Genomic DNA, 272165 nt, shown 5'->3' with positions numbered 1-272165 from the left:
CAGCCGCCCCCCCAGCCTCCTGGGACAGGAAAACACCGAGGACCCCACATGGGAACCAAGGAAGTCGTAGCCGCTGCGCAGGCCCCGCCCGGTGACCCGAGCACTGTGCCTGAGAGCTCTCGTCCCCCGAAACTTCATGCGCTGGAAACTCAATCCCCCGCAGCCGACTAGAGAGCGTTGGGGTCCTTGGGGCTCCCCTCGTGTGCGTGGGTCAACAGCATCGTATAAAGGACCAGCAGGGTCCACCCCCTTCTGCCCCACGTCCTCCCAGGACCCATGCAGCAGGCAGCCCTTACAGACCGCGGACCCCCCGGCCTCCAGGACCCCGAGGAACAGACTTCCACTCCACTTGCTGATGGCACAGATGACAGTGAGTCAGGGCCCCAGGGAGGTCAGGACAGTGGCCGGCAGTGTCCCCCGGGGATGGCCCTCAGCCCGCTGCAGATTCCTGCCCTCCTCGGGCCCACTGAGTCGAATTCCCTGGCCCAGGCTCCGTGGCCACCTTCTTACTGGTGTCCCAGGGCGTCCTGACGCCCCACATTCAGGAGCCAGGTGGGAGGGAACCTGCTTCGAGCATGTATCTACATGTTTTATTGAGCACCTACTGGGTGCCGGGCCACACAGGCACGAAGACACTTGAGAACAGACCGGGGCCATGGGATCAGGGAAGCCTGTTGGAAGAGGTGACACTCGAGCTGAGCCCTCAAGGATTCCAAGGCGGGTCCGACTGTCCTCATCCTTCCCACCTTTGTCCTGGGGGCCCCCGCAACCCCAGCTCTGAGGGACCAGGGCGGAGACCAGGGCAGGCCTCCTCCCAGGGAGAAAACCCTTCCGGAACCCAGTGAGGACGGAAGTGGTGACGAGGACCCGCCACATGTAAATAGGCCTGTCCGCTCCCGAGTCGCCCTGGAAACCTGCGGTCAGCTTGGACTTTGCTGAAGGCTGAGCTCCCGGCCACCAGGAGCCCAGAACGGCTGAACAAACTTCGAGCTTCACATGGGGCCGGCCCTCGAGGAGTTCAAGGCCGGAGAATTTCTCCAAAGTCAAAACCGCAACAGGAAGGCCCAGAAACAGGCTCCGGAGGCGGGCGGCCTGGCACAGGACTCCGGCCAGCCTTCCCGAGGGAGCAGGGCTGGAGGGAAGCCAGGAGTGTCCCCTGGCTCCCAAGTCTCTAGGGGCCACGGCGCCCAAAACCTCACCATGAGAACTGGGGTCCAGTGGAGCATCGCCCTGCCCCTCGCCCCGGGGGGAGCAGGGCACTCAGTCCCAACACAAGCCAGGGAGGGAAGAGGGGAGCCTGCGTCTCAGAGCTGTGCTGACCGGGCACCTCGGAGTTTCCTGGACAGTTCTGATTTCAGATCACCTGAACCCATTCCCCAGGGAACCAACTGGTGTCTGAGAGGGAAATGAGAGCATCCCAGCCAGGCATGGTGGCACACGCCTGGATGGGGTCGGAGGCCAGCCTCAGCAACTCAGTGAGACCCTGGCTCAAGATTTAAAAATGAAATAAAATGATGATGTAGCTCAGTGGTACAGTGGCCCTGGGTTCAGTCCCTAGCATCCCACAGCTGGCTAGAGAAGAGCCACACAGGTGTCTGGAGTCCTCGGTTCTGGCTCTGCCACTTGGAACAGTTGACCAGTTTCCCTCCCATCCTGGGGCCTCAGGTACAGGGGAGCGCCCCAGGTGCCCCCCAGGCTCTCCCTGGTGCAGGATGCAGAGTGAAGGTGGTGGAAGAGGCAGGCACTGGGGAAGAGGGAGGCCCTGGGCCACATCTGCCTGCTTCCTCCCCCCGCGGGCCCTCAGGGAGCTACACCCAGGTGTCCCTGAGCAGACCTGAGCCCACACTCAGGCTGGGTGACAGCCAAAGCCAGGACCCCCAACAAGGATGTTGGGACGGTCAGTCTGGACCTCAGCGGTCAGTAGAGGCCGTGACCAGCACAGAGGCCCCAGCACTGTCCAAACAGGTGAGAGCGGGGTTGGGGCGGCAGGGACGTGGGCTGGAATCTGCCATCCACCCTTCACCCACTGTGTGACGGGACCAGGCCGTCCCTGGAGAGCGGGGCTGGTGACCCCGAGAGCCCGCGCCAGGCTCCGAGAGGCCCCTGCTCTGCACAGCAGCCCCCGGCATCAGCGGGGGGTTTCAGAAAAGAGGCCTCCCCTCCCCCAATCCAGCTGCACTCTGCCCTGGACCTTGTCCTCCACTTCACCCAGGAGCCCGGCCTCCTCCACCAGAGGAACAGGGTCTGCTCAGTCCCGACGTGCAATCCCGCCACCACCCCAAGTCCTGCCACCAAATCTCTGTCACAACCAGTGGTCGTCACCGCGATGGGGAGCATGCCTGCCACACGCTGGCACTTTGAATGCTCACCGTCCGGCCCCTTCCCACCAGACCCTCCAACCAAGGAAACCCCCATCTGACAGACGTGAAAACTGAGGCTGGAAAGGGACACGGTCCCATCGTCGGCAGTGCCCGTGTGCTGACCACTGGGTCACCCGCCTCTCAAGGCTGATTCTCCAGGGAGGGCTGCTGGGGAGACACGAGGGGACAGCAGAGGCCCAAGTGGCTCCCCTGACCCCCGGCATTGGGCAATTTCACTAACACCCCATTTCCTCACATCGAGGGCTCCCCCTGCTTTCCAAAACAAGACCCAGGCTTCAGGGTGGACCCCAAAGCTGCTCTGAATTCTGGAGGGGCCAAGAGGGGTGTTGTGATGCTGGGATACGTTTCTAGGGTGATGCGGCCAAACATACGTGCGTGAGGTCTTCAGAGGACGTCTCAGACATGGGTTTAAATTCTTGGATGGACGGATGGATGGTGGATGGACGGATGGATGGTGGGTGGATGGATGGATGGTGGATGGACGGATGGATGGTGGGTGGGTGGATGGATGGATGGTGGATGGATGGACGGATGGTGGATGGATGGATGGATGGTGGATGGACGGATGGATGGTGGGTGGGTGGATGGATGGATGGATGGTGGATGGATGGATGGATGGTGGATGGACGGATGGATGGTGGGTGGGTGGATGGGTGGATGGATGGATGGATGGTGGGTGGGTGGATGGATGGACGGATGGATGGTGGATGGATGGATGGATGGTGGGTGGGTGGATGGTGGATGGATGGATGGATGGTGGGAGGGTGGATGGATGGACGGATGGATGGTGGATGGATGGATGGATGGTGGGTGGGTGGATGGGTGGATGGATGGATGGATGGTGGATGGATGGATGGATGGTGGATGGATGGATGGATGGTGGGTGGATGGATGGTGGGTGGGTGGATGGATGGATGGTGGATGGATGGATGGATGGATGGTGGGTGGGTGGATGGATGGATGGTGGATGGATGGATGGATGGTGGATGGACGGATGGATGGTGGATGGATGGATGGATGGTGGGTGGGTGGATGGATGGATGGTGGATAGATGGATGGATGGTGGGTGGGTGGATGGATGGTGGATGGATGGATGGATGGTGGGTGGGTGGATGGATGGATGGTGGATGGATGGATGGATGGTGGGTGGGTGGATGGATGGATGGTGATGGAGGATGCCAGATGGAGGGTGGGTGGATGGATGGATGGTGGATAGATGGATGGATGGTGGGTGGGTGGATGGATGGGATGGTGGATGGATGGATGGTGGGTGGGTGGATGGATGGATGGATGATGGATGGATGGTGGATGGTGGATGGATGGATGGTGGATGGGTGGATGGATGGATGGTGGATGGATGGATGGAGGAGGGTGGGTGGATGGATGGATGGATGGTGGGGTGGGATGGATGGATGGATGGATGGATGGTGGATGGATGGATGGATGGTGGGTGGGGATGGGTGGATGGTGGATGGATGGATGGTGGGTGGGTGGTGGATGGATGGTGGGATGGATGGATGGATGGATGGATGGATGGTGGGTGGGTGGATGGGGTGGGCTGATGGATGGATGGTGGATGGATGGATGGATGGATGGTGGATGGATGGGATGGATGGTGGGGATGGAGGGATGGTGGGTGGGTGGATGGAGTGGATGGATGGAATGGATGATGGTGGGAGGGTGGATGGATGGGTTGGATGGATGGATGGATGGTGGATGGATGGATGGAGGGTGGATGGAGGATGGATGGATGGATGGATGGAGGGATGGATGGGTGGGTGGATGGATGGATGGTGGATGGATGGATGGGTGGAGGGTGGGTGGGTGGAGGATGGTGGATGGATGGATGGATGGATGGTGGGTGGGTGGATGGGAGAGGATGGATGGATGGATTGGATGGTGGGTGGATGGATGGATGGTGGATGGATGGATGGATGGTGGGTGGGTGGATGGTGGATGGTGGAGGTGGGAGGATGGATGGGGATGGTGGATTGGATGGATGGATGGATGGTGGATGGTGGGTGGGTGGATGGATGGTGGATGGATGGATGGATGGTGGGGTGGTGGATGGATGGATGGAGGTTGGGATGGATGGTGGGGTGGGTGGGTGGTGGATGGATGGATTGGTGGATGGATGGATGGAAGGATGGGTGGGTGGTGGATGGATGGTGGATGATGGATGGATGGTGGGTGGAGGATGGATGGTGAGGGTGGGTGGGGTGGGTGGATGGTGGTGGTGGATGGATGGATGGATGGTGGGTGGGTGGATGGATGGATGGTGGATGGATGGATGGATGGTGGATGGGTGGATGGATGGTGGGGTGGTGGATGGTGGATGGATGGATGGATGGTGGGTGGGTGGATGGGGTGGATGGTGGAGGTGGATGGATGGATGGTGGGTGGGTGGATGGATGGATGGGGGTGGATGGATGGATGGTGGGTGGGTGGATGGATGGATGGTGGATGGATGGATGGATGGGTGGGTGGGTGGATGGTGGATGGATGGTGGATGGGGATAAATGGGTGATGGAGAGCTGATGGGCAGATGGATGGATGGATAGGTAGATGGACAGATGATGGATGGATGGAAGGATGGAGGATGGTGGATGGTGGATAGTGGATGGGTGGACAGGTGGATGGAGGGTAACTATTTGAGAGCATGAAGAGAGGGAGGGAGGGAGGCTGATTGGCCCCGGGCTCCCGTGTCTCTGCTGCTCCCATCTGCCCCCCACCCAGCACCCACAGTGACACTCTGGGCCATGCCACAGGGGATCAAGACAGGGAGGGTCTGGCCCTCGTCACACTACATCCTTGTGGTCAGCAAGGGCCCTGCTCCGTGTTATGCTCACTCAGGACCAAGTGGCCACCATCCTGCTAGGTGCTAGTTGTCCCCTTTCTCTGGCCAAAGCTAGTCCAATGGCCACTCCAAACTTGACGGGGAGCTAAGCCGAGCCCCCAGTGGGTCTGGAAGAGGAACACTTGGACTTCTGAGAACAGCCCTGATACTGCCACCCAGGCCATGTCCCAGGAGCACTGTCCCCAAGTCAGGAGGTCGAGGACAGGCAGGGAGGGGAAACAGAGTGAAGACCCCGGTCCCTTCTCCTCAGTCCGGCCATCCCCGGGACTCGGGGAGGCGTGAGGGGGCTGGAGAGACTTGGCGGCCAGCCACGGGCCACATCTCCAGGGCTGGAGCGAAAATCTGTCCTTGAACAGTCAGATGGGCCTTGGTTCATGACCATGCCTCAGGAGCCAGGGGACACCTGGAGGGAGAACACGGGCATCCACGCCGAGATGTTCCCTCGGATCACCAAGACAGACGCTTCATTCAGAGAGAAACCGAGGCGCAGAGAGAGGGGCTGGACTCCCCAGGCCCAGCTTGGACAGGGCAGGCTCAGGCCCCTTCCACCCTCCAACGCAGGCAGGAACCTTTGCCACAGGACACAAGGGACGAGGACAAAACCTCTGCCTTCACCAGGTGGGTCTTCTTGCTGAGCAAGGCTTGCAAATGTGGTCCTGGGCGGCAGTGCCACCCCACTGGCCAGGGTCCCCATCTGCCAGGATGGAGCACTGGACTTGAAGTCAAACAGGCTTCTGTGCCCAGCACCCCCCTGCCACGCCACCCCCAGGTGTCCTTGGGCAGGTCTCACAGTGGGCCTCTCCTGACCTCGGCTTCCTCATCGGCAACACTGGGACAGTGACATGGCCCTGCCTGGTTCACTGGGCTCTTGGAAAGTGTGCAGATGGCTTCTCCCATGGTGAGCCCCACAGAGGTGCCCGAGGGAGGCCCCATCCGCTTCTCTCAGCCAGCCCTCCCAGCCCCAGGTCCCGAGGCTGTCCCAAGTCCTGCCCAGAGGAGCACCCTGGACACGTCCTGATGAAGCGGATTGTCACGCTGAGCTCATTTCAGCAGGTACTAAACCGACCTCAGGGCTGGCTGTGGGCGACTGGATGGCAACATTTCTCAGTCCCAGGAGGAGCTCACTTTTGTTGTTGTTTGTTTGTTTTTGGTTTTTTATGGGGCTGGGGATTGAACCCAGGGCCTTGTGCACGTGAGGCCAACTGAGCTATGTCCCAGCCCAGGAACACATTTATTTCTTCAAGAGGCAGAATGAAGGCTCCCTGGGCCACACTGCATGCTAGATGCTTGTCTATGGATTTCTCTGGGCACTGGTTCACAGTCTCTCTCCCACCAGGTCCTGAGCTCCAGGGACAAAGGGACCGGTCTGCCTGGTCAGGTCTCCGGCGCACCGCCAGGGGCGAGCAGGCCGCTGATCCTGGGTGAATCCTTATGGACTGAGAAGAGGCTCTGAGCCGCAGCATCGTTATCTGTACTTGGGGAGGTTGGGCAAACCAACTGACATCAGAGGGACAGGGAAGACTTAATCTGCAAAGCCCCAGGATCACCAAAGGCCAGCAGTGGGTGTGGCTGTGTCACCCTGGACATTATTAAGCACTGTAGAGATGAGAGGGGTCCTTGGGGGCTGCTGGCCGGCCATGTGCCCCCAATCCATTCAGCCCACGGCCACGCCCACCATTCCAGTCCCGCCCCTGGACCGTGGGTTTGCTCCCCGCGTTTCAGGTGAGAAAGATCAAGATGAACAGAGAGGCCAGCTCTCCCGCTCACACAGCCCTGGGACTGGACCATGAGGGAGCACTTCCTGGGTGTCCCCATACCTGAGCAATGCCCATCCCACAGACGAGGCCTCCAGGCTCACGCAGGGGACGGGACTGGCCGGAGATCCACCGCACCTCCTCCCCCACCCAGGACCTGTCCCCCGTGCCCCCTCCACCCTGGAGGCTGGGATGGCGGCCGCGGCCTGGCCACCCTCCGCTGCTCCGGAAGTGCCCTGGGTCTGCACCTTGATCTCCACACCCACGGTGCCAGGAAAGCCCGCAGGGGCGGAGAGCCGCGAGGTATTTATAGCGGACATGCCGAAAAACTGCCACCCCATCTGTTTACCCAAGACGCTGCTCCCCTGGACGCCGAGAGCCCCGCCGGCCACAGACAGACCCTCGAGGCCGCCTCATCTATTTTTTCCTCCCCACTTAATTTTGCATCATCGCGGCTTCCAAAATAAACTTCCCCACACCAGCCAAGCTCCTTCTGGCCCAGAATGCCTGCGCCAGAGCCCCCTCCAGCCCCTGCCCCCACGTCAGCCCGGGCAGAGCCACCAAGCCCAGCCTGGCCCCTGGGCTGCTTTTGGCCTTGATTTAGAAGCAGCTGCTCCTGCCCCGGCGGGTTTCTGACACCCCAGTGCCGGGGTGTCTGCAGCTCTGGGGACGCCAGCTGGCATCTGTGCACACGGCTGCTGGCTGCAGGCTAGGATGCTGGTCCCGAACTCCCCACCTGACCACACGCCTCCTCTCTCAGCTCCTGTGTGGCACCTGCCACCCTCTTCCAGCTTCATCACGTGACCCACTCACACGTTGGCCACCCAGCACCCCCAGGCTTCCTACGCTCCCCAGACACCTCGCCGGCACCCCGCTGCACGTGCCATCCCAGTAGCCCAGCGCTTGCCAAGCTGCCCTTACTAATCCCTGGGGACTCAGATGTCACCTCTTCCAGGAAGTCCTCCTGACCAGCGGAGGGGAGCAGGTGTTCTGAGCCATCCCGCCCGGCACTTCCAAGGCTGTGACCAGTGGCAGCCAGGACAGGGTGGAATGGAGGCATCTAGCTCTCTGGGGATCCCTCCTGTGAGGTGCAAACCAGCCTCCCACCCACAGGAGAAAGGACTCCTCCTCCTCAGGACCTCAGAGGGCCACTTTACAGAACCCGAGGACGCTTCCATCCTTCCAGAGTGACAACTCCACCTTGTGTTTGATGTCTTCAGACGAGGGAGTCAAGAGACCATTCATCTTCTTCTGCGTTTTTTTGCAAGCCATGAGAAGGCGGCACCAGCCTCTGTCGGGAATATCTATTCCCCTTCACGAGGAAATGCTCATAGGCCCATTTTTTTGTTGTTTTTGTCTTTTAGATGAAGAAACTGTGGTGAGGAGAACAGCACCCACCGGCTCATCCAGCACTTACCCAGCTCCACTCTGGGCCAGGCGCATGGTGACACCAGCGTCACGGCAGTGAGCCAGGCAGGCATCTTCTCTGCCCCCTCAGAGATCAGAGTCCACCAGATGGGACACATTCAACAGGTTATTTTATGAACCTTTTCTGTGAGGTGGATAGTGTTTCAAAGAAAAAGTTCAGGAGGCACCGAGAGAATAGGTGACCAGGGGACCGAGGACCCTCCCCACAGCTGGGGTGTCAGCGGAGACCTGCAGGGAAGGAGCACAGTGACCGGAAGTCGTTGGGCATTCTGGGCAGAATGGAGGGCAGAGGAGGGACAGAATCCACTATTTACCAACCACACCGCCAAAGGGCAGCAGGCCAGGGCCCGCACATGAGGGCACCCTGAGCGTGCCCTGTGACCGCCTCCTTGTCCAGAAAGTTGGATCCCAGACAGAAGCCTGACAAGCAACGGCCTCACGAACTCCAGCTGGGAATGGCAAGACAACGAAGACCTCCACCCAAACACCCAGGAACCCATTTTTTTTAAGCTTCTAATAAAAACAAGTCAAGAAAATAAATGTCCAAGAGCAACCTGGCACCTTCTGCAGTCATCCCAGGCTGTCAGTGACATTCCCTTTCACCGTGAACTCGACAGAACGCCTCCTCTAACCTACCCTGAATTTTTCTTTACAAGACACACCTTTTCCTGAGGCTGCAGGATTCCTGAGCTGTCTGCTTGCCTCTTTGTGGTGACGCCAGGCCTGGCTTTGGGTCCTCTGATTTCTCCCCTTGAAGGTGAAACGAATCAGCTGTGAGAAACAGTGGCGTTCACTGGGCCCTCTGGCAGCGAGGGTTCCAGCCTTCTGGGGTGGGCGAGATGGAGGCTAGTTCCTGCTGGACGCAGAGATTCTCACGGGCAGCAGCTTCAACCCAGGCTCCGATTCAACTTCCGATGAAAGGCCAGGCGCCCACCTGACCTCCATGTTCCCTGGACACTGTGCGGCTTCCCCAAGGGCCAGCAGCCTCTGGCATAAGCCATGTTCAAGGCCAGGCAGAGGGCCCACGAGTGCTTCCCCGAGGCGCTCTGCTTCCCCAGGGAAAGTGTAGGCTCACAGCTGACTTGAAGGAGCTGGGAGGAACCCGCCTCCAGGAGCGCATCCGGTTTGTGTCCAGGCAGGGACAGGAGCCTTATCGGGGAGTCAGAATCACAACTTGAGGCTGGGCCTGTGGACAAGACCCCAAATCGCCCAGCCAGGGTACCCAGGGAGCCACCAGGCAAAGGCAAAATCCCCTTGTTCTGATCTCTGGGAAGCCCCTTTCTTCAGGTGGATGGAAGAGTTATGCCCCATTCCTGGGCAGGGGCTGGGGACACTGCAAAATTACAAACATGATCATCAGTTCAGGTGTAGGACTTAAGGTCCTGGAATCACTGCATATTTGAGATAGTTTCTCTCCTCAACTCTCAAAGAGACCTCAAAGAGGTTGAGAAATTCCAACATTCCAGGTAGAGAAAATGGACTTTGCTTAAAGCAGGAAAGACTGCAGTTAGACATGAGGTAGGAATACCTGCCAGTCCAAGTGACAGCATCCTGGTATGAACTTCAGGAGGCAGCTGCAGTTTCTTCATCCCCCAAGAGACCGGAATGCAGAAAGACCTGCCCTGACTAGTGAGGTCCAATCAGAGAGGCCCGGTCTCCCTGAGTCTGTCGACCCCTCCTGAACAGCAAAAGGCTCTGTGATGGGAACACTTAGACTGTATGTTGAGAGTTTAAAAAAAAAAAAAAAGACTGAAATTTGAAAACACTTTTCCATGAGTTGATATTTCATATATCACAAAATCATCTACAAGCATTGAAATAACTACAAATCATCCGAAAAAGTTAAGCTGAGCCGACTCAGACTTCAGAGCCCACGTAGGACGCACAGGGACCGAGGGACACATTGACTGTACAACAGGCACGGTGGACGGGGACCTCAGATCAACCTGCTCTCTGTCTGCCAAGATGAAGGGCCTTTATAAACGCTTCAGGGTACACTGCTCCAGATCAGGAGAAATGAAGATCCATAATAAGACAATGTCACGCGTGGACCTTGATCCAGTCCTGACTCCACAGCCTGTTTGTAAACAGACCTGCTTTTCAAGTCACTGGGGACATTTGATGAGGATGTTGGTGATCTTCGGTTTTAGGTAAGAGACTGTGACTCAGGCCGTGGGGAGGGCTCTCTGGAGTGTCGAGGTGGAGGAGGGGTGCAGCCCTGGTTTGTCTCCTCTGCCAATTTTCGTGGTGTAAACACCCCACTGTGGTCCATTCCAAGCTACCAGCACGCTGTCACCAGCATGGAGTTGGAAAGAGACATGCACAAGCCAGAGCCAGCTGGTTATCACCTACCCTGGTCCTGCAGATGCACACCAAAGTCTGGGGGGAGAGGGAACAGCAAGATACGTTTCGAAATAATTCAGTCAGGATCTTTTTAAGTCAAGGAAGCAAAGAGGTAAAAATACCAATCGTCATTGACTTCAGGTGATTCACACGGGGGGTTATTGTACGGTTCCTCCTTCTACTGGGTATATTTGAACATGTTCCTGATAAAACCTTTAAAGGTAGGATCATCTCATATATATAGGAGAGAAACTTTTATTCTGGGAAGTCTAGGTATGCACATTGGCTGCTGGACCCCCTGCCCTCACGGCACAACCTCCAGGGCTCAGAAAGCCAAAGAACCACAGGCATTGACATCCGGGGCCTCAGTTCGTCTGGCCAGTCCCCCACAGATCACACCACAGTTTCTCCAGAGATACTGTGCTGGGTGTGTCTGGAGAAACTGAGGGTGGAAAGAGAGGCTCCAAAAGCAGCAGGGACATGGTTCCTGAACGGAGGTCTGGCTGTGCCATCTGCTCACGGTGTGACCTTGGGCAGCCTCTTCCAGCTCTCTGAGCCTCTACTTCCCGATTGGCCACTAGTGATTTCTGAAGAGGACTGAACACAGTATGTCGGTGCAGCTCCTTCCCCGGTCTCTGAAGCACAGTAGGAAAGAGGGCCCCTGTCCTCCCCAGTCAGGGGCCGAAGGCACAGGAGTGAGCCATTTGAGACGTGGTCGCTGTCCCAGGGCCGGTGGCTCTTCACCAGAGAAGGTGGGCCCCGGGGTGCTCATCTCCACACTCTTCAAGAGAAACAGGGGTTCTTAGGTGGAGTCTCCCAATCCCGAACTGTCATCAACAAATCCATATATTTAAAAACCCGGAGCAGGCCAAGCCAAGCAGCTGCGGATCAGCCGTGGCCACTTCTGTTCGTGGCCACAGAACAAGCTGCCTCGCCCAGACTGCAGCCGCCCCACCTCAGGCCTTGGGGACTTGAAGTGACTTCCAGAAGCAGCCTGGAGAAAGCCCACAAGCCTTCCCCCTCTGGACCTAGACATCACTCCTCACCCGTGGAGAGTCCTTGTCAGGAGAGTGAGGCCCAGGGCTGCGTCCGTACCTGGCCGGGCCACTGACCAGCTGTGTGACTTGAAGCACCCACTCAGCCCTCGGTGCCTCAGTTTCTCCATATGCAAAGTGGAAAGAGCAATCAATAGCATCTGAGTCACAGGGTTGTGGGTACATTTAGAGCACTTTAGAACAGCATCCGGGATTCGACACTCCTAAATGGGACTCGTTCAATATCTACTTCCCAGGGCTGTGGCCAGGATTAAGTAGAGGGTAGAGGACAGGGGAGAGGGGTCCGTGATAGAACACCTGCCTGGCATGCGCACGGCCCCGGCCTTGGTCCCCAGCACAACAGAGAGAAAGCCAGAATCGATAGAAGCAGAGCACTTGGCACAAAGGAGGCCCCGGTACACCTCCCTGCTGATACAAGGGCTGGTGGCGATTGAACTTTTTAATTAATTTGTTCTTATCTTCACGGGCTGTCCTTGGAAGTCAGAAGAGCACTTTCCTCAAAGAGGCTTTCCTATTAAGACTTTCCACTGACTCAAACCAAGGCCCCTCCTGTCCCTTATCATACATCAGGGCGAGCCTTTCTGGCCAGGGCTCCGGTGCCCCCCCTCCGCAGCTCAGCCTGTCCCCGCTCACAGGGCTCACACACACAGCTTCCTATGGGCCACCACGCACCCCAGGAGGAGGAGCCGAGTCAGTGAACGTTGTCCCCTGATGCACAGAGACACAGAAGTTCCTGCAGCTTCCCAAAGGTCAAGGGCACATGCTTTGGGACAGGAAGTCAAGTAAACTCCAGACCCATATACCCCACTTTTGGCAAATCACAAATTTCTCTCATTTCTTTACCTGCAAAATGGGGGAAACGATTCGACCTACTTCCTAGATTTATTGCACAGCTTGCCGGAGGGAAGACACGCCCCGACCCACGGGTTTGATATGCCGGTTTAGTCCTGGTTTATGCCTGACCCCCCCCCCCGAAAACCTTCCAGTTAAGGTCTCTTATCACTCTTAAAAATGTCCTAATTTTGAAGAAAACTATATGACCACCCTAAAGTAATTGCTTGCTGCTGTTTAATAATAATGATGATGGTGATTTCCCACCCTAGCACACGGAGTCTCCAGGAAGTGCATGGATTGGCTAAAAAAGTGCTCAGTAACTCAGCACCCCCCCTAGACCCAGGTGAAAGTGATCCCTAGCCTGGGGGCCACACTCGGGCCCTTCTCCAGCTACCTTCCCGTCACAGGGAATGGAGACCATGGGCCTAAGGGAAGGGGTTCCCTCCGCCGGGTCAAGGCTGGGATCCAAACCCCAGGATTCTCAATAGATGATTCTCAGCGCACTTACACGACACATAGTTTCTTTCCCAGGTCCAGATCCCGAGGACTGACTGGACCAGTTCTAAGGCTGAGGAGTGGCCAAGGGGCAGCTCTTGGGGGGGGGGTGAGTAGAGGGTTGAGAGGGTGGACAGATCTTGCATATGGAGGCTGAGATGTTCGCATGTATTCACAAAATCTCTTGGAGGACAGGATGGAGGCAGGGGTGGGAAAGGGTAGGGGACACAGGCCAGGCACCAGGGCCTCCTCTCTCTGCACACCCATGCTCCACTGCAGGGTCCAAAGAGCCCGAGGAGTCTACATTCAAAGCAGACCTTCCATGAAAGTGTATTTGTTAAGGTAGAAGACTAGAACATATTTTATTTCACATTTTGTTAGCTTGATTTATAACCTGCAAATATTTAGACATATGGTACGTGAACTTCCATCTGTGCTCTTGCTGGGCTCCACAAATCCCTGCCACCTTCTGCCCAGCCTCAGTGCCAAATGTTTACAGAGCCCCTCCTCTGTGCTGAGCCCAGGCCGCTCCACAGAATGAAGAACACCATCTCAGCACCCCAACGTGACCCGTGGCCTCACTGCTCAGAAAACAGTGAGGAGCACCAGGCGGGAGCTGAGGGCCTGATCCTTGCCTCTGTCTCCAGCCCCTAGTGAGGTGAGGTGAGCCCCTGCCCCTCTCAGGACTTTAGTTTCCCCATTTGGACAAGAGGTTCCTCTAGCACTGAGTGGCTGTGGCAGGCAGGTGAAGGCAAGGGTGAGAAGGAACTGGAATAGTTTCGGTGACCTGGAGAGGGTGTGACCTGGCCATGGGCAGATAATTATTATGGGTTATTACTGGGTGAACTGAGCTCTCTGGGCCAGCCAGGCAGTCTATTCCATGTCATTCATTCATTCCACAAACATGGCAGACCCGCAAGAGCTCGGGGCTGAGAGTCCGCAAACCAACAAGGGGCTGGCTCTGCCATGTATGGGTGGAAAATAAAACCAGCCCACGGAAAACCAAAACGCAAAGCCAGCCTCGGTGAGTGTGCTGAAAGGAGATCTTCCCTCAGCTCTTCCATCCCCAGGTTGGTGCGTCTAGTTCTCTGACGCGAAGGCGAAGGCTCGGGTAGGTAAGGGACTTGGTCAAGACCGTGCTGCTTCGGGCGCGCCCAGAGCTTGCGGCTAGCCAGAAGCGAGGTTTCAGATTCCCGAAGTCTCAGGCCACTGTCCCAAGCTGCCCGAAGCTGGGAGGCCCCGTCCAGCTCCCGGAAGGCTGGAGGGAGGTGAGCGCCAGGGAGGGGCTGGGCCGCAGGACGCGCGGGCCGGGAGGCTGGGAGGGGCCTGGCGGGGGCGGCCGGGCGGCACCCAGAGCCCGGGTGTGCAGTCCGGGGCGTCCGGAGCGAAAGCTCCTGGGTGCGCGCGAGCGGCAGGCGCTCTCGGGTTGGTCCGCCTCGGTCGGGCCGGGATCTAGGCTCCTTCAGCGCCGGCTGGGGGCGGGGGGCGCGGCGAAGGCGGCGCTGCAGTGCCCGCCGCGGCGGGCTGGGGGAGCTGTGCCCGCCTGTCCCTAAGGCCCGGGTGGGGACCAGGCAGCTGGGTCGCCGCGCCTCTAGCGAGGCCGGACTAGGCGGCGCGCAGCCAGGCGTGCCCTGAGCGAGCTTGGGCCCCAAGTCTTCCTGGGCGCCCGGCCGGGGAGGCCCCGGGAGGAGCCCAGTCCCGCGGGTTAGGGTGGCCGCGGCCGCTGCCGCCGCGTCCCGCCCCCGGGGGGTGTCCCGGGCCGCTGGGCCCGCCCAGGTAACCCCATCCTCGGCCCGCCCCCGGCCCGCCCCCCCGGCAGCCCGCCCGCCTCCGCCGCCGCCGCCGCTGCCGCCGCGGCATCCCGGCTCTGGGGCGGCGCTGACAGTCTGGTCCGCGCCGGGCAGCGGGCGCAGCAGCGGGCAGGGCGGCCGGCAGGCACGGAGGCAGAGCCCCGGCGCCGCGCCCCAGCCCACCCGCGGAGCGCCCACCTGCCGCCCGGACGGGAGGCCCCCCGCGGCCGCAGCGCTGCCCGGGGCCGGGCGCCCGCGGCGGCACCATGAGTCCCCGCTCGTGCCTGCGTTCGCTGCGCCTCCTCGTCTTCGCCGTCTTCTCGGCCGCCGCGAGCAACTGGCTGTAAGTCGGGCCGGGACCGGCAGCGCCGGGCCGGGCGGGGCGGGGCTGGGCAGGCCCCGGGGGCAGCGGCCGGTGCCAGGCGGCGCGGGGCAGCGGGCGCGGGGGCGCCCGGCAGGTGTCTCGGCCGCCGGACAGAGGCTCGCTCGCTCGCTCTCTCTGCCGCCGCCGCCACTGCCGGGCCTCCATCTGAAGACCCTGGGTCCCGTGCTCCCCACGTCCCGCTTCCTGCCCAAAGGCGCCGGGGATGGCGGCGTAGTCCGCACCCACAGGCGGCCCTGGGCGCCCCAGGGCGCAAGGGGTGCGAACACGGGGCGGCGGCCCAGATGGGGGTACCCTGCTCAGGGCGCAGCCCAGCGGGACTGACAGGTCACTGAGGAAGCCCATTACAGGGAAGGGCTCCGGGACATAATAGCAGGTTAATCCCGAGAAGTCTGGGAGCGAGCTCCCCGCGCGAAGCTGCGCCGCGCTGCGGGCTGGGCTGGAGGCGTGCAGGGACCTGTTTCTGCTGGGAGGGAGGGAGCCAGGCTTAGAAGGAGGAAAGGGACCGGGACACCGAGCCTCTGAGAACCCGCTGCCGGCTCTGGTTGGACCTTGGTTTTCCCTGGAGCAAGAAGAAACTCCTTGCAGCCCTTAAAGAGGACAACAGCCCCCACCTCCACGCGTCTTGCCTAAGGAAGAAATGGGTGGTAACCACTGGTGACCTGTCTCTTTCTCCTTGACTGGGTCTGCTCAGAGGGTTTCCTGGGAAGGGGCAGGATGTTTGCTGGGGGAAAGAGAGCTAAAGGGATGAGCTGCTCTGAGCCAGTGAACGGGAAGCAAGAAGAGGACGCTGGACTCCTTCATCCCTCCCAAGTGACACTTCCCCATGCCCCAGGCTTAACCCTGGCCCCAACTCCTCCTGCCCAGTACTCTTCCCCCATCCGCTGTGGGCAGCCAGTGGGGAGCCAAGCTCCAGTATTGATCTGAAAAGCATGAGGTGGGAAGGGGGATCGCCAACAGTGTAGCTGGGGTTACCATGGAGACAGCAGGAGAGGAAAAAATTCTCTCTGCATCAAGACCAAAGAACAAATATCTCCCATGAAATTGCCCCGAGTGTCCAATGGCTGTTGCTATGAGGTCATTGTGGCCAGCCGGGCCCCTGCAGGCTGGAAGGAGTGTGTTTGTTGGGGTCAGAGCCACCCAGGGCTTTGGGGGACGGAGGTGATGTGGAATTCTCCCAGCTGTTCCGAGAGTGAGCTACTCCAAGACAGCCCAAAGTGGCTGTGGCGCTTTTGTTTTTCTTGGAGCCTTAATTTGATTAACACTTCAGGAGCAGTGGCAGTATGTACAGAAACCAGGGCACCACCACCTCGTCCCTCTGGCCCCCTGCAGACCACCCCCCTCAGTGGAGCCTGGATCAGAGAGCTGAGGAGGGGAGCTGGTTTGGATGTGGGGGCTCTGGAGCTGGCTCTTAAATGCATGGGCTCAGAGCTGAGGTCCCCAAACAGGTCTGAGTATCAGGAAGAACAAGAACTGGGTTCGACCTGCCCGGCACGGAGGGAAGCAAAAAAGCAGAGGACAAAAGTGGCAATTTGAGTGCGTGACCCAGGCCTTCAGGGAATACGGGGATATCGGCAGTGGAAAGACAGGCCTGTAGAGCATTGTGGCCTTTTGGCTCCCTTTACAGATGAGGAAACTGAGACCAGGGAGCAGAAGTTACTTGCCAAACTCAAGTTGAGAATGGAACCCAGGCACTCAGACTCCCAGCCCCTCCCATGAGACTGTCCCAAACTGAGCCAGTGTGGCCCAGGTGATATTACCACCCACCTTCAGCCACATCCACGCCCAGGATCTCAGGCAGAGACACAGCCCTGGCTTTAGGTCACACAAACCCCTGGGGAATTCCAGCTCCCTTCTTGAGCCTGTGCTGCCATGAGGGGTGGGTGAGGAGGGGGGCCTGGAGGGAGAAGGGAGTTGGCAAACCTGTTCTCGGTGACTGTGATGGTTCAGGTTGCCATGCAGCAGGCTCTGGGTGTCCCAGCTCTCTCCTGCTCCACCAGGGCTCCGAGCCAAGGGTCTCTCTGCTCAGCCCAAGGTGAGAGGAAGAGGGCCTTCCCAGGACCCTGTGGAACCGGGGGTTCTGAAGGAGAAGAGACCCAGGGCTCTGTCCCCCCAAGCCAGTGTCACTACCTAATGTTTATCACCTCCGTCCCCAGGCCAGAGACCGGACCAGCCCTGGGGAAAATAGATGTCACAGCCAGGCTTCCTAGGAGCTTGGGGTCCAAATAGAAGGACACATAAAACAAAGCCACAAATGGGTGGGACAGTGCATGCCACATGGCTGTCGGGGGAGAGAAATGAACAGGAGCAATCAACAGGGGAGTGGGGGGGGACACACCACTTGGCCTGCAGGCCCTGGGATCCTGACAGCAATTCCAGGATAATAACTCCCTAGTCCAGAGAATATTCAAATCCCAATTTACAGATGAGAACGGTTGGGATCCCAGAGGTAGTGCTCCAAAGCCACCTAGCTGGTAAGTGCAGAGGTGTCTGGCCCGGAGCTGCCTCTAGGAGAAAAAGCTGCAGTCAGGCAGCTGTCCATTCAGCGAGGTGGTGACACTATCTTTTCAAGGGCGAGCCAAGCTAGAGGCCTGACCCCGAAAGGATGGCTGGCAGCACCCACCAAGGGATGAGACCTGGGTGTCCCCTCCCGTCCCAGCAGAGACATCCATCCAGGGATGGTCAACTGGCCAGTAGCAGAGCTGGTACTGTCTGTTGTCTCAGAAGGGCAGGTGGCCCGGGGTGGGGGGAGGCCAGGTGTCCTGCTGTGTGCAGCTGTTGGGCAGGACAGAGCCTGGAGCTGGGAGGACTCTGCAGCCTGAGGCCTGGGCAAGCCCAGAGAAGCTGGGAGCTGCAGACTGGGCTTGCATCTGGCACCCAAAGCAGGCTGACAGCTTGCGGCAGCTCCTGCTCAGAGGGAGGGATGTGCACAGTCCTCTGCCCTCAAGGGGGCTGCCCTACCACGGTCCTAGGGTCAGAAATGATTCTGAATGGTCCCTCTGGCCCTGAGACTTCACCAGGAGACAGGTGCCACTCCCAGCTCTGTGCCAAGTGCTGGGCGGCCTTGGTGGGCCTCTTTTCTTCCCTCTGGGCCACTGTCCTCTGCAGCTTATTCTCAAACCCAAATGGAAGAACTGGCAAGAGCAAGGGAATAGATAAGCCAAGGCTTCATCACTGTGGGTTTCTGGGGGAGGTCAGTGGTGTGCTGGGCAGGAGCCCTACCAGGAACCCAGCAGGCCAGGGCAAGGAGTCCCTGCTGTACTCAAGAGATGGGCCAGCAGAGTGGCCAAGTAAGTCTTGGGGACAGATACCTGGAGTTCCACCCCAGCTCTGCTACTACGGCCCAGTCCAGTGACCTTAGACAGGTTACTTAACATCTTGGAGCCTCCGGTGCCGCATCTGTAAAATGGTACCCATTGGTGCAGATGGGACATACACAGTGGTGTTGGGAGGAAAGAGCGAGCCCGTGCATGTATTGTGCTGGGCACAGTGCCAGCACACCAAGAGAAATGGTAGCCACGGGGGCTGGTGTCAGTGGGCTAGAGTCCTGTCTGTCTATGGGAGGATGGAGGGACTGGCCTTCAGGTGGCCCTCGAGCCCATGATTGTACACAAACAGGAAACTAGACTGCCACCCGCTCCTCCTCAACAAGGGTCTCCACAGGAGCCTCAGAGAGCCAGGGAGACCCCGCCTGGCTCAGAGGCATCCTGCTGGCCAGGGGGACTGGTGCTGGAAACACCCTTCAGTGCCCACAGGGGAGGCGGAGGAGGCCCCACCTGCCCTGCTGGTCCAGGTCCCACAGGAGTGTGTCTCAAGGCTGATCTCCTAGGTGCCTGCTTGCCCAGGGAGGATGTGTGACTCTTGGCATGGCAGAGTGAGGCCCAGCTCTCAGGTGGCGCCTCCCCAGTCCAGGTGTGGGGGAAAGCCAGCCCCACCAGGAAAGAGGTAGCCCATCTCCCCCAGGAATATCTCATGGCTCCCCAGCTAAAAAGAAGCTCTCCCTTTCCTCTAAAGAGTAAGAGCCCATCTCCTTGGAGCACCTCCCATGGTTCTGGGCAATGAATTACCATCACTACACCCAGAACTTTACAGTTTAAACCAGGATTTCCCTCAACCTTGGTACCATTAATATTTGAGGCCAGATAATTTTTTGGTGCGGGGCTGTCCTGTGTCCTGCAAGGTGTTTAGCAGTATCCCAAGCCCCAACCTGCTGGAAGCCAGGAGCACACACACTACCCACCCCACACCAGGTGACAACCAAAAATGTCTGCAGACATTGCCAAATGTCCCCTAGGGGCAAAAGCACACCCCCACACTTCGAATGCATGGTTCACAAAGCACTTTCACGCCACCCACCCTGAGCCACTCTACCTTCCTCCCCCACTTCAGAGGACAGGAGTGTCTTACTCTCAGCCCCACTCCAGAGGCCAGAGGTGCAGCAACTTCCCCAAAGAAGCAGCTTGGCTGGCTCTCACATGTCCAGGCCTCACGGTTTCCGTCCCCTGCCTGCAGAACCATCTCACGTTATACATAAGCTCGGCAGCGTGGCTTCTGCTTCGGAAGGCCAAGGCAGTGCGAGTACAGCCCTGAGGACCCCCAGGCTGGCACCCCCAGCCTGCAGAAGGTGCTCAGCTCACACTCAGTGGACAAGGAAGGAAGGACTCCTTCACCCCAGAACATTCCTGTCCAATGGCGGCCCATCTTCAAAGCCCTTGAGTAGGAGGAAGGCTTCCCTCCACTGCCCCAAGGTTCGGTGATACTAAAATGCGCCCAGTGAGTGTCAGGAAGGGTGGCTGACCCCAGCAGATCTGCAGCCCTGCCGCTCTCCTCAGCCAAGGCAGACCCTCGAGTCAGACGGGGCTGCTTCTCCCCTCCTCGGTGGGGCCCTGGGACCGGGCCTGCCGGAGGGGCTTGCTCAGCAGCAGGAGCCCCAGCTGTCTGCCGTGGTTGACTTTCTTCCCTCAACCCTGGATTAGCAGTTGAGCAACTCAGCAAGCTCCTGACAAGACAGCGCTCCCCAAACCTGTTGAAACTCGCCCAACTCTGGCCCTGTGGGTGCTCTTGGAAAAGCCAGTGTTTGCAGCAATCCTCCTCCAGTTCCTCCCTCTGAGAGGAAGGGCTCAGGCGGGGCACAGGCAGGCCAGGAGCTGGGGGTGACAGAGCCTGCCATTGGCCCCTGCAGTCACCCTCTGCTCCCAGGGAGCTTGCAGCAGCCAGGGCTGGTTTGTTCTGTAAACCCAGCTGGGAGGTGGAGCAGGACCCAGGGTTGCTTTCCAGATTTCCACAGGAGTTGCCAGGTTTTATCTCTGAGACCTGAACTGCATCTTCTGTGAATGAGCCAGACCCCGGAGAAGGCTCTCTCCCCACCCTGACCCCAGCAGCTCCCCCTTCCCCACGCAGTCCCTCTCCGCCTCCCCCACTCCTGGCAAACTGAAACCAAACTGCGTTTTAAGTTCCCGCCAAGTCAGGGCCAGGGCAACCCCTGTGGTGGAGGGGACCGGTCTTCAGAGAGGGATGAAGGCAGGTGGGAGGGAGGGACGCACCCTCAGGGATGTCTCCTTCGGGGGCCCATTTTGCACAGCAGGGGATTGCCTAGTGGGGCCTCTTTCCCTCTGGGACTCTGAGCCCTTCCCACCCCATTTCTCATTCTGTGATCTCATGATGAGGTTCCAGGAGTTTTCCCCAAAGCGGGAGACGGCAGTGTTCCCTCCTGAGTCAGGGGTGCCCTGCTTCAGGGTTTCAAGAACAAAGCAGACGTCAGAATTGGCCGCGGACAGTCCTCAGGGTCACAGCTTCCTGCATGGGGGTGCTCTGTCTGCCCCCTTCAAACACATCGAGTACTTCCTGGCATCAGGCATGGTGCGAGGCTCAGGGCCACGCAGCACACTTGTGGGAAAGCTGGAGTCCGCCCCCGGTCTTCTCCTGCAGTCCACAAATCAGATCTGCAGCCCCAGAGCCCCAGCCGGTCACTGCACAGGAGGGGAGAACAACCAAGGTCTGCCCACCCGGCCAGCAGGGGGTAGGGGACATTCGGCCACAGGTTTTCCCAAGTGTGGGCCTTTAGAAGGTACCTGCCATAGCCCAGGAACTCGCTGGAAACTGGGAGCCACCCCAGCCTCACTCCAGGAAGCCAATTCTGGCTGCAAACAGCTCAGCTGGGGTTTCCAATGTCCCTTCATGCCCCACCGCAGCCTCCCTCAGTTGGGGAGGACACTTCAGTGGTCCAGTGGCCACAGGGCACAAAAGGCTTTCTAGCCTTCTGCTAGGGTAGGGGCAAGGCAGGTCAGGAAATGCCTTCGCCTTGACACCGCTCCCCCCACAGCATTCCCTGCCAGGGCAGAGGAGGAAAGTTCTCACCAGCTGGCACAGCACCGGGCCTGCAGACCCAGGACCAAGTGGCTCCTCCTTGGCCCTGGGTCAGCCACCAGCTCTCCTGGGGACAAACACAGAGAGATGGGAAATGGGAGGGGAGCTCCCAATAGGAAGTGGGGTATCTGGAGCTTCAGGAGTGCCAGGAGGCTGCAGGTCGTGGCCACGGGCGGCCAGAGGAGTGCGAGTGCTGAGGCTTCTGAGGGTAAAGGAGCCAGGGATCCCAGGGACAGCATGCAGGAAGGAGGGGGAGGCACTCCAGAAGAGGCCATCGTGCCCTCCAACTGAGGGAGGCTGGAGCCCTGGGAAGTTGGCTGAGGCAGGGAAGGAGGGAGAGCCGAGGCAGCCCGCTGCCCACCCGCTACCATGAGGGTCTCCACTGCCAGCCTCCCCACTCCTACGGCTGTCCTCCAGGGTTCAGACCAGCAGCAGCACCTCCTTCACAACCCAAAAAACATGACCCCTGAGACACCTCCCTCCCCAACACGCCCCTCTCCTGTTCAGAAAACACGGGGCTCTAGAAAGATCCCTCCACAGCAGCATCAGGTCACCTCACCCAGCTCAGTGTCTGGGGACCTCAGAACCACAGGCCATCTTTGGAGCGTGAGCATCTGACCCCCAGGCTCAGGAGCCAGAATGACCTGTTTTGAACTTCTGACCACCCTGACCGGCTCACGACCTTGAACACGTGCCTTTTGAGTCTCAGTTTCCGCATCTATGAAATGGAGACCAGCCTTCCCGACCCGCTCTGCATTGTTGTAACAGGACATGCTGAAGCATGTAACTGCTGATTAAGGGCACAGGTGACAAGGGAAGGGAAGGTCCCTGCTTCCAGTCACCTCTCATTCCTAAAATGATTCCCATGTCCCCTCAGCACCCTGACTTGTAGCCCTTGCACCCCAGGGTCCTAGCTTTTGGTCTCCTGACACCAGTACCATCCCCCCCACCTTCCCTGTCCTAGGGCCCACCACATGGGTCACAATCACCAGGAAGCCCATTCTCCAATTCTGCAAACTCTGGAGATTCTGCCAAAAATCTGCAGTTGGGGGCTGGGGGTGTGGATCCATGGGAGAGTCCCTGCCTAGGATGTGGAAGGCTCTGGGTTCCATCTCCAGCACCACAGTAACAACAAACAAACAACAAAAAGAAACCCTCCAGTTGGGATCCTGTCTGAAGTAATCCACATTCCCACTGGGAGTGTGCGTCTCTCCCTGGGTGTGCTCAGCTGAAGGCTGGGGCCCAGGCCTAACAGGGTCCAGAGAGCCCAGCATCTCCACTGAGATGGCCACAGGCTATGTGGGAGGCAGTGAGAGGGCCCCTGGAGTCCATCTGGATAAGGATGGTGACCCAGTAGTGCTGCAGCGAGGAGCAGCACCCGCCACGCGCACATTTCATTTAGTTTCAGGGGTTGAGCATCAGTCTCCCCATTTTATAGAACACACTGAGGCTCTGAGATGTTGCTAACTTGCCTCCAGTGACACAGAGATGCAATTCTGACCAGGCTGCTCCCTACAGCCCTTACTACACTGCTTATCATAAAGGACAGGGTCTCTGGACCTGGGACAGCGTGGAGAGGAGGCCAGCCAGCCACTCGACAGTGGTTATAGGAGCACTGGGAGATCTGACATGATTGGGGGTGTGGCAAGGATCTGGTGGAACCAGGTACCCCTTAAGATCGTGGTCCTGGGTGGGGTCTATGGTCCTCTTGCTTCCACCCAGCCGTGTCCCCAAGGCAGCTCTCTGCTCAGCAGACACTCCATTTCCTTCCGGCTCCCCCTCCTGCCCGCCTGGCCTCCTTCCTCCCTGGTATTGCAGGCACAACCACTCCTGAGGAGGCTCTAAATGTGGCCAGGGCAGGCAGGGAGGCCAAAGGGAGGGGCAGAGAAGCCTGGGCTGGCGTCCCAGCCCCCACCTGGACACCCTCCGGCTGGGACCTGCAACACTGACCTGCTTGGCCTCCCCAAGGCTCCAGTTCTTTCCCTTCCCCTCTCCTCTCCATGTGCAGAGTGAGAGCCTGGGAGGAGTCACGGAGGTGCAGATTCTCCTCTAGGAATTTGTATATTTTGTTTAAAAAAGCAAGCAAACCTGGAAAAGCTTGGGACAAGCCCAGCTAATTTTAGTTTCTAATGAAAACAGCAGGTGGCCGAGAGGATCTGATCTCCCTGGCAGGGCCAGGGCCCTCCAGCCTTGCAGGCTGCGTGCACGGGCCTTGCGGGGAGGGCCTCCTGGGAGGAGCCTCAAGGACCCATAGCCCCCATTTGAGAAGACCAGGGCACGAGCTGGTTGGCAGCGCAGCCGGCAGGGGCAGTCTAGGCTGGTGGGGTAACCTGATCGATGGCAGGGCAGTGGCTGGAGTCCTGGGTGGCCAGGGCAGCAGGTGGCAGATTGCTAAGCCTGGACTCAGAAGCAGCAGGAAGAAGCCTACACGGGGACACCGCACCAGGGCGGGAGAAGCAGGGATGGTCCGGGCCTCCACACACAGGCAGCCGGCACCAGCCAACACCCATCAGGCCCTGTCTCCCTGTGGCTTGGCCGTCAATATTCAAGCCCAACCCTGCTCCAGGGTCAGCAAGTAGCACATGTGTCTCTGGGGAAAAGGTTGAGCCACCTTAGGGCACCAGGAGGGACCCTGGAGGCCCTTGGGACCAACTGGGCCCAGCTCCTAGGGTCCCCAAAGCCCGCAGCAGCCCCGCCTTCCTTCCTCAGCCCTGCCCCTCCCTGCCCTGAGCACTCTGCCAGTAGGTGAGCACAGGGGACCCACCAAGACAAGCCCTATGTAAGGCCAGACATGATGCAGAGCGAGTTGGCAGCCCCCAACCATCCAGCGGGGGCAGGTCCATAGCCAGGAACACAGGGAAGAGAGGGGACTCAGGGCTGCAGCTGCTGACTGGCTGTGGGGCTTTGGAAGTCATCTCACTTCTGTGGGCCTCAGTTTGCTCTTCTGTAAAACCAGACGCTGGGATAGATACGCAGAGACTGTGCAGACCGAGGCCCCCGATGGGCTCCTCTCTCCAGCCCCAGCCTTGCCTGTGTTCAGCTCTGGTGCCCAATTCCCACCACCACCACTCAGACAAGCTCCTAGGTTCTGGGAGTGCAGGGCTGGGGGAGGCTGGGCCTCACGTGCTTGCAAGGGGCAAGGGTTGTGCTGGGGAGGAAGGGGCTGGGCAGTGGGCATTGGTGCCCACCGAAGAGGTTTCTTCCTGGACACTACCCCAGTGACCCACAGCCATGGCAGGCCAGCAGCGCTCCCTAAATCCCTGATGCTGTCATTTCAGCCTATCTTCCTGTTGCATTTCCTGCCTAGAGGAGGATGGTGCTGCCCTCTGGTCCATCTCTCCCCTGGTAACAGGAGGGGCTCCATCTATCAGCCTGGCATGGGACTAGGGGTCTTTGAGGCCTGGAAACCTCTCCATACTTCTGCCAGTAGGAGGAAGACCACCGACTCTGACAGGGGGAAAGGCCCTAGGGACTTACTCATTTATCATGCCCATGAACAGAAGCTCTGAGTGGGGAGGTGACTTGCCCCAGGTCACAGCTGGTGGTTCAGCCAGGCCTCCAAAGCCTACTTCTCCTGCCCAGGGACCCCCTGCCCTTGAATGACTTTCCTAACCAGAGGCTAGGGCCTGGCACAGCCAGACGTGGTCCCCTTGCTGAATACAGAAGGAGTGGCCTAGCTGGGGACAGGCCAGTTCTGTGCCCCTGTGTCAAAAGGCAATAGGGACCTCACCCTTTATCTGAGAGCCAAGTCTGGGTGGGAGCAGGAAAAGATCCAATGCTAGGTGCAACTCCTTATCCCCTCACAGAAGGACACCTGTGGCCTCCCCAAAGCGTGACCTGGCCCATCGCCAGTAGGTGCTGAGCTTTTGGCGCCCCCTGCAGGCCAAGCACGATAGGTGGGCCTGGCCCAGTAGGAGACCCCCAATTCCTTCAGCTATGAGAGTGGGGAGCACCCAGGCAGCATTGAGATGCCAGTTGGCCCCCGTTCAAGATGCATCCTCCTCCCACTTCTCAGTCTTCTTCCTACTGTCCTCCCCTCCAAGAGACTCGGGCTCCTGCCTGGGCCTCATCAGGACCGTATCAGTCTCTTCACATCCCCTGAGTAGGACCTGGTAGAAAGGAAAGGGACAGGAGTGGGGCCCTGGGAGACAGGAGTGCAGGAGGGAGGGGAGGTTGGGCACCTGAGCCCACCCACCTCACACTCGCCCACTAGGCTGCAGGGAAGAGATTGTTACGACACCCCCCTCCTAGGATGTGCCCAGCTGACACCCAGAGGCGTTGCCAATTATGTTCATCCCTCACAACTGCCCTCTGGGATAGGAACTGTCACTCCATTACAAACAGGGAAAGCCAGACTCCAGCCCACACAGGGGATGAGGAAGCTGCCCCTGGGGCTAACACTGCAGAGAGGAGGACAGTGGCACCCAGACTGAAGAAACATCACTGGTACTTACCCAGGCAAGTGGCTTCCCAGCTGTGCCTGGGGACATGTCCAAAACTGAGATGCACGCCAAGCCCTGCCTGAAGCAGGGCTCAGGAACCTGAGTGTTCCTCAAGCCCCATAAATGTTTCCGGTGCACAGCCAGATTGGAGAGCCCTCCCACATGCCCAGCCCACATGCCCGGCCAATAGAACCTGGCTGCTGCCTGCACACCTCCACAGCCAGGGGCAGCCGACTGCATCTTGGCCTGATCCCTAGGTTGAGCAAGCCCAGCTCCCAGCAGCTTCTGTCCACACTGTCGATTCTAGCCTTTGAGTCACATAAAGGAATTGTCATTACTGAAGGCTGTGAAGTCAGGCAAACCAGGTTCAAGTCCTGCTCCACCTCTCACTGGCTGGGTAACTTTGCATATACACATATGCACCTAAGTGTCCCTCTCTTTAAAATGGGGGTTCACTGGCTTGCTGAGAGGATTAAATGCAATAAAGTACTTAGCCCAGTTGTGACTAGGTTCCATAAAAGTTGGCTATGCTAATTATCATCGTCATAAAATTTCCCACATTTTAATAGGACTTTCTATGTACCTTTCGATTCGGTGGCCATTCATTCATTCCCTTTGCTCAGCAAACAATGACCGGTTCCTGTCTCATTGCCTCAGTCCCCATGTCAAACTGCACATATAGATCCCCAGCCTGAGACCAGGAGGGGCAGGCCTGTCACTGGATCCAGAGAGAAGGACCAGTCCCTGGGACAAGTCGGCCCCCAGAGACAGTGGCAGGGTGCTGGGGCAGGCTCTGCAGACCTCTCCTCCTCTTCCCAGGTACCTGGCCAAGCTGTCTTCAGTGGGGAGCATCTCTGAGGAGGAGACATGTGAGAAGCTCAAGGGCCTGATTCAGAGGCAGGTGCAGATGTGCAAGCGGAACCTGGAGGTGATGGACTCAGTGCGCCGCGGCGCCCAGCTGGCCATTGAGGAATGCCAGTACCAGTTCCGGAACCGGCGCTGGAACTGCTCCACGCTCGACTCTCTGCCCGTCTTTGGCAAGGTGGTAACGCAAGGTGAGGGTGTGTGTGTGCGGTGGCAGCCAGGGACCAGCGTGTGAGACCCAGTGGGGAAATGACACACTGGAGGGGCTGGACTAGTCAAAGTCATTTCTGAAGCTAAACCAGCAGGAGGCCTCAGGGAGGGGCACCAGGTAAGGGGAGGACCCAGGCTGAGGCAAGCTGGGGATGGCTGTAGGAGGAGGCCGATGCAGTGCTGTTCCCCCCACCCCGACCCATGCAGAATTCAGTAGTACGCGGCAGTTTCAGTGCTAGTCTCAAGGGAGTGTGAACTGGGATCCTCCTTGTTTTAAGGAGGAAAAACTGAGGTTCAGGCAGGGGACAGGACTGCCCTGCCCAAGGCTTTTCAGAGGGTGAATAGCAGAATCAGGCTTGAGACCTGGGCTCCCGGCCCTCAGCCAGTGCTTCACCCCCTTGGCTCAGCCAAGGAGCTTGTTTCATGGATTTCTACACCTGACAAACCCCATGGAGCACCCCCAGTATGGCCTTCCCTGATACAGCCAGTTCCGGTCCCCCCCCTCCTCGAAGCCCAGCGGGGGGCAGACCACAGCATAGGAAGAGCAGCTCACCCGGCCGCAGCATTAACACGGGCAGATGTTGTTGTAATATTAACTCGGCAGCCATATTGCAGATGAAGAAAATAAAATACAAAGTAACTTGTCCAAGGTCCCAGAGCTAGAAAGTCACAGAGCCAGGACCAACCCACTGCAGGGTCTGTGCTCTTCCCCACGATAGAAAAGTCACCGTGATGGACAGGATAGGAGGTTGACATTTCCCCTGGCAGGGCTGGGGTGCTCAGGGAAGGATTTCTCAAAGACAAAGGTTCTCAGCTTAGTCCAGAAACATGAGAATGCGCTCAACCAAAGGGAGGTGGGCTAGAGCCCAGAGAAAGTTCTAGGGAACAGGAAGGCTCCTTGAGAGGCTCTGAGAAGCACTGTAACCCAGCTGCCTCTTTTTCTACTTCCTGAGCACAAAACTGACACTTCTAAGCCACCAGTCACCGGGGCCCTCTGTGACTTGCTCAGGCAGCAGGAAAAGGTTGCTTGGGCCAACCTTTGTCTTGGCACTTGTGGACTGGATGGCCAGGGCTGCCCAGCTCACTGCAAACCATTTAGATGTTGCTGGAAACCAACTGTGATAGAAATTTGGAAGCCATTCTCCTGGGAGCTGGCAGAGGCCAAGAAAGCACGATCATGCTTGGTGTTGCTGCTCTCGAAAAGAAGCAAGACCCGGGGAGCAGCCTGACAGCAGCCAATCTCCCGGGATGAGGAGGCGCTGCCTGGCTGGGGGGCCTCGCACACGGTGGGTACTCAGAGAGTGTTTTGGGTGGATTGTTGGATAGATCAGCAGGGTTTCATACACCATGTCTGCCAAAACCCCTCACACATGCCATGTCCTGCACCCTAAACACCAAACCCCTTCTCCTTGGGCTCAGTAGTCCCCTCTCTAAGCCCTCTCAGTCCTTTCCTCTGGGCTCTAAGTCTCTTTGTTCTTAGTGGGGATAGGGATTCTCCTCTTATTTTGTAACTTTTTGTTTTGATATAATTTCAACTTATAGAAAAGGTGCAAAAAATAATAGAGGGTATTCCTATGGACCCATTACTGGATCCACCAAATGTTTGTACTTTATAAATAGAGGAGAGTAAGGCAAATGGTCAGACACACACACACACACACACACACACACACACCTTTGTGTAAAGCACCTGTGTTCACACTGCAACATGACGCTTCCAGCCTACAGTGCGAAGCCTCCACCAACCCATCACTAAGGCTTAGCTCCCCCCAGGCAAGGGGATGGCTCAGCTGCCCATTTCCCCACACGTGACCCAGCCTGCCATTGAGGAGAGTCTGTGGATGTAATCTAATGACAGCAGGTTGGGGACCACAGGTTGAAGGTACATAAAAAGAGGGGAGGCAGGGTCAGTGTTGGCCTAAAGATAGTGTGTCCACAGGACTCTGCCATTAAGTGCCTTCCTCACCTAGGGACAGAAACCTAGGAGGGGACCTAACCCTGCTAGAATCTACCAGGCCTGGTGAAAGCTGGTGACAGAGTAGCTTGGTCAAATGTCCTGTCCTCTTGGAGTGGAGTGGAGGCACCCGGAGATTGTCTTGGTCAGAGCAGGCAGAGACCAGCCATGTTCAGAGAACTCTTCTGAGCTCTTCCCATTCACCCAACTCCTTTTCCTATTTTTGGGACATTCTTAAATGCTCTTCACAAACAAAAAGAAAAGGGACTTTTCTCCAGGGGCCTGAGAGCAAGGCACTGGCTCTCAGGAAATCCAGGGATTACTGATGAGGCAGATGGAGGGTGAGCATGGGCAAGCAGATCTTAGGCAGGTGACTTCACTCCTCTGAGCCTCAGTGGTCTCGCTGAGCACATGTGTCCCTCTTAGGGCTGTCACCAAGATTCAGTGAGAAAGCCTGGGAAGTACTTCATGTGGGCCCTGACCCCAGAGGAGCTGAGGCTGTTGCCTTTAGCAGCAACGCTAGCCTGGGCAGACCACTCATCCCCCAGCTCCCAGGATGGGGGACTTGGCAGGGGCCCACATGCATAAGCAGCTTGGCTGAGGTAGTGGCCTCAGATGTGAAAGGACAGAGCCAACAGATCCCACCCTGGGTAGCCAAGGAGCCCCATCTGTTACAGGACTCTCACATGCTTGTGCTGTCTTGCCTTAAAATCATCCTCTCAACAGCTCTGAGCTTGTGACATTGTTCCTATGTCACAGATGAGGAAGAAGGCTCAAGGAGCCGAAGGGTGGCAATGCACCCAGGTCCTGGACCAGCCTGCCTGCTCTTGACTAAGATCATGGGTTAGGCCCATGCCCTCTCAAAGAGTGTTCTCTTTCCTGTAACATGGGAATAAACCCAGAACCAACCTTCTAGGACTCCTGGGGGAGGATTCATACAGAAGGTGCTTAAATAGGGCTAACTGATGCCCAGAGGGCCAGGGCAGGGGTTCACATATTGCCAATACTACCCAAACTTTCATAGCCCCCAATTCCATACTTCCCCACTCCCAAGCTGTGGAGGCCTCTAGAGGCCGGACACGCAGAGAAATAATGATAATGAGGCCAGTGTGTGGTTTAGGGTCAAGCTACGTGTTCTAGCACAAAAAAATCTATCAGGAATTTGGTAAAGATGGTGTCTGGGGCAGCCAGGAATGTGGAATGTGGCAGTTCTTGCCTGAGCAGACATTAAGGGCCAAGACCTGTGTTTAGTCATGGCCCAATCCCTATCCCTGCTCAGCACTGTGCATAATGGTAAACCGTAATGAGTGAATGGAAAGGTCCAGGGCAGGGAGAGAAGCCATGGAGCTGGCACAGGTGTCCTGGGCCTCAAGGTGGGCTGGCCCTAGCAGGGTGGGATGACCAAAAACATTCTGCTTTCTTCCATCTGTGGACAGTGATGGGCCTCCTGCCTCATCACCTCTCTCTGTGACCTCAATCAAGTCCCTGTCCATAGAGGGGACTCAAAGAGCCCTGAGGCCCCTACAGGCTCTGCCATGGTTGGGAGGCACCGTGATGTGTTGGCCATAGCAAAATGAGATGCAAACCTGGGCATGTCTTCCCACTGCCCACGTCTGCACTGTTTAGGACACCTCACTGACTGTCCCCTCTACCCTGGGCTGGATTTGAAATGCTCTGCAGCCCTAGGTACTCTTGCCTTTGTCCTCAGGGCCATATCAGGTGGACCCAGTGAAGGGGGAACATTCTTTCCTTCTGGGTGACCTTTTGGGCCACTTTCTGATGCCATCAGATATATTACAAGAGCTCTGGGAGAGCCAGGCATGGTGGTGCTCGCCTGTGATTCCCAGCAATTCAGGAGGCTGAGGCAGGAGAGTGGCAAGTTCAAGGCCAGCCTCAGCAACTTAGCAAGACCCTGTTTCAAAATTTAAAATAATAATAACAAAAGATGACAAAAACCCTTCTGCTGTTATTTTTTTAAATAACAAAAGGTTATGGATGTAGCTCAGTGACTAAATGCTCCTGGGCTTAATCCCCAGTACACCCCTCGCCCAAAATCAGCTCTGGGGAGGATGTGCTCCAGACACCTCCAGGCTGGAAGCCCCTGAAGGCTTCAGAGGGCAAACACACAAGGTGATTGAGGGGGAAGAACTGTCTGTGGCCTGATTCTGACAGAGGAGGGCAGGCAGGTCAGAGGGAGCATCTGGAGTCCCAGGAAGACAGTGGGAAGGGATGTGCAAGGGTCTGTTTGAGTTGTGGAAAAGGTCACTCTGCAAACCAGTCTAACAGTTTTGTCTGGCCCCAAATGCTCTACACTTTCCCTGGTCACATAATTTTTCACAGGGCTGTCACCAAGATTCAGTGACAGAATGCATGGGAAATACTTCTTATAGGCCATGACCCCAGGAGAGCCACCTGTTATCACCATCCCCTTAAATTCAGAGACTTCCTGGAGGGAGTTTTTCTGGGAGCCCAGGAGCCCGGGGCCGGGTCTGGCCTCACTTGCCTACAACTCCCCCAGGTCAACAGGAAATGCTGGCAGTGTAGGTATTCCCTGGCCTCAACCACAACACCTACCCCGGTGCCCAGGGCATCACCGGGCCCATGGCTCTCTTGCCAGCCCAACTCAACCTCAGACAGTTCCCCGAATACTCCTTCCTGCTGAAATGTCTTTCCTTTCAATATTTGGAGAGACGGCACGTATGATGTGCTCTGCAGAGCCCAGGTCTTGTGTCACACAACCCTCCTTGGTTCCAGTTCCCATTCAGCCATTTGCTGAGGACTCCTCCAGAGTCTGACTGCTGAGATTGTTGTGACCCTAGAGAGCATATGGAAAGGCCCCAGAACACAGTGGGGCCCTCAGAAAAAAATAACTATTGGATCTGCAGAATCTCTCTGAATCCACAGCCCCTTGGAAAAGATGTACTGAGGCCAGACCCAGAGGACACACAAGACAGACTGGTAGAGCCAGAAGACAGGGTACTCTGGGAAGGAAAATGGCAGGAAGGAGCTGAGTGTGAGAAGCAGCAAATGGCTTATAGAAAATAAGGCCAGAGTATCCTTGGCACTTGAGAGTCCTGCCTTACCCTAGTCCAGTGAGCACAAAGCGAGGATCTACCCCTCCTGCAGCCGAACAGGCAAACCCCTGACCCAGAAGCAGTATCTACCATCTTGCTGGGGAAGTCCCTGCTGCTACAATTCCCAAGAGTACCAGGATGCTTTTTCCATGCCTGGGTGGCCTCTGGGGAAAACAGGCCCTGCTAGATCTTCAACTAATGAGCAAAACTTCAGCCTGGGACCTGGGTAGGGTGAGGAGCCCCCCAGGGCCATAGTGATGGAGTTGAAGAGCTCAAACCCAGGGCTAGCTAGAGAAGGCTAAAGGAAGCCAGGCATGGTAGTGCACACCTGTAATCCTAGCGGCTCAGGAGGCTGAGGCAGGAAGATTGCAAGTTCAAAGCCAGCCTCAGCAACTTAGCAAGGCCTTGTCTCAAAATAAAATATATTTTTTTTAATATTTATTTTTTAGTTCTCGGCGGACACAACATCTTTGTTGGTATGTGGTGCTGAGGATCGAACCCGGGCCGCACGCATTCCAGGAGAGCGCGCTACTGCTTGAGCCACATCCCCAGCCCTCAAAATAAAATATTTTAAAAAGGCTAGGGGTGCTGGGATTGTGGCTCAGTGGTAGAGCGCTTGCATAGCATGTGTGAGGCACTGGGTTCAATTCTCAGCACCACATATAAATAAACAAAATAAAGGTCCATCACCCCCCCCAAAAAAAAAAAAAACTTTTCTTTGTGACTCCCTATTAAAAAAAAATGGGGCTGGGAATGTGGCTTGGTGATTAAGCGCCCCTGGGAAGGAAGGAAGGAAGGGAGGGAGGGGAGGAGAGGGGAGGGGAGGGGGGAAAGGAAGAAAGGAAATAAATGGGGTTGGCAGGACTGGAGGAGCCACTGCCTTTGGCTTTGCCTTTGGGGACACAGCAGCATGCCCCTGTCCTCCAGGCCTTCTGGGGTCTCCTGTGCTGAGTAGAGATTGACTGCTCATCACCTCTTAGAAAACCCCCCACAGAGAGAGCTGATCCTGCAGCACATGAAACTTAAGGTACAGCTTTCTTGCCTTCATCCTTGGGAGGTAGGAGATGGACTGCGTGTGTATTCCCAGACACTTAAGGCCTCTGTGAGGCAGAGAATGTCAAGATGGAAGCTCTGGAGCCAAGATTCTGGCCCCACCACTTCCTGGCTGGATGCTTCACCACTCAGCACCTGTTCTCTCATCTATAAAATGAAGTGGGGGGAGGGGGGGTAGGTGTGTACGTGGTTCTGGAGGTTGAACCCAGAAGTGCTCTACCATTGAGCTATGTCCCCAGCCCTTTTTATTTTGAGACAGGATCTCACTAAATTGCTGAGACTGGCCTCAAACTTGTGATCCTCCTGCCTCAGGCTCCCAATTTGCTGGGATTACAGGTATGTACCACCATTCCCAGCTAACAAGGTTAAAAGTACTGATTTCATAGGGTTGTGAAGAGTATGCAAATTAACATATACCCACAGTGCCCAGACACCGCCCAGCAGTGTATTAAGCTCTAAGCTTTAGCTTTTGTTTTATCTTCTTTTCAGAGTCTCTTCCTTCAGGGCCACTCCCAAGCTGAGAATATTATGGTGTCCTTGTTCCCCTGTGGCCAAGGCAAAAGGGACTCTGAATCCCAGGACATGGATATTGATTCAGGGAATGAGGCAGTGGTCTCCCTGGCCACCTCAGAGGAAAGCCTGCACCCCAGGGGCCATTGGCTCTCAGGAGCAGAGGTCAGCCCAGAGCTGGGGCTGGGCCAGAGACTTCCTAAAAACCAAGAAAAGGAGAGGAGAAAGGACCAAGCAAGGTCAGGAGCTGAGGCCACCTGCCAGTTCCATCACCCCTATCTCCTACTCGGACATCCCTTCCCCCTTAGTCTTTGGGGTAAAGATTTGTGCTGGTTCAGGCCTGGAAATACCAGAAATACCAGAAACTGAAATCGGCTGTCTTTGGGCGGCCACAGCATAAAACCAACCAACATGATCCTGCTATTAACCTCGATTAACTTGGAGAAGATTCCACCTCCAGCCATCGAGGCTCCATTGCTCCAGCCAAGCCCCCCAGTACTGGCCCAAAGTGGCCAAGCCAGGGCAGAGAGTGGGCAGTGAAGAGGGTGGGGCAGTATCCCCAGCTCAAGGGCCACACCAAGAACAGGGCGTCCTGAGTGGTTGGGGGCCGAGCTGCCTCCCACCCTAGAACTCAGCTTCTGCTGCCTCTGTCCACAGACATGGGTACAGAGACAGTGATTGTTTCTGTCTGACCACGGTGACTGCTCCCTGGGGCAGCTGGGAGCACAGGCCTGGGTGTCACAGAGGTAATTGCCAACCACGAGGCCAAAGCCTGCCCCCGCCACTCTTGCGGACACAGACCCTCCAGCAAGAGACAGAAGGACAGTCACGACACACAGAGGCCCTCACAGGACCCAAGAGAGGAGCAAGGCCTGCTGTCTGGTCACACACCCAGCCAGCCACGCACACTCTACTCACCCCCAGAAAGAGACTCCACAACAGCTACACCCCCAGGCACAGTTCCTAGGAGGATAAAAACACCCATTCAGGCAGGGGAGGAGGGCCGGCACCAAAATAGAATCACTGAGCAGTCATGGGCAGAAGGAAAGAACCAGAACAGAGGAGAGGCCCAGACCTGTGCTGGAGCACTGGTTCTGTCTCCTCCTAGTAGCGAGACTGCGACCAAGTCCTTCCGTCTCTGAATCTGCATTTCACTGTAATTGAGGATGTAATTTAGGTACCTGGCTCATCAGTAAGAGGGATGAAGTATTAGGAGCTGATGTCATCTGGCTTAAAGGCATCAGAAGGCAAGACATCTTGAGCAATGGGCCCAGCCTAGGAAGGGCCAGGGCAGAGTCAGGGGGAGGAACCCCTCAGAGCTGGAGGGGAGCAGCTGGGGAACAGGTCAAGAAAGTCAGGAAGGCTGGGGCTGCAGCGCCACTCGGCGGCCTCACAGCTGTGGCACGGAACCAGCTCACCTCACCCAGCCTGCCTGGTCTCCTTTACACGTCATATCACTCGACTCCTGGAAAGGCAGTGAGGACAGTGAGGCACAGGAGCCACAGCATGGCCCTGAAGCCAGACCCTCTGCCGGCTCAGCCACGTACTGTGACAACCTAAGTAACCCCTCCGTAAGAAGTTGCCTCCTGCTGCTGAGAGGATGAGCTGGTCCACAGAGTGGTTGAGGTGGTCCCCGCTGTTGGTGCCCACTCAACCCTGGCACGCAGCACTCTGCCCACCTTGCTCGCTCCTTGGCCCACAGCTCCCAGCAGGTCCCACGTACTAAGGAGGGTGCTGAGAAGGAGCCCTGGGACCTAGCCCTGTCCTCCCTCTGTCTCCCCAGGGACTCGGGAGGCGGCCTTTGTGTACGCCATCTCTTCAGCAGGTGTGGCCTTTGCGGTGACACGGGCCTGCAGCAGCGGGGAGCTGGAAAAGTGCGGCTGTGATCGGACGGTGCATGGGGTCAGTCCTCAGGGTAAGCTCAGGATGGAGTTAGGGGGAGGCAGGGCTCTGGGAACCTGGCCCACCCTCACTGGGACCTTCTTCCACGTCCTCTGCACCCCAGGCTTCCAGTGGTCGGGATGCTCAGACAACATCGCCTACGGCGTCGCCTTCTCCCAGTCATTTGTTGACGTGCGCGAGAGAAGCAAGGGGGCCTCGTCCAGCAGGGCCCTCATGAACCTCCACAACAACGAGGCCGGCAGGAAGGTAGTGTGGCACTACCCCCACCAGCACCAGAGTAGGGATGGCACGGGCAGGGTCCCCAAATACTCACCACATGGCCACTCGGGAAATGCTCAGGCTCTCACGGACACAGGCACCTCAGTAGGCCCACGCCCATGGGGTGTGTGGAGCAGGCCCGGGAAGGAGTGGGTGCCACACAGAGTGTGCGCGGCCCTGGCCCTGTACATATGCACCTGTGTACTGAGCACATATGCTCATCCAGCCCTGTCACCCCAGACATCACAAGCTCAACTATGACCCCATCAACGCCTACTCCCAAGGTGCCCTTCCCATCATATCACTTGTCACTGTTTCATGTGGCACTGCCCTTTAGCATCTCTGAGTGCCCACATGTGGGGACAGCACCTTGTTCATCTGTCCCCAGTTGCTTACCAGCCCAGCATGGCAATTAGCAGGTCCTTATACAGAGAAAGCATGACAAGAACCCTCTGACTCTACAGAATCAATCCCCAGGGGCTGGATTCTGGGGTGTCCCACATCCATGTGCCCCTATTAGCCCCCAGCCCCCCCCCAACCTCCACTACCATCTCCTGATGGCCCCTTTCCCCCACCCCTCCCCCACAGGCCATCCTGTCACACATGCGGGTGGAGTGCAAGTGCCACGGGGTATCAGGCTCCTGCGAAGTGAAAACGTGCTGGCGAGCCGTGCCACCATTCCGTCAGGTGGGCCATGCACTGAAGGAGAAGTTTGATGGCGCCACCGAGGTGGAGCCCCGCCGTGTGGGCTCCTCCAGGGCGTTGGTACCACGCAACGCACAGTTCAAGCCGCACACAGATGAGGACCTGGTGTACTTGGAGCCCAGCCCAGACTTCTGCGAACAGGACATGCGCAGTGGCGTGCTGGGCACGAGGGGCCGGACATGCAACAAGACGTCCAAGGCCATCGATGGCTGTGAGCTGCTGTGCTGCGGCCGCGGCTTCCACACGGCACAGGTGGAGCTGGCCGAGCGCTGCAGCTGCAAGTTCCACTGGTGCTGCTTCGTCAAGTGCCGACAGTGCCAGCGGCTCGTAGAGCTGCACACGTGCCGGTGACTGCACCGCCTGTGTTCAGCAACCACCCGAGCGGCCCAGGGAAGGCCAGTAATTTAAAGAGTCTCCCACCACCTCCCCGAGAGATCCTGGTTGTATTTTTTGTTCTGGTTTGGTTTTTGGGTCCTCATATTATTTATTGCCGAAACCAGGCAGGCGACCCTAAGAGTACCAACCGTGGCCTCCCACGAAGCCCAAGGCTTTGTGGCTGCCACTGACCAAAGGGACCTTGCTCATGGCTCTGGTTGTCCACAGAAGGCTGCTGCTGACCACTCAGTTGTTATCTGTGTCCATTTTCCTACTTGCAGACTTAAGATAGGTAACAAGGAGTGTTACAGCCACATGGCTACTGACCCCGCCATCTAGGGAAACAGGTGGCCCTATGGCAGAGGAAATAGGTGCCATCTTGATGGAATTCACATCACCTGGAAAAAGAGCTGACAACTCTCCACCCCACACATACACAAGGCCCTCTGGCAACTTGGCCCTGGTAGCCTTGCCTCTGGAACTCCCTGGAAAGAGCCTGGGCAGGTACCAGGTCAAAGGCAAAGAGCTCACTTCAGCTCTTACAAGGGCAGCTGGAAGGTCAGCCTCTGTGGGACCTTCCAGGTAGGAAGCACAGGTGAGGTGAGGGCAAGAGAAGGCTACAGTCCCACCCTGGAGCCCAGCCTGCCCCAGCACACCCTTTAGCGGAGCCCTCTCGGTACTCCCCAGCCCCTCCTAGCCAGGCCCCATGTGAGTCACCTCTCAGGGTGCTGTTCTCTTGTGAAACTGAGAATGGAAATCTCACACTCAGAGACAGGAAAGGACTGTGCAGAGAGTCCTCCTCCATTATCTTACTCACTTAACTAAATTTACTGAGTAAATACTGTCCAAGGCCTTGTATTGGGACACCTCCCTTGATTATTACACCAGTCCTGGGACAGACAGGCACATGCCATTTCACAGCCGAGGGCAATGCTTACCAGCTCCATAGCAAGCTGAGCAGAGGCAGAGCCACAAGAGTTCTCCAGCCAGGCTCCTCCATGGCCCCTGCACCCAAAGGCACAGACACAGAAGGTGTCTTGGACCTGAGCCTTGAGAGGGGTTCTGGCTGCAAGAAAAGGAATGGAAGCAGCAGGGGCCAGAGACCACAGGCTAGGCTAGAGCCCACGTGGCTGCACAGAGAAAACAGGCTGTGAGAAAAGAGGCGAGTAACTGAAAGGCTCACCAGTGAAGTCTCGGCAGTGGAGACCCCTCCACCCCCAGACCTCCAGGTTTCCAAGGCCTTGGGTGCATGGGGACTTAAGATCCCCAAAAGAGCACCAGCAGTCCAGACTTCTGTCAACAGGTGTGCACAGACACAGCTACTTCTCAGTTGGGCTCCCAACCACCAGAGGACCTTGCTATCGACCCAAAGAGTGCCCCCCAACCCTGTTTGAGGTCTTGAGTTCTAGGATCCCCATTTGGGGTTCCAAGACCCCAAGCTCTTGATTTTAGGGTTCAGTGTCTGAAAGCCAAGTCCAAGATTCAGAATCTGAACTCGAGCCTGCAGAAACTCTCTTTTTGGTTTGTGCCGCCTGATGTTGGCACCCCCTGCAAAGAAGGTCAACACCCTTGGCCCCCAACCAAGCTCTCTGCTTAATGCCTAACCAAGTAAGAGGCCAAAACCAAGTGACATGCTGGAGCCACATTCAAATACAGAGATAATCTCGGGGCCGTCTGGTTCTGATGTGGATGAAAGCTAAGCTGACTAAGGGTCCCCACAGCTGCCCAGCTGGGCCCACTGCCACTTTAGTGGACTCCATTCAGCTGCCTGCTCAGCGCCAGGGAAAACACTATGCCTCACTGGCAGAGCCAGATCCAGACAAAAGGGAGAGTGGGGACCACCCGGCTCCAGGGAGCTGAGCTACTTTCCCCCACCCCGGGGAACCGCGGGCCCAGGCTGCTTGCTGATTGGATGGGCAATGCCCCAAGAAGCAGCGAGAAGGTGTGTGCCCCATCACAGGCTTCAGCCACCTTTCCACCTGCCAGGGAGCACCTCAGAGCTGATCCTCCTGGGGTTATGAAGGCTGTGCCCTAGGTCAATCAGACCACATTCTAGGAACCTCTGAAGAGCCCTACTGCCACTGCCACCTTCACTGCCACCAAGGCCAAAGAAATTCACAACCACAGAAAAAAGCAGCTTCCTTGGACCCGCTCAGCTCCAAACTGTCCCAAATGAAAAAAGAGGAGGACTGACACAGGCCTGTCATAGCTACATGGGGGCTTGGAAAGTGGTCAGTAGACTCACATCCTGCCCGAACCCTTCTCCACCATTCTTATACCAAGGCAAAAGTAATGGCCTCTGAGGCCTAGGGCTGGATAAACCCCAGCTCTGGATGCTGCTTGCCCACTCTGCTGCCCACCCATCCTTCAATTTTTATACTAGGCTCCTTGCCATTGTGACATCCCCATGACATAGTCTGATGCACGATAAAATGATTATTTCTTTATCTGGCAATTGTGGCAGTGAGTCTTTCTTTAACATAACAGGAGAAGACCTGGCAAAGGCCATGGACAAAGCAATAAGTAGTAGCAGATTCTAGATATGGGGACCACATTGATAATTTCTTCTGAAGAACTGGTTTGGGGAACCTCCTACATACTGTCTGCAACTTTTCCACTAACACACAGTGGCTCTATACACATTTCACCAAGCCATGACCAGCTATTTAAACTTTGGCCTTTCGTGATATAGACACGGGGAGGAGGGTCTGGTGAAGAGGGTGCTGACACAGGACACAGGAGACAATGCAACGAAACTTAGTTCCTGTTGAGGGACAAAGGAATCTGAAGTCTGAGGCTAGAGGTAAACTCCAGGGTTGGGACCAGAGAACAGCAGGGTGGAGAACCTGTAACTCTAAGCCTCAGCCCCAGGGATTCCCTGCTGCTCGCAGACCCAGGGTGGCTCCTCAGGACCCAGCCCCTACTCCAGCTGGCGAGGTCCTCATCCTTACCGAAAGAGCTTGTCCCTCACATCCATGGAAGTAAATCCACACCAGCCTGGAAATAGCTAGGCTGTGTGCCGGGCTTTTACTGAGGTCAAGCTCTGGCTGAGGGAAAGTGTTCTCAGGACAGCGGGTACACATGATTTGTGAAGGACTGGGAGGTTAAGAATGGATAGAAAAGGACATTCCAGGGCTGGGGCTGGGACTCAATGGTAGAGCGCTTGCCTAGCATGTGTGGGGCACTGGGTTTGATTCTTAGCAACGCATATAAAGGTCCATTGACAACTAAAAAAAAAATTAAAAAATAAAAGGACTTTCTGTCCTCACAATCAAAGAGTCAAAGGTGGGAAGAAGGACTAGAGATGCAGAGGGTCTAGGATAGTGGAATAAAGTAACGGTATCCATGCCCTAGCATTTTCTAGAACTATGGAAAGGTTACAGCTTTGGAGTCAGACAGGCCCAGGTTTATATCACAGAAATATAAGTTCTTTACTATTTGAACCCTTAGAAAATTCACTGTTTCCTTTGGACTTGCTTTCTCGTCTGTAATATGGAGCTTCCCCCCAAACGCACACTGTAAATGGGGCTAAATAACAGAACCTGTTTCTTGAGGATTATGTTGCCTTAGCTAACAGACATGAAGCTCCACAAATGGCAATTCTTACTATAAATGCCATTATCCTCCCTGCCAGAACATAGGAGGTAGTTATAAGATGAAGGGGGCTGGCCAAGGGAGGAAGCAGGGACAATGTGGAATGGTTAGGAGCCGAGGCAGGCACCCTGACTTTGGCCCCATCCCAGAGATTAGAAGCAGGCTGGTCTCCCTGGGTAGAAAGCCACAGAGAGGAGAGCAGGGACTCCCAGGGGCCAGGATACCCAAACGGCAGTGAGAAAGGTCAGGGCAAAGGGGCTGCAGACACCAGCTGTGCAAGTTGAGCTGAGGTCCCACTGTGAGCAGCAAGAGGGCGAGGCCAAGGAGCACCCTCAGAAGTGGAGGTGGGAGGGACAGAGCTCCCAAGCTCTGGTGTGTGGCGGCCCAGAGGGATCCCCCATGGGCGTGGAAGGCCTTCAGTCCTCAGGCTAGGCAGGCTGGCAGAGGCTGTGTCCAGGCTCCATCCTGGGCAGCTGTGCTCAGAGCTCAGACCTGAAGGTGTCTGGGAGAGCTGTCGGAACAGTGACAAAGAGGACCTCCAACTCCACCTCTTCCTGAAAACCAGTGGTCCACAAAGTTTGGGGCACCACAGCAGGTTTAAGGTCGACCAGTGCCAAGCAAAGGCAAGAACATAGGACCACAGGGTTGAACAGAAGGGAGGGAACAGAGCAACCAAAGGGGGCAAAGAAGGGCTAGAAACTGGGGGGCAGACAAGAGGAACAGAAAAGCCCAAGAAAGAGAAGGCACTGAGGGACCTAACAGCAGTGGCTGAGGTGAAGAGCCCAGCAGCTTCCTACTAAGACAAAGTGCTGGGCTGTAGGAGAAGGCATCTGAGGCAGAGTGGGGTGGGGGTGTCTAAGGATGTGGGGGAGGCTGTGGAGCGTGCCTGGCCCAGCCCAGGCGATGACTTCATAGACATCTCCCCCCATTCCTTCCTGAGCTGCCAGTCCTGGTAACCCCCTGCCCGCATCTCAAGGGTCTAGGCCAAGCAGGCGCTGACAGGGGAGAGAAGGGGCCCTTCTGGGCCAGGCCCCCAAGGCTGGCCCAGTGCCTGCTGGGGGAGGAGGGGACTAGAGGCCCAGCCCTTGTCAGCATCCCGGGCAGGCACTTTGGAGGCAATTAGCAGCCCAGCTGAGCTAATCCCCCGCCTTTGAGGCCAACACAAACAGGCCCAGGCCGGGTGCACACTCGCCTCCCTGTTTGCTGAGGGGCCCAGTGGTCCGCCAAGAACAACACCAATAACCCAGGGCCTTCTCTAGGTTAAGAGCAGGACCAGGGCTCACTGAAGAGCTGACAGGGCCGATAGAGCATACTCTGGCCAGGGGCCCTGGCTGCCCCAGAAAGAAAGCCACTGTTCCCAAGCCCTGGGCCAGGCGGGAAGAGGAAGCTGGACACAAGGAGCCATGTATTCTGATTCGGCACACACTCCCATCCCTGCCCATGCCACCTGTGAGGGAGAAGGCCCAACTCAGGCCTGCTCCTCCTTGGCCAGCCCAATAACTGAGGCCACAAGCAACTGGACCCTCTGGTCAGGGGCCAAGGATGTAGGCTCCATGCTGGACATGGGAGCCAAGAGGCAATTCAGACCTGGCCCCTGCCCTCAAGGAGCTCACAATCTAATGAGGAAATCGACTATGCAGCACCCTGGAACAAGGCCAGCATCTAGCCCCATCAGCACCTTCTAGTATTGGCAAGGATAAGGCAGAACCCCCAAAACAGAGAAGGCAAGAGGCACCCAGGAGAAGAAAAAATGAAAGTGACTGTGCCAAGGGAGGCAGGGGGGACCCAGGACAAGCTCTACCAAACTGCTCCTAGACCAGGAAGTGGCTCTCTCAGGCTTAATTAGTTCAACTCAGCAATGAGTTGAACTAATTAAGCCTCAGGGGCACACTAGCCTCAGGGGCACACAAGGCCTTAACTCCAGGCCAGCGCCACTTTCATCATCCCTAGGATTGGGGATGCCTTCTTATTAAGCCAAACCCTCTACTCTCAATTCGGTTCCTAACCTACTGAGACCCCACTTCTCCTCCTCCTCATAGGCCTCCTGCCAGGGACAAAGGCCATAAATGGACTTAAAAGAACTACTGCACCCTGGGAGCTTCTACTTGGGAAAGCAACAGCTACAGCCTCCCCGGTGGGCAGGTCCCCTCAGGACACGGTGCTGGATCATCAGTACTCAACACCACCACTTCTTCAGAGTACTACATCAACTGTGGGTGAGGCCACAATAAAACTGCTTACCAGCATCATTTCCTGTCATGGCACGAGGAAATAGATGAACATAAATATTTCCCACTAGATAAGCCAACTTCAAGGCAGGTGCATGCTTCATCTAACCTTTAGGGATGAGACTGAAGCCCACAGAAAAGAAACTTGCCTAAGGACACAGCCCAGGGCTTCAGGCTGCTGGTCACGGTACAGTGTGTCATGTCACCAGGGTCCCTCCCCAGTCCCTTAAGCCTTTCCATTTTCCTCACCCACTGCTGGCCTAAACCTGCCTTTGATGCTTCCTGATTGGAGGGCCACAGAGCATTAAGCCCACACCCTCCCCTTGAAGAGGCATCCCCCGTCCCTGGCTGGGCCAGGCTGGATCCTGTCACTCTGCTGGGAATCTACACACTGTTCTGCAGACATCTTTCTCTTTAGAGCAAAGAGGGAGGGAGGCTGGAGTCTCACTGCTGAGCTAATAAAGCCATAGCAGGAAACAGCAGCCTTCCCCATCCCCCTGCCCAGCTCTGTGGCAGATGACTTCAAGCCCAGCTCCAAGGCTGCCAGATGGGCTGACAGGTTCCTGCCCACAACCAGAAGGGGCTGACAACCCACAGTCCCAACCCCTTTTGGGCTGTTGCACACCTGGCTCTAGAACATCTAGACCAAGGTATAGAGGAGATGAGTCCTTCCTCCTCCAGTTCAGCCAAATAGGGGGATATTTTTCAAAAATATCTTTTACTAGGAAACTGAAGGAAAACAAACAGATCATAAGCACACAAAAACAAGCAAATTCCTAAGCAGGACTTTAACCAACTCCTAACCAGAGCCTCTAGATGCCGCTCTCCCTTCCTTCTCAGGAAGCCTCATTTTAGCCTCCACTGCTGGCAGCCCATGTAACCTGAAGCAAGTCAGTAAACTCCCCACTCATCTGTAAGGCAGAGATGGAGACAACACAGGCCAGGACTGGACGTGGTCTGATCTCCAGGTCTAATCTAAAGTCCCTGCTTTACACAGCATTCCTGCCCCAGCTCTATACCATTCTGGTTGTGGGAAGACCCAGTGAGACACTGATGGGGAAGTGCTCTGCAGACTGGGAAGGGGAAGGGCTGTCAGATACTGATGGTAATCACAGGCCTGTGCCTGACTTGCTCTTTAAAAGTGAGGGGCCAGGGGCTAGGGTTAAAGCTCAGTGGTAGAGCGCTTGCCTCACACATGTGAGGCCCTGGGTTCAATCCTCAGCATCACATAAAAATAAATAAAATATATTTAAAAAAAAATAAAAGTGAGGAGCCAGGCATGGCAGCACACACCTATAATCCCAGAGACTCCAGAGGTGGAGGCAGGAGGATGTTAAGTTCAAGGCCAGAAGTTGGTCTACATAGTAAGACCTTCGGCAACTTAGCAAGACTGTATCAAAAGTAAAAATATTTAAGCTATGCACAGTGGCACACACCTGTAATCCCAGCAGCTCAAAAGGCTGAGGCAGGAGAATCGCAAGTTCAAAGCCAGACTCAGCAAAAGTGAGGCGCTAAGCAAATTTGTGTGTATGGTGCTGGGGATCCAACCCTGTCTCTAAATAAAATACAAAAAAGCACTGGGGATGTAGCTCAGTGGTTGAGTGCCCCTGAGTTCAATCCCCAGTACCAAAAAAAAAAAAAAAAAAAAATTAGAAAGAGTTGGCAATGTACATCAGTAGTAAAGTACCCCTCAGTTTAATCCCCAGTACGAAAAACATTTAAAAATTTAAAGTGAGGCGTGGCACAGTGGTGCAGGTCCGTAATCCCAGCGGCTCGGGAGGCTGAGACAGAAGAGTTCAAAGCCAGCCTCAGCAACAGTGAGGCCCTAAGCAACTCAGCAAGATTCTGTCTCTAAATAAAATACAACACAGAGCTGGGATTGTGGCTCAGCAGTAGAGCACTCGCCTAGTACACATGAGGTCCTGGGTTCAATCCTCAGCACCACATAAAAATGAATAAATAAGTAAAATAAAGGTATAAAAATAAAATACAACATAAGGCTGGGGGTGTGGCTCAATGGTTGAGTGTCCCTGAGTTCAATCCGTGGTACCTAAATAAATAGACAAAGGGAAGTGTGTGTTGAGACGTGGGGGATGACATTGTAGGTTCCTGGGGCAGCAGGTTTAGCTGACACCAGGATTTGCTGGGTCTCTCTTCTCCTTGGAATCTTCCAATCCCTCCTTCTCCCTCCTTCCAGCAACCCTTGTGGCCTGGGCCTCCTCCCCCATCCCTTCTTGGACAGCGCCTGGAGCCACCTGGGAAGCTTCAGGAATGGCTGATGGTTATCACAGCCAGGACAGGGCGAGTGGCTGCCCCTCTGATTCATCATGGTCCTGGAGTGGATCCAGAAAAGTGACCAAGAGGATATGTGGCTGCTGCTATGAATTCAGGCCACTTCAATCCGGGAAGAGGGAGGCTGAGATGGGGGCAGCTCAGCCATTCAAATCAGATGTGAAAGAGGAGAGGGGGCTTTAGAATTGCTCTTCAAAAGAACAGTCATCGAAAGGCAGAAGCCGGAGAGCTGAAGTTGCACAGATCTAGGTGTGAACCCCTTTCTAGCCCCTCCGTGGCTGGTGGTCTCAGATAAGTTAACCCTTATGAGTATCAGCCTCCCCTCTACACCATCTCAAAGGACTAATATGAGAATCAGACCATAATGGAGGGAGAAACCAGAGCTCCCTCTCCTGTTCCCTGCACTGCAGACCTAGGCCATGCACTCCCCACCCCTGAGCAGTTACCAAGATTTTCAATACAGCACTCCACACACATGAACCTCAACCTTCTCCTCCAAGGACCTAGGGTATTCTCAACATGGCATGTGATTCCTGGTCCTCAAGCTACTCAGAAGCCCATCTTCAACTACAGTAGGCCTCAGTTTGATAGGAAGAACCCAGCAAAGAGAGGGAAATAAGTGACTCTCCTCCAGTAGTCCTCAAAAGAACCGCATACAGTTCACTCAGCAGAAGCATTGTTTAAGGCTCCCAACCTTTAACCTACCTCCCCTCCTCTAGACACAAAACCCTCACCTTGTGTATTCTGACATTTCAGAATAACTCTGTGACTAAAACCAAATCAACAGTGTTTTGTTGTTGAAGTTTTGTGTGTGTGGTGCTGGAGATCCAACCCAGGGCCTTGCTCATGGGAGACAAGTGGTCTACCACAGAGCCAACTCCCCTGCCCAAAGCAATAGTGATTTTAAAATAAGCATTTTGAACAGTACTCACTTTCTCTCCCTTGGCTATGCTATTACTCTCCCAAGGTAAGTTCAGTGGCTAAAAGCTCATGAGTCAAATAATCTAGACTTCACCACCTCCTCGCTGTGTGTACCTTGGGCAAGTCAATTAACCTATTTTCTCAACCATACACTGGGAAAGAAAAGAGCAGCCATCTCAGAGCCATGTGAAGATAAAGTGTACGAAGCACTTAACACACTGCCTGTCATGTTCTAGAGCTTGGTCATCAGCTATGACAATGCTGAACGGGAACGTTCCTGCTTCTCCCCAGATCCCAAGAACCCTGTGCCCGCAGGTGCTTGAAGTGAGGTCCCCAGACTTGAGTGGGGCAGAGCACATACTTCACAACAAAAAGGGCTAGTAGTATCCTTTTAAAGACTTGTGCTTCCCCAAGTTACATGTCACATTGTCACATGCTATTGCTTACATGTTCAAATCTCTCCCAAATTGTGAGCTCCTTCAGTTTGAACTGAAGTTTTGAACTTCTACTTCACATTGTGCAGGGTAGGGGTGTGTGTGTGTGGGGGGGGGGTGCTACATAAAGGACAAATGAACTGAGGCATGCATGGACAGGTACAAGATAGACTGACTCCCTGATGGGAGGCAGCACAAGAAGGGACTCTGATCCTTTATAAAGTTCCGAAAATGCTACATTCTATATCCATTCTTCTGGGCCCCTCCTCCAGAACAAAGGAGTCTGGGGAATGGATGAGGCCATCCCCCCTGGCTACCCCCAGGTGTCAGGACTGAAAATACCCCTTTCAGGGCCCCAGAGAAGAGCCTTGGCCTGGGTGTTTGACCCCTGGCCCCTGCACAAGGCCTCCCTGGAGGGCCAGCTCACACAGCTTTGTTATAATTGATGCCCTGGACGGCCATCTGACCCACTGTCTCCTGGTCTCATCTCCAAGTTCCTGAAGTCTCAGCCAAAGACAACAGTGTGGGCTCGTTTCTTTGGGGCCCAGAGTGGAAGGCTCCCCAGCACCTGGGAGCAGCTGGACACTGGAACTCAAGGACTCATCGCGGCTGGTCTCCCTGTCTTGTGCCAAGTGCATCTATAAACAAGCCCTCTCAGTGGCTCCCTACAGCTGCTCCCTAAGGGTGGAACCAGGCTAGAATCAGGGCAGCCCACAGCCAGTGGAGCGTGGCCTGAAAGGTGGTCCCTGGGTAGAGCTAGACTCTGCACTGCTGGCTTTGTGCCCAGAGTCTTGGATGGATCCACCAATGCCCAGGGCTGCTGCCTTGTACCAAGCTGCTGGAACCCCAAGAGCCATGGGATGAGTGTCACACTGCTGTAGGTCCCACTGTGTTACAAGCTGGTGGGGAGCATAAGCCTGCTGGAGATGCCTGGATGCTGGGCTGCTGTGCGTGATCCTGTTTGCTATAAAACAGCCAGACATTCCTAGGACCTGGAATCACGCCGAGGCCAGGGAACTAGCCTTCCCGGCCATATATCTCCAGGCGGGGGACAGGCCTGAGACATCTGAGATAATAAAGACATGATTGTCTCAGTCCTGGGGCTTGTCTCCCCTTTGTCTCAGGACTCAACAGCCAGCAAGAAGTTGAAAGACATCCTCCCCCTTCTCCTGGGAAAGTACAAATTCATCAGCTCCTATAGCCCCTGGGGTGAGTGTCTCAAGAACCATGCCCAGGCTGAGCCTTCTGCTCTCAGTTCATCAGAGCAAAAGGTAGTCCAGGGCCCACCCATTGGCAGCAAATGGATTCACAGACAGAGGCAGTGCACACTCACAACACACCATTTTCTGCACACACCTCTAGTTCTCACCACCCCTACTACACAGGAACTATTTAATTTTAGGGATGCAGAAATTTAGGAAAGTTAATGGACTTTCCCCAAGTCACACCTATTATTAGATGGCATAGATGGGTCAGAAACCTAGATCTGTTTTACTCCAAAACCTGTAATTTCTGAGGTATTTTCAACATTTTTCAAAATTCCTTCCTCCACCTTCAGTTTCTCATCCCTTTAACATCTGAAAGGAAAAATGCATGTGAGGGAGGTAAAACCCAGACTCCTTAATCTGGAAGCCAAAGCAGCAGCTGCCAGCCTGGTCCTCCCTGAGTTATTTCTACCTCTCTCTGACCAGGCAATAACAGAGCCTGCCACTAGGGTGTGTGGCTCCATGGAGGGAACACAGGGACATGAGAGGGGCTAAGGATGGACCTGGTCCACACTTTGTGAAGTAGTGGAAAGTTGGTCCTGGCCTTAGCCTCAGAACCCACTGGCTTGAAACAGGGCACCCCCCCCCCCACCAAAGCAGAGGGAGCACCGACTCAATCAGACTTGGTCTACCTGGAGAGATCTTGTGCAAGCTCAATTCCAAATCAGTTTTTTCATTTATAAAATAAACCACCTGTTCTACTGGCCTCGTGGGTCTTTATGAAAATGAACATGAACGCATTTCATCACAGCTTTATAAATAGATGGTATTCTGGCCCACGTGTGCTTTCCCCTGTTGGTTTCTTTGGCATTCCTGACACCTCCTTCTCCCTGCCTTTCTTCTCTTTAAACATGTGAAAGTACTCCGTGCTCAACACCATGCTGGATACAGAAAAAGGCTCCAACACTGGTGAAGAAAAGACAATAGACATATAATCATCAGGCAGTGGAAGCCTGGAGTTGGCTGCAGGGCCAGATCTGCAGGGCACGGACACGGCAGGCCCATGCACTTTTGCCTGAACTTCAGGCTGGCAGCAGAGTCCAGTGTGTTGGCTTCCCCAGCTCAGGTTGTTCATTACAGGACCTCAAGCTCTTTCCAAGCTACTTCCTTCCCAGCCCAGGATCCTACCAGACCTCTCCTAACTCACCGGACCTGCTTTTTCCATCCTCTACTCACTTGCCTTTGCAAACTAGGGTGCTTCCACTCTTGGATCCACAACTGTTCTTGGGAGCAAGAGAAAGTTGAGAGAAACCAAGCTGTAGGAAATCTTCCTAAACGGCCCAAAAAAAAGCAAACATTCCCCTTTCTGGCCATCTTGGCTCAGAACCATGAGAGAATGTGAAGGTCATCTGGTCTAATGGTCCCAGCACGTGCCCTGGGACCATTCCAACCAACCCCAACTTCTTCACAGCCTGGAAACAAACCACTTACCTCTAAACCCCAACCCTCATGTGGCCATTTCACTATTCCATAACAACACAAATTTGATGCTTCTTATAGGGGCAGAACACACCTGTCTGTACCAGACAACGTCTTGGTCTGCAAGCTTCCCAAAGACAGAGTCTGCACCAAGTCTTAATCATGACCCAATTCTTTAAAGTTAAAAAATCTGAGCCAGGCATGGTGATGCACCCCTGTAATCTAAGCTACCCAAGAAGCTGGGCCAGTCTGGGAGATTTGGCAAGATATTGTCTCAAAATAAAATAAACAGGGCTGGGAGTATAACTCAGTGGTAGAGGGCTTGCCTAGCATGGGCTAGACCATGGGTTCCACCCCCAACTCCGCATATACATATATATAGAAACAGTTAAAAAAAAAGATAATAAAGACTGATCTTGGCTGAAGGTAATCTGAAAGGCAATTTCATGAGAATTAAGAAGACTGGGGTCTAAGGAATTGGCAGCAATTATTTGAGAAACGGAAAGCAAGATGATTGGTTTTGCAATATAGTGGGCTTCTCAGAAATGGAAGTACAGGCTGCAGGTCGAGGATGATGAGACTCTGTGGGCTCCTTTTTCAGCTGTTTTGGAGTCTGTACTTTCCTTTCAGGGGCAATAAAAAAAGACTCAGAAATCTTGCTAAGAGTAGCCAGACTTTTCTTGCTATTTCTCTGCCACCCAGTGGCTGCTTTCGGTCATTACATGTCCACCTTAAGGCCTTCAGTATCTCCGAAATGATGGCACCATTTAGACAGCCAGCAGGCTGGTGGGTGCTTGACCTATATGATTGCTACTGTTCAGAACACCACAAGATAGGCATGAATTCCTTTTTTAAAAAAAGGAAAAACTAAGGCTTACACAAGTCACTTATCCCAGGCTTCAGGGTCAGTAGACATGTGACATCAAAGTGCATCCTCAAGTCACTGTGCACTCTTGAGCAAAAGAAGGTGACCCCAAAACTAAGGCAACTTCAGTCCTTTCACAAACCCCTACATGCCTTGAGTTCCTCACAGCTAGCTACCAACCTGGTCAAGCAGATGGCACCACAGCCTTCCTGGCAATACACGTTTCTCCGTTCTGTTCCCCTTTCTGAAAACTGCAAGGCCACACAAAATGGGTACTTGAATGTTCGTTGGAACATTACCAATCATCAAAGAGTGGCTGGGGTGTGGCTCAGTGGTAGAGTGCTTGCCTAGCATGAATGAGGCCCTGGGTTTACTTCTCAGCAGCACAAAATAATTATAATAATAATAAATGTGACAGATCCACACAACAGAATGCCAGTTAGCCACAAAAAGGAATGAAGTAATGACACATGATACAATAAGGATGACCCTTGAAAACATATGCTAAGTGAAACAAGTCAGACACAAAAGACTATATAATATACAATTCCATTTAAATGAAATGACCAGCAAGGGCAAAGCCAGAGACAAAATGTAAATCAGCAATTGTTTAGGTCTGAAGGGTTGTGGAGGCTTTAGGGGCGACAGCTGAAGAATACAGGGTTTCTTTCTGAAGTTAAAAAAAATATTCTAAAGTTTTTTTTGTGGTGATAGTTTCACAACTCTGAATAGAATGCATACTACATGGGTCATATCTCAATGAAGCTATTATACCCACCCAGCCCTTCCAGCTGCCTTTTTAGCTGACAGAGTCACCTATCATGTCATTCCCAGCATCAATATCTTAGTCTGAATGGACACAAACTGATACCAACACCAGTCCCATCAAGGTTAATTTAATTGTTCCAATGCCTCCCTTCACCTGTCTACCCACAAGAGGCGCATGCCCTCTCTTCTTACCTTAAGGAACCCAAATCTCAGACACGTACCCACGGTCTCCGGGAAAGAAAAGCAGGGCACATCTCTAAATCTAAATTTCCTGTAAAATGGTTATAAACAAGCTTCCATCACTGTTACGGACACACCATGCCTCACTCTGAGGTAATGGCCAATAGGCCAGGCCCACTGAGACAGACATTAGAAACACAGTCTCTGCTCTGAGCCTGCTGAAGAGCTCTCTTCTTAATTTCTACCCTACAGTCCCAAATCACTAGTTGTTAACCTCACATTCAGTCTTCCAGGCACTTGGGGTATAGTCTAATGGCCCATAAGCTCAGGAGGGAAACTCCCCTATGTCTGCTCAGTTCCTGTTTTCCTATTATGTGTTACAGACTAAGTTCAGCTACTCTTCATCTGATACAAAACAGCAAGCACCTGCCAGGCATAGTGGCACACGACTATAATCCTGCAATTTGGGAGGCTTAGGTAGGAGGATCACAAGTTCAAGGCCAGCCTCAGCAACTTAGTGAGACCCTGTCTCAAAATAAAAAAATGGTTGGGGATGTAGCTCAGTGGTTAAGTGCCCCTGGGTTCAATCCCCAGTACAAAATGGGGAGAGGGGGGCTTCTGTTGCATAGAAGCCCCCCTCTGTGTATAGGATCCAGGTTGGTTCTGCCACTAAATGAGCTTTGTGTATAGGAACTGTGTATAGTATCCAGGTTGGTTCTGCCACCAAATGAGCTTTGTATGCCTTTGAGCAAGTAGCTTCCTTTCTCCTTGTGTAAAATAAGGGACTGAAGATAATCCTGACTCTCCTCAACATATAAAACCTTCCGCTAAAACTTGTTTGTCACTAATACTGATTTGTTTAAAAAACAAACTTAAACAGGCAGGAAAGACACCTGAATAAGAAAGTAGGGGGTCAGACTGGGCACCTGCCAAACTCTGAGCCACATCAGGTTTCCTCTTTCTACAGGACTGAGCAGGGATTTGTTGCCCTGGCTTGGGCAGGGAGAGAGGTAGAGAGGGGTGACACATGCCCCGACTTCTTGAGGACTTTAAGTATGTCTCAGACTGTAAATATTCTAGCTCTTCAAAATACTTACAGTTCTATGATACATATAAAACCTAGACTTTTGAAGACTTCCAAGGACATCCTTTCTCAAATCCCAGAAGTCTAAGGATTCAGAGATAAACAGTGGAGTCCCTACTCTGATTTCTCCTCAGCACTTAACACAATCTCTAACATGCCTTACACTTCACTCACGTGCCTGACACCCTCAACAAGAATACAAACTCCAAAAGAGGGAAGAGTGTTGTCTTGTCACCTACCTCACAGTGAATACAGTATTCTAAAAACTCTACTGACAATCAGAGGTATTCCCAAAGTCAGCTTGAGCCACCCTTGATGGGGTAGGCCACACTTTGTTTTTTCTTTTTATTATCATTATTCCCAGAGGGGCATCAGATCTACTATGGCACCAGGGACCAATACCATTAGCTCCTCTGAGAGCTCCATGAGCCAGAAGGGCATTGGTTACCATTCTTCCACCCCACAGATGGTAACCCTTGATTACCCCACATTTTAGAGCCCCCATTGAAACAGAGTAGATTCAAGCTGCCATAAAGATCATAGGTGTAAACACAAAAGAGGCCTGGTGTTTAATCACCAAACAGCTGTGCTAACCTAAGCGAATTGTTTTCCGTCCTAGAGCCCACACCTTTCGTTATTTTAAAACGTAATGGATTCCGAGCCCTAGCTTGCCCACCTCAGAGACTGTGGGGACACATTAAAAGGAAGTCAAACACTGTACAAATAGAAAATCTTGGTTGCTGTTTTTAGGGAAGAAATGGGCAACAGCACATCTTAGCACGAGCTGGGTCTTACCCAGAGGGACTTGAGGGTCCAGAAATGCTACTGGGACTGCTCCGCAGATTTTTACACTGCATTCCCCACCCGAAGACACTGCTAAGTGTGATCTCCAGGGAGGGTTCGGTTCAAATTAATCTGCCATTCAGAGCATCTTTAAAGTCCCTCAACTCTTCAGAAGCAAGTTTCCCTCAAGGTAATCACATTATTTGGCTAGTGGTAATGGCCAAATATGGCTCTAAGCACCTTACAAATGTGAACTCACTGAATCCTCATAAAAGCCCTATGACGTAGGTATTGTGACAAGGAAGACATCAAATTTCATATAGCTGGAACAATCTGGGCAGTGTGGCTCTAAGCCCATGTTCCCACTCACTCCTCTATATTGCCTCCTGTCAAATGGACTCAATACAGACCAGCCACCCTGTGACGCCACAGTCAATCCCAGTAAGTGACTGACCAACTAATGTTATAAAAGTGGACATTCGGGGCTGGGATTGCAGCTCAGTGGTAGAGTGCTCGCCTCGCATGCATGAGGCACTGGGTTCAATCCTCAGTACCACATAAATGTAAAATAAAGTGGATGTTCTTCTATGTGAAAAAGTCTTTCACAAAGTTTTGATTGTCTGCCCTTTCATCTGAGTGTTCACTGAAGCGGAGTAAGAGGAGAGAACACCACATTACCCTAATCTTCATGACAATTCTGCAAAAGGTCAGCAGGTATTACTGGTTCAGTTTTGAGACAGGCAAATCAAGCCTCAGAAGCCGAAGTACTTTGCTCAAACCTCAGTTAGTTTAAAAGAAGCTAAAGCCGGGCACAGTGGCGCACACTGTAATCTCGGCAGATTGGGAGACTGACAGGAGAATTGCAAGTTCAAAGCCAACCTCAGCAACTGTGAGACACTAAGCAACTCAATGAGACCCTGTCTCTAAATAAAATACAAAATAGAGCTGGAGATGCGGTTCAGTGGTCAAGTACCCCTGAGTTCAATCCCTGGTACCCTTAAAAAAAAGCCAAGTTCAAATTCAGGTCTCCTACTCTGAAATGTGTATATTACTATTTCATTTTAAAATTAAAAAGTTCTACACAAAATCTACACTAGAACGATTCCTGAAACAGAAACAAAAGCAGCAAATTTGCTACCTAATTTTGCAAGAATTATAAAAGTATCTAACTTTACCAATGAGTTGTATTTATGCTTGGATCCTACTAGTACTCCCAGAAGACAAAGTAATCCATAAGATAGGGAAATATCATGTCCACCACTGTTAAGAAGCCATATTGTACCTCCCAGCAAAACCTAAGTCAGCTTTTAGTGGACACTGCAAAAATTAAGCACTACACAATAAACCAAACCTAGAATCTCTCAAGTGTATCCATAAAAATCTAAACTCAGGACTGGGGATGTAGTTCAGTGCTAGAGCACATACTTAGCATGCATGAGGTACTGGGTTCAAATCCAAGGCCAAAAACAACCTCCCTAAATTCACTGAAGAAGATCCTAAAGTGGATAATAATCAAGATTCCTAAGGACAGTCTGGTGTGGTAGCACATGCCTATAATCCTCACAACTTGGGAGGCTGAGGCAGAAGGATCACAAGTTTGAGGCCAGCCTTAGCAACTTAGCAAAGCCCTTAGCAACTTAGCAAGATCCTGTCTCAAGATAAATAATTAAAATGGGGGAAGGGGGCCTAAGAATGTGGCTCAATGGTAAAGCACTCCCGGGTTCCATCTCTGGTACAAAAAAAAAAAAAAACGGAGGGCTGGGGTTGTAGTTCAGTGGCAGAGCACCTGCCTCACACGTGTTGAGGCACTGGGTTCGATCCTCAACACCACATAAATAAATAGACTAAGTCTTCTAAAAACTCAAAAGTCTACTTGTATATTTACTACACCAATACCAACTGTATATATTTTTTATTAGCTACCTATCATTAGCTGGCAAAAAATATTCTTATAGCTATAAGAAGCTAGAGAAGCAACTGATCCTGTATAGGTGGTGTTCGACGATTCTCCTGGCAGTGCCTCAGAGGCCCCCAAAGGAAGTATACATGCATGCCCAGCACTTGAACCCAGGAGGCAGTGGTAGGAGCAAACCCGCTGGACCCAAATCAACACAGCAGCTATTCATGACACCTTCTGTTTCTATAACAGGGTTTATGTAAGATTTGTTGGGGTGGTGGATGAGGGGTCTACTGCTAAAATACATATACCAAACAAGAACAGAAAACATAGGGCCCAAAGGAGTACAGCAACTTGCCCAAGGAAATTCTAATGCCCCAATTAGAACCTGTGTCTCTAACTCCCAATCCAGGGCTTTTTCAAGTAGTTTTATAACTACCATGGGGAAAATGAAGAAATAACATCAAACATCTTAATACAAGTTAACAGCAAAAATAGGCTCAACTAGTCACATATTAATTTACCAGGGTTCAAGGTCCCTAGGGGCCAAGGAAAGAGTGGTCTTGGAATAAACTGGCAACCAAGACAAAGAAGTTTTATAACAGCAACAGAGATAAATGCAAACACAGCCTCCTTCGGTGAGAATGGATGAGGTCATTCACACGAGAGGCCAATGAAGAACTCACAGGTGCTGCCCACCCTCCACAAGTTGCCAAAGGATGCATCTAACTCCCTAACACCTCAATACCAACAGGACTGTGAAGTTCTAAAGTAACAGAAAAAAAAAAAAAAGGGCAGTCCTTTCAGAAGTACAAACTTCAGAATCAAGCCCACAATCCCTCTCCATCAAACCAGGCAGACCTTGTGACACTTCACAAAGGGATAAGATACAGGCATCAGGGCCCATGATAGGTCTAAAGCTCCAGACATATTTCCTGTGGTTAGAGTTGAGACATAATATAAAGCAAGGGAGGACGACATACTCTCACATTCTCACATGAAGACTTTAAGCAACAGGCTAGGGGTCCCCTTACTCCCCCAGCAGCCCAAGAACCCAAAGTTAACCGGGTTTTCTGATCCTGGTTTGCCATGAGTCAAAAATGATGATGGAAGTAATGACAACTACTGTTGATCCCATTTACAGATGATACCTACAACTCTCAAAGTATAGCTATTTCCATCTCAAAGAAGGCAAGCCTCTAAATGTGTAAGTTACTCACCTAAAGGCAGAGGTCAAATGACAGAGCTACTCAAATTCAAAGCCTACATGAGCACTTTGTAAAGCATCACAATGCCAGTTGTCTAACTTCAGTTTTGCCATCTGACAAAGAATGGCAAAAAGAACACCATCTATTCCTGTCTCCCTTACAGGCTGTGTTTATGAGTTTACTATCCAAACTCAAAACTGCCCGAGGTCCCCTCACTGTTGAGCAGCAGATGCAGCTAGAGCCCCAGCACAGCATTAGAGGTACTAGGTTTAAATCGAAGCCAACAGAAGGGAGACACATTTTAGAGGCAGCTTCCCATCCCCTGGCCTACGGTACTCAGCCATGTCCAGTTTTCTCACCAAAAACCTGCTCTGTCAACTCACAGGGCTGCTATAATGAAACCAAGGGCATCGAGGCACAGACTCCAGAGGCAGACTACCCAAATTCAACTTCCAGATCCCTCGCTCAGCTCTGAAGCCACATCTGAAAAAATGGAGTTGCTATGAGGATTAATTCACAAAAGAGCTTAGGAGCACAGAATAAACACTCCAATGTTCTTATTCTAAAAGACCAAATGACACAATGGACAAGGTGCCTCAAGATCCTCTAAAGTCCTGCAAGGGAAAAGGATGTCATTCTCTCACGCTATAACTGATCTCAAAGCCTGTTTCTCCAAAACGCTGCTTCCCAATCAACCTACCCTTGTACTGGAAGCCTTTTCTAGGATTTTACTTGCCCCAGCTACCATGAGATACTTGAGCTATAATTTCAGCTTTGTAATTATTCACAAACACTTCATTTCCTCACAATAAGTAATAGTGAAGCCCATGGGGTTTCAGAATAAGAAAGATCTGCATTCTAACTTGACTGGAGACAGTAAGTACACAGTTGGTCTGACCTTCAGAGATTTATTCCCCTGACACCCAGGAGTCCCAAAAAGACATGAGCATTTTTGAAGGGGAAGCATATAGAACTCTTGGGAAGTAATGCATTGTGCACATGAAGGCACCACCTATGAACCAAGAAGCACCCTCGACAGACACCAAATCTGCCACACCTTGACCATGAAATTAGAGAGCTTGAGAGAAATGTCATCTCTGTGTCTTCTTTATATATATATTAGTTGTAGTGGTCACAATACCTTTATTTTATTTATTTTTATGTGGTGTTGAGGATCAAACCCAGGGCCTCGCACGTGCTAAGCGAGCACTCTACTGCTGAGCCACAACCCCAGCCCCATCTCTGTCTTCTTAAAGAGAAGGTAAACTGCCTTGAGCTGAGACAGTCTACCTCTCAAAAACGCTAAATCTGCACTCCTATAGCAAATCAGAGAAAACACAAAACCCCTTACACACTCCCATGTGCACATCCAAATGCCATCAGTCCATACTTTACCCATGACCTAAACTCCTCCTACCACAATGCAAATCTGGTAACTGCTAATATTTGCAGATCACCTCTGTGTTCACAAAAAAACTTTCACAGATATGATCTCATTTCACCCTTTCAGCCTTGAGATGTAGATATTGCCATTATTCCTGATTTACTGATGTAGCTTAGGGACATTCAGAGACTTTTCCAAAATTACACAGTAAAGGCAGAGTCAAGGCTTTGGGCAGTTATTTCCCTAGGGTAGACACTACCTTGAATTTTAGATTTGGATTACCTATGAATTCCCAGGCTGACTCCTAACAGCCTCTCTTGAATAATTCAGTAGTCTCTCCAGTTCACCGAGGTACTGTACCAATCTCTATTATTTTATGCCATAAATCAAGACTCCATAAGTAAATGGTTTAGGTAGAGGGTGCCATGGATCCAACCACCAAAGTTTTAACAAATTCACCACTAGGTGGAGCTAATCTCAACCACGCAAAATGCTCACAGGTTAGCTCATGGGAAAAACGACAAAAAAGGCCAGAGTTAAAATTAGCTGGATAAAAGAAGCAAGAAACAGCCTGGTACTGGGACAAGCTTTCCCACTCTCATGAGGCTATGCTACAAAACCCATGATCAGAGAGTTAGAATTTTCAGTTCAAGGCTCACAGCTCAAACACTGAGTATTTAGAAACCCACACAGGCACACCCTCTCCAGTTCCTGCCTCTGAGAAGACGTTTTCATGTGACTGCCTCAATTTACAAATAAGCCATAAACCAAGACACAGAAACTAAGACTTTATGCAGTCAAATGTTAATCCATTACTATCAAACTAATCCACGAATGCAGCAGCTACTTGTTTATAATCATTTATAAAAATTCAAACCATCTGAAACTAGATATGCACTGATACAAATGAGAGCCATATTAACACTGTCCTGCCCAAAGGTCTCACAAATAATGGGGGTAGGGGTGGCATCTGTAGAAAGGAATAAAGTAAACTCTGTTTTTAAGTTAGCAAGAAATTTCCTTTCCCAAAAAATCCAATTTAGTTTGCCAGATAGTTTCAATTTCATTCATTTCTAGCACTAACTTATACTATTTGGAATTTGAAATCCTCTATACACTCTGTGGACGAATTAAAATGTTTCTGAGTATAAAGAAAATCCATTGCCAGTAAAATTTGTCCAGTACACATGTCTTGAAATTAGTGGGGAAATATAGCCCTCTTCTACATTTTAGCTTTGAGTTGAAAACCTTAGCTGATCTTTACAGTTCAAATGCCTGCCCTCTCTCAAATGGCTGCTTAAGTAATTTAATTACTTTGGAGTCTACCCCAAGTATCTTCAGTGCTATTTAGCCAATAAGATTATATGAGTGCCAGGTGCAGCAGTACACACACCTGTAACCCTAGATACTCAGGAAGCTGAGGCAGATGGATCCCAGCCCAGGGAACTTAGCAAGAATCCTATCTCTAAATATAAAGGACCAGGGATATAGCTCTCAGTGGTAGAACACTTGTCTATTATGTGCAAGGCCCTGGGTTCAATCCCTAGTATCACCAATTAAAAAATAAGAAGAATTTATATGACTATGAACCCACTTTCCAATTAAGGAATCAAGAACCAAATGCTGGTTTGGGACAAGTGTGGAAAACCTTACTCCTCAAATAAAGAGTAGCTCAGTGAAAGAGTGCTTAACTAGCATGAGATAGGCCCTGGATTCAATCCCAACACTGGGAAAAGAAAAGATAAACCTTTAAAGAATAATGTCCCCAAAATAATTTTTATAAAAATGTGATAACCAGACCCTATGTCCAGAAATGACTAAAATAGGTCCAAGCATTATTTTCCTTTTTAAAGCAGGGCACAGTGGCAGCACAGGAAGCTGAAGCAGGAAGATGGCGAGTTCAAAGCCAGCCTCAGCAACTTAGCAAGACGCTGTCTCTAGATAAAATATTTAAAAAGGGTTAGTAGAGTGCTCACCTAGCATGTGTGACACACTGGGTTCGATCCTTAGGACCACATAAAAGTAAATAAACAAAATAAAAGTGTTGTGTCCATCTACAACTAAAAAAATTTTAAAAGGGGAGGGTGGGGCTAGGGATATGGCTCCATGGTTAAGTGCCCCTGGGTTCAATCCTTAGTACCTAAATAAATAAGTCATTGAAAAAAAAGTCTGTAGGTGATATTCACCAAAACTGTTTTGTCACCAAAGTGTGCACTGGTCCCCAAACATAGCTAGCCAAAATTGTTATGTAAGAAACTTTTAAAACCTTGACTGATCCCCAAGTTCCACCCCATACCTATAAATTCAGCATCTCAAGGAAGTTTTTTAACCTTCTGGTGTAACTGCTGACCAACCAGACACCTGACTTACCTTTGAGAGCTGAACACTGACCAAGTGCAGTTATTTTACAGAACCAAGGACAGCAGAGAAGGTACCTGCCAAAGGGAGTACTGTGAGCATAGCCCCCACCAACTTCATAGAAGTGGAGGGAGGCCTGTTTAAACTGAAAGCGCCTCATCTCTACCCTCAAAGATTCACATTCACTGAGTTTTGCCGGATCCAGGAAGCCTGGTGACTGAGAGGTGTCCACAGCTCACACTGAGAAAAACACTGCCACGGAGCAGAGAGCTGATTATGAGCCTGTATTCTATTTTAATAGGTTAGAAAATACTTACCTTTTTTAAAAAAAAATGTTTTTTAGCTGTAGATGGACACAATACATTTATTTATTTATGTTTATGTGGTGCTGAAGATCAAACTCAGGGCCTCACAATGCTAGGTGAGCGCTCTACCACTGAGCCACAACCCCAGCCCTTAGCTTACCTTTTATCTTGAAATATCTGTCACTTCTACTTCATGGTTGTCCATTTACAATTATGACACCACACTAAATTTAAGGCTTTCTTTACATTTTAACCCCACTAAATCTGCAAAATGACCTTAAAACTCCTAATATACTCCTTTATTATACTTTTTCTGCAATATAAGGCTTCAATGACTCACTGGACATGCCTCTAAGTTTAATAGTTCTGTGAAAAATCTAAATCTAATGCTAAAATTACCTGAAGGCAGCCAGACAAGAAGTACAGAAAGATTCTAGGAGAAACTAAGTAAAGCAGGAAGGCAGTGCTCACATTTGAGTAGGACACAAAGATGCAGACCTAAGATGCAAACCTAGATCTAGCAAGACAGCACCGAAATGGGAAGCCAGGAATGTAGGTTTTAAGCCACTATACAGCTATGCAGTGACAAGCAAGTCACCTATATTTCCTCAACTTTCCTCCCATGTGTAAGATTAAGGGCTTATACTACCTATTTCCAATTCTGTGAATGTAGCATATAAACCAAAAAGCATTATAAAATTGTTCCACCACCCAGCTGTTCTTAGTGTATTCTAAATCCCACCACTTAAGTCCATTATAGAGTAACAACACCAAATATAAACTGTGCAAGGTATATACAAGGTATATAGAGTTGGTGCACAGGGCACCAAATCTAAGGCAGTACTCTTAGCCTCACAAAGTTAATCTGTGTATTTACTATGACAATTGTAATACCAAATGGCAGCCAAATGTCTTGTTCTTTAAAAAAAAAAAAAAAATCAGAATATTATCACAACATTTTCATAGAGACTTGGGACTTTTCCAATTGGCACAAAGTTTCCATGTGGGCTGGCAATGGCCCAGAATACCCATGGGGGCTCCAGCTGACCACCACACTGCAGCACATGGAACACAATGCTCAGAGTGCCCTATGGGATGGTAGGTGGAAGTCCTTATCTCTGCCTGCTTACATCTACACTGCTTGAAACTACCATTCTCCAAAGTCTCCAGTGGCCAATACAAAAAGTGCAATAAATAATGACAAATGAGTGTGTCATGGGTATGCACACACAAACAAGGCTTTGACTCTCTTGGAAGCAGTTTGAAGTGGGATGAAACCACATGGTTATTAAAGAAGATGCAGCTATCAACACCACAAGGGAAAGAAAATTCCAACCAAAAGTCAGGAGACATTTATTTTATTCTCTCCTATATTCTCAATGCCTTAAGCCCTTAAAATAAAACTATTTACTGAATTTACAAATGACTGTAGGAATAAGTGAGTGGCACTAACTTTAGCTTGGCTATGTGACACCTTCTAGACAACAGAATATAAGAAACTGTAAATGTGTTTGACTTGGCCCTCTTTTGCCCACCATGAAGGTCCACTCAGGTAGACATTGCTCTCTGAAGATAGTCTCCATAATGAGAAACAGAGAGTCCAGCTGAGCCCAATCTGAAGCCTAGAGGCAAATATGACTGTCCCAGAAGTGAGAAAAACAAGTGCTTACTGCAGTAAGCTTCTGTCCTGATGATTAATAATGCAGTATTATGGCAGCACCAGCTAATAAAATGGGGCTTTAAAAAAAAAGGTGGGGGAAGGAAGAAAGGTGGGAAAGGATAAGTACTGGGGACTAAAATGAAGCAAACTGTTATATACATTTATAAGTATGTCAAAATGAACCCCACTATTATGTATAACTATAACGCACTAAGAAAAACATTTTTAAATGTAAAAGAAAAAAAGCAAGATAACTATATTCAGATTCTGAAGTCTCTTTAGTGTGGGTATTCATTAAAAAAAAAAAAAAGGTGGGACCACTTTAGGTAAAAAGAGTCAAAGCAATACTTAGGAAATTACATGTTGGTGAGGTCTTCAGTTGTTCTATGCAATTAAATCACCATTCTCTGAAGTTCGGTGAACATAGGGTAAGACTCACAGAGAACAAGGAAAGCTACAGTAAAGAGTGATTTAAAGCCACTTTCCTGATAAAATTATCAAGATACCCTAATCATGAAGAATCCAGCCCTTCCTTAAAGACAATGGAGCTGCTACTTCTAGGTGAGATGCTATCCCTTCCCTGTTACATAATTAACTCTGAATGTGGGTCAGCTGTGTCCAGCAGGGACTAAGTTCCAATCTTTCTTCAACATACTATGTTTCTCAGCACCCAAAACACAAATAACCATTAATAACCTCAAAACTGGAGAAAGAAAAGGGGAAAATAATCCAAACTCAACAATGAAGAAAAGGGACATAGCACTATTATACTCATTCTATAGATAACAACTATAAGACACCACTGATTTAATATCAGTTCTTCAAAGCAAAAGGGGGCAGGATGCACAATTTTAGACATACACAAATTGGAGGTCTTCTGACTATACTGTGCAAAAATGTCACTTCAGAATAAAAGACACACTGCAATGGTTCCACAATCCTTTCTTCCCCTTTAACAAACTACAGAGCCTACTTCCAAGATCTTCAGTAAAACACATTTTAGAACACCAGTGATATATATTCATGTTGTATCAGACTAAATACTGTAAATTTTGCTTCAAGCTAAGTCTGCAATAATCCTGTTCACAATAATCCTTTTCCAACCTCTAAACCACACTCCCTGGGCAACATCACTTATCTACTATAAACAATTTGAACAATTTATTGAGTCAATGAGAAAACAATATTTAAATAGAAAACCATGCTCTTTATCTGCTCGCTACCCATGTTCTTTTGATATGCAGAAGTCAAATTATTCTTCATTACCCTTGTTCTGATGCATGCATAATTCATCAACCCAGCCATGTGACCTATGTACTTTACTTGACTCATTCATTCTTAAAATCATGTATCCATCCAAAGACTACTTTCAGAGCCATATCTTAGGTCCAAGACTGCCCTAAATCAGGGGTACAGTAATAATTAAGGACCTACAAGTAAGGATACACATCTCTGCTCTCCAGGGTATCAAGTAAGATCCAGATACCTTTGTCTCATATAGTCAACAATAAATATGATACATTGGTTTAAAACTGGTAAAGTTGGATGCCTCTTCCTAACCCCTTCCCAGACAACCCTGCTTAATTCTAGCACAGTATGAAATCGTGGGAATTATGGCAAACATAACTCCCTACGGAGAACTATCAAACCGAACTATCAACCTTAGATGAATTAAGGTTTTAAGATTCTCATACAGGTCCATATAGAGCCCTTAGAGTAAATATACTATTCTTGCCATCTAAAGAAAATGCTTCAGAAGGATGAGATGTACTTGCCTGGCATGAGTAAAGCCCTGGGTTTGATACCTAACACTGGGGAGAAGGGAGATAGAAGGAAGAATCAGTGATTCAGATTCACAATAATCTAAAATAAAATCTGAGAGTCACAGTTTGGGACAACAACCTAGGAGCACTGGTTCTCAAACTTAGCTGTACTTCAGAAATATCTGGAAAATTTTTTAAATTCTAATGCTCAAGCTGCACTCTAGTTAAGTTACTAGTCAAATTTGAGAACTACTAATGCAGATAACCTAGGGCAAACTGGCTGCTTTCCAATTAATGATTAGAGATGTGCTAACATTTCCTTCCAACAACACAACAGTGAGCTTCCTGAACAGTTCTGCACTAAGAACTGATGCTTACCTATTCAGTGTAAGGAAAGTAGTTTCTGGGCTGCCTGTCAAACTTAGGGAAAAGGCACAAACCTAAACATACAGAGGGGAAAATATCTCAAAGTGAATTCCAGTAAGAAACAAAAATAATAAAGCTTTAAAATCTTACTTCAAAATTTGTTAGAATTTGGTGCTATGAAAGAGTCAAGTTCCCACTCCTAAATACCTGAAAAATAAGAGGCGGAGGGAAAATAACAACCCTCAGGCTGGCTTGTGAAGGGTTTTTGTTTGTTTAATACATCTGAAAAGAATGCATATACAAAGAATTGAGACAGGAAAAAGCATTGGTTCAACACTAATGAATCTACAAGTTTTAGGATTTGGGGAAGGTGGAAAAAGATTATCTAAACATTTTTAAAAACTGGAAACTGCAACCAAATAAGCTGGAAAAAAATCCCTATTAACACTTATGAAGAGTCTCCACAATCAAGACTCTCGCCACGATTTTCATTAAAGAATATCAGTGGGCTAGGGGGGCCTCATATGCAAAACAGAAATAAGGAGATTCCCAACTGGTCAATCCCCTTGTTGGTAAATGTTCTCCCACCCCATCCACCACCAGCTTCTTCATGAAGCATCAAACCTGAAAGGATGCCAATCATCCTGCAGGTATCTGTCTTCTAGCACCACCCCTCATAGTTCTTCTGTGTGTCAGGTCTTCAGCTGGGTTCTAGGACCACCACACAGTGAGTTGCAAATCTATGCTAAGTATATAAAACAATGACTGACAGGGGAAAAAATGTTTTTTAATTACAAACCAAATTCATTTGGTGTATTTCAAAAGGTGCAATACTTTTCTTCATTTATCAATGAAAGAAGTTAGAAATGAACCCTCCCCCCCCTCAAAAAAAAAACAGCAAATGGCAAACAAATTTCCTTGAAAGTCACAGTCACATATAGAGTGCATCCTAGAAAAGAGGAGGGGCAAGACAGCTGCCACCCATTTTCATGAATTTCATCAAATACTGGATCTACTCAAGGGTGGAGAGAAAAGGCAACTTTCAAAAAGGAGTATATTATTAAACGAGGCATTTACTATACTCCTTCCTAAGAGCACCAGGTGGGGAACACATTTTCTAAACTAGATCTAGGAAGTGGAATGTGGAATCAATTTGTCCTCCTCTCCTAAGGGCTGTCCATCAGTTAATTTAAAAAAAAAAAAAAAGACTAAAAAATAAACCCCACACACACTGCCCCCCCCAACCAAAAGGGGGGAGGGGCAAAAGTGTCCCAGATTACTCATTACTCTCCAGGTTGGAACCAGGGAACGGCTTTAACAAATTAGTCTGTTACAAAGTCATCACAAGCATGCCTTGCTCTTAAACAAACAAACAACAAAAAAAAAAAAGTGGTTTGGTTTTTTTTGTTTTTTGTTTTTTTTTAAACAACAAAAACTAGTACTTATCACTTTCTGACAATACACAATTACTCAAAATTAACTAGTATGGCGGGGTGGGGGGGGCATACCTATGGGCCTTGTCTCACATGAGTGCATGTGGGTAGGTGCAGGGCATTTGTCATTATTGCAGAAACGAATTTTAATTTTTAATCTTTAGTTTGATTTAAACATTGCTTTTAGTATGATGCCGACACCAGCTGTGCAGAAAGGACTCTGAAGAGATGTTCATAGCAGCACACACCTGCGGCTCTTCTTCGGTTCTGGAGGCTCCAGGGCAGCCAATATTGCTTCATCAAACACATTCTTTAGGCCTTTCTGAAAAGGGGTAGAAAGAAGAAATCGGCAGTCTGATTTTCAGTATAATAGAGTTGGAGTTCAAGTTTTCAAAACAGTCAAACCTTCAAGAGTGGGCAAATGAAGAAACATTAAGAACAACCCTGAATATCAACATCAAAGTCTCACTTCACCAAGTTTTGTCCAGGCAGGGCACTGGAAGGATTCAGCAATGCCAGAGCAGAGGAACAGATACTCATGTGTAAGACAATGGTCCCTTCATACAAGTTTTTACAGACCAATGTATATCACAAAAAGCAAACAAGCACATTTGCTCATTCAATGAGTTTTGTTAACGTGCCACTGAAACACTTCACATAGAAACAGGGCAGCATCTCTGCATTCAAATGAAACAGCTGGATGTGAAAAAGGACTGAGAGGCCACCCAGGCAGTGGCATCCTTACTGTATGGAAGGCACAAGCAAAGAGCACAGTTATGGCAGCTGCGTAGATATTCACTTTGAACTCCCTTTATCCCACCAATTAGAACCAAGGGGATACATCTGTAGTTAGAGCCAGTCAATGCAACAGGAATAAAGCTTCATCAGCCATTTATACAAACAATTGTATATTTTTAATTTCAAAATTTAAAGGTAACCACAATTGTATGTTTCCCTCACAACAATAAATCAGAAGCAAGAAAATATAAAGGTGGTAGCTTTACATCTCAATGTTAACAAACCTTAAGTCAACTATTAAAATGGAAGCTATTCTTAAAAGATAATGTAACAAATGAACTCATAAAGCAGTAGCAGATACATCAATATCTTCCCCACCCCACACTGACAAATACTCCACTACAGCACAGACAGCCAAAGCAACAGCAACACAAAGTTTCACTACACAAAGGAAAACCAGAAAAGAATCCTCCCTTCCCCATTACACTCTACTAGCAAGTCACCCTTTTTCCATAAAGTTCATCATGCAATTACAATTAACAATTGATCATAAGAGTAAAAAGATGTTTGTGTTGCTTTCTCCATCTAGAACTAAGATCTAGAAGTGTTAAAAACTCTTCTTATTTTCTCCAAGAGGACATTCTTAATGCCAGACCACATTCCCTTTTGCAACAGTAATTTCAAACCAAAAAGCTCTGAGCATCAGGCAACTCAAGCAGCAGAAAGTTAAACAAGCCCAACTTGACTACTGATCACAAAAAATAGTCTATTAAGATATTGCATTGTTGATCAAAAACTAATACAGAGATTGCTCTAAGGTGGTGAGTAAAAAGACGCAGAGGCTTTCAAACAGGATGATTTTATTCCTTTGTTTTTAAATTAATTTTCTACAGTAGTGGGACAGAAAGCAGCAGCAAAGAGGGGAAGGAGAAAACAGTTTAGAATATACAGCACTTCCTTTTGGGTTGAGTTTCCGGAGGCTCGAGGGCAGCTAGGATAGCCTCATCAAACACATTCTTCAGACCTCTCTATAAGACAGAGGGGAGGAGAGAGAATAGCAGCCAGGTTAGAGGATTAGAAAGACTAGCAGATACAATAGCAGTCTGGATTAAATGAGCTGAATTCACAGAAGCAATGTGCTTTTAGAAAAATAAATGCCACAATGTTAGATCTTGAACTCAATATTGGGAAAGTATATAACTGAACAGGAACTTCACCTCAAAAAAAGGTTAACTGAGCACTCAAGACAACAATTTTTACGAAAGTGCACTATTTTGATTTCTAAAATGATCATACAATGAAATCTAATATTACAACATTTTAATGTAAATAATGCCCAGGAAGAAGAATGGATATGTAAACACAAGATACTTGTGTTGGAAAATTAAGCCTCGTAAAATCTCCTAGTATTTCTATGGAAAGAATGGTACACATACTTTGGAAATAAATCTATTGCAATTTCAGGCTTATGTGAATTCAGCCCCTGAATAACTGAAGGACACAAATAGCGACTAACAGGCATGCTTCATGTTTCTAGATTCAGTGATATATCTGGATAGGATTAATCAGACTTTCAGAGTAAATCAATTTCTTAGAACAAAAAAGTTAATTTAGAAGTGTTCACTGTGCAACAGTAGCAACTGAGAGGAGTCTTAATGAATGGACTCTAGAAACAGCATACACTTCAGTTATTCAGCAATGTTATTAGAGCAAGTAACCACCACCCGAATCATAAGAAAACAAAGAATGGGGTCCTAGAATGAGTTTTAGCAAGCAGTCGGTGCTTTAAGATGTCTGCATGGTATCAGGGCATAAAGCATGGAGTGAAAACAAATAATATTCTCAGATCTACAGCGATTAAGATGTAGAAATACACTTACACCTCAGCCAGAAACTCCACCATGACAGTGTGACTTGGTAGTAGTGGTACCTGGGCCCAGATCTATAGATTCATCTAAACTCACCTAAATCTGAAGCCACAAATTTACCACCCAAAGCAGTTTCACATGTTCTTTAGGTCAATTTGATCCCAGGTAAAAATGTCCCCAAAAGTCCCAGAACACAGCTCCAATGGTTGTGAGCCCCAAAAGGTGTTTTCCTTCTCACACCCTTACCCCACAATGGTGTCTCAGAGGAATGGTACTCACACATTCCATTAGATTAAAAAAAAAAAAAATAGCAAGACAGTAATCAGTACTTTAAAAGAGGGAAAGAGACTAAAAAGTTATCTTCTTTCTACCTTATTTTCATAGAAGAAATGCTATACAAAACTTAAAAAGTTCCTCTACAATTCTTTCTATACATCTAGAAACAAATCCTCACAGTCAAATATAAAAGTGAGAGGTAGAAAAGGAAATAAACTTTATTAAAAAAAAAAAAAAGAGGAGGAAGATCATTAGAAATTAGGGTATAATCCATAACAAGAAGGAAATCCTTTCTTATTATGGACAAAGCATAAATACATTAGAAACCAAACTAATCTTGACTTTACCCACTATCTGTTTACATAGAGTTTACTTTTAGTGAATCTGCAGTCCTGAAAGTTCTCATTCATATACACAATCACAGAACCCATTTTCTATCTTCTCTTGCTTCAATGTCTAGCTTCAGAATCTATTTAAAAAAAAAAAAGTACCTCCTATACCCTTCTAAACTTATTCTCTGCAAAGTGATTCACTATGTACACCTGTTCACAATGTACAAATCTGAAGTGAAGCATCTAATTATCTAAAATAAGCTTCATCAGTGATCTAAAACTAGGTCCATGTGGCCTATTGCCTCCATTTTCCCAAAAACAGCCCATATCTAGCAACATAGGACATGAAACAGAGTCTGTGGTGTCCAACTCTGAGGTGGATGTTCCACACACATCCCTCTCGCCTCACCCAATAATACATACTGGGACACTTTTCTAGGAAATGCAATGAGGCTTTTTTTTTTTTAATTGTCATCTGTGTTGTATAAGAAATATAAATTCTTCTGGACATCTAAATATTTGCTTTTACAATAGCATTAAATAGCTTGGGAAAACTGGGTTTAGGAAAATGTGTTCAAATCGTCTGATAGTAGGACTTAAAGTTATTCTGGGTAATATCCAGTTAAGCATAAAAGGGCAGGTACTGAGGACTGAATGCAATGATGCTTTATCACTGAGCTACATCCCCAGATCTTTTCTTAAGACAGGGTCTTATTAAGTTGCTGAGGCTAGCCTCAAACTTGCAATCCTCCTGCCTCAGCCTCCTCAGTCATTTGGGATTACAGGTGGGTGCCACCACACCCAGCATAAAAGTATTATCTTTAAATATCCAACCAAGCAAAAATGGGAAACACTAAATTATGTGTTAGGTTCTATATATTAAATACCTAATGCAAATATAATATACATAATTATATATGCCACTTACCCTTATAATCAAGAATCCAATAGTGTTTTTTAAAAACTTAATAAAAACAATTACCTAAAAAGCATGATAATAAATATAAGTGGGTTTAATACAATTATTAGTAACTTCTACATTATCAGGCATGTCTTCTCATTGTTCAAATTTCAAAGCACAAGTACCAGTAGACGATAGAGCTCTGTGCTCATTATTTCCATAATTCTTTCCTTTGCCAGAAAAACAACACTCCAAGGAGGGGATCAGCAATAACAAAAAGGTAAAGATACTGAAGTATATAAATGGTTTACAACTCTCCCACTCATTGCTTCCTGTCCTCAGAACCTGAGTTCCCATTAACTATTAGGAGAAATCCAAAGCACTCAGAAATGGCCAGAAGAGATCAGCATGAGGAAGGAATGCCTCCAAAAAGACAGGAATAGTGACACTACATGAAGCATGCTTGAGGACTATGGCAGAAATAGCCAAGGGAGCCTCTTCTGACCCGAAAAGTCTCAAAATATTTTAACTGATTCTCTGCCCCAATTGAACTGCCCCAAAAACAATGTAGCATCAATTTTGTCAAAATTGGCCCAAAAAAACCCAGATATATTTAAATGAAAATTTAAGCCTCTAAAGAGGAAAAAAGTCATTTGTATTCTCTCCCATAAGTCTGGACCTCTCCTGAAAGTTTTTTGTTCTTATTTTGTTTGTTTGTTTGTTTTTAAACAGACTTGACCACTTCAAATCATTCAGTAAAACAACATGGGAACCCACCAATGCAAGAGCTTTAGAGACTAATAATGTTCTCCATAAACCCAGAGGCCTCCAGCAAAACAACATACAATGTATGAAGCCAATCGTATTCTTCCTGGGAAGCTTTGAGGACTGTTGACCACTGTTAGAAATTATCTCTGCATCTCAATGCTACAAGCAACTCTCAACCATAAAGAAACATAGGTTCACCACAGTCCTTACCTGTGTGAGTGCAGAACACTCCACATACTTGACAGCCTTCAGATCACGGGCCAGCTTTTCAGCAGTTTCTGGAGTGATAGGCTTCTGTTTGTTCTTGGCAAGTTTCTCAATAGTAGATGGGTCATCTCTGAGATCAATTTGGGTCCCGACAAGCAAGAAAGGAGTCTTTGGACAGTGGTGAGTTATCTCAGGCACCCACTAAAGAAAAGGTATTTTAAACAGACCTTTGTTAATCTGAAAGCCTCCAAAGTTTGTTTATGACAGATCAACACAAATTGTGAAGACCTTTTTTAGGAGAAGAGTATCTTACCAACTTACCTTTTCTTTCACATTTTCAAATGAGGACGGAGAGACCACTGAAAAACAGACTAGAAATACATCTGTTTGTGGATAACTCAGCGGTCGTAATCTGTCATAATCCTCTTGCCCTAAAGCAAAAAATTGGAGAGAATTCGGCAACTGAATTTTGGTGTTCTTATGTTAAAAAGTCAGTCAACAGATAAAGCATGCAGCTTAACAACACACTAATCATTAGCCAGAAAGCAAATTATCTAATGAAAAGTCATATTTTTTTTTTTTTTTACTTATAGAATGGTTTAGTAATAAAATACTTGGGGGCAATATTCTCACTTAACTAATTCCATTTATATATGTCAAGAATTATATTATATTAATTACTTATTATTATATTAATTACTAATTATATTAATTACTTGCTTTTATTTCCAGTTTATAGTTTTCAATCACTGTGTCCATTAATAGTAATTTAACAATAATGCAATAACAATAAACTGTTGCTACAGATGTGGTTAAAAACCAGTCCTAGTCATATCTAAGAAGCAATCATAGTGAAACCACTTGAGGGAACAAAAATCTCAAACTCTGCTGATAAAATCCATTACTTCTCATGACTATCAAAGTAAATAATATGTATAGTTAATGTGTTCATAGAAGACCAGTATCTGAAACTGAGAAGACCTGGGGGGAAAATGGCAAGAATCAATGGATACTCAAAAAGAATAAAATACTTAGGAATTAACCAAAAGAGAAGAAAGATTAGTAGAGTGAAAATTACAAAACTGCTAAAAGAAAAAAAAGAAGACATAAATAAGTGGGAACACATTCCACACTCATGGATCAGAAGACTTAATATTGGGGTTTTTTGTTTGTTTGTTTTTTTATATTTATTTTTTAGTTGTAGTTGGACACAATATCTTTATTTTAGGGATCGAACCCTGGGGCCTCGCAAACACTAGGCCAGCGCTCTACCACTGAGCCACAACCCCAGCCCCAGACAATATTAAGATGTCAACGCTACCCAAAGGAACCTACAGATTCAATACAATCCCTTCAAATATCCCAAAGAATTATTTGGGAGCTGGGGGTTATGGCTCAGTGGTAGCGCACTTGCCTGGCATGCATGAGGCACTGGGTTCGAGTCTCGGCGCCACATAAATAAATAAATAAATAAATAAATAAATAAATAAATAAATGTCAATTATCGAATTTTTTTTAAAAGAATTATTTGGAAGGAATAGAAAAAATTTATAATTTTATAAATAATAAAAATTAAAAGCTTCATAGCATTGGACATGGCAATAATTTTTTTTATTTTTTTAGTTGTAGTTGGACACAATACCTTTATTTATTTATTTGTTTATTTTTATTTATTTATTTATATATATTTATTTATATGTGGTACTGAGGATCGAACCCAGAGCCTCACAAGCACTAGGTGAGCACTCTACCGCTGAGCCACAACCCAGCCCCATGGCAATGATTTTTTTATAAATAACAAAGGCACAGGCAACCAAACAACAAACTGGACTTCATGACAATTTAAAATGTTTATGTATCAACGACAACATCAAGGGTCAGGGTTGCAGCTCAGCAGTGGAGCACTTACCTAGAACATGTGAGGCCCTGGGTTTGATCCCCAGCATCACACAAAACTAAACAAACAAAATAAGGGTATTGTGTCCATCTACAATTAAAAATATATTTAAAAAAAAAAAAAAAAAAGACAATACCAAGGTTGGGAGTAGAGCTCAGTGGTATATCCCCTGGACTTAATCCCTAGCTTGGAAAAGGGTGGTGGAGGGGAGGCCAGTATCCCCTGGAGTAAAAGTTTCCACAAAAATATATGCAAATCACACATAACTGATAAAGAATTAACATCCAGAATCTACGGAGACATCCCGAAACTCAAAACCAAAAAAAAAAAAAAAAAAATTTTTCAAAAAAGGGCAAAGAGGGGTGGGGTTGTAGCTCAGTGGCAGAATGTTTGCCTGCATGTGTGAGGCACTGAGTTTTATCCTCAGCACATTATTAAAAAAAAAAAAAAAAAAAAAAAAAAAAAAACCTTTTTTTTTTTAGAGGGCAAAGAACTAAAATAAACATTTCTCCAAAGACGACGTGTAAATAGTTAATGAATGTATGAAAAGATGCTCAAGATCACAAATCATTAGTGATCAAGTCAAAACTATAATGAAGTCAGATGTGGCAGCATGTGCCTAGAGTTCCAGCTATTTAGAAGGCTGAGACAGCAAGTTCTATTGAACCCAGAAGTTCATGACCAGGCTGTGCAACATAAAAAGACCCCATCTCAAAACAAACAAACAAACAAAAAAAACCCTACACTATAATATCTTATACACATTAGGATGACTAGTATCAAAAAAAACAAAACAGTAAGTGTTGGTAAGGATGTGGAGAAACTGAATCCTTGTGCATAGTTGGCAGGAACATAAAATGGCACTGCGCTGTGGAAAACAGGTTGCTCAAAAAATTAAAAATAGAATTATCACATGATCTAACAACTCCATTTCTGGGTATATACCCAAAAGAATTGAAAGCAAGGTCTCAAGGAGGTATTCAAACACTCGTATTTATAGCAGCTAAAATATGGAAGCAGTTCACAGCACAGCACAGCTTAAACCTGGAACCCAGACATCCATCAACTTGTAAATGGAATACCAGTAGAATGGAAAACTACTCAGCAATAAAGAGAAACTATTGATACACACAACATTGATGGCTCTCACAAACATGCCAAATGAAAGTAGTCAAACACAAAAAAACTATACATTATTTGATTCCAGATACATGAAATACTAGAAAAGCAAACTATAGAAACCAAAAAGAAGATCTATGGCTGTCTGAGGTCAGTTCAAAGAAGGAAAAAATGGACTGTAAAAGGGCACAAGAAAACTTTTTAGGATGATAAAAAAAAGTTATGTATCTTGATTATGTGAATGTAAAACTCAAACTGAATACTTAAAATGAGTAAATTTTATTGCATTATACATCCACAAAACTTTTTAAAGTGGTATTAAAATGTAAAGGCTTACAAAAATAAGCTTGGAAATCTGGAAGCAAAATTTAATTTTCAATCACAAGTAGCCATAAATTGTCTTTTTTCAGCATACCAATTCCTCCAAAGGCACACAGAAAACGTCCTTCGCCTATCATGAGATTATAGGTCACTGTTTTCTCTATTTTCCAAGTTGCCTCTAATATGCCATTACTTTTACTACTTACAAGTCATTAAAATTTTCTCTAAACTGTTTTCTATTATCTTTCCTTTTCACCCTCCCAATTAAATCCAGACAGTTCCTCAAAGTGGGCGTAAACACACTCCATGAGAGCTGACAGACAATGGCAGAATTAACTCATAAAAAGAAGACAGTTTAGAATTCCTATAAACTGAAAGATCACTTTTTTAAGATTTCTTTTAGGTTGAGTTCATAAGAGACTAGAGAGAGAAGTCAGAAATTAAGACATGTAGCCACTGTTGTAAAAACAAGTAGAAAATAAAACTGAGGACACTGAAGAGTAAGGTACATTCAAGGAAGCAGATAGTTTGTTCTTATAATCTTGACAGCTGAAAACAAATGTAAATACTGTAAGGTAAATATTGGTTCACCTGTAAAACTATTTTCAGATACAGTATAAAATAACAAGCTACTTACTATAATCAGCTTTCTAAACACATACTACACTACATACTACATAAGCCTTCAAATGAAAGCAATCATAATGGTTTACAAAATTACAACCTTGGGCATATTTAGGAAACTCTAGGCACTAAAAAAGGGGAAGGTAGGAATGCAGTGAGACAATCAATAGTCATTTTTCCTCTGAATTCATTCCCTTAGTTACTCCCCAACCATCAACATAGTTCCCAAATCTCTGCAAGGTGTTAGTTCAATTAGAGCTTCTCTAATGCGGTCTGCTCTATTTGATCTCCTACCACACCATCCATCAGCATACTCTAAACTCCTAGTAGTCCTCCCAGGTCTGGGACTGCTCTTTGGTCATTATATTCAATCCTGCTAACTATTAACATAAGGTAAATGATTTGCTATGTATAAATTTCCCAAATGTCAAAAAAAATCAATAACTATTACATTATAAAATTTATAATAGCTTAAACTATTACATTATAAAAGACAGTAAGTTTTCACCTGCAGTATCAAAAAGTCCAAGAGTATATGGCTCTCCACCAATCATAACTGTGACTGCATAGTTGTCAAAAACCTAAAAACAAAACAATACATCATTGTTAGTGTGTGAAGGGTGAATCAAAATGGAACAGGACTGTTCCTAAGGCAACATTTCCTTCCTAAAATTTATCATTCATATATATATATTTTTTTTTAAAGTTGTCAATGGACCTTTATTTATTTATATGTAGTGCTGAGAATCGAACCCAGTGCCTCACACGATAGGCAAGGGCTCTACCACTGAGCTACAACCCCAGCCTCCTTCCTAAGACTTAATCCTCCTTTAGTCAATCTTCCTTATATAACCAACCTTGTCAACCAAACCCTTGCATGAACTAAATGGTTCTAGGAAAAAGAACCAACCTGGGATGGCTGCTCTACCCCAGCAGACTAGATAAAGAGCCACAAAAGGGTTATAGGTATCATGGGAGGAGCCCCTACTTAAGCAAAATGATCCTATTCAAGTCAGAAACATTTAAGATAACAGTTTACTTCAAGGTTCAATCTGCTTTCTAAGGAAGTTTTTCTTCCTAGACCATTTCCTTTTAAACTAGAATTAAAATCTCCTAGAACCATGATAATCTTTTTTTCTTTCAGGGTCTCAGAGAAGAAGAGCCTTGTGGCAAAAAAGCCCACAAGAGAGACATAGTAAAGTACTCCAGGAAAGTGTGAAAGAAAAAGCTGACAGATTATTTATTTAGAATTTCATAGTGAAATTCATGTTGGGCTGGGAGTATAGGACAATGACAGAGCATTTGTCAGCATGTGGGAAGCCCTGCATTTGATACCTGGCACCAGAAAATATAGTAAAAATTCATGTTATTGGGTACAAGCTACATGACCTAAGATATCATCTTTGACTAGATATATATTAGGTATATATAATTGGTTGTACTAAGTTATTTGTGAAAATGGGAGGTAATGGTAAGTGGGCAAAGACCCAATATTAATCCATGGATTCCTCTAAATTTGTTTACAACCAAAAAGCAATGTTTGGGGGCTAAGGTTGTGGCTCAGTGGTAGAGCGATTGCCTACACATGTGAGGCACTAGGTTTGATCCCCTGCACCACATAAAAATAAATAAATAAATAACAATTTTTTTTAAAAAAGCAATGTTTTAATATGTAACTGTAATTTTGTCAAAGTACAATAAAAATGTCTAAATTAAATGATTTTAATCAATTTTTTGAAAAAAGAAAAGCTATGCTTCTAAAATGGAAAGTGTGCCACATTTGAAGACTAGCCCTGCTTAACCTTTTAGCTCCCTACTCAAATTTTCTGGTTCATGTTTTAATAAGTTGTTTGGGAGCTTGTTAAAATGTAAAGGTTGGAAGCAAGGACAGCAGTGAAATGGTAAAGAAGTCAATTCTGGCTCACATGGAAATGGAATGAATTGTACTTCAAGTCTCAAACCACATAGGTTATTTTCTTAAGTTACATGTAAGAAGAGCCTAAAAAATAACCCTCAGCAACTTGATGATACCCTGCCTCAAAATAAAAAGTAAGAATGCAGCTCAGTGTCAAGAGCATACCTGGGTTCAATTCCCAATATCAAAAAAAAGTAAAAAGCCCTCATATACAAGACTAGAATAAGAATCAGAAAAGTGTTGCACATGGCAGCATGCAGCTATAGTCCCAGCTTCTCTGGAAGCTAAGACAGGAGAGAATCACTCAAACCCAGAAGTTGAAGATTAGCCTACGCAACATAGTGAAACAAAACAAAAAAAAAAAAGGGAATCATAAATCTTTAAAAAAAAAAAAAAAAAAACAGGGAATCATAAAAGCTTGTCATCCATTCCAGACTCATAACTAGTGTTTGATTACTTAAGACATCTAAGTTTCATCCCCAGGTTGGGCCTGAATTCCTCATCAATAGAAGATAAGTAAGGTGATAGATATATTTGATGCTTTCAGTTCTAAATTTCTATTATCTTATGTTATCTCAGTTCATAGGTGAACACAAATATGCATTTTATAACAAATATAATTTTATAACAACTTAAACAGGAACTATGGGTACATTATATGTGCTTCACAGATCTATTTTTACCTAAATAATAAATAGGTTCATTTAAAACTTTATTTTACTATTCCTCTCCCTTCTTTATCCTTTTCTCAGAGATCCATATATACACATATAAAAACCCATAAGCCCACTTTTGATATTACACCAAATATTAAAAGTCTTATAATACAGACTCAGAAATGTTTACAAGTAAAACAAACACTGTATCCCCAAAAGTATGTTTCCACAAGTGTGTGTCACTCTAAATACGTTTCATCTTATTATCCTCATTATCTCCATTTTACCTCTACTCTTACAAGGAGTTTAATTTAAAAAAAAAATATATATATATGGGGGAAGACAACCAAAGGCTTCTGTCTGTACTCTCATAACCAAACAGGTTTTCTCTAGAACTTCATTACTGCTAAGAAAACAGCTCCATAAGATACATACTACTTTCTCTGAAGTTACACCACTCTGAAGAGCACCCCAGAAGACCTCCAAGCATTGATCAATCACTGGCCAAGATATCAAAAAAAGTCACCTCATTCAAGATATAGGGCATACTTCTCCAAGACCACTCTTTAGAATCTTATCTACTGGAGTTTTGCCTCCCTTTGCAAACTCTTGTGTCACCCTTTCTGGCTTTCCCACTGTTTTTTTAACTGTTTAATTAAAGTGTATATAATTTACCCATGAGAAATTAAGATTTTTAAAAACAGAAAATTTCAGTACATAAAGAAATTTCTAAGGATATCAAGTTATAATATATTTCACTAACAGACAAAAGTCTTTATACTTACAGTTGGTACATATTCGGATGGAAATTTGTTTGTTGTGTAGGATATCAGGAGGCATGTTTTACCAACAGCACCATCGCCCACAACAACGCACTTAATTGTCTGCATTGCGGAAATAGTTTTGTATCCACTTTAAATATTTCAAATTAGATGATCTACAAAAGATTAAAGATATTTGTTTTATTGATTTGTACTTTTATATTTATATGTATTTACATATATATTTTCCCTCAAATAGCAACAAGTTTATTCATAGAAACAGCACAATTACTACAGCTGAAAGATCCTAAAAAGAAAAATGGTTACTTGCTGAAAATCACAATAACAAATAAGAGTCAATTTTCTGTTTCCATCCCTGGTAGTTTCAACTACTTAAGTGTTATTTTTTAAGAGTCCAATGTAAAAATGAGCAGTATGTTTCTTTTTATAATGAAGGAGAAGAGGCTTCTATCAGAATCAGAACCCTGCAGTGTATCAGCTATTATTTTGTGAAACCTTTCCTTCAGTTGTATGCACACACATGTGCATTACGCATACCCCTATGCAAACTACACTGCCACACAAAGACCATTGCTTTAATGAACAGCTCATCTACTCAGCCTTAGATCTATAGTTACTCAGGCTATAACCAACAAACAGCAGAGCACCACCACTAACACCAGAATATGTGAACAGCATGAACTAAACAAATATCCAAGTGATCCCTAGTCTCAGCAGCTACTGTATCACCAGGTTGCATAGTTACTAGTTCAACATTCATGGCATGAAGAATTCAAAATCTGCATTTCTAAGATTGCTCTAAAACACACTGATAGAATTTCTTCAGCTTCTTACTAATAGTCCTCCATTCTAAGAAGCTATCAATGTCAGATTTGCCAAAGATTTATTGTATTTCATCAATACTGATACTTTCTGTCACATTTGTATCTCTAAAATCAGAATGTATCTTTATTGAGGACATCTTACAATTAATATCAGCCATTTTCCCCTCATATTTTGACATCTATGAAACTGGGATAAATGGAATCTTAGATTCAATGAAATACTTTAATTGTTTTCCTGGGAGAATTTTTAAAAAGAAAACACACTATACACACCTAGATTTCAACATTTTTTTTTTTTTTTGAGAGAGAGAGAGAGAGAGAGAGAGAGAGAGAGAGAATTTTTTTTAATATTTATTTTTCAGTTCTCGGCGGACACAACATCTTTGTTGGTATGTGGTGCTGGGGATCGAACCCGGGCCGCACGCATGCCAGGCGAGCGCGCTACCGCTGAGCCACATCTCCAGCCCCTAGATTTCAACATTAAAACCTATTTCAATTACAACCCTGAAGGGGTTACAATTTTTGGCTAGAACTGCGACCCTATGGAATGAAAATAAAGAACCACCTAACTTTGAGTTCGAAATCAGGGCTATTTGCTTACAGAGCTCCCTTCATAATACTTAATCATGATGATTTACAAATGCCTATTAATATTTTTGAATATAGGTATATAATACTTCACACATCATGTATGAATATGGCATAATGAATCCACTATTAAGTATAAATATAATGCACCAATCAAAAAATTTTAAAGATCCTGATCCCTAGCCTAAATCAGTAACTGGTTCAACTTAAAATTGTTATCAAATAACAACAGTTATGGGTCTGGGGTTGTGGCTCAGTGGTACAGTGTCTGCCTAAGACAAGTGAGGCCCTAGGTTCCATCCTCAACACCACATAAAAATAAATAAAACAATAAGTAAAGGTTAAATTTCTTTATTTTTTTTAAAAAACAGTGATAATGAAAACACTTACATAGCACTTACTAGATGCCATGCATGCATTCTTCTAAACACACTACACATACTCACACATTTCATCCTCCCAACATTCATATGCAATATGATACTGTATTACCCTACCCTACAGGTAAAAAGATGAGACATAGTTAAGTAATCAGGCCAAGGTTACTCAGCCAATAAGTGGTAGAATTGGGATTTAAACCCAAGAAGTCTGGCTCTAAAGTCTTTGCTCTTAAACATCATACCATACTTCCTCTCCTGAAAAGTAACATTAATAAAAACAAATATGATCACAGCAAGTGGAGTGGCAATTATATGGCTATGAGAGTTGCCAGCAATGCAAAGAAGGTGGCAAAAATAAAGAGGAAGTAAGAAGTAGGATCTAAGTTCACTTCCCCCATTTCTTCACCCTACAGACAACTAGTGAATTTTTAATAGAAGTGTGTCAAACAAGAATAGAGAGTAAGAAAGATAGAGTAACCCACAAATCTTTATATTGACCCACAAATCTCTCATTTCTTAGGCTTCCCAACCTGACAGCTTAGCAATTTGTTAGAAACTAATGTTATCTGTTAGGAACAGCCTGGGTTCTAGAGTCAGACTGGCTCTACCATACTCTAGCTATGGAAGCTTGGGGTTTTTTGTTGTTTCTGTTGTTTATTGTTGTTGTAGTACTGGGAAATGAACCCAGAGTTTTATAAGTACTAGGCAAGCATTTGACCACTGAGCTACGTCCCCAGCCCTTTTTTATTTTGAGACAGGGTCCCGCTAAGTTGTTACGGCTGACTTCAAACTTGAATCCTTCAGCCTCGGCCTTCCGAGTAGTTGGGATCACAGGTGTGTACCACTGTGCCTAGCTTACACAAATTATTTAACTTTTCTGTGGCTTAGCTTCCCCTTCTCTAAAAATGAAGACAGCAATACACACCATCTTCATAGGGTAAACTGAATACATAATACATGCAAATTTAAAACAGTGTCTACATACACTAAGAGTTTAGTAAATGTTAGTTATTAGTATTGACTGAGTAAAGGCAACCTTAAGTCAATGTAAGGAGTTATAAGAACTCCTTAGAAAGGAATACAATTTTTCTTTCTTTTTTTTTTTTTTTTTTGGTGCCAAGAATTGAACTTAGGGGCAAGTAACCACTGAGCCACATTCCCAGCATTTTTTTGTATTTATTTAGAGACAGAGTCTCACCGAATTGATTAGGGCCTTGCTAAATTGCTGAGGCTGGCTTTGAACGCGTGATCCTTCTGCCTCAGCCGCCCAAGATGCTGGGATTACAGGCGTGTATTATGGCACCCTGCACATTTTTTTTTTTATTTCCAGAATAATTATAGTACTCATGGTTCTATTTTTGTTATTATTTTTATACCTTTATTTATTTTTATGTGGTGCTAAGAAATCAAACCCAGTGCCTCACATGCTAGGTGAGACACGTGCTCTACCACTGAGCCACAACCCCAGCCCAGTACTCATACTACTCACCAAATATATAATTGAATTTTGAGCTACCTACCATTACAAAGGGGGTCATTTCAGAATCAAACTCGAATATAATTAAGACTATTCTGCAAAGCCCCTAGCAGGTATTAATAGTTATTTCATATACTAAAATGAGCACTTGTCTCACATAGGTGAGGCAATGTATACGATTCTCAACACTACATATAAATAAATGAATAAAATAAAGGTCCAGGGCTGGGGTTGTGGCTCAATGGTAGAGCATGTGTCTCATACATGTGAAGCACTGGGTTCAGTTCTCAGCACCACATATATGTAAATGAATAAAATAAAAGTCCAACAACAACTAAAAAGATATTTTAAAAAATTATAAAAATCCTTCAACAACTGAGAAATATTAAAAAACAAAACAAAACCCTTTAAAAAAATGATACCAGATGACCCAAAATTGTGGCCAGAAAAGACACTTTGCTTTTGCAATATATATATAATGACAGCTTCAACCGCTTCAGGGGAAACTAGGCCAGATATGTTAGTATATCCCATGTTAACCTGTTAAAATAAGGTCAAATCACTATAGCAGGAAAGAACCGATTACCATTTTGCTATCCAATGTTCTAGTGACTTGGCTAGAACAGTTATTTTGCACCAATAATTAAACACTATACCTCTTTGATAATGATGTTCAATTGTACCATAACTTACAACTCGAATTGGGCAATTTACAGTACAAAAAATGATTCTGCTGATCATAAAAGGAAAAACATTGTGAAAGAGCATGTGTCTTCCACTTTCTTTGCCAGTATTTATTCCTCCATCAGACAGCCATACCAATATCCATATCTTCTAGGTTTTTTTTTTTTTAAAGAGAGAGTGAGAGAGGAGAGAAAGAGATAGAGAGAATTTTTTTTTTAATATTTATTTTTTAGTTCTCGGCGGAGAACTATGTTGGTATGTGGTGCTGAGGATTGAACCCGGGCCGCACGCATGCCAGGCGAGCGCGCTACCGCTTGAGCCACATCCCCAGCCCTCTTCTAGGCGTTTTAAGAGTCTAATCACCCTTGAGAATCTCAAAGTTAAATCCCAAGAAGTTTTGTGGAGTCCATGCACTACACATTTAAAAAGGCTATGAATTCTCTCTTTACTTCATTATTACTGGCGAACACCCAAATAAACTCCACAATCAACAATTCCTGGGAAAAGGATTTGTATGGAAGAATGGGAGGATCCCAGCAACACATCCCAAAGTTCTCCTGGAACAAGGCACATACAATATATTGAAAGATTTGAGATTAAGTACTTACTAACAAGTGTTTTTTGAAAATTTTATATTCTCTATCATTATATCCCTTTTAAAACTATGTTAAGTATTAATAATAAGATCTCCCCAAGTAGCCCAGACTGGTCCTGAACTTTTATTCTTCTTGCCTCAGTTTCTGTGCCCAGCTATGGGTTTTGTTTTGGTACTGAGGACTGAACCTAAGGGCACACTACCACTGAGCTACATCCCCAACTCTTTTTATTTTATTTGAGACTGGGTCTCATAAAATTGCAAATAGAATTCAAATTGGCTACAAATTTGCAATACTCTGCCTCAGTATCCCAATAGCTAGAATCATAAACATGTGCTACCACCCTGATAAAGTGTACTTTTTTAAAACATCTACTATATGATTCTTAAGAAACCACAAATGGGACGGGATTGTGGCTCAATGGTAGAGCACTTGGCTAGCATGAGTGAGGCACTGGGTTAAATCCCCAGCACCACGTACAAATAAGCAAATAAAACTATCTATAACTAAAAAAAAATATTAAAAAAAAGAAACCACAAGTATCCAAACTAAAGATATATACCATGCACTCACATGTATGCAGATGTTGAATATTGTTGTTTAGTCTACATCACAGAATATATATAAAAAAATTAAATTAATATAGCTGACCTTATTTGTTTAACCAAGAATACGATATTGCTTAGAAAGTCCTAATGAAAGTCCTTAATGAACTAACTTTACCCCCAACATCTTTTTTTTTTTAATATTTATTTATTTAGTTAGTTTTAGTTTTCAGCGGACACAACATCTTTGTTTGTATGTGGTGCTGAGGATCGAACCCGGGCTGGATGCATGCCAGGCGAGCACGCTACCACTTGAGCCACATCCCCAGCCCTACCCCCAACATCTTACAGATAAGAAAATTCTGGCCAAAACACAAGGATTTGTTGCAAAGCTAGACAGCACCCAAATATCTTTTTTTTTCTTAATATTTATTTTTTAGTTGTAGTGGACACAATACCTTTATTTTATTTATTTATTTTTATGTGGTGCTGAGAATCAAACCCAGGGCCTCACATATGCTAGGCGAGCGCTCTATTGCTGAGCCATAGCCTCAGCCCAGCACCCAAGTATCTTGACATTCTTTTCCAACATTTTTAGACTGCAAACAAATACAGAACAGACCTCGGAAAGATAGTTATTTATTTTCAGAATACACGATAAACAATCTTAGAAAACTCTGGCATCCCTTCAAAAAGTCAAAGAAAAAAAATCCCTGCTCAAAGCATCTGTCCTAATAAAAACCCAAAAGAAACTTTTCAATAATAAATATATCCATTTCAACTTGAAAACTCAACTAAAATTGGAACTCTATAAGATATTTTTTAGTAAAAAGTAGATAATTTAGAAAGCTAAAGCAGGAGGACTACAAGTTCAAAGCCTCAACAACTTAGCGAGACCCTGTTTCAAAAATAAAATAAAATAAAAAGGACTAAGAATGAAGCTCAGTGGTAAAGCACTCCTGGGTTCAATCCCCCCCTCCAAAAAAAAAAAAAAAAAAAAAGAAAAGTAGATAACGTTGTGCTAGAAAATATAGTCCTGATGGGTCTCTTGTACCCCTATAGGTACATCTTGCTGGTAAGCCAAAAATTTAAGTCCCCATTTTACCCAGGGAATGCCACAGACCTGTGTCTTGGGACTAAGAGAAGTAACACAGAGACTAACATCATGCTACATACTATGCCTTAAGTAATAAACTTCTTTGTCTATGACCCACAAGTCTCCTTTCTCATGCAAACATCCATAAAACAGTACACAGCTAATGAATGCATTAACTCCTAAGTAGGGTTAAAAAAAAAAAATTCCAGACTATGTTCAAGTGTTGACTAAGATTTGTGAGAAATAATTTGTTAAAAGAGTTTATGTTTTCAAAATATATATATATATATATATCAATAATATAGCAATTAGATAGTTTCTTAGCATAATTATTAAAAATAATGGAATGTAATAATGTCCAGTCTTACATATTTTATTCATTACCCTAACTTTTCTTTATAAAATATGTTCCTTAAAATTTTTTTTAATTATTTTCTATCATCTTCTCTCATTCCTAGGCCAGTCAGCACATCTCTAAGAATTAAATAGTTTTCATTTGTTTATGTTTCATCTATTCTAACAAGGAAGAAATTAATAAAGACCCAATCCTGCCATCAAGAAAGGTAGGAGCCAGGCACAGTGACACATGCCTATAATCCCAACAGCTCAGGAGGCTGAGGAAGGAGGATGGAAAGTTCAAAGCCAGCCTCAGCAACTTAGCAAGGCCCTCAGCAACTAGTGAGACCCTGTCTCTAAATAAGGTATTAAAGAAGGCTGGATGTGGCTCAGTTGTTACGCCAAAGTCCAAAGTCAGCCTCAACTATTTAGAAAGCCCCTGTCTCAAAATAAAAAATAAAAGAGAGATGTGGATGTGGTTTAGTGCCCTGGGTTCAAGCCCCAGTGCTCCCACCACCAAAAAAAAAAACAAAAAAACCCAGCTAGGTTTAACCTGATTTAAACATTACACAATACAAAAACAAGGCACCACATAAACATGTACAAGTTTTATGTTTTAACATATCAGTTAACAACAAATTTAGTTTTGGGGGCTGGGGTTATGGCTTAGTGGTAGAGTGCTTGCCTAGCACACATGAGGCCCTGGGTTCGATCCTCACCACATAAATATAAAATGAAGATATTGTGTCCACCTAAATAAAACTAAATAATAAATATTTTTTTAAAAAAATTTAGTCGGGGCTGTGGCTCAAGCGGTAGCGCGCTCGCCTGGCATGCATGCGGCCCGGATTCGATCCTCAGCACCACATACAAAGATGTTGTGTCCGCCGAAAACTAAAAAAATAAATAAATATTAAAATTCTCTCTCTCTCTCTCTTTAAAAAAATAAAAATAAAAAAAATAAAAAATTTTTTTTTTTAATTTAGTTTTAGGGCTGGGGATGTGGCTCAAGCGGTAGCGCGCTCCCCTGGCATGCTGCGTGCGGCCCGGATCCTCAGCACCACATACAAACAAAGATGTTGTGTCCGATGAAAACTAAAAACTAAATTAAAATTCTCTCTCTCTCTCTCTTTAAAAAAAAAATTTAGTTTTAACTTTTAAACAGTTGTAAGCAAAGTGGCTTCTCACAGTGAACATATAAAAAGAATTGATACAATTACAAACATTAAATAAAACAATATTTAACTTGTTTTACTTTAAATTAGCAAGACTAGCCAAACAAGTAGCACACACCTGTAATCTCAGCAACTCAGGAAGCTAAAGCAGGAAGAACCCAAATTCAAGGCCAGTCTCAGAAACTTAGCAAGGACCTACGCAAATTTGCAAGACCCTGCCTCAAAAGATAAAAAGGGATGGGAATGTGATTCAGTAATTAAGCGCCTCTGGATTCAATCCCCAGCACCAAAATAACAACAACAACAATAATAAATTAACATTAATCAACTTAATTTTTTAAAATAATCAAATCTCATTTTGATTTCTATCCTTAAATAATTATAACTTCATTTTTCCCCCAAACACTCCATTTATTCACTCTTAATTTTGAATCATTATAGAAATTTAATGGACAAGGTCTCCATGGCACAGAGTCCTACTGTTGTCTTTTTTTTCTTGCTTTGGACGTGAGACTGGTGAATGTGAAAAATTGGTAGATATTTTACCAATAGTCAAATCTGAGGTAGACTGGAACAGAAATATTAGTAACGTGGGCTATATCATCTTTTGATTGTTGGAACAGATACTGGGATTTATTCCCCCTCCTCTCTAACCCATTTTGTCCCACTGTCCAAGATATCATATTTGCCCACTGTCCCCTTTTACTGGGCAGTTTATATATGTAAAAGATAATAATGTCCCACTGTCTTTTTATAGGACAATGTCTTTTTAAGATAGGATTTTGTAAATCGCCCACGCTGGGATCTTCCTGCCTTGGCCTCTCAAATAGCTGGCTGGCATTATTGGCATGCACCATTGCGCACAACTCATCTTACTTTATACTATCTTTCTACCCAAAAATCTCACCTTCCGTCCCAATTGTCTGACCTCCTGGTATGATCGAAATGTTTTGGGTCCCTTTAAAATTAATGAAATCTATCCCTGTGGTGATAGTTATTAGGAAACAGGGTCTTTTGGAAGGCAATTAAGTCTTAATTGGTGAATGGGATCAGTGAAAAGGCACCATCTAAGTACGAGAAAGCCAGCAACCACCAGAAATGAAATCTGTTGGTGCCTTGATCTTGGACATCCCAGCCTCCAGACTTGTGAGATAAATTTCAGTTGTTTACCCAGTCCATGGTATTTTGCTATAGCAGCCAGAGCAGATTAAGACAGCTCTCAAGACAAGACCCTTCTTAACTTTCAAAACTCCTATCACATCCTCATCTCCCCATCTTTACTCTCCATGTTCTCGCCAGTTAGGTTTTTGTTTTATTTTGTTTTCTTATGTACTCAAACATGCCAGTCTCTGTCCTGCCTTTGGTCTTTAACAATACTCCTTCCCATTGTTCCTGAAGCTCTTGACTTCCAACCTTTCAGATCTCAGCTCAAATCACCACTTGTCCTCACAAAGTCCTCCCCTGAATATACTATGTGAGTAACAACTCCCTCCCTCCTTATACTCTATCATATTACCCTGTTTATTTCCTCTACAGTTTGGTCATAATCTATAATTATCTTGTTTATTTATAATATTGCAGTAAAGGAGACAGATCTTTAAAGTAAGGACATTTCCAAAAAGGCAAAAAGACTTGTTTTATGCCCAGAAAAACCAGCCACATAGTAGTCACTCCAGTGAATAAATTAATCACATGAGTACTATCATGTTATTTCTTATTCATATGTGATTGCCTTTATTCTAACAGATTTTAAGCTCTCTGGGGGTAGTACTAGGCTTATATTTCTTTATCTCCCTCCCAAGGCTTCTAACATAATATTGAGCCATATATTAAAAGGAAAAAATTAAATTTTAAAATTTTATTTAAAACATTGTTGGCTGGGGATATGGCTCAAGCGGTAGCGCGCTCGCCTGGCATGTGTGGGGCCCGGGTTCCATCCTCAGCACCACATACCAACAAAGACGTTGTGTCCGCCGAGAACTAAAAAATAAATATTAAAAATTCTCTCTCTCTCTCCTCTCTCACTCTCTCTTTAAAAAAATAAAAATAAAAAAATACAATAAAATAAAACATTGTTGACTAAATAATAATATGGGAGGGAAGCATGAGTTTTTCAAACTTTTATTGGGGGGGGGGGCACCGGGGATTGAACTCAGGGGCATTTGACCACTGAGCCACATCCCCAGTCCTACTTTTATTTTATTTAGAGACAGGGTCTTACTGAGTTGTTAAGCACCTCACCATTGCTGAGGATGGCTTTGAACTTGTGATCCTCCTGTCTCAGCCTCCCAAGCCACTGGGATTACAGGCATGTGCCACTGTGCCCAGCCTCAAACATAATTTTGAAAAGCAAACAAACCTAAGTTCAATCTCAGCTCCACTTTACATGTATGATCCTGGCAAGTTACTTCACTTCTATACCTTAATTTTCTCATCTACAAAATAAATCTGATTCACAAAACTACTATGAGGCAACTAAAATGAAGTAATTAATACACCACCCAGCAGTGAGTAAATAATTAATATGGCACCTTACTATTATTCCCAATTAAAACAAATAAACCAAATGGCCCTACTGTAAAGATCAGAACTACTGCTGTTAAGTCAGGTGCAGTGGTACACACCTGTAATCCCAGCAACTTGGGGCACTGAGGCAGAAGGATCACAATTCTGAGGCCAGTATCAGCAAATTAGGGTGACCCTGTCTCAAAATAAAAAAATTTAAAAAGGGCTGTGGACATAGCTCAGTAATAAAGTGCTCCTGGTTTCAATTCCCAGTACCTCCCCACACCAAAAAAAAAAGAAAGAAAAAACTACTTAAGCAAAAGCATCCAAACACTATAAATAAGAGGGAGCTCAAGTATCCTTGCTTCCACTTGAAAGGGTATTTTGCTAATTTGATCAATCCTTTCAGAAATCTCATTCTAATCTCAAAGAACAGTTTTAACTAAATGTAACATTTGTAGCCATAGGATCAAAATGTTACAGAATAGAACCCACCTCTATTTTAAGAAGAGACAATATCACTTAATCAAATTAAAGTCAGCATATTATAGCAATGCATATCCACATTTATAGCAGCACAATTCACAATAGTATAAACACAGAAACAGCCTAAGTGTCCATCAACAGATGAATGGATAAAGAAAATGTGGTATATATAAACATGGAGTTTTATTTAGTCATAAAGAAATAAAATTGTGTCATTTGCAGGAAATGGATAAAACTTGAGAACATAACATTAAGCAAAATAAGTCAAACTCAAAAAGTCAAAGGTCATATGTATTCTCTCTTATGTGGAAGCTAGACAGGAAAAACAAAAAGAAAGGTAAAGGTAGATCTCATGAAAATCAAAGGGAGATCAACAGAGTAGAAGTAAGGAACAGAGACAGGGAAGAAGAGAGAGAAAGGGGAAATACTGGGGAATGACACTGGACAAAATATGTTGTTATACTGCAAGTATATACGAATATGTAACAATGAGCCCACCATTACTTATAATTTAGCAACAAAAATTTTACAAAAAATTAATATCAATCATACAACAAATATTTAACAAGCCTATAATATACCAATGGCCCTACTGTAAAGATCAGAACTATAATAAGGCAATAATTAGAATAGCAGCAAACAGCATAAGCTTTCAGACCAGTCAGCCCTGCAGCTCGTATTCCCATTCTTGTGTGACTCTGGGCAATCTTCATCTCTCCATTTATGAAAAGAAACAGTAATACTAACATCATAGGTTGTTTTAAGAATCAACTAGCTTACTCCATATACACTAGCATATGAGTTCCTATTATCCTTATATAATAATCCAGATAAGCAGCCAATTTAGAATCTTGTCTAGGGAATCAACTATAGCAGGCTATATTCTATATTGCATTAAAGTCAAAGCCTATTGTGCAACCCTGAAAATAAAATAAAAGCACTATCAAAGTATGTGACTTTGAGAGAGATTAAGGTAAGATTTTTCCCTAAAATATGGCCTAGGGGCTGGGGATGTGGCTCAGTGGTGTAGTGCTTACCTAGCATACATGAGGCCCTGGGTTCAATTCTTAGCATCACAAAAAAAAAAAGCCCACCAGGAAGAGAAGATTAGGACAGACAGGCAGAAGACCATGTAAAAACATTCAAAGTTAGCAATGTTTAGGCCAAGGAGAGAGGCACTCATTCTTAACCCTACCAACACCTTCATCTCAGACTTCTAGCCTCCAGAACCATAAGGAAACAAATGTGTATGTTTAAATCATCCAGTCTGTGGTATTCTGTCAAGATAGCTCCAGAAACTAATAAAGTACCAATATGGAAGATCTCTAAATATTAAGTTTTTAAAAACAGGTACAAGGGCTGGGGTTGTGGCTCAGTTGGTACAGAGTTTGCCTAGCACATGTGAGGCACTAGGTTCAATCCTCAGCACCACATTAAAAAATAAAATAAAGGTACTGTGACCATCTACTATAAAAAATATTAAAAAAAAAAACAGGTATAGAACAATGTGTGTAACATGCCAGTTTATTTGTGTTTTTTCTTTAATGTAAAGGATATACACATACTTACAGATGTAGGGACCACCTGAAAAGACATGAAAGAAACTGGTAAGAAGGGCTGCTTCTAGGGAAGGGATATAGGTGTCTGGAATAAGTAGTCTCATTTTCTATCATGTTCTCATTAGTACTGAAGTTTTCACCATCTGCATGTAGTAGCTAATTTTAAAAAACAAAACTATGGGGGCTGGGGTTATGGTTCAGCGGTAGAGCACTCACCTAGCACCTGCAAGACCCTAAGTTCAATCCTCAGCACCACATAAAAATAAATAAATAAAATAAAGGCATTGTGTCCAACTACACCTAAAAAATAAATATTTTTTAAAAAAATCTACGTACTAAAATTAAAGGATCTACAAAACATATTCAACAATTAAGAAAAAAAAAACCCACCAGCAAATCTGAGATCTAACAACTAACAAGTACTGAAAAACCAAAATCCTTCATCTATTCATTATCTCAGGCAACTTTTTAAAAATGGCCTGCATGTATATTCAAAGAGTCATAAAAAAATATTCACATCATTTGTCTAAGTCCATTTCAAACCATGTATCCAAAAGGAAGAAAACACTTCATCAACAATGTGAAGGCATGGCTGTACAGGTCTGTAATCCCAGCAATTTGGGAGGCTGAAGCAGGAGGACTGCAAATTCCAGGCTAGCCTAGGCAACTTAGCAAGACTCTTCCTCAAAATAAAAATAAATTTTAAAAAGGGATGGGGGTCTGGGGTGGTGGCTCAGTGGTAGAGCTCTCACCTAGCACATGCGAGACGCTGGGTTTGATCCTCAGCACCACATAAAAATAAATAAAAATAAAGGTATTGTGTCCAACTACAACTAAAAAAATATTTTTTAAAAAAAGGAAGGGGATGGGAACGTAGCTCAATGGGAGAGTGTCCCTGGGTTCAATCCCCAATGGGGAGAGGGGTGTAAAAACAAATTAACAGTAGGTAAGTCTATTAGTTAAAAAAAAAAAAAAACCAAGACCCTCAAGCACCTAAAAGACCTTCTCCAATCAGTATATAAGTTAGGACCTATAGGCTTCTGTTCTTCTATTAACCAAAAAAAAAAAAAAAGTCAGCAAAACATCTTAGGTGCCCATTATAGTGATATACTGGGTAAGATAGAAACTATGCCTTCAAAAGCCTTCAAACATTTCAATAATTTACTGAATGCTTACACTGTGCCAAACACTATGCTAGGATATTGAACATACATCATCTTATATACTTTTCTAGTTATAAATATAAAATGCTAACAACTGTAGTCTCCAACTGCTACAAATTTACACTATAAGTAAGTGCCATAAGTGTTCACAGGAGTAGTAAATATGGGGCCACATGCAGTGGCACATGCCTATAATCCCCCCTGCAGCTCAGGAAGCTGAGGCAGGAGGATCACCAGTTTGAAGCCAGCCTCAGAAACTTGGCCAGATCCTAAGCAACTTAGCCAAGACCCTTTCTCAAAACAAAACATTGAAAGGGCTGGGGATGTGGCTCTGTGGTTAAGCACGCCGGGGTTCAACCCCTGCCCCCTCTCCCAAAAAATGATAGCAGCAAATGTGGGGAGCCAGCAGGCATGGTGGCACACACCTGTAATCCCAGCAATTCAAGGACAGCAATTTAGTAAGGCCCTAAGCAATTAATTTAGTGAGACCATGTCTCAAAATTAAAAAGAAAAGTGGGGGGTGTAGTTCAGTGGTAAAGCACCTCTGGGTTCAATCCCCAGTTAAAAATATTTTTTTAAAAGTAGCAAATACATAACAGTGGTCTACAAAGTAAGAATAAGTCTCTTGGGCTGGGGATGTGGCTCAAGTGGTAGTGCGCTTGCCTGGTATGCGTGCGGCCCGGGTTCGATCCTCAGCACCACATACCAACAAAAGATGTTGTGTCCGCCGAAAACTAAAAAATAAATATTACAAAAATTCTCTCTCTCTCTCTCTCTCTCTCTCTCTCTCTGTCCTCTCTCACTCTTAAAAAAAAAAAAAAAAAGAATAAGTCTCTAATTAGATGAAATATCAGGAGATAGGATTCCATAGTGAGAAACAACAACAAAAATATCACACCTGAATGAGTCCAAATCACAAAGAGGCTGAAAGCCAGGCAAGAAGAGATTTAACCTGGGTGAGGTACAGTGAGCTACCATTTCTTTTATATCCATCAACAACAGGGTTTTTTGTTTGTTTTTAAGGAGTACCAATACCGTATTTGTATCCCCAGGTGAACTATCAAAGAAAATCAGATAAAGTCAGAAAACTTAGTTAAAGTACTGTAATATTACACAAGAGGCTAAAGTAGGAGTATCTCAAGCTCAAAGTTAACCTGGACAACTTAGCAAGACCTCATCTCAAAAAAAAATAAAAAAGCACTGAGTATGTGGCTCAGTGGTAAAGGGCCCTGGGTTCAATCCCCAGTACCACAAAAAAAATTTTTAATTTTTAAATTTTGATCAGGTTGTGGAGGCTTTGTATAAAGGGAGGCAAATTTGAAGAAGTCTTGTTTTTGTTTCTTGCTGTACTGGGGATCAAACTCAAAAAATAAAATATAAAAAGGGCTAGGGATGTAGGTCATTAGGAGACCACCCCTGGGTTCCATCCCCAGTACCACCAAAAAGAAAAATGAAGACCACTTGGCAGGGACTAGAGATGCAGCTTGGTGATAAACTGACTGCCTACCATGCATGAGACCCTGGTTTCAATCCGCAACACTGCAAAATCTTAATAATATATACATATCATTCAAAAAAGAATAACAAGAAATACTGTAACATTTGCTTTGAAGGCTGCATCAGTAGGCACAGGTATTTCAGCTTGATGACACAGAAAATTAACAATATGTTTCACCTAAAAACTTTAAAAACTCAAGAGAAACAAAGAGTGGCAAAGAGTGAAAAATAACCAATACATGTTGGCAACAAACTGGGCTTTTCAAGCATACTTTGAAACTAAGAACACCACCATGTAGATTTCTACCTTGACTATCAACTGTTTCTTCAAATATTAAACACATTTGGTAACTAAGTTCCTATAATGGTTCTATAAATAGATTACGGAATACAATTGCTTAAAGTCTATTTTTAAGGAACATCTTACAAAATTAAGTTTAATACTGTCATTGATTGAAAGTGATTACAGCTGTTCCTGCTTCCTGTCATGTTCTTGCCTGAACGGCTGTCACATCCTCTACGGATCTTTGCTGGTATGACATTTTTAGAGTGAGAACTCCTCTGCCTACCCTATTTTAAAATGCAACCCAAGTTCTACCAGACCCTCAACACTTTACAACACTTTACTCCATGAGCATCTCTATACTGTTTAGTGAATACACAATTCTACTGCTTTTTTTTTTTTTTTTTTTTTTTTGTGGTGGTGGTGGTATGGGGGATTGAACCCAAAGGCACTGAAATCTACCACTGATCTATATGCCCAGCCCCTTTTTATTTATTTACTTATTTTATATTTTTAGTTATAGATAGCACAATACCTTTATTTGATTTACTTATTTTTATGGTACTGAGGATAGAACCAGTGCCTGAAGCAAGCACTCTACCACTGAATCATAACCCCAGCTCCTAGCCCTTTTAAGACAGGGTCACTCTCAGTTGCCCAAGCTGGCCTCAAATCTGCAATCTTCTTGCCTCAGCCTCCAGGTAGCTGAAAATACAGGTGTGCACCACCCACCATACCCAGATCTACTGACTTTTTTTTTTTTTTTTTTTTTTTTGTACCAGGGATTGAACTCAGGGGTTCTGGACAACTGAGCCACATTCTCAGCCCTATTTTATGTTTTATTTGGAAACAGTATCTCACTGAGTTGCTTAGAGCCTCCACATTGCTGAAGCTAACTTTGAACTCCTGTCTCAGCCTCCCCAGCTGCTAGGATTACAGGAGTGTGCCACAGATCCACTTTTTTTTTTTTAATATTTTTTTTTAGTTGTTGATAGACCTTTATTTTATTTATTTATTTATATGAGGAGCTGAGAACCGAACCCAGTGTCTCACACATGCCAGGCAAATGCACTAACTCTGAGCCCCAGCCCCCGCCCAATACAATTCTACTTTTAAATGGGCAAAAACAGAACAAAAACCTTTCCATAGAAAAGCAGCATTCCAAAAAAGTACACATGCACCACACTGTGCCTGCAACTGTATCAGAGTCAAATCCTTAATGTAAACAATCCTATACTCCTTGGTTTTGGATTAAAATATGCCTCTAATTCTGAACAACTCATTTAGATTTTTTTTACTCTGGTACTGACAATTGAACCCAGGGAGCACTCAACCACTGAACTACATTCTCAGTTTTTTTTTAAATTAGTTATTGATGGACCTTTATTCATTTATTCGTTTATATGTGGTGTTGAGACTCAAACTCAGTGCCTCACACATGCTAGGCAAGCGTACTACCACTGAGCCGCAACCCCAGCACATTCTCAGTTCTTTTTAATTTTTTATTTTGAGACATGGTCTTGCTAAACTGCCAAGGTTAAACTTGCCATCTTCCTGCCTCACTCTCCTGAGTTCTTGGAATTACAAATGTGCACCACCACACCAAGTTCTTTTAGATTTAAAATCAATTAAAGGGGGCTGGGGATGTGGCTCAAGCGGTAGCGCGCTCACCTGGCACACATGCGGCCCGGGGTTCAATCCTCAGCACCACATATAAACAAAGATGCTGTGTCCACTGAAAACTAAAAAATAAATATTAAAAAATTCTCTCTCTCCCTCTCTCTCTCAAAAATAAAATTTAAAAAAATAATAAAATAAGATCAATTAAAGTACATAATGTTAAGGAATCACATAACTGCAAATAATTATCTCCAGAATTTAAAAGTTGCTTCCACCAGGCACAGTGGCATATATGTAATCCCAGTGATTCAGGAGACTAAGGCAGGAAGATCACAAATTTAAGCCTGGCCTCAGCAACTTAGCAATACCCTGTCTCAAAATAAGAAATAAAGAAAGACTGGGGATGTAACTCAGTGGCAGAGTGCCCCCTGGGTTCGATCCTCAGAACGGCAAAAGGAAAATTCAAAAAACAAAGGTAAACTTTTAAAGAAATAGGATAAGGGATAGGGATGTGGCTCAGTGGTAGAGCACTTGCCTAGCGTGGGCAAGACCCCAGGGTCAATCTCTAGCATCATAAAAATCAAATAAAAATAAAGAAATAGAGTAACCCAAACCAAGTTCCTAGTCCCAACCCTTATAAAGTTCCCCATTCCATCTCTCTTGAATAACTGGTAACAGCAATATGTGAAATAACTGTTCTGTTCATGGTTGTGATTTAACTAGAACCAAGGACACCTGTTAAGGATAATATATCATCACTTCCATGTAATATTTACTAGGGAGGGAGGTCAATCTAAAAGATGAGGACTTGAGTTTTTCAGGATGGAATAAGGGGATTTAGGGCAGTATGTTACAAGGAAAAACAGCAAAACTATATACCACATTATAAAATACAAAGAAAGGGCTGGGGATGTGGCTCAAGCAGTAGCGTGCTCGCCTGGCATGCGTGTGGCCCAGGTTCGATCCTCAGCACCGCATACAAACAAAGATGTTGTGTCTGCCAAAAACTAAAAAATAAATATTAAAAAAATTCTCTTTCTTTAAATAAATAAATAAATAAATAATAAAATAAAATAAAATACAAAGAAATATGTCATACCACAAGTTCCTTAAAAAATTACATATGTGAACAATTACTAGGAAAAATTTTATAGCAAAAACATAAAACAAATTATTTGAATCACAAATGGAACAGCTAATTATAGAACTTTCAGAATGTTAAAATATTGGCTTTGAAGTACTGTAAACTTTGCAGAATACTAGAAAACAAATTACTCAAACTAGGACCAATGACCCAAGAAGAGAAGAAATTGGAGACAATGACTCCATTTCAAAATTTCCTTTGCAGCCAGTGGACAATCAATTAATTCTTCAGTCCCTTCTAACACACCTTGCCTAATTTTAACTTGAGATGAAGCTACACCCCAAAGATCTCTTTCATATATATCAGGTTCGGTTCCATCTCAAGAAAGTCCAAACTAAAGTACTTGTACAATTCTTCTGTGAGGTTTAAGCCAAAGCAATAATAAATCCTATGTGGCTCTACCATTCACCTGTATTAGAAACTTAAGGGAAATTTTTTTTCTACTTTTCTACTCATAGCAAACATTAATTGACACCCCAACAGCCTTGGACCTAATGGAGATTACTAATCCACCATTTTCTCAAAACTTTAAATTTTTCCACGGTAGGGGCTCGAGATGTGGCTCAAGCAGTAGCTCGCTTGCCTGGCATTCGCGGGGCGCTGGGTTCGAACCTCAGCACCATATAAAAATAAAATAAAGATGTTGTGTCCACTGAAAACTAAAAAAATAAATATTAAAAAAAAATTCTATCGGGCTGGGGATGTGGCTCAAGCGGTAGTGCGCTCGCCTGGCATGTGTGCGGCCCAGGTTCGAACCTCAGCACCACATACAAACAAAGATGTTGTATCGGCCGAAAAACTAAAAAATAAATATTAAAAAGTTCTCTCTTTAAAAAAAAAAAAAATTCTCTCTCTTTAAAAAAATTAAAAATAAAAAAAAATTCCATGGGAAAGAAAAAAAACTTCATCAAACAAGCATAAGAAATACCAAGCTAAACAGATTCTCTGATGATCTAACTTCTCTGAATTTTTAATAAACTTACATACATTATGAATTCCAAGATCAGGATATAATAAGTAGAATTTCCAATTTATTTGACACCCAAACCCATAGAAACATCTTTTAGGTATTCTGAAATACACTAAACACAGGCACTATTCTAACAATTAAAATTATCCCCTACCTCCATATTTAATAATTTACAAACTATTACAATGATTGAACATTCCCTTTTGCCCTATAATGAACAGAGCAAATAAATAACATAGGGCTGGGGATGTGGCTCAAGCGGTAGCGCGCTCGCCTGGCACGCATGCGGCCCGGGTTCGATCCTCAGCACCACATACAAAGATGTTGAGTCTGCCGAAAACGAACAAACAAATAAATAAATAGATAGATAGATAGATAGATAGATAGCCCAAAATAATTCATACATTTCCTAGCTTAAATTTTAGGAATATATTTGTATACTTTGTGAAACAAAGGAAGATATTTGACATTGTTTAAATCCTAGCCCTGATATTAACAGAAAATATCCATTTATTTCAAGTTATCTGATAAATAAAAATTTACATTTTAAAATATAATAATTTATTTTAAAATCTTACTTTTGGGGTTGGGGATATGGATCATTGTGTTTGCCTACCATGCACACAGCCCTGGGTTCAATCCCCAGCACCACAAAATATAAAAATAATCTGTTAATCTTAAACCCTACAATAAAAGTATGTTTTTTCCTGGAAAAAAAAAAATGATACATAGATGGTTCAATTTCAGAAGAGCTCTAAAACAGAGCTCCTCTCAAAGCATTCATCTAGTAAAACAAGTACTAGTAGTTATAGTAATTATATTATGATGAAAGTGTATGAAACAGGGTTGGGGCGGTTGGGGCGGTTGGGGGGGGCGGGGGGGCGAGGGGGGGTAGTTTACCAGAGATTGAACCCAGGGGTGTTCAACCAACGACCTACATCCCCAGCCCTTTTTATACTTTATTTAGAGAAAAGTTCTCACTAAGTTGCTGAGGCTGGCTTTGAACTCAAAATCCTTCTGATCCTGATGAGATTATAGGCATGTGCTACCACACCAAGTCCAGATATTATTCTTAAAAAAAAAAAAAAAAGTATTCTTTTAATTTTCCTACTCTTCTTCATCTGCTTTTAAACAGATTAAAAAACAAACCAAAAATATTACAAATAAACTGCCTACTAAGAGAACAAATTCGGGGGGGCCGGGGTTCAGCGGTAGAGTACTCCCCTAGCATGTGTGTGCCCTGGGTTTGATCCTCAGCATTGCATAAAAATAAATAAAGGTATTGTGTCCAACTACAACTAAAAAATAAATACTTTTAAAAAATTCTTTAAAAAAAAGAGAACAAATGGACTGAGCTTAAATATTGCTTATTCTTTTTTCTAAATTTATATTCTTCTCACACTCATTTTAGCACTAATACAGTATTCCTTTATTCCACCACAACTTCATCCTCTGATTTCACTTGTTCTTCCTTTGAACTGTTCTCTGACAGCTTTTCTCTTTTCAGTAACAAATACTGATAATCTCTTCACTGAAAGGATAGCTTTATAGCTAACAATATAATAGATGGCTTCAGACTGCCACCTGGGAAGAAGAGGATGGACACAGGTGTGCCTGAGATATTGATCCCCCAGCTCTTCTGGCATACTGAGTCTCCACTGGCCATCAAGAAACAGCCTCTCCATTTACCCTAGGGTGGCATACAGATACCTTTCTATGGCTACTTTGATTTGAAAAGGGTTGGGAAGCATTACTCTAGAGCATATACTGCACAAAAATAATGCTGGTGAATTTCTCCTACACCCAATAGTTTAAGAAAAAGGAAACATATTAGGGAAATAAATTCAATGTACTCCTTGAAGAATAGCAATAATTTTTCAGGATGGCAGCTTAAGTATTAGTTATTAACATTTCTCCCCTGAGATTAGAGATGTGGCTTATTTTTACTTCATTTATTTATTTTGGTACTGGAGATTGAACCCAGGGGTGCTCTCCCATTGCACTGAACTACATCCTACCTTTTTTTATTTTGAGACAAGGTCTTGAACACTAACCAAACTTTCGATCTTCCTGCCTCAGTCTCCCAAGCAGCTGGAGTGGGCTTAGGGCATAGCACCACTATGCACAGCTAGTTATGATTTATTTTAACAAAGAAACCAGAAAATACTTTTCAAGTTGGACCACCTAAATGCCAACTTTGTATTTCACCTCTAAGCTTTCATAACCAATATGAATTATCCTGATCATAAACTTAGATCATTCCTCAACCAGAACAACTGGTTTTCAATAAAATGTCATTTAGGTTCAAAAGTAAATTCATATGCTAAACTAGAACTTATGATTATTACTAAGGGAAGCAATAGCACTTTAATAACTTCAAACAATTCACTAGTTCCTCATAAGGAACAGACAAGGAGGTGATTCTACACCTTAAGCAAGAAAGCATAATTCCTTTAAAAGCCAAACAGAGCTGGGTACAAAGGTGCATGCCTATGATCCCAGAGGCTCAGGAGGCTGAGGCAGGAAGATTTCAAATTCAAAGCCAGCCTCAGCAATTTAGCAAGGCCCTAAGCAACTCAGTGAGACCCTGTCTCTAAACAAAATACAAAAAAGGGCTGGGGATATAGCTCAGTTAAAGCACCCCTGGGTTCAACACCCAGTACCAAAAAAAAAAAAAGGCAAGCATAATTCTTTTTTTTTTAAATATTTTTTTTTTTAGTTTTCGGTGGATACAACATCTTTGTTTGTATGTGGTGCTGAGGATCGAACCCGGGCCGCACGTATGCCAGGTGAGTGTGCTACCGCCTGAGCCACATCCCCAGCCCAAGCATAATTCTTTTAAAAGCCAAACAGGCTTCAGATTCATTTTCAAATTAAAATCCTTGCAATTCTTACATGGCCTAAAAGAAACCTGGCTATCCTTCAGTAGAGGGGGAAAAAAATAATGCACCCATCATTGTTTCTGAAATACCTTACATCACCATAGCAGTTCCAGTTTCAAAAAGAATGCTTCAAAACAATACACAGGGACTAGGGATCAGCGGTAGTGCACTTGCCTGGCATGTGTGAGGTTCAATTCTCAGCATCATATATAAATAAATAAATGAAATAAAGGTCTATTAACAACTAAAAAAAGAGATGAAATTTAAAAAAAAAAAAAAAAACATGCTGGAGCTGGGGTTCAGTGGTAGAGTGCTTGCCTGGCATGTATGAGGCACTGGGTTCAATCCCCAGCACCACATAAAAAAAACTAAATAAACAAAATAAAGGTATTGTGTCCATCTACAACTAAAAATATTTTAAAAAAAAAAAAACAATACAAGGGCTGGGGTTGTGACTCATTGATAGAGAGCTCGCCTACCCTGGGTTCAATTCTCAGCACCACATAAAAAAATAAAGGTAATGACAACTACAACTAAAAAATAAATATTTTTTAAAATTTCAAACTATAAAAATAAATAAAAATTTTAAGAATACAAATAAAAATAACGCAAGGATTGCTAAAATACAGTCTGACTCAGAAAATTTTGCCTGATTCCTCACACTCTTACTTCTACCATATCGGTAAAGATAACTTATAAAAATGTTTATTAAAAAAAAAAAGGCAGGTATGATGGAACATGCCTATAATCTCAGCTACTGGGAAGGCAGAAGCAGAAGAACCACAAGTTCAAGATCAGTCAGTCTGGGCAACTGAAAAAGGCCCTGTCTCGAAACAAAAAATAAAATGGGCTGGGAATGTAGCTCAGTGGTACAGCATCCTTGGATTCAATCCCTAGTACCACACATTTAAAAAAAAAAAAAAAAAAAAGTGAAAAGGCAACATACCCACTTCATTTTTTAAAATTTTATGGATTTAGTCTAGGGGAGGGATGGTTATTAAAATGTTTATGTTTAGGGTAAACACAATTTCTCAAAGGTGGGAGGGGGTCTAAAAAGTTGGAATAGTGAGAGCCAACACCTATATAGCACTGTGTCACTTAAGTACTTCACATATCAACTGATTTAATCTTCAACACTGTAAGATAGATATTATTGCCAGCTCTATTTTATAGGAGGAAAACCAGAGTCACAAAGATGTTACTTAGACTGTGTTTAACTAATAAATGGTAAGGCTAGAATTTGGACCCAGGAAATACAGAATGAAAATCTACACTTTGAATCACTATAATAGCAGTATATCTCCCAAGGACACACAGCAGCAGAATTAAAATGGCAAATGGAAATAAATGGCTTACTTTGAGAAATGGTGTTAAAGTGTATAGTGTTAAAGAACAAAAGCAAGGCTAAATGTGGTGGTGCACACCTGTAATCCCAGCCACCCAGGAACCTGAGGCAGAAGGATCCAAAAATTTTAGGTCAATTGGGTAACTTAGCAAGACCCTATCTCAAAATAAAAAGGGCTAGCAATGTAGGGATGGTAGAGTGCCCCTGGATTCAATCCCAGTATGGGGTTGGGGGTGACATACACAAGTGAGCAACACAGCTTAAATCAGAGGTTTTATTCAGGTGACAAAGCACTTACACTTTCTGAATCCATAATTTAACAATACATCTTTTGCTGTATTAGAAACCATTCTGGCGAGGTGTGATAGCACATGCCTGGAAATCCAGCTATCTGAGATACTGAGGGAGGATTACTAGAGCCCAAGAGTTGCCAACCTGGGCAACATAGCAGTTGTTGTTTTTTTTTTTTTTTTTTAAAGTTGTACATGGACACAATATCTTTATTTTATTTTAATATGGTGCCGAAGATTAAATGCAGTGCCTCTTCCATGCAAGGCAAGAGCTCAACCACTGAGCCACAAACCCAGCCCACCATAGCAGTTACAAAAGGAAAGGAGAGAGGGAAAAGAAATTGTTTTGGAATTTTGCATAATCATAAAGCCAATAATAGGTTAAAATAATTTTTTTTCTAAAATTGCAAGGAGGAATACCATTTTGGTGGCAAGAGATTTGATTTCACTTCATCTAATTAAGCAGTGAAAACAATGTTCTGAGCAACTAGTGAAGTATTCTGACATCTGGGATTTACAATAGCAGCAATGGCAGACACAGCTGAGATGGCATTAATAAAAATTGTTTTAGTAAAAATCCTTTGGACTAAAGACATGAGCAACTAAAAGTAGAAACTCCTAAGAGACAAAGCATAACAGAACCAAGAATGTGATAGTGTAGAGAAGCAGCAAAACTAAGCTGTTGTTTGGAAATAAAGAAATAGAGGAAGATAAGGAAACAGATGTTAAATCAGAATAATTTTTAGGAGAATAAGAGAGCTAATCATCAAGAGTTTCTAAATGGTGGCAAATTCCAGATAGTGCAGCTGCAGAAGATATAGGACTTAACAGATGGAGAAGGTAAAGCAGAGATTAGTAATCACCACTTCAATGGGCCCAAATATGGATATAGCTGACCAAGTACAAAACTTGTCTCAGAAAAAATAGCACGAGGGCCTAGGAAATATTCAGAAAGAGAAAATGTTAACACTCTGACATCACCAAATTCATTCATTTGATAAATATTTCTTGATATCTATTATGTGTCTGGCAGTATTCTAGGTGCTAGAAATCTGGGATGCCATACCAAGATAAAGCCAAAGTTTCTTGGAATTCACATTCTAACAGGGGAAATTACCAAATATATTTGGAAGAAAACACTGAATAGGCATTATCATAAAACAATGGAGACCTTTAATATATAGGTATATAAAGAGCTGGTTATGGGAGATAAGTGAACACAATATTAATCCTCCCTCCCTATCAGACACAGTCTTATAGCCTAAAGTGATTATTGTCTTCCTTATCCTCTAGGGATAATCAATAGAGAAATGCATTTAAAATGTATCTACAAAGAAAAGTACAATTTGATTTTTACTTTCAAGAAAGCCTGTCAATATTACAATCCAGGGGCTGAGGCTATGGCTCAGTGGTGGAGCACTTGCCAGAATGTGTGAGGCACTAGGTTTGATCCTTAGCACCACACAGAAATAGAATAGAGGCATGCTGTCCATGTACAACTATAAAATTTAAAAATATATATATACATATATTACAATCCAGACCAGGCAAATAATGGTACTTCAAAGTTTCCCAAATTTGACAGCTATTGGATCAAAACATTTTATTAGTATAACTTTGTAATATAAAAATAACTACAAATGCTTCCCTAATATACCATAAAATTGTAAGTGGAAAAAGTATCCCAAAAAAGCAATATGAATTTTTTTTTTAAAGAAAGAGTGAGAGAGAGAGAGAGAGAGAGAGAGAGAGAGAGAATTTTAATATTTATTTTTTTTTTAGTATTTGGCGGACACAACATCTTTTGTTTGTATGTGGTGCTGAGGATCGAACCTGGGCCACACGCATGCCAGGCGAGCGCTCTACCGCTTGAGCCACATCCCCAGCCCCAGCAATATGAATCTTGAAGCAAAAACTTCAATATTTGGTCTTGATGGGCTTTAAAATCACACTAATTCACACCCACATATTACTCTAGGCTGCAACATTTGGTTTAGATTCCTAAAAAATAATTTGGTTTACTAAGCATGGGTGTTGGCCATAATATGAAAACATATTTTAGGGGTAAGTAGAGGATTTGATCTTTCAGGCCTTAAAGAAATTAATGGGGGGCTGGGATGTGGCTCAAGCGGTAGAGCGCTCGCCTGGCATGCGTGCGGCCCGGGTTCGATCCTCAGCACCACATACCAACAAAGATGTTGTGTCCGCCGAGAACTAAAAAAATAAATATTAAAAAATTCTCTCTCTCTCTCTCTCTCTCTCTCTCTCTCTCCTCTCTCACTCTCTCACTCTCTCTTTAAAAAAAAAAAAAAAGAAATTAATGGGGGCTGGTATTGTGGCTCAGCGGTAGAGCGGTTGCCTGGCATGCCCGGTGCCCTGGGTTTGACCCTCAGCACCACATAAAAATAAATAAATAAAATAAAGGTATCATGTCTAACCAAAAAAAAAATAAATCTTAAAAAAAAGATTAATGGAAAGCAGCTCATTTCCCATCCCACCACTGCCCCTGTGTCCTGGAGATTGAACCCAGGAGCACTGAGTCTTTTCTATTTTGAGACAGCATTTTACAAAGTTGCCAAGACTGCCCTTAAACGTGTGATATTCCTGCCTCAGCCTCCAGAGTAGGACATGAGCCACCACACCTGGCTAGGAGCTCATTTTTAATATTTGATTACCAATCTCTTATCTTCTTGTTCAGTCTAAGTATTGTAAATCCAAAATATTATTATATTTTTTAAAAGACAAATGTGTGTATATATAAATCTGTTACAGAAGACTCAAGAAATAGATAAGTGTTCCAATTTTGTGCTTCTAAAATATGATACCATGTTAAGGTTAACAAATGTATTTCAAAAGATCCAAGCTCCATACCTATCCAATCTTCTGTAACACCTACGTACTACAGAAAGCTGATTTCAACCTACCACTCCTTTTAAGTGTTTCTTAACAAGTAATCTGTTGTCTATATACAAATGAGTAACAATGGGAAAGCACTTGTTCCAATAGGAGCTATCCTTGATTATAAAAATGCATAATATAATTGGATCTCACTTGCTTAAAAATGTTAATATTACTTGGGGTTTCTTTGATTAAAAATTCAAAATTCATTTTTAGTAACAACACTAAAATCCCCACCAAACAAAGATTAGGCATAAAAATAACTGGTTCTCTTTTCAACATATCCTTGCCACAAAGAGGGAGCTTGAGTAGACTTGGGCATATTCTCGTCATCAAATAAGTCATTGAGAAGTCAAACAGTCTAGGAAAGCCATTTTGGATCGAGGAATTGCTCCCTCATATAAGTTGACTGGGGACCTTAAAGTTAACACCTACAGATGGTGTGTCTTACGTTTTATTCCCTGGCACAAACTAATTCTGAGATTTTTAACCTTCCTGGCTTTTAGACACATTTGAAGCAGCCACGAACGCAGATACCAGAATTTCAAAACCTCTTGTCTGAATACGATGTGTTTGGGAAGCCGGCAGAACGGGCCCCTGGGTGATGGCCGGACCAAGTCCGCAGGAAGCTGTCTTAACTTGGTGAGCCCCTGACTTGTAGGAGTTAAAACTCTCACCCCTTATATACTGCGATGACGTAATCTTCCACACTGCATTTCTCTTGGACTTAAAGGGGAGGGGGGGAACGAACAAAGAAAATTTCCCCCTAGCAAGGGGAATTAAGGAAGCGGCCGACGAGGGTTTCGGGTGGTGGTTAGGTAACTCCCTGAAAGCGAAGCCTGAGCTGAACAAGAGCAGAGTCGGAGAAGCAAACGGCAAGACCAGGAACTCAACCCAAGGTAGGAGTCGGTGCAACTGGGGGCGCCGGGCAGAGACCCGCCCTGCCCAGCCAAGCACCGGGCTGGAGGCCGCGGATCCGCGCCCGGCGGAGGCCCAGCCGGCAGCCGGGCGGACCCTCCCCGCCGCCACTTCCCCGCCGCGGTCGCAATTCCGCTCCCCTCCCCCGCCCGCCGCAAAATGTCCGCGGCGGTGCCCCGCGAAGCAGGAAGTCCACGCCGGAGCGCAGCGGGTAGGACCCAGCCCCCGAGCACCGAGAACAGGCCCCAGCCCGCCCCGGCGCCCAAGGGCCCGCAGGCGGTCCTGCGGCCCTGAGCCCGGCATCCGGCCCGCAGGACCTCGGGAGCCCGAGGGCCGAAGGGAGGGGGAGGGGAGCCGGCGGCTGGATGGGTGTGACCCCTTCCTTCCGCCGCTGCCGGTGACAGCCCAGCCCGGCCCGGCCGCGCCCTCAGTCCGGCACCCCCGGCCCGGCCGCGCACCTCTCGCGGGCGAGCGCCCCGCCGCGACCCCTCCCCTCAGTTCCCGCAGAATCCGGACCCGCGCGAGCCCGCGGGCGCACGCGAGCCCGGCGCTGCCCAGCGCTCTATGCCCCCTGGCCCCCTGGGGCCCCAGACACCCGAGGCCCTCGAGGACCGAAGAGGGCTGGGGGGACCGCGCGGGGTGACCGGACGGTGGGGGAGCCGCTCTCGCTGGGAGCCTCAGGCCCCGCACTCACCTCAGCTTCTCCGCCGGGGCGTTGGCAGCGCTGCGCGGGGTCTCCTCGGCTGCCGGACAGGGGCACGCACCTGACGTCAGCACGCAGGAGACGCACGGTTGGGTGCCCGCGGAAGTGGGTGGGACGAGGAGGTAAAAGAGGCGGGAGCGGTCCGGGTAGGGGCGGTCCGGGGCGGGGCGGGGCGGGGCCTGAGTCTCCTCCCACCAGCCGGGATTGCTGCGGTTTGCCCGCCTCCCACCTTCTCAGCTGTGCTCCGCACCTCTTGCCTTATGATTGAGTGTAAAGCGCTGACACTAACGTTTATTTTGAAACTTGCAACCTCTTGAAGCAAAGAATTATTCCCTTTTGCTTCTGAGAGAGTAGTGACTTGTCCGAGATCACTGCAAGTGGATGACTTCCTGATAACCCCGGGCGTACGTTCAATCCGCTCGGCTTGAGAGGTGAACACCGCTCTTCTTATCTCTGCCCAGACCTCGGTGTCCCTGGCTGCAGCCACATGAGTTTGCTGTTGGGTTGGAGACTTCCTCCCTTCCCAAGGCCTTGCATTTGTTGCTCTGCCTTCCTCTTTTTCCCTGCACCTCATATGTCCCTGCCCTCCCTGATCATCCTATCTTGGTTTTTGTTTTTGTTTTCCTGGTACCAGGAATTGAACTCAGGGTCGCTCAACCACGGAGCCACATCCCCAGCCCTATGTTGTATTTTATTTAGAGACAGGGTCTCACTGAGTTGCTGAGTGCCTCACCGTTGCTGAGGCTGGCTTTGAACTTCTGATCCTCCTGCCTCAGCCTCCCCAGCCACTGGAATTACAGGCGGGCTCCACCCGGTTATTTATTTTATATATATATATATATTTTTTTTTTTTAAGAGAGAGAGAATTTTAAAATTTATTTTTTAGTTTTCGGCGGACACAACATCTTTGTTTGTATGTGGTGCTGAGGATCCAACCAGGGCCACGCACATGCCAGGTGACTCGCTACCACTTGAGCCACATCCCCAGCCCCTATATTTTTTTTATTATGTTTATTCACCTGTCTTCCCTGACACTGTGCAAGCTGCGGGAAAACAGAGATCTTCCCTTTTTCATTCACAGATGCATTCTAATGATGGAGAAAATAACTTATTTTAATAATATTTCACATATTTGGCCAAGAAAGTCTCCTAACTCCAATATAGCTGATCTAATAGTCGTGTGGTTTTTTTAGTTGTACATGGACACAATATCTTTATTTTATTTGTTTATTTTTATGTGATGGCAGGGATCGAACCCAGTGCCTCACACATGCTAGGCAATCTTTCTACCACTAAGCCACAATCCCAGTCCTAATAGTCATGTTTTCTTTTGTATTTTTTAATTACAAGAGCAACTACATTTTTTAGTGTTTACTACAGGCCTGATGCTAACAGTTTTGCATGTGGTAATAGATTATTTATTTCTTTGTGTACTGAGGATTGAACCCAGGGATGCTTTACCACTGAACTACATCTCCAGTCTTTTATTTATTTTGAGAGAGGGTCTCACCAAATTGCTTAGACTGATGAACTTGAAAAATCCTCCTGCCTCAACCTCCCAAGTAACTGGGATTACAAGTGTGCAAACACCAAGCCCAGTAGTAGTTACTAATTTAATACAACCAACCTGTGAGTTAGGAAGTATCACCCTCATTTTGTGGATGCATGAATTGATTCTCAGAGGCATTAAGAGACTTGCCTAAGGTCATCATAGCAGGCAGTGGCAGAGCAGGGACTTGCTCTCCAGAGGCTGGCTCTAGTTAACAACTATGATATCACACCACCCAGCATATATAATTTTTTTAAGTTTTTTTTTAGTTGTAGTTGGACACAATACTTTTATTGTATTTATTTTATTTTTATGTGGTGCTGAGAATTGAACCTGCATCCCACACATGCTGGGCGAGTACTCTACCGCTGAGCCACAATCCAAGCCCACAACATATTTATTCTAAAGAAATCATAAGCCTGGGCTGGGGATGTGGCTCAAGTGGTAGCACACTCACCTGGCATGCGTGCGGCCTGGGTTCGATCCTCAGCACCACCTACAAACAAAGATGCTGTGTCAGCCGAAAACTGAAAAATAAACATTAAAAAAAAATTCTCTCTCTCTCTCACTCTCTCTTTAAAAAAAAAAAAAAGAAAGAAAGAAAGAAAGAAAAAAATCATAAGCCAGTCTGGGATTGTGGCTCAGCGGTAGAGCTCTTGCCTAGAGCGTGCAAGGCCCTGGGTTCCATCCTCAGTATCACATAAATAAATAAATAAATAAATAAATAAATAAATAAATAAATGTATTGACAACTACAACTAAAAAATAAATATTAAAAAATATATTTAAGGGACTGGGGTTGTGGCTCAGTGGTAACGTGCTTGACTAGCATGCGTGAGGCACTGGGTTCAATTCTCAGCACCACATACGAGTAAATAAAATAAAGGTCCATCAACAATTAAAAAATACTTTTAAAATATATATATTTTAAAATAAATCATAAGCCTCTGTGTAGTACCACACCTAATGATACCAACTGTGAACATGTTGGTATACATGTTTCCACAGTATGCATTTTTCTATGGATATACATTTATTGCAGAAAAATAAAACTGTAAGCTCCTTCTCTCACTCAAAACTACACTATGGACGTCTTTCCAAGTCAAATAAAGCATCATTTGTAATTCTACTCATTCCACTATGTGGGCATTACAATATTTACTCAATCTCCTACTGTTGGAATTTAGTTTGGGCTATTGTAAAATTCTTTTTCATTGCTGGTAATCAAACCCAAGTCCTTCTCCATGCTAAGCAAATGCTCTGCCCCTGAGCTGCACCACCTCTAGCCCAGGCTACTGTAATTTTTGACTATCATAAATGTATAAGCTTAGTTTCTTAAACTGCAGGGGGATATGGTGTTTCTCTCCTTCCACAAGGCACTGCCCTTTCCTTCATCCCATGTCACAAAATCCCATGAATGTTCCCAAACAAAATCTGCCCTTTCCCTAGTATCAGTATCGACTATTAGGCTTTTTCTGCCTTTATTCTGAGGACAGGAACTCACTTAGCACTTCGTTAGGTTTTTGTCAGTCTCTCCTTGACGTTTCACTGACCCCAATTAGAAAGGTGTTACTAGTTGACCCCAACCTCTGCTGTGCTGCCAGCCCAGACTCCAGCTTCTCTCTCCTAGTAACTGGGGAGCCGCCCTTGAGCCTCCAGCTCCCCTTTGCCTGTGGTACGCATTCCAATATCCACCATCTCTCCTGGAGGAACCCCTGCCTCCATTCTCACTCCAAGTACCACTAGAAGAGAAGACCCTGTCCCTATATGCAGGGACAAACATGTGACCCAGGCTTGGCCAATCAGAGCACTGTAGAAAGACCCTTTACCGCTGCATTTCAACAACTGGCATGTGATCCAATAAGCTCCAATTATGGAACTTGGACAGGACTGTCCATTTCAATGGATCTATTTGCTGGGAGCTGTGTATGATGGTGGCACTACTGGCAGCCAGCTTCCCACAGGGAGGAGAGAGTCTGCCTGAGAATGAGACCAAGGCAGAGGGGGGAAGCAGAGCAGAGAGACGGAGATGAGATGTAAAACCAAGTCCCAGTAACCTTGCATGAGCCACTGGGTCCAGTCTTGCTTCAGTTTTTGGTCACATGAGCCTACAAATTCCCTCTGCTGCCTGAACCAGGTGGAGTTACGTTTCTCTTACAATCCAAGATTCTGCAATCCCTGTCCCCCAGGGGCCCTGTGTAATATGTCACTACCCTCTATGCAGAGGGCTCCCAGATCTCTACCTCCTCCAGCCCCTGTTCTCACCCCCATTTCCAAATCCCCAGCTTCTCCGAGGTCCCAAGAGCATCGTCAAGTCTGTCCTCCATTCCTATCTTCTACAGGTGCTACAGGACCTCTATCTGTACTTGGCTCCTGTACCCTTGACATCCAAGGGAACCCAACCTTTTCTGCCTTGTAGACTCTATGTCCATGAAACTCACGTCCAGTCTCTAGAGGCTTCCTTTAAGAATCTGTGCTTTAATTCATTTTACTCAGGGAAACATTCACCTTCACAGATCTCAGCTCCAATGAGTCATTCCTTGGTTTTCTCTTTTGTCTTCAGAAGAAGATTCAAAGTTCTTTAGTTGGGCATATATACTGGGCCTCCACAGTCTGGCATCAACTTGCTATTCTAAGTTCTTGCTATTTCCCTTTGGTATTAGCCAGGGTTCTCCAGAGAAACCAACCAATAGGATGTAAACAGATATAAAGATCCATCGACAGGCAGAGAACTGGCCTATGTAATTACAGAGGCTGGCAAGTCCCAAGGTCTGCAGGATGGGTGGGCAAGCTGGGGATCCAGGACAGTCAAGGGTTGTCATTCCAGTCCACATTGAAAGGCCTGAGACCCAGGAGGGCTGATGCTTAGACTCATTGTTTCAGCAGGGCACAGTGGTGCGCACCCATAATCCAGCAGCTCTGGGTGGCGGAAGCAGGAAGATTGCAAGTCCAAGGCCAGCCTCAGCAACTTAGTGAGACCCTGGCTCAAAATAAAAAATAAAAAGGGCTGTGGATGTAGCTCAGTGGCAAAGCACCCCTGGATTCAATCCCCAGTACCAGAAGGGGAAAAAAAGAAAGAATTCATGTTTTAGCTTGAGTCTGAAAATGAGAAAGATTTTTGCCTTACTTGGGGGAGGGTCAGCCTTCATGTTTTACGCAAGCCTTCAACTGATCAGATGAGGCTCGCCCACATAAGGAACAGCAACCTGCCTTGCACACTCTCTTCTAGAAACATGCTCATAGACACTCCCAACACAATGTTTGATCAAACATCTAGGCACAGATCAAGTTGACATAAAAGTAACCATCACACCTTCCCTCACACAGCTAGGCTGGATTTCTTAGCATTATACATACAGGCACCATGATTTCTTAGCTCTCTGCCCCTGCTCCTGCTATCTAAAACACCTTTCCTGCTCACCCATCCTATCCGTCAAGTCCCACTCTCCTTCCCAAATGGACCATACCTTTCACCAACACTGACCCTGTGTCCCCACTCCGCCAAACTCCAATTCTTCTTTCCTTCACTGAGTAACCTGGGTCTCAGCTCAGAAGCCTCCTGGACACCCCTGGCAATCAGTCGTTTCAAGATTTTGTATTTAAAGCATACCATACTGGAATCATTCACTGGTGTCTACACCAGTGGCTGCTTGAGAGAAGCCTGGAGCTGCATTCTGTGCCAAATGGCAAAGACCACAAGGCCGCTGCCGTCTATCTCCTGGAACCTGCCAAGGCTCACTAAAGGGGAGGAGGATCTACCTCAAAGACGCAGTTCTCTGTGGTCTGCAGTTTTAGAATTTGTGTGAGAAAATCCTAATTTAAGGCTTTCAATGTGATTCATAGGCAGCAAAACTAGAAAGAAAAAAGGATGAAGAGATTATCCTAAAAACTGAGCTACTGGCCACATCTAAAGGGGGTTATAATCCAGAAGGGAGGGGGAGGGGGCGGTGTTGGCAACATCCGTGACCTGGGTGATGCATGGGTACTTGCTTCATAATTATTTGTTATACTTGGGCATTTTATGTGCTTTTCTCATGTGTAGTAATTCATAAAAATGAAAGTTAAAAATAATAGCATTGTGAGCTGGGGCTGTAGCTCAGGGGCAGAGCACTTGCCTAGCATGGTGTGAGGCACTGAGTTCAATTCTTAGTACCATATAAAAATAAACAAATAAAGGCATTCTGTCCATACACAACTATAAATTTTTTTAAAAAATAATAACAATAGCATTAAGACAAAATCTCTCAGCTGGGAACTGTGGTGAACCCCTATAATCCCAGCAACTCAGAAGGCTGAAGTAGGAGGATCACAAGTTCAAGGCCAGCCTCAGCATCTTAGTGAGGCCCTAAGCAACTTAGGGAGACCCTGACTTAAAATAAAAAATAGGGGCTGGAGATGTGGCTCAAGTGGTAGCGCGCTCACCTGGCATGCGTGAGGCACTGGGTTCGATCCTCAGCACCACATAAAAATAAAATAAAGATATTGTGTCCACCTAAAACTAAAAAATAAATATTTTTAAAAAATTAAAAATAAAGGGCTGGGGGCTAGGGATGTGGCTCAAGCGGTAGCGCACTTGCCTGGCATGCGCGCGGCCCGGGTTCGATCCTCAGCACCACATACAAAGATGTTGTGCCTGCCGAAAACTAAAAAAAAATAAATAAATATTTAAATAAATAAATAAAGGGCTGGGGTTGTGGCTTAGTGGTAGAGTGCTTGCCTGGCACATGTGAGGCACTGGGTTTGATCCTCAGTACCACATAAAAATAAATTTAAAAAGGTATGTGTCCATCTGCAACTAAAAAAATTAATAAAAATAATGTCTTTCTTGTTAAAAGGCTAATATCCTTGCATGAAATCTGTATCAATAAGTCCCGAGCTGCACCTTCATCCTGACTGCTCTGGTTGCTCATGGGCCAGGCCTTGCAGCGATCCCCAGTCTGCTGCTGGGACTCCAGAAATGTTCCTGCTTAGTGGCCATACTTTAAGGGGCTCTCACTGAGGGTCTCCTTCTTGTGCAGCCCCCTGCTATGTCCGTATTCCATATCACTGTGCTTGCTCAGAGACCTGAACCCTTGTTGGAGTTGAAGAAAGGAGAGGAACTGACCAAACCTGTTTCATTCATGACTTTTCTCTAACTGGTCCAGGCTTGCCTCCCTCATCTCAGTTACACCTCTCCAGTGCAAGTGATCTGGGTCACTGCAGATAGGTGGATGAGTTGGGACAGGGGAGGGAAGAAAGACTACCAGTAACAGAACTCCATCGCCATCCCTGCAAGGTTTGGTAAGAATCCACAGCCAGGTGTGGTGGTACATACCCGTAGACTCAGAAACTCAGGAGGCTGAGGCAGGAGGATCCCAAGTTTGAGGCCAGCCTCAGCAACCTAGTGAGGCCCTAAGCAAGACCCTGTCTCAAAAAAAAAAAAAAAAAAAATTAAAGGGCTGTAGATGTAACTCAATGGTAGAGTACCCCTGGGCTCAATAAATTAAAAAAAAAAAAAAACACCAGAGTATCACATGTCACAACTTCAGCTTAAAAACAATCTAGAATTGCTCACATTGGCTGGTTGGTCAGGAGCATATTGTAGTCTATATTCAATAGTTAGCGTCTCTTTCGTGCTCAGTGCCTTGGATACAAAGATGACATTCCCCTCTTATTAATGCCTTCAATGGATTAATGGATTTTCCCCTCCCTTGGGATAAAATCCAAAGCTATGACCTACAAGGCCCTCGGCAGCTGGCCCTTGACCATCACTCCATCCTCAAGTGGACCAGGCACTCTCTGGGCTCCAGCCACACTGCTCTCTTCAACGTCCTTAGACATCCTGGGTTTATTATGCCTGCCTCGGTGCCTCTGCACATCCCTGCTGCTTTCTACCTGCAGATCTTTGCTCAATGCCATCTCTTCAAGAAAAGCTTTTCCAACCACTATCACCTCATGCTGCCTTATTTCCTTCTTCAAGTTTATCACTACCTTCATATTGTCTCACTTCTTTATTTTTCTTAGCATCTCTCTCCTCCCACTAAAAAGTCGATTCAGGGGTTTCCTTCACCACTGGACCCTCAGTGCCAGAACATAGTGCACACTGAATATGTCTCTGTTGTGGAAATATAAGGAAATGAAAATCCATGAGCTACTCAAGGAATTAAGATCTCACAGTGAGGCAAACAAGATTTAAATCTTTGGACAGATATAGGGGAATGAGGAAAGCAGAGCACTCACAATAGTCACAGCTGCCGCTTATTAAGTACTTCCTCTGCTTCAGGCACTGCTCTAAGTATTTAATATGTATCAGCTCACTTGAAATTCACCAGAACTCTGAAATAGGAAAACCGATCAACCAAAATCAGGCATGGAGAGGTTGGTAACATTTGCCATTATACAGCTAAAAGGTGGAGGAGCTGGGATTCAGACTCACAGGTGACCAAGGAAGGTTTTCCCAAAGGGGGAAGGTTTGATCTGGGTCTCAAGAAGGTGCCCAGACTGGGTGGGCCAGGAGAGGGCACGCCACATCCTGGCAGAAAGAACTGGCATGTCCAGGTGCCCAGGCATGGAAAACAGGATGCTCGACGTCTGTCGTCTACCCAGCACAAGAAGCCACATACGAAATGATCCCACTGGTTCAGAAACAGGAAACTCTACTCTAGGGCAGTTAGAAATGCAGAAATCATATTAAAGAGCAGTTATCTCTCAGGGGATCAATGGCTGGAGGAGGACATGAGGAAATATCCAGATTTTTGTTATTGTTGTTGTTTTTATTTTGGAGACTTGGTCTCACCATGTTGCCCGGGCTGGCATGGAACTCACAAACTCAAGCAATCCTCCTGCCTCGGCCTCCCAAGTGGTTGGGACTACAGGCATGTGCCCCTATGTCTGGGTCAACCTTCTATCTTTCGATCTGGAAGGCAGCTATACCAATATGCCCACTTCTACAAATTCATTGAGCTGTTAAGATTTGTGTAATTTACAAGAGGCATGCTATATTTAAATTGTTAAAAAATGAAAGATCACTACAGCAATAGTAATGACCAAAAAAACAAAACGCCTGTGATCTGCCAAGATGTAGACATTTGGGCGTCTTGATGAGATCTGACTGTGCAAAAGATGACCCTAGGGGAAAGGCAGGCAGCGGGAGTGGGAGGGCAGCACAGGATCTGTAGAAATCAGGACTGAGAAGATGAGGCTGGCTTGGCAGAGGGGCTCAGAGGAAAGGGCAAGATCCGACAGACGGGAAGAACGACTCAGTCCTCCCCTCACCAAGCAGACTCAGGTACGAGAGTACTTATGGAGGTCTTCTGTTCCTCCAGTGCTGTGCGAGGATGGCCTTACCTGGGAACGAGACAGGGACAAAGCCAATATAGGAACTGAAGCTCAGAGAGGTGACACAACTTGTCTGAGATCATACACCTCATAAGTGGAGAAGTGACCACTGCTAGGGACTTCTCATTTGTGCTGCTAAGACAGGGCTCCAAAACACTGTGGGCCCAGCCGGGGGTGGAGTTTGGAGGGAGGAAGTGCAGGAGGCCCAGGCTGTTTTGGTGGTGGTGGTGGCTTCCTGCCCAGGAGCCACACCCAGCTTCAAAATCACCATTCTAGGCACTCAAGGTTGTTGCTAAGCACCAAAGGGGCCCTTGAGCTTTTAAGCAGAGCCAGCCAAGGGCAGTTAACCTCACCTCATTGCAAGGTCAGGTGCTGACAGAGCAGGAAGCAGCCTCCTGAGTGAAGCCTCCCCCACCTATTTTTGTTTTATTTTTACCTCCATCCTCAACCCACCCACAGGAATTAGTGGTCCCATTCTTTGTTCCCTCCCCAACATAACATTTAATGGTCACCCATTTACTACAGTTAATTACGTTCACTAGAAAGAAAAGCCATAAGTCAGGCAGCAGCCACATGTCCCACAAATGTCAGGCTGTGTGCTGAGACCAGCCCTGCGCAGGCCCTATGTCAGATGACAGAAATGCAGATTCCCTCTTGGAGGAGCTCACAACCCGCCAGGGGACAGAAAGGAGAGGGTGTGCTTAGTGTAATACCCAGAACAGGGATGGCACATCAGGTACATAATGCATACGTGCTGAATGAACAGGGACTGAGAGAGAACGACAACTAAGGTGTTACTGGAACGCATGGGAGGACCTCAAATGTGGGTTCAAAGCAGAAACCAAAGAAGGCTTCATTAAGGTCACCAGGTCCATATCATAAAGAATGAGGGGCCCGGGTACAGTCCAGGGTAGAGCAGTTTCTCAAGATGTGCGACACCCTGGGTTCAACTCCTAGCACTGAAAAATAAAGACAGGCAGGCTGGCCAGCATGGTGGGCTGTGCTGTAGTCCAAGCTACTCAGGAGGCTGGGCAAGAAGATCACTGAGCCCAGGACCATAATCAATCCCAGGAGTTGAATGCCAGCCTGGCATCATAGTGAGATCACAACTCAAAAAAAAAAAGAAAGAAAGAAAGAAGGAAAAGAAAAAAGGAATAGGAGTAGGCTGGCAAAGAAGGGGGAGGTAAAGTGGAGGGACATTCTGGGCCAAGGGAAAATGCCCAATAAATGCACAGCAGTGGGTGGGAAGAAAATGTTTAGAAGAACAGTCAGGCCATTGTCAAGTGACTTGCACTGAGCTGCCTATGGAAACTGACCACACATGATATTCCTGGGAAGGCCAGCTGCACCAGAGCCCTCCAGCTACCACCCCCATCGTGGTGGACTCCTTGTGGCCTCCATGTCCCCTGGAGCTGGCTTCCTCCCAGCAGCCAGGGCCTGGCACCCACTCACTGCTCAGGGAGTAGCTGCCCAACAGATGACATGTTTTTCCATGGCACCAGTAGGTCACTAGGAATCTCAGGTTACCTGTCCTCCCAGCACTGGCTTTCACTGCAGCCACCTGGTAGGGACATTTCTTCATCACCCTCCTCCTTCCACATCACTCACACATCTATAAGTTCTCAATTCTTTAGAGTCAGGGTCTGGATTGACTTAAGAACACACAATCAACTGGCTACACAGACACCAGAGCCACTCAGGGAGGGGCACTAGGTATGGGGAATTTCTCTACTCCTGAATTCCAAAGGTCTCGAGCCATTGGAGCTGGTCCACTCTGACATTCAGATAGTGTGGCCTATAGCAAAGGCATGAGGGGCTAGGGCCAGAAGAAATGCAGATGAACTCCAGCCTCCCCACTTCTTGTTTATGTGGGAAAAGAAATCTCATCTGGAAATTCACTTCCTTGGAAAAGAACTGGTATCCCGGGGCTATTGGGAGAAACTTGTGATGGTTTCAAAACATGGAAACTGAGTCCTGGCTCTGTCACTCACCTCTCTACACCTCCCCTGTGCTTCAAAGGTGTGACTCCATGCCTAAATCCTGACCTTGCACTTCCTATTGGAAAGCGGAACAAGGCGACATTAAACAGCTGCAAAGTAAAGAAAGCAAATCTCTCTATATTGGTAAGCAAAAGGCCTCTAAGTCTCACTGGGCAATAAAGAAATTTATGGCACAGGAAGTACTGAATGAACATCACCAAGGACTGGGTTATAGCCCAATGGTACAGTGCTTGCCTAGCATGTGTGTCACTGGGTTTGATTCTTAGCACCACATATAAATAAAAGTCCACTGACAACTAAAAAGATTTTTAAAAAATAAATATATACCAAACATGCTTATGAATTTTGTGTAAATAAAAAAACAGTTATATAATGTGTATGTTTCTGCTCACATATGATTTTCTGGAAGAAATTAATAAAAAATTAATATAACAAGCTAATTAATTTTTACTTTTATGCCATACTCGTATATTATTGAACTTTTTTATCCACAGGTAAATATTTCTTTCACCTTTAAAAAATGTCAGTAGGGCCAGGCGCAGTGGTGCACACTTGTAATTCCAGCATCTCAGGAGGCTGAGGCAGGAGGATCACAAGTTTGAGACCAGCCTCAGTAACTTAGTGAGACCTGTCTCCAAATAAAAATAAAAAGGGCTGGGGATGTGGCTCAATGTAAAGTTCCCCTGTGTTCAATCCCCAGTACCAAAAAAAAAAAAAAAAATAGTACATAGCTCAGTGGTAGAACAGTTAACAAGCATGTGTGAGGTCCTGGGTTCACACCTCAGGACAGAAGAAGAGAAGACGGGGGCTGGGGATGTGGCTCAAGCGGTAGCGCGCTCGCCTGGCATGCGTGCGGCCCGGGTTCGATCCTCAGCACCACATACCAACAAAGATGTTGTGTCCGCCAAGAACTAAAAAATAAATATTAAAAATTCTCTCTCTCTCTCTCTCTCTCTCTCCTCTCTCACTCTCTCTTAAAAAAAAAAAAAAAAGAAGAGAAGACGGGAGGGAAAGGAAAAGAAAGAAAAAAGTCAGTGATTAAGGGTCATTTTTGATTTGGGGGTTCCCCCCATTCTCTGTGTCAATAAATGTTATTTTTCTGGAATATAGCTCAGCGGTACAGCACATGCCTACCATGCATCAGACCCTGGGCTCAATCCCTAACATGGCCAAATAAATAAATAATCTAACTAAAGAGCTTAGAAATATGTTATTTTAAATTGTAAAATAATAATTGATTGATTGATTGATTGATTGTACTGAGGATTGAACCCAGGGGTGCTAAACCACTGAGCCACATCCCCAGCCCTTTTTATGTTTTATTTGGAGACAAGGTGCCACTTAATTGCTCTGGGTGGCCTTGAAGTTGTAATCCCCCTTCCTCAGCCTCCAGAGCCCCTGGGATTACAGGCATGTGCCACCATCCCCTGCTCCTAAGAGCTTCTTAAGACTTACCAGAGCCAGGCATGGTGATGCATGCCTGTAATCCCAGTGGCTCGGGACGCTGAGGCAGGAGGATCACAACTTCAAGGACAGTTGAGCAACTTTGTGAGACCCTGTCTCTAAAGAAAAAATAAAAAGATTTTTAAGCGCTGCTTCTAGAAAACTACACACTTCCATAAAACTGGGTTTTGTATTTGTATTCTAGCACCTAGAACACTCCTGGAGGCAAAGGAAGTACTGAATGAGCATCAGCAGAAGACATAAAAGTGCCACACCGAGCAATCAGCCTCAAAAGCCATTTCTGAATTGGCACCAAGCTTGTCACAGGAGCAGATCTACAAGCCCAAGAACCAAGACAGAGGCAGAAAGGTTCCTCCAGACTGGGTTGAGCTGGGGAAGCAGCTGCTGTTTACTCAGTCACCACCACAGCCACTGCTCTGTTTCGGTTGTCAGTCAAAACACAGGTCTCAGAACACAGAAAAGCAAGCGTGACCTCTGTTGCAGGCAGAGCAGAATGGAACAGTGTCTCAGCGTCACAGGGAGGTGTCTGCCCAAGGACAAGCAGCAGCACAGAGGGAATGGAAATGGAGAAGGAGCAAGTGGGACAGCTCTGCCTAAGTGCAACTCACCTCTTGTGACCCTGTTTATCCCTTTCTTAGTTTTGTCCCCAATTTAAATCCTGTTTTGAAAACAAAGGCCTCAACTGTTCCTGTCTCCGCTCAGTGAACACGGCCATAGTTCTTACCTCCAAGTCACACCTACTCCTGAGAATCTTACCTTACCCAAACACTGACCGTGGTGATTACCACAGGACATATTATTACCAAGAACCAAAATTTAATACTTCAAGAGCGTCCCCAACAAGTTACGGTGGGGTTTCAGAAACTTTCATGTCATGTCATCAAAGTGAGAATCATGAACTCTGAAAATTAAAGCTGATTACCTCTTTGGATACAAAAAACAAAAAACATTAAACATATTACAAAGTACAAAAGGAGGAGGCATCTCTAGAAGAAAAACAAACTCTTGTTCCAAGTAGCAGGACACTTGTCCTAACAAGAGGGCAAAGCAATTCCTTCTGGAATTTATAGTCCCAGGAACTAAAGCTGCTCCAGCCAAAAGGAGGTCCAGTCACGGGCTTTGAAGGGCTTTGAGCTTCAAAAACAAGCTCCAAGATGGAGGTTCAGATTTCTCAAAGCCAAAGTTGGATTCTACAACAAAGAGAAGCTCTGCTTTACTTCTCACAAGCAGGCAGAGAGCCAGTGATTCTGACTCCAGGTTGACCCCTCAGCACTTGAGCTCTGAGCTTCTTAGGCTGCACAGCCTGGAACTGCTCCTCACCAGCATCTCTCCTTCATGTGACTATCAAAATCTCAACCGCTGTTCAGCAAGCTCCTGAGATGTCCTAGGATGTCCCCGGGCCCAGCTGCAACTTCATAACAGGACTTCCTCAAACTCTCCCTGGAGGTTGAAGGGTGGAGGGAACTGCTTTGTGGCACAGCAGTGAGGTCCTCAACAGTGTTCAGTGAGGGTCTCTGGAGGGAGTCCAGCAGGTTCCCATGGAACCTGAACCCAGGAAGCAAATACTAGGATGGCTTCTGGCTCCCCGGCTACCGTCTCAGTTGGTGGTGAGCTCATTTGACCACTCTGTACTTCTTTATCTGCAGCCCTAGGGAAACTTCAGTCTCCATCCTGGAACTCTGCACATATTTCAGACTCCCAGGCACAATTACAAAAGTCAAGGTCAGCTAAAACAGACCAAAAAGATCCACCCTGATCTCGTGGATCTTGTCCAGACCCAGGTTGTGTAAGCTTTCCAAATTTAACAAGGTTTTCTTAAAAAGCTACTAGAAATTTTATTTTTGTTTTCTTTTTGCTGGATCAATTGACACAATTGAGAAAATGTGCGAATGGTTTGCCAAAATGAGAAACAGTTTTGTTTTATCGTTGAGGAGGCGCTGTACCAGCGATGGAACCCAGAGGCGCTTAATCATTGAGCCACATCCCCAGCCTTTTTTAAATTTTGAGACAGGGTCTCACTAAGTTGCTTAGGGCCATGACAAGTGGCTGAGGCTGACCTTGAACTTGGGTTCCTCCTACCTCAGTCTCCCAAGTCCATGGGATTAGCAGCACTTGCCACCAATCCCAACAAAGAGAAACATGGATTCTTTTTTTGTTGTTCTTTTTAGTTATATATTATAGTAAAATCTGTTTTGGTATATTTATATAAGCACGGAATATATCTTATTCTAATTAGGATCCCAGTATTGTGAATGTATACAATGTTGAGATTCACTATGGTGTATTCACATATGTACACAGGAAAGTATAATAAATCTGACAAAACTATCTTTCCTATTGAGAAACGTAGATTTTTTAGTTGTTAAGTATTTGTAGTTGTAGATGGATACTTTATTTTTATGAGGATCGAACCCAGTGCCTCACATATGCTAGGCAAGCACTCTGCCACTGAGCTACAGCCCCAGCCCCAAGAAGAAACGTAGATTCTTAACAGCAGAAAGAATGAAGGACCTTGCATGTACTTCCTGGCATTCTATCTGACATTAGGCTACAACAGTGAGAATCGTATACACAAACAGGAGTGGGACTTTAAAATCATGGGTGCTTGCTTCTTCCAGCCGTCTTTACAAAACATTTTCCAGATCCATAAAACAATTGATAAAGATGTACCAAAACAGAGAAAAACTCCCCATCTACTCTACAATCTGTTCTACCTCCCTACAACTCTCAGAGCTGCTTAGAAGAGCAGGGGCTAAGGCTAAAAAAAACAACAAAACATCCCTCTGCTTTAGGATCATCCTCCTCCTCCAGTACCAGTAAAAGGGAGCATGTCAGAATCCTAGCAGTTCAGAACTCCCACCCTTTGGGTGTATGACAGCCCCAGGACTTTCAAACAGCTGAAACGGAAAGGGAGTATAGCACACAGTAATCCCAGCTACTAGGGTGGCTCAGGCAGGAGGATCACAAGTTCAAGCTCAAGGCCAGGCTGGGCAACTCAGTGAGACTCTGTCTCTAAGTATAAAAAATGAAGGCCTAGGGATGTGGCTCAGTAGTAGACCATTTGCCTAGCATACATGCCATTCAATCCCCTGCCTCAGTCTCCCAAGTCGATGGGAAAAAAAAGTGTTCAAATGACAGAAATTTCTGAATTCTCACATCGGGGTATATCCAATAACACCATTACAATGACCCTTCTTAAAAAATATTTTTTAGTTGGTGACAGACCTTTATTTCATTTATATGTGATGCTGAGACTCAAACCCAGTGCTTCACACATGCTAGGCAAGCGCTCTACCACTAAGCTACAGCTATAGCCCTACAATGATCCTTTCTAAGGTTCATCTTTTTCATGAACATCCCTCCCAGAGTTCCATAGCAGGAGTGTTGATATTTAGGATCCCTCTCACCTCAGTCTCTCAAATCTGTTTCCTGGACAACTAACAGAGGTAAGCACTAATCAGTTGCCCTGCATTTACTAGTTCTCAGCGCCTAGTTACCTCTTCTCTAAAAAGTTTCCCTGACCTATTTTCTAATGGCCTTAAACTAACCTTAAGGTTATCAAATAGTTTACTTGTGAAAAGACCTTGTAGGTTGGATATTCTGGGGAGTGTACCAGCCCTCATATTATCTGGGGTTTCTGCTCAGTCAATAGGGTACTCATGCCCAAATGTAAGTTGTTACCAACCTAAATGATGAAAAGGGCGGTGCTGCTGCAGTTTGGATGTGGTTTACCTCTGAGGGTTCACGGTTAGAAGCAAGGACCCCAGTGTGATATTAAGAGGTGGTGGGGCTGGGCACCATGGTTCACACCTATAATCCCAATGACTCCAGAGGTTGAGGCAGGAGGATCATAAGTTTGAGTCCAGCCCCAGCAATTTAGCAAGGCCGTGTCTCCAAAATAAAGAACTGGGGATATGGAAGTCATCAGGCTACCGAAGTGATGCCTTGGGAAAAAATGGATATTGACCTTCTGGTGTGAAATGGTTGTTCTGGAGAGTGAGCTGTTGTGAGAGAGAGACTGTTTCCTGTCTCAACACATTATCAATGGATCCTGCACAATCTTCTGCAGCTGTAATGCCATCCACCAAGAGGTCCTCAGCAGAGGCAGGGCCATGCCCTTGAGCCTCCAAAACTGAACTGAATAAGCCTCTTTCTTTATAAATGACCCAGGCTCACAAATTTTGCTATGGCCACAGAAAACAAACAGGTACCTTGACTAAAAAAGAAATATCCAGTCAAGGAAAGCAAAAAATTGGGTACAACTGAAGCGATCAACAGGTAAATGATTAAAAGTATTGGCAAGCAGTCCGTGGAATATTATACAGCCTTGTAAACAATGAAGCAGGCCTGAATACCTAAGTGAAGTCATCCATAATATATCACATGTAATCAAGTAACAGATGAATAGTTATATGATCCCATTTGAGGAAATTAAAAATATATACACATAAGCATATGTAACCTGACCTATTCAAAAACAATATCTGAAGGTTATCAAATAGTTTACTTCTGAACGGCAGGAACACTAGAAGAAATGGGGAACATTCCTCACTGTTTCTCTGCATTTTATTTATTTATTTATTTATTTTTAATATTTATTTTTTAGTTCTCAGCGGACACAACATCTCTGTTGGTATGTGGTGCTGAGGATCGAACCCGGGCCGCACGCACGCCAGGCGGCGCGCTACCGCTTGAGCCACATCCCCAGCCCTGTATTTTTTTTCTTAACTACAAGTATGTGTCACTTTCACATCAAGACGGAGAAAAACTTTTCTGGTTTCCCCTCCCACCCCAGACCTTTCTGAGTGGAAATCCCTAAACCACTCAGAAAACACCTTTTTTTTAAAAAAAAATTGTTCTAGTTCCCAGCACCAGGCCTTCACAAACCTGGCTTCTAGAAATAGTCTCAATGGTTAGTAAGACCATTTTCAAGGTCAGATCTAAAAGATGGACTAGCTCCACAGGTGACCTATCCTATAAACCCGACCAGTTCTGCCCCAGCTCTCTTCATTATCAGGAGCAGCTGCTAACGCTGTTGCATTTGAGGGACAGACACCCAGAACCTTTCCTTCACCCAACCCTCGGGATAACCCACGGGGCAGACACTGTCATCGCCATTTACAGAGAAGCACACTGAGACATGGAGTAAGGGGCCCCCTCAAGGTCACAAAACTAGAAGGCAATGCAACGGCTCAGTCCAATAACAAAAGGCCTGGACTCCTCCCGTCGCACTGCCCGGACTCAGGGGCCCAGGGTGGAGGCCGAAATGGGCTTCCGGGGTTCCACTTCCGGCGGAGGGGAAGCGAAATGCAAGGTCACGCCAGACCGAGGGGGCCACAGGTCGCAAGGGCAGGGCCTCCCCACTCCTAGAGCTGCCACCCCCAGGCCGCCGGCTCGCAGCTACCAGGAGCGAGGGAGGATGAAGAAGGAAGGAGGGGGGAAGCGTTCACCCGCGCAGGTGCCACGCCGGAGGGCGGGGAACCGGGCGGAGAGGACCACAACAACACCCAAACCAACGACGGCATCCAGGAAAGGAACACCACCTCAGGCCCCGAGCTCGATGGCGCACCGCCGGAACCGGAAGCCGCACCCCCGGAAGTTGGGGAGACTAGGTTAGAGGGACTAGGCCTCTCTAGGCCTCGGCGGTGTTCGCCAACTTTATGATTTTAACCCTTGCTGGTCTCTGGGCGTCTTGGGTCCTCATGCCTCCCGACCGCGCGGGTACAGCCGAGGCCGCTTTCTTGCAGGGGAGAAGTTCTTCGTATTTCGGAGCCGCAGTTTGCCCAGTTACAAAATGGGAAGAAAGGAGCGGGAATTGAGATCCTCTGCGAGCCCGCCTGCCGCTGAGTCAGCGCGCCCCACCCTGAGGTTCCACCCTTGGGCCTTTGTACCACCCAAAGGAAAGAAACCAAAAAGAGAGGCTGCAGGCTGCTATTTGGAGACTGTGGTCCAGTGCGGCGCACCTGGTGGAGTCAGTCCAGACGACGCAGGGCCCAGTCTATAAAATAGGCCCTGCCTCTTTGTACCCAGACAGCAGTGGGCGTATGCTCGGGAGGTTTGACCGTCTGTCCAGGAAGGGACCCTCTGTGTATAGGACGCTAAATCTTAGCCCTATGTGTCTCTGCCCGAGGTCTTTCCAGTTGCTACCAGGGTAGGCACGCTAGCCTCATGTTTAAGAAATAAAGCTTTACGTGGGTTCAGTGGCATGCGCCTGTGATCCCAGCGATTTTTCAGGAGGCTGAGGAAGGAGGATTGCAAGTTTGAGGCCAGCTTCAGCAACTTAGTAAGACCTTGTCTCAAGACTTAAAAAATAAAATGTACTGGGAATGTAGCTCAGTGGAATACCATCCTGGGTTCAATGCCCAGTACAAAGTACAAATGTGTGTGTGTGTGTGTGTGTGTGTGTGTGTGTGTGTGTGTGTATGATCATCTAGAGACATCGTAGCCATCTTAGTAAGCAGAATATACTTCAGGATATTTGAGCAACAACATCACCCGATGCATTCCTGTTCATATCTCTCTGGTTAAGAGTTTATTTTCTATCTTAGGCTGAGGTTGTGGCTCAGTGGTAGAGTGCTCACCTAGCACATGTGAGGCCCAGGGTTCAATCCTCAGCACCATATAAAAAAAATAAACAAATTTAAAAAAATAAAAATGAATCATGCAACTTTAAAAAAAAAAGAGTTTATTTTCTGTCTTACTGCTGGAAGTAGATCAACAGGACCAGGGACCATCAAGTCCCCAGCACTTAAAACTGAGCATAGACAGTAAGCATTGGTTGAATTAATGAAGGAAAAGAGATACAGAGAAGAGTTTTATGATAAAGCCAATCTGATACAGATCACCAGCAACCTAGCTGTGATTTCACATAATTAGGTTTCTGAACTTGATGTAGCAAGGGAAACAGCACACCAAAGAAACTGGAGTGTCTCCCCAAAAGAAAGGGAAGGGTGGGCTGGTGTGATGGCCCACACCTGTCATCCCAGCGGTTTGGGAGGCTGAAGCAGGAGGATCGCAAGTTCAAAGCTAGCCTCAGCAATGGCAAGGCGCTAAGCAAGTCAGTGAGACCCTGTCTCTAAATAAAACACAGAATAGGGCTGGGGATGTGGCTCAGTGGCTGAGTGCCCCTAATTTCTTTTTATTTATTTATTTATTTATTTATTTTTTAGTTTTCGGCAGACACAACATCTTTGTTTGTACGTGGTGCTGAGGATCCAACCCGGGCCCCACACATGCCAGGTGAGCCCCACGCATGCCAGGCCATGGGAGCGCTCTACCGCTTGAGCCACATCCCCAGCCCCCTAATTTCAATTTCAATGCCTGGTACCCGCCTCCCCCCACCAAGAAAAAAAAAAAAAGAAAAAGAAAGGGAAGGGTGGAGTTGAGGTAAAATTAAAATGAGTCGGGTGGATGGGCGCAGAGCAACCCTGGCAGTGAGTAAAGGGTCTAACATCTGGCTTGGACTAAAAATCAGACTAACAGTTCTGTTTCCTTGGACACCACCAAGTTAAAATAAATATAGACTGTAGTTCAGAAGCCTCTTTTCTGAAGCTCTGCACCTGGGCTGGAAATCTAGGCTGCTTCTCTTATGTTGAATCCGGCTCCAACCAACGAGGCAAGAGTGGGGTGTTCTGTTCTCAGGGATGTGATTCTAAACAGCAGAGTTTCCAACAGTCTCTGACTTTAGACAAGGTTTCTCAGCACTGTGTCTTTGAGACTGATTAACAAAAGAAAGTTTGTCAGAGTCACATTTGATGGGCATCCCTGTCTGCCTCTGTCATCTGGTGAACGGGCCATTGAGACTTCCAGTCTTCTGGCCCCAATGTGACCCATCTCCCGGGGCCCCTCATCGTCATAGGTCTCCATTAGAACGTGGAGCCAAGTCATGACCCTTGCTTGGGGGGATCCAGCATCCTAGCTCGGGTCATCTTCCTGTGTCTCCCAAACCCGACACAGAAAACCGGTAGGTATGCAGCCCGTGTCCAGTAAATCTGGTTGCTGGTGGGTTTTCTAAATGCAAAGAAAAAGAAGTGGAAGCAATAAGCAAATGGGTGAAAGCTGTAAGAGAAGTGGGAAAGGGGGTGACTTGGGAGGGGGATACCAGAAATTGAACCCAGAGGTGCTTTACTGCTGAGCTACATCCCCAGCCCTTTTTATTTTTTTAATTTGAGAAATTTCACTAAATTGCTGAAGCTGGCCCTCCTGCATCAGCCTCCCAAATTGCTGGGATTACAGGCATGTGCCACAGTACCCCATAACAGAGTTAATTATTTATTTGTTTATTGGTACTGGGGATTGAACTCGGGGGCACTCGACCACTGAGCCACACCCCCAGCCCTATTTTAGAGACAGGGTCTCACTGAGTTGGTTAGCACTTCCCTTTTGCTGAGGCTGGCTTTGATCCTCCAGTCTCAGCCTCCCATGCCACCGGGATTACTTACAGGCGTGCACCACCATGCTCAGCTGGAGTAACTTTTTGAGAGCTCTATTTTCCAAAGTCAACGTGTCTAAACTATGGCCAATATTAATGTTCCAGGAAAGGAAAAAGAAACAAATAAAATGGAATCGTTGACTTTTACGATTAAACGAATGGCTCCTTTGACACTTTGATGATTTTTAACAGGAGAATGAAATTGTTAGCATCAGGCATTAAAGAGAAAGCATCCCAGTGCTGACCCTTTACCATCTTTAAAAGATGCCTTTTTTAATGGAGATTGTTGATTTTTCATGATTTAGAAAGCAAAGTGAGAATTGTTGTTGTTGATGACTCCAATTGTTACCCCAAAACTTAAATTATTGACTAGATGGTCTTTAAAAGATTTAAATTGTTGAGATTTGGAGATTTAAGGATAGGAAGACTGGATGGTCCAATTGTTGAGTTTTAGGAAAGATTCCTTGACTCTCTGCCGCCCTTGTGTGGCCCTTAGAGGGTCATAGCAGGCCCTAGCCTCCCCCAGTGGCTGGGTGGAGGCCCCTGGGCCCGCAGCTTGGTCACAGTGTGGGATCACACAGGACTCACTTCCCTTCATTCTGAAACTGTTTTGGAAAATTATCCAAGGGCCCCTCCCTGGGCTGTGGGGAGGAGAGGACTCGGGCTTTGCAGCCCGCCTGCAGTCGACCACACCTGCTTGGCTCTGTGGTCGGACTCAGTAAAAATGATTCATGTGTGTGTGGTTCCAGAACTTCCTCTCGCCCTCCCCCACACCCCCACGATGCAGAAGTCTCCTTCCTTGCCTGCCCTCACTCTGGCCTTGCCAGACCAGTTCTTGGGTTTTGTAAGAGCCAGAGTAGAGCTGAGGGCTGGAGGAAAGTTTTGTGGAGACGGTTGAAATCCCACGAGTGGCCTTAGGAGAAAAATGTGGGCAGTTTGTCATGTGTGGGGGCAGTGTTAGAGAAAAGGGAAAAGAGGGGATTTTAGGAAGTATTGTTGATACAATCATTTTGAAGAACCATTTGGTAATTGGTAAAGTTGAAAATGAGTACACCCTCCCACTCAGCAATCCCATTTCTTGGAATATTCCCTAGAGAAATCTCGCACATGTGCATCTGGAGGTAAGTCCAAGGACATCCACTGAAGCACTGGTTGTAATCACAAAGACATTGGCTCTGTGTAAATGTCCACTGTTGGGGGGAAAAGCATAAATAATTGGTGGTGTTATGTAATGAGGTACCCTACAAGCTCTCAACAGTGAACTAGAGATAGATAAAGCAGCACAATTGCAGCTCAAAAAAGTAAACATTAAATGGAGAAGTGAGTTGCATGTCAGATCACATAACATGTCTGTATTTAAAAAAAAAAACAATGTCATATATTGTTTATGGATATTTATATGTGCAGTACAGCATGGAGCAGAAGGATAATCACCAAACTCATTTTGTCAGCCAGAATAAGTTAAGTCCATGCTGCTGTGACAAACATTACCCCAAAGCTTAGTGTTATGACAAACAGAATTTATTTCTTGGTTGTGTGACATGTTCATCAGGGTTTTGGTGGAGTTTCTGCTCCACAACAGCTCACTCTGGGACCAGGTTGACCAGCAGCCACCAGATGCCATGGCAGAGGGAACAAGAGCTTGGCAAACAGCCCCCGGATGCCCGTGTGGACATCTCCTTCCCTGTGCCCCTAGGGCTAACTGTGAGGTTGGCCGACTTACCTGTACTCCCAGCCCTCAACCTGCTCTAGGCAGGTAGCTAGTAAATGTTTAATGACTCTGATTTACTCATTTCTCTTTAAATAATGAGCCATATCAGCGCAGGAACTGTATCTTCCTCCCCCTCTGAGCCTTCTTCAGGAACAAGGAAGGAATGTTTGATGAGTGAATGAACAACCATGGCCCTCCTTCTCCAGCCCCAGAATAGGAAACCCACCGTCCTCCCCGCTGTACCGTGAGCCTTCCAGGAGGCTGACAAGGTCAGTTTTCCTGCAGGTTTTTATTCTATTTTTAACACCTTTATTAAAAGCCCCTGGTTCGTGTGTGACTGTACACTAGGGTGAACACCTTGTCCCAGTTTTCCAGGGACTTTCTGCACTAAAAGTCCTTGGAAACCCTCAGGCAACCAGGACGGCTGGGTGCCTCTTCTTCTCTACGGGCCTCGTGTTTTTCTCATCTTCATCTGAGCGGGTCGGTCTGGCCTCCCCTGAGCATTTCAGATCTAAGATTTTAAGAGCCAGTCAGAGGGGAAACGGTGGGTCAATGAAGGCAGGCAGACTCGGGCTTTCTGAGATCTTTATTCTTTATCCTCTAGGAAGGGGGTGAGGTCCACACTGCCGGCTGGGCCGTGGAGCTAGTGGCTTGCTATGGTCTGTAAAAACACAAGACAGAGTCTCCTAGTTAGGAGGACAGATTCTGGAATGGGATGGGACTGGGCTCCACTCCCAGCCCTGCCACTCCCCACCCAGTAGGGTGACCCTGGAAGAGCGACTGCACCTCTCTGAGCCCTGGCTTCCTCCTCTCTGTAGCCGGAGGAGGAGGAGGACTGGCCAGGGGCTTCTGGATCCAGCTCTTGGCCAGGTTCCGTTCTCACCCTGGGCCTGGCACTCCTATCCGCGGGCCGCTACTGTTACCATGAACAATAGTCGTCCTGGCTGACCTCCTGTCCCCACACGAGGGCTGTGCTCTCCCTGGGGCCTGGAGTGTCGCCCGTCCCATGGTGCTCACCACCTTCTTTTTTATTTTATTTATCCATTTGGTATTTGGGGTTGGACCCAGAGGCACTGAGCCGCATCCCCAGCCCTTTCTATTTTATTATTTTTATTTTGAGACAAGGTCTCACTGAGTTGCTGAGGCTGGTCTTGAACTTGCGATCCTCCTGCCTCAGCCTTGCCAGGTGCTGGGATTAGAGGTGTGCACCTCGGCACCCAGCCAGCCTCCCTCATTCTTGTCATTTTCCCATCTGTCCCCTCTCAGGCAGCCCTTTGTCGGGCATCTCTCTCTGTCCTCCAGAATAAGAAAGGTCGGGATCCAGAGAAAACGCCTCATGAACACCCCAACGCTCCCCAGAAAACCCAGAGGCCCTTGGGGCCCCATTACAGCAGACAACACCCCCAAGGCCCCCTGGAAGTTCTTCACGGCGCTGGCCTCAGGAGCCTCCCAGGCCCCTCCAGGCTGTGGCTCCTCTCCAGAGCCCCCCCAGGCCTCCTCACCTCCTCTATCCACTCATTGAAGGCCGAGACGCGGGTGAACACCGTGGGCTTCTTCAGGGTGTTGCAGCCAAGGGCAGACACAAAGCTGGTCACCCCGTGGACCTGCCAGGAGCCATCCTCCGCGGGGCAGTTGAGGGGTCCCCCAGAGTCACCCTGGAACATCAGGGAGGGGTGAGTTGATTCTGAACTTTAGAGCTTTTGAGCAACCCTCCTAGGAGTTGAATTCTCTGGGAAGTGGTTTGCTTATCTTTTTGTTTGTCTGTTTTTTATTTTTGGTACCAGGGATTGAACCCAGGGCCCTTAACTGCTGAGTCACCGCCAAGCCCTTTTTATGTTTTATTTTGAGACAGGGTCTCCCTGAGTTGCTTAGGGCCTCACTAAACTGCTGAGGCTGGCTTTGAACTCATGATCCTCCTGCCTCGGCCTCCTGACCCACTGGGATTACAGGTGTGGGCCACTGCGCCCATCTCCATGTGCTTATTTGTGAAGGGAAAAATAATATCTGCCTTATACAATTTTGTGTGGATTAAATAAGATGATACAGGGCTGGGGATGTGGCTCAAGCGGTAGCATGCTCGCCTGGCGTGCGTGCGGCCCAGGTTCGATCCTCAGCACCACATACCAACAAAGATGTTGTGACCGCCGAGAACTAAAAAATAAATATTAAAATTCTCTCTCTCTTTAAAAAAAAAAAAGAGCACTCAATCTCCCTTGGACTGTGTGTTTTAAAAAAAAAAAAAAAAAAAAAAGATGATACAGGATCTTAGCACGGCACCTAGTAGGGACAAAGTACTCGAGAAAAACAGTAGTTTCCGTTCGTGCCCCCAGAACAAAGAGAACTTTTTTTTTTCCTTAATGGTGCTGGGGATTGAACCCAGGGCCTTGAGCTTGCAAGACTAGCACCCTACCCACTGAGCTATATGCCCAGCCCTGAGAACGTTCTTAATGTTGGTTATAACCTCAGAGCCATCGCTGACAGGGCTTTGGGAGTGATGGGGAAGCCTGAGGCCCCGGGGGAACGGTGGCTTCTGCGGGTCGAGTCTGCCTGCGAGCCGGGCCCAGGGGCCAGGGCTCCTCGCTCCCAGGCCCGGCTCTGTCTGGGCTCCACTCTTGCCTAGTCGGGGGTGGAAGGAGCAAGTGGGCAAGATACCCCCTCCACCTTCAGGCAGGTGGCAGTGGGACTGCAGGGAGCTGCACACCCCAGGCCACGGGGGCAGGTGAGAGCTGACTCACGTTGCAGCCGGAGCGGGTGTCCCCACCGGCGCACACCATGGTCCTCTTGACGGAGAAGCCCCACCAGTCCCACTGGGAGCAGTGCTGGTAGTCCACCACGGGCAGCAGCGCCTGCTGCAGCTTGTCCGGCAGCGGCCCGTTGGCTGTGGGGACAGAGAGCGCTGAGAGGGAGGCCTGGGGGTGGGGCGAGGAGCCCGACAGTGGGGGGCATTCAAGGCACACAGCTCTTCTGATCTGAGGGGGCCCTGGTCGTCCTGCATCCGATGGACACCACGCCATCCTTGGCACCTGGCACCCGGCAGATACCCCAGAATGTTTGATTGGACACCTTCACGTCTGGGAGGGTGGGGGACAGGTTGCAGCTGGAAAGGGACGGGAGTAAGGTGCAAGGACCCATCCTGGTGTGGCCTTTGACCCCCCAGCCCTTGCCCTTCTGCCACTGTCCCTGGGGCTGGCTAGAGGGGTCAGCACTTACTGTAAAGGCGGCCCCAGCCGCTGATGTAGCAGGGGGTCCCATTGGGCAGGATGTCACCCGCTGGAGGGAGGCTGGCGAGCTGGACAGTGTCCCCCAGCTGGGCGCTGCGTGAGAGCTTCACAAGGGCGATGTCATTGCTGGGGAGCAGGGGGAGAGTCACCCGGAGCAGGGGCCTCCAGGGGATCAGCTCCCACCGGTGGCCCCTGGTGCGGGCATTTGGGGCTCCAGGGGCCCCTCTTCTGCCCTGCTCTTAAATCTGTCAAGCGGTTGAGAAAAGCCCCCAGAGCCCCTTCAGCCTTGCTGGCCTGGGCCTTCACGGTGGTCCTGGCCATGTTCCCCACGGCCCTCTCACTTTAGCTGCCTGGGAGACACCTGGAGGGCTGGCAAACACAGGTTGCTGGGGCCCGGCCTGTATCTCCAAGGCAGTGGGTCTGGGCCCAGAGGACTAAGAATCAGGGCTGCCCCAGGGCCACAGCGGCTGCTGCCCCAGGACGGCACTGGAAGAAATCCCGCCCTCTGTCTTCCTGTGCCTGCCTGTCCCTCAAGCCCTTTCTCCAGGGTCTGAGTTGTCTCTCTGCTCACCCCAGGAGCCCTGCGAGGATGGGGAGGATGGGTGGGGTCTCGTCGTTGTGGCCCCAGACGCCCACGCGGCACTTTCCAGGGCTCTGCTTAGGAGAAAGCTGAGCTTGAAGGGCTTAAGGTGGTCTCCTGGGCCGAGGCTGCTGGCAGACCCCTCTCCCTGCGGTTCTCCTCAGGTTCATCTGGGGTCGTGGAGGGACAGGTGGAAGAGCCCGGTCCCCACCTGGCTCACTCACCCACAGGCCACGCAGTTGGAGTTCCACTTTGGATGTACGAAGAGGTCCCCTGGGTTGATGGGGATCACCTGCTCGGGGCCTTCCTGCACACCCTGGTCGTACTCGCCCAACACCACCCGGTAGGTCCGGGAGCTCCTGCAGGAGGAGGCTGGGTGAGTCTAGGCCTCGGCCAGCCCAGTGTCCCAGGCTGCCTGAGTCACACAGGGGCAGCAGCTGGGGAGGGCCAGGGCAAGTGAGAGAACTCACGAGATGCAGTGGCCTGCAGTCAGAACCCAGTCGGGGGCGATGAGGCTGCCGCCACAGGTGTGGTAGAAGACGCCGTTCTTCTCATACTGCAGGGAGACCTGGTGGCCCAGGAGGAAAGAACCTGAGTGGTCTGGGCCCCACTGTTTGGGTCATCAGCAATGACTTTATTGGTTGTACACTGTACAATTCTAGAGGGCGCTGTCCACACAGAAAGAAGTGTGCAGTGCACAACCTACACAGCTGCTCAAGGCGGACCTATCACTTTCCCTCTGGGATCATATTCTGATATTGCTAAAGCTTTATGTCCCCAGGCTCTGTGACTTCTCTGGGAACCCCAGCATTCTCTGATCTGTAGGGCATCCCCAGACCTTCCGTACCTTGAGAGTTTCCCAAGGCCCTCTGTTCTGTCACCACCCCCTCCCACTCCTCTGACCCTCAGATCTCTCAAGGACTCTGGGATCTGTTGGCGCACAGCTCACCCAGAATCCTTTGCCTCATCTCTCATTCTCTACACATTCCTGATTTTAGAAATTCCCTCTAGACCAACGGTTGGCAAGCTACGGTCCATGGGCCAAACCAGGCTCACACTCACTCATTTATGTGTTGTCTGTGGCTGCTCTCGTGCTAGAGTGGCAGAGTTAAGTTGCTGATGCAGACACCATAAGGCCAGTAAGGCCTTCCATATTGACTCTGTGGCCCTTCACAGAACAAGCATGCTGACCCCATCAGCTGGACTTTCTGTGATAACAGGAATGTCTTTGCTGTCCAATATGGCAGCCACCATGTCTTGATCCCCAATATGGAAGCCACCATGTCCCATTAACTTTGGTTCCCAAGATGGCAACCACTAGCCTCGTGTGGTGAATGAGTATTTGGAAAGTGGCTAGCAAGGAAGAACTGAATTTTTAACATCGTTTATTTTTAATTAAATTTAAATAGCCCCACATGGCTGGTTTCTACTATGGCTGACAGTACAGTGGCTCTGACTCTCTGGGCTTCCCTCCACTGGCTTCTAGAAAGTTCCTATCTTTTTGCTGCTCTCAGACTGTACAACCCTGTTGTGGGATTCAAGGAATCTAGAAAGGATTCCCCCAAAATCTTCCCTAAACACAGTGCCTGAAGTTCTACCCTGAGTGTGCCACATCCTTAAACATTGCCCTCACTCCAGGTTCCATATATATTTAGTTGTAGATGAACATAATACCTTTAGTTTATTTATGTATTTTTATATGGTGCTGAGAATCGAACCCAATGCCTCACACGTGCTAGGCAAGTGCTCTACCACTGAGCTACAGTCCCAGCCCCCAGATTCTATTTTTAAACAGCAAACAGCCTGGTGAGATGTTACACATGGGCAAAACCTCTGTGAGAAGCAGATTGTTCAAGGGGTTTGGAAGCTGAAGCAGATATTGGAAAGGAAGCAACACAGCTGGGACTGGATGCTATGTGACCAGAGGCTGGGGTCCAGAGCCCACAGTGGGGACTGCCATTACTCTTACCTGCCAGGGCCAGCTGTAAGGAACCGCGTCCTCACCGTTGACAACACGGCCGATGGACTTGTAGGAAGGTCGGCCACAGACTGAGGCTAGAGTGAGGAGGAGATGTGTCAGTCCTCCGGAGGGCTCAGGGTCCCGGTCCTATTTGTGCCACAGATTGGCTATGTGACTCTATCCAAGCCCCTCTCCCTCTCTGGACCTCAGTAGCCACATTGGAACTAGCATCTGGACTAGAGCAGGGCTCCCTAGCATCCCCAGAGTGTAGGTCCCCTTTAGTGAGAGGATTGAATGGTACCTGGCCAATGAGCCCTTCAGAATGATAGCTATTGTCACACAGAGAGGAAGGAAGACTGCCGGGGTTCAAGGTGCAACTAGGTCACTTGTTTTAGGATGAGCTACTTTACTTCTCTGAGGGTCAGTTTCCCCATCTATAAAACGGGGACAGCAGTACTGTCCTCACGGGACCCTGATGATGCTATGAGGTCATCTACAAAAAAGCCCTGAGCATTCTGCCAGGTACACAGTAAGCACTCAGTAAATGTTATCCTTTACCATTATGGTCAGTCAAGGGAGACCGCTTGGAGGAGGTGGCCCTGAGATGGACAGTCATATGGCAGAGAGATGAGGAAGAGGATGTGAGCTGGGTGGAGGGAGAGGAAGAGGAGAGTTGGAGTGTTCAGCCCGGGAGTGGAAATTCCAACCCAGCCATCCAAGTGCAGGTCCACACTCTCGACCCTGAGACATTGTTCAAGGACTCCCACAGCCTTTGGGGGCATCTGGTTTCTGCTGACCTACTCTGGCCACAGCTTCCTTCCAGCCCCCAGCTGAAGGCCCCACAGTCATGCCCTGGGTCCACCAAGACTCCCTCCTATGGAACCAGAGATGGATGCAGAGTTCAAGGGCTCCCCAGGCCAGCGCAACTCAGGGACAGAGGTACAGGTCGGGGTCTTACCAAGGGCCACACATAGGAGGGAACCCAGCAGCCGCAGCATGGTGAGTTTTGAGATGAATAGAAAGAATCAGGGAGCCGGGGCTCTAATATAATGCAGAAGGCAGGCGGAAGGGGCCGACATGGCCCCAGAACAGGTGGTAGAAGACCAAGTTTCCCACGGTCAAGGCCATGGCTTTTCCCACGGCAGATAGAGGACCAACAGCCAATAGAAGGGCCCAGGGTTCCCTCCAACATGTGACTGCACAGGTGGCCCGGAAGAGCCGACTGATAACAAGGGACTGGGGAAAAGGGTTCCATCAGAAGGGCCAGTCTCTTCCAGGAAAGAAGGTGGGGCCAGGAGCGGGGCAGACCTGGCCAATCAGATCCCGGCTCTGTCACGTCCAAACTCTGTGACCTTGAGCTCATGGTTCAACCTTTCTGAGTCTCAGATTGATATCGGTCTCTACCTCAATTAAAGTGATTTTGTGGGCAGGCGCAGTAGCACCCACCTGGTAATCTCAGCTACTCTAGAGGCTTGAGGCAGGGGGATCCCAGGTTCAAGGCCAGCCCCAGCAACTTAACCAGAGACTGTGTCTCCAGAGAAAAAGCGTTAGGATGTAGCTTGGTGGTAGAGCATCCCTGGGTTAAATCCTCGGTACCTTATTAAAAAAAAAAAAAAAAAAGTATTTCACGGGGCACTTTCTGTCCAAGGCCATGAGCTCCAGTCTAGTGGGGTGAGCAATGAGGAATCAGCACAAATGAGTGAAGCCTATTTCCAGGGGAAAGAGGTGCTGGGTGCTATGACGGGAAGCATCGTGGCTGGGATGGGAACGGGAGGAACCCCTCCTTTAGGTGGGAACGAGGGAAAGGGGCATTGGGGCTGGGAGTAGCCATTGGATTGAGTCCTAAAGGATAAGTAAAAGCCAGTCATGGGAAGTCCTGCTGGTAAAGCGCTCTGGGTGGAGGGGACAGCAAGCGTGGAGCTCTGGAGGCAAAAATGGACTTGGTTTGTTCGAGAAAAGGGAGCCGGTGTGGCTGGAGCTCAGAAATCTGCGTGGAGAGATGGGGGAGATCCTGCCGGCCAAGAGGCAGCTTCTGGAGCGGAAGTCACATGTGACCCAGCAGTTCCACCCCAGGGGACGTGGACATTCATCTGTAGGAAAGACCGAGCCCCTCCTGGTCATTTGTTGGGAGCAGCCTCCCAGCCCAGGGCCTGGCACTTTGGGGCGCTCCACACGATGTTTGCTCAATAAGGCCGGCGGCTCCGGCTCCCCCGGGGACTCCCCCTGTCCATCCTGGGCACCCTAGGGCAGCGCATGGCTCCCTCTGGGGCACCCACAGTTTGGAAGCCTGGGGAAGGGCAAAGCTTAGCTGTGCTAAGTGGACCTCTTCCGGTGGCAGGTGGAGCACCTGGCTAGAGCAGACCCCCTGCAGTCACACCCACAGGGACACCTGCCACTCCAGTAGCCTGGGTCTGTGGCAAATGTGTGGAGGAACTGAAGCAGCTGGGAAAGTCCTTCACACCGTGATTCCAGCAGCCCGCCCTCCCCCACCGTTGCTGGGCCTGGGCGTGCTTGTTTGCCCAGCTTTGACACAGGAGGACGGAGGGAGGCAGGTCAGCCCTCCCAGATGCCACCACAGAGGGCCTGACGCCCACGGAGCCAAAACACCGCCTAGTGCAACCTCTGCTATCTCAGAGAGGGGGACGTCGTTCCAGAGAAAAGCTGGGACTGGCTCAAGGTCCCCCGCCTTGTCACTGTTTGGCCTGGCAGAGACTCTCCCAAGGGCACAGGGGAGGGTTCAAACCCTCCCCCAACTTCAAACAAGAAACCTCCTCAGCCCTTATCCAGGTGGCCTTGAGCAAGTCCTAGTCACACTGTCCGCTCCACACAGACACGCGGCCACCTGGCCTCTGCTTGGTCCCGAGAGAGAGAGACGGCCCTCTGAGGCCAGCTGTCCATCACCATCCCTGCCAGGTGGGTCTCATCCTTCAGGCATGTATGTGGGCGGACACTGTCACTGCACTGCTGATTAACCTGGGGAGGAGGGGGCTGGCCTGGGAGACACCTGAGCAAACCACGGAGGACGGGTGCCCAGCCAGGAGAGGGGGTTCCCTCCCGTGATCCTAGGCAGGAAGCAGGGCGAGCCACCCCGGGAGAGGGACGTGTTAGTGAAGGTCTGGTGGGAGAGCGTGAGGGGTTAGGAGGTAGGTCTGGAAAGCCGGGGAGACTTTATCTTGGAGCGTGGTCCATTATTTCCACCCAGTAGGAAGATCCATGGGGACCACAAGTTCATTCATCTTCAAATCCTCAGTGCCTAGAAGGCAGCTCAGCACATAGTAGGTATTCAACAACACTTACTAAAGGAGGCGACAAAGAAGCAGCTGAAGGGACTGTTTGTTTGTTTTGCAGTGTTAGGGATTGAACTCAGGGGCACTCAACTCCTGAGCCACATCCCCAGCCCATTTTTTTATTTTAAGAGAAGGTCTCACTGAGTTGCTTATGCCTCAATAAGTTGCTGAGGCTAGCCTCAAACTTGTGATCCTCCTGCCTCAGCCTCCTGAGTGGCTGGGATTACGGGGGTGCGCCCCTGAAGGACTCTAAATGCCATCCTCTTCCTACTCTGAAGGCGCAGTTGACCCTGACATTCATACTGGACACATCTGGAGGCCACCCCTGTGTGTCCCCAAAAAGCCTAGTAGCAGCTCTTGGATGGGGACCCGGAAGAGCAGTGTCTAGAGGAGGTGAAGAGAGTTTCTGGATCGACAAACCCACCAGCGCAGAACCCCACGGAGCCAGGGGCTTTGTCTGCTTGGTTCACTGCCATGGCATCACCTCTCAGAGCAGAACCCAGGGGGCATTCAGTAACGCACCAATAACCTGATGAGATTGGGCACCATGGCACACACCTGTAATCCCAGCTGCTCAGAAGCCTGAGGCAGGAGGATCGTGAGTTCAAAGCCAGCCTCAGCAATTTAGCAAGGTGCTAAGCAACTCAGTGAGACCCTGTCTCTAAATAAAGCACAGAATAGGGTTGGGGATGGGGCTCAGTGGTCGAGTGCCCCTGAGTTCAATCCCTGGTACTGCCCCCCAGAAAAAGATTGGGAAATATGAGGTCAAACAAAATCCAAACGGCTGTTTCCTACCGCACTTCCCTGAGCCTTTAATGTGGGGGTGAACTGTGAGTCACGCCCAATGGTGTAAGCCCAGGCCCCTCTGGAGCCCCACTGCCCTGAAGCTCCCCGCTACCAGCCCATCTCTCTCAGATGGCAGCCCAGCCCTGGGGAGGAGAAAGAGGCCCACGGTCAGACAGGTGCCCCGTCTGTGGCCCAAAAAAAGCCACTGAGAGGACCCAGGCTGGGACAGGCACAGGTGGCTCTTGTCTCAGGGAAGGTGCCACCTCACCTGGAACCCAAGGAGCTGCTGGGCAACGGGCACAGCCTCATTCCCACGGCAGGTGCCACGCGGTTTCCGGGGCGAGTGGGGGGCCGGGGGGGAGAAGCCCTCCAGCTGCCCTGTGGGGAGGGACAGAGGCACCAGGACCCCTCCTGGCACATACGCACTCAACAACAGGGCACCTTCCAGAGCCTGGGTACTCTTCAGCCACCAGGGAACCCTCTGTGCACCTGCAGAGGTACCTCACGGAGCTTATAGATGCAGTGGGGGCCTCCGGGATTAGGGGTGGCCCCACTGAGCAGCCCCCGGCTGGCTGACCCTGTGGGTAGCCTCTGGGGGCTCCTATGTGCCCTGGCCTTGATTCGGCCAATGGGAGGTGCCTGCAGGAGACTGGGGGACAGAGAGCAATTGGGGAATTTGTCCCCCGGCTCCCCACTCATAGGCCTCAGGTGTGTAATGGCCGCAGTCTTCCCCAGAGACCCTCGCTCATGGCCAGTGGCCTTCTCTTTTCCCCATCCCTGGGCTCCGTTAACTGCTCCCTCCCTTTGCCCCTTCAGGCCTGGGCGGGGGGACCTGTTCCTCACTGTAGCTGGCCTCTGGACACTTCCCTGGCCCTGGGTAAGTTACCCAACCCTGTCCCAGCTTCTGTGAAATAGTCCTCAGTGACCCTTGGGGGTTGACGTCTGTTCCCTTCAAGACTCTTACTGTGATGAGGGTTTGGTTGAATAAAACCAAAGTCACGAATAACACAGAAGAAGAGAGCCGTTTACTGCCCTCCACTTCAAGGCCCATGCTAACTTGGCACCTCTGCTCTGTGGCCTTATCTGCTCCCTCTCCGGCTCTTCCGTCCCCAAGATGGGCCCTCTTTACCAAGGCGTGTATTACGGGTCAAGGCGTGTTCCCCCAGAATTCCTCCACGGAAGCCTCACCCCTTGTGTCAGTCAGCTTTGTTTTCACTATGATGAACGCCTGAGACCATCACCTTATAAAGACAAAAGGTTCACAGCTCTAGAGGTTTCAGTCTGTGGTTGGTGGCTCCTGTTGCTTTGGGCCTGTGGCAAGGCAGCCCATCCTGGTGGAGTGCATGGGGAGCAGAACCCCTCACCCATGGCAGGGAGCAGAAGAGGAGGAGACCTTCGGTATCCCACAATCCCCTTCCTCGGCACCCCCACCCCAGTGACCTGAAGACCTTTCCCAGGCCCTTCACCCCCTCCCCGGACTGCCACGAGCACCTGGTTCTTTAAGGGCCATCTGACATCCAGACTATAGCTAGGTACCCTATCTTGGAAATAGGGTCATTGTCAATGTAGTTAATGAAGACGAGGTCCTTAGGGTTGGCCCTCATCTAGTAAAACTCATGTTTTGATAAAAAGGGGAAATTGGGACACAGAGAGACCCAAAGAGAGGAGAGATTGCCTTCGACAAGCCACGGAGAGAAGCCTGGAACCGCTTCGTTCTTCATGGCCCTCCGAAGGGATCAGCCTGCCGGCGTCTCGATTTCAGATTTCTGGCCTCTAAAACAGTGAGAGAATGATTTCTGCTGTTTAAGCTCAAGTTTATGGTCACTCTGTGGAGGCCGCCCTAACAGTCCAGCATGTGACAGCTGTGATCACACCGCAGCCCAGACTGAAAGAGGGCCAGGGCCGGCCTCATCTGTATTTATTTATTTATTTTCAGTCCTGGGAATTGAACCCAGGAGCACTTTACCACTGAGCCACATCCCAGCCCTTTTATTTATTTATTTATTTATTTATAGTCAGGGCCTTAGTAAGTCACCCAGGCTGGCCTCAAGTGTACAGTTCTCCTGGGATCACAGGCAGGTGCCAGCTCACCGAGGGGCAGGCCTTATCTTTAAGCTCTCAACCTGGAATTTGCAGGAATCAGCCCCCGGCCTCCTCTGTCTGCCTGGGAGGCAGGAGAACGTGGCTTTCCTTCTGCACAGCCCTGCACACAGTGAAAATCCTCTTAGTGGGGAGGAGGGGGAGAATGGATGGCAGAGGCAACTACCAGGTCTCTGCTACGAAGTTACAAATATTCTCAGACGCCAGTGACAGAATCACAATTAGGAGATTTATAATCTCACAGGACTGGATTGGGGTTGAGGGGGGGGGGCAGTCAGAGTGAGGCTACCAGGGCCCAGCTGCAGTTCTCTGCAGTTCTCTTGGCTCTGCCTGGTATAAGCCACCAGCCTCTTCCTCAGGCTGGAAGTAAGAGGGCCACCGGGCCAGCCAGGTCACAGCAAAAGACAGAACTCTCAAGTATGGAGTTTAGTCCAGGGAACTGGCTACCTCGGCAGGGGAAGTGCTGAGAGGGAAGGTCAGAGAGCCCAGGGATCAGACCCTGCCCCTTCCCAGGATTACCCAGCAGAAGCTGGGCCCAAGCCATGCCTGTCCTGGGGGCCATGCGGGAGGCAGAGGGAGAGAGACACCTCGGTTTCTCTTTTCCTTCCACCCTTCAGTTCCCACCAGGAGCCTGCAGACACAGTTGGCTCCTGCCCGCCAGGTGCAGTCATGGGGGCCAGAGCTTCCATGGTGGCAGGGTGGGGCGGAGGGAAGCTGCTCTGCTCACGGCAGCTAGGAAGTGGGGGGAGGCGTGTCCCCAGTGACCTACTTCCTCCCACTAGGTCCCTTCTCCCCGCAGCCCATTCAGCCATCAGCAGATTAATCCACTGGTGAGACCAGAGCCCTCGTGATCCAACCCCTACCCCAAAGCCCCACCTCTGAACACATGAGGCTTTGCGGGACATTTCAGATTCTGTAACAGCCACTTCCCAGGGCCCTGTACACTGCAGGCGTCAATGCACACAGGGTACACACACACACACACACACACACACACACACACACACACTCAGCAGTGCGCTGCATCCTCCGGGACAAGGCCACACCTGGCTGCTGACCTGCCTCCCACAGGGCGTGCACCTGGAGAGTGCTGAATTCTTAGAGTCTTCGGCCACAAGTTACAAGTTCCCATTAAAACAGCCTTAAATGCTAAGGGTGTTCTCGCCTCACCGGAAGGCAGGGGTGAGTCAGTCAGGGTTGGCTAACACAGCAGCACAGTGATGTCACCATGGACCCAGGCTAGTGCCATCTTTGCACTCTGATGACCTCTGTGGGCTGTCATCTCCCCTTGGGCTGCCTCCTTCCTGCGCCAAGAGCAGACTCCAAGACAGAATTGGAGAGCAGGCAGTTTACTTAGAAGGTAACCCCCTGAAAAGCACGCCCAGGGGAGGAAGAAGCAGGGGACGGGAGGGAAGCCCATGCAGGTACATTAATGGACAACTGGAGCCCATCCCACGAGAGAACCTGGGGACACTGGCTCAGAGGGGACCTGTCTGACTAGGAGGCAGCTGCTCTCACAACCTCCACGTACACTCAGAACACCCAGGGTGCACAGGGAAGGCACCCCTATCGTGGCCAGAGCTGGACAAGCACACACTCCAAATTTGCACCCCGGCACCCCCGTGTACACACAACACAGGAGCACGCATACACGCAACGTGCAAACGCACCACAAAGCCCCCACACTCTCCCCCATCAAGCACATCTCTCTCTCTCTCTCTCTCTCTCTCTCTCTCTCTCTCTCTCTCTCTCTCTCCCTCCCCTAACTGCTTCTTACTCTGGCGTTTGGTTTGGGAAAAGCCTGGATCATCAAATATTTCTAACTAGAACCCCACTGTTAGAAACCCCTAAAATGGAATTGCTCAGGGATTGGAAAAACAAAAAACCAAACCCTCTGGCAGCAGTTGCCGCTCGCACTCTCCAACCTGGGTGTCATATCCAAGTGAGCAGCAGGGGGTGCCCAAGAGCCATGACTGCCTCCAGGATTTTTCTGGTAAGTTTATGTAAGGGTGTTTGTCCCTGGGTGTGTCTGAGGCCGAGGACTGGTGGCAGGGGCTCCTGTAAGGGTTTAATTCAGTTTGACAGATGCCCTCACCCCCGGCTCTAGGACTTGTCTCTCAGGCTCCATGGCCCTGGGACCGAGTTGGAGCTCCGTTCACTCAGATGGATGGATGGATCAACAGAGGGGGTGGAGGGGTGGCTAGATGCATGTATGAATAGATGAATAAGGAGAGGGGACTGGAAGAGCTAGCCCAAGAGAAAGACGGTAGGAAAAGAGGAATCAGACAGAAGGACAAATAGCAGACGGGGGAGAGGCCGAAGAAAACGTGAAATGTAAGAAAGTCCTGGGGCGGGGAGGAGCCTGGGAGTGGGTGAGTGGAGTGGAGAGGCCTGGCTCGGCCTGCCTTCGCCCACAGGGTCTCCTCCTCCTGATGCCTTCTGGGGCTGCCCCCTCAGAGCTCCCCGTCTTCCTGGGCTGCTTGGCACTGGCACCTCCTGCAGGGAGCCCCCCCTGCACCCCCTGCTCGGATCAGTGCTTCCTGCCTGGTGCTCCCAGCTCAGGGCTCCTCTGCTCTGGTGAGAATGTGGGCAGTTGGTCTGAATTTCAGCCCAACCACTGGTATGTGGCTTTGCCAAGACACCTCTCTGTGCCTCAGTTTCCTCAGCTAAAGTAGCAGCACTAACTCCTTCACCTGGGAATCCGGGCAGGTAAAGCGCTTAGCACAAGGCTTAGTCCGAGGGAAGCACTGGACAGAGTGGCAAATCATTGATGGTCCCTTCCAGGGAGTCCCGACCTCCGTCGGCCTCATTGTCAAGTCATTTGTCTCAATTTGGGTATAGAACATGCTGTCCTCAAAGTAAATAGTGATCTAGCTGCTGTGGTGCATGCCTGTAATCCCAGTGGCTGGGGAGACCAAGGCAGGAGGATCAGGAGTTCAAAGCCAGCCTCAGCAACAGCAAGGTGCTAAGCAACTCAGTGAGACTAAATAAAACAGAAAATTGGGTTGGGGATGTGACATAGTGGTTGAGTGCCCCTGAATTCAATCCCTGGTACCAAAACAAATAAACAAACAAACAAAATAATTCAAAAGGCCTAGGGATCTAGCTCGGTGGTAGAGTGCTTGCCCAGCATGTATGAGGCGCTGGGTTCAATCCCCAGTACTGAGAAAAAAAAAAAAAAAGATGAATACCACTGATAAGTGAATGTGAGCTCCCTGAGAGAGCTCATCTTTTTATATTTATTTTTTGGTTGTAGTTGGACACAATCCCCTGATTTCATTTATTTATTTATTCGTGGTGCTGAGGATCGAACCCAGGGCCTTGCACAGGCTAGGCAAGCGCCCTACCGCTGAGCCACAACCCCAGCCCCTAGAGCTCATCTTTACCTAAAACATTTTAGGATTTTTAAGTGTTGTTTGACATAATGAAACGTAACTGGACCCAACTTCAGTGTGTTCCAGGAGAATGGATGAATGATGGTATATCATTAAAATGCAATACTAACCCGCACAAATGACTGAACCACAGCTGCACATGTCAGCCTGGCTGGATCTCCAAAGCATTTCACGGACCAGAAAAGAAAGCCATAGACGAACATATCCAGTATAATGCCATAGTCTATGTAGCGCTTGAATACAGGCAGATGAGTGCCACACTGGGTGTGGCAGCAGGTGGCCTGGGACAGACATGCCAGCAAAGAAGTGGGGGATCAGATGATGTCAACCAAGGAGGGAGAGAGCGGAGCTGGGCGGGCTGCAGGAGCTGCAGCTGTATCTCCAGGCTTGTTTTTGAGTCCTTGACTGTGGAAAAGGAGGGGACTTGAGATGAGACCTTGTCTATCTCAGTCCTCACGGTGACCGTAAGCATGAAACAGGGTGTAGTGATGGAGGCTCAGGCTGGAGGGGGAAGTGCCACTTACCTGGCCCTTGGGATGCAGAGGTAGGAGCAGAACCCAGGTCTCCTGGCCCCCGCGGCCCTCCCTGCCCAGGAGGCTGCTTGGCACTGGCTGAGCTGCTAGTGGTGGTTCCAGGGGTGAAGGTGACTGGGTGCAGGCAGAGCGGTGAGCTCTGTTAGGCTGGGCAAGGAGGGCAAGCTTGGTCCTCCGGCTGCAGGACTCAGCCCGCCCGCCTGGTGGGCACGTGGACCCAGGTCAAGGAAGGCTTCCTGCCCTCAGGTGGTGACCTGGACTCTCCTGGTGGTGAGGCAGAGGTCTAGTTCTGGAGCCAGGCCTTGAGCCTCCGGGCCTCTGGGCCTCCAATTCAGCTCCCTCCTGCTCCTGCATCAGTTCCTGGGCCTAGGGGATCTGGGGGCCCAGGCAGGAGGAAGTGTGTAGAGGGAGCCCCAGCTTCAAGGAGACCCCAGGCTAAACCACAGACTCAATGCCTTCAGGGGAGCCCGGCATGGTGGTGCGGGCCTCTAATCCCAGAGGCTCAGGAGGCCAAAGCAGGAGGATCACTAGTTCAAAGCCAGCCTTAGCATCTTAGTGAGGCCCTGAACAAGTTGTGAGACCCTGTCTCAAAATAAAGAATAAATAAAGCAGGCTGAGGATGTGACTCTGTGGTTAGGTGCTGCTGGGTTCAACTCTACCCTCCCTTCCTTCCTCCCTCCCTTCCTTCCTTCCTTCCTTTCTTTCTTTTCTTTCTGTCTCTTTCTTCCTTCTGGGGATTGAAACCAAGGGTGCTTTACCACTGAACTACATCCCCGGACCTTCTCTTATTTTTTTATTTTGAGACAGGGTCTTACTAAATTGCTGAGGCTGGTCTCTCCAACTTGCAATCTTCTTGCCTCAGCCTCCCTAGTTACTGGGATTATAGGTGTATGCCACTATGCTGGGCATTCTATCCTTCTTCTTTTCCTCCCTTCACTCATCTTGCTAAGTGCCAGGTCCTGTGTTATGCACGGGGGAGACCAGGGTGAGGAGACAGCTCCTACTCTCCAGGGGCTCTGTGGCTGGAGTGGGAATTAGGCACATAAATAAGCAGGCGCCCAACAGATGCTCACTACCTGGGTGGGTTGAGGAAAATGAAAACTCTCTGCCTTAGTTCAACGTGTCCCTCAAAAGTTCAAGTGTTGGAAGCTTCATCCCCAGATTTCTATGTTGATGGTATTAGGAGGTGGGGCCTTTGGGGAAGTAATCAGGATCAGATGTCCCTGTGATGGCAATAGTGGCTTTACAAGAAGAGGAAGAGAGTCCCAAGCTCACACCCTGGCCCTTGTACTCCGTGATGCTTCCCACCACGCAGCAGGCAGCCCCCACCCCTGCAGATGCCAGCGCCTTGATCTCAGACTTGCCAATGTCCAGAACCCTAAGGAATGCATCTCTGTTCTTTTTAAATTACCTTTATTATAGTGGCAGAAACGGACTCAGACGCTAGCCAACACAAGGTTAGCACGGGAAAGGCTGCTAGAGACTGGCCCCTGTGGCCCAGGGAAGGGCTGTGACTTGCTCAAGGTCATAGGGTGGGTCAAGGGCATGACTAAAAATAGAATTGAGACTTCTCATCTCAACCAGGCTTTTCCTACAGCATCCAACCCTCCCTCCCTCCTTCCCTTCTTTCCTTCCTTTCTTCCTCTTTCAAGTTGACCACCGGGAAAGATTTCAAGGGTCCAGAAAAGTTGGTAGAGCAGTACCATGGCTCTTGGGAACCCCCACCAAATCCTCCCCGTGGTCGCTGGGGCCTCCTTCCCAGCCTGAGCCAGCTGCTGTCCTTACTCCTGGGACAAGTTTCTTTATGGGCAGGAGCAGGTTTCAAAGGAAACTTCAAGGTGCATTTTGACACCAAACAATTCTGCGATTCTTTAACGCCAACTCCCTGTCCAACAGTTGGATTTGTTTCTGCCACAATCCACCTGATGTTAGCCTACATCTCGCAAGACAAAGGACTCAGGCTCAGTCCCACAAGACTGGCCCCACTTCAGACACTTGGTCACAAGTCCTGTCCTGTACCACCAGCTAAGGATTGGAGGTTCTCATAACCTCCCCCTCAGAGGAGGAACTGCTAGAACTCGGGAAAATTCTTCTGTTTACCAGCTCATTATAAAAGATACAAATGATCAACCAGCCAGGCACAGGTGGCACACACCTGTGACCCCAGGGCTCAGGAGGCCGAGGCAGGAGGAGCGTGTGTTCAAAGCCAGCCTCAGCCATTTAGCCAGGCCCTGAACAACCTAGGGAGACCCTGACTCACAATAAAAAATAAAAAGGCCTGGGAATGTGGCTCAGTGGTAGAGCACTCCTGGGTTCAATCCCCGGTACCAAAAAATAAAAATAAAAAATAACTACTTGACATACTTAGGACAAGGTCTAGAAGGGTCCCCAGGGCACAATGTAGAGATTCCTGGGGGCCACTCTAGAGGATGACCTGGCATGGGCCTTAGAGACCATTCTGTGCCTCCTTCTCCTTTTCCCGTGGGGTAAACTGAGGCCCAGCTCACTCGGCTCGTTAATACTGGAGTTGGGCCTAGACCTCGGTCTCTCTGGGAACGAGGTGGCAAGAGCCAGTGTGTAGGTTCTTAATTGAGAGCCTGTTCCGTGCCAGGGGTCAGCCTGTGGGCAGGTGTTCTTATCATCCTCGGTTTCCAGAGGAGGGATTGGAGGCTCAGGGTAGAACTTGCCCCAGATCCTGGGGTGAAGCAGAACTCAGTGCTCAATTCCTTCCTGGGAAAAACAAAAGCTTTTACCTCAGGAAGTGACTGGAAGGATCCCGTCACCCAAAGCACATTCACAGGAAGGACATCAGCTGAGGCATCTCGGTGGGGGTGGCCGCAGGAAGCTGGCTCCTCAGTAAGCCCGACAGCTTCCTTTCTAGGTGGGAAGGAAAGCCTTCCCGCCCGGGTCAGAATCAGGGAGTCGGGAACCACTTTTCTGGGTCCAACAGATAACTGGAAAGGTCAGTTCTCATCAACCTGCAGGAAATGGCCCGCTTTTCAGGCTCAGTGGCCTGAGCGGGGGAGGCCTGTGGGGGGGAAGAGCTAACAGGGAGAAGGGTCCCCAGTGCCCTGGACGGTGGAGGCCTGGGTCTGAGGAGAAAGGAGGCCAGGAGGCATGGAGAGCGGAGTGACTGTCACGTCTGTGGGGTCAGCTGCTTTCCACTCTGTGCTGTTTCCTCCTCTGAGTGAAGTCTGTGCTGCTCAGGGGCCCGCTCCAGGGGGACACAGTGGGCACACTTGGGGCAGGGGTGTAACTTGGTGCAGTGGGGCAGCAACAGGGGGCTGAGAACGGGTCCAGAAGCAGATATTCCGAGCGAGGTGGACGAGAGGCCATGAGAATCCCCCCCCCCCCCGCCGCCGGCTTCCTCTGAAATGCTGGGGAGGGCTCAGGATTCCCCACGGCCCCCCCGGGTGGAGATTTGAGCTGTTGTATTTGACTATTCAAGAAAAGGTTGGTCATCCTAGTGCCTGGGGAGGCTGAGGCAGGAGGATCACAAGTTCAAGGTCAGCTTCAGCAACTCAGCAAGAAAAATTAAAAAAAAAAAAAAAAGTAAAAAGGATGTGGCTCCGTGATAAAGTGCCCCTGAGTTCAATCTCCAGAAAAATAGAATTAAATAAATAAATAAAGGGAAGACCGCCCTCGGAGGTGGGAGGGCCCGGGGAGCATCTGTTAGACGCCAAAAGCGCAATGGCAACCGCGATTGTGTCAGGGAGGCAGTAGAGCGCCGAGGGTAAGGGCAGACCTGAGCCAAAGTGTTTGGCTCAGAACTTGGGTTCTGTTCTTCCTTTAGGCAAGTTACTGCACCTCTGCCCTTCCCGTCTCTCACCAGCAAAAATGGGAGATGCTGTGACCATTTAGCACGTACGTTTGCCACGGGGAATAAATGAGTCAATGCACGCAAGGCGAAGGCTGAGCGTAGCACCGGGTCACAGCGAGCATCTGTGGTTTTATGGATGAGGAAACGGAGTTCCAAGAGGTGAACTTTGGGCCAGGGGCCCAAGGCTTCAGTGGTGAGCTGGCGAACCAGGTCTCCAACCAAGGTGTCCTGATTTGTCCCCGAATGAGGATTCCTGGCTGTAAATGCTCCTGCTGTGCCTGGTTTCAAACCACCAACGGTTACATCACCCGTTCACTCAATTCCAGAATATTGAACAATTGAGTGCAGAGGACTCCAGCCGAGCTCAGTGGCAGTGTGGACGGTGGTGGAGCGTGTAGAGCCAAACGTGGAACATGGAGCATTTTGCAAACATTTGTTCTCGTAGACAGTCATCAAGTCAGCAATCAAGTCCCCTGAGCACCCTCCTGGCCCCCATCTTACCCAACAGGGGATCAAGGTTTGGAGAAACCTGGCTGCCTAACCCCCGGGGTACAGCACAGGCCGGTCCCTTGCTGTCCCACCTCTTGTGGCCCTGTCTGCTCTTGACAAGGCCACACAGACACCATCCTTCCATGCACCCTTGGAGGGAATTTCCCAGAGCAGGGGAGCCCTGCGCCCTCCCAGGTTGGCGCTCTACCTCAGAAGGCCAGGGTGGCTTGACAGGAGGGCTGGGGCTCCTGCCAAGCCACCCCTGCCCAGTGCTCAGATCTGCCCCAGCTTTTTCTTGCCATCCAAGGGCCTGGGGAAGCACTGTTCTCCGCAGCACGTGAGTGGAGGGTCTTTATCCTTGAGGGTTTGGGGGACACAGGCAGAAGCTGCGAGTTGGGGAGGGTCAGAAACTTGGCCCAGGGGAGATTCTCGGCCCTGCAGGCAGGCTGGCTCAGTGCCAGGGGGGTTCAGGTGAGCCAGACTGCCAGTCGTCCGTCACCTGGGGCTGGGCACAGATGCCCTTTCAAACAGAGCAGGGGCCAAAATTTTTATGGTTTTTGGTTCCAGTTGTCCCTGGACTGAGCTGGGGGTCACTCGCCTGTGGCGGCTGAGCTGGGGTTGCTTCTGCATGCTTCCAAAGAGCCCCGCCGCTGAAGGGACTAGGAGCCGGCTCTCCCCTCATCTCAGGGGGAGGGGAGAGACTTCTGAGTGGCAGGTAAGGAATTGCTGAGTCCCATAGGTGCTAATGGGACAGGATCCTGATGTCTCTGGGGAAGGGGGCTGCTCTCCACCCTGCACTCTGGGGAAACCGGAGAAATGGCATGCCCTTGAAGGCTTTGTGCCGGGAAACTGGGAAGGGACCCCTGCTGGTCTTGGTGGGGAGGAGGATGTTGGTAGCACAGGGAGAGGGAGGGTCAGGTGAGAAAGGGGGTTGGGGCAGGATGAGGGACAACCTCCCCAAAGTTGGTTTGGCAATGAGCTAAGAAACCAAAGTTGTAGGTGGTCCAAGTGGGGCAGGGGGTGGGGGCTGTGGCTGGAGATGGTGCAGGGCAGGGCACCACACCCACCCAGGACATGCTGAGAGCCTGGCCCCCATCCTGCAGTTCTAGGGAGGGAGCGGCAGCTGAGTCTGGCCTGGGTGGGGAGGTAGGGGGCTCAGTGGGAGGAAGTGGGCTGGGAGGTGACAGCTGCCCACTTTGTCCTATGTCCCCCCTCCCATGCGGCTCCCATGTGGCTCCATTCACAGGGTCATTCACTGATCCCTTGCTGAATGAGAAGGGTGAGCCACCCTCTCCCTAGCTCAAGTGCTTAAGCCCATTCTGGGTTGCTGGGTGGGCGCAGCAAGCCTCTGGCCCTTCCTGAGCCTCCTCTGACCTTCTCAGGAAAACAACACCTACCTCTCGGGGGTGCTAGGAGGGTTAAAGACGAGGGAGTAGATAAGAAGGACCCAGAGGCAACAATGTCAGCTTCTAGGCACATGACAGTGTCGGCTTCTTGGGGTGGGCCTGGGCAGATGGCTCACTCTGTTTTCCCCCATTGTGTGTCCCCAGGCTGAGAGTCAGCTGGACCTCCACAGGACCAACATGGAGTGGGATCCAGAAGGAGCCAACCCTCTCTCCACCAGGGAAGGGAGCTTTTAGTCTTCGTCCTGACTCTTGGCTCCCCTCTCTTCTAACTCTGAAAGGCTCTGTGCCCCCAACAGGCCTGCAGGCCCCTTGGAGCAGGAGATAAAGAGGGACTTTCCTCTGTGTCACAGGGACTCCGTTTGGCTTTCTGGGAAGACAGAGAAATAGTACATTCCTCCAGAAATAATTGTCCTCAAGCTATTTCCAGCAGCTCTTTAGTGCCCAGGCCAGAAATGGCTAGTGATCTCGATGCCTGGGTACTGTCAGGACAAACAGCCCAGAAGCCCAGCCCTCTCGGCGCTGGCTGCCCGCCTGCCCGACCAGTCCCCAGCCCTGAGCTGAACCAGGCCTGGCTCAGGCCCCGTCTGTCCGTGGACTGTGGACACCGTCTCCCTGTTCTTCCCCCAAGTTGCTCTTCCTCCGCTCGGGGATGCCCCCAGATCCCTCCCGCTGTTCTCTCTTTGGCCACCGTAACTCAGCCGGCCCAGGGCTAAAGGCCTTTCCCTTCAGTGACTCTGCGCTGATGCCATCCTGCCCGGGGCAGGGAGATCCTATACTAAGTGCTTTGTAATCCTGAATCTGGTCCATAAGAAAGATCATGGGCTGAGGCTGGGGCTCAGCGGTAGAGCCTAGCACGTGTGAGGCCCTGGGTTCGATCCTCAGCACCACATAAAAATAAAGAAAATAAAGGTATTGTGTCCAACTACAACTAAGAAAGAAAGAAAGAAAGAAATATGAGATAGGCCATGTGCGGTGGCACACACCTGTAATCCCAGTGGCTCAGGAGGCAGAGGCAGGAGGATTGCGAGTTCAAAGCCAGCCTCAGCAATTTCGCGAGGCGCTAAGCAACTCAGTGAGAACCTGTCTCTAAATAAAATACACACACACACACACACACACACACAAAACAAAACAACAACTGTATTTCTATTTTTTCTTTCTTTCCCTTCCTGCCCTCCTTCCTTTCTTTCTTCCTCTTTCTCTCTCTCTCTCTCTCTTTCCTGCAGTGCTGGGGATCAAACCCAGGATCTGATACACACAAAGCAACTACCTTACCACTGAGCTATGATCCCAAAACTGTATTTTCAAAATTCAGGGGAAGAATATGAGAGAAGCTTTTTCTGGCAAACACACTGAGACATCAACGGAGAATGGAGTTCCTTCATTCAACACAAATGTCCGGGGTGAACGAGGGACGCTGGTTCCTGAGAGGATTTGCTCTCTGAAGAGTCTTCAGGCCGGGCGTGAGGGTGCACCTCTATAACCCCAGTGGCTCGGGAGGCTGAGGCAGGAGGATCATGAGTTCAAACCCAGCCTCAGCAATTAATGAGGCCCCCAAGCAACCTAGTGAGACCCTGTCTGAAAATAAAAAATAAAAAGGCTGAGGATGTAGCCCAGTAGTTAAGTTCAATACATAGTACCCCCCATAGTACCCCCCCCAAAAAAAACCCAAAACCCCAAAATCCCCCAAACCCCCAGGGTCCTCGGGCTTTCACTGGAACCTGTCACAAAGTAGGTGTTAGCATGGGACTGTTGGCCACGTGGGGAGAGGTGAGAAGGGAGAAAAGAAGTCGCCTTCATGCCCTTAAATGGGTCGCCTAAAGGGACAGCATTTGAAGGACACTGGGTAAATGCTGGCCGACCCAATGAGAGAAGAAGCCGGTGCTGACCGCAGCAAACCCGAGTTCTATTTGAACCAGCAGAAAACCTCCTGCCTCTCAGCACAATTAAGACGAGAAAAACAACAAGGAACCCTGGAAAACAGCCACCCCAGCCTCCTCTCAAAAATAGGCCCCATCTGTCCTGGCAGGCTTAAAGTGGCTCCTGGCCCTTGGGCAGGGGCCTGGCCAGGATGACCCCTGGAGGCCCCTCCCAGCTCCAGGATTCCATGATTCTATGACATGGCCAGCAGTCTGGAGTGGCAGCATGAGGGTATCCCCAGTGGAGAGCCAGAGGAGGTCTATGTCATCTACCTCCTAAGAGACAGAGTGAGAGGGGAGCGGGCCCTGGTCACATTTGGGGCCCGGCCGGCCAGGGGGAAGGGCCAGTCCTGCGGGAGTCAACCCTCAATCCTCTCCATTTTTTTTTTTTTTTTTTTAAGAAGCAGATGGGGTGGGGCTGGGCCGGGCAGGGAGGAGGCCTGAGTCTGGACATTCCACTCAGTACAGACTCGAAGGACAAGAGCAGCTGAGGCCGGACCCGGGCAGGCAGCTGCTTTCTGAATGGGGTGGGCTCCGAGACAGCTGTGCTGGCGCTAGGCGCCTGGACGCTCCGCTCGAGCAGCGGTCATGGGCGAGAGGGGCCGGAGCTCTCCTTCTGGCTGGGGTGTGGGTGGCAGTTAGTACTGAGGAGCCAAGGGACAATGGGGACAACAGGTTCTACACTGCCCTTGTTAGGCCCAAGCTGAGCGCAGGGACAGGAGGTGGTGAAATGGACTGGGCATCTCTTGGGCCTGGCCAGGTCTTATCCTCCATGAATGGCCTATTTTGGGGCCAGGAGGAGTAGGAACCCCAATGTCCCTTCCTCTGGTAGGTCAAGTGAGGAAATCCTATATGGTCAGAGAGCGGCAAGACCCAACAAACTGGCAGGTTCTGATCTCGCAAGCCCAGCCCCATGAGCAAACCTGCTCCACTGGACCCTCAACCCCACTTGAGTTTCCTGTAGTCAGGACAAACTTGGTTCCAGGATTAGCTAGTACCCTTCTCCGCCCCCTCCCCCAGGGTCTCCCTGCCAGGGCTCCTGCGCAGGCCCGCAGAGTTGGTGTGGTGAAAACTCACGCTTAACAGATCGTCAGGGAGACCAAGGTCACCCTGGCAACACACCATTGTCTGTGGGGAGGCCATCAGACATTCCCTGGATGCTACCTTGGCCTTTACAAGCTGTGTGATCGCAGGCTAGTCACATTACCTCTCTGAGCTTCAGTTTCTCCCATCTGTCAACTGGAACTAGAACACGGATGTGTAGTCGGAATTAAATGAGTTGATCCGCGTAGGGCACAGGGTGAAGGGCCGGGTACACAGAGAATCTCTGAGTGTAGAACTGCATCAAGGCTGAGACAGTTTTTTTTTTTTTTTTTCCAGTATTAGGGGGCATTTCATGGTTGATGGTAAGCTACTTGAATAACACCGAAGGCCTGTCTCTGCTTGCAATTTCACTCATTAGAGATTCTGTCCTTGGCCTTTGCGGTATCCTGGAGTTCCTGCTTCAAAGGTGGACGGAAATTTCAGAACGGGGATCTAGAGCTAGAGAAAAGAGAAGATCCCGCCTCTGCTTTTCCTAGGAGGCCCTCGGGTCTCGGTCTTTCTGAGGATCTTGCCTTCCTCCCTCTCTCTCGCCCTTCTCTTGCACTTTCTGAGGAAAAGGGTATTGGTCTTCCAGTTTGAAGAAATCCCTGAGCCTGTGGGGAGGAGAAGGAGAGGGATCAGGGCAGTGCTGGACGTCTGGGGACAGAGAGAACCCCTAGAGAGAGAGTCTGGAGGGAGGTGGGAGGGAATCCCGGTGAGCCGACCCAACTCTCTCTTTTCCAGGTCCAGGTAAGCAACCTCCAGGTGCGGCCACAGCTCAGTCACCGATTTGATCCCCCCCCCCAGCCAAAGTGATGTCTGGCCGCCCAGAGAGCAGATCCAACTCTTGCAGTAGCCGCTCAAATAATCCCAACAACCCGTCCTTGTCGGCTCGAACTCCAGGCTGGACCCAAGGCTCCAAGGACACCCACGAGGTCAAGGGCTCCCGCCTCCGCACCCCCAGTAGCTCAGACTTCAGCTCCTGCAGCAGCCACTCAGAGCCTTCGTTGAGTGTCATCTCCCCCAAACTCCTCAAGGGGGGAGTGTGCATGGGCCGGCCCTACAACTCCAAGTGCGTGGAGTCAAGTCAATTGGAGAAAGGCTCCAAGGTGGCCAGGAAGACCTCTTACCAGCCCTCTGAGGGCAGCCCCAGCTGCTTGCTCTGCTCAGAACGGCCTTTGGGCCCCACCGGCTCCAGCTTCTTGGACCAGCTCATCAAAGGCATCAACTACCTGGACCGATCTACCAACGCCTTCTACAGCAACTGCCCCAAAACGCTGAGCCTGCCGCGGCTTGCTGCCAGCTACCTGGAACGAGCTGCCAACTCCCTCTACCTGGACCACATGGAACGCACTTCAGCCCGAAGTTACTCCGCCCCCAGCGGCAGCCTGCACGCCAGGGATGGCTCCAAAAACAGCACCTGCATGGTGTCATCCACTAGGGGCGCCAACGAGCTGCAGTGTCTGGCCGGCTCCACCAACCAGAGCTGTCCCCACCAGCATCATGGCCACAACTTGACTTCCATGCGGCAGAGGCCAGGCATCAAGTTGACGGAGCTCCCCTTGTTTGGCAATGGGCTTTTCTCCTTAGATCGTCTGCCCAAGTTCTGGGAAGCCATCCGCTCTGGCTGGAGTGCCCCTGAGCCCGCCTCCAAACCTTCCAACTGGTGGTAAGGTTGACATCAGCCAGCGACGGGCACACTTCCGTCGCGCTGCAGTTGTGGAAAATAAATTGTCTGTGGCAAAGTGCTCCTTCCAAGGCTCTGTTGGGGGAAATGACCATTTAGACGGGGGCTCTGAATTCAAGGGTGGGTCTCTCGGCACAGTCAAGTAAAAATGAGTGAATTGGGCCGGCAGTGGCAGGGAGTGGCAGAGACTAGTGGCTGAGTGGGCAAGGACCACTTGGTCCCTATACCTGGCTCTGACATGGGCCGTTGCCTTCACAAGAAAAGCTGGAATGTGATTTTCATTCTTATTTATTTTTTGACAGAGTCTTGCTGGGTTGCCCAGACGGACCTCCAACTCCAGGGCTGAAGGGATTCTCCTTTCTTGGCCTCCCAAGTAGCTGGGATCACAGGGGTGCACCCCACACCTGGCTCTGGGATCTGATTTTACGTTATTCAATTTGGGGTCATTTCTTCACGTTGGCTGAGGGCCTTGAATCCAGTAGGAGCCCAGCAATGCCAACTGCTGTTATCCTGAGGATGATGACAGTCCTTCACTCAATGAATGCTCCGTCAGTAGCTAATAATTTAATGACACCGTATTAAGCTCTTTATGTGTGCCAGGCATGGTTTTAAGTGCTTTGTATGTAAGGGAGATTCGGAAGCCTCCCTTAGCCTCAGTTTCCCCATGAGAGGAAACGGGCCAGCTAGCTGTTCATTACCAATTCCTATTCATTCTCCTGTCTTGTCAGGCTGGCTGATTTTGAGCACTGTCCCACGTGAGCAGAAATGTAGACAGTGATTTTGTGAGAGGCGCTGAAGAGGAGCCTGGGGTGGCCATGGGAGGGAGGATAGGCCTTGCTGGGAACTCTCGGGAGACAGTGGTTCTGTCTGAGCCTGGAGGGTCAGGAGAAGGTGGTCCCCTTCTCTCACTTCTGCGGGTTTCTTGCTCTCTTCCCTGGGCCACTGAGAATTCAGAGACCTGAGTAGTTCAGGAGTTGGGAAACCAGGCCCACAAGGTCCCCAGCTGCCCAGTCCTGCTAACTGAGGGACTCAGGAGACAAGGATTGCAGCCCAGCTCTCTGCTGGTCTGCCCTGAGACCCTGACCACCTGGCTCCCTCTCCACTCCCTTTCCCCTCTGAGCCTGGGTGCAGTAGCTTTGAGGCTCCCAGAGCGCCCTCTGGAGACTCCCAAGCTGAGACTGAGAGTGTCCACACAAGAACCCGAGCTCCCAAGCCACCTTCCAGTTTGCCCCTGTCGTTTCAGGCCTTGGAGACCGTTTCTGGGTGGTTAACTTCAGACCCAGGCCCTGCTCAGGAGCCCTTCTGTCTCCTTGGCAACAGGAAGGCCAACGGCCGCTCAGGGTGGAAGGGCCCTGAGATAATGCAGAACCTGGAGGCCCACAAGGTTCTTTGGTGCTTGAAGGCAGTGGCCTGCCGTGGCCCAGCCCCTATGGCCAAGCAGAGGAGGGGACAGACCTGAGTATCTCCCCAGGGCAGGAGGAAGGAAGAGGGCAGCGAACCCCTGGTCCATTGAATCCCCCTCCACTTCTATGCCATCTCTGGAGGGCAAGGGAGATCCTTCTGTGGGGCCAAAGCTCAGCACTGAGCAAACCCCTCCTCTGTCTCCTGCTTTAACTTTTCTCCCCAGGAAAAGGCTGCAGCTTAGTCTGATGGAACTCTATTAGTCTCAACTCCCAAGGAGAATATTCATATGGAGTGTTAGAATCCACTTTGAACTGACCATGGTGGCACACACCTGTGACCCCAGCAACTTGGGAGAATGAGGCAGGAGGATCTGGAGCTCAAGGCTGGCTTGGGCAGCTTCATGAGATCCTGTCTCAGCAATAAGAAGAACTGGAGATGAGCCCAGTGGCAGAGTGCTCTTGGGCTCCATAACCAATACACCCTCTGCATCCCCCCCACCTCCCAAAAAATCCATATGGTCTAACTTTGAGATACTTCAGGACACTAAAGTGTCCTGATTCTCAAACCCTCTGGCTGCTTGAAACATCTCCTTCCTGCTCCAGGTCTGTTGGCTTGGCTTCCAGGCATGAGAGCCAACTCTCTGTGACTCTCCCACCAAGACACTTCTTATTTCCAAAATGGTTCTATTTCTCCAAGTTTTAGAGTGTAAGACTCCGCACTTGGACACTGCTCTTGAGGTGACCAGCATCTAGTTCCCTTCTGGCTTTCAATAGAGGTCACTTTTTATATCAACATTGGCTCAGGGCCTTGTATCCAATAGGTGCCCAGTAATGTTAACTGCTGTTATCCTGAGGATGATTATAGGACAATGAACACTAATAATGTCAACAATGCCCCACTTACGAAGCTCTTAACTGTGTGCCAGGCATTGTTTTAAGTGCTTTGTATCTATTCACTCATTTAATCCTCACAACTATTGTCCTTTTTTTACAGATGAGGGAGCAGGCACAGAGAGGTCAGGTATACCTGATTATGAGAAAGTCCACAGAACATGGTGGCTTTAAACAATATGGTTGGATCAGGTGTGGTCCCCCCCCATCCCATCGGCTTGGGAGGCTGAGATAGGAGGATAGCAAGTTCGAGACCAGCCTCAGCAACTTAGTGAGGCCCTAGGCAACTCAGTGAGACCTTGCTTCTACATAAAATATAAAAAGGGGGTAGGGATGTGGCTCCATAGTTAAGCATCCTAGGTTCAATTCTGGGGACAAAATAATTCATTTTAAAAAATGATAAATAGGGTCCGCATTGTCATTATAGAGGACTGCATGCAGACTGGGTACTCAACAATGATCGATCATAAGATCACAAGAAACTATGTCTTTTTTTAATGCTTTTATGGGTGCATTACAGTTACACATAATAGCGGGGTTCATTTTGACATCATCAGACGTGCATGGAATATCTTGTTTCATTTCAGTCTAAGGATTTCCTTTTTCCCTCCCCTCTTCCCTCTGACTGTTCCCCTTTCTCTTCTCTACTGGTCTTCTTTCTATTTATTCATTTATCTGTTTAAGTGGGTGCTTTGTAGATGTACATAAAGGCGGGACACACTGGGGCATATTCATATTCGCACACAGCGTGATTTTCTCCATTTCAGTCCGCAGTTCTGCCCTTTCCTGTCCCTCCTCCCTCCCAGATCATGACATCTGGAAACTAGTGGGTGCTCCACAGGGGCACAGGTGAGAGCTCAACCTTTCTAGGACCTGCTGCTCAGTAGATGCTCCCATGGGATTCACCCATTGGTTGGGCATTGGATCATGCCCAGTAGGGACCACACAGTCTCTGCCCTGGCCCCAAGCTGCTATGGGGGAAGGGTACTCGCCGTTCATTCTCAAATCCTTACTGAGCCCAAGTCCAGAGAAGATAAGCCTGGGAGCTAAAGAAGTGCTGCTGCTCCACGTGGCCAGGCAGAGGCCCCCAGGTCCTCCCTCATGTGCAGGGGCTGTGTAAACAGGATGCAGCACGCTGGCTAGGAACAATGGGGCAGCCTGCTCTGCGGGGTCCCTTGTGTATAGAGGTGGCCTAGGTGTCCTGTGAGCAGAGGTGGCAGGAAAGTCCTCTGGCGTCTGCAGAGGCACACCATGGCACTCACCCTGTGCCCTGCTTAAACATAGGCTCCCGACCCCCCCACCCTCCCAGGCTGTCTTATTAGCCCATTTTGCTCTGGGGAGAGGGCATCTGGCCCCAACCCCTGCCATCCACAAGCGGCAGAGCTGGGATCCAAGCCAAGGCCTGACCCGCAGTCAACGCCCTTTCCATCTGAAGTGCGGTTTCTTAATATTTATTGAATGAATTTCAAGAGAAAGGAGTAAATCTTAGCCTCCAAAATGATCAGTAAATTAGACAAAGCAAGGGTGGTGTTTCACTCTGGGGTTTGGATTGTTCCTCAATACCAGTGCTCTCAGCAGGCAGGTAAACCCAGGACAGCACTTAAAGGTCACGGGGGTCTCTATCGCCTGATCCATTGGCCCAACTGCCCAACTGCCCAGTCATTTCGTGTCACTTGGCACGGTGCCATAATATTGAAATTTCTTTATGTATTAAAAAAGAAAGAAAATCACCACCACCACCACTTGTGGCCCTTTCTAAAGGATAACTTGATATCACTGTTTTAGAATTCTAGAAAAACAAAGGTAGCTTTTTTTGTGGCAGTGGAGACAGAACCCAGGACCACTGTCGCTACATCCCCCGATTCTTTTATTTATTTATATTTTGAGACAAGGTCTCAATGAATTGCTGAGGCTAAGCCTCAAAATTATGATCCTCCTGCCTCAGCCTCCTGAGTAGCTGGGATCACAGGTGAGCATCATCACCACACCCATCCAGCTTTTTGAACCACCCCAGGTGTTGTGTGTGCAAGAGACACACTCATCCTTCTCCTGACCCTCACCCCATCCCCAACCTTCCCTCTGAGCCTCAGCCCACTCCATCCCTCACCCATCCCATCCCTGATGGTCTGCACGGTTGCGGGTCCTGCTTATTCTACAGAGGAAGCAGAGACCTAGGAGTGGGCAGCCCCCCAAGCTGCATCCACACTGCCTTCTTTTGAGTTGAAATCTGCACAGCAGCCGAAAAAGCCTCAGTGTGTGCTGGGCTGAGCGGGTCCCACCATTTTTGGCAATCTCCTCCACCCACTCCTAGGCCCCTCCCGATGGGGCAGGAATTTCTGCTGAACAATTGAACAAAGCCGGGAACTTGGAGGGAGAAGGCACAGGACATTCCAAAAGGATTTCTCTCAGCTCCAAAAGTCAACAGGCGGGAACAGCACAGAGGGCTCACGGGCTGGTAAAGAAAATCACGAGAAAGACGGAAAGTCTGCCCAGGAGGAAGGGCAGAGCAGCTGGAGGAAGGAACAGGGGGCCCGGGGTCAAGAGGCCCAGGGGGAGGGCCACTCGTGTCCCTGCAGAGGCCTCTCCACCTCCGCAGCCTCAAAAACTGAGGGAGCTACAAAAATAAACACATGCCGCACTGTTCCCAGCCCAGCAACCGCTGGTTGATAACAAAGACCTGGAAACAGCCCAGTGGCCACCAGCAGGAGATGGGTAATGAAGTATGGTGTGTCAAGGACATAATACCAAATAATTATTAGAAGTATGAAGTGCGAGGGCAGTGAGAACGGGAATCGACGTGGCCGGTCACCAGCGGTCACCCTCTGCAACGCAGGGCAGGAGTTGCCGAGAAAGAAGAATGTCAACTGGGTCAAACTGCTCGCTCGGGGACACCGCTGATGGACACCTACTGGGGGCGAGCTCCGTATCTCAGACTGGCACTGGGCCAGGAATCCCTGATTAATTAGCCCTGGTCTTGACCCAGAGCTGGGTTTAGGGAAACCGTGTTAAGTGAGGCAAGCAGGAGGCGACATCACCCGAGTTCCCTGATGGGGTAGAAGGCACATGTCCGCCTGGAGGGAGGGAGAGAGAGGAATGTTCTGGAGCTCCAACTGCAGCCCTGCTCAGAGCTCCTCCCGGCTGGAGCAGGGGCTTCTGGGCAGGACCGCGGGGGGCCTGGGTGGAGCCACAGAATTCCAGCCTGGCTGGGGCCGGGTGGGGGTGGGGTGGCACTAGTGACAAGTTCAAATTATAAGGACCATTTATGGTCAGCTCAGGATCCAGTCTCTGGGGCAGCATCTGCCGAGTGTGTTAGGAGAAACGCCAGTTCTGCGAGAAGTTCAAGGGCTTCCCCTCCACACTGGGGGCCTGGCCTCAGACACGGAGGGAGCCATGGATGGGTGATCCCGCTGGAGGCCTGGTCAGACACCTTCGTGTAGAAGAGACCCCTGAGATGGGCCAAGTGTGGGAAGAAGAGCAGGGTTCCCAAACTCCTTTGACCAGAGAACCCCCGTTCCAAGGAGCCCTTCGGGGGGAAGGCGAGGTGCCGTGTGGGGGCCCTGGGTCTCAGGATAGGAGCTCCGTAGGAAAGCCGTTGGGACAACATCAGGAAGGGGCCAGGTCTAGGGCCACGTTCAGAAGTCCCACACTGCTGCCCAAGCGGCCGGGGGGCGGGGGGGACACCAAGGTCAACACGGGGATTGAGCTTGAGAATGTAGGTTCTACAATCGGGGGGGGGGGGAACCCTGGTTCTTCTACCTCTTACTGACTGCATGACCCCCCCAGAGGCCCCTCACCCTCGGGCCTCAGTGTGGTCACCTGGGAAAGGGGGACAGTAAACATACACACTTGCTTACCACCAGGACTGCGGTGGGATCAAATGAGTCGACGTCCACGGAACAGTAAAGGGGCTCATCTTGGCCTCAAGCGCAACCCAGAAGGGGAACGCGGGGAGCCAGGCTTGGACCAACTTGTTCTTTCAGCCAAGTGAAAATGACCCGAGTGCCAGCTCTGTGCCAGGCGTGCTGCTCTTCCCCAGGGATGTGACTGGCACTGAGACACGCATGTCCTCTGCCTTCAGTAGGCCTTGTCTGGTGAGCGCCTTCCAGGTGGTCAGGACTGTTTATATATATATATATATATATATATATATATATATATATATATATATATATATATATTTATTCTAATTTGTTACCCATGACAGCAGAGTGCTTTACAATTCACATTACACACGTAGAGCACAAGTGTTCATCTCGCTGCTTGTGTACAAAGTGTACCCACACCATCCTGTCTTCTTCATACATGTACTTAGGGTACGGATGTCCATCTCATTCCTCCGTCTTTTTTACCCCTTGCCCTCTCCCTCCCGCTCCTTCCCCTTTGCCCTATCTACAGTTTATCTAATCTTCCCACGCTTCCCCTCCCAACCCCACTGTGCATCAGCCTCCTTGTAATGGAAGAGACACTTCCCAGAAGGTGATATGCAATCCATCAACAAATATATGAAAAATGTTCAGCATCTCTAGCAACTAGAGAAATGCAGATCAAAACCACTCTTAAGATTTCATCTCACTCCAGTCAGAATTGGCAGCTGTTATGAAAACAAACAACATTAAGTGATAGTGAGGGTGTGGGGGGAAAGGCACACTCATACACTGCTGGTGGGACTGCAAAATGGTGCAGCCAATATGGAAAGCAGTATGGAGATTCCTTGGAAAACTGGGAATGGAACCACCATTTGACCCAGCCATCTGATTCCTCTGTCTATACACAAAGGACTTAAAAACAGCATACTCCAGGGACACAGCCACATCAATGTTTATTGCAGCCCAATACACAATAGCGAAACTATTGGACCAAACTAGATGCCCTTCAGTAGATGAATGGATAAAGAAAATGTGATATCTGGGCTGGGGATGTGGCTCAAGCGGTAGCGCGCCCACCTGGCATGCGTGTGGCCCGGGTTCGATCCTCAGCACCACATACAAACAAAGATGTTGTGTCCACCCAAAACTAAAAAATAAAATATTAAAGGTTCTCTCTTTCTCTCTCTAAAAAAAAAAAGAGAAAAAAGAAAATGTGATATATATAGACAATAGAATATTACTCAGCAATGAAAGAGAATGAAATCACGGCATTTGCAGGTAAATGGATGAAGTTGGAGAATATAATGCTAAGTGAAGTAAGCCAATCCCCAAAAAACAAATGCCTAATGTTTTCTCTAAGATTGTCAATGTTGAGAAAGAGGTCAACCATGGTGGCACACGCCTGTAATCCCAGCAACTAGGGAGGCTGAGGCAGGAAGATCCCAATTCGAGGCCAGCCTTAGCAATTTGGCAAGACCCTCAGCAATATAGAAACCCTGTCTGAACTGAATCCTACAGGAAAGTAGAGAAGGGAGGCGGGTGTTGGGGAAAAGCTCTATAGGACAAGGAACTGCAGCTGGGGAAGGGAGGAGGGGGAGAAATGGGCGGGTCCCTTCCTTCCCTCTTCTCCCAACACTCACCCGAGTCCTCCTCTCCTCCAGCCCCATCTCCTTGTTTCCTCTCCCTGATTCCAACTGTCTTTTTTCACGTCAATTTCTGGTTCCCTAACAAACCCAAGGACCTACTTTGCCAACATCTGCTTTTCTCCCACAGGCATGGGACCCCTTTTGCTGGTAGCTGTTTACTTTTTTTTTTTTTTGTACTGGGGATTAAATCCAGGGGTGCTTTACCACTGAGCTACATCTCCGGTCCTTTTATTTTCTGAGACAGGAATTCGCTAAATTGTTTAGGGCCCCCCTAAGTGCTCAGACTGGCCCGGGTTGCTGGGATTACAGATGTGCACCACAGCGCCTGGCAGGAGCTGTTTACTTCCATTATCTAGAGAGTGTAGGGCCACAGGTAGCCCATACCGTGCCTTTGCTCACATTATCGAAAGGTACCCTTGTGGGAAGATATAGCCTCCCAGCAGGCATGACACCACTCCTATTTACACGTTTGGATGCATACCTTTGTCTAGTGAACAACCTGCCCAACTGTCCCCTGAAGCCTTGAATGAATGAACAAAGGAATGTAAGACAAGTGAGAAGCCCTGAGGCAACAAAAAGAGCTGGAGTAGGAATGAAAGCCAGGAGAAGCTGGGTCCTGTGAATTTTGGAGTGGCAGACAGACAGGTGAGCCACAAACTCTGGCTGCTGATTCCAAAAGGCCCCAGTTCCTAATTCTCTGAAGGCGGGTTGTTTATCTGAACTCCTGTGGTCCCTCCTTACTAAGGAACCCTGTGAGACTTTTGTTGTTTCAATTCCCCAGAGTGCGACAAATACCCTGAGCTTTAAGCACATCCAGTAGTGGTCATGTGTGCGCCCTGGAGGCTCAGCAGAGCCTAGAGGCTCAGCCCCTGCTGCTCTTCTAAGTCCTGAGAGGAGACAGGCCCTAGACAGCAACCGAGAGCATTTACCAAAGATGCCCAAGATTGCAAAATAAAAGCCAGCCAAATCCCTCAGTGGGAAACACAGGCTGCAGGATACACAGGGGGATGAGGATCCTCGGGGCGGGGTCTCTGGAAGACTCGTGGACAGCCCATATCTTCCTTCTCCCTGGGTCAGCCCAGCTCCTTCCAGGCCCTGGTCAGCTTTCCCACCTCTTCCCCACACTCTTAGGAAGTAAGACTTTCAGCGCTGGGCTGGTCTTCACCACACATCTACAAAGGGTTGCTTGTTCCCCCTTCCCCTTGGCTCATGAGCGAATCATGCAAGAAGCCAACTCTGGAACCTAAAGAGCCTGAGGTAGGGAACAGACACGGAGGCAGCTCATGAGATGGGATTTGTTACGGAGGCTGACCCTTCCCACACAGGCGAAGCCCTGGAAAAATCCTGCCACCAGGTTGGCCACCTGCCAACGCTGAAGTCAGTGGAGTTTGGAAGCCTTCCTCATCCATCAGGGAGTTCCCGAGACCAACAAGGCTGTACTGCCCATCAGACTGGAGATCCCTGGGGTGGGGGCCACATCTCACCACCAGACTGGGGGCAGAGGCTGCTCCGCTGCCACCAGCCTGGAGCTGCCGAGGGCAGCGTTGCCAGTCTCTCATCAGGTTGGGCAGACACCTAGAAATAATAAGTATGGATACTGCCTATTAGGTGCCTAAAACTTTTTTAAAATTAGAAATTAATTCATCTTAAGCCTCACAACACATGTATTTTAAAATGGACCATTAAGATGTCAAACTTTTTTTTTTTATATTTTTATTTTTTTTTTTTTTTAGTTCTCGGCGGACACAACATCTTTTGTTGGTATGTGGTGCTGAGGATCGAACCCGGGCCGCACGCATGCCAGGGGAGCGCGCTACCGCTTGAGCCACATCCCCAGCCCAGAAGTCAAACTTTTTTAAAAAATATTTTTAGTTGTAGATGTTCATAATACCTTTATTTGGTTAATTTAGTTTTTTGTTTTTTGTTTTTTTTGGTACCGGGGATGATTGAACTCAGGGGCACTTACTGAGCCACATCCTAAGCACTCTCTCTATTTTATTTAGAGACAGAGTCTCAGGGAGTTGCTTTAGCACCTTGCTACTGCTGAGGCTGGCTTTGAACTCACAATCCTCCAGTCTCAGCCTCCAGACCCGCTGGGTAATTTCATTTTTTTTTTTTAATGCGGTGCTAGGGATTTAACCCAGTGCCTCCTGCATGCTAGGCAAGCGCTCTACCACTGAGCTACAGCCCCAGCCCAAGAAGTCAACCTTATCCTCACTTTCTACATGAGGAAACTGACTTGGGGGCAGAACTATGAGCTCAGGATTAGACAGGTGGACGGTGGAGGCAGGGGGCTCCATCAGGCTGAGAACAACATGAGGAGGGGCTGTGTCTGGCTCACCCTCTCCATCAAATTAGGGTCCGCCGAGGGCCAGGATCAGGCATTCCTTCCCTGCCTGTCTCATCTTCTGGTCTGGAGCAGAGGCAGACCTTATTCGGTGCTCTGCTCCGAGTCTGGGCCGGGGCCAGGGTTGACCAAACACTCTGGATGTGGTTTTTGCTCTTCACAGTTCTAAGCTGATCTCACAGAAATGTGCCCACAAGGCAGAGAAGAGCCCCCCCTTTTTTGGAGATGGGGCATCTATTTGGGATGGGTGTCAGAACACCACCATTTTTTTCAATCCCCTAAGTGTCTAGACGGGAGTCCCCAGAATGCCTGGGAGCCTGCAGGTCCCTATCACAGGGAACATGCCTTCCGGAGCCCGCCTGGTGCCACCCACTTAACAGGGCATTTCCTTCTGTCCACAGTGCACCTCAGTCCTGGCTGCAAACCCTGCCAGGAGTCTCTGGAACCTAGCAACTCATAGGAAACAATGGAAACTTCAGTTTTTATTCTCCTCCCTCTATCATTACTCAAAAGGTTTTCCTGAAAGCCACACCTACCCCACCCCGCCCCCACACACCGTGTTCTCTGTAGGCATCACTCTGGTGCTGTCTGGAAAGTTGCAGGCAGAAGGGGCCTGAGCTAGGCCGTGGACAGGCCCTCTGGCTGGTGGTGGGCTGTCTGTGGGGCCGGCAGAGGTGGATCACCCGCGGTGATTTACAGCCCGAGCATCTGCGATGGGGGCTTTGGCTGGGTCCTCGGTGTCTGGGCCCTGGGGTGTGAGCTGGTGTCTTTGGCACTGGGCTGTGATTTATGTGAATCAAACTTGGTCTGTGAGTGATTCCTGTGGAAAAAATGGTGCGAGGATAGGAAGGTGATTCAATTCAGTATTAAGCGCCCACTGTGAGTCACCGCAGTGTTTAGTGTGAGAAAGTGAAAAAAAAAAAACAACCAAAAAATACACCTACAGGCTGGTGGTAAGCGTGCGACAAGTGACATGGGCCTGCGTGTGAAATGTGTGAGAGGAATCTGTGTGTGCAGATGCATCCATGTGCTTCACGGCTTGTTGGGTGAACGTGAACGTGAGTGCCAGCGGCCGTGTGCAGGTCGCCTGCCTCTGCAGCAGCACCTGCGGGGCCGCGGGCCAGTTTGCAGCGCCAACAGTGAGGACTGTGGGTAGGTGAGCGCGGGGCGCAGCAGCTTCGACGGCTCGCGGGGAACGCGTGAGCGTGTTAGTGCACAAATGCAGAGCGAGGCGGTGTCCGTGTGGGTCCAAGTGGGTGTGAACGTGCGACGCGGGTGTGAAAGCGGCGTGCGTGTGAGCAGGGGACGCAGATCCCGGGGTCCTGGAGCGCCGCCCGCGTGCGGCCGCGACGTGCGGGATGTGCCCGCCTGCGGGGAGCGGCCTCGGGAGCCGGGCGGCCGGCGGAGGCCCCAGCGCCGTCCCATACCACACTCCAGGCCGAGTTTGGCCGGGAGCCGGCGGGGCCGCGGGCGGCTGGGGGCCAGACAAAGGCCCGGCCTGCTGCGCGGCCCACTCAGGCGAGCCCAGCCCGCAGCCGGGGGCGGGCCGGGGGCGTGGCCTGGCGCCGGGCCGGGGCGGGGCCTGGCGGCGCGGGGGCGGGGCGGACGGCCGGGGGGCGGGGCGGGGCGGGGGCGGCGGGAGCGGGCGCGCTGTCCCGAGGACTCGCAGGACAGCGAGCGGCTGCTGCGGGCGGCGCCGAGCGAGCCAGCGAGCGAGGCCGGGCCATGGGGCGGCGGGCGGCGGGCGCGCTGCTTCTGGCGCTGCTGCTGCACGGGCGGCTGCTCGCGGTGAGTGTGCGGGGCGGGGACCCGGGAGCGCCCGCCAACTTGGCGGGGGCCCTCGAGGCTGCGCGGCCGGGACTCTGGCCCGGGACCGCGGCGCCCGCCGAGGACCCCGGGCCGGCACTGATCGGCGCCACCCCTCGGCGTGGGGCCACCCCAGGGGACACCCGGGGACGCAGCGTGGGTCCGGGGGCGGGGTCGGCCCGCGTGGAATTCCTGGGTTTCGCGGCCACTTTGCCGAGGTTCAGAGTCACGCTGGGCATGGCCCAGCCTGCCATTCCTGGGGACCAGGAGGAGAAACTTCCAGCGGGGTGGGAACTTGGCAGGATGAGGGTGCCCCTTTTTGCGCCAACTTGGCAGAGGGACGCGCGGTGATGGGACCCTGTCAGTCCTCGCTGCTGAAACTTTACTACGCTGCCTGTCCCCGTGGGTAGCATGTAACCAGGCAGGCACCAGTAAAGAACTTTTGGAACAAATCTAAGGCTTGTGTGGAACACCCAGGACTCTGGAGTCATGAGGCTGACTCCATGAGGAGCTGGATCAATCCCTGCCCTTCACTGAGTAACTGTGTGATCTCAAGTGAGCTGTTAACCTCTCTGAGGCCAGCCCTGCCTGGGTAAAGCAACTGCCTGGCCTCAAAATGTGTAACAGCAGGGTGTCTGTCCGCAGGGGTGGAACAAATGTGGGTGTGCGTGGTGCAGGGCCTGTTAGGGGTGGGCCCCCATGGCATCCGAGTTTCCTCAGCTTGCCCCTTCCCCATAGGCCAGGTCCAGGGCCCGATTGCTCTGACAGCCCAGTCCCCTGCTCTGAGCTTAGATGGATGGATCCATGTGGAGGAAGAGAATCCTCAGGTCCAGTCAGGAATCCTGAGGCCTAGGAGGCACTTGGCCAGGAGAGGCCCAGAGGACCTGAGTGAACTCCAGGAGGGCTGGGCGGGGTCGGTGGCCGGGAGCTGGTGGTAGAAGTGGGTGGGGGCACATCTGGGCCTGCTGTGTTGAGCCACAGAGCTACCCCCACCCCTCTGAGGTGCTCCTAGACAGTCCCTATCCCTGCCTCCTGTTCTCAGAGCCAGGAGAGTGACTTTTCCAACCGGGGCCAGTGTTTGCCCAGTGACTGATTCCCTTTCCTTGCCTTGCTGGCTCCCTCGCCTTGCCTTCCTGAGTCACTTGTTAAACCTCTTTCCAGACCTGACCCCCCAACACTTCTGCCCACCCACCCAGCACCTCTCCTGCTTTCCCCAGCCCTGCAGCCTCTGTCTTCTGTCTTGGCTTGTCACCCAGCACATCCAGTGGCGTCCTCTAGGTGCTCCCGGTTGGCCTGAACTTGCAGCTAGCTCCCTACACTGCCTTTACCTTCCCAAGGCACCCATCCAGACCTGGAGTGTCTTCCCAGCCAACAGTCTCTCCTGACCTTCTCCCACCTCTGCCCCTGCAAGGGGCTCCTGCACGCTTGGGGTGTACAAAGGCAGGAATGGTGGGTGGAGCTGTTTGCTGTGCGCCTGAGGAATTCCACAGAAGTTCCCGGCCTCCCGCCCATCATCTCATTCACTTGTTCATTCAACAGATCTTCATTGAGCAACGTGCCATGACAGTCACTGGGAATCCAGGGGTTCATTCACAGGGCGGATATTTGCCAAGCACCTACTGTGTCCCAATACCCAGGCACATGGTAGGGGGCTGCGGTGGCCAGAGGGAGCCAGGTTGGTCCCTGTCTGTGCCTTCCTGGAACTCAGAGACAGTGGGCCATTTATAATTGGGACTTGCATACAGCCACGTGGAGGTCTGTACCGTCCCACCCAGGTTGATGGTGGGGGCTGGAAGGAGCTCGGCCTCAGGAATCTTCCAGGCCCAGGTTCGAATACCAGCCTTGCTGTTGGCCAGCTGCGTGATCTGACCTTTAGTTTTCACATCTGTTAAATGTGAGGGAGAAGTTTGCTGTGAGTCTTAAAAGAGCAGGTTCCTCAAAGCCTTGGGCTCCTCCTTGCCTGCTGCTCTTGATCTCTTCTGCCCTTGGGTTCAGAGTCACAAGGCAGGAGCAAGTGGGGAGGTAGGACACGGAGCAGGGTAAGCTGGGCTGCAGGGCGCTCTGGCCTCACTGGGGCAGGAGACAGGACCACGGGAACAGTGGTCTGTGATTAAATGTGGGAGTAATTTCAGTTCTGAGGGGTGGAGAGGGTGCTGGGAATGGGGGCGGGGCCTGGGCGGCTCAGGGCCTGTCCTGGCCTCCTGACCCTTTTCTTCTTTTGGGGGGCCTTGGCCCTTCCTTTCTTGGGGCCAGTGCTGCAGGAGCCCGGAGACTTGAGGGGGCCGTGGTGATCAGGGTGTTTTCCAGGGCTGAGGAGGGAAGTTAGCTGAGATACCTGCTTCCTGCCTCCGCTGCATTTCCTCACAGGGGAGGCTGCTGGCTAGAGTGGGGTGGGGGTGGGGGAGCCGCCCCTTCCTGGCAGAACCTCAGCCCTCCCCTCCACAAGCTGGCTGGCTTGACCCCCTGCCCCAGACTTGCAAGGGCTGCACAGTAAAGTGCCTGGGGGATTCCAGAGGGAAGCTGCAGGTCCATTCGCAGAGATGCCCCCCACTCTCAGCTCTCAGGCTGAGCGCCCTGTGTCTGAGGAGCCCTGGCCCCGCCTGGCTTGGCCCGGGCCTGTTCCCAGGCTGAGTGCAGGCAAGTTGGGATCCGCGGGCCTGGGGCCCTGCCTGGAGATGGTGAAGGAGGGTGGCAGAAGGTGACTGGATTCAGACTCCGAAGACTGTGAGCACGGAGGTCGTGGGCCCCCAGGCCAGATGACGACAAGAGCTGTGGATGGTTCCCACTTATCCAGGGCACACTGTCTGTTGGACGCTTGGTTTGTCTGCGAATCCTCACATTACCTCTGTCGCTCCGTCGATCCCTGCTTCCCACTGTCTCTTGTTGCTGGGAATCAGATCCAAGCCCCTGACTTCATCCAGCCCACGAGGCCTGGGAGGGAGATGTGGCCTCCAGACTCTGTCTCGGCTTCTCCTGCTGCCAGCGTTCCCCTCTCGCCCTGGCCAGCGACCCCAGTCTTTGTTTCTGAGCATGCTAAGCTCACTCCTACGTCAGCGCCTTTGCGTCTGCTGTTCCTCTGCCTGGAACAGTTGTCCCTGAAGCCTCAGGACCTGCCTGGTTCCTTCAGGTCCTGGCTGCTCTGTTCATTGTTCTGATTTCTCTTTCTTGTTTGGTCCTCGGGAGCAAACCCACATGCCAATCGTGTTCTCTACGCCGACCTGTGTCCCCGGCCCTACAGTTTTATTTCTCTTTTCATCTGACATGCATGTATTTGCCCACTTCATTACCTGTCTCCTCTGTCCATGTTAGGCAGGGAAGGACCTCACCTGTTTTTATTCACCATCGCATCTTTAGCGCCTGACAGGTAGTCAGTGCTCAGTGGAGGTACTTGTCCAGTGTCTGAAACCACAGCTCCTCGTGTGGTCCCCAACCTCTGAGCAGAGGAAATGGAGGCTCAGAGAGATTAGAGAACTTGCCGGGTGACTGTGTACCACACACTCAGGCAAGTATTTTTTTTTTCTTTTTGCAGTATTGGGAATTCAACCCAGGGGTGCTCTACCACAGAGCTCCTTTGTATTTTGAGACAGGGTCTTGCAAAGTCGCCAAGGCTGGCCTTGCACTTGCAGTTCTCCTGCCTCAACATCCCCGAGTAGCTGGAATCACATGCATGTGCCACTGTAGCTGGCAGGAGCCAAGTTGGGAAGGCAGACGAAGTTCTCTGGACCCTATCTGCTGTCCCATCTGCCGGCAGCCACAGTCAGGAGATGGTGATAAAACTTGTCACTGATGTTGATGTAACCAAGAACTCTGGCCCCGGGTAGCACAAAGCCTAGTTCAGAAAAGGAATGGTGGGCACAGGGGCTCAGGAGGGCTGTGCCTGGGTGTCCGTGGGGCCTCCTGGGGATGCCCGTGCTGGCGGGAGCAGAACAACCTCAGGACGCTCTGCATGGAGCCCTCCCTGGTTGCCTGGGCTGTTTCCTGGGGGTTTAGGCGGATCTTTAGAGGCTTCAGAACTGCCTGACTTTGGGGTGAGTCTCAGGGCAGAGGGCAGGAGGGGCTGCCCAGATGTGGCGAGATCTGGAGTAATCAGTGAGAGGTGCCTGGGGGCTAGACCTGTGGGTTGTGGCCTCGGACCACCGGGGTATAAGGGAGCCTTCCAGCCCTGACCCGTTGCCCCCTCCCCAGTTCAGTGCCAGCCCTGAGAGGTCCTGCTAGAAGAGGAGTGGGGAGTGTCCGGCTCCCCAACAGATCCCCAAGGGTCCGAGGCGCCCACCGGCCTTCTCCCTTCTGCTCCTGCTTCTGCCAGGAAGGGGGAGGCTGGGCGAGGGTCCTGGCCTTGCTGGAATGTTGCCCCAGCCCAGGCCTTGGCCTCCTGGGCCCTCCACCCCCTCCTGCTCCCAGGGCCTGGCCGGGGCCAATTGCCCCAGTGCCCAGAGCCGGCTGACGGAAACCCAGAAGTATGTGTGGAACTCGCTTCGCGGGGAGCCGCCAGCCCGCTGCCCAGCCTGGTGGCGTCGGGGCCATGTCAATAGCCGCCTTGAGAGGGGAGTGGCTCGTGGCGGCCGGAGGTGGCTGTGCTGGGGGCACCGTCATGAAAGCCTTGAGAACAAGGTGGCTCTTTGAGGCCTGGGAATGTGGGGCCTTCAAGTCTCCGCCACCACACTCCCCTGCCCATGCTGCTCCTGTGCGTGGACAGCGCTGCAGAGACCTCACGGCATCCCTGGGGCATCCTGACATGTCCTTGGGACCAGCTCTCAGCTTCCTACCAGAGCACTTCCCTGGGGTGCAGAGGAGGGCACCCTGTTGCTGTGGCTTTGGGGAGGTGTCTGGCACCCCACTTGCGATGTGCGTTGAATGAATGAATGAACCAGTGACGTACGTCACTAAATATTCTGTAAACCAAAGTCCCCTGTAGGTGTGCATTAGCCTTTAAATTCACTTAATAAGCATTGGTGGAGAATCGTCTCCGCATCTGACCCTGTTCTGGATGTTGAGTTTATAGCGGGGAACAAAAGAGTCAGATTCCCTTCTCCTGTGTGACTTGCATTGTGGCTAGGGCAAGAAGACTGACAGTAAATCTGTCAGGTGCCATAAGTGCTTGGAAGGAAAAATAAAGCAGGGAAGAGGAGGGTAAGGAGGTGGGGTGGGGTAGCAGGGTCAGGAAAAGCCCCATAGAGATCTGAGGGAAGTGAGGATGGGAGCCTGAGGGTATCTAGGAAAGGGCATTCCAGGCAGAGTGGACAGCCAGTGCAAAGGCCCAGGGGTGGGACCGGGCTTGGCATATTTGTGGAAAAGCAGGGAGGCCTATTGTCATGGGCTGAATGAGAGACAGGGAGCACATGGTGTTGGTGCAGGGTTGGGGTGGGGGTAGATTGGCACAGCCAGGCCTAGGATTTGCTTCCCAGTGAGATGAGAACTTGTCGAGAACTCTGGTGTTTAACAGGATCGCCCCGGTTGCTGTGTGGAGGGGTCAAGGGCAAAGGCAAGGCGGCCCTAAGCCAGGAAAGAGACCGCTGGGGCTGGTACCCGGCAGTGGAGATGCGGGGAGGTGTTGACCCTGAGTATATCTTGAAGGCAGGGCTGACAGGAGTGGGTGCCGGTGGGTGAAGGGTGGGATGGGAGGAGGGGACCCCACATCGCCCTCCCTTGCATTTCCTCCCAGGCGTGACCACCGGGGACACCAGGGACAGCTCTGGGGAGCAGGCTCGGGGGAGCCGGAGGAGGGCGAGTGGTGGAGGACCGTGCGGGTGGGGCTGTCGGCCCCTGGCCTTCTCCACCTGGGCCTCTGCATGGACCTGGGGGTAGGAGAGGAAGGGGTTCCTGTCGAGTGGCCTTTGCAGAGCCCGCGGCCCGAGCCCCTGGCTTATATATTTGTGCATTTAATGGGAAGCGCCACAAGTTCTGTGCCTGTCACTTTCCCAGCGCTAAGCAGGTGACTGATGGTCCAGTGAGGAAGTCAGTGTCCTCAAGAAATTTGACGGCTCCTGGCCCGAAGGTGGGGAGGGGCTTCCTGTGGCCCTGGACTCAGGGGAGCGACCGTCCCAGTCACGCTCTCTACTGGGTCCCAGGGGATGCGGGCGAGCTGGGATGCCCATGGTGCCAGCTTTCTTCTTCTGTGTCCTTGTTGGACTCGCAGGTATTTCCCTTGAGTGACTCAGTGGAGTGGGCGGGGCTAGAGGACCCCGCCTTCCACCCTTGGCTCCGCCCTGGCTGGCTGTGTGACTTTGATCAAGTTGCTTTACCTTTCTGAGCCTCAGATCAGTTGTGAAATAGGTGTCTCAGTGCCTATCTCTTGGTGGCTTTGAGGTGGCCAGGTGGCTACGCCTGGAATGCGGTAGGTGCACCGTAGCTGCTGGTGGCTGTACTAGTCTTGTTCCTGCTGAGGGCAGGGCCAGCCTGGTATTTGATTTAGGGTTTCCAGAGCCCGCAGGGCACACCTTCCTTCTTGCTGGCCCGTGCCCTGCCCCAGGCTTGCTGAATGAATGGCCTTGTGGAGGGACTGTCCCCTCCTGCTGCCTTGCTTTCATAGCTCAGAGTCCCGGATGCATGCGACTGCCTCTGGTCCGTCACTGCCCCCTTCCCCCACTGAGGCCACAGCTGCAGGACAGAGTCCACCCCTCCACCCTGATGGCTCCTTCCTGGAGGGGGAAGGAGGGGGGCACACCCCAGGGTGTGGCCTGGGAAAGGCTGGAGTCTGCAGGCGCACTGTCCCTAGCCCAGATGTGTGCAGTTGGTGGGCTGTGAGCGGCAGGAGGTGTGGCCAAGTGCTCCCCTGGGTGCAGAAAGGATGTTCATGCAACTGGAGGGGAGTGGCCCAGGGGCGTCCTAGGACCCCTTCCCAGCCCTGTCCTCCCTCAGGCCCAGGCTGGAGGCTGTAGGACGTTGCCCAGGGATCTCTGGGCAAGCCAGAGGTGGCCCTCCTTTGCCGGGGTCGGTGGGCTGCGCGGCTCTCAGAGAAGCAGCAGGACTAGGGACAAGGAGGGACGCGCCAGGACCAGGCAGCCTTGCCCACCCACCCTGAGCTTTGGGCTCTGGCTGTTGGGGAGCCGCCTCTCTGGCCCTCTTGGTGGGTCACGTCCAGGTGCCTCCAGTTTTAACTTTCTCCAGTCCCAGTTGGTGGGAAGGGGAGGCAGCTGGGACTTCAGGGTGGCCTCGGGTGACCCCACAGATGCTCCTCCTGGGGTGGGGCAGGGATTCCCAGCTGCCTCTGGCCCCTTCCCAGCCCACCTCGGCCCCTGCCCCCACCTCCCCGCGGGTCCAGCCCCTCCTCCCGCTGACTCACGCTCTCCTTGTTTGGCGTTCCCAGTGTTCACATAGCTGGGAACTGGGATCATGCCTCTTCTTGGATCGCTCCGGGGCTGGATGGGTCGAAATTCTGGCCTCATAAATCCCAGCCCCAGTGGCCCCTGTCACTTCAGCAGTCTCCCTGCCTTGCCTTTTGCCTTCCTGTGACCCTTGGGCTGGAGGAACAGGGACCTGGGAATTTCCTGAGCACAGGCCAGTCCCTTCTCTGCCCAGGGACATGCAGGGTCTCCTCCTGAGTGACCTTGGTCACCTGGGCCATCGACCCGTGTTGAGTGAGCACTTGCGCCTCCTCTTCATCAAAACTGCCACCCGCTCTGGGCCAGCCCGGCCTGGGGCTCTTCCCTCGTGCAAATCATCTCTAGTCTCCACTTCCCCCACTCAGTACTGGGGCCTTGGTGACATACAAGGACCAGAGGACCAGCTGGGAGTCTGTAGAATCTATGGACAAGTCCCAAACTGTCACCTGAACAGGGAGAGGCAGAAGAATGCGTCCATCTCTCCACCTGCCCATTCATTTGTTGGCTTTTTTGCTGGCACTGCCTGAGGACCTACTGTGTGCTGATGGTGGGCCGAGGGTTTTCTCTGCATTGACAACAACCCTTGGGGGCTGAGCTTATACTTCCAGTTCCAGGAGAGAAGTGGCTCAGAGGGTAGTGACTAGCCCCAGACCCCAGAGCCACCTGCAGAGGAAGGTGGGCTGGAAGGAGCCTGAGGCAGGCCCCCAGGTCTCCCTGCAGCTGGAAGCTGTGGGTCTGGCTGGAGAGACCAGACTTGGGAACCCAGCATGACTCAGCCCACAGGGTGCAGATCATCAGGGAAGGCACAGATCCGTTTGGCTGAGTGATCTGGAAAGACTTTCTGGAGGAAGTGGGCCTAAAGGGCCAGGAGGAAGTCATGGGCAGGGGTCCAGGAATCTCTCCCTGGTCCCTGGGCTCCTGTTGTCCTGTTGTCTGCATTGTTGGCTGCGCAGGCGGGCCTCCTGCTGGGGTCGTTAAAACTGGGGAAAGAATGAGAGGAAGTCCCCAAGATAGCAGAGGTGACATCCATCCAGCTCCCCCACCCTGTACCTGGCCAGCCCAGTAGGCAAGAGGTCAAGGCCTGGGCCTTCCTAGGCCCTCTTTCCTGGGCCTTTTCCTACTTAAAAAAAATGGGCCAGGGGCTGGGGATGTGGCTCAAGCGATAACGCGCCCGCCTGGCAGGTGCGGGGCGCTGGGTTCGATCCTCAGCACACATAAAATAAAGATGTTGTGTCCACCGAAAACTGAAAAATAAATATTAAAGAAATTCTCTCTCTCTCTTTCTTCTTCTTCTCTCTCTCTCTCTCTCTCTTAAAAAAAAAAATGGGCCAGGTCTTGCTCTTCTGGCCACGTCCCAGGAAAGGAACTTGAAGTTCCCCAGGAGAACTTGGTGGTGGTCTACTCTGTGGGGCCTGGCATAGCCACCTGGAAGGGTCCACGCTATATCCCCAGGCCACATCCTCTGCTGATACCACTGTCCCACCGGTGCCAAGACCTGAAACAGATGAGGGGGGCCATTCCCTGTGCCCGTAGACCTCTTTGAAGCCTGTCTGACTCGAGCGTGTGTCCTACAGTGATCTGCCCACCTGGGGTCCTCCTCTGGGCCCCTTGAGTACCAGAGGAGTGAACATTCAGGGGCATCACCAGTGTCCTTTTAGCCAGGGACCTCTACACCAGGAGCCACAGGGTCCTCAGACAGGTGATCCAGGGCCAGCCCAGGAATTCTCTGTGACGTCTCAGCTCCAATTTATTATTGTAGGTCCTGAAGGTCCTCTCCCTGGCAGTGGGAAGAAGGGGCAGAGAAGACCCACGGGGTCGGAGCAGGAGGAGGGCAGTCTCAGGAGAGCTCTGAGGGCAGATTTGCCTGCAGCCTGGATTTGACTTGAGGACAGGGAGGAAAGGGTTAAGTGGGCCTGGTTCCCACCTGGCTGGTGGGGTGGGGGAGAGGGGACAGGGACTGCTGCAGGGGCAGGAATGTGTGATAAGATCAAAGCTCTCAGCCTGCCTGGGCCTCACCTGGGTTTCACCTGAGCAGCTGAGGGGAATTCTCTGGGTGGGAACCCGGGATGGGAAGGGCTCCTTCCTCCTGCCCCTCTCCCAGGGGCTCCCTGGCCTCCCACCGGCCCCTCCTACCCTCTCCCCCTGCAGTCTCCCAGAAGGCCCACTTCTTGCCCTGACAGTTGCTAGGAGCCCCAGGAGCCACCTTTGGGAGACACCCTTTCTAACACGCCCCTCTCCCGGGCCCTCCCCAGTTCTCTCGACACTTTTGGGTTTTAGGAAGACCAGGACTCTGGCTAGGGAATGGGAGGGCTTCATACAGCCTAGAGGCTCCTTTATGCGACTTTGCCTCCGGTTTATTCTGCTCCATTTAATTCTGCAGGTTGTACTTTGGGACAATATCATCGAAAGCACAGGGCTGTGTCCTCCTATAGCTCTATCACTTAGTGCTGTGTGACCTTAGGCTGGTGGGTTAACCTCTCTCAGCCTCATCTGTCAGGTGGAAAATGGCTTTTGGTAAAGAGTAGAGATCCGTATAAATAACCTGTAGCCAGAGCAGACATCTATAAATAACAGGAACTTTGTGATTTCCCCTTTCTTTCTTCTGTCCCTAGGCAGCTCAGGGGCCTCAGTTTTGTGTGCCTCCCCCCCTGCTTTGGGAAGGCCTCAAGCCCTGGTCCGTGCAGCCATGCAGCCTTTCACCATGAGACCTTCATAACAGCAGTAGGAGCAAGGCAGGAAGCCTGTGAGGGACGGCCACACACTTTGTAATGCCCTCTAGGACCCTGCTGGGCCAGCTGCCGCAGTGGCACAGCCTTCCCCTCTAGCTCACCAGCCCAGCTGTGTGGCTGCCCAATGGCCCCAGGATGCATTGGGTGGGGAGGAGCTGGCCCTGGGGGTGCTGCTGCCTGGGCCCTGCTGGGCCCTGCTCTCCACCCTGGCTCCGCCCTGGCTAATGATTACCCTGGGCAGTGGGAGAGCCTGCCCTCCCAGCTCCTTAACCACTGGTTGCACCCCAGGTATGTCAGCAGCCTGGGTGTTCCCTGCTTTAATGTGGCAGCCTGCTCTGCGCACATGAGCTGGGGCAGCAGGGCTTGGATCCCAGGGTGACAGGCAGCTTGTGCTCTGGGGCCCACTGGGTCGAAGTGAGATAAGAACTGGGATCCACCAGGCCCCTGTGGTTCGACGTCAGCCTGTGAACAGACTCTAGACCCACACACCAGGCAGCAGGCCCCTGGCAGCACCGAGTGCCCCGCTCTCCTCTCCAGCCTCACTCCTTGGATGAGCCCCAGCGGAAGGCATGTGGTGGTCAGGGCTTTGGGGCTGCAGGGCTTGGCTTTCCACCCCAATTCTGCCTGTTCTGGGCTGTGTGACCTTGGGCAAGTCGCTCTGCCTTTTTGAGCACCTGCTTCCTTATCAGCAAGCCTGGAAGCTAATCTCCACCTGGCGGCTCCAGCTAGCCGAGGTATAGGAAGCGTTTAGCCCATAATTAATACCCAGAGAATGGCGGCGATTATTATCATATTACTGTTACAGTTTTAGCTATTAGGAGAAAGTGAAAGTTGAATCCAGTCTTGGGTAACAATGGCCCAGGGGGATTTGGGGGCAGAGCCCAGGGATGTGTGTGGAGAGGACACGGAGCTGCTGCGACGTTGGACGACAGCCCAGCGAGTCCCAGGGTTCTTGCAGCTGGCCCACCTCTGTCCTTTGGGCCTAGGTTCCTCCTAGGCTGGGTCCTGAGGCTGGTGCAGGCCCAGAGCGGGGAGGAGGAGGAGGACTATTTATTTTGATAGCATTAGGGCATTTCCCCCACTGGCAACTGCTATTTTGAGAGCCCTGGAGAGCAGGGCGATGGTTAAATTAGGTAATGTTGCTCCACAAGGAATGTGTGAAGCCGCTGGGAGGCTGTGGGAGAGATGGGCACTTCAGGCCCCGTGAAATGAAACTGCAGCTTGGAGAAGAGCCGCTCGGGCCACTTTATAAGGTGATGGAGAGAAGGCGCTGGAAGCCGGTGCTGGGGAGCAGGCGTGGTGGCCCCAAACCTCTTTTTTATTTTTATTTTTTTAATTGTAGGTGGACACCATACCTTTATTTCATTTATTGATTTTTATGTGGTGCTGAGGATCGAACCCAGGGCCTCACGCATGCCAGGCGAGTGCTCTGCCCCTGAGCCCCAGCCCCAGCCCCCCAGACCTCTTTTTGGCTGTCTTGGCGAGGGGCCTGGTGGAGGGCAGGGCTGGGACTGTGTCCCCAGCTCCATGGTGGCTGCTGCTCCAGGTGGGTGGGGCTTGGGGTGGCGTGATGCATGGGCAGCGCGGATGGGCAGCCTTGGCCTTGCGTCCTGCTGCTTCTGCCTCGTCCTGCTGCTTTCTAGCCTTCTGCGCTCGCTCGGGCAGGCCACTGGACCTCCCTGTCAACAGCAGTGAGCGGCGGTTCCAGTCCCCTTGGAGGGACTGGCCTCCGCAGTCAGAGTTCATCCTGAAAACCACCGATTACTGTCATCCTCGCCTGACCCTGGGAGGGGTGTCGGAAGCACAGGTGTTCACATGCTGGCGGGACGGGGTGTTGCAGGCCCTGGCAGGTAACAGCTGCCCTAGCGACTTCTTCAGGCCCCTCCATTCCTGCCCAGCAGAGCTGGACAGTCTTCCCTCCAGGTGATGGCGAGGAGAGGGGCCCTCAGCTGGCGTGGCCTGCGGTGTAGACACCGCCCTGCCCCACAGGTCCCAGTGGGGGAGAGGAGCAGTGCCCTGGCCTGTCCCCTTCCATGGCTGGGGGACTGGAACTGAGTTGATGAGAAATAGCTACTCTGTGTCCGACTCTGGGGAAGCTCCTAACTTTGCCCCAGTTCTGCAGACCTTTGATTACACAGGAAAAAACAGAACCGACCGCAGTTTACTTAGGACCTCAAGTGATCCACACACACAGCGCTAAGCTCTTGACTTACGTTCTCTCTTTGATCCACTTAATTGTAACATCCTCTGCAAACGGGAAAGTTGCTATAATGGTGCAGCCTGTCTCCTGGGGCTGTTAGGAAGGTGACTTAGGATCTGACAGGTGTCTGTTAAATAAATATAGTAAGTACCAATGATGTCCCAAGAGGGCAGGGGCTATTATTGGCCCCCTTCTACGGAGGTGCAATTCCAGATCCACAGCAGGGAAGGACTTGCTTACTGGGATCCCGGGGGCTTGGAGCGGAGCCATAAGAAATTGAGTCCCCAAACTTGTAAGCCAGGATTATAATTCAGTTTGATTTAGTAAATCCTTGTTTATGATCCACAGGCTGCTGGGCCTTGGGCAGTATTTGAAGGTTAGATGTGTCCATTAATAAGGTAAATAAAAACCACCTGGGGACTGTCCCCGATGGTTCCTGTGGGAGGGGAGAGACATCAACCCAAATGACTATAATTGGGACTGAATCTCTAGTGCTTTAAAGTGGGAGTGAAGGTCTTTAGCTGTGGAAGAAGGTGTCTTGGTGGGAGGTCTCAGGGAGGTGGCCTTGGGGGCTGGGAGCAGACCCAGCAGGAGTGGAGGCACAGCATCCAGAGGCAGGAACAGCATCCATGAAGGCCCAGAGGCTGCCGGCGACCCTGTGTTCCCTGTGCAGGTGTTGTCCAGTTCTTAGGCCCGCGTGGTGTGGGGGTGACAAGGTGGGGAGGGCCCAGCCCAGCGTCCTTGCCATTGAAGATTCTGGGTGTTGGCAACGACTTGGCTTCCTAACCAACTGGGATTATTCCGTCATTGTTCTGCCCGTTCATGACCAAAAAAAAAAAAAAAAAAAAAAATCAAAGGCCTTTATAAATGGCCCGTCACCTTCTGGCCGGCGTGATAACCCAGGCAGCTGACAGGCTTGAGGTCTTGATTGACGGGTGGCCTTGTCACCACACACGAAAGGCTTCCTTTAACAGCGTTGACAATGACCCGGGTGGGGAGCGCAGTGCAGGGGCCAGGCCTGGTGCCAGTGTCCTCTTTGGCTGGGCAGCCATGTGGCCTCAGGCGGGCCTGTCCCCTCCTCTGTAGCCGGAGGCAGTGGCACCTGCAGGCTGGGCCTGGGGGTCCGTGATGGCGTGACCGACGTGGTCCAGGACCCGCCGCTGGTCCCGTGTGACTGTTTCAACGTGAAACGCAATGAAATAAGATCACGTAAAACATTGTAGAAAGTCACTTCTCGCTTTGTGAGTCCTGAGTGTCACCTGTGGCCAGTGGCTTCCTGATTGCAGGGAGGACGTTTCTGTCTGGGCCCAGGGTTCCGTGTGTCAAGTTCGGTGTGCCCCCACGGGACCTGATGGGGCTTCTTACTGGACGCTGTCCAGTCTCTGGGACCCCCCACGGTGGCCACCCTGCTTCCTGCCTAGCACCTGGCTCTTCTCTGTCTCCCCCTGCCTGATGTCACCACAGATGTTAAAATACCCATACCTGGCTCCCGCCAGTCCCCCTTATTTTCCCTCCCACTTCCCTCAGCCTGGTCCATGTGCATCCCCGCTCCGCTGCTGGTGCCTGCATGGTCCCTGTCCAGCTCTGACAGAGTCCCACTGCCCATTCCTCGTCGGGAGGGAGAGAGGCCTCCCTGGCATCCCCAGCCCCCGGCTGTAGCCCTCCACCTGGGCCCCTGGGCAGGGCAGAGATGATGGTTTGTTGTGACGGGGCAGCGGGCAGCCTGCCCGCTCCAACGCGCCTGTATCTGGGCGCCAAGCGTGCTGTTTGCACTTGGCTGGGCCTCAGGGTCTGGCCGGCTGCCCACGAGGGCTGGCCCGCTCTGGCACCCTGGTAACAGCGCCTGCTCATGGGCCTCTGCCTGCTCAGGAGCGCAGGGGTCTGCCTGGTCCCAGTCCCCGGGCTCAAGGGCACATCTGCCGCCTGGAGCCCAAGTGTGACCCGGGTGTCCTGGCTCTGGCTGAGCCGTGGGTGCTGAGTGGGGCAAGGCCCAGAGGACACAGGCAGGAAGCGGACTCCTGGAGGCCAGGCAGGAGGCCGCCCTGGTTCAGGTGGGGAGGCTCTGCGCCTCCCGCCTGTCTGAGGAGGAGCTGCTGGTCTCAGCTGCCCAGAGGCCCCAGGCCGTGCGGCACCCAGGCCTCCTCCTTGACAGGCGGATGGGATGGGCCTGTGGTCCATGAAGGGAGGACCTGGAGGCCCAGCGAGGATGGTCTCGTGGCCAGTTTGGGAGGAAGGAGAGTCTGCACTTGAACCCTGCTGTGCTTCTCTCCCCTTCGGCCCTCCCTAGGGAGCTCTGAGGACAGTGGTCCCTGGACACTCGGCCAGGGCGAGCGTTGGGTCCTGGCCTCCCTGTTGTGGCCTCGGGCAAGCCTGTCTCACCAGGGACTGTGGTCCAGTTGCCTGGCCCCAGGGTAGTCGCGATGCTTGGGTAGGGGCTCCTGCCTGGTCCCCAGCACTGAGGACCCCTCGCAGCTGCTGGCCTGAGTGCTGAGTGGCCTCCACCCTCGCCTGACCTGCCTCCATTCCTTGTGCCTCTAAGCGTCGCCGTCCTTGGCCCTCCCAGGCAGCACCCCTGCCCGCCGCTCCCGTCCCCTCACTCTCTCCCGTGACATGTGACTTAGGGTCCACCTGTCTCCTACGTGAATGGCAGCCGCACGAGGGGAGAGCGTTGTGTGGCCCGTGGGGACCCCTGGCTCTCTCCCCTTCCCCTTGCTGGAGCTTGCCAGGCCGTGCTTAGTGACGCAGGGTCCCCAGCAGGGCCTCCAGCAGGGCCTGTTGTCACCTGGGTCAGAGATGAGGGCTGGAGGGTTGCCCAGCACCGCGCACCTTGGCCATGGCGGGGCCAGGCTGCCCCCCCTCCGGTCCTGCTCCGGAGCTCACCCTGTGCCTCCTCCAGCGTGAGGTTCACGAGGTCAGAGCCTTCATGTGGTGCACAGGTGACAGGGCCCAGGGGGTCAGGTTTCAAGGTGGTCCCCCATCTCTCTGCCCCTCCCCCAGCCCTCCCCCTTCTGTGGTTGGTCGGTTACTGCAGCGCTTCCTGCCCCAGAATCACAGGTGCCCCCTACCTGGGGGACCCAGGGCCCCCAGCAGCCCCCGGGGGCAGGGCAGGGAGCAGAGGGCTGTCCCAGGTCCCTGGCTGTCCCCGGCTGTCGGGCAGGTGAACAGGATGTCCCCCTGGGCAGCAGACATTCCTGGTCCGAGGTGACAGGCAGCAGGGAGATTTACCGTTTCCGGTAACCCGAGTCCCCGGGACGGGGCATTCTCCCTGCCAAGAGCAGGCACCCGCCACTTGCCAGCCCTTGCCGCCCACTCCTAGGCCACCTGCCTGTCTAGGGCTGGAGGACAGGCTGGAGGGGCCACTGTCCGCCCAGAGCTTGAGACGGGGTCTCAGGCCCTCAGTACCCCCACCCAGACCCAGACGCCTGCCGCCCTCCCAGAACCCTCGTCTGTGGGGCCCTGCCCTGGCCTGGGGAAGGAGGTGACCCTGGAGGGTGAAAGGCCCTGTCAGGAGGCTGGGCCTGCCTCCTCCACTGAGTGGCCGAGGGCTCTTCTTCCTGTCCTCTGGGGCGGCTGCCACGTCCTTGCTGTGTCCTTGCTTACAGGATGCCGCTCATCCCTGTCACCGTGGGGGCTGGGCTCAGGTGTACGGTGGCCCAGCAGATGGGGGTGTCAGAGGCTGGTGTAGTTGTTGGTTGGTTTCTTGGGGCCTGGGGCCTCCTGCAGACCAGCCGAGTGCTTCACCACGGAGCCACATCCCCAGCCCCAGAGACGGGATTGGAACCTCGGCCCTCCACCTCCGGCTGGTCTCCCCTGGAGTCCTTACTTCCCCTCTCTGGGCCTCCGTTTCCCCTTCTGATGAGTGAGGGTACTGGTGCAGGTCGTCCCTTCCAGCTGGGAGCTCAGGATCTAGGAATGTGACGGAACCTTCCGTGGGCGTGAGTCTTGTGCCTCATCAAGCCAGGGAGGGGGCAGAGCAGGAACTGTTTTCTCTGGGGGGTTCTAGTGAGCTCACTGTCCTGGTGATGAGCTGGGGATGGGAAAGAGTGGAAGAGGTGACGCTCATCTCTAGTATGTACGGGACATCAAGCCTCTGTTTTCAGTCAGTCTTCTGTCGTTTTTATTCCCATTTTACGGTTGAGGGAAAGAGAGGCTCAGAGAGGTCAAGTGATTTGCCCAGGTTCACACAGCTAGAAGTTGCCCAGGTCCCCGCAGTGTGGAATGGCACGTATTTCCTACAATGATGTTGATTTACTAGTAAAATACAATAAATAGTAGTGTTCTCCCAGAAAGAATTAACATGCCCCAGAAATTTGAAAACCTCCACATCCAAACTACATCTCCCAGGCTGCCTGACACAGGAAGTAGCCCAGAAACCTCTGGTTCACGGATTTCTTGAGTTTTGCTTTGGAAAATATGGTCAGCCGTAATTACGGGTGTGCAAGAGTTCAGGGGAGAGCGAGCCTGTGGGCTGAAGCGGCTGGGACCCGAGAGTGGCCGGGCAGGCCAAGTTCACAGCCTCCAGCAAGGCCCCCGAGTCAGCCACAGGGCTCCCCTGGGACTCAGTCCTGCTGTCCCCCTCCTGCTGCGATCCCGAGGTCCAGCTTGAGTCGGGCACGTTTGGTCCACAGACCTTTGCTCCAGCCTCCACCCCGCCCAGGCTCCCAGGGAACTGGGTGAAGGGCTGTGGAGGGGCCCAGGCTGCTTCCTGGGCTTGAGTGGTGGCTGCAGCCGGGGGACTGAGATGACCCAGCGAGTCCCTGCCCCTGGCTGCCCGGGGCCCTTGGCCTGAGGCCCCAGCAGCTGTCAGCAGGGCAGGGTGCCTGAGGAGGGCCAGAGGTGACTTCCAGCCACCCCTTCTCCCCCTCCTTGGGCCAGGCCCAGAACTGTCACCGGCAGCTGCCGAGCTTTGTTCCAGAGTGGCTCGGGGTCCCCTCCTCCTCCCTGCGCCTTTTCCCACCATCGTTCCCAGCCTCTGCCTCTGGGGAGGAGTTGGGGCTAATAGGGGGGACGTGGTCACATCCTTTGGCTCCTTTGATCCTATGAAAGATCTGAAGGACTAGGACTGAACGCTGTGTTTTTTTAGGAGAGAAAACAGATTCAGAGAGGCCAAGGGACTTGCTTAAAGTCACACAGCTAAACTCAGGCTCCTGGCTCCCAGCCCAGAGTTATCCCTGGTCTTTTTCAGGGTTTCATACAGGACAAGAGAAGCCTCTGGGTCCCTGAGTCTGATTCCTAGCTTGACCATTGAGGAGTTTAGGACCTCGGGCAAGCTCCTGAATCATGGGGAATAGAACTTGCGTTTTCTTGCTTATAAAATAATAACGCTACCTGCCTCTTGGGGATGTTGGGCCATGAAGTGAAGTGATCAACTCTCCATCCTCAGAGGGAGAGGGGGACCCGCTGTGTGCCGAGCCCGGGGCGGTTCCATGGGGGTTCGGGACACATTCCACAAATACTTAGATCAATCAGTAAATATTTATTTGGCACCTACTGTGTGCCAGGTGCTGGAAAAAGAGCAGTGGTGAGACAAAACGCCGGTCCCGCTCACCAGCGTCGCAGGCGGTGGCTGGGGCCACCTCCTCTCCCGCCACGGAAGCCTCGGAAGCGCCTCGCGCACCCTGGGGTCCTGACACACGCGCTGCAGCCGAGAACGCTGGACCCGGGGGACCCTGGTGCCCGCTCTCCGGAGGGTCTGCGGGTGCTGCTGGACCTGGAGGTGGCCTGTGGGCTTCCTGGAGGAGGAGGCAGCCCTGGGCTTCTTGGGGGAGGGCTGCCAGGAGAGGCTGGGAACAGCCAGGGGCGCAGCCGCCCGAGTCTGGGGAGCAACAATTTCAGGAAGGTCTTGCAGAGGGCAAGGCCTCTCGTTCCCCAGGGACCAGGCCAGTCGGAGCTTTAAATACCCCACAGCCCAGAATAGCCCCTATTGTCTTGGCCGGGGCTGCAGGAGCCACTCGGGGCCTGAGGAGGGGCCTGGAGCGGGGAGCCGGGTCTGGGCTCTTCCCTATATGGCATGGGTGGCCTTCTGGGAAGGCTTTGCTTTCTGGCTCCTGAGGAGGCCGCCTGGCGGGGCCTGCGGGCGGCAGCCTGGCTCTGCCCTGCGTGAGCAACGTGCGCTGCGGGGAGCGGGTGGGTGGGGGACTCCCCTGGAGGGCTGTGTGCCCGGCGGTGGCGCCCCTTTGTGCGTGCGTTGGCCCAGTGGGCCCTCCTGTGGACAGGCCTGGCCAGGCCCTGCCTGGGGCCTCCTGGCACCGTCCCCTGCCCTGGCTATTTTGGGCACTGGCTGCATTTGTGGGTAATCCCGCCCAGACCCAGGATGCTGGGGTGTGGCCGGGAGGCTCTCCCGGGACGGTTCCAGCCTCCAGGACTGGGTCCCATGGTGATCACCGCTGTCTCTGCCCCTGGCCTCCGCCCCCCTGGCAAGGCAGAGGAGGCCAGAGCCACCTGGGCGTGCCCTGCTCCCCGTCAGGAGCAGCTGTGCAGCTTCTCAGCAAGGCCACGAGCAGCCGAGAGCAGGTTCGGTTGCCTTCTTCCCACGGGCCACTGGAAAGCTCCGCGCCTGACCCAGGTCCCCAGGCCTCGCACGTGCTCCCTGTGCCGTCAGCTCACCGCTGCAGGGAGGCCGTGTCTACCCGAGCACGTCCGTCCGTCCGCGTGTGCTTAGCTCACGTTCTCCCGCTCCCTGGCTCCCTGGCCTGCCTCTTGTCACCTGCCTGATGTCTGGAGCAAGGAGGGAGGAGGTGACGCTGATAACGATGGTGATGATAAGAACCCTGGCTGGCTCTGTCCTGAAGCCTGGCTCCTGGCTCTGGGTTATTCTGACTTTGTCATTCCCTCCTTTAGCCAGCCTCCCAGCCTCCCAGCCTCCCAGCCTCCCAGCCTCTCAGCCTCTCTCCCCCCCTCCCCTTTGCAGTGCTGGGGATCAAGTTCAGGGCCTCGTGCACTCTAGGCAAGCGCACTCTGTCACCCGGCCACATCCCAGCCTCAGCCAGGCTCCTTTGACTGGTGGGAGTCACAGCCTAGATTTTTTAAATATTTATTTATTTATGTGTCTTTAGTTTCAGGTGGATACATTAGCATCGAACCCAGTGCCTCCGGCATGCTCGGCAAGCGCTCTGCCGCTGAGCCACAGCCTCGGCCGCCCAGCCTAGAATTTTAGAATCTTAACGTTTCAGGGTTTGGGACGGTGAAATGCCAAAGCCAGAGGGACTTTTTAAGCTCCAGAGCGTTCCGATTTACGAAGAGGAAAGCTTTATTCCAAAGAAGAGGGTAGTGATGAGCACGGGGCTGGGTGACTCGGTGGCAGGGCGCTGGCCTAGCACCCCCAGGCCCCATCCCCTGCACCACCTAAAGAAACACAGAGCCATGCACTGTGCTGTGGGTATCGGTTCACATTTCAGTCCCATCCTCACAACAACCCTGGGAGGGGAGAATGTGGACAGTTGTCCCTCGGGGTCAGTGGGGCCTTGATCCTGGGAACCCCCAAGCCCTGAGGACACGCGCGTCCCTTAGGAGAAGTGGCATCTCTCCTACGTGCACCTCCTGTAAACGTGAAATTATCTCCAGGTGCTTCGACACCCCAGCCAGCATGATCGCCCTGTGGACGGCGACTCGGCCGTGTGCGGATCAGGGAGGGACATGGAGGAGAGGGGTGGGCCTGCCCAGCGCAGGGGCGGTTTCTTCTGGGTTATTTTCAGTCTGGTTGGTTGAAGCCACAGGTGTGGAGGGTCCTCTGTTCTGAGTGGTGGTGCCCGTTTCACAGGTGAGGAAACAGAGGCCTGGAGGTGGGAGGCTTGCTCACGGCCTCACAGCTCACCAGGGGCTGAGCCAGGCGGAATAAAGTGGCAAAGGTGGATGGGTTTTGATGGAAACGAGCATTTGGGGGAGGGGACTCCAACCCTGGCTGTGTCCCCTCGTTCCCCTCACCTCTTCTCCAGAGGGACCACAAGGCTGCTAGGACAGGTTGGACACTTGGGATCTGGGTCTGCTATGTCACCTGCCAGGGACGGAGTCTGAGGCTCAGGGAAGGGAAGGGACTAGCCCCAGAGGGTGGCTGAGCTGGGAAGCCCTCTGCTGGGGCAGGGGGAGCCGGTCTCCTGGCCACAGCTGTGGCAGCCTGTTTTTTCCTGTGGCTGGAGCCCACGGGAGCAAGCGCAGAGCCGGTCACCAGGGCCTGCTGCCTGGCGATCTCACACAGGGCCCTGGATCTGGAGCTCAGCCCTGCTCGCCTCTGAGGCCCCCACCCACTCCTCGGGATGCCCTTCAGTGGCCACATGGCCTCCTGTCCTCCCAGGATGGTCTCCCAACAGGAAGACCCAGGCATCAGTGGCCACAGAGATGGCAGGAGGAGGCACCTGGGAGTCCAGAGTCCTTCCAGGTTGAGGACGGGGGCTTGCTACTCTGTGACTACTGACAAGTCAGCCACACAGGCTCATTTATAAACCCCGTTCATTCATTAATTAGTAAATATTGCTGAGCATCTCTATGTGGATGGGGAAATAGCAGTAAGCAGAGTGGGCACAGCCCCCGCCTTACCGCCACTCCCTTCCTCCTGGGGGAGACCAGGGAAATACATGAACACAGAAAAACCTTCCGCGTGGGAGGGCAGGGAAAAGCAGAGCAGGCCATGGGGGGAGGGGAGAGAACCACAGGAGGCTCCAGTCCTCCATGTGGTCTCTGAAAGGTGACATCTGAGCAGAAATTGGAGGAAGAGAAGGAGCGACTGATGGAATACCTGGAGGCAGTGTCCCAGGCAGGGGCACAGCAAGTGCAAAGGCCCTGAGGTGGGAAGGAGTCTGCTGGGCTTGAGCACTGTTGAGACAAATGTGGCCAGAAGGGAAGGAGCAGGGAGAATGAGCAAAAGAGGTTGGCAAGAGTGTGTGTGTGTGTGTGTGTGTGTGTGTGTGTGTGTGTGTGTGCGTGTATGAGTGTTTGTGTGTTGTGGGGGATCATGTAGAGCCTGCCTGGTCCTAATGAGGGCTTTTCTTCTCACTCATTGGAGAGTGAGTGCATGAGCAAGGCCCAAGCTGCAGGTCCAGGAAGTGGCCTTCTTCTCGTGGGGTCTCATGTCAACAAAAGTTTGTGGATCATTTTTTGATTCACAAATCAAACCCCAGCCCCCCACGGAGGCTTCATTCATGAGGGCCATGTGTTGGGAACGCCCAGCAGGCTGGAGTGGCCTTGAAGCCCACAGACGTGCTGGTGCCCAGAGCAGCAGGGCACCGGAGCCAGAGGACCCGAGAACCACAGGACTCAGCAGGGAGGTGACAAGTGAGTGCCGCTGCACTGTTGGCACCCGCCTTGGCACCCGCTGTGCCTGGCGGCTGACTCTGACCCCAGGGACCTCCTCGCTGGGCAGCTCCTACCCCTGCTGCCTCGGCCACCCCGGCCCACGGGGGAGGCAGGGCATCTCCTGGTGGCTTCTGCACCTTCGCTGGCAGCTGGGCAGCTCATTCAGCTGCGGGGGGGGGGGGGGCTGTTCTTGGAGGGTCCTGGGTGGAGGAGAGTGCAGGGACCCAGGGCTGGGGAGAGCTGGTCACCGTACCTGGCACGGGGTCAGCCGTACAGCTGGGTGCGGTGCTCCTCGGTGGAAAAGCCCGCGCAGGCCCCTGCCTGGATTCCTGTCACCTCACCGCGTCCCACTGAACGCTCCTTCCCGTCCCTCCCACAGGCCCCAGTGTGTGCCCTCCCCTCGGCCTGGCTTACCCTCCGACTGCCCCCGCACCCCCCGACTGCCCCCTGCACCCCCTCTGCCTGCCCCCTGCACCCCTCCGCCTGCCCTCGCACCCCCCTCCGCCTGCACCCCCTCTGCCTGCCCCCTGCACCCCTCCGCCTGCCCTCGCACCCCCCTCCGCCTGCCCCCTGCACCCCCTCTGCCTGCCCCCTGCACCCCCTCTGCCTGCCCCCTGCACCCCTCCGCCTGCCCTCGCACCCCCCTCCGCCTGCCCCCTGCACCCCCTCTGCCTGCCCCCTGCACCCCTCCGCCTGCCCCCGAACCGCACTCAAGCGAAGCCGTCTTCCGGCCTCAGGGTCATCATTTCCTCTGGGAGGGAGGCCTTCTCCAGCCTCTCACTAAGTGGGGGCATCCATGCCCTCTCCCAGCCCACCCCACCTCTTCAGATCCCTCCTCACAGTGTTGTCACCATGTGGTTTAGTGGCATGTGACTCCCCCTCCCTTCCTCTGCAGGAACACAGAACTCCTTTTCTGTCCGCTTCATGATTTTATCCCCAGGACCCAGCACATAGTAGGTGCTCAGTAAATCGAGGTCAAAATGACTTGAAGGGAACCTTACGATCCAGGGCGGGTCTGAGTGACGGTCTTTCTTAGTGGGTGGGGAAGCTGAGGCTGCCCAGCTAGAAGGTGGCCATTGTGGCCTGGAATCCCGGCGTCCCGCTGAGCATGGGGCTGGCCCTCCCTGTCTCACTGCCCCACTCCCCTGAGACCCGGAGACCCAGGGTTCTTGCTGGGCCTAGGTTTGGTCAGTAGCTGGCCAGTTGGGCTGCCCACTCCACCTATGCTGAGGAGCCCCCAAGGCAGTGACCACCTCAAGGCCACCTGGGGACAGGCCGGGCACTTTCGGGGTTCGCTGGCCATGCTTCTCTAAGGAGTCGCCCTCGTTCTGCTTGTCTCTGGGAAGAGCCATGGCCGGCAGGGAGTTCAAGGCCGCAGGGAGGCCCCGAGGGCAGGGGGCACCTCAGGTGGATTTCCAGGACCCTGTGCCAGCCTCCTCCCTCCTGTGCCACGTGATCCCTGGCTCAGACCGGGTTTTGTCAATGGAGTGGCCCCCCGCCTCCGGGACCGTCCTGCTTCCTGTTTCTGCACTCGGTTTCTTCTGTCCAGCGGCTCGTTCCTGCCTCGGGGTTGTTGGACAAGTTCATTCAGCAATCTGACAGTGAGTCACAAATACGGAGGGCCTACTGTGTGCCTCTGTGGTGGGATGCCGAGGGCCGCAGACCAACCCTGCTGGTGTCTCTGGGCACTTCCACTGAGGGGGCTGGTGTGGACGCCTCCCACAGAGAGGCCCCCCTACCCAGGGGCTGGATGTAATTTTTGCTAAAAGGGAGAAACCAGGGGCCTGTCCAGAGCCACAGGTGAGTTCGGGGCAGAGCTAGAAACTTGAAGCCCTTGTTCCTGCTCCCTGGGTCTCTGTTGAAGGCCCTGATCCTCCTCAGCCACCTCAGTGCTGGCCTTTCCAGGCCCCGGTAAGAGCAGAGGACAGAAGCAAGGGCCTGGGGTAGAGAACAGAGTGTGAGCCTGAGTCGGACACGGTGCTCATGGCTTTCGCTGTGTGTCCGAGGGCTGGTGAGGTTCCCTCTCTGAGCCTAGCTTCCCTACGTGTGAGACAGGGCTGCCACCGCTGTCTGCTCAGGAGGTTTGTGGATTTGAGTGACACCAGCCTTTTGAAGACTTAGCTTGGCACCTGGGGTGGCGCCCTCCCTCTGGGAATCAGTGTTCTTCCTGGCTGACTGGCTGGCAGAGGTCCTGCTGTCGTGGGGGCCCAAGTGTGAGAAGCTGGCTGTCCCCGAGAGGCACGGTGCGCAGGCATGCCCGAGGAGGCCGCAGCCACCTCCTTTCCGGCCAGGCGCCCCCTCAGACGGCCTGGGGATTAAAGGCCTTGGGGCCTTTGTGTCGGGCTCCCCCGCCCCTGGCAGTTCGCACAGCAAAGTGCTGTCCTGACAGATTCCTGCCCCGCCGCCAGCCGCCTGCCATGGACAGGACCCTGCGGCCTGGGGGTGGGGCAGAGCACCTTGACCTTGTGTCTGGGTTGGGCAGGAGGGGGAAGCGCTTGTGCTGCCCGGGAACCTGCATCTTGCTGTGGGGGGGTGGCGTCTGTGTCCCTCCCTAGAGATTTGGGGGCCTTGGGTTTGTCCCCACCCCCACACTGCCTCTGGATTTCCACGAGGTGAGCTCACTCCAGCCCCAGAGGCCTGGAGCCTTGCCCTGGGCAGCTGCAGCCGCCCTGGGGGACTGTGCGGGCTCAGACCTTCCTGCCCAGCTGCGGGGGCGGTGGGGGGCTCAGACGGAGGCCGAGCCAGGAGGCAGGAGGAGGGAGGCTGTGAGCCCCAGGCATGTGAAGAATGTTTTGGAGAAGCCCAAACCCCCACCCCTGGGGTGTCCCAGATCCAGCCTCAGAGCAGGCAGACAACTGCAGCCCTGGAACCCAGCTCTGTGGCCCAGCCCCCACTTCACCTCGCACCTGGCGCGACCCAGGCCGGAGCCCACACCCTGCACTCCCACGCATCACCCCTCATCCACCCACCCCTCCTCTCCCTCTGCACCCTGCATGGTGCTCGTGTGAGCACTAACTGAGCACTTACTCTATGTGAGGTGCTAGGGGCCTCACACACAGGGTCCCGTTTCGTGGCCGGCCCTCCCTGAGCCCCTGTTTCCTCATCCATAAAGTGGAAGTAAGCAGTGGAGTCTCCTGCCCGAAACCCCGGGTCCAGCGTGTTCTGGAATCCGGAAGGTTCTTGGAGAAAGGTGCTGAGACATGCGCCGGCTGCCTGCCACGGCCTCAGTGGGGCCTGGCTGCCTGCCACGGCCTCGGTGGGGCTGTGGCCCCTGCCCAGAGGCCCCGGGCTCCATCCCCAGCCCCGCAAGTCAAAACCCAAAACCAACACTTCTGGTTCCCAGAGCTCTTTGGATCTCTCTCCTTGCAGATTGGGGGGGGGGGGGACAGTGTCCCCGTAGCACCAGCCCTGTCCTGGGGTGCAGTGAGGGTGCATGGAGACGTTCCGCAGGGACCTGGCTTGGAGGAAGCCCTCTTGCTGTCCTGTCCCTGTGCTGCCATCTGCCACCAACTTTGATTTTAGCAGAACCCGAAAACTCTTATCTTTGAAAAGTCCACACTTCAGAACACTCTTGGGAGCCTCAAACCCTGTGTCCTGTCTCTGCCTGGGCCTCCCTGCCCACACCTTCTCTGCCTGCTGCCCAGGGCCTCTGAGGGTGTGGCCTGACTGCGGTGCCAGGAGCTGTCCTGCCCAGCAGAGGGTCCAGCCTCTGTCCTGGTGCTCTTGAGCCTCGGCAGGACTTGAACCTGGAGCCCCCCCCCCCCCCCCCCCCCCCCCCCGCGTGCACCCTCATCCTGACTGGGAGGGCCTGGATATCCTGCCCGAGGGAGCAGGTGTCTCCCAGAAGCCCTGGGTCCGAGGGTCCCTGCCCCTGGGGGCCACCCCACCCATATCCCTGCCCCGAGCAGTTGTTCCCAGGGTGGAAGAACAAACTTCCGGCCTTGACCAGTGAGTCAGCACCCTCTTCCCCCCAGGACCTGCAGGGCTGGAAAATCCCCCCTCAGCTGGGTTCCTTCCCCTCTGGCCCAGGTCTCCCTCCAGACCCCTCCTCTCAGCTGCCATCCGCCCCACTGAAGTACCGGGTTCCTCTGGGAGGAAGCGGGGCTCCCTCAGGGCCAGAGGGGGCTGGAGGGCAGGAAGCCTGGGTTCTATTTCTGCCTCTGACCTTGGAGCCACTCCTGGCCTTTCTGGGGACCGAGGCATGCGCCACACGGCCCAGGCTGCTGCCAGCTCGGGCCTCCCTGGGGCCTCCCTGTGAGTGGGTCAGGTTGGGGCAGGTCCTGGCCAAATCCGGCTTCCTGGTTGTGCCTTGGGCTCAGGCCTTGGGGACAGCCCCAGCCCCCCTCCTTTCCAGGTAGCAGAGGGCTTGGGGGTGGGGAGCTGGGCTCGCTTGTGATCTGCACAAGGTGCCTCTCCCTGGGCCTCAGTTCCCTCAGTGAATGGGGATCATTCGTGGCTGCTGGGCCACCTCAGGGGTCCTTGTCATCTCAGATGACTCGGAGGCTGAGGAGGTGCTCTGTGAAAGGCAGCGATGAGTTGAGGGGTTCTGGAGAGGGGCTCCCAGTGAGCCCAGCGCCAGGTTTACTGGAGCCAGACCTCTGGGTCCACACCCAGCTCCTGCACAGGTGGGCTCCAGCCGTGACCTGGCTGTCTCCGCCCTGCCTCCTGCGGCCCAGCGTCGCACACCTAGTGTATGGAGGGCGCCAGTGAATGCAGCTCTCATTACTCCCCAAGCAGATCCCAACTTCCAGGTCCTGATCCGAGGCCCGTCCCTGGCCCAGCCTCAGCTGCTCTGTGCTCCTTTCCGTCTGGCCCCATCTCCCCTCCCAGATGTGAAAAGCAGCTGCTGGGCCTTTTGATCTTCAGCCTTTAACCAGAGAAGTCTCTGCTCAGGCCGACTTGGCCCTTGACGGGGGCCCTGAGCTGACCTGGGACCTCTGACCTGGGGAGGGGACTGGAGCAAGGTCAGGGTGGCATCTACACGGGTCCACAACCTGGGGCCCCTGGGACTCGGGAGACTCCTGTCCAGGCCCTGGCATGCTCCGAGTCCTCTTTCCCCTCTCGCTGCAGATGTGTGTCCCTGGCATTTTTTCCCTGTTGAATCTCACTTTGCTATTTCCTGTCTGGTCCCAAGCACCCCCCCCCCACACACACACACTAGCTGCTCTTTCCCGGGGAAAAAACACTGGACCTTGCTCACCACCGAGGTTTCCCTTTCCAGAGAGCATTGTCTAGGGGTGCCATGGACCTCTGGGCCCTGTGCTTGGTCTCTGCAGCCTTGTGGCATGGGAAGGGAAAGGGCAACATAAAGAAGCTTCCGGTGGGAGGACCCCGAGCCTGTCTGCTCAAACCTCCTGTGCCCAAAGGCTGTGCTCCTGCACTAGCCTTAGCCTCGTACTCCCCTCTAGTCAACCTGGGCCTGCTTGGGACCCACTCTCCAGCCGGTGGAAACCGTGCCCTCAACCCCTAGCCAGGGAAGGAAGCTGAGCCTAGGCCTTGTCGTACCGTGGCAGTCAGAGTCCCCTGGACTGGACAGCTGTGCGTTCAACCTGGGATGAGAACCCAGTGCAGGGGCTCCGAGCTGGGGCCCAGGAGTCAGTCGTTGCCACCAGCTCTGGAGATTCTAAAGAGCCATGGACGTGGCCCAGAGGGCTTGGGGCACCACTCGGAACAGAGACAGGCACTCGTGCGGTGGAAAGAGCAGGAGCAGGAGGTGGCGGTGCCCAAGGACCATGGGGAAGGGGCCGCAGGCTGTGAAATGGTAAGGTGTGGCAGAGCCTGTCCTAACCAAGGCCTCTAAACACCACGTGACCAGTGGCGCCCAGCCCTTCCCCCAGGGAGCTCCAAGCCTAGGAAGGGGCTGCAGATAGACTGCGTGGGGGTGGGCGCTCCTCCAAAGCCAGTCTCGGGGAGGCAGCTGGGGCAGCTGGAATTAGTAGGTGCTGACGTCCATTCATTCGAGTCTCCTTTTCTTCTTTGAGGTGCTGGGCCCTGGAGCCAGGGTGCTCTCCCACTGAGCTCCATCCCCAGCCTTTTTAGTTTTTATTTAGAAACAGGGTCTCCCTGAGTTGCCCAGGCTGGCCTGGGACTTGCTATCCTCCTGCTTTGGCCTCCCGAGTAGCTGGGATTGCAGGCTTGTGCCACCGCGCCCGGCTTCATTCAAGTCTTTTTACTTTATTTTGTTCATTCAAGTCTTGACGGAGCTCGGTGCGAGAAGGTGGAGACCGTCCACCGCAGCCCCTGCCCTCCAGGCGCGTCCATCCCCGTGGGATGCGCACAGTAGCAGTGGGAGCCCAGCTGGGACTGTCCCTGCCCCTGGGGGGTTTTCTCAGCCTCCTCCTTGTTGAGACGGCAGTGACCCACACAGGTACACCTGCTTCACTGGTACAGGTCAGCAATGAGAATAAGATGGACACAGAGGTACTAAAGAGCACCCAAAACCTCCCTCGTGTGCCATCCCCACCACCCCCAGCCTAGCCCTGGGCCCAGGCCACTGCCGCCCTTCCTGTCGCTGCCTGAGACGCCCAGAGTCTCCTGCACATGGACTGGTGGCGCTTGAGTCTGAAGCTCATCCCTGCAGCCGAGCCTGTCACCTGTGCCTCAGTGTTGCTGGGCCCTCAAGAGGGGCTGTCCAAGCTGAGTGGGAGCAGGAGGGAGAGCGGCCCCATAAACCAGAGGAGGAAGGACGGTCCAGCAGCTAAACAGGGTTGGGGGGATGTGGCCCTGGGGACGGAGCCGGGTGTCACTGGCTCTTGAGTTTTTCTCCTGCTTGGGCTTCACCCCCTTGTTTAGCGGTGGATTTGGCTTTCACCATGCCAGGGGCCCTCGTACCAGGACGTTTGGACATGGCTTAAGGGGCCAGAGTGACGATGTGTGTTATTGCTTGTGGGCTCGTGTGACCTTGGGCTCCCCTGGGTTTTTCTTCCTCGGAGTTCCCTGGAAAACTGTGGAGACATCCAAGGGGAAAGCAGCGTCCATTGCCCACACCACACCCGTGAGCCCGGGTGCAGGGCCTCGCGCCCTCTGCAGAACCGGAGCCTCAGGGGAGCTGGTGCTGGGCTCAGCGTTAGCCCCAGGTCACCCGGAGCTGACACCGCGCTTGTGCTGCCCCCATTCAGCCCAACAGCTGGGCCTCACCCCGGGCACGGAGGAGCCTATCAGTGTGGCGGAAAGTGCCCGAGCTCAGGGCAACGGCGAGCGTCCTGCAGCCTGGGGCCCTGGACCCAGCTGAAACAGAGAGGGGTGGCCAGCGTGGGTGTGGGGAGCTGCTATTGGAGGAGCAGCCTGGATCCGCCTCTCCCCTCTGTGCTGATCTGGCTACCCTTCCACTTGTCCATGTCCCCTATCCTTGCTGGTCCAAGTCACCCTTTAACTGCTGGTATCCCCCACCCCCACCCGTCCCTTCACTCACATCCCGGTTGTCCCTGGCCTTCTCCAAAGAAAAAGGAGACATCGTTTACTAAGTGATCTTCATTTTATTGGCTGCTTTGTTTGAAAATTCTTTCAGAATTTGCAGGGTTGGGCACTGAGGCCTCCAGAGGCCAATATCTGGGGAAGCTGAGTCAAAAACAGTGTTTCAGCCGGGCGCCGTGGCGCACGCCTGCCATCCCAGAGGCTTCGGAGGCTGAGGCAGGAGGATCGCGAGTTCAAAGGCAGCCTCAGCAAAAGCGAGATGCTAAGCAACTCAGTGAGACCCTGTCTCTAAATAAAATACAAAATAGGGCTGGGGGTGTGGCTCCATGATCAAGTGCCCCCGAGTTCAATCCCCAGTACCAAAAAAACCAAAACCAGTGGTCAGCCCAGCCCGGCTCTCTTTGCCAAGCTGCGTCTAATTTTACCGCTGGACAGCTGTGGGGTAGACTCTGGGTCCTCCCCGAGGTGAGGGGAAGGCCCCAGGGCTTGGCAGTAGCCAGGAAATATGACTCAGTTGACTGTCATCTGTCACAGGTGACCCGCGGGCTCAGGGCATATGATGGCTTGTCTCTGCCTGAGGACACAGAGACTGTCACCGTGGGCCGGGCTGGCTGGAGCTACGCATACCTTTCTGACGATGAGGACCTGCTGGCTGACGATGCGTCTGGAGGTGCCAGGGGCCCCAGCTGGGACAGTGGGCTGCGGGGCGGGGTCGCGGTTCTTCCCACTGGCCCCTCGGGAGTCCACGTGAATCCCACCCCAGGCAGGGCCTCGGGAGGTGGGCCACGTGCGTCCCGAGTCCTGGCCCTGAGGACCTCAGCAGCCTCCACTTACAATCTCTGTGACCTGGTCACCACTCCTCCTTGTGGCCTGGGAACATCGGGACCGCTGGGGAAAGCACTGGCAGTGCGCAGTGCGGGGTGATCACCCAGCCTCTGCCCTGTGTCCTCCTCGTCCTCCTTGGAGGCCAGTCTGCCCCAGCCATCAGACAAGTCACGGAGTCCCTGGAGTTTGGGACTCGGTCCACACCCTCTCTGGTGGAGTCCCCTAAGCTGACTTCACAGGCCAGCTCCCTTGGGCAGGTGGAGGAGGGCAGCCATGACCCTTCCCTGCACGCGCCAGGGCCCACAGCCACACCCGACAGCTGGGAGGTGCTCTGGGAACGCATGAACGTTGCTGAGTGTGTCTCTCTTTTGTTTACAGATGACCTGGGCAGTGGGGATCTGGGCAGCGGGGACTTCCAGATGGGTAAGTGGCTGTAGGTCCCCAATCTGCCCCCTCAGAAGCTCCAGAGCAGGCCTCCTAAGCAGAGGACCCCCCTTCTGGGCTGATGGCCTGGAGGGCTCCCTGGGCCTGCCCTGGGGAAGGAGAGGCAGGTGCACTCTGACCTGTAGACAGTCCGGGCGCTGGTTGGCCAGTCCCTGTGAGGTTGGGGTTAGCAGGCTATGTGACAGTCACAGGAAAGAGCCACTCAGGGCAGTGGGCACCCAAACCTAGTTTTGATGGGGACTGAGAACCAACCAGCCACAGGCCTCTGAAGCAGCCTGGGCCTCCCCAGGAGTGGGGGCACTTGCCCAGCTGGTAGGCAGGGTCGTCCAGGAGGGCCAGTGCAGGGGGAGGGTTGGGCCCAGCTTGGCCTGGTCCTGACTGTGACCTCCCTCACCTGGACTTGCCTCCGCCTCGAGTGCAGGTCCCTATGGGATGACAGGACCTGGGGGCCAGGTGTGGCCTGGGAATGGGAGTGTCAGGCGAGCCCCAGGGACATGCCACATCCCAGGGTGGTGGGTACTGAGGCCCCCGGCCTCTGCCAAGCCAGCCGGCCAGCTGAGGCCCCGTCTGGTGCTCCCTGCTATTCAGAAACACCTGTCTCCCTGCTCGCCTCCTGCCTTGGGCTCTTTTCTGCGCTGCAGTGTTTGCCTGCCCGGCTTCCGCCACTCTGCATTTCCGGCTCCCCTCTGCCTTTGCTCCCCACCCGCTTCCTCTGTCTCTGTCTCTGGGTTGCTCCATCTCCCATGTCTGTCCCTTCTCACCTCCCCCTCTCTGTGCTGGCATGATGGTCGAGGAGTCTGATAAGGGCTCTCGTCTCCGTCAGCCCTGGGCCCCTCCCCGTCCTCCCTCCGGCCCCTCCCTTGCTCTCCTGTTCTCCTTTCCCAGCTGACAGGAGGCCTGTGTCCACTCAGGACAGGCCGACCCCAGGCTCACTAGAGGACCCAGGGTGCCCAGGGAGCTCTGCTGGGCCTGGGGGGCACTGGGAATTGGTGGGGCTCAGGCCTGGGGTGGACAGAGCGTGTCCTAGTCCACCTCAGCACAGGGCTGCTCTGGCCTCCGCTCTTGCCTCTGCTTCAGGTAGGGTGGGAAGGAGGCAGGAGGGAGAGGCCTGGCCGAGCCTGCTCACCCCCGGGCCTCCGCCTCTAGCTGCTCCGACACTTCAGCTCCGGGGCTGCCTCCTGAGCCCTGCAGGCCTCACCTCTGCCTGATGCTCAGGCACAGTGGCAGGACAGCAGCTCAGGCTGGAGACCCAGGGCTTGCCCTGACCTGCCCCGGGCCTGGGAGAAGGGAGGGAAGGGGTCAGGCTGGAGAGTCGGGGCCCTTCCCAGGCCCCAGTAGAAAGGGGCTTTGTGGAGCTCTGGCCCCCTCCCCTGGGAGTGGGTGCATTCCTGGGCAGAGGCCCGGCCTCCTCGCCTGCGCTGGGCTGTGGGCTGAGGCCAGGGGCCGGGGTGGGGGACTCTCAATGGGCCTCTGTGCCGGCTCACAAGAGGCCTCTGTGGCTGAGCTCGCGGCCCCCACGCTCTGGCCCACAGAGCCCCACCCACCCAGCACCCAAGAGCCCAGCCCTGCCGGCCGGTGGCTGTGGTTCCGAGCCGACCTTCGAGAGCGTCCTGGCTCAGGGTGGACGTCCACCCCTGACCTGCTCAGCGAACCAGCCCAGGGCGCTCACCTGGGCAGCACAGGGAGAGAGTCCTGGCTCCGGGCTGCGCACCACTGGGCCTGGGGACCAGGGGGAGGTGGAAGGCCCCTGCTGCTCCCTGTGCCGCCCGCCCGCACGCCTCTGCCCGCTCTGCCCATGTCTGCGGCCTCTCTGAGCCCACTGCCCGCTTGGCCTTTTGCACTTGGGCTTGTTCTGCCTCGGCCTCCCTAGCCCCCCTCCCCCGCCCTCCTCGTCTGCTCCTGTGGTGCCCGTCCCTGCTCTTCTCCTGGGTTTCCTTTCTGTCCCTGCTGGAGAGTGGTCTCCACGGGGACAGAAGGCTGCCTCTCCTGCCCTGACATCTCCTGGGCGCACAGTGGGCCCTCCAGTGGACTTGTTAAGGGGATGGATATCTTTCTTGGATGGGAAGAAATAAAGCCAGATCTACGTCCTGGGTTTGTCCTGAAGTCAGGGTTATAATTACAGCCACGCCCCGATGCTGTTGGCACCAGCGTGTTCATCACCCGTTAATCCTCACCGTGCCCTCATGTGGGCACTGCTCTTACCTAAGGTTCCAGCTGGGGGCTGAGAGCATGGAGGGGCGAGTGCTTGCCTAGGGTCACAGGGCTGTCGGGGGCAGCTGAGCTCCAGAGGCTTCCTGAGCCGCACGGCCTCCCGTGCAGCGTACCCACTCGGTGCCAGGCTGTGTTCTGAGCCCTCCATACCCACTGAAGAGTCCTTGGTGACTCACAGCTACTTGGTATTTATAATTTATACCTTCATTCACAAGCAGTATTAGATGTAATGCATAAAAATATTTTGTACATAGTAGGTGCTCAAGAAACGATTTTGTGTGTGTGTGTGTGTGCACGTACACATAGACCCATCTGTGTGTACCGCAGGCCTAGGGTATGAATTGAGTCAGCCGGTATTTATCCAGCATTGACTGTGGACTAGTCTGTGTGTGTGACTCATTTGCCACTGAATTTCATTTGTCTTTGTAACACATCGGAACTCAAGAGCATTATAAAATGCAGTGATTAGCAAGTGTCTTAGGTGTAGTAAGTGCTGAAGGAAGAATGGTTGTGTGTGTTCACACCAGGATGACGTGACTTTTCTCAGCGGTCACTTAGAAGCCCCTGCCATGTGCTCACACTGTGCACATGCCGGGGCTCGGGGGTGGGAGAGAGCCGAGGGTCCCCTCATGGAGCCGTCAGGTGGTAGGGAGAGAAAGTGGCCTGGGTTTCTGATGCCCGAGAGATCGCTCTGTTCCAGAGACTGCGCGTGAGCCCAGGAAGGGGTGTGGTGAGCGCAGCACCATTTAGCTTCTTGTGGCACCCAGTGGTACATGCGGCTGACATCCCCACTTTACCGGAACAGAAGCCCAGAGATGGAGTCGGTGCCGAGATGTGGCTGACCCCGAACAGTGATTTCCACTGGGCACAGCGGGTCGTGCCTGTAATCCCAGCTGCTCAGGAAGCCTCAGCAGGAGCACCTGGAGTTCAAGGCCAGCCTGGCCAACAGAGCAAGAGACTTTGTCTCAAAAAATCAAAACAAAAGAACCAGGATTGTTACTGTCCACGTGTAACCCAGCAGGGCCTGAGCAGCACAAGGGAAGGGTGCTGTGGGAGTCCCGAAGAGGGTCCCCGGCCAACCAGTGCAGCTCGGGCAGTCTTCCTGGAGGAGGCGATAGCTGAGCCACACTGGACAGATGAGGGGACCAGCCAGGCTGGAGAGGCACATCCCTGTCACACACGGGGAATCCGTGTCGGGCCGGCCTTGTGTGCAAGCCACGTGCCTGGTTCAGCCTTCCTCTGAGCCCCGGGGTCTCTGCACTGTCACTTGGGTTCTGGGTCAGCCCGTTTGCCCTCTTAGTTGAAGCCCCTCTGTCGGGCTGGGGCCTCTGCGCTGAGCCCTGGGTAGGCCGCAGGCCGTCGCAGCCTGGGTTCCATGGGCGAGCTGGGCCGGGCTCACAGGCTTCCGTCAGCCTGTGGGGGGCCTCCCGGGCTCCCCCTTCTGCCATCCGTCCAGCAGCCGGAGGCCCCCCGTGCCAGGCCAGGCCCTCACGTTGGCAGGCCTCCCCTCTTTTCCAGTTTACTTCCGGGCCCTGGTGAACTTCACCCACTCCATCGAGTACAGCCCTCGGCTAGAGGATGCAGGCTCTAGGGAGTTCCGGGAGGTGTCCGAGGCTGTGGTGGACAAGGCAAGTGGAGGGTCGGGGAGCCCCCTGAGGATGGCGGGTGGGCAGGGGAGGGCGCCGGGGGCTGACGGTGCCGTGTCCCTCCGCAGCTGGAGTCGGAGTACTTGAAGATCCCGGGAGACCAGGTCGTCAGTGTGGTCTTCATCAAGTGAGAAGGGTCCCTGGGGAGGGGCCAAGGGGATGGCAGAGGAGCCTGGGCACGAAAGGCCTGATGGGAGAATCACTGGGGTGAAAGGTCAGGAATTGGAGGGGGGGAATTTGGACACTGAATGGCCCTGCTTTGGGCCCAGGCTGTGCTGGATGGGGCCTGGGCCTGGCAGGGCTGAATGGAGAAGCCGAGAACACAGGCCTCTCTCTCTCCCCCTGCCCCTGCCCCTTCCCACCCCAGGGAGCTGGACGGCTGGGTCTTTGTGGAGCTGGACGTGGGCTCAGAAGGGAATGCGGACGGGGCTCAGATTCAGGAAGTGCTGCATACAGTCATCTCCAGGGGCTCCATCGACTCCTATGTCACCTCCCCCCAGGGATTCCAGTTCCGACGCCTGGGCACAGGTGAGCCTATTCTGGGACTTGGGGTCACCTGCTCTGGTTTCTTAGACTTGAGTGGGTCCCCTCTTGGTGTCTCCACTGTGGGCTTTCCTGGTTTGGGCTTGTCCTCCACTAGGCACAGAGAGCTCACTACCTCCTGAGCCTGCCCCATGGGCCCTGTGGGGTGTCGGCTGGGGCGGAACTCTACGTGCTCAACGTGCACCCACCAGACCCCATTCCTGCCCACCCCGTGCAGACATTTGTCCACTGACCACACCACCACAAACTTGCATCCAGCCTCGGTTGTTTCCCAAGCACCGAGGCTATGCCGGGCCCCTGCATCCAGGCTGGTTAGCAGTCCCTGGGAAACAGCGTCCTCATATTTTGGAGGCTGAGGCGCAGGAAGGAGGGGGCTCGACCACACCGTGCAGGCAGACAGTGGAGGGGCGAGAATGGAAACCAAACCCTGTGGCCATAGCATGTGACCAGGTGAGAATAGGCTTGGAGAGAACAGGAAACTGGCCAAAGTGGCACAGGTGTTGGACACAGAAGCCTGGCCCTCCTGCTCAGGGTCACGACTCGGACTCCCATTTTGACCACAGTCTAGTCTTCCGTATGCGAGTTCAGTTCCTTCCTCTCAGCTCTGACTCCCAGCCATCTCCGCTCTGGAGAGGCTCCAACATGTCGCCTCCCTCTGACAAACTCTGTTCCTGCCATGGCTTAGCCCAACCAGGAGAAGAACAGTGAACTATGACCCTCTGCACTGCCCCCAGGACCAAGCTCGCTTGGTTGGCATCCCCTGACCCTGGCCTGAAGATGGCTGGGCCGCCCTCCTCACCCAGCTTCAACCAGTCCTGGCTGGAGGCCGAGGGTGGGATGGCCGGGCCCTCAGCGCCAGGCCCCTGGGGGGCTGGCTGCTGACCACACCTTCCTTTCCAGCACAGACCCCCCCACCCCCGCTGGCCGCTGTGGGGGTTGCAGTGACACCAGGTGAGAGTGTGAGCCCGCCTGGGGTCCAGCGGGACACCTAGAGAATGTCACGGGCAGAGGGGAGGAGGGCCGGAGCCTGCGGCTGCCTTCGCCCTCCCTGTCCCTGCTGGCCAGGCTGTGGCCCGCCGTGTGCGTGCAGTGCCCGCATGTGGGTGGCATGTCAGTGTGTGTAGGTCTACGTGGGGGTGGGCGAGGCCACTGCCACTGTCCCGTGCCTGTGCGTGCTGTGGGTGTGTCCACCGCGTGCTCCTGTCCCCGCCGTGTCTGCCACAGTGGCCTGATGCTGGGCGCCCAAGCCCACTCACAGCCACGCGGTGCCCGTGCCGTCTGCCGCACGCCCCGCAGCCTCCCGCCTGCGCCCTGACTCCCTGCACCCCCACAGTGCCCCAGCTCCCCAGGGTCTGCACCGAGGCCGAGTTTGCCTGCCACAGCTACAATGAGTGTGTGGCCCTGGAGTATCGTTGTGACCGGCGACCTGACTGCAGGGACATGTCCGATGAGCTCAATTGTGGTGAGCGACTGTCTGGGGACACAGGTGGCTGTGGAGGGTCCGGTGCCTATGACCGGGTCCCAGAGTCGATGTGGGGCTGTGAGAGTTGGTGCTGGCCCAGGGAGACAGGGAAGGGGGTTGGCCGTCGGGGATGGGGTGCTAAGCGTGGCAGGGAGTGGGCTGGAGGGACGAGGGAGGGTCTGAGGGACGTGGGGCTCAACACCAAGGGCCCTGTCCACAGAGGAGCCTGTCCCGGAGCTGGGCCCCGGGCCACCAGTGGTGGAGGCGACACCTCAACTGCACTGGCCGGAGGCGGCCCCCACACGGCGGCCACCAGAGACCCTGGCTCCCCATCCTCTGCTGCCCGGTCCAGACAGCCCCGTGCCCTGTGGGCCTCAGGAGGCCATGTGCCACAGTGGGCACTGCGTCCCCGAGGACTACCTCTGTGACGGGCAGGAGGACTGCCAGGATGGCAGCGACGAGCTGGGCTGCGGTGAGCGAGGGCTGCGGGGTCTGGGGTGGGGCGCGGGGGGCCATTGCTGAACCCCGCCTGCCGCCCACAGAGCCCCCGCCGCCCTGTGAGCCCAACGAGTTCGCCTGTGGGAATGGGCACTGTGCCCTCAAGCTGTGGCGCTGCGACGGTGACTTTGACTGCGAGGATCACACGGACGAGGCCGACTGCCGTGAGTGTCCCAGGGTCTGGGTGGCACCCCTGCTCCCACCCACCCCAGCCCAGTCCTGCCGCACCTCTGCCTCGCAGGGTGCCACCTTCCCTGATGCTGGGCAGGCCCCAGCGTAGGCATCAAGCAGTGAGATCGCCTGCTCTGGGCACCTACCTTTAGTCTTTGTGGTCTTTAGTCTCTTTTTTGCTCCTGGCTTTCACGGGGGTCAGATGAATGACTGAGGGATGATGCGCAAGGTCCCCTTGATGATGGGGACCTTGATGTGTGTGTGCATCAGAGTCTTCCCCTATGGGCTGGCTTTGCCCGTTCTCCGCTGCTGTAACAGATCACCTGAGACTCAGTGCTTTATAAGCAAAAACAGTTTAGAGAACTCACAGCACTGAAAGCTGGGAAATCCAGGACTGAGGGACCACAGCCTGTGAGGGCCTCCTCGCTGCAGCCTAACATGGAGGAAGGCATCAGAGTGACAATGAGAGGGGACCAGCCATCCTTTTTAATAGCAGCCCATGCCTGGGATGGTAGCAGTAGCCCATGCTTGAGTGCAGAGCTCTTGGGACCCAGTCACCTCTTCAGGGTCCCCCCCCTCGGGCTGTGGGCTGGGATTCAGTTTCTAACACGTGAATGTCGGACACAGTCGGACCATGGTACAGGCCCAGAGGTTTCTCACCTAAGGCTGGTTCTGTTATTTGATCCCCCATCATCCGGCTCTTGGCCCATCTGGTCATTCGTTCAACCATCTACCCCCTGATTCACCCAGCCTCCTGCCTGTCATCTGCCACCCAGAGCCACAGCCAGTTATTTACCAGCTACCCAGCATCCTCCCTCCCATGCAGGCCACTGTCCACTCCTCCGTCCTCTCTCCATCTTCCATCCCTCCATCCATTTGTCTCCCATCCTCCATCTACCCACCACCTATTCCTCTTGCCAATGCTTTGGACACTGCTGATATCTGACAGTCACCCAGGTGGGGAGGCTCATAGAGAGAGCAGTATGGGTTACCTATATTTGCAGGTGCCAGCCTCTTTGAGGGTCTTGATTATTCAAGGTGGCACTTCTGTAACGGAGGGTGACTGAATATATGAGGTCTGTGTGCTGGTCTGTATTTCATCACTGTAATGAAGTACATGAGGCAGGCTAGCTATAAAGAAAAGAGGTTTATTTAGCTCACAGTTTGGGAGGCTGAAAGTCCAGCCAGCATCATGTGGGCTCTGGAGAGGACCCCCCTTGGCTGCATTGTCTCCTAGCAGATGTAGGAGCATGTGTGGGAGGAAGAGGTGACATCTTGAAACAGGAGAGAGAGAGAGACTGGGCTCCCGCAGTCCCTCCCAGGGTACCCCCACGAGGGCCCAAGGACCCCCAGTAGGCCCCACCTCTTTTTTTAATATTTATTCTTTAGTTGTAGTTGGACACAGTAACTTTATTATATATATTTATGTGTTGCTGGGGATGAGCCCAGGCCCTCCACTTGCTACGCGAGCGCTCTGCCGCTGAGCCCCAGCCCCAGCCCCTAGGCCCCAGCTCTTCAAGGTCCACCTCACCACACGGGGACCAGACTCCCAACCCATGAGCCTTTGCAGGACAAACGTCCACGCCTCAGCAGCCTGGGTGACACTGCTGGGCTCTGCCGTGCAGGCTAGGGTCCGTTTTGGGGAATGCAGTGGATTAAGTGGTGGAGGCGGGTGTGTAAGGAGCTGTTTGGTGGCAGACTTGTGACTGTGTCCTGCTGGACGTGACACTGTTAGCCATGACGTGGCAGCAGTGGCCGGGCCTGGTGAGGGCAGCTCACCAAGAGGTGAGATGACATAGTGACCTTGGGGACCTCTGAGGAAGGTGGCAAGGAGGGTGTTGAGGTGGGTAGGGGACGGGGAGCTGCCTGTGGGCAGTGCCCTGGTGCCCACACCACCACCCACTCTTTCCCCCAGCTGCCGGTCACTCTGAGGATGTGTGCAAGCCCACGGAGTTCCGCTGTGTCTCCACCAACGCCTGCATCCCCGCCAGCTTCCACTGTGACGAGGAGAGCGACTGTCCCGACCGCAGCGACGAGTTTGGCTGCAGTGAGCAGGGACCTGGGGGCGAGATGCGGGCCTGGCCCTGGCCAGGGTTCTGCTGGCCCCTCTCCAGGCCCAGCCACTGCCCCTCCCCCTCTGGGCTCCGCGGGGACCCTTCCTCTCCGTGTCACCCCTCCGACCCCTCACTCCTGCTCCTGTCTCCCCAGTGCCTCCCCAGGTGGTGACCCCTCCCCAGGAGTTGATCCAGGCTTCCCGGGGCCAGACAGTGACCTTCACCTGTGTGGCCATTGGTGTCCCCACCCCCATCATCAACTGGAGACTCAACTGGGGCCACATCCCCTCTCATCCCAGGTGTGACTCTGGGCCCGAGTGGGGGTGCCAAGGGTATAGAAGCAGTGCCACCAGTGGCCCAGGCCTGACCCACGACTGTCTTGGGCCCACCAGGGTGACAATGACCACCGAGGGTGGCCGTGGCACACTGACCATCCACGACGTGAAGGAAGCAGACCAGGGCGCCTACACCTGTGAGGCCATGAACGCGAGAGGCATGGTGTTCGGCATCCCCGACGGAGTCCTGGAGCTCATCCCCCAGCGAGGTGCCGCTTCCGGGGCGGGGGTAGGGGTGGGGTGGGAAGGGGCACCAGCGCCCGGTGGTGTAGGGTCACCTGCCCCCTGCCCGTGGCTCACTGCCACCCTGCCCTGCCGCCCCACAGGCCCTTGCCCCGACGGACACTTCTACCTGGAGCCCAGCGCCTCCTGCCTGCCCTGCTTCTGCTTTGGGGTCACCAGTGTGTGCCAGAGCAGCAGCCGCTTCCGGGACCAGATCCAGCTGCGGTTTGACCAGCCCCACGACTTCAAGGGTGCGTGTGTGGGCGGGTGCTGTGGGACTCGGCTCCAGACCCCGGTGGACACAGAGAGGGCAAATGGGGGCCAGTATGTGTTGGACAGACCAGGACCAGCGGGCAGGAAGGGACACGGGGTTGCTGAAGAAATACTGGGCCCTGCAAGGGAAGCGTCTCAGGAAAAGCAAACACTCAGGAAAAGCCACACCACACCTGGCCCGGGACGCTCCCGGCCATGGAGAAGATGGGGGCCAGTCTCCTGCTGCATGTCGTGCTGCCTGCGCGCCCTCGGTCTCCTTACCAGCTGTGTCTCAGTCTGTCCATCTACAAAGTGGGTGTGTGAGCCCGCACCACCACGCCTGTATCCCAGCTACCCAGGAGACGAGGCAGGAGGATTGCAAGTTTGAGACCAACCTGGGCAACTTGTGGAGACCCTGTGTCAAAATAATAAGTAGACACATCATTAGGTTATAAATAGGGGAGCATCAGTCACTCCTAGGTTTTTCTAAGGCCTGACGGTCGGTCATGTAGGTCACGTAGGACAGTACTTGGTCCCAGGCAGGTAGGTAGTCGATACTTGGGAAATTTTGTCATCTCAGTTCTCAACAACCTTGTTCTGAGTCTGAGAGGGGCCGGGGGTCACTGGAGTATGACAGCCCAGGCTTTGGCCTCTTCCCAGCCCAGGGCTGCCCTGCTCCACTGCCTGGGTGACAGTGCGCCAGTCATTTTCCTCCTCTGGGACTTTTCCCCCAAATATAAAGGCCAGGGTTGGACTTGATCCTCTGTCACTCTGACAGCAGGTTGGCTGGGCAGCTAAGAGGACACCGGACATCAGACTGACCCGGGTTCTGGTCTCAGTGGTGCCACCTGCCCCCCCCCCCCCAGTCAGGCAGCCCCTCCTTGCCGAGCCTTGTTCCCTTCCTGCAGCGTGGAGAATTGCGCGCAGGTCTAGGGGTCGCTCCTTGTGCACTGAGCCCCCAACGCATCTTGCCTGAGGTGCTACTTCTTCAGTTGGGGACCACAGAGGGTCGAGTGGAGCCTCCCACAGCTGCCCTCCATTGTGTTTAGACCACTAACGGCCCCCCTTGCTGAGCACGCACTTGGCACCTTGGCTTCACGTGGCCAATCAGAGAACCCAGTAGTGTTTGCTCGCTCAGGGCTGTTGGGGATTTCAAATGGAAAGCTGGAGGCCAGAGGAGGCGGGGAGGCAGGCAGGCTGTCGGGCTTCACGGGGTCACACACTATTTACAGGCAGAGCAGGAAACCAGGGCTCTCTGGTTGGAATGTGGATGGTCAGGGCAGTGAGGATTCCAAACCAAGCAGGTGGCCTGTGTGTGGGGGTTGAGAAGGAGGAGGGGCCCTGAAAGCATCCCCAGGAAGGAGAAGAAGGGCCTGGGTGGTGGAGCCTGGATCAGGGGCTGTGTGGTCATTCTGCACAAGGGGCTGGATTTCTCCATGTTCAGGATCAAGTGTTGATGCTTTTGACAGACAGATGTGGATTCAGTGTAAGGAAGAACTTTCTAAGAGTCAAAACTGTCCAGGTAGTGAGGCATGGTGGTGCTTACCTATAATCCCAGCGGCCCAGGGAGGCTGAGGCAGGAGGTTTGAGAGTTCAAAGCCAGCCTCTGCAAAAGCGAGTTGCTAAGCAACTCAGTGAGACCCTGTCTCTAAATAAAATACAAAATAGGGCTGGGGGTGTGGCTCAGTGGTCGAGTGCCCCTGAATTCAATCCCTGGTACAAAAAAAAAAAAAAAAAAAAAATCTGTCCAGAGCCAGCCAGGACGGCCTTGGGGAGCAACGGGCTCCCCATTTGCTAGAGGTCCACCAACCAGCGTGGTACGTCTCCAGCCCTTTATTTTTATTTATTTTTTATTTTTTGTATTTGTGTATATTTTATTTTTTTATGTGGTGCTGAGGATCGAACCCAGTGCCTCTCACGTGCTAGGTGAGCACTCTGCCACTGAGCTACAACCTCAGACCTTTTTATTTTTTATTTGGAGATAAGATCTTGCTAAGTCACTGAGGCTGAACTCAAATTTGCTATCCTCTTGCCTCAGCCTCCCGAGTGGCTGGGATGACAGGGCGTGCCAGTTTTTGATCACCCCTTTAGTGCACCTGTTTTTAGGCATTTGAAATCGATTTAAATTTGCTCATTTTATCTTCATAATAATTCTAAGAGATGGGCCACTGTTAGCAGCATTTTACAGGCAGGGAAACTGAGGCCTCTGCCCAGACTCATGCATTTGGAGCGCGGTGCAGCCAGGGTTGGTCTTTGGTCCTTCGTGGCTCTCTACTGCCCCCGCTGGGCTGCCCCAAGCCTGACAGTCCATGAATCTCTTACCAAGCAAAAGGTTCTGAGAAGTCCCGCTGCAAAGAATCCCCCTGACCTTTCATTGATCTTGCAGAGCCCAAAATGGCTCTGCCCTCCCGGAGTGTGCGTGGGGAACACTACCCGAATCTTCGGGAGGAAGTCAAGACTGGAAGGGGAACTGTCATGCTTTTTTTTAACTTGGGAGAGAGACCACAGTTTTCTCTAAGTCAGGTTTCCCCTAGAACTTGCCCACCCTTCTAGACTCCTGCCCCTCGAGGTGAATGTTCTCAGGCACATGCTGCGGCCCTCAGCCTGCCCTCGCCCCTGCAGGTGTGAACGTGACCATGCCCTCCCAGCCCGGCATGCCGCCGCTGTCCTCCACGCAGCTGCAGATCGACCCCGCCCTGCAGGAGTTCCAGCTGGTGGACCTGTCGCGCCGCTTCCTCATCCACGACTCCTTCTGGTCTCTGCCCCAGCAGTTCCTGGGCAACAAGGTGCGGCCGGGCTGCCCCGGGCGGGAGAGGCCGAGCGCTCCTCCCGTCCTCCGAACCCACTTGTGCTCTGCTGGTGTAGCGCCTGCTGCCAGGGGAAGGTGGCTCGGGCCCTGGCACAGCCCCGGGCGGCAGCTCCTCATGCAGGGCAGGGTCTCTGCCCACCACTCTCCTCAGCCTCGGGAGAGGGCTGGCATCCTCTCATCCAGAGAGCCTCCCCTGACCACCGTCAAACCCAGGCTGCGTGAGCGTCCGCACCTCGGCCTCCTGGGGCACAGCGTCACGGAGCTGCTGCCATGGACTGAGCACCCCAGAGGCAGAGCTGGACTCTTGCCTCCTTGCTCAGCACCAAGCCCTCTGGGAGCAACAGGGAGGCAGAAGTGGGGGGGAGCCAGAGGCCGGGCAGGCTGCTCATGGAGGGGCACCGGGCACCACATGCCCACAGCTGCCCTGCCCTGATCTGCCCTGTGTCCACCAGGTGGACTCCTATGGTGGCTCCCTGCGCTACAAGGTGCGCTATGAGCTGGCACGTGGCCTCTTGGAGCCAGTGCAGCGGCCAGACGTGGTCCTGGTGGGTGCCGGGCATCGCCTGCTCTCCCGAGGCCACAAGCCCACCCAGCCCGGAGCCGTGAACCAGCGCCAAGTCCAGCTCTCTGAGGTGAGGGGCACCTGAGCCAAGGGCAGGTGGGGTGCACTGGGAGGTGCTGGCGTGTCATTCTGCCACTCTGCTGCCACCAGGAGCACTGGGTGCACGAGTCCGGCCGGCCGGTGCAGCGGGCCGAGATGCTGCAGGTGCTGCGGAGCCTGGAGGCCGTGCTTCTGCAGACGGTTTACAACGCCAAGATGGCCAGCGCGGGGCTCAGCGACGTCACCATGGACACTACCGTCACCCATCCCACCAGCCACGGCCGTGCCCACAGCGTAGAGGAGTGCAGGTGCCTGACCTGGCCTGGCGGGGACCCCAGGACCCTGACAAGGGTGGAGGAGAGACAGCCGGGCCTGGACGTTTCCACAGCCCCTCTCTCAATCCTGCCCCCACAGGTGCCCCGTTGGCTATTCTGGCTTGTCTTGCGAGAGCTGTGATGCCCACTTCACCCGGGTGCCTGGTGGGCCCTACCTGGGCACCTGCTCTGGCTGCAATTGCAATGGCCATGCCAGCTCCTGTGATCCTGTATATGGCCACTGTCTGGTGAGTAGGGCCAGCTGGCACTTGGCGCTGGAGGGGGAAGGGGGCAGGGGCAAGGGCAGGTGTGAGGCTCCCTGTGCCCACATCGATGCCAGACAAACTACCATGGCCTTTAGATGCATGGACAGAGGTACAGTGTCCAGACAAGGGACATGAAGCTCTCATTCCCTTCCCAGAGAGAGTTGTGTGGGGCGTGGGTCTTCCAGGGGCGTCCCCAAGGAAAAGGGTAGATGTCAATTTTATTTCTTAAGAATAGTGGAGCAGGGGCTGGGTGGTGGCTTAGAGGCAGAGCACTTGCCTGGCATGTGTGAGGCCCTGGGTTCGATCCTCAGCAACCATTGACAACTAAAAAATTTTTAAGAAAAAGAACAGAGAGGAACTTCGATGGTTGGTGCTGACAGAAGAGAAGGCTCGAGGCGGGCGGAACTGCTCTCTTCAAATCCCTAAGCACCCTCCAGGGGCAAAGGACTGTGCGCCCCCAGGGGCAGATCTGGCCTGTGGGTGCAGAGTGGAAGCGGGTGGCGGTTAGGTCCTTATAAAGTAGGCCTTTGGAACCACCTATGAGACTGGCTGCCCTGGGGGGCGAGCCTGTCACCCGTGAGAGGACGTCGCTAGATACTCCGCAAAGCTGTGGGCTAACTACTTCCAGCCCGATGGGGGAGGCTGAGCCGGGCGGCCTCCGAGGCCCACCCAGCCCCCTGGCCAGTTCTGCCGCAGACCCTGAGCCCCCCTTCTCCCTGCCCTCCTAGAATTGCCAGCACAACACGGAGGGACCCCAGTGCAACAAGTGCAAAGCTGGCTTCTTTGGGGATGCCACCAAGGCCACGGCCACCGCCTGCCGGCCCTGCCCTTGCCCGTACATCGATGCCTCCCGCAGGTCAGACTCGGCTCGTGTATGGGCTGGGGCCGCGCTCTGGGCAGGGAGGCGGGAGACTGGTCCCTGAGTTGTCCTGTGCTCATGCCCTGAGGCCTCTCTGGCTCTCACTCTCTCTTTCTGGCTTCCTGCGGTCACTGCAGATCAGGAACAGGTGGGCCAGGGGCCACATCGTGCCCACCGCGTACCATGTCCATGGGACCGTGGTCCTTTCCCCAGGGGAGTGCAGGGCCTGGTCCCCAGCCTGCCCCATGCGCTGCCCCCTTGACACCCACAGATTCTCTGACACGTGCTTTCTGGATACCGATGGCCAAGCCACCTGTGATGCCTGTGCCCCCGGCTACACAGGCCGCCGCTGTGAGAGGTGAGGGGAGCCGGCGGCGGGAGGTGGGCTGTACAGGTGGGGCGCAGAAGAGCTGCTCACCGCCCGCTCTCCCCCAGGTGTGCCCCTGGCTACCAGGGCAACCCCATCCAGCCTGGCGGGAAGTGCAGGCCCACCAGTGAGTATGGCGGCCACGTCCCCGACACCTCCCCCTGCAGCCCAGCCCACACCCCAGCATCCTCGGGGTCTGCCTGTCCTAACCGAGTCCCACCCCAGCCTGCCCTGCCAACACCCACCTCGTGTCCCCAGACCAGGAGATTGTGCGCTGTGATGAGCGGGGCAGCGTGGGGACCGCTGGAGAAGCCTGCCGCTGCAAGGTACGCACGCCACCCCACCCAGGCCGGGGCCTGGCACCTCCGCCGGGCGAGGGAGGAGGAGGCTCCGTCCTCCCCTGCCTTGGCCTGTGGGTGGTATCTAGCTGGAGGCTGATGGGCCTGGCTGTCTGGTCTTCCACACCTTGAGAGGTGGCCTGGCCTCCGGCCGCAGCGCTGGCTAGGGAGTCAGGCTCCAGCTGTCCTTGGAGCAGGTCTGCACTAAGCCCTTGTCCCCACCACATGGTCAGTCCTCACGCTGAGACGGTGGTGCAGGTGCCGTCATCCCTAAGTTACCAGGAGACGGAGGCTCCGAGAAAGGGAGTCACTTGCAATAAGGGTGGGAGAGTCAAGTGTCAGTGGAGCAGAGACTCGAGTCAGGCACTCCAGGTCTTTAATACCTTGAGCAGTCATTTCTTGTCCCCTCCCTCCAAAGGCTGGAGATAGCTGTACCTACCTGTAGAGGCACTCAGGGGTGTAAGTAAGGTGATGACTAATTAGCCCAGTGCCATAAATTGTAACAGCAGTGGTTTTCATCAAATTGTCTGTTTCACATCTAAACTTTTTGGGAGCCTCCTAGAAGGCAGAGAGAAAAGGGGGAGAGGGTTGCAAAGCTTCCGTTAACCGGAGAGGTATTGTTCAGATAGTGGTGACACGATCTGTCTTTTGATGACTCTACTGGGCTTCGGGTCCCATCTAGACTGTGGGACGATTCAACCGGAAGCTCCAGGCAGCCCCTTCCGTGGGCTGTCCTGCAGCTCCCAGCTCTGTGCCTGCAGAACAACGTGGTAGGGCGTCTGTGCAACGAGTGTGCCGACGGCTCCTTCCACCTGAGTGCCCGGAACCCCGACGGCTGCCTCAAGTGCTTCTGCATGGGTGTCAGCCGCCAGTGCACCAGCTCCTCCTGGAGACGCGCCCAGGTAGCCAGCCGTGGGCGGGCGGGCGGGCGGCCAGCGGGCAGGATGACAGGCCCAGGGCGGCGAACCGAGGACGGGTCTCAGGCCACAGCCCCACTGCGGCCCCTTCTCCTCTCGCAGGTGCTGGGGGCCTCCTCGGAGCCCAGTGACTTCAGCCTGACCGACGCCGCAGGCACCCACACCACCAGCGAGGGCATCTCGTCCCCCATGCCCGGGGAGCTGGCCTTCTCCTCCTTCCACAGCCTCCTGTCTGGACCCTACTTCTGGAGCCTCCCTTCGAGCTTCCGGGGGGACAAGGTGGGCAGGGGTGGGAAGGGAAAAGGAAGCGATCATCAGAAACGGCACGATCCAGGATGGGGAGCTGGAGGGTCGTGGTGTCTTGGGAGGAGGAGGAGATTCCCTGCCTGGGAGAGGTGGCTGGGGTTCCGCTGAGCACCCATCTGCCCGTGTGGCAGGTGACCTCCTACGGAGGAGAGCTGCGCTTCACAGTGACCCAGCGGCCCCAGCCGGGCTCTGCGCCCCTGCACGGGCAGCCGCTGGTGGTGCTGCAGGGCAACGGCATCGTCCTGGAGCATCACAGTGCCCGGGAGCCTGGCCCCGGCCAGCCCAGCGCCTTCACTGTGCCCTTCCGGGAGGTGAGCCGCCTGCACGGGGCCCTGCCTGGGGCGGGTGGGGACAGGCCCCTGGGAAGTCGGCCGTTAAGTAACTTGTCCTTTCCTTGACAGCAAGCCTGGCAGCGGCCTGACGGACAGCCGGCCACACGGGAGCACCTGCTGATGGCACTGGCGGGCATCGATGCCCTCCTGGTCCAAGCATCCTACACCCAGCAGCCCGCTGAGAGCAGGTGCCTAGGGCCCGGGCAGGAGGACGGGGGGCTCAGGAGGGGACTGTCGTCCAGTTGGTACAACAGGGCGCAGCCTGCTAGCCAGCTCTGCCACTTACAGGCCACATGGCCTTTCCGTGTCTTGTTCTCTCCGTCTGTCAAACGGAGCGCATACTGACCGCTTCCCTCATGGGCCTTGGCTCTGGTCAGGGACTGGAGTCGGTTGCATGTGATTCCCACGGTGAACCCACAGGGAGGAAGGGACCAAGCAGGGATGTGGCTCTGGTCGAGTCTGGCCCCACCTCCCCCAAGGGAGCTCTGGCAGGTCAATTGCCCCGCAGAGGCCTCGGACTGGTCACCTGGGGAGCTGGGGTGTAACCCGTCTGGGCAAGGAAGGGTACTTCTCTGGAGAAAGTTGCAGGTGTGAGCCACTTGCCTGGGCCCAGGCAGCTGCTGGGGAAGGAGCCAGGCATCTGGACAGGGCCACACAGCATCGTGACATTGGAGCACAAACGAGGCCATCAAGTGTAGGACCCCAGGCGTGCCTGGCCCAGAGCAAGCGGCTCATTCAGTGGCCTTGTCGTGCTCAGGATCTCTGGCATCAGCATGGATGTGGCTGTGCCTGAGGACACTGGCCAGGACCCTGCGCTGGAGGTGGAGCACTGTACCTGCCCGCCTGGGTACCGGGGCCCGTCCTGCCAGGTGAGCTCCAGGCCAGCACCTGTCCAGCAGCCCCATCCAATGTGCTCCCCGCTCCCCCACCCCTCCCTAGGCGCCCCCCAGCCTCATACCCCTTCCATCTTCCTGTCCCCAGGAATGTGACACAGGCTACACACGCATGCCCAGCGGCCTCTACCTGGGCACCTGTGAACGCTGCAGCTGCCACGGCCACTCGGAGGTCTGTGAGCCTGAGACTGGTGCCTGCCAGGTGAGCCCCGCCCCCTTCCTCTCCACCCCAGGAATCTGTGGCCTTCAGGGACCTGGCCTCAACCAGTGCTCTGTCCCTCCAGGGCTGCCAGCACCACACAGTGGGCCCCCGGTGTGAGCAGTGCCAGCCAGGATACTACGGGGATGCCCAGCGGGGCACGCCACAGGACTGCCAGCCATGCCCATGCTACGGAGCCCCTGCTGCTGGCCAGTGCGTCCCACCCCTACCCTTCCTGTGTACCCACCCCTGCCACACTCCGTCCCTCCGGGTCCTCTTGAGGGGCAGAGGTTAAACCGGTCTTAGGCTCCCCGACCTGTCACTTGGTGGAAGATGGCTTCACCTTCAGAGCCTCCACCGTATCTGTCGAACAGGGACAGCACCCCACATTAGCCCCTGTGTGACAGCTGAGCAGAATGGTGCTCGTGGAACTCTGAGCCTGCGCCCTTCCTCCCTTTCCTCCCTGGGTCCAAGGGAGGGCCCCCTGGGAGAGGAGGGCCCGCTGCCTGCCTCACGGGAACCTTGCCCCATGCTCTCAGGGCTGCCCATACCTGCTTTCTGGACACCGACGGCCACCCGACCTGTGACTCGTGCTCGCCAGGCCACAGTGGGCGCCACTGTGAGAGGTGAGGCAGGGACGGGAAGGTGAAGCTGTGTAGGAGGGTCTCCTGAGTCCTCAGGTGGGCCCACCGTCCTGCCCAGGAGGAACCAGGGGCCTCCCGCTCTTCCTTGCCCGGGCCCCTGGAGGCAGTCAGCTCCCTTCCCTGGAGCCTCCACCTCCAGCCAGGTGTTCCGAGCCTCGAAGGCCTCAGCTGTGCCGGCCTGCAGCTCACCTTCCAGCCCCAGCACCCCTGCCCCACCCGACCCCTCTTCCCAGGAGACCCCTGTTGCCGCAGGTCCTGGGGCCAAGGTCCCATCTGGCTGACCCACCGCCTAGAGCACATCCCTGCCCTTTTCCCGTCTGCTTCCCCGTCTGTACGATGATGAGTTGGGCTAAATGGTTTCTTCCAGCACCTGGGGGACATGGAGTCCAAACACAGGCGCCCACCCCAGGCCTGCCCTCTCAGGCTCCCCAGCTTTCTGCTCTCTCTGCAGGTGTGCCCCAGGTTACTATGGCAACCCGAGCCAGGGCCAGCCTTGCCGGAGTGAGTAGGGTTGTAGGGTCGGGCTACCCATTCTCCCGGGTGGCGCCAGGGCAGATCCTTTGTTCCCCTGTGACCTGGGTCCGGTGGCTTTACCTCTCCGACCTCAGAGATGAACAGGGTGCCTGGTGCGGTTGCCTGCTCAGCAGTGGGGCTGGGGGTGCTGGGTGGGCTTGGGGGCTCCAGCTGCGGCTTTCCTCCACCTCAGGAGATGGCCAGCCACCAGAGGGGATAGGCTGTGGCTGTGACCCTCAGGGCAGCATCGGCAGCCAGTGTGATGCTGCCGGTCAGTGCCAGTGCAAGGTCAGTGCTGGGCCTGCGCCCCCCAGTGGGAGGGACTCCAAGGCCCCTGAGCGGGGGGGGGGACTGGGGGGGCGGGGGCTGCTGCTGGGAGTGAGGAGACCCCCGAGTTCCCGCACACATGCTCCACCCACCCACCCAGGCACAGGTGGAGGGCCTCACCTGCAGCCGCTGCCGGCCCCACCACTTCCACCTGAGCACTGGCCACCCGGACGGCTGCCTGCCCTGCTTCTGCATGGGAGTCACCCAGCAGTGTGCCAGTTCCTCCTACACCCGCCACCTGGTAAGAGCCACACGCCCGCCACTCCCTGCTGCTCCCTGAGGCCAGCCAGGAGCCTGGCGCAGCCAAGTCCCGGCTGTCTGTGGGGACAGCCATCCCTGAGCCCCCTGTACTGCCTGTCCCAGGCCCACACCCAGTGACACTGACCCCCGTCCTTAGACCCTCCCTGTGCCCCCATTATGCCCGTTCCAGCCTGAGCCCTGCATCTCCCCATCCTCCACCCTGATGTGCCCCCCCCACGTCTCCCTTGATCTCAGCAGGCCCCATTTCCTGTCCTGATAACCTTTGTCCCTGTCTCCTGTCCCCATATGCCTGCCCTGTACTAGAATGACACCTGATCCTCTCTCTGCTGCCAGATCGACACCCGCTTTGCCCCTGGGGACTTCCAAGGCTTTGCCCTGGTGAACCCTCAGCGGAACAGCCGCCTGACGGGAGGCTTCACCGTGGAGCCCGTGCCCGAGGGCGCCCAGCTCTCCTTTGCCAACTTCGCCCAACTTGGCCATGAGTCCTTCTACTGGCAGCTGCCGGAGGCCTACCAGGGCGACAAGGTGGGACCCGTGGGGGGCTGCAGACCCTTCCCGAGCACCTGGGTCCACGGGGACTCAGACACACTTCACCCCAGGGGAGTCCTGGTGGGCGGCCACCACATGGTGGTTCAGTGTGTGACCTTGGGGTGAACCTCAGCTCTGCCATCTACTGGCAGGACACCTCCTCATAGCCCTCCACTCCGGGTGGCTGGAGGATGGGAGACCGGGCCTGGCACACTGTGTGTTCAGCTGTTAACAGCGATGAGCTTTTGTGCAGTTTCCAGCAAACAGGTTCCAGGCCAGGCCCTTGAGACACAGGGACAAATGGGACACGATTTCCGTTTCATCCACTTGCTCCCTCTAAATTCACTTGTCTACACTGCAGGCTCCGTGCTGGGTGTTGGGTGTAGTAATTTTATTATGGGGCGTATTTATCCAGTGCTTCCTGTATGTTAGGCATCGTTCCCAGCAGTTTCACATTTCATAGGTCACAACTGCAGGAGCCAGGTAGTCCCACTGCCCCATTTCCTACATGAGGAAACAAATTCAAGAGAGACTGGGGAGCTTCTCTAAAGCCCCACAGCTCCTAGGTGGCAGTGGCAGGGTTCACACTCAGATTGCCCTTGAAGTGCTACCCTAGCCGGGTGTGGTGGTACACACCTGTAACCTCGGCAGTTCAGGAGGCAGGGTGAAAGGATTGAAATCCTTGGGGTCAGGGCGCTGCTGAAATATCAAGGCCAGCCTCGGCCACGTAACAAGGCCCTAAGCAACTTGGTCTCAAATATGTGTGTGTGTCTATACAGGAGCTGTCTCCAAGTACATATATATGGCCAGGTGCGGTGGCACATGCCTTTTATCCCAGCGACTCGAGAGGTTGAGGCGGGAGGATCTCAGTTCAGAGCCAGCCTCAGCAAAAGCAAGGCACTAAGCAACTCAGGGAGACCCTGTCTCTAACTAAAATACAAGAAAAAATGGCTGGGGATGTGGCTCAGTGGTCGAGTGCCCCTGAGTTCAGTCCCTGGTACCAAAAAAAAAAAAAACAAAAAAACCCGAACTAGCTAGGCTGGGATGACTGTCTTCATCGCTCTGAAGGGGGTCCAGGGACGGTGGTGTGGGATGGTGTTGGGGACAGGGGTCTAGGGTGGACGCCAGGGCAGCCTTTCCTGGTGTTCCTGGAGCTGTCTGCCATCCTGGGGACCCAAAGGAAGTGGGGCTTGGCACAGGAGTCCCCTGCTGACCTGTGCTCCAGCAGCTGCCCCCAGGGTCACTTAGGAGGGGAAGCTCTACGGCTCCCCTGTCCCTGTTCCATGAGCAGAGCCAAGTCCCCTGCCCATGCACAGCTGGCTACCTTCGGTCCCTCTCCTTCCTCGGTCCCTTCTCTCCTGGCCTCCCTGTGCCCTGTCCTGCTGCTCTGACCTCTCTCTCTCTCCTTCCTGCGGTTCCGCGCCACTCAGAGGGAGGCATACTTTGCGCGGATGCGCTGGGCTCACCAGGTAGGCCCTCGCTGTGGGAGGTGTGACGCCGGTGTGACAGGCATGGCGTGTTCCTGGGTGCCCTCGCCCTGCGTGTGGAGATGCCCAGTGCCCGAGACAGTGTGGGTCTGCATGAGCTCGGGCCGTTCCCACGACCCCAGGGTCAGGGCACTGCTGTGTCCGGCCCCTCGCTGCTGCCCAGGGGCATGTGCCTCTGACTGCCTCCCTGGCTGTGTCATCTGACCCTGGTGCCAACCACCTGAGGTCAGGATAATGACCGAGGTGGCAGGGAAACTAACTTGATGCTAATCCTTGTGACCGTACCTGGTCCCCCAGCTTTCCCTGGCATTGCCCCCAGGCAACCATTAACACCCCCCAGGTGCACATGCCCATCTAGCACCTGGGGTAACCGTGTGCCAATCCAAACAGGGGAGCATGCACCTTTCTTCCCAGTCATTGTGGCCCCTCTGGCCACCGGGTCCCTGGGAGCACATCCTTCCCAGGGCTCCAGCTCTGGGAGCCTGAGGGACTGAGCTGGCCTGTGACCTCCACCCCGTCAGAACCGCACGTCCCTCTCAGAGGAGCAGTGGCGGGCAGCCGTGACATCTGGGAGGATCCCCGGACCCCCAGAGGGCAGGGGCCAGGCCCAGCGGGCGTCACAGGTAACCCAGGCCTGGCTGGGCCAGGCTTGTCGGGCCCCAGGGAACAGCCTTTGACTGAGACCCTGGCCTGCCCGGGTCATTTTTCCCCATACCCATCTGGGTCCCTCCTGGTGCCCAGTCCATCCCTGAGTTCTAGAAACATTCCAGAGCCACAAAATGGTGTGGGTTGGTGCCATGAGCCCCGGTGGAGGTCAGGCCTGAGGGGCAGCTTCCCCTGCCCAGATGCCCGGGTGGCCTCCAGCACTTCTGGTCTTGGTGGCCACCCCCTGGAGGGCTTATCCCCAACAGGGGCAGCCTGTAGTCAGTTGGCCCTTCCCAGGATGTGCCCACCTGGCTCCTGGGGAGCAGAGGGTTCCGTCGGAGCAGCGGGCATTGGCCTTTGTGCACGGAAGTGGGGGGCGCTGGCAGAGCCTCCCTCACGGGCATCGTCTCTGTCTGTCTCTGCTCCTTTCCTCCGTCCCTCCTCTCCCGGTGCCCCAGGTGGACGAGGCCCAGAGGCGGATGGACGCTGAGATCTGGCAGCTCCTTGCCAACTTTGCCGCCCATGACCACTCCCCTCACCGGGGGCTGCCCCCTCGCCCCCAGCCTGCCCTGCGAGCAGCTCCCGGGTCCCACTCCTCCTCGCCCTCCTCCGACTCTCTCTCCTCCGACTCTCCCTCCTCCAACTCTCCCTCCTCCTCCTCTTCCTCCTTTACTGCCCTGTCTTCCCCAGTGAGCTCTCAGGTATGTGCAAGGCGACCACCAGGGGACCCCCACCCTGACTCCAGCTGCTTTGAACCAGCTTCATAATCTCTCCGCTGCCTGGGCCGACATTTCTGTCCAGTTTCCCTTTAGGTTGATCACACGCCCCTTAGCGATGCTGTGGTACATCTTTAAATGTGTGTGAAAGGGCCACTTCGTTCTGAAGTGTTCCCCTACATGCTGCTTAAATCTTGGGGTCAGGTTTGGGGAGATGCTGACCCCGGCCACACTTAGAGCAGCTGGGGTGCCCGGGTCCAGAGCAGGAGGCAAGTTCCTCAGAGAAAGGGGCCGGCACCCGAGCTGGGGGCGGGATGGTCCTGTTCCCCTGCCCGCTGTGGCCTGCAGGCCCCAGCCCCTGCCCGCGCTCTCACCGCCCGCCCTTCTGTCCTAGTTCTCTCTCTCCTACGAAGGCTTCTCTCTGTTTCCTGCAAGTCTCTGGTATTGGCAGCTGCCCCGAGCCTTCCTGGGGGACAAGGTAACGAGGAATCGGGAGGGTCACAGGGGGGCAGAGAATCCTAAAATGTCAGAGCGTCCTTTGTTAGAGCCCTCTGTGGCTCGGATCTGGGGACTGAGGCCTTTAGCGGGAAGGGGACTTCCCTGGGCTTGGCCCTGGCCCCTCCGGCTGTCTCACCTGCCAGGGCTTCTCAAGCCCTGCTGAGGCTCCCTTGACCCTGTGTCCGCTGCTGTTCTTGGTAGTGCCTCTTGATAGGCACTCCTTCATTCCAGAAGCATTAAGTACTTACTGCTGCCAGGCACGCTCCCCTGTGTCCCAGCCACTCTCCAGAGACTGAGGTGGAGGTGATGAGTTCAAAGCCAGCCTCAGCAACTTAGAGAGGCCCAAAGCAACTCAGACCCTGTCTCTGAACAAAAGTAGAAAGGGCTGGGGATGTGGCCCCGTGGTTAAGTGCCCCTGGTTAAATCCCTGGTACACAGACACAAAAAGTGCTTACTGCGTGCTGTGTCATGTACCAGCAGAAGGGGACTGGCCTCCCAAAGCTCGATCCTGGTCTGATGGTCATTCCTGTCATTGTCCCTGTTGTTATTGTCATCATCGGCCTGGGTTTCACTTGAGTGCTGGCATTGCTATTGCTTCTTCCTGGTTCCCAAAGCTATGTAGGGGCCTCTTCAACGTCTACATAAGATGGGATGAGTTAACATTCAGAGACACCCCAAGACCCCCAGGGCAAGGGGCGCAGGTGTAGGGGCGTCTCCTGAAGCCAGGGTGGAGGTGAGGGCAAGTGGTTGAGCGTGGTGTGTGTCCTCCTGTTTCCATTTGAGGAAAGTGGGGCTCAGAGAAGTTAAGGGACTTGCCCAAGAATGTACAGCCAGCAGAGCTGCAGTTGGAACCTAGGTCTTGCAGGCTGGAGAGGCCTCCCCCTCCGTCGCTGTGCCACCGTGTGCACCCACAACTTGCTAGAAAGTTGGTCCTAGATGTGGCTGTGATCTTGCTGGCATCCAAAGTCAGTAGGAGAGCAGTGGCTTCTGTTCTTGTCTGGGTCTGTCCCTGCCTCCCTAACCACACCCCGGGCCTGCAGAGAGCAGCCCCAGGGCCTGTAGAGCCCAGGGCCTGGACGGTAGTCAGCAGGTGATTGGTCGTGCTCACCACTGAATGAGCATGCAGGTCAGCCAGTGGGGTGGGCATCACGGGGTGGTACTGGAGCCTCGGCCACTCTCATGCAAGCCCCTCTAACAAGCTCCAAAACTCTTCCCCTCCTGCCAGTAGAAACCCAAGTCCATCAGGCTTGTCTGCAACAAACCATCTATTGGCTCATTAAACTGCAGAACCCAAGGACATCTAGCATCAGGCATGGCTGGACCCAGGGGCTCAGCAGAGCTTTGGCTCCGTTGGTGCCATTTTCCAGCTTCTTGTCTGACTAGAGAAGGGAGTCTCTGTCTATCCAGAAGAAGGGGCAGTGCCAGGTTCCCTTGTCCATCCAGGGTGGGAGTGGGGAGTAGTGGGCTGTGCAGATTGGCCAGGACTGGAAGAGCAGGGCCAGGCCCCTGGAATAGAGGTGGGCTCTTGCGTGTAGAGGAAGCATCGTTCCTTAAAGAACCCCGTGTGGTTTGCAGCCAGAGGAGGGTGGATTCTGGGCAGAGGAAACTTCACCGACGCAGGAGGCGAGGCCTCTGAGGGCACCCTCAGCCTCCGCCCACCCTCGGCTGAGAGCTGCCGTTACCTTGTCCCCTTTGGGGGAAATTCCTGTAAATGAAAAGGGGTGTGAAGCTCGTTGACCGGACCTTCAGGCAGCGGGGAGCTGGGAGGGAAGCCGCGCTGCGTCCTTCCGTGTGTGAGGCTGGGAGGGACAGAGATGGCCTGTTCCCCAGGCAGCTGCAGGCCACGCACTGGCCTCCTGGGGAGGGGCGGTGCAGCACCGGTGGGCCTGACCTTCACTGGGTGGTCCAAGCCCACTCCCAGGAGCACAGGGCAGCCTGTGACGGGATCTTGCCTCTCCGCAGGTGGCGGCCTACGGCGGGCGGCTGCGGTACACCCTCTCCTACAGGGCAGGCCCGCAGGGCAGCCCGCTCTCTGACCCCGACGTCCAGATCACGGTGAGCGCTGGACTCCTCGGTGGGCAGGTGGAAGCCACCCACCTTCCAGGTGTCGTTCTTCAGCCCTGGGGGTTAGGCTCAGGGCCCCCACTGCCTGGGTGGACAGCACCCGCTTCAGAGAGCAGAGCGCGAGAGGCCGAGGGGCATGAAGGGTCTGAGACGGGTGGCGGTCCCCTGAGAGCCACTCCACTCCCCTCCTGACCCCCGCGTCTCTCCAGGGCAACAACATCATGCTGGTGGCCACCCAGCCGGCTCTGCAGGGACCCGAGAGGAAGAGCTATGAGATCGTCTTCCGAGAGGTGAGGGGCCCTTGGCCTTGGCGCCGGATCTGACCCTGCCCCACCCTCCGCTCTGATTTGGAGACCCGCCCTCCCCTCACAGCCCTGGGTCAGTGCCTAGAAGCGGGGACAGGCAGAGCCCGGTGTCCTCACCCACTCTTGCTGCCCCGCCTAGGAATTCTGGCGCCGGCCCGACGGGCAGCCGGCCACCCGGGAGCACCTGCTGATGGCGCTGGCCGACCTGGACGAGCTCCTGGTCCGGGCCACGTTCTCCTCGGTGCCGCTGGCGGCCAGCATCAGTGCCGTCAGCATGGAGGTCGCCCAGCCGGGGCCCTCCGCCGGACCCCGGGCCCTGGAGGTGGAGGAGTGCCGCTGTCCCCCAGGCTACGTGGGCCTGTCCTGCCAGGTGAGTGTGTGGCCGTCCAGCCGCCCTGCACCTGGCGGCATCAGCAAGCTGTCCCGTGGCCTGGCCGTGGCCGTGACTGCTGCCGTAGCTAGGGGTCCCCTGCACCGCATCCTCTCAGTGCCGAGGTCCAGGCGGTCACCCCCTTCACAGGTAAGAGAGGACGGTGACGTCCGTGGTCCACCCTGGGACACGCAGCCAGCATGTGGCAGAAGCCGGTCTGAGCCCAGGTCTAGGGACTCCAGAGACCAGTCTGTCCTAACACTGGGCCGGAGGCTGGTGGGCAGGAGGGAAAGGAGCAGAGGCCCCCCTGAGCCAGCAGCTGAGCTTCCTGTTCCTCAGTTTCCAAGTCTAAGGCGTTTTGCAGGTGGAGCCTGGGAATGAACGTCCTGGGGGCGGCCCTCTGGAGTGCAGGGAGGGCGGGCCTGGGGGCTTTGTGGGAGGGACAGGGGAGAGGGTCTTTCCACACCTGTGCCGACCAGTCTCCACTGTATACCAACGTCCCCGGCGCTGTGTGTGGCGTCCCTCACTTTGTTTAATGAGTGTAACATCATCATGGGGACCTTCAAGGGCCTGTTCCCATCTAGGGCTCCCCAACCTGCTTTTCCCACTTTGGGGTGAAATTCTTCAGTAAAAACCTTTCCCACCAGAAGAAAATCCAGGAACAGAGTCCTGGGGTGGGGAAGGCGCCCCATTAGGGACAAACAACGGTCCACAGTGCTCAGATGGGCAGGGGTACCAGGCCGGGTGGGCAGACCCTGTCCCTGCTTTGGGGCGGCAGGAGAGTGAAGAGGAGATGGGGCAGAGGGCTGCGGAGAGGGGACGTGGGGGGAGGCTGGGCTCCAAGAGCCAGCAGGGTCTCCACCCTGGAGGGGGCAGACGGGAGGGAGGTGTGGGTCTGTTGGCTCCTGGTGGGATCCTGTGGGTAACGGAGACCCGACTTGCTCTGTCCCCAGGACTGCGCCCCTGGCTACACGCGCACGGGGAGCGGCCTCTACCTCGGCCACTGTGAGCTGTGTGAATGCAACGGCCACTCCGACCTGTGCCACCCAGAGACCGGGGCCTGCTCGGTGAGACGCTAGCAAGGCCAGGGGTGGCGGGGGGCCGCTGGCTGGGCCTGGGGCCGTCCTAGGGTGCGTGTGGTGGGAGGGGGAATTTGGTAAGGTAGGCCTGGATCCAGGGACAAGGTCACAGGGTGTAGCCTGTGGCCAAGCACGTGGGTCAGCCGGCAAGGTCACCAGGGGGCTGTGGATGTGGCGGGCAGTCCAGAGCTAGGGGATAACATGCTCCTTTATAAAGAGATCTTGGGCTCTTATTGTATCTTATTCCTTATCACTGAGTGACGTGTTCTCCATAGAAGTCAGACTACAAAGGCTTTTTTTTGTTTCCTTAAATGCAGGTTTTTTGTTTTGTTTTTTTGGCAGTGCTGGGGGTGGACTCAGGGCCTCTGGTCTGCTGGGCAAGCGCCCACCATGGAGCCGCCCCCAGCCCAGCCCATAGAGAGAAACCAAAAGGATAGTTAAGAGCCCCTCCACCCACCACCTGGGGGAATCCCTGTCAGCACTGGAGTGAAACGCTGTCTCGCTCCTTTCCTGGGCAAATATTAACATTTGTGTGTGTGTGTGCGTGTGCGTGTGTGTGTGTGGTTCTGGGAGTGAAGCCAGAGCCTCACACATACTAGGTAAGTGCTTTACCACCAAGCTGCTTCCCCAGCCCTGAATATTCACACTTTTTTCTTTTTTTTGGTACCAGGGATTGAACCCAGGGTCACTGAGCCACATCCCAGTCCTTTGTAGTTCTTATTTCGAGGCAGGGTCTCCCTAAGTTGCTTAGGGCCTTGCTAAGGTGCTGAGGTTGGCTTTGAACTTGTCTTCCTCCCACCTCAGCCTCCCAAGCGGCTGGGATTACAGGTGTGCACCACCACACCCAGCAATATTCATGCTTTTTAATATTCTTCATTCTGCAAATACACACGGGATCGTGTTTAATAATCGAATGTTTTCTTGTAGTGATTCCTGAATATCTTTCCATAATGTAACTTTTTGTAATACCGGGCTTTTCAGGGCTGTGCGTGTGTATGGCTCTCCTGGGTACCTGACCAGGGGCCAGCTGGTTGATAGAGCCACAAGCTAAAAAGACAGATCAAGGAACATGCTATGTTAATCCAACACACATGCGTGTCTCTGGAGGAGCATACGTAGCCCACACGTTGTCACGTTGAAGCGTGTGTTTTCAAAGTTCTATCCCCAGATACCCAGGTGTACACCTTTGCTTTCTTTTGAGATCATAGGTTTGTAGGGAGAAGAATCCATGAAATAAAATCTACACCGTCCTTTTTGATAGCTGTTTGTGAGGATTTAGTGTTTAATGGATCCAGTTCTCCGCTTTGGGATGTTTAGGGTGTTATAACACCTCGCAGTTGAATGACTGTCCCTGTAATGAAACTGTGCCCTTCCGTGATTTGTGTAAGATAAGCTCACCAACTTGGACTTTCTGGACAGAGGGATTGCACAAGTGCGAGGCTCAGGTAAATGCCACCTGGCAGTTGGTGTCTGACACCCTTGTCCCTGCAGCAATGCCAACACAACGCTGCCGGGGAGTTCTGCGAGCTGTGTGCACCTGGCTACTATGGAGACGCCACGGCTGGAACGCCCGAGGACTGCCATCCCTGCGCCTGCCCGCTGACCAACCCGGAGAACATGTGGGTGCCCCTCCCCGAGGCCCAGGACCAGACCCTCTGTGGGCGGAGGGCACTGCCTTGGCTTTCGGGACGGGAGCGGAGGGAGCAGCATGGGGACTTCCTTCCAGCGGCCTGACCTCTGCCTCTCATCCCCAGGTTCTCCCGCACCTGTGAGAGCCTGGGAGCCGGTGGCTACCGCTGCACGGCCTGTGAGCCCGGCTACACCGGACAGTACTGCGAGCAGTAAGTTTGCAATGAGATACAGGGAAGGAGCAAATGGTAGATTCCTGGGTGAGAGCCCTGGACAGAGTCCTGTGCTCTCCCTGCCCCAAACCCTTCTAGGACTTACATTGCCCTTGGGACAGGCCCACACCTCTTAGGACCCACATGCTTTTTTTCTGACACCCGACTTCCCACGCTAGCTGGACAGAGCTTTTCTGAATTCTTGCTGTTCGGCTCTTGCATACGCTGTTCCTTCTGCACGGAGCAGTTGTTGCCCCTAAACCCTCCCTTTCCTGGTTAACTTCTTCTTAGCTTCATTCCCTCATTCAACACATTTTTTATTGAGCATCTACTGTGGGCCATGTAGACACAGAGCTGTTGGAGATAAAGTGGTAAGCCAAGGGGAGTCCATCTCGGCCCTTTCGGAGTCTGCCATCTGGAATAGGAAGGGAGGGAAGTGTACGATTTACAAACTGTGGTCGTTCCTCTGAAGGAAGAGTACAGCCCGCACCAGGGGGATACAGCTCAGAGTCCCATCCTCGGGAAGCCTCTTGACTAACACCTGCTCGGCCCTTAGCCCGACTCTGACATGGTGTTTCCAGGTCGGAGTCCCAGTTAGTTGGTTCTGCAAAGCCAAGGACTCCATCACATTCACTACATACCTAGAGCCTGGCACATAGTAGTTGCCTAATAAACGGTTGTGGAATGGCTGTTCCCTTCTTCCTCATTATGCTCCCTTCCACTCCCCTTTCTCAGCTCAGGCCCTGTGCTGGGGACTGTTTGGTCCCCAAATTCCTTCCAAAGCCCTGAGCCACCTCACCCCACACTAGGCAGCTGGCTGAGTTTCTGGCTCCCCAAGTCCACCATGAGCCACAGGGTCCCTTACGGCCTGACAGAGCCGGTGCTTGTTCCTCCTGACAGGTGTGCCCCAGGTTACACAGGTAACCCCAACGTGCCAGGGGGCCGGTGCCTGCCACAGGGTAAGTGGGACCACAGCCCAGGTGGGGGTGATGGGCAAGGCAGGGAACCTGGGGGCCTGGGGGACACGGGTTTTCGGGAGAGAGAGAGATGAGGGGTGTCCTGCCGAACGGCCTCTCCTCGCTCTGCCCCACCGCAGCAGATCAAGCCCCGCTGGAGGTCCAGGTCCACCCTGCCCGGAGCATCGTGCCCCAGGGTGGCGCTCACTCCCTGCGGTGCCAGGTCAGCGGGAGCCCACCCCATTACTTCTACTGGACCCGTGAGGATGGGCGGCCTGTGCCCAGCAGCACCCAGCAGCGACATCAAGGTAGCCTTGGCTGGGATCTTCACCCCGGGGTCAGCCCAGGGAGAGGGGAGATGTGGCCTGTCCCTGCCCTGCTCGGGTCCTATCCCTGCGTGCAGGGCGGGGCCGAGAGGGACATCTGCGCTCACGAGCTCCTCTCCCGACCCCCCATCCAGGCTCCGAGCTGCACTTCCCCAGCGTGCAGCCCTCTGACGCCGGGGTCTACATCTGCACCTGTCGGAACCTCCACCACGCCAATACCAGCCGGGCAGAGCTGCTGGTCACTGGTGAGTCCCTTCTTCCCTGACCCATGGTGGCCTGTCCTGGGCGGCGCTGCAGGTGCTTCCAGGTATCAGGAAGGGGCGGTGGATTCAGGGTCTGTTTAAGACACAGAATCAGCAGCACTTGACTGTGATCAGGAGGGCAGGAGAGGAGGCTGCGCCCCGGGGTCGAGACCCCAGAATTGCATGAACATGGTGCCATTACTGAGCGGAGAAGGCCCCGCTGGAAGGTGTCTTCATCTGGCCTCCTGCAAACAGAGCAGAAACAGGACAGTGTGCAGGGGGAGGAGTGTGTGTTGTCACCAGCAGCTCCTCCCCCTGCTCACAGTCTGGGCTCCGTGTGGCCGAGTACACTGGAGCCAGGGTACAGCACGCATCTCAGCGTCTCCCTGCCCCTGCCCCTGCCCCCAGGAGCTGGGGTCTGCGCCTGTTCCCAGAGATTCAGTCCCCTGCGCCTCTGTCCCACCACAGAGCAGGCGCCGTGGGCTCCAGTGGCCCCAGGAGAGCCCTGTGCCAAGGAAGGCAGCGTCTGGTGTAAGGGAGGCGGGAGGGCACTGGAGTCAGGGCTGGGGCACAGCAGCCTGGCCAGCAGCAGGTCGGAGGGAACCCCAGGTTTCACTTGGACTCACTAAGCTCAAGGTGCTGGGGAGACACCTAAGTGGGTTTGTCAACCAGGTGTTTTTATGTGTGAGTCTGAGCTGCGGAAAGGGGTCCTTGCCCGAGAGGTGAGTTTGGGGGCATCGTTCTGGTGCCAACAGTCAGTGCAGAATGCAATCGCCCAGGGACAGTGACTGCCAGACAGGGCCCAGGACAGAGCTGCAGGGAGCTCCAGGTGGAACATGTCAAGTCAAAGAGGAAAAGCTGCAGGGGCAGCCAGTGGGTGGGAGGGAGCTGAGGAGGGTGGCAGGTCGCTGGCCAGCTGCCACCGGATGTGAGATAAAGACCCAGATAACCTTGGGGGTCCGACAGGAGTGGAGCGAGGCGGAGGTGGAGGGGAAAGTAGCAGGTCTAGAAGGCTCTGACGGGAGGCTGGGAAGTGGGGTAGCAACTCTCCGGGGAAACACGGGGTCCAGAACTGGAAAATTCCAGAACACACTGATCTGTAGGATAGACCAACCCTGCAGGGAGGGAGAGGAGAGGATGGTGTGGCACAACAGGAGGGACGTGTTTGGGACAGGTCTGCCTCTCAGCAGGTCGGGGTGGGTGGGGGTGGGCGGAGGAGGGTCCATCCCTCAGGGACCAGGAAGGAGGGAGCGGGGAGATTTGGGGATTTGGGAAGATGTTTGTCAACAAGTGTGAGTGAGCAGCCCTGAGCTGGGAACACAGAGGGTGGCTGGGAGGCAGAGGGAGCCCAGGGTGTGGAATGTTGTTGGGGAGGGTGGAAACTGGAACCAGATGGGGAAACTCTGCTCGAGCGAGGTGTCAAGTGTTAGGAGCTCGTTTGTGGCCTGGAATCCTGAGCTGGAGCCAGGGCCTCCTTCCTGGGCGAGGCTCTGGGTACCGTGGGGAGGGTGCAGCTGCCTGGCTTCAGCCTGGGCGGGGGCGGCAGGCACCAGGGCAGTGAGTGGCATCTAAGCTGGACCAAGAAAGAAGGGGACAGAGAAAGAAAATGTGGTCACAGGACAGACCCCAGCTCACTGAGGGCTCCCTGTCCCCACAGAGGCGCCCAGCAAGCCCATCACGGTGACAGTGGAGGAGCAGCGGAGCCAGAGCGTGCGCCCCGGGGCAGACGTCACCTTCATCTGCACAGCCAAGAGCAAGGTGGGTGGCAGGAGAGGGCGGGGTCTGCCATGGGGTCTCCGAACCTTCCACGTGATCCTCACTCCGACCCCACCCTCAAGTCTCCCGCCTACACCCTGGTGTGGACGCGGCTGCACAACGGGAAGCTGCCCTCCCGCGCCATGGACTTCAACGGCATCCTCACCATCCGCGACGTGCACCTGAGTGACGCGGGCACCTACGTCTGCACGGGCTCCAACATGTTCGCCATGGACAAGGGCACGGCCACGCTGCACGTGCAAGGTAGCCCCACGTCACCACGCCCGAGCCACCGCCCCCGCACCCCTCCAGCCCCGGGACTGCGCGCCATCTCTTCACACGATGGGTCATTTCTGAGTGCCTAGAGTATGCCAGTTCTGGTCTTGGGTCTCCAAAGAAGCAGGGACCAGAAGGACAAACAGGATTTCAATGCTCCTGAGATGCAGATCCACGCTGAGAGCTCACACATAGCCAGGGAACAAATGGACAGACAAATCGCATGTGGTTACTGGGAAGGAGCACAGGGAACAGGGGCTGCTGCAGCTGGGCTGCTGTACAGGTGATGCCTAAGCCCAGGCCTGAAGGGAAAGGCCCAGAGCCAATTAGAGAGCAGAGGGAGCAGCGTGTGCAAAGGCCCTGAGGCAGGAGCTTGTGGCCAAGGAACAGCAAACCCACCTGGCTGGGGCTGCAGGAGGGAGAGTGGGTAAGGAACCCTCAGGTCCAAGCAGGTGAAAGTGTGCGGTATGTGGAGGAGCAGAGGAAGATTGGGTTTTATTATAAAGCAATAGGGAACCCATGAGCAGATCTCACGAATCGAGGTAACAAGGTCCCATAGAGACAGATGTGTCCATACAGATGTCTGTGTGTGTTGTTTTGTTTCAGTTTTGTTCTGGGGACCGAACCCAAGGGCTGTTTACCGCAGAGCTACATCCCCAGTCCTTATTTTAAGACAGAGTCTCACTAACGTGCCCAGCCTGGCCTTGAACTTGTGACCCTTCTGCCTCAACTTCCTGAGTCACTGGGGTCACAGGCGTGTGCCACCATGGCTCCTGGCCCCCATTGGTGTTTTCCTCCCTCTGGCCACTGGGTGAACAATTGGCCCCGCAGGCCTAGGGCCGCAGCATAGAGTGGCAGGGCTCTGACTGCGGTCAGCTCCGTTCCCCAACCTGCTGCGTCGTCTTTCTCCCCCCAGCCCCGGGCTCCTCGTCTGCTCCCGTGGTCTCCATCCACCCGCCACAGCTCACGGTGCAGCCCGGGCAGACGGCCGAGTTCCGCTGCAGCGCCACGGGCAGCCCCACACCCACCCTCGAGTGGATAGGTGAGGCCGTGCCGCAGCGACATTCGGGGCCTGACGGTCCTGCAGGTGGGAGGGCAGGGCCAGGACTGGCCCCTGGGAGCCTGCGCAAGGCCCGTGCCAGTCAGCACTGACTCCACACCTCCACGCTAGGGGGCCCTGGTGGCCAGCTCCCTCAGAAGGCACAAATTCACGGTGGCATCCTGCGCCTGCCAGCCGTCGAGGCCTCGGATCAGGCCCAGTACCTGTGCCGGGGCCTCAGCAGCGCCGGGCAGCACGTGGCCAGGGCCATGCTTCAGGTGCACGGTGAGCCGGCCGGGCTGAGGGCGGCCGGGAGCTGTGGGCGGCCCGAGCACTGTCCTCACGGGCACTGTCTGCAGGGGGCAGTGGGCCCAGGGTCCAGGTGAGCCCTGAGAGGACCCAGGTGCACGAAGGCCGGACGGTCAGGCTGTACTGTAGGGCCGCGGGTGTGCCCAGTGCCACCATCACCTGGAGGAAGGAGGGCGGCAGCCTCCCGCCGCAGGTGAGATCTCCCAGGCCGCCACCCCCACGAGAGCCCCCAGGGACCACCTCCTTCCCTCTGGCTCCCTGCACTCCCTCCTGGGACCCTGGGCCCGGGCCGTCACCCCGGCCTGGTTCCGTTTCCCTGGGTGCCCGGCTGGGCCTGGATACTGGCCCCAGGCCTGCCGCAGCCTGGGGGCCCCTCCGCCTGTCCTCCCTGCTTGCCCGGGCCAGGCAGGCCTTCGGGTGGCTGAGCCCCTGGCTGTGTGGCAGGCCAGGTCCGAGCGCACGGACATCGCCACGCTGCTCATCCCGGCCATCACGGCTGCCGACGCTGGCTTCTACCTCTGTGTGGCCACCAGCCCCGCGGGCAGCGCCCAGGCCCGCATTCAGGTGGTCGTCCTCTCAGGTGCGGGGCCTGGGGGCCGAGGGAGGGCAGGGCGGGTGGCTCCCTGAGGTCCGCTGACCCGCCTCTGGTTCCAGCCTCAGGCGCCAGCTCCCTGCCGGTCAGGATCGAGTCCTCATCGCCCGCTGTGACGGAAGGGCAGCCGCTGGACCTCACCTGTGTGGTGGCGGGGGTGGCCCACACACAGGTTACATGGTACAAGCGAGGGGGCAGCCTGCCTCCCCACGCCCAGGTAGGAGGCCCCACGCTCTGGCGGGGTTCCCAGGGTGCAGGGGCGCTGGCTGGGGCCGGCCTTTGCGCGGGTAGAGGCTACCCTCCTCCCTCCTCGCTCCTGGGTGGGTGGCTCAGAGCAGAGCCCACGAGAGTTTGACGGCGGGACCACCAAGGCCACAGGGAGCAGTGATCACATCCTTGTCCATCTTCCCCTCTGTCCCCACCTGGCCCAGGTGCACGGCTCCCGGCTGAGGATCCCCCAGGTTTCACCAGCGGACTCTGGAGAATATGTCTGCAGAGTGGAGACAGAGTCGGGCCCCAAGGAGGCCTCCATCATGGTCTCCGTCCCCCACAGCACCCACTCGGGCCCCAACCACACCCTAGGTGAGAAGATGGGACGGCCAGCTGGGGACGGCTGAGCCCTGGGCTCCCTGATGCTCCAGGGAAGATGTGATCTTCAGTAGCATCGGGACAGGGGACATCTCAGGCAGGCTCTGACCCTCTACTGCCTGCTCAGGGAGCAGGGGCCGGGGCCAGAGGGCTGATCCAGCTTGGCTGGACCACAGGTGACTGTACCATTGCATAAGGTTGGCAGCCATCAGCGCCTCAGGGCAGAACTCTGAGCTGGGAGTTGGGCTATCCTGGCTTCTAGTCCTGACTCCTCTCTTTATCAGCCTTGAACCGATTCTTTTCCTTTTGGGGACCTCAGTTTCCTCATCTGTGAAATGGAGACGGTACCATTCCTAGATTACCTACTAGTTGGTGGTGTGGTTTAGATGAGACGGTGTCAGTGGAAAGCACTTAGGTCACACGGTGAACGCTCTGGAGAAGACAGTCATGTGACTTCTCCGCATCTCTGGGTGGCTTCCTACCACCTCGTCATAAGAGGTCACAGTGGTAGATGGGCCTGGAGCCCCAAGCTGGAGACAGGGAGGGAAGGAGCTAGAAGATGTGATTCCATCTGCAGAGAAGCCCCGAGTCAGCCCTCCCAAGCCGGGGCCTGGTCTTCCGCCATGGCCCTCTGCCCAGGGCTGCAGGCTCAGGCTCAGGCACCCAGGCCTCTGATCCACCCCGTGTCCAGCCCCAGGCAGCACCCTGCCCATCCGCATCGAGTCCTCCTCCTCCCAAGTGGCCGAGGGGCAGACCCTGGATCTGAACTGCGTGGTGCCGGAGCAGGCCCAGGTGACGTGGCACAAGCGTGGGGGCAGCCTCCCTGCCCGGCACCAGGTACGACGGCCCCCAGGTCCAGCCTGCCGGAGGGGGTGGACGGGGCTGCGCTGGTCTCCTCCCAACCCACCCTTCTCTGCATGCAGACCCACGGCTCGCTTTTACGGCTGCACCAAGTGTCCCCTGTGGACTCGGGCGAGTACGTGTGCCGCGTGGTCCTCGGCTCGGAGCGCTCGGAGGCCTCAGTCCTGGTCTCCATCGAGCCCGCTGGCTCCGTCCCTGGTGAGTGACTGATGACACTGAATGCTGGACGGGGCTGAGGGCCACCCAGGGGTATGGGGTCCAGGTGACTCCTGCTGCCAGCTGGGGAGGGAGCCCACCTGGAGCTGGCCTCGGGGCCTGCCCAGGAAGGCCGCTTGCCTGAGTGCTCTGCCCAGCTTTCTGTGCCTGTCACTGCTTCGGCCTCTGCTCCTGCCTCCTCCTTTCCTAGCTCGGCTCCCTCCTCATCTCTGCCTCCTCTCCCTGCTCCGCCAGGCTCAGCCCAAGGCCTGCTCTTCTGTTTCGGTTACTGAGCTGAGCCTTTCAAATCCAGGCCACCAAACCCCCCAAGGCCCCAGGCAGAGGCAGCTCCGGGTGGCACAGGTCCTGCCCTCCAGGGGAGCATCTGCTACCCTCACCCTGTCCCCACAGCCCCAGGACCCAGCCCGGCCGTCAGGATTGAGTCCTCATCCCCCTCAGTGGCCGAGGGGCAGACCCTGGACCTCAACTGTGTGGTGGCAGGGCAGGCCCATGCCCAGGTCACGTGGTACAAGCGAGGGGGGAGCCTCCCGCCCCGCCACCAGGTACTCAGCTCCTGGCACATGGGAAGGGGCCTTGGGTGGTGGGGGGTGGGGTCCTGGCCCCTGGACTGGGGGGCTGGCAGTTCCTAGCCCAGGGCTGGGGGTCTCTGGGCTCTGGAAGCCCCATCTTATGCCCCCTCCCATGGCCGCCCAGGTCCGTGGCTCCCGCCTCTACATCTTCCAAGCCTCCCCAGGGGATGCAGGAGAATATGTCTGCCGGGCCAGCAATGGCGTGGAGGCCTCTATCACAGTCACAGTAACCGGGACCCAGGGGGCCAACTTTGCCTACCGTGAGTGGGGCCCCCAGGCCGGGCTGGGAGGCAGAAAGAGGAGAGGCCCGGGCAGCATCAGAGGACTAGAGTGACCAGGGATCTCTTCCCCAGCCCCCGGCAGCACCCCGCCCATCCGCATCGAGTCGTCCTCCTCCCAAGTGGCCGAGGGGCAGACCCTGGATCTGAACTGCGTGGTGCCGGGGCAGGCCCACGCCCAGGTCACATGGCACAGGCGCGGGGGCAGCCTGCCCGCCCGGCACCAGGTAAAGGACCAGGAGGCTAGAAGGGCTGAGAAGAGGGTAGCACCGGGTGCTGAGGAGGACTGGAGGCCCTGGCCCCCCTCTAACCTTGTGCAGGGTTAGAACCCAGAGTCGAGGCCCCACCAGCCCACGCGTGAGTCCCGGTCCACCACTGTGACCTTAGGCGGGTGCTCGTTTCTCAGTGCCTTAGTTCTAGCATCTGTAACATGGTGATGGTGGCACTTACCCCAAGGATCAAGTTCAATTGCGGAGCTCTCAGGGTCCAGTGCGTAGAAGTGCCCCGAGAGACCGCTCCCACCTCAGTGCCTTGGCCTGTGGCCACACTGTATTTTAGAATTTGGGGTCCCCCGAGGACAGGAGGCCTCTAAGCGGGAAGGAGGCGTCCACTCAGGATTCTCGGCGTGGCCGCTCCACCTGGGCATGGGCTCGGCGGGGTGCTCACCTGCCCCCAGTTCTCCAGGGGCGCCCCCTGACCTCACCCCGCACTCCCAACAGGCCCACGGCTCACTGCTAAGGCTGAACCAGGTGTCACCTGCTGACTCCGGCGAGTACATGTGCAGAGTGGTGGGCGGCTCGGTGCCCCTGGAGACCTCCGTCCTGGTCACCATTGAGCCTGAGAGCTCCGTGCCTGGTGAGTGGCACTGGTGGGGGGACAGGGCTGGGGGCCCACCCAGGGGACTCCCTGTCCTAGCTGTGCAGGATCAGGCCAAAAGCCTCAGTCCACACCTCCCAAGAAACTAGTGGCCCCTGTCCCCACTCACGCCATCTCTTCTCACCTCCTGCCGGGGGCTGACCCTCTATCCTCTGTCACCAGCACTCGGGGTCACCCCGCCGGTACGAATCGAGTCATCGTCCTCCCACGTGGCCGAAGGGCAGACCCTGGATCTGAACTGCCTGGTGACTGGGCAGGCCCACGCCCAGGTCACGTGGCACAAGCGCGGGGGCAGCCTGCCCTCCCGACACCAGGTAGGAGATGGGGGATGGAGGAGGGTTCTGGAAGGTGCTCCTAACTGCAGGACAAAGAGCAGAGGCTCAGGATCGGGCTGCGGCTCAGGATCGGGCTGCGGCTCAGGGCAGAGCACTTGCCTAGCACGAGTGAGGCCCTGGGTTCCACCCCCAGCACTACAGCAAAAAACACAGGATCACAGTTTCTTTTTTTTTTTTTTTGGTTTTAAGTGGACACAGTATTCTTATTTTTTATTTGTATGTGGTGCTGAGGATCATACCCAGTGCCTCACACGTGCTAGGCCAGCGCTCTACCACTGAGCCCCAGGGGCTCATGGTTTTTGAATTCAGGCACGTTCAGGTTCATTACTGCTCGGCTGCTTGTCTGCCGGGTGACTCAGGCCAGTCTCTTGACTTCTCTGATCTTTAATGTCCTATCGGCCAAATGAGCTCACGCTGTGCTTCCCCGACCCCGAGCATGTCAGCAAATGCTGTTCCCCACGTCCCCCTGGTGCCAAGTGTCTGCAGTCGCTGACGTGGGCGAGGTGGCAGGTTAGACCCTGTGCCACCTCTGGGGCAGGAATGTGTTGTCCTTGGCCCTCTGTCCCCAGTGCCCATCATCAGTGGTGCCTCTCCCTGGCTGGGCCATGAGGGAGTCCAGGGAAGGAAACGGGAGCCTGGCCACAAGCCCTGGACCAGGCTCTGAGCCCGCCGCCTCTGCCCTACCCCTCCTCCCAGGTGCATGGCTCCAGGCTGCGGCTGCCCCAGATGACCCCAGCCGACTCTGGGGAGTACGTGTGCCGTGTGGTCAGTGGCTCGGGCACCCAGGAAGCCTCAGTCCTTGTCACCATCCAGCAGCGCCCCAGCCCCTCCCACCGTAAGTGTCTTAGAGATCATGGCAAACAGTGGGGGCTTGCTAGGGGCCCATCGCCTCCTCAGCATCTCCCACACCCTGCCCTGCACCTGTCCTCCCAGCCCAGGGTGTGGTGTACCCCGTGCGAATCGAGTCATCCTCGGCCTCGCTAGCCAATGGTCACATGCTGGACCTCAACTGCCTGGTCGCCAGCCAAGCTCCCCACACCATCACCTGGTACAAACGCGGAGGCAGCCTACCCAGCCGGCACCAGGTTCGGAGCCAGCGGCAGGAAGGACACTGCCTTGGTGGGAGGGCCAGGGAGGCAGGCTCTCGGTACCCCTCTGTGCTCATCTAGTTATTCAACAAACAGAGAGCGTCTGCGATGGCGCAGTCCTCTGAGACACAGAAGTGCATCCTGCCAACTCAGTGGGTCTGCTCACCCACTGAGCCTCCCTGAGAGGCCGCTGCAGGCCAAGCCCTGACCTGGCACCACAGATCCCAGTAGAATAAAACAACTCTCTGCTCATTGCCTAAAGGGAACAGGCCAGGCCCACATGCCCACATGCCTATAATTCCAGTGACTCAGGAGGCTGAGGCAGGAGGACCCCAAGTTAGAGGCCAGTCTTAAAATTTTTAAAAATAAATTCAAATGGTGGGGATGTTGCTCAGTGGTTAGGGACCCTGAGTTCAATCTCTGGTACCAACAACAACAACAACAAAATTTAAATAAAATAAATAAAGGGAGGCAGACATGCTGAATGACGACACGTGTGACAGCTTGGGCACCTCTGCTGGGGCCTCCGCAGGCCTTCCGGAGAGGTGACGAGGAGAACAGTACAGACACGAGAGCTGCCATCCCCCAGGCCTGAGACACCTGGGACCCAGGTGACAGCATCCCCTGTGATGAGAATCCCCACCCACTGTCACCTGCTCCCTGCAGATCGTGGGCTCCCGGCTGCGGATCCCTCAGGTGACTCCCGCCGACTCTGGCGAGTACGTGTGCCACGTCAGCAACGGGGCTGGTTCCCGGGAGACCTCGCTCATCGTCACCATCCAGGGCAGCGGCTCCTCCCACGGTGAGGACGTGGGGGGCAGGGGCCTGGGCCCGTGGCGCAGAGGTCCCCAGCCCCGTCGGTCCTGTCTGACTTGGTGTCGTCCTCCCCACTCTGTCCCCAGTGCCCAGTGTCTCCCCGCCAATCAGGATCGAGTCCTCGTCCCCCTCGGTGGTGGAAGGAGACACCTTGGATCTGAACTGCGTGGTGGCTGGGCAGACCCAGGCCACCATCACGTGGTACAAGCGTGGGGGCAGCCTGCCCTCCAGACACCAGGTAGACGAGGCCCCGGAGGTGGAGGTGGAGCCCTGGTCCCCTGCGGTGGCACCACAGGGACCGCCCAGGGGCTTCTTCTTCTAGGCCCTGGACACTTTCGCGTCCTGGGCCCAGGGTAGACGGAGGCAGCCTCATGAGGGAAGCCCGAGCCAGCCGTGACCACGGGCTCCTCAGCTCTCCCCTGTCTCCTCCCCAGGCCCACGGCTCCCGCCTGCGGTTGCACCAAATGACCGTGGCCGACTCTGGCGAGTACGTGTGCCGAGCCAACAACAACATCGAAGCCCAGGAGGCCTCCATCATGGTCTCGGTCGCCCCTGGCCCCAGCATCCCTTCTGGTGAGTCTGATGAAAACCTCATCCCAGGAGAGAGATGGTGGGACCCAGTGACAGCGTCCCCTGTGATTAGTCCTCAGACCTGGGTAGTGGTCCGTGTAGGGTTCTGCACCAAGGTGCCTGCGTCAGATCACCAGGTGCATGACTCCTGAACGGAGGGAGTTACTCTTCCCGCTCTGTCTCAGTCTCCGGGCCAGGTAACTGGGGACATGGATCATTCCAACCTCAGTGGTGCACACCTGTAACCCGAGCTACCTGGGAGGCTGAGGCAGGAGGATTGCAAATTCAAGGCCAGCCTGGGCAACCCAACGAGAACTTAAATAAAACTTGAAAAGGGGCCAGGGACATAGCGCAGTGGTAGAGTGCTGGCCTAGCATGCATAAGGCTCTGGGTTTAATCCCCAGCATTATAAAAAAAAAAATTTCTTTTTCTAACCTTTCAAGTGTTCAATAGCCACATGTGACTAGTGCCACTCTTAGCACGTGACTTTGTGAGCGTTAAATGAGTTAATACGGATAAGGGCTGGGGACAGTGCTGGCGCACGGGGAGTCCTTAGTGTGAACTGCGACCCTCCCGGGGCCACGGATCCCACAACCTCTTCTCAGATCTGACCTTGGCCAAGCCCTGACCTCTGCTCCTATGTCCCCAGTCTCTGGCAGTGCTGTGCCCATCAGGATTGAGTCGTCGTCCTCACATGTGGCCGAAGGGCAGACCCTGGAGCTGAACTGTGTGGTCCCTGGGCAGGCCCACGCCCAGGTCACGTGGCATAAGCGTGGGGGCAGCCTGCCCACTCACCATCAGGTAGGGGTCGGCAGGAAATGGTGGGAGGGCTGTTGGCTGACCACAGGCTGGGTCCTGGTAACTCTGCCCGAGAGAGAGGCCTGGGAGCCCCAGGGGGTGCCACGTCCACCTGGGCTAGAGGCCTCCAAGGATTCCAGATTGGCCTCTGACGCCGGTGGTCCTTCTCTCTGTCCTGCCCTGCCCAGGCCTACGGCTCCAGGCTCCGGCTGCGCCAGGTGTCCCCTGTTGACTCGGGCGAGTATGTGTGCCGTGTGCTGGGCAGCTCTGGCACCCAAGAGGCCTCAGTCCTGGTCACCATCCAAGCCTCTGGATCTAGTGCTGGCCACGTCCCTGGTGAGGGTGCCTGAGGGGCCTGGGAGCCTGGAAGAGGGTGGGGGGGAGAGGGGAACAGCAAAGGGGGGCATCTGAAGACCAGCGGCCCTCCGCTCCCAGACTCCTGCCTCCTGCCCACTCCCGCGGTCCAGGACAAGGGGCCAGACTGAGGCTGGGGGAGGGCCCATCCATGTCAAGGACCTGAGAGCACAGGGTTTGGAGCTGGCATCAGTTGGCCTGAGTCCCAGCTCCTCTGTCCCTACTTGAAGATGTCACCCAAGGGACTTTGCCTTTTCACATGTCACTGTTCCCAATTGTGAAGGGGGTGGCACAGCTCTTGCCCTCTACTCTCTAACTATTAATCATCCAGGGAGTCCCCTAACGCCTGGACCTGTGCCTCTGGGGTAGCCCTGGGTGACTTTGCGGGTGATCCGATAGACATGGGAGCGGTACATTAGGAAAAAATGTGACACATCAAACCTGTCATGACTTCATGGAAATCAGTGCCTGTAATGGGGCTAAGTAATGAAGGTTTTTAGAGTGAGTCAATTGAAAGGAAAGTATACAGTAATTAATAGCCCAGGGGCCCTCATAGTAGCGGAAATCGTGACCGGGCGTGCACGGCTGAGTGGGCGGCTCGCTGTCTGCTGGCCCTGGTGGACTGACGCACAGTAACTATCCCATCCTCCCCGTAGCCCTCTGAGGTGGGCACAAGTGTTTTCTCCACATACAGATGGGAAGCTGAGACCGAGGGGAAGCAGCTCTCTAAAGATCCTTGTGTCTGAACAGGAGCTTGACCCAGCAGGCTGGCCCCGGGGTCTATGTTCTTACGACACACTCCTGGAGTTTGGGAACTGTTAGTGATCTATGTGGGGGCTCCTGGCTTTATCCCTGACCCTCGTGGTCCTGGGAGCTGGGAGTGAGGCCTGAAAGTGGTACCTTTATCCCCAGGCTCACCCATCCCCAGGGTGGCTAGGCCACGTACTCCAGGCCCAAATGTAGTGGGAAAGTAGAAAAGCCACTCTGCAGGTGGCCTCTGATCTACACATCAGGGCACCCAGGAGAGGGGTTAAGGACCCAGGGGTGGGAGCCCCTGCTCACTGACCCCTTGCTCTACCCCTCTCCCAGGAGGCACCCCACCCATTCGCATAGAGACCTCTTCCTCTCAAGTGGCCGAGGGACAGACCCTGGATCTGAACTGCGTGGTGCCCGGGCAGGCCCATGCCCAGGTCACATGGCACAGGCGTGGGGGCAGCCTGCCCGCCCGGCACCAGGTATGAAATCTGGGAAAAGCAGGATGCGCCACCCTCCCCAGTGGTCCTTCCCAAACCGGACCCGGAAGGAAAGCAGCCCCAGCCATGGGGATTTCAGGGCTGGGTGACAGATGGCTGGAGTCGGGGGTTGAGAAGAGGCTGGGAGTGACCCGGCCACCACCTCCACCCTGCACCTTGGTGCACCTTACAAAAGGACGCTACCTACTCTTGATTCTTACTTCCTCCTGCCAGAAAGAGTGTCCTCAGAAACCTAAATGCCACACTAAAGTCAAAGGGAGTCACCTTCAGTCAGAGGCAGCCTGCATGGCAGCCAGGGGACACAGGGACAAGAGGGTATGGCAATGGGAGGCCTGGGCCACCATTCCCAGCTCTTCCGTGCACTTTCACCCCACGTTGGCCAGGTCCACGGCCACTTACTGAGGCTGAACCACGTGTCTCCTGCCGACTCTGGGGAGTACTCATGCCAAGTGACAGGCAGCTCGGGGACCCTGGAGGCTTCTGTCCTGGTCACGGTTGAGGCTTCCAGCCCAGGCCCTATTCCTGGTGAGTGACAAGCAGCAGTGGGCGATGGTGAGGCCCGGGCTCGGGGCCCATCCTGGTTTTGCTCCTGATCTCACCTCAGGACTCTTTTTTGGTCATTGCTTCTGGGGATCAAACCAGGGCTTCACGCCTGAGGCGAGCGCTCTACCAGGGAGCTACACCCCAGTCCCCTCAGGGCTCTTACTGTCACCTGGATCATGGGGTTTTCTATGGCTGAAGACCAAGCCCAGCCAGGTGTTTCCAGATGTGACTGGTGAAGTTCCACAGCTGCTGCTGTGTCCCTGGGCCCTGGCCGTCCGCCAGCCCCTCCCCTTAACCAGCGGGAGTGAGCCCTGGCTCAGCTCATAAGTCCCCAGGGAAGGGGGACCTCCTCAGGTCAATGCGGCTCAGCTCTGTCACTCACTGGCAAGCCTCAGCACCTCCAGGAGACCAGTGGCCTTGTGCCACCACCATAGGTCCCGGCTTTACCCCAGGAGCCTGCCTCTCCCCCGCCCTGTCCCCACAGCCCCGGGACTGGCCCAGCCCATGTACATCGAGGCCTCTTCCTCACACGTGGCCGAGGGACAGACCCTGGATCTGAACTGCGTGGTGCCCGGACAGGCCCATGCCCAGGTCACGTGGCACAAGCGAGGGGGCAGCCTGCCCGCCCGGCACCAGGTATGGGGCCCGGCTGGGGGGACCTAGTGCAGGAAGATCCACCCTGCATTTTTCTTCTGCTCCTAAACCTCATGCCAACCCCCTGCTAGGGGACCAGGGCGACCAAATGCCTGTCAGGGAAGAATTCCCGAGGGACCTGGACTTTTCTCCCAGCCCTGCAGCTGCTCGTCCCTTGAGCCTCAGTTGTCCCCTCTGTGGAGTGAGCCCCTTGGCCCCTGGGGTTCTGGGAATGAAGCTTTGCTCAGCCCTGAGCTCAGCTGGCACCCGAGCTCCTGAGGTCCTCAGGAAGACCTGTGCTGGCAATGGCCCCTTTCTCAAGCCACCTGGCCTGATGGGTCCCCTCTCCTCCCCTCCTCCCGCTGACAGACCCACGGCTCCCAGCTGCGGATCCACCACTTCTCCCCGGCGGACTCGGGAGAGTACGTGTGCCGAGTGGCCGGCAGCGCAGGTCCTGAGCAGGAGGCCTCCTTCATGGTCACAGCCGTCCCCAGTGCGGGGTCTTCCTACCGTGAGTGTGGGGGATGCTGCGGCAAGGGGGGAAGACCCTGGAGCTGAGGTGGGGCGTCCCTGTCAAGTCAGTCCCGCCGCTGAGCCCGGCCCTTTGCCCCCCCCGGGCTCAGGTCTCCGGAGCCCCGTCATCTCCATCGACCCACCCAGCAGCACCGTGCAGCAGGGCCAGGACGCCAGCTTTAAGTGCCTCATCCACGAGGGGGCGGCCCCCATCAGCCTGGAGTGGAAGACCCGGAACCAGCAGCCGGAGGGTGAGCGCCGGGGCAGCTGGGCTGCGGGCAGGCTGGAGGGCCCGGGTGAGAGGGCAGGGGCAGAAGACCACGCCCACACCACGTCCACGTGTGGTCTGTAGTGAGTCTCCAAGGACTTCTATCTTCTGCCATCTGGGACTCTGTGTCACATACCCAGGCCTGAGAGGTTGGGGACATGGGGCAGAGGGACAGCAGCTGGCAGTGCCAAGGCAGGAGGAGAACCTCACTGGCCTCCTCCGTCAACACCACCCACAGACAATGTCCACATCAGCGCCGACGGCTCTACCGTCACCATCGTGGGCAGCCGACCCAGCAACCACGGGTCCTACCGCTGCGTGGCCTCCAACGCCTACGGCGTGGCCCAGAGTGTGGTGAATCTCAGCGTGCACGGTGAGGGGGCGCGGCCCAGCGTCTGGCTCCCTGTTGGCCCTCCTCCCTCTCTGAGCACCAGAGTGGAGGGGACACTGGTGCTCACCCAGCGTTACCCAGTGGGGACTGGGACCTGCACATCGGCCCAGTCCTGCTGTGGGTCAGCGACGGTCCTTCCTCTGGGCAGGGCCGCCCACGGTGTCCGTGCTCCCCGAGGGACCCGTGCGGGTGAAGGTGGGGAAGGACGTCATCCTGGAGTGCATCAGCACCGGGGAGCCCCGCTCCTCTGCCCGCTGGACCCGGGTGGGCACTCCTGCCAAGTTGGAGCCTCGGACCTATGGGCTGGTGGACAGCCACACGGTGCTGAAGGTGAGGTCGGGGCTGTTCCGTCTTGGCCTCCCGTCCAGGACCTGGCCCAGAGCAGCTGCCTGGAGGAGGGGCAGGAGGGTGGAGCAGGTGGAGAGGGAAGCAGGGAGGCCATAGGTGGGTGGTGGGTAGACAGGCGATGGGGGAGGAGAGGGACGGGGAAAGAGGAAAAGCAGGGATGGAGGATGGCGGGCTGATGAAGGGGTGGATGATGGCCGCGTGGGTGGACGGATGGACTTGTGGCCCTCAGTAGCCAGGCAGAGGAACTAAAAGCGGGGGCCCCAGCTCAAAGCCCCCGCACCACCTCCTTGCTTTCCTCTAGATTGCAGCCGTAAAACCCTCTGACGCGGGCACCTACGTGTGCCTCGCCCAGAATGCCCTGGGCACAGCACAGAAGCATGTGGAGGTGATCGTGGACTCGGGCACTGCAGCCCCGGGGGCCCCCCAGGTCCAAGTTGAAGCAGCTGAGCTGACCTTGGAAGCTGGGCACACGGCCACACTGCGCTGCTCAGCCACAGGTGCGGCCAGGGGTGGCCCACGGGGCTGGCACAGCAGAGGTGCCCTAGGGCCTGGGTTGTAGACACGTGGGATCTGAAGATGACGTTGTGGCCAGGAAGCACCCACTTAGTGGCTCCGTGGAGGACAAGTCACCCTCCACCAGTCCAACCAAGGCCATCTTCCGCTCTACCCCACAGGCAGCCCCACGCCCACCATCCACTGGTCCAAGCTGCGCTCCCCCCTGCCCTGGCAGCACCGGCTGGAAGGCGACACACTGGTCATCCCCCGGGTGGCCCAGCAAGACTCGGGCCAGTACATCTGTAATGCCACCAGCCCTGCGGGGCATGCCGAGGCCACCATCATGCTGCACGTGGAGAGTAAGACGCTCATCCCCTCCCCTTGGGCTCCCCTGTGCAAGGTGTGGGAACAAAGTCCCCCACAGAGCCCCAGGACCCCCTCCCATCTGGAGGACCCCAGAGACTGCCCTTGCTGCCATCCACGTCCCCACCTGTCCCCGGTGCTCTCCATCCTGTCCTCTGGGCTTCCCTGGTCTTTTGTCACCCAGGCCCAATTCCCTGCTGCCATCCTGACCTGTCCTCCCCCCACCTCTGTGTCCCCTGACTCCAGGCCCACCGTATGCCACTGTCGTCCCGGAGCACGCGTCTGTGCGGGCAGGGGAGACGGTGCGCCTCCAGTGCCTGGCCCACGGCACGCCCCCGCTCAGCTTCCAGTGGAGCCGCGTGGACGGCACCCTCCCCCAGAGGGCAGCTGCCAGGAACGAGCTGCTGCAGTTTGAGGCCACAGGCCCTGAGGACTCTGGCCGCTACCGCTGCCAGGTCGCTAACAGGGTGGGCTCAGCAGAGGCCTTTGCCCAGGTGCTTGTCCAAGGTAAGCAGCGGGGCTCCGGGTGGACGGAAAGGAGCCAGCTTGCCTCTGGGCACATGGGGTACCAAGGCCTCCCTCCTTTCCCCCACCACAGCGCCCTGCTCTCCCCTGCTCTCGCCCTGTTCTCCGGGGCGCACGCGGGCTTGCCCGCTCCAGAAAGTGCCCTGTGTTCTCAGCCCCGCCCGCCTCCATCACCACCTCCCTCCCTTGGCACTGCCCTGGCAGGGGAAGCTACCGTGTGTGCCAATTCCCCAGCCGCTCACTGCCAGACGCCAGGTGCTCAGGGCAGGACCTGGACCCACTCATCTCAGCTGCCCTGGGTTTGCCCACCACAGGGCCCAGGCAGACTGGGAACATGCTTGACGGGGGCAACAGTGTGAGGCCCAGTCCTGCAAAGCCAGGCGAGGGCTTCTGGGCCCGGACTTCTAGAAACAGCAGGGCACGAAGCCCAATAGCCCAGGGCCTGGACTATAGTCTCAGACAGGCCCTCTCTCTGGTCAGTTGGTAAGAGACAGATGGTAAGGTGGACAGGAGGCAGTTAGAGAGGCACCAGCTGCCCACGGCTCCTGGGGCCCTTAGGAAATGCAGGCAATGCTTCCACACCCGCCCATCGCACACACCCAGGTCTTCACCGTGGCACGTCCCTGATCTCTTATTTTGAGCTACAGCCGGAACAGTCTTTGTCATCCTTCCTTAAGACGTCTGACTCCTAGCCAGGCGCAGTGGCTTGGGATCCTGAGGCAGGAGGTTTGGGAGTTCAAGGCCAGCCTCAGCAATTTAGCAAGGCCCTAAGCAACTCAGTGAGACCCTCTCTCAAAATAAAAAATGAGGGCTGGGGATATAGCTCAGTTGGTAAAGTGCTTGCCTCGCTGCCCAAGGCCTTGGGTTTGATCCCCAACACCACAAAAAAGTAAATAATAAAAAGTTCAAAGGTCTGGGGTGTGGCTCAGTGGTTAAGTGCCTCTGGGTTCAATCCCTGGTACAAAAAAAAAAAAAAGATGTCAGACTCCTTTCGCTCTTTCCTGGGGCTGCCCTTCCCGCCCTAGGGCCAGACACCTGCCCCCCACACAGAGAGACCCACAGAACCGTGCACCTCTCTCTCCAGGTCCCTCAGGCTCTCAGCTTGCCACCCATGTCCTGGCAGGATCCACGCCCACCGTGCAGGTCACCCCTCAGCTGGAGACCAAGAGCATCGGGGCCAGTGTTGAGTTCCACTGTGCCGTGCCCGGCGACGCGGGCACCCAGCTTCGTTGGTTCAAGGAAGGGGGCCAGCTGCCGCCTGGCCACAGTGTGCAGGATGGGGTGCTCCGGTGAGTGCTGGGGGGTCAGGGAGGGGCTCAGACCCCCCAGCCCAAGACTCAGCTGGGCCCTCAACCCAAAGCAATGTCCTTGCGCAAGTCACTTTACCTTTCTGAGCCTCAGTGTTCTCAGCCCAAGAGTGAGTTGTAGAAGAGGGAAACGCGTCCTCTCCAGCACCTGGCCCTCGCTTGGCGTTTGGGAGACCCCCAGTAGCAGTGGCCCATGTCTGCACTTGTGGTTTGTCTGTTTTTTTAGGAGGGTAGGTACCGAGGATTGAACTCAGGGGCACTCGACCACTGAGCCCCATCCCCCGCCCTGTATGGTATTTTATTTAGAGACAGGATCTCACTGAGTTGCTAAGCGCCTTGCTTTTTTGCTGAGGCTGGCTTTGAACTCAGTGATCCTCCTGCTTCAGCTCCTGAGCCACTGGGATGACAGGCGTGTGCCACCGTGCCCAGCTGCGCTGGTATTAGTGGACGAAGGAGAACAGCTCTGGGGCCAGGCATGGACCCATGACCGAGGGCAGAAGGCCTTTGTCTACAGTGGGGGTGGTGCCCCACCGGCCCACCTCTAGTGCTCACAGCGGGGCTGGCAGCCGGCCCTGGCTTCCTATCAGGGTGAGCCCTGAACTCTCCATGATCGCAGAGCATCCTCAATGGGTGTGACTCCCTCAATCCTTTTTCCTTACAGAATCCACAACCTAGACCAGAGCTGCCAAGGGACATACGTTTGCCAGGCCCATGGGCCTTGGGGACAGGCCCAGGCCAGTGCCCAGCTGGTTGTCCAAGGTAGGGAAGTCCCCTTCATGTGAAAGGATGAAGTAAATCATGGGAACTGCTTGCTGGAGGCCAGCATGGCATAGGGGGCCTTGTTCAGATTGCAAGGGAGGAAGGAGGGCGGGATGGGCATAGTGGCTGGTGCTCAGGCAACAAACAGTGGCCACAGGATAGTAACACACACACTCACAGGGCCGCGTCATGGAATGGGGGAAAGCACACGCTGAGAGGGAGGAATGGCCAGGGCCAGGCTCTCCTGTTGCGGGGCAGTCTGTGGCCTCCCCGGCCAGCTGACCTCTGCCTCCTGCTCCCCAGCGCTGCCCTCAGTGCTCATCAACATCCGCACCACTGTGCAGACCGTGGTGGTCGGCCATGCCGTTGAGTTTGAGTGCCTGGCACTGGGTGACCCCAAGCCTCAGGTGACGTGGAGCAAAGTTGGAGGACACCTGCGGCCTGGCATCGTGCAGAGTGGAAATGTCATCAGGATCGCCCACGTGGAGCTGGCCGACGCAGGACAGTACCGCTGCACCGCCACCAACGCGGCCGGCACCACCCAGTCCCATGTGCTGCTGCTTGTGCAAGGTGAGCACCAGCAGGGTCCTTGGTGGGGCGCACACAGGGCCGGGGCTCCTGACGCTGCCATCCCCCCTGGCCTGCTTTGCTCCTCCTTCCTGCTGTCCTGCGAATTTTCCTGTGGCCATATTTAAGGGGCAGATTTCATCACAAATGGTGGCAGGAAGGGGTGAAAGGGAGTGGCCCCTGGAGAGAGCTATGCCATGGGCATCAAGAGGAAAAAGGAGGAGCCGGGCATGGTGGAACACGCCTGCAATCCCAGCTTCTCAGGCGGCTGAGGCAGGAGGATCTGGGTTCAAAGACAGCCTCAGCAACGTCGAGGTGCTAACAACTCAGTGAGCCCCGTCTAAACAAAATAGGGCTGGGGCTGGGGCTCAGTGGTCAAGCGTCCCTGAGTTCAATCACCGGTACAAAACAAAAAAGGAGAAAGGATCTGTAGTCCTGACTCAGGGAGTGCCCGCCCCGCACAGCGAGGGCTACAGCCCAATCTGCTGGCAGAGATGAACCCAAATATTGTGGAAAGTGAGGGAAGGACCGCGGGTGCAGGCACAGAGCTGTTTTCCTGAAAGCTGATTCTGTTTCACCTACGACCCGCCCCAAACCTCTGCACCTGTACTACCTTAGGACCCTCCTGGAGTCCCCACAGGACTGTACAGTTTTCTGCCGGGGCCTGTGGGAAAGGTCTTGGCTGTGGAGCAGGTGGCCCTGTCTCTGCACCAAGACTGAGCAGCCGCGGTCCCCTCATCTGTAAAACAGACATGGCGCCTCCCTCAAGGGATGGTGTGAGGATTAGATGGGGCAGGGCCCAGGCGGGGCACACACGTGGTGGCTGTCATCATGCCAATGGCCGTGTCTTGTCCCCCCAGCCTTGCCCCAGATCTCCACACCGCCAGAGGTGCGTGTGCCCGCGGGCTCTTCAGCTGTCTTCCCCTGCATGGCCTCCGGCTACCCGACCCCTGACATCACCTGGAGCAAGGTAAATGCTGGGCAGGGACCTGGGCGGGGCCTGCCTCACTGGCCATCTCAGCACCCCAGGGCCTGGCACGTACCTGGCGAGTGAAGGGGGCCTGGGGCAGGACGGGAGGCACCCACGGCAGACATGGCCAAGGCCAGGTGCTCAGGGTCACGTTTGCAGGTGGACGGCCACCTGCCCCCCGACAGCCGCCTGGAGAACAACATGCTCGTGCTGCCCTCCGTGCAGCCCCAGGACGCAGGCACCTACGTCTGCACCGCCACCAACCGCCAGGGCAAGGTCAAAGCCTTTGCCCATCTGCAGGTCCCAGGTGAGACAAAGCCCCCAGAGTGGACAGTGCCCCACCCACTCCCTGGAGGGCATCCTAACGTACTCTGTGCCCACAGAGCGGGTGGTGCCCTACTTCACCCAGACCCCCCACTCCTTCCTGCCGCTGCCCACCATCAAGGATGCCTACAGGAAGTTTGAGATCAAGGTCACCTTCCGGCCAGACTCCGCTGATGGTGAGCAGCAGAGAGTGGGTCTGGGGCTGGCCTGGGAGGGGACCTGTGGCAGCCCCCAGTCCTGCCCTCTGGGAGGGGACATCTGCAGAGCCCCCAGGCCACAGGCCCCTGCTCGGGGGACCCTCTCCTGCCTCTTCTCCTCACCGCTCCTCCTCTGCGCTATCCCCGCCTCCCAGAGCCTCTCTGTCATTGGCACCTCAGTGCCAGCCCTCCTGACCCGTCTGCTCCTTCTCCCTCTGCCGTCTCTCACCCATTCCTCCTCTCTCTCTCGTCTCTCCCGGGTCTCTGACTCTGCCTGGCCAGGCCTCCTTCTCTACTCGGGTGAGTCTCTGGTCCCTCGCCTCCTGCAGGTGGAAGCGCCCGGGTGCATGATGCCAGCTTCTGTCTGTCTAGCGGCTGGCAGCAGGGCCTTCAGTGTAGGGCCCCATCCCGTGAGAGGTCTCTGGCCACATGAGGTGTGCCAAGAGGAGGGGCCGGAGTCCCTTAGAAAGGCGCTGGAGCTTGGGTCATTGGAAGGCGGGTGTGACGGGAGCCTGTGGTGACACGCTGTCCCTGCCCAGGGATGTTGCTGTACAACGGGCAGAAGCGGACCCCGGGGAGCCCCACCAGCCTGGCCAGCAGGCAGCCCGACTTCATCTCCTTCGGCCTCGTGGGCGGAAGACCCGAGTTCCGGTGAGACCCTCCCCCTCTTCCCCGGGGACTGGATACAGGACCTTGGTCCTGCAGACAGACACACATTCCCATCAGCCATGAGCCGTGAAGCCAGGCCGGGCTGCGGGTCCTGGAGCCGCCTGAGCTCTGGGCTGCTGGGTGCAGCTCTGGGGAAAGGGTGGAGGGAGGAAGACCTGGGGAAGGTCAGGGTCAGGCTGGCTGGGGCAGTGCCGGGAGGACCAGGCACGAACGGGAGCAGCCCTCCTTACCAGCCCTGTGCCTCCTCTCTCCCGCCCTGGCTCTGCCCACCGAGCAGGTTTGATGCGGGCTCTGGCATGGCCACCATCCGCCACCCCACCCCTCTGGCCCTGGGCCAGTTCCACACTGTGACCCTGCTGCGCAGCCTCACCCAGGGCTCACTGATTGTGGGCAACTTGGCCCCAGTTAATGGGACCTCCCAGGTGAGACGACAGCCCCCCACTCAGGCCCCCCACTCCTGGCCCCCTGCCCGCCCCCGCCCAGGCTGTCGGCCGCCCCTGATGCCCCCACCTTCCCAGGGCAAGTTCCAGGGTCTGGACCTGAACGAGGAGCTGTACCTGGGCGGGTACCCCGACTACGGCGCCATCCCCCACGCAGGGCTGAGCAGCGGCTTCGTAGGTGAGGCAGGACTCCCAGGAGCCTGCAGGGTCCGGTGGCTGTGGCCCCCTGGCTCATGCTGCCCTCTGCCCCCAGGCTGTGTCCGGGAGCTGCGCATCCAGGGCGAGGAGACCATCTTCCAGGACCTCAACCTCACTGCGCACGGCATCTCCCACTGCCCCACGTGCCGGGATCGGCCCTGCCAGGTCCTGCCATGCCCTCACCCCCCACCCCCGGCTGCCCCGAGTCCTGCAGGGAGGGGGGAAGGACGGGGGCGTCCTTGGCCTGACCTCTGGGGGCTGGTTTTCAGAACGGGGGCCAGTGCCAGGACTCGGAGAGCAGCAGCTACGTGTGCGTCTGTCTGTCTGGCTTCACAGGGAGCCGCTGCGAGCATTCCCAGGCCCTGCACTGCCACCCCGGTGCGTGCCCCGCCCTGCCTGTCACCGTCACCCTGGGTGCTGGCCTCCGCCCCTGCTGCCCCTTTGTACCCACCCTCTCCCCAACCTCTGGGGAGCTTCCACCTCTCACCATTCCTGCCCAGGAACTGAACTCTTCCCTTCGCAGCCCCCCAGGTTCTCTCCCCGGCGGTCACTGCTCCTGGGTCCCTGCCACCTCCCCATCCTATTACCCAGGAGCCCGTCACCCTACACGGTGACCCAAACGTGGTCTTTTTTTGCGGGGCAGTGGCCAAGTACAATCTCAGAGAGTCCCAGGCACAGTCACTTCTTCACGCCAGGCTGTCCCCCCTCGCAGCCTTTCTGGCCCCACCCCTCCTCCCTCACGCCCTGGGCGGCCCTCTCAGCTGGCCTGGCCCTAGGAAGCCAAGCCCCAGGGTGCAAAGGACAGGGCTCAGACCTCAGTGTCCTCATGGCCCCTGTGCTCCCCAGAGGCCTGTGGGCCGGACGCCACCTGTGTGAACCGGCCTGATGGCCGAGGCTACACCTGCCGCTGCCACCTGGGTCGCTCGGGGGTGAGGTGTGAGGAAGGTGAGTGGAATCAGGTGTGACACCCACAGGGTCTCGGTGGTGGCTGTGGAAGCTGGCCAGGCACTCAGAGGCCAGACTGAGCCCTGCAGGGGATAGTTATTCCCCGGAAGACCTCAGATCGGCTGGGTGTGGTGGCGCACGCCTATGATCCCAGCAGCTCAGGAGGCCGAGGCAGGAGGATCGCAGTGTAAAGCCAGCCTCAGCAGTTTAGTGAGACCTTGTCTCTAAAAAATAATATAAAAAAGGACTGGGGATGTGGCTCAGTGGTTAAGCACCCTGGAGTTCAATCCCCGGTACCCAAAAGAAAAAAATCTCAGATCCCTTGGCCATGCTGTCTCATGCTTGCAGTCTGAACCCCTTACCTGTGCCCCCACCCAGAATGGCTAACTTATTGGCGGTCCCTACAGTCTGATCTGCTGCCCCAGGGCCAGGGCTGCTGGGCACTGCAGCCACATGTTCCTGAGCCTCTGGGTTGGGGACTTAGGGGTACTGGGGTCCCAGGGTAAGACTGAGTAGCTGTCCTGGGTAAGACCTGGGACTCCACTGTCCCCACTGCCCCTGGCTGACCTGTGACCACTGCAGGTGTGACAGTGACCACACCGTCCATGTCGGGCGCCGGCTCCTACCTGGCGCTGCCCGCCCTCACCAACACACACCACGAGCTGCGCCTGGATGTCGAGTTCAAGCCGCTGGCACCTGAAGGCGTCTTGCTGTTCAGTGGGGGGAAGGCCGGGCCTGTGGAGGACTTTGTGTCCCTGGCCATGGTCGGCGGCCACCTGGAGTTTCGCTATGAGTTGGGGTCAGGTAAGAACCTGGTACCAAATGCAGGTGAGGCTCTGGGCGCCAAACCCTGTGCCCTCTTTGGCTCTTGTGCCCCAAGGAGGCGCTAAGGAGCAAATTCAGGAACCTACGCACCCGCTGCCCCTATCCCTGCACGTTTCCCGTGGGTGGCCTTCAGCAGCCCCGGGTTCCTCCATGGGCAGCCCCTGAGGAGGCCAGAAGCTCCCCTGTATGTGGGGGGACCAGAACCCTGGTGCCCAGCTCCACCTGGCGCTCTCCCCAGGCCTGGCTGTCCTGCGAAGCATGGAGCCGCTGGCCCTGGGCCGCTGGCACCGCGCGTCCGCAGAGCGTCTCAACAAGGACGGCAGCCTGCGGGTGGACGGCGGGCGCCCCGTGCTGCGCTCCTCCCCCGGCAAGAGCCAGGGCCTCAACCTGCACACCCTCCTCTACCTGGGTGGCGTGGAGCCCTCAGTGCCGCTCTCCCCCGCTGCCAACGTGAGCGCCCATTTCCGCGGCTGCGTGGGCGAGGTGAGGAACCGCCTGTGAGGACGAGCAGGAGGGGAGGGGACAGACTGGGCCAACCTGCAGCTAGCCCTGGTCCTGGGGCCACCCTCCCCCCGCTCCCCCTGCACTTTGGTTTTCCCCTCCATAAAAGGGGGATAATAGCACGGTGGCACAGCCTGTGACCCCAGCGGCTCTGGAGGCTGAGGCAGGAGGATCGTGGGTTCAAAGCCAGCCTCATCAATGAGGAGGCGCTAAGCAACTCAGTGAGACCCTGTCTCTAAATAAAACACAACACAGGGCTGGGGTGGGGCTCAGTGGTCGAGTGCCCCTGAGTTAATCCCTGGTACCCCCCAAAAGATGGTATATATAGGAATGCTAGTCCCCACTTGGAAGGACCATGCTGGGCATCGGCAGGGTGGACGGGTGTTCTTGGCGCCTGGTTCCCAGCTGCCCTCCGCTGTGCCCTTCTCTCTGCTGCCTCGTCCATCTGCATCCCTTTAGTCCCTCCATGTCCCTGTGCCTGCAGGTGTCTGTGAATGGCAAGCGGCTGGACCTCACCTACAGCTTCCTGGGCAGCCAGGGCATCGGGCAGTGCTACGACAGCTCCCCCTGTGAGCGCCAGCCCTGCCAGCATGGCGCCACGTGCATGCCCGCTGGCGAGTACGAGTTCCAGTGCCTGTGTCAAGACGGCTTCAAAGGTGCAAGACCTCCCCGGGGCGTTGGGGACACAGGTGGTCAGCGGCACCTCTAGCTCCTGCCCACCTACCCACCTCTGCCCTGGCCTGCAGGAGACCTCTGTGAGCACGAGGAGAACCCCTGCCAGCTCCGGGAGCCCTGTCTGCATGGGGGCACCTGCCAGGGCACCCGCTGCCTCTGTCTCCCTGGCTTCTCTGGCCCACGCTGCCAACAAGGTACCAGGCCTGGCTTCTGTCCACCTCCCTCTGGGGCCCAGGGGCTGGACACCCCAGGTGTCTGTACCCACCAGTTAGAACCTCCCCTTCCCCACAGGCTCTGGTCATGACGTGGCAGAGTCCGAGTGGCATCTTGAAGGCAGTGGGGGTAACGGTATGTACTTGCTGTGGCCAGCCAGAGCAGCCATTGTCCCTTCAGCCTCGGTCTTCCAGTTACCCACACCCTCAATTCCACCTCTAAACAAAACAGGCCTTGGAGGGACTTGCCAGGCGCAGTGCTGTGCACCTGTAATCCCAGTAGCTCTGGAGGCTGAGGCGGGAGGATCACAAGTTGAGCAGTTATCCTGGGTGCTTGATGGAGAGTAGCAGAGTGTCCTGCCCTTGCACCTGCCAGGCCTGTGCTGCCCGCTGGCTTGCCAGTGGGTCTGAGTGGGTGGTGTTGGGGTGGTGTGGCCCTGGAGCCAGTGGGCCCAGGTTGCAGGCTTCCCACCTGTAAGCCAAGGATCACCTGGGCTTGGAACAGCCCGGGCCAGGGTCTGGGGCAGCCAGCTGTCCCTGTTTGCTGAGGACTAAGGGTTTCCGAAGCTGTGGGGCTCAAGTCAGACAGACCCTGGTCAACAGGGATCGGGCCCACCCGCCATGGACCCTGTCAGCTGCAGGACATAAGAAATTTCAAAGGAAACTGGCCAGACCGAAATGAAGTTATCAAACCACTTTTTAGATTTGCAACCACGTGCTTCTTTATTAGCACATTCAACAGCAGGGTCTTGTGGTGGTCTGAAGAGCTACCGCTGTTTTCAAAACAGCAGGAACAGAAACAATATTTTAAAACATTTGTAGCCAAATAAAATGGCTACTCTAAGGTGATAAGCAAATATTAGTGACAGTCACAGGCCCCGCTACTACTGCTCTGGTTGGTCACCTCCATCCCTGGCTGAAGAAGTGTCTGGAAGAAGCACAGGGAGTCAGAGTTTCCCCTCCGAGTTCACAGACCCCAACCGTGTTGATGGCCCCTCTGCCTGCCCAGGTGTCTGGGTATCAGGGACTGCAGGGTCCGAGCCCCCCGGCAGTGGGGTGGAGAGGGGGTCAGGGAACCCCAGGGACCTGATGGCAGCAGATGTCTCCCCACTCCCACCCCACCCCGCAGATGCCCCCGGGCAGTATGGAGCCTACTTCCATGACAACGGCTTCCTCTCCCTGCCCAGCCGCGTCTTCTCCAGGAGGTAAGAAGGTGTTGGTTGTAGCAGCCTGCCGACCCAGGGGGAGGACAGGAATCTCAGGTTTCTGTCCTCTCCCCCCTCCTCCACCACAGCCTGCCTGAAGCACCCGAGACTGTGGAGCTGGAGGTTCGGACCAGCACGGCCAGCGGCCTCCTGCTCTGGCAGGGCGTGGTGAGTGGGCACTGGCCCTGAGTCTCGGGACTCCTGGGCAGAGGCTGGCCTCCTGGAGGCTGGGGCAGAGGGGAGAGAGGAAGGTGAAGGCTACCGCCATAGAGGACCTTGGCTTTCTACGCTGGGGACCCTAGAGACCCTGTGCTTCTTTGGCAGGAGGTGGGAGAGGCCGGCCACGGCAAGGACTTCATCAGCCTCGGACTGCAGAATGGGCACCTGGTCTTCAGGTGAGTCCTGGCCCCTCCCACAGGCAGCTGCCACTCCCAGAGCCCCCCCAACACTGTGCCCGCCCTTGCCAGCCGCACCTCCAGTCCTGCCCCAGCTCACGCCTTCACGGCCTGTGCCCCACAGCTACCAGCTAGGCAGTGGGGAGGCCCGCCTGGTCTCTGAGGACCCCATCAATGACGGCGAGTGGCATCGTGTGACAGCACTGCGGTAAGGATGTGCCCAGTGGGCACCGGAGATCAGGGCCCACGGTGCTTCAAGGGGACAGGATGCCCATGATGCCCAGAGAGGTAGCGCTGAGCTTGGGAGGCCAAGTGTGGAGCAGGGGACAGCTCCTGGCAGGCTCAGGGAAGGCCCTGGAGGCAGAGGCCCCGAGAGGGAAGACCCTGGAGCAGGCTCGGGCTGGGTTCGTGGCCTGCTCTCCAGAGGGAGGCGCTGGGAGCAGGCGGGGGCTTGTCTGGAGCCTGCCCAGGGGGCGGGTTGCTGCGGTTGGGAATTCGGGGCGAGGGCCTGACCCAGTTCCACCGCAGAGAGGGCCGGCGAGGCTCCATCCAGGTCGATGGCGAGGAGCTGGTCAGCGGGCGGTCCCCAGGCCCTAACGTGGCAGTCAACACCAAAGGCAGCGTCTACGTCGGTAAGTCCCGTGCTGCTGGGCCTTCTGCTGGCAGGGAAGGGAGCTGCCCCCTGCAATGCTCGAGTCCCCTGGAGTGCCCTGGAGTCCCCTGGCCTGCTGGGCTCCTGGGCTTCTGCAGCCAACAGGTCCTCATACTCCCCACAGGCGGAGCCCCGGACGTGGCCGCGCTGACCGGGGGCAGGTTCTCCTCGGGCATCACGGGCTGTATCAAGAACCTGGTCCTGCACTCGGCCGGGCCTGGCGCGCCACCCCCGCAGCCCCTGGACCTGCAGCACCGCGCCCAGGCGGGGGCCAACACAGGCCCATGCGCCTCCTAGGCACCTGCTGCCCCACACGGACTCTGGGCAGGGCCCCCGCCAACCACATGGAGTATATTATTATTAATATTATTATGGTGAATTTTTTGTAAGAAACCGAGGCAATGCCACGCTTTGCTGCTACGCCCTGGGCTGGACTGGAGTGGGCACGCCACCCCCCCACACGTGGACAGGCCGCAGGCGGGTGGGCGGGCAGGCAGGAGGGGAGTAGGTTGGCTCCGAAGGCCACCAGGACTCGGGGCCGGCACGGGGGCTGGGTGGAACTGCCCCTGCTCTCCTGCCCACAGGGGGCTCCCCATCATAGAGTTGGGGTGTCATTTGGGCCGCCCTTGGGCACCCCTTCTTCCACAGAGAGCAAACCTTAGCTCACCACCTGGGGCCTAAGAGCAGGCGCCGCAGTGGCCGTGCCCACCTCTCCCCAGAGCTCTCCAGTGCCCACTGTGGAACCGGCCTCCTCCTAGACAGCAGGCCACCTGCCCCGGCAGCCTCCCCCCAAGCCCTCCGGCCTGCACCCCACCCCAACACCCAGCCCAGGGCCCTGCCCTCAGGGGCTGCAAGGGAAACCCCATCCAACTCTCACCGGCAGCTGCCACGGCAGAGGCCACCCTGAGAGGCCTCCTGCCACACCAGGCCACACCCCCCACTCATCTGGAGGTGAAGGCCCAGGGGATGTGGGGGAGCCTTGGGTCAGGAGGAGCAGTGCCTTGGGCGGGGGAAGCGAGACTCCTGACTGGAGGGACAGGAGGGGAAGTGACCGCGCTGCCCGCCTGAGAGCCTCAGGACCCAGCGGGGTCAGCGGGCCCTGGACTGTGGCATTGGACCCCTGGCCTCAGGGTCCTACAAGGGACCCTGCTGTGGTCTTTGTCTTGATTTTTCTTAATAAACGGTGCTATCCCCGCCAGGGGTCTCCTGTGTCTTTGACCAGTCCTGACCCGGCTGCACCTGAGGGTGGGCCAGGGTGGGCAGAGCTGGGCCACAGAGACCCTAGAGTGAAGCAGGGTGACCTCGGTGAGCAAACCCCTCCCTGCCCTGCTCATGGAGTCGCACCTTCCGTGATCCCACACATAGGAGCCACGGCACAGCTGTCCCCCTTCCCCACGCCACGGGACCAGTTATGTGTGTGCTTTAGCTCCTGTGACCCTCACGCCCGGGCAGCGGGACTTGCACTCTTCTCCAGTGGGGTAGACAGAGTCTCAGAGGCACGAGTGACCTGCCCAAGGCCCGCCAGCCAGCCAGGACTTGGAGCTCAGGGCGTGTCTGGCCCCAGAGCCCACTCTCGTCCCCAGACCCCCACAGCCTCTCTAGGGACGGTCTCCCGATCCTGGAAGGCCAGCCCACTCTGCCGTAGCCCCCCAGGGGCTACCCGGTCAGGACACGTGTGGCAGATGTTGCAGGGTGCACTGCGTTGGAGGCGGAGGCCTTGGACCCCAGGTTCCCAGGCCAGCCAGCCCAGGGAGCAGCAGCACCACAGGAGGCCCACGAAGAGGCCAGCAGAGGCCAGCAGCAGAGAGGAGGCCAGCGCCATCCCCTGTAACCCAGGGCCTGCCAAGGAAAAGGGAGTCCAGTTAGCCACAGCCTGGGCCCACAGTCCCGTCCCCCTCACCTGGACAGGGACGAGTGTGGGAAGAGCAGGAATGCACGTCACCAACAGCCGTCCGTCTGTCTACCTTCCAAAACTGCGTCCTCCTGGGCAGGGTCCCCGCTTCCTGGGGGGCTTGTCTGGGCCGTGATCTGGAGGGGGTCTGCAGAGCTGAGAGCCAGGGGCTCAGAGGCGTTGTCATGTGTGCTCCTGGTCCATCTGGGTACTGCAGAGGGACCTGCAGTGGGCAGTGACCGCTAGCACACCAGGGACCGCCCCTCCTGGGCACCTCCTCCTGCGGCCTCTGAGTTGGCCTCTCTGAAAGTCATTGAGCCTCCAAGCTGAGGTCTCTTGCCAAGGTCACACAGTGGGAGGGGAGGAGGGGGCTTGGACGCCCCCATGTGGGAGCCACTCTGAGTGACTCGCTCCTTCCATCCTGAAGTGAGAGGCTCTGACCGTCACATACCAGGCGAGCGCTCTTCACTGAGCTACAGCCCTAGCCCTGGTCGCTACGTTTCTGTCACTACATTTCCCAGTGACCTGGACGTGGTCCCGGTCCAGGAAGTTGAGGGCGTGTCTTCAGGTGCAGGCGGGTCACCCCTGGGTTGAGCCACACTCACCTGTGCCTTTGTAATCCTGCCCCTTTGCCCTGTTTGGGATAGAATGTTCCATGGAAACGCCCTTTGTGTGTCCCCTTCTCTTACTGTGTCCCTGGGCATGGCCTTCCTAGATGTCAGTCAACCTGCTAGACTCAGCCCCCTCAAACCCGACCCCTTGCTTCATTTGAATGGTTTCTCCTCAATAAAAGGGGTCAGTGTGTGTGTGTGTGTGTGTGTGTGTGTGTGTGTGTGTGTGTGTTTTCTCTCTCTCTCTCTCTCTCTCTCTCTCTCTCTCTCTCTCTCTCTGTCTCTCTCTCTTTCTGCGGAGCAGTCACAGGACCCAAAGAAAAAGGTACCTCTGTCTCTTGTGAGGTCATTTCGTGCCTCCCAGTTCCCCTGCAGTGACCCTGACGCCCCCAGCCTGGCTGCCGAGCTCCTTCTCAGCAGGGGACAGTGCACACACAGGCGAACCAAGCACCTTCTGTGCCCTAAGCACCACGGTCTGCAGCGCCCTGTCCCCGCAGTGCCTCCCCCCAGCTCCTGCTGACTGAATGGGCTTATCCCCCGTTTCTTAGAGAAGGACCCCGAGGCGTGGAGCGTTTCATTCTCCCACTCATCTCAACAGTGTTTCCAGGCAGCCCCAGCTGCTCCAGGGACAGACGGACAGAAAGTCCATGGGCTGCGGCAGGAGGATCAGGAGTTGAGAGCCAGCTCAGCAACTTAGCGAGGCCCTAAGCAACTCAGTGAGATCCTCGTGTCTAAATAAAATATTTAAAAAGGTGGGGGGAGTGGTTAAGAGCCTCCGGGTTCCATCCCTGGTGCCAAAAGAAGAAGAGTTAAGCCGAGACCTGGCTGCAGGGATGGGGTGATCCTGAGAGCTCTGAAGAAGAGCCTTGGAGTGTTGTCTCTGGCTCTGTGACCTTGAGCAAGACGCGGACTCTCTCCAAGACCTCAGTTTCTCCACGTGGATGGTTTTGAAAGTGTCTCGAGGGTGATGAACCCAGGACCCTCGGACAGACGTCAGGCAGCCGGGTGAGGCCCCGGATCCAATTACACAGAACACCTCTCCTTTCGATGTTGCCCGGTGCCAGGGCCCATCCGAGATGGCTGCCACTAGTCATCACGCACAAGCGCTGAACTGGCTCCTCTCCGTGCTGCTCCCACTCCGCCTGTGGCCCGACCTCCTCAGCCCTTCCTGGGGCTCCCTGCCTCCTGCCTCCCCACCTTCTGCCCCAGAGCCTCCCTGACACCCGTCACTGACCTCTACAGCTGGCTGGTGGCCAGGAGCCCTGGTCACTGCTGTCACCACAGTTGTCCATGCCCCAGGGGTCACACACCAGGCTCGGTGGGATGCACCTGCCATTCTGACAGCCGAAATAGGCTCCACAGGGTCCTGGGGAGAGAGGGGACGGCTGGATGAGGATCCTGGGTCCACAGGGGTGTGGCCCTGTAGGGAGATGGGGGTGAGAGTAGAGGGCTGTCAGGAGATCCCAGACAGGAGCATGACAAGGGCAGGAGGGGTCAGATGGATGAGGATGAGCCCCTGGTGGTGGCAGCTAACACTGAGTTTCTGTTCTGTGCCAGGCAGGGCTCTAAGCGTCTCACCCCAGCTTACTTAGTCCTCCCAGCAAACCCATGGAGTACATACTGCTGTTGACCCCATTTAAGATAAGAAGACTGAAGCACAGAGAGGTTAAGTCCCCTGACCAAGGTCACACAGCTTGTATGTAAATCTGAGGCAAGCTGGTTCTAAATCCTGTGCTAATAAATTAACACCGGCACATGGTGGTGCGGGTGGGTCTGCACACGTGTGCACACACTGTTGAGTTTCTCAGTGAGCCTCACACCCCCAGCAAACCCTTGGGTTTTACACTTGCCTTGCACTTGCCCTCAGCTCCTCCTGGAATTCTCTCTCCTGGCAGCCCCTGACTCATGCTCCTCCCATCACTCAAGTGTGACCTTACCTGTCAGCCTTCCCCATCCTGAGGAAGCCCACCCCCCTCACCCATACTCCTCTCTCCCTCCTGATTTGGGGTCCTCTGCAGCACTCGCTGCATCTGCAGAGCAGATTCACTGGCTGATTTGCTTATGGTCTCTCCCCACCCAGGTCAGTTGCTGGGGCAGGGAGCTACTTTTTTGTTCACTGCTCTATCCCTAAAGCCGAGGGCAGCCCACAGCACATAGCAGGTGCTCAGCTAATACTCAATGAACAAACGTGCACACGGGAGAGGACGGTGTGACTCCCTGCGCAGGGTCAGGCAGCCAGGCTGGCACTCCTGGCATCCCGTGCACTGGACGAAGCTAGCTCACCTGGGACTGACCATCACCACACTCAGCTGTGCACATGGGACCTGGGCCTGGCCAATCAGAGCATTCCATTTTCTGGCTGCATCAACGGACACATGCCCCATGATCAGATTTGGCCTCAGGACTTTTGCTAGAACTGTAAGAAAACTCACTCTCTCTCTATTTCCCGAGGGTGGAGCTGTAAGGGTGACTGTGGACTTGAAGCTACAGGATCACTTTGTTGCCAAGTCAAAGAGGAGCTGCCTGAGATGGAAACCACACAGACTCACACCGTGCACCCACGGACGGAGAAAGGGAATGCAGAGACAGCGCTTGAACTCCTGGATCCAGCTAGACCTGAGCCAATTCCTTAATATCCTGGTGTTTGGAGCCCCTCCAAAACGCTGAAGAGCTGTGACTTTCTTGGCGCGAGGCCACAGAAGTGAGAGAGGAGGGGGCAGCCGATGTCCTCCCCAGCGCAGGAGAGTTGTAACAGGACAGGAGCTTTGGCATCTAGAGCCGACAGGACCCAGAGAGGGGCCCTCTAGACACTATTAGTCATGGCCCCAGGGATCTAGGGTACTTCATGAAGTTGCTGGGCAAGGTGGCACATGCCTGTAGTTCCAGCAGCTCTGGAAGCTGAGACAGAAGGATCACAAGTTTAGGGACAGCCTCAGCAACTTAACAAGGCCCTCAGCAACTCAGTGAGAACCTGCCTCTAAATAAAAAATATAAAGGGCTGAGGATGTGGCTCATTGGTTGAGCGCCCCTGGGTTCAATCCCTGGTACAAATATATGTTTCATGTATAGTTTATCCCAGAGCCAGCAACTGTGGTAGCAAAGGGGGTCTAAAATCCGAAATTCAGAGCATGCGCAATTCCAGGGAGGAAGAAAGGAGACATTTGACTAAGGGGACAAATGAGACAGCGTGGGTGGGCGTGTTCCCACCAGCTCGCTGTGACAGGGCTGCCCAGGGCCCACTGTCAAGGCCTGGTGCTTCCTGACCCTGTGCTGGCGCGAAAGTGCTCACCGTCCTGTTAGTCCTCTCACTGGGGATTTCCTGGGAATGGCCCTAAAGCTTCCAGGCTCACCATCACTGCAGATGATGGGAATCAGCAGGTGGCTGCAGTCCTAGGAGAACCCGCCAGGGCTAAAACCTCAGACTCAGTTTAAACTGAAGAACATCTTCTAGCATGAAAGGTCAGCAGCTTGACTTGTGGGTGGGGAGGTCTCGGGCACCCAACCTTCTGGGCCAATTCCCACCTATGATGTGAGGGTAACAGTTCTGGCCAGAAGCCAGGTGCAGTGGCACGTGCCTATAATCCCTGGGCCTGGGGAGGCTGTGGCAGGAGGATCTCAAGTTTGAGGCTAACCTCCACAAGGTAGTGAGAACATCTCAAAAATTAAAAAAAATAATAACACTGGCCAGCAGAGTTGCTGTGAGGCCTGCCAGAGCCCAGCCGACCACGCAGTGCTTAATGAACCAGGACCATTAACTTCCCCTCCCAGAGGCCCCTGTTGCTCGAGTGTGTGTCCATTACTTGCAATCACCAGAGGCCTGACCATGCCCTCTGCAAACCTCTGAAGGGCTGAGCAGGAGAGAGGACCAGTGTGTGACTCGTTTAAGTGTGTAAGGTGGCACTACCTGTGCATAGGTGTGTAGGACGTGAGTGGTGTGTTGCATGGTGGAGGGTAGGGTGTGCACTTGGTGAGCAGTGTGAGTGTGCACGGCTGTGCCCGCAGCTGTAGGGCGGCCATCTGGTGGAAGCCAGATTCATGGGGTTCTTTGGGTCTGGAATGTCCCTCACTGGGACACCCCACCCTGCCCCCTGGTCACCACCTCCTACCCTCTGTCAGGACCCACGGCCCTCCACCTTCTGTGCCCCCACCTTGCCCTGCTCTCTGCAGCCCGTGTGCTGGGCCCTCTCCTGCCCTTCAGCCTCAACTCACCCAGCCGGAAAGAGGTGACTTCACCCACAAAGTCCACGCGGGGCTGGCGGCCTCTAGTGACCAGGCGCAGCCCTAGGGAGCTTCCCGAGGATGCCACCGCGGCCGGGATGGTCAGGCCGCAGAGGGGAGGCCCCAGGGGCCGGGGCGCCCCCGGCGGCCCCTCGTAGAACTGCAGGTAGGAGCCTGGGGCGCACGGGTCTGCGGGCGCCAGGGAGGAGACGTTGGGCTCCCGGGCCCCCGAGGTCAGGCTGTAGACCAGGAAGAAGTGGAATTGGAAGCGGATCCTGTCGCCTGCGGCTGCTGCGTGCATCCAAAGCCCGCAGTCCGTGTGCGGAGCCACGAAGTAGAACTTGCGCGACGCGGAGTGCGAGCGCAGCAGCAGCGCGTCCCCGCGCCAAGCCTGCCCGCACAGGTCCACCAGGTCGGCTGCGGGGAAAGGCAAACCCCGGGTCAATTCCAAACCTGAGCCCTCTGTGACCCCAAGCAAGTGTCCCACCCTCTCCGAGCCTCAGTTTCATCAGGGAAAATGAGGATGATTAAGCAATCCCAGAATTTTGTTGAGGACTGAGCGATTTAATTTAATTCAACTCCACAACCCCTTATCCCACAGCCCACAGCCCTGGGTGTGTTTCAGAATTGTCCACAGCACAGAAAAAATGAAATTAACGCGATGTATGTATGTTCTATTAAGCTGCAGTCAAATGACATCCGCAGCAGCTCTCCGAGAACAAATACCATCTCCAGCGCCCCCCACGGACAGTCACCCCAAGTGGGGCAGCCAGGGGCGGTCCACAGACGCCGGCCAGTCCCGGCCTAGTGCTGCCCTGTGAATGTTGGAATCGCAACCAAAGGATTGTGGACTCCGACTGGTCAGGGCACTGGACAGCACCTGGCAGTTAACAAGAGATACTTAAGTGTCAGCTACTACTATTACCTTATTCAAGGATGGAGTGGACACATTTGGGTGCTAAAGGGACTAAGTTTTATGCTCCTAATCTTCTTTGCCAGGCTTGGGAATGGGCTCGTAACCTGGTTCTGAACAATGAGACTGAAGGAAAATCTGCTGGGAGACCCTAAGTTTCCTAGGTTTTCCTCCCCATAAAAAAGAGGGAGTGTTGTGTGGTGAGGAGTCCCTTTTTCTTCAGGCTTCTGAAACAGTTGATTGAGGGTGTGATGTCTGGAGCTGCAGCAGTCATCTTACAAGGTGAGGTGGTGAGACTCACAGGGAAATGCTCACACAGTTGAGCTGCTGACTTAGCTCTGGAATCACCTACAGCCATTTTTTTTTTTCCAATACTGGGGATTGAACCCAGCCTTGCTTTACCACCAAGTTACAGCCCCAGTCTTTTTTATGTTTTGTGTTGAGCAGGGTTTCACTAAGTGGCTGAGGTTGGTCTTGAACTTTTGATCTTCCTGCCTGAGCCCCCCCCCCCATTACCAAGATTATAGGCAGGTGTGTGCCTCTGCGTCTAGCTTCAGCCTTTCGCAAGGGAAACAGTGTCTTTACGTTTAAGCTGCATCTAGTATGTTACTTACAGACCAAAACGTCCCCCTCTAATTGTGAGGATTAGATGAGAAAATGTGTAAGTGTCCACACTATGATGATTTTTCTAAGCGCAGGGATGGAAGAGGAGGTGGGTCGCCCCGGCAAGGCGGGAGCTGCAGTGGGTGCTCCAGGACCAGCCAGGATGTTGGGCTTCATGGAGAAGGTCTTTGCCTGGCTCAGGGTGTGTCTGTGTAGACCTGCTGTTGTCAGAGCCTGCCTTGGAAGGAGGGAGTTCAGAAAGGGAAGAAATTGGACGGGGTCGTGCTCAGTGCTAGGGCTCTTGCCTAGCGTGGGGGAGGCACTGAGTTGGATTCTCAGCACTGCATATAAATAAGTAAAATCAAATTTAAAACGTGAGGAAATTGGAGCTGGGGTGGCGGACAAGCCTGTGAACCCAGCGACTTGGGAGGCTGAGGCAGGGGACACAGGTGCCAGGTCAACCGGGTAACTCAGTGAGACCCTGTCTCAAGATAAAAAACAAAAAAGGGCTGGGGATGTAGCTCACTGGTAGAGCACCCCTGGGTCCAGTCCCCAGAAATAAATTTTTATATAAATAAAAGTAGAATGACCTTGTAAAGGTCGGGCCGGCAGAGCTCAGGGGAACTAGCTGGGCGAGGCCCTGGTCCTTCTCTAGTATCAGGAAGGGAAAAGAAAAAAAGGAGGAAGAAAAAGGAAAGAGTGAGTCGATTGGGCCACTCCCTGTGCCAGGCAGAGGGCCTGGTGTGGGTGACCTCGTCGTGTAGGCACAGTGGTGGTCCCTGACGCTTGTCCTGTCTTGTCCTTTTTAGGTCTGGGTAGGAACCAGGGCCCGGCTCACCCCAGGCCTTGCCTCACCACCAGGCCTACCCAGCCCTTTGCTGCAGGACCCAAGACCTGGAGGGTTGAAAGATGAGGAGGGGCAGGGATGTGTCACAGGCAGGGTGCACGGACACCTGATTCCCAAGCCACCATAGTTTGCATTTCAAGCAATTGTCCTGCCTGCCCCCAGGCCCCTGCTTCTGGGTGACTTGGAGCTCTGGCCTCTGGAAGGGTTTGGGGTGGACGTGGGGATACCAAGCAAGACCGGGCACAGGGCTTCCCAGCCCCTTCCACTCAAGGGGGCCCAGGCCCTCGAGCTGAGTGTGGACTGGGGGGACACAGTCTCCAGAGTGACGGGGCTGAGCCTCCTGGGTGCCCTGGCTGGGCCCACACTCACCTGTCTCCGGAGCGGACGCAGCCAGGGCGGCCATCCCCAGCAGGAGCAGCCTCCGGGGCAGGAGCAGCCCACAGGTGGCCATCCAGCAATGGTGCGCCCAGCAGCTGGCGACCTGAAGATCCTTGGGGCCACGGGGACGGGCCTGGCCCACTAGTGGGGCAGCTGGCAGGACACAAGGACAGGGAGGCACGTCCACCAGTGACTGTGGCCTCTGCACTGTGGACGCTGGGCTCCCCCTTCTAGACCCATCTCCTGTGGGACGGGATTGTGTCGAGGGTTGCCATGGAGATTTGGGGCCAGAGTGGAGCCCTGGGAGAGGAGGCTGGGAGGACTGGGCTCACCCCCTGCCAGACAGGAACCAGGAACTCACATCCGGCCCAGCCACGGGCCTCTAGAGAGGGCCCCAGGCCAGGAGAGCTGTGGCCTTGGCCTTCAGACCCAGCTCCCGGGAGGCTGCAGATGCCGAAGGAGCCTCTCTGAGGGTCCAGAGAAGCGCACGCGCAGAAGCAGCAGGGGACCAGGCGGCTGCTCCTTGATGGGCTGCGCTCCTGCCACACGGAGTGTGTCCCCTCTGTCCCAAGTGCTCTTCTCCACTGGTGTCCGTGGCTGGTGTCTGCAGGTCATTGTGTCACGGCTCACATGTCACCGCCCCGGACCACTCTTTCCTGGCCTCTTGTCAATAGTGTTCCCTCCTGTCCCTCAATCCCAGCTCCCTGGAACGGCACCCTGTCCGCACTCTCTGGAATCATCCTCGGTGTTGTCCTGCGGTGCCGGGGCCTCTACCCCGAGCCACAACCCCAGATGTTCCAGTCAGCTCTCTGGCCACTGGGACCAAAAGGCCTGACAGAGCGACTTTAGAGGAGGAGAAGTCTATTTGGCGCTCATGGTTCCCGAGGTCTCCGTCCGTAGAGGACCAACTCTATGGCTCTGGCCCCAGGTGAGGCAGACGTCATGGTGGAAGGTGTGGTGGAGGACAGCAGCTCAGGACAGGACAGCGAGCAGCTCTCACTCACCAGGGACAAAAGCAGGTCCCCAGGGCACCACCTCCTCCAGCCACACCCTACCTGCCTACAGTTGCCAGCCAGTTAATCCATTCAAGTGGATTCAAACACTGATTGGGTTAGGGCTCTCACAGCTCAGGTACTTCACCTCTGCACTTTCTTGCACTGTCTAACCCGAGCCTTCAGGGGACACCTTGTATCTAAACCAGAACGGGACTGAACCCAGGAGAGAAGGGGGTGTTATCTAACTGTATGGGTCCTGGGGGAACTTGACTGGCATCTTTGGTGCTAGAGAAAAATGCCCTCTAGGGGGCAGTGGAAGAATGAGGGGTGAGGAATGAGGAATCCTGCATGCACCCCAGAAACACAAGGGGAGGCTGCAGGACGCCCAGGAAGGTGGCAGCTCACCTGGAAGCCCAGCTCTTGGCACCTCGGCCGAGGGCTCTGTCTCGTTCTATTCCAGGTCACTGGGGAGAAGAACAGCTGCTCTCCTCACCCAGGTGCCCTTTTTATTCTGTAAACTAGGGCAGCAGGACTTCAAAGGCTGAGCCTCGGCATGGGCTGGTGCACTGAGGGTATCGCATCTCTGTGCCCCGGGCTTTCGTGAAAGCTTCATCTGTGGAAGGGGCTCAGTGGTGGAGCGCTTGCCTAGCGTGCAGGAGGCCCTGGGTTCAATCCCCTGTACTGCAAAAAAAGAAAAAAAGGGGGGGGGGGAAATCACAGTTTGGCGTTACAGGAACCAGGGCTATGGGAACAGAGAGTGGGGCACCCCCCTCACCTGGGCAGAGAAGTCATAGAATAGTAAACCTGTGTTCATAACATCAGTAAGTAATCAACACTTAATAACAAAATGTGTTGAGTGCTTACTGTTGGTAGGGATTGTTTGCCTGACTATTTCATCTATTCTTCACCATAATGCCAGCGGGTAGTGCTATTAACCTCAATTTACAGATGAAAAAAACTAAGGCACAGAGATGTTAAGTATAGAGATGTTACATAACTAGCAAGTGGGGAGCAGTGTGGTTTCCCAGAGGAGGAATTGTCTGGGCTGAAATCTGAAGTCTGGAGAGAACCCAGCTCCGGGAAGAGCAGGTCAACAGGAGAAGCACACACCTAGCCTGGGAGGCTGGGAGAGACCACCTTTGAGTTTTTTCCCAGACATGGGAGAAAGCGCCCCCTTCTGGCCTCAGAGGGCTCATGCATGATGCACACAGGCCAAGCAGGGCGCTTGGGTTTGTTCCAGTGGGAGTGGCAGAGCCAGGATTTGAACCCAGGGTCTGTATGACTTCCAATTACGTAGTCTTCCCATGACAGCAACATTAAGCAAGGTTTCTCCACATCAAATCATGTGGGGAGACAGTTTTTTCCCCTTTCTGTTGCCTATATATTGGCAGAAGTTGTTAATATCCCACAATACAAAACTCAAGAACGGCTGGGCACCATAGCCCTCGCCTGTAATCCCAGCTTCCTGGAAGGCAGAGCCAGAGGATCACAATTCAAGGCCATGTTGGGCAACTTAGTGAGACCCTGTCTCAGAATAGAAAATGAAAAGGAGGGCTGGGGTTGTGGCTCAGCGGTAAAGCACTCACCTAGCACGTGCGAGGCCCTGGGTTGGATCCTCAGCACCACATAAAATAAAGGTATTGTGTCCAACTAAAACTAAATAAAATAAAAAATTTAAAATATTTAAAAAAAGAGAAAAGAAAATGAAAAAGGTTGGGGATGTAGTTCTGCAGTAAAGCACCCCTGAGTTCAATCCTCAGTACCAAAAAAAAAAAAGCAAAATATAAACCATGAACAGTGGTGCATGCCTATAATTCCAGCCAATTGGGAGGCTGAGGAAGGAGAATAGCAAATTCGAGGTCAGCCACAGCAAGTTAGTGAGATCTTGTCTCAAAAAAAAAAGGGGGGGAGGTCTGGGGTAGAGCACCCCTGGGTTAAATCCTCAGAATAGAAAATACCCCACACACTCCCAAAAGTTGTCAAAAAAAAAAATCTTTCAAATCTGCTAAGCTTTGCTGTTGTTGAAAGTTGGCACACAACATAAAAAGCTAACCTAGGGTCGATCAATCTGGTGGATAGACCGAGGACACTGACAGGATCATGAGGCAGCAGACGTGCCCTTGGTGGGGCCTTCTTAGGGTACGGACTACACAGAGAATACTTGACAGACAGACAGACGCTTAGCCGTGCTGTGAGACCTGCCCCCACCACAGACGCCAACCAAGAACACACAGGAGGGAAAGGGGCCTGGGCCAATAGAGACACCACACAGAATTTTTCCATGCGTCATAATCCTCCAGGAGCAGGAATGACAAAAAGATACAATGGGCCAGATTCAGGTGAAATACCCGGTAAATGAAACGATGTTCTGGCAGAATAAATTGTCTAAATTACACAATAAACAGCTTCTTCCTGACACCCTAAAACGATTCCCACAGCACAAAGAGACAGATAATCAAGCATGAAGACATTAACGATTGTGGGGGACTGAGAGTACAAAAACAAGAGCCTCTTGTTATCCCTTTCAGAATGAAAAGGCCTTTCCTTTGGTGGCTTTTCTAAACTATCCTCACCTCTGACACTATGTGTCCTTTTTTTTAAAAAAAAAAAATATTTTTTAGTTGTCAATGGACCTTTATTTTATCTATTTACATGCAGTGCTGAGAATCAAACCAGTGCCTCACCCATGCTAGGCAAGTGCTCTCCACCCCCAGCCCTATGTGTCCACCTTTCCTGTAAATAGACTGACCATAATCCAATAGGTTGACTTCATAACCTGATTACCCCATCAGGTCAAACCACAATCATAATTTGTATTCCTAGCCTCCAGAATTATGAAAGAATAATTTGGGGGCTGGGGTTGTGGCTCAGCAGAAGAGTGCTCGCTTAGCACATGTGAGGCCCTGGGTTCAATCCTCAGCCACATAAAAATAAATAAAATAAAGGTATTGTGTTCAATCACAACTAAAAAATAAATATTAAAAAAATAATTTGGGGGCTGGGGATGTGGCTCAAGCGGTAGCGCGCTCGCCTGGCATGCGTGTGGCCCGGGTTCGATCCTCAGCACCACATACAAAGATGTTGTGTCTGCCGAAAACTAAAAAATAAACATTAAAAATTCTCTCTCTCTCTCTAAAAATAATAATAATAATAATTTGGGTTTTTAAATTTATTTTACTTTTATTCTTTTTGGTATTGAGGCTAGAACTCAGGGGCTCTTTTACTCCCAAGCTACATCACCAGCTCATCCCCCACCCCACAGGCACTTATTTTTTGAGACAAGGTCCTGCTAAAATTACTGAAACTGGCCTAGAACTTGCGATCCTCCTGCCTCAGCCTCCCCAGTTGCTGGGATTATAGGTGTGCACTGTAATGCCAGATTCGTGGGACCCCAATAGACCTCCAGGAGCCGAATCTGATGCAATCACACAAGAGTCTTTATTGCAAGCTGGAGCCTGGACTCACGACCGACCATTTCTGATGCAGTGGTCCCAGGAAGTGAGTCCCAGCCCTTTGTTCAGTGAGATTTTATAGGTTTTGGGGGGATACTCTATGCGTCACAACATCACACAGCAAATCATTTCATACCGCGGGAAAGTCAAACTACAACTCTTAACATTGATCAGCACATTCACTGGCGGGAACAAGTTGGGTAGGGGTGATTGGCTAGTACAAGAGGGGGATTCGTTTGAACTGATTGGTTTAGGCCATGAGGGGAGTATGTGCTGAACTACATGGTTTTCCAACATGTTATCAACCACCATAAACTACTGGGGGGTCATCTGGCATCCCAAGTATTTTCCCTGTCTCATGTTGATTGGTGGATGCTAGGGGGTTGCTATGGGTCCTTACCTAGCCTAACTGAGTCAGGGACACCTGGCGCTGCAGACCTCTCTGGTTATTTACAGACAAACAACTCAGCAGGGTGGGTATGTGCCTAGGAGTGCTCTGTGGGGTTTTCCAAGGACAAGGGCCACGCCCCCTCCTTGGACAGGCCTTGAGGTAGAAGCTGCTGTTTTCTAAAATGCTGTCACATCAGTTTCTCAGGTTCACAGATAGCTTCTCTGTTATGCTTGAATTCGGGACCAGATGCCACTCCTTCCCAGCAGGAAGAAGCTACAGAAGGTTGATCTACACCCCTGTCCCTTAAGGCGCTCAATAACAAAAAAGGGGGAACATAATATCCTTGCTTAGCATCTGGACAGCCATCTTAAATAACAACCACCATTTTAAGGAAAAATTTTTGCTTTCCTGCCCAGGGGGGGTTTCTGAGAAGGGCTTATCACCACTTCCTCATACCAACCCCACCCTTAGGCACCAGAATTAGGACCCAACTGGCTCTAATCCCTGAGCCTGCCCCATAAAAGTCCTGAACCCCAAGCCTGTTTTGCCTCTGTCCATCATGGAGAGATGTCCCTTTATTTGTCAGTGTACCTCTGCCTGGTCTTCCTGTTCCTCATTTTCCTTTCACCTTTTAATGCAGCAACTCCAGGCTGAAGCATGAGGACCTCAAGTTTGAGGCCAGCCTTAGCAATTTAGTGAGGCCCTAAGCAAGTTAGCAAGGATCTTATCTCAAAATAGGAAAGAAAAATGAATTGGAGATACAGCTCAGCAGAAAAAACACCCCTGGTTCTATTCCCAGTCCAAAAAAAAAAAAAGAAAAAAAGAAAAAAAAGAAAAAGGGGAAGAAATGATAGGACAGTGGCTAGAGGGAAGATATGGGAATCAAGAGTTTTGTTAAATTTACTTAGTCTGGCATCAAACTCAGGATCCTCCTGCCTCAGCCTCCCAAATTGCTGGGATTACAGGTGTGTGCTCCACCACACATTTGCCAAGGATGATATGAAAGTCCAATAAGAGATAGGGTAAGAAACACTGGTCAGGGGCTGGGCATGTGGCTCAAGCGGTGGCGCGCTCGCCTGGCATGCGTGCGGCCCGGGTTCGATCCTCAGCACCACATACCAACAAAGATGTTGTGTCCGCCAAGAACTAAAAATAAATAAATATTTAAAAAAAAAAAAAAAAAAGAAACACTGGTCAGATCAATATCAAGTGGCAGGGAGCAAATCTAAACCCTAAATACCTTTCAAATTTATCTCCTTACTCCATACCTGTTACACTGCTCCAGTTCATGCCTTCATTATCTCTGGCATGTATTACTGCAATTGTCTTAGAAGAGGTTTCTCTGCCTCTGACCTTGACCCAGACTGAAGAAATTATACAAACTGCAAATCTCCATTATTATTCACCAGTTTAAATTTTTAAAAATATTTTTTATGGGGCTGGGGATGTGGCTCAAGCGGTAGCGCGCTTGCCTGGCATGCGTGCGGCCCGGGTTCGATCCTCAGCACCACATACAAACAAAGATGTTGTGTCTGCCAATAACTAAAAAAATAAATATTAAAATTATCTCTCTCTCTTTAAAAAAAATATATATTTTTTAGGTGTAGATGGACACAACACAATGCCTTTATGTGGTGCTGAGGATCAAACCTAGGTCCCGCCTGTGTGAGGGGAGCGCTCTACCACTGAACCACAGTCCCAGCCCATCACCAGTTTAAAATTTTCAGTGAGTCCCTTGGATAAAAGCAAAGTCCTGACTTGCCTTTCAATTCTAATCTCTCATCTCGCCCTATCTTAGACTTTGTGGCTTCCTGTGCCCTTGGTCTGGAATAATGTCTTTATCATGACTAAAGTTGCACTAATTTTTATGTATTTTTTTTTTGTCTTTTTTTTTTTTTTTTTGGAACTGGGGTTCGAACCCAGGGATTTGCGAATGCAAGGCAGACGCTTTGCCACTGAGCTACATCCCAGCCCTGTATTTTTTTTTTTTGTAGTACAGGGGATTAAACCTAGAGACACTATCACTGACCAACAAACCTAGCCCTTTTTATTTTTTATTTTGAGAAGGAGTATCATGATGAGGAAGCTGTGCCATTAACAAAAACAAAACATGTTTCCACAATGTCAATACCACTTTCAGCAGTGGCAATTCACTGAATACTCGAGGGGCACCTGAGAGTCGTAGCAGGTAATCACAGGGTTTTTTGCTTTTTTGGTACTGGGGGGTTGAACCTAGGGGTGCTTTAAAACTGAGCTACATCCCTCATCCTTTTTATTTTTTAGACAGGTTCTCCCTAAGTTGCTGAGGGGCTTGTTAAGTTATGGATGCTGCCTTGGAACTTGTGATCTTCCTGCCTCAACCTTTCAACTCACTGGGATTAGTAGTCATGCACCACCCTCACACCAGTCTGTAGATATTCATGGCTAATAGCAAAATAAAAGAAATGAAAGAACCTGCAATCCTAGTGACTTGGGCAACTCAGGCAGGAGGATTGCAATTGAGGCCAGACTCAGCAACTTCGTCAGACCATGTCTAAAAAAAATTACAAAGGACTGAGGATACAGCTCAGATGCAGCCCTTGGGTTAAATTCCCAGTACAAAAAAACAAAACAAAAGAATCCTAAGAACTTACTCGGGGTACAGAACTGCCAAAGTGCAGGAACTTATTCTAGGGCAAGGTCCAGAGGGACAGATGTTCTTTTCAGGGTGTCATCTGGAGTGGGTAGTCCACATGGTAAGAGAAACCACACTCTGCCAAAGCCTAAGGACAGAGATTGGGGTCCATCACTGTGGGGATTTTCTTGGGCAAGGCTGTTGAGGAGTGAGCAGGTGACAGGGTCCTTGTGCTTTGGTGTCCAGTCTCATAATGATCCTCCATGATTTGATAGGTGTTGGATGGGATGATAGGTTGCTTCACTTGGTGGTCTGACATGTTCTATATGCTTATGGGCCTGTTTTTTTTTTTTTTGAGGGGGGGTACCAGGGATTGAACTTGGGAGCACTCAACCACTGAGCCACACCTCCAGCCCTATTTTGTATTTTATTTATTTTTAATATTTATTTATTTTTAATTTTCGGTGGACACAACATCTTTGTATGTGATGCTGAGGATCGAACCCGGGCCGCACACATGCCAGGCGAGCGCGCTACCGCTTGAGCCACATCCCCAGCCCTTATATTCTATTTAGAGACAGGGTCTCACTGAGTTGCTTAGTGCCTCACCTTGCTGAAGTTGGCTTTGAACTTGTGATCCTCTGTCTTAGCCTTCTGAGCCACCACGCCCAGCTATGGGCCTGGTTTTGTTTTGTTTTTGGGGGAATATCAGGGATTGAACTCAGGGTTACTGATCACTGAGCCACACCTATAGCCCTGTTTTGAATTTTAATTGAGACAGGGTCTCACTGAGTGTAGAGAAGGGCAAAAGGTGTGACTTAAGCAGTCTAGGGTGAG

At 52.9% G+C, this 272165-nt stretch overlaps 6 protein-coding genes and 1 long non-coding RNA gene across 24 annotated transcripts; 3 read left to right on the top strand and 4 right to left on the bottom strand.

Moving 5' to 3' along the window:
• The first annotated feature begins 15163 nt into the window (after positions 1-15163).
• On the top strand, positions 15164-39432 carry Wnt4 (Wnt family member 4). The gene is made up of 5 exons (XM_026403591.2): positions 15164-15280; positions 26947-27182; positions 35576-35707; positions 35798-35940; positions 36541-39432. Exons 1-5 carry the CDS (start codon positions 15204-15206, stop codon positions 37006-37008), a joined length of 1056 nt encoding a protein of 351 aa, XP_026259376.1. The 5' UTR covers positions 15164-15203; the 3' UTR covers positions 37009-39432.
• A 24632-nt stretch (positions 39433-64064) lies between these two features.
• On the bottom strand, positions 64065-105693 carry Cdc42 (cell division cycle 42). 4 transcript variants are annotated; one of them, XM_026403644.2, is made up of 6 exons: positions 105599-105693; positions 77647-77798; positions 74799-74871; positions 70651-70760; positions 70333-70530; positions 64065-65561 (listed from the first exon to the last, which is right to left on the bottom strand). In XM_026403644.2, the coding sequence occupies exons 2-6, from the start codon at positions 77749-77751 to the stop codon at positions 65472-65474; spliced, it is 576 nt and encodes a 191-aa protein (XP_026259429.1). In that variant the 5' UTR covers positions 77752-77798; positions 105599-105693; the 3' UTR covers positions 64065-65471. The 4 variants fall into 4 exon arrangements, with proteins under 4 accessions (XP_026259429.1, XP_077647764.1, XP_077647765.1 ...); XM_077791638.1 differs by lacking the exon at positions 105599-105693 and adding an exon at positions 105363-105382; XM_077791639.1 differs by lacking the exon at positions 105599-105693 and adding an exon at positions 94509-94528.
• LOC113193224 (uncharacterized) lies at positions 104713-154331 on the top strand. 5 transcript variants are annotated; one of them, XR_013342210.1, is made up of 4 exons: positions 123464-123549; positions 125107-125176; positions 128230-128348; positions 129346-129677. XR_013342210.1 is itself a non-coding variant. In XM_077791637.1 (3 exons), the coding sequence occupies exon 3, from the start codon at positions 153474-153476 to the stop codon at positions 154329-154331; it is 858 nt and encodes a 285-aa protein (XP_077647763.1). In that variant the 5' UTR covers positions 104713-104885; positions 125107-125176; positions 153403-153473. The 5 variants fall into 5 exon arrangements, 2 of the variants coding, with proteins under 2 accessions (XP_077647763.1, XP_026259424.2); XR_013342211.1 differs by having other exon boundaries at positions 128180-128348; XM_077791637.1 differs by lacking the exons at positions 123464-123549; positions 128230-128348; positions 129346-129677 and adding exons at positions 104713-104885; positions 153403-154331.
• LOC144249411 (uncharacterized) lies at positions 109461-123454 on the bottom strand. 2 transcript variants are annotated; one of them, XR_013342214.1, is made up of 5 exons: positions 123388-123454; positions 117929-118035; positions 116465-116528; positions 112471-112559; positions 109461-110136 (listed from the first exon to the last, which is right to left on the bottom strand). It is a non-coding gene; the product is annotated as an uncharacterized LOC144249411 (long non-coding RNA). The 2 variants fall into 2 exon arrangements; XR_013342213.1 differs by lacking the exon at positions 116465-116528.
• LOC113193225 (proproteinase E) lies at positions 128723-134838 on the bottom strand. Of its 2 annotated transcripts, none has more exons than XM_026403640.2 (8): positions 134799-134838; positions 133850-133935; positions 132351-132448; positions 132105-132239; positions 131290-131426; positions 130811-130957; positions 129582-129763; positions 128723-128740 (listed from the first exon to the last, which is right to left on the bottom strand). In XM_026403640.2, the coding sequence occupies exons 1-8, from the start codon at positions 134836-134838 to the stop codon at positions 128723-128725; spliced, it is 843 nt and encodes a 280-aa protein (XP_026259425.2). The 2 variants fall into 2 exon arrangements, with proteins under 2 accessions (XP_026259425.2, XP_026259426.1); XM_026403641.2 differs by having other exon boundaries at positions 129582-129734; positions 130815-130957.
• Positions 154332-166171: 11840 nt separating the features above from the next.
• On the top strand, positions 166172-255610 carry Hspg2 (heparan sulfate proteoglycan 2). 9 transcript variants are annotated; one of them, XM_077803623.1, is made up of 103 exons: positions 166172-166286; positions 195791-195926; positions 196460-196504; positions 200255-200364; positions 200451-200509; positions 200750-200910; positions 201826-201876; positions 202259-202387; positions 202608-202859; positions 202930-203049; positions 204972-205103; positions 205265-205409; positions 205503-205654; positions 205772-205918; positions 208542-208705; positions 209181-209360; positions 209441-209637; positions 209744-209891; positions 210638-210765; positions 211040-211126; positions 211204-211262; positions 211394-211461; positions 212235-212375; positions 212493-212669; positions 212828-213007; positions 213098-213216; positions 213786-213897; positions 214010-214123; positions 214206-214333; positions 214660-214746; positions 215216-215265; positions 215471-215565; positions 215705-215845; positions 216199-216390; positions 217824-217862; positions 218402-218503; positions 218984-219226; positions 219636-219719; positions 221702-221794; positions 222013-222093; positions 222248-222478; positions 223432-223545; positions 225049-225176; positions 225312-225398; positions 226299-226357; positions 226498-226662; positions 226815-226925; positions 228580-228680; positions 228761-228941; positions 229870-229995; positions 230125-230277; positions 230352-230494; positions 230746-230881; positions 230956-231110; positions 231325-231475; positions 232173-232318; positions 232405-232540; positions 232949-233100; positions 233252-233387; positions 233481-233632; positions 234125-234260; positions 234444-234595; positions 235313-235451; positions 235550-235701; positions 236371-236506; positions 236607-236758; positions 236955-237093; positions 237740-237891; positions 238077-238224; positions 239332-239477; positions 239879-240020; positions 240523-240674; positions 241041-241182; positions 241295-241435; positions 241691-241825; positions 241992-242173; positions 242493-242688; positions 242866-243045; positions 243296-243556; positions 244659-244863; positions 245543-245640; positions 245944-246210; positions 247068-247177; positions 247337-247484; positions 247561-247677; positions 247981-247998; positions 248238-248349; positions 248645-248789; positions 248886-248985; positions 249061-249170; positions 249275-249383; positions 249852-249950; positions 250533-250754; positions 251014-251258; positions 251761-251932; positions 252023-252145; positions 252243-252299; positions 253293-253368; positions 253458-253536; positions 253693-253763; positions 253888-253971; positions 254292-254395; positions 254540-255610. In XM_077803623.1, the coding sequence occupies exons 1-103, from the start codon at positions 166224-166226 to the stop codon at positions 254710-254712; spliced, it is 13701 nt and encodes a 4566-aa protein (XP_077659749.1). In that variant the 5' UTR covers positions 166172-166223; the 3' UTR covers positions 254713-255610. The 9 variants fall into 9 exon arrangements, with proteins under 9 accessions (XP_077659749.1, XP_026259349.2, XP_077659751.1 ...); XM_026403564.2 differs by having other exon boundaries at positions 226495-226662; XM_077803625.1 differs by lacking the exon at positions 201826-201876 and having other exon boundaries at positions 226495-226662.
• A 184-nt stretch (positions 255611-255794) lies between these two features.
• Positions 255795-264068, bottom strand: Ldlrad2 (low density lipoprotein receptor class A domain containing 2). The gene is made up of 5 exons (XM_026403626.2): positions 263868-264068; positions 261127-261552; positions 258152-258283; positions 256380-256529; positions 255795-256254 (listed from the first exon to the last, which is right to left on the bottom strand). The coding sequence occupies exons 1-5, from the start codon at positions 263947-263949 to the stop codon at positions 255959-255961; spliced, it is 1086 nt and encodes a 361-aa protein (XP_026259411.1). The 5' UTR covers positions 263950-264068; the 3' UTR covers positions 255795-255958.
• Positions 264069-272165: the final 8097 nt, after the last annotated feature.

The sequence above is a fragment of the Urocitellus parryii genome, chromosome 11, assembly GCF_045843805.1.
Source record: "Urocitellus parryii isolate mUroPar1 chromosome 11, mUroPar1.hap1, whole genome shotgun sequence".
In the NCBI taxonomy this organism is placed as follows: domain Eukaryota; kingdom Metazoa; phylum Chordata; class Mammalia; order Rodentia; family Sciuridae; genus Urocitellus; species Urocitellus parryii.
The sequence above is the reverse complement of the archived record's forward strand: the minus strand, read 5'-3'. Positions and strand labels throughout refer to the sequence as shown.

Coding starts and splice junctions, on each gene's coding strand:
- Wnt4 (XM_026403591.2), top strand. CDS start 15,204: ATGAGTCCCCGCTCGTGCCTGCGTTCGCTGCGCCTCCTCGTCTTCGCC. Junction 15,281..26,946: donor GCCGCCGCGAGCAACTGGCT/GTAAGTCGGGCC, acceptor TCCTCTTCCCAG/GTACCTGGCCAAGCTGTCTT. Junction 35,941..36,540: donor ACAACGAGGCCGGCAGGAAG/GTAGTGTGGCAC, acceptor CCTCCCCCACAG/GCCATCCTGTCACACATGCG.
- Cdc42 (XM_026403644.2), bottom strand. CDS start 77,751: ATGCAGACAATTAAGTGCGTTGTTGTGGGCGATGGTGCTGTTGGTAAA. Junction 74,872..77,646: donor CATCCGAATATGTACCAACT/GTAAGTATAAAG, acceptor TTTTGTTTTTAG/GTTTTTGACAACTATGCAGT. Junction 65,562..70,332: donor AGTGTTCTGCACTCACACAG/GTAAGGACTGTG, acceptor ACCCCTTTTCAG/AAAGGCCTAAAGAATGTGTT.
- LOC113193225 (XM_026403640.2), bottom strand. CDS start 134,838: ATGCTGCGGCTGCTGGGTTCCCTCCTATGTGTGGCCCTTG. Junction 133,936..134,798: donor CCTCCTATGTGTGGCCCTTG/GTAAGACCCCGA, acceptor TCCTCACTCTAG/CCTCAGTCTGTGGCCGACCT. Junction 130,958..131,289: donor CGGCTGGGGCCGCCTTTACA/GTAAGTGCTGAC, acceptor CTGTCCCCACAG/CCAACGGGCCGCTGCCGGAC.
- LOC113193224 (XM_077791637.1), top strand. CDS start 153,474: ATGTCTGGCCGCCCAGAGAGCAGATCCAACTCTTGCAGTAGCCGCTCA.
- Hspg2 (XM_026403564.2), top strand. CDS start 166,224: ATGGGGCGGCGGGCGGCGGGCGCGCTGCTTCTGGCGCTGCTGCTGCAC. Junction 196,505..200,254: donor CAGCGGGGACTTCCAGATGG/GTAAGTGGCTGT, acceptor CCTCTTTTCCAG/TTTACTTCCGGGCCCTGGTG. Junction 234,261..234,443: donor GCCTGAGAGCTCCGTGCCTG/GTGAGTGGCACT, acceptor CTCTGTCACCAG/CACTCGGGGTCACCCCGCCG.
- Ldlrad2 (XM_026403626.2), bottom strand. CDS start 263,949: ATGGCCACCTGTGGGCTGCTCCTGCCCCGGAGGCTGCTCCTGCTGGGG. Junction 258,284..261,126: donor AGTCACCTCTTTCCGGCTGG/GTGAGTTGAGGC, acceptor CTCTCTCCCCAG/GACCCTGTGGAGCCTATTTC. Junction 256,255..256,379: donor GGAGGACGCAGTTTTGGAAG/GTAGACAGACGG, acceptor TTTCCTTGGCAG/GCCCTGGGTTACAGGGGATG.